We start from the raw sequence: 218255 nt of genomic DNA, 5'->3' as shown, positions 1-218255 counted from the left end.
CGCAACTTTTCCTTAAGCTTATTCTGACTGCCGGCTACCAGATGATTGAATGTGGTCCTAAGCTCTTGGCCGAGTTCGCCAATGCCCCTAGGCAAAGGTCAGATCATTGCTTCGCCTGATCTTTGTTGCAGCTCGTCTATGGTATCCAGACATCCGGTTGAGTAGCCTCAAACCAAGGGGCTACGGAAAGACTGGAAGTCCTTAGCGAGTACGTTGAGAATGTCATCAAGCCTTGCCAAGTTTTCCAAGCTTTACCAAGAGCTGTCAGCCAAGCCAAAAATCTATAAGATGGTCGATCATTCCATCCAAGAGTCGAACTTCTTTTCACTATCATCAAGCATCAATCATTCAACCAATATCATCTCTTTCTATTCTCTAGAGCCCGGTGCTCCTTATTAATCAGTCCTTACTTTACAATCCAGTTCACTATTCTAGTACTATTTACAACCCAATTTTCCAAACAAAACCCTTCTAATCAGTCAAGATGAAGTACGCTACCTCCATCCTCATTGCTGCTTTCGCTGCTACCAATGTTCTCGCACACGGTGTCATTACTGAAGTTCAGGGTGCCAACGGTGTCAACCTGCCCGGTCTTTCCCTGCAGGACGGCACTCCTCGTGACTGCGCCTCTCCCGCCTGTGGCTCGGAGGCCGACACTTCCATCATCCGTGACAAGGAGCTCGGAACTTCCAAGGCTTCCGCTCTCGGCCGCACCAACGGTGGCGGCCCTGTCGACGCTGCCAAGATGGTTTCTCTCTTCATGGACGGTGCTGGTGGCAACACCACCGCCGCCAAGACTGCCCGTGATCTGCACGCCGAGAACAAGGCTCGCTACGTCAGACTCGCCATCCGTGCTGGCAACGGTGGCACCAAGACCCCCAAGGGTACTTCTGAGACCGGTGTCAAGGCCGCTACTGGTGCTGCCTCTGGTGGCATGCCAACTACCGCTGATGATGGTACTCTGACCATGACATTCCACCAGGTCAACCAAGATGGTGCTGGCCCTCTCAAGGCTCAGGTTGATGCCACCTCCGGTGGTACTGACGCCTCTGCATTCAAGACTGCCGAGGTCACCCAAAACGTCCCTGGTATCGGCATTGGCGGTCTCTCCGCTGCCTCTACCATGGACTTCCCTGTCGCCATCCAGATGCCCGCAGGTATGACCTGCCAGGGCTCCGTTGGTGGTGCTGAGAATGTCTGCGTTGCCCGCCTCCAGAACTCCGCTTTGGCCGGTCCCTTCGGTGGTTCCGTTGCTTTCACGCAGAGCTCCGCTGCCAAGAAGCGTGCCATTGAGCACAACTTGGCCAAGAAGCGATTCGCTCGCAACCTTGAGAGCCAGCAGTAAATCATCGGCTCTGTGCGATAGTGGTGGATAATGGTAGACGGCGTGGAGTGATGGGTGATGGGATTTGTACAAATGGCAGAGGAGGAACATCCCACCCCTGGTATTGAGGACATTGTAAATAAATGGTTGTGCTGCTCTCTCCCGGTTGAGACAGTGACATAGAATGGTGGATATGGGTTTTAGTGGGTTGACCATCCTCTTCGCCCCCAACAGTTCTGCGTGCGGAACATTGTATATAGATACCAGCTTGATATGGGTCGGCGAATGATGAGTCTTACGTTCCTTAGTTACTATAATCATTGGTTTTATCTCAATCTACTTTCCTCAACTAAATGTGAATGCCAAGTGACAAACTCATAAAATAACAGATCATAAGAAATATGGCTAGTCATAGTCAGAGGGAAAAAGAACTCACTAAGAGGTCTTGGCGCTCCTGCGCAGATATATAACTGCTCGACGGACCTGCGCGTGATATGCATGGCAGAACTTAATTTGAGTGGCGCGAACTCCGAATTTGGGGAAGGGGGTTTCTTCAGCAGTCCTCAGTGCCTGGTCCAAATGAAAGAACAAATAGAACATTATTAGAGGAATGGAATTATGTTTATCATATGGTAAGCCGTAGTTCACGTTGCGTATTGGCATGCGTAAAACTACAGTGGTTGCAGCTTGCAACGTACCAGTGGTCCAATCCGGGCAGTAAAGCCGCCCATACGATGCTCAATCTCACCAACAGCGTTAAAGTTGTGCGAAGCCATGCCAGAGACGATCTGACTCATGTAAGCAGCGAAATAAAAGCGAGCTGCTCAATTAGGAAACAACTAGGAGATTGGAAACCTAGAAGGGGGCAGTATCTATGCATTCGCTTATTATTGTGTTATAATCCCGCCAAAACATATTAGGATATATTAAGTTTGACTATATAGCCGAATACTCGCCAGAACAGTGACGGGCGTCACTTTCCCTTAATAGTATTCATTAGGATAGCGTTAAACGTAGGGCGCACGCTAAGTGAGCGTCCTGTTTCTAACATACACAATCTCGCGAACGGCCTATGCCCGGCTCTTGAAAAGTAAAGTAGAGGACCGGCTCTTCAATGATTTATTAGCGCACATATTCGTGGAACTTGCTTACAGTACGTCGTCTGCATTCCATCGCAGCCTGACATACCTGTCAAGGCTAAGACTATTCGTTTGTGATGAGTTTCTTATTTTAGCACCAGCAGGATGGCTGGTGGGGTTATTTCGCACCACGGCCGCTAGGGCTGCAGGGACTATCCACTACGTATTCCCAGCTGCACTGTAGGTTAGAATCATGCCTCCAATAGTGGCCTCTTCGCTCTGTCTCGTTGGAATGCTGTTGGTATGTCTATGAAGCAACATGGCTCAAGCAAGACGCGCAACGACGTCCTGGTTTGCGCAATGAAAAAGACAAAGAAAGATGCAATTGCTCATGCAGCTATGCGGTGCCGTTGCTTCGGGTTGAGGTTTGTGCGACCAGATGAGCTCAGAAGTGGCTCTGTGCCGCAGACACTAACCCAACCATAGGTAAGATTATCATGCGAGAGCCCAGCCCTGCTGCGGGCCCCCTGCTTGCCTCCCCTCAGAAATTAGAATCACGTTTGACTTTCGTTCGCAGGAATTGACCAATCAAATGTCCCCCGATCTTTCTTCCAAGCACATTTCTACTTGCTTGAGTATTCCGTCACCAAGGATCTACCGTAAGCACCAGCTCACGCCTGATTAGTTTGGAGCCAACGTGAGCAGCAAATCGGATATGCACGATGGCTGAGCATCTGCAGGATGAGGCGCCAACAGGGGCTCCCAATATCCTGGGTCTGTCTTTTCCTAGTCGACATGCATATCAACGGATGAAATCGTGTGATGATGGAGGAGAACTTAGTTTGACTGATTTCAACTCTTCTCCTCATCCAACTGAAATCAACGGAGGAGCTACGCATCGTTCAACAGAAATGGATGCCGATCGAGCTGTCTCTCCAACCACGGTCGGCTCCCAGCAGGACGTAAGCGTCGACGACAGAGCGGTTTCGCCAGTGACCATTGCTGAACAGGGAGAAGAGCCCCCTCGGACTCCTGGAATCTTGGTGTCGCCAGCGCTTCCTCAAGAACAATCACCAGAAATTGTGTCAGCCCCAGTGCCTGCGATACGGAAAGCCTCCAGGAAGTCCAGGTTCACAGAGATACTTAGAAGGTCTTTCTCGTCATCTTGGGACAAGTCAACCGCGTTTGAAGCAACTAGAGATGTACCGGGATCCGGTGTCTCTTATCCGCTTGGTTCTCCGGGAACTCCACAAGACCTAACCCATCTGCACCCGATCACCGAGTACAGCAATGAGGAAACTAGAGACGATGCCGACCGGTCTTCTCTGAAATATAGTAAGACGCTGACTGCAATATGAACAATTTGAAGCTGACCTGGAATCAGACCAGCCTCCCATGGACTGCCACTCGAGAAGAGACGTTCGCGTACGCCGTTCGAGCTGGCTATACATCATGTTAATGATACTCTCGGTGTACTCGACACTTCTCAGTGGGTTATGGTTCATTGTATCAATCTACCAGCCACGCTATGGACTGGGCATCTCATCGAGCAGCAGCCATCACGCCATCGTACCGTCCACAGCATCACTGGTAACCGCGCTCTTCGCTAAGACTACAGAACTATCTTTCGTGACTGTTTTTGTCGCATTTGTGGGACAGGTGCTGACCAGGAGGGCGTTCGTAAAAGGATCTCAGGGTATGACTCTTGCAGAGATGACGATGCGGAACTGGGTTATCCAGCCAGGCTCTCTATTTACGCTTTGGGACAGCATTCCGTATGCTGGCGGAACATTTCTGGGTTTCTTGACCTTGCTAGCCACCATCAGTGGCATCTTTTATACAACGGCATCCGATGCCATGGTCACGCCAAAACTGATATTTGGCAACTGGGAACACCAGGAACTTCAGGGACTAGTAAGGGCATCCTACGGGAATCCATACTTCGTAAGAGATACCTGCACGACGCCTATCAACAAGACAATCGACGAATGGAATTCCGCGCCGTCATGCCTCGATGTATACTACTCGGGCCAGTCTTATCGGAATCTGCTGGCTTTCATGGGTTCCTGGCAAACACTCGATCAGAATGACACAGTCTTGCAATCAACGACAGATATCCAGGCAAGACCGGCTGGGACTGCACTATTATATGATAACACCACGCTTTACTCCACGTGGGTGGATGCCGAGTTTAGCGATCCAGCAAAGCAATTCGAAACTAGTAAAAGAATCATCAATAATGTCACGCTATCCATGCCGCATCCTGGAGTCTACGCTGCAGCAACCGACCCAGTCAATGGCATCCTGCAGCCAAATGATCTTTCAGGTGTTGGTGAATACCAGATTCGAGCCAGCGTTGCATCACCCACGGTAAACGTGATGTGCGTCAACATCGCCAAGTCTGACTTGGCGCCGCTGATCTACACGGAATGGCCTGATGCGAAGAACAACCGGACTGACGTGCCTGACCAAGTGATTGGCAATAAGAACTGGCAAAACGACGTACCAGTTTTCAGCGACAATGAATGGCTCAATAAGACATTAGTAGATGATGTCTTTCAGTGGGGCGAAAAATATGGCCGCCGTCCACCAGTCTTCCAGCTAGTAAGTACTTACGATATTGCTTTCGCCAGAAAACACATGCTGATGCTTTGGGACTAGTATCCGCTGGACTACAACATGATCACCAATACAAGCGTCTACATGTCTGACTCGCTATACTTGCTTGCCAAATCAGGACTAATCGAAGATTATACTCTATGCCAGCTCCGTTCCTGGCTGTCGCCGGAATGCTCGACACAATTCAATATATCTGGGATCTCGGGTGCACAGATGCACGCTCGCTGCCAGGATCCTACCGACGAGAATTCTTACTCACATTCCACACCAGGGCTTCCTGAAACCCCATCCGTAGATTGGAAGAACATGGCGGATCAGTGGCGTCTAAGCATGGATCTGAATGGCGGCATCACCAACAACAATGCTTCAAACGCCCGTATCATGACCAACCTCATTCTCGACTCGGCACAACTTCAGCCACTGCTACCGTCAATGGCCGAGGCCCTGGCCGTACTCGCCTCCTCAACTCTCATCATTGGCTCAATTGGGACTTCTTATAGGCAATACTGGGACGCCTCGTATCCTTCGCAGAATATGGACGTTGGAGTGTATGAGTCATTCAACTCCACCCTTAAGACGCAACAGTACGCGTCTTCGCATGTCGAAGATTGGCAAGCCATCTTCTACCCTGTACTTGGGTTGGTATTCCTCATCAATGTGGTGTGTCTTCTGTACCTCACTTTCGCACATGGCATGGTGACCGACTACACGGAGCCGCGGAACATGTTCGCCCTAGCCGTCAACTCGCCGCCGTCGAGACAGCTCGAAGGAAGCTGTGGCGGCGGACCAAGGGCGAGGGAGTTGGTCGTTCCCTGGCGTGTGCATTATCAAGAAAATGCAAACCACTATTTCTTCGAAGAGGGAAGCGACAAGCCGTTGAGAGGCAAGTGGAGGAATTCGACTGTGGGTAGTACAACAGGCACAAGACTCCTGTCAGATGATGGACCGGAAGGGGGACGATATCGGAAAAGCTATAACAGGTTAAGTTCTAGCCGAACTTGGCTATAATAAAGAAGAAGAAAAAGTATTAGAAAAAGAAGAAGAAGAAGACATAGATAAGACTATAGAAAGTATTATAGATTGCTTGCATTTACGAACATGTTGCATAGCGTTAGCGTTTAATTAGTCTACAACAGGATGATAGATATGATTCATGTCAGTCAAAACAGGATTCCCAAGCAAGCTGGTTCTGGTACTGTTATATCGCTTATCAAGCATGGTGGTACCACCACTCGTTCACAGACTTTTATAAAGTAAACTCCAGCTGGGACAACACTACCGGAACAATGTAGGAATCGGTTCTTCTCCCCCGCAATTCCGGGTGAGCTCTATTCCGCCCGGCTCCGAAACTCGGGATCTGGGGGCCCCACGATTGCCCGCCCTAAATGTCTGCGAAATATAGTCGCGGGGTAGGTAGGTTTGACGAAAAGCTCATGTACAGCAATCTACGCGATCAGTTCGTCTCTCCTTTCTGCTCTACATGTCCTGCCTCCCTTTTCTTATATCCAGGTCGACTACCATCGCACTAAGAATCCCTCGCCCGTCCCACAAACCGAGGATATTATATACCACTACCGCCCGGAGAACCGTGACAACCACCCCCCAGCCCAAGATGCGCATCCCCTACACCCCGGACCCGCCGACGACGACGGACCCCTCGGAGCTCGAGGTGATCGAGCGGGTGAGGGCGCGCCGGCACCCGAGGCCCCTGCAGCCGCTGGACCTGGCGCTGCTGCACGCGCCGCCGGTGGCGGACGGCTGGAACGCGTTCCTGGGGGCGGTGCGGACGCGGACGACGATCCCGGCGGCGGTGCGCGAGGTGGCCATCTCGCGCGTGGCCGTGTGCAACCGCGCCTGGTACGAGTGGGCGCACCACGCGCCGCTGGCGGTGGAGGCGGGCGTGCCGGAGGCGGCCATGGAGCTGGTGCGGGCGGAGCCGCTGGAGGGTGTGACGCCCGCCGCGCGCAGGGAGGCCGGGCTCGGCGACAGGGAGTGGGCGGCGCTCAGGCTCGCGGACGAGATGACGCGCCATGTCAGCGTGCGGGACGAGACGTTCGCGGAGGTCCGCGAGCACTTTGACGAGCGCGAGGTCGTCGAGCTGGTCGCGACGGTGAGCTGTTATAACTGTGTCAGCCGGTTTTTGGTCGCGCTTGACGGTGAGTATCTTTTCCCCCTTTCCTCTTTTCTGATTTCATCTTCCTCGACCCCTCTGGTCGTGCTTGGGCGAGACGGAGCGAGCAGCTGGAGTGGTAAAACAGAATGCTAACGTGGTCTTGTCTAGTTGGCGAGAGGAATGGCACTGGCCCTGATGCTGGACACCATTGATGGACGTGCTGAGATGATATAGTTACGGATGTCGGAACACAACGTCGGACAGGATAATCAGTCTCGGAGACTTGGTTTCAGCCAATATGTGATGCACTTATATCGGGGCAGACAGGTGGTTGGTGTTTGTGTATCATGATATTCTAAATCGTTAAGTACTTGTTAACATTACTCATCTTTTTCGCATCCCACATAAAAACCCCTGTACACATAGTCTCCGTCCGTACATACATAAAAATGACATCCATGCTTTCAATCGGAATCCGAACAAAATTGTTGGTGAGGGTAAGTTGGTGCAGTGAAAAGGGGAACTTTGGAATACAATCCAAGTATAGTCATCGAAGGTGAAGTGCTCAAAACCAAAACATTAACGGGGGTATCCAACGCGTAAAGCCAAAGCAACTCTCCATATGCGCCTTATCTCCAATGCACCACAAATGCTAGCGCTCAATGATGCGGTCATCAGCATGTCTCATGCTTCGTCTTCTATCGCAGACTCGGTCAGTCGTGCCTCATGTCGTAAATCTGCTTTCAAACTCCTAACGTTGTTCAGGCTGAAAGGCGAAGGGGTGTGTGAGGGGGTGCTCGGCGGGCTGCTCAGGGGTGAAAGTGGCGGGGAGCGCATGGCCTGCTCGATCGACGCGTGTCTGTTACGCAGGATAGGCGATCTCTGTAACTCGGCGACTACGCCCATCCACCCGGTGCGATGCGGCGGCTCAACCTTTTCACTATGACCTATGGTCGAAGTCGTCAAGCGGCGCAGAGAGGGTTTCTTCTTGAGGCTGTCTGACAGAGCGCGATGTAAGGCCAGCCTCGGCTCTTTGGGCTCATGTCTAGCTGAGAAGGGAGACTTCTCAAGATCTCTCTGGGCAGTTTGCTTGTCCTGCTTGTCGCGATGACTGAGCGATGTCGCGACGATGCCCATATACACCGTCAGGAAGCGCATGCGCAAGAGATCAAGCCTGCGTATCCTCTCCTCCAGCTCTTTCCTGTGGCCGGCCCATAGTATTCTAGCACTCGTGCGCAACATGGTGCCTCGCTCGCTGACGAGCAGCCCATTCAGAACCTCGCGCAGGTCATCCCCACCCTTCTGTATCTCCCGGAGGAGACGCCCGAGGCGCACCTTGTCTTCCAGGCGCTGGACACGCGCTACATCGCGGTCGTAGCTCTCGTTCTCATGTATCGAATCGTCGACGGCATCAAGGAATGTTGTGACCTCGTGCGGCGCTACTATGTACGCATTCGAGTAGCGGGCGAGGATCTGGGCAGCGACGACCAGCGCAAGGCAAAGCGCTGTGGCAAGGAGGATTAGGGTCCAGAGGAGGGGTGTTGGTGGATCTGCCATTCTTGTGCACTGTCCAGAGGATGTCCCGTATGTTGACCCAGTTTGCTGGCTAGCTATTCATGACTGGACGAGCGTGCTATATTTTCGCGCAGATTCGTGGATTTCGTATAATTAAGGTCATACGAGAATATGCAGCTCAGCGAATTTGAAGGCGGGACAAACGGGCAAACAAGGTTGATGACGTTCCCTCCAGCTCTCTTTGTGGTTTAAGTCGGACGCGGAGAGAGGGAGGCGGCTGGGGAAGTATATATTATGCAAGTGTGTGTGTGTGTGTGTGTGTGTGTGCGCGCCCGCCCGTGTGCTAAATCAACGTAGGTATCGCATGCCACCACTACCACCACTACCACTACTAGGTTACCTAGTTGCTGCTGCTTGCGCCCGTCAAACTCGTGGCAGAACATGGGGTTTGGCCAAAGAGCGGGTACGAGCCGCCGATGATCGCATCGAATAGGCCCATCATCAGCGCATTGCAGCCCTAGGCTCAGGACCCGGAACCCAGACAGAGCTGAATCTGTCGGTCACTGCGGCCAATCTGCTGTGATTGCTCTGTGCATGTTCGAATCGTGGACTCCGCCTGGCATGGGCATTGCATTAGGCGTCACATGTTGCTGCACGGTTGTTAGCCCAGAGCTATACTTCCCCTTCCCCGTCCGCTGCAGCTGGGCTGGTGGTGTTATTAGTGATGGGCGGTGAGTTTCGCAAGTTGCCGTGGTGCTAGGATTCCGCGACGTTCAAGACGTTGGCAGTCATTAGAGAAAGGAAGGAAGAGGAAACAGGGAAGTCTGGGTTGGAGAGGAAAGGAGAAGAGGGAGAGCTTGACACTTTCAACTCGTTCAGCCGCAATCTAGTATGTCTAACGTAGGACTTGTCCCTCTTCTCTGCCTGCACTGCATGTGTATGTGTCTCGCCTTGACGCGATTGAGGTTGACATCGAGCTGAACTGCGCTGTAAGGGCCGCCCTGCTAGCAATGGCGGGGCAATTCCACTGCCGGGTGGTGCTCTGATGAGGGGTCAATTTTTTGTGAAGGTTGCGACTTGCACATTGCGCCTTCGACTGCACAGCTCGGCAGCCCAGAGCCGCAAACCAGCCAACCGACTCCCAGCAAGCCGTTGCCTTCGCCGACAACGAGGTTCGTTCGTCCTGCTCCGGCCTTCGCAACATCACAAGACCATGGCCGAACCAATCCCAGCACCCGTCCCGGACCCCGCGCCGCCAGAACCCACCATCCACGACTTCCCCCTGCCGCTCGCGCTCACCTACCCGGCCGCGACGGAGCCCGCCCTCATAACGCAGGGCGCCGAGGGCAGGCTGTACAAGAGCTCCTATCTGCTGCCCTCGTTTCCCTGCGCGCTCAAGCACCGGCCCTCGAAACCCTACCGGCACCCGCTCCTCGACGCCAAGCTCACCCGCCACCGCATTCTGGCCGAGGCGCGCATCCTGCAGAAGTGCCGCCGCGAGGGCGTCGCCGTCCCCGCCCTCTACGCCGTCGACGAGGCGAACGGCGTCCTGGCCATGGAGTGGGTGCCCGGCGCCCCCGTGAGGGTCAGGGTCAACGAGTGGATACGGCGGCGGAAGGAGCAGCTCGTCGAGCTGGGCAGGGACGGCACGGCCGAGGTGGCGCGGGGCGAGGGCCGTGCGGAGGAGCTGCTGGGTCTCATGAGGAGGATGGGAGAGGCCGTGGGCAAGCTGCACAAGTGCGGCGTCGTGCACGGAGATCTCACGACGAGTAACATGATGCTGCGGCCCTGGGAGAAGGGCAAGGCACCCAGCAACGGCCAGGCCGAGGCCGCCGAGGGCGGCCAGGAGGAATCGTTGGAGGGCGAGATTGTCATCATCGATTTCGGCTTGGCGAGCCAGGGCACGCAAGACGAAGATCGTGCTGTGGACTTGTATGTCCTAGAACGCGCGTTTGGCAGTACACACCCGAAAGCAGAGGGCCTATTCTCGGCCGTCTTAGATGGATACAGAGGTACATTTAAAGGTTCGCCGGTAGTGCTCAAGAAGTTAGAGGATGTAAGGATGAGAGGACGCAAGAGAAGCATGTTAGGTTAAAGGGCACCAAGCAATTTGTCTGCACGAGTCCGACTTGCCACTATACTCAAGATCGTCTTCGCTCTGATTGGCTCGTGTTTTCGTCGAAACGGTCGATAGGAGTCGCGCCATGTCTGCTTTCCCGTAGGCTCTACATGCAATGTCACCCAAGTAGCTGAGCAGATGACGGGGAGCCCTTTATTCGTCCGTATCGAAGTTGCATCAGTATATGTACCTGACGTACCAGGTATGAGTCGAGGGGGCGAGGACGGACAGAGACAGACAAACAGTCTAAGCATCCATCCCACTCAGCTAGACCCCCCAGCACTTTCTCCGAAAGTTGCTATATGGGTCATCGCAACGCCCTTTCAAATTCTTTGCGGCTGCTGTGCTGGAAGAGCATGGATCAAAGCCAACACGCTAGGATAAGAGGTTTGAAATGTTCATGTAGGTGCCGGATATGTATGTACGTTATGAAAAGATGCTAGTCTATGACTGTTGAGCAATGAATCCTGCCAACATGTAGGAGCGCTATGCGAAAAGTACGCCAGTCCACCCAGAGGAAAAGAAAGCCCGAATCATGAAAGCCAAAACCCATTAAACCATCATTGCTCAAGGAGCTGTGCGCCTGCGAAATACCCCTTGTTCTCGATCACGCCGCGGTCTTTCACAAAGGCTGTATACTTCACAACCCATTGCGGCGTCAAGTCGCCCCTGAGCCCTTTGTCCGAGCTCTCATCGGCCAACAGGCCAGCACCTTGCAGTCCCTGGCCGAGCAATTCTCGTAGTGTACCGCTAGGTAAGATGTCTGTGCAATCGGTATGTGTTAACAGCTCGATGCTCTCCTTGTTTGCCAGGTCAATCAGTGGAGGTGGCACGCTGCAGCAATTCCTCGTGTTGATTTGGTCAACTGCGGGGCGGACTTGAACTTTCTTGATAAAGTTGGACAGTTTTTCGGTGCCAAACTCGGCCACGCCCAGCCTTTCTACTTCGCCTCTCTCATGTAAAGTCTCCAGGGCGGTCCAAGTGTCGACTTCGTCCTGGGCATTACCCATGGTCGAGTTCATCTTGTCTGCTTCCCATTCGCAATCGCCTTCAAATGAGATGCCTGGATATGAAACAATGAGCAGATCAACATCTTTCACCCCAAGCTCTTTCTTGACCAGCTGTAAAGCTGCATCGATGTATTTCGATCTCTCTGACACGGGCGCAGTAGGCAGGAAGAAAAGCTTCAGCGTAATTTCGTAGGAATCCCTGTCCTCCTGCAGGCCGACTGCAGACCAATCAATGCGCGGCACATATAGCGAGTCGCCAATCTTCTCTGTCCATACATCAGTGACCGGCTTGTCACCGTTCACCTGTGCTTCAATGGCGCCATTGCCATTAGCAGCGCCATCGACGTTGTTGAAGGCGGTTGCGTAGTCCTGTTGTGCGGCTAGGAAGCTGCTTCGGAGCGAGTTTGTGAATTCGAGATTTGATCTGTACGCTCCCGGCTTTCGGATGATGGAGGGCCCGCCTGCGACGATGTTCCTGATCACGCAATTAGTAATGAGAATTTCGTACGTTACCCCGAAAGGTAAAAAAAGACAAAAGCAATGCGCCGCGGGCTTACCCGGTTGACAGGATTATGCTAGTCATTGTTCGCGATTTTCTGGGGCTGTATAGACCAAGTCTCTCCAAGTAGGAGAGGATGATTCCCATCGCAAAGTCCAACGCAATAATACTGGAAATGATATAATTAAGTCTACTCCACGATCGCACTCTTCGGATGGAGGGGTAAGATGGAATTGGGAAAAAAAGATCAAGACGTCAAGTGGGGTCCTGAACGGCGCCGCCGAGAAGGGAAGGGCGAATTTTAGGTAGAGGCTGAAGAGGCGGCTAGTCAGGGTCTGAAAGTTACAAGTACAGGATCAATGTCTTGACTAGGATACATAGACTGGAGGAATAGAATGATCTCAGTATGTTTGGCCCAGTAAGACGATTTCGGTCGACTTTGGGATTCAAAGCTAACGTGAAATCGGCGGGTAAGAAGCGGAGTTTGTAAGCAGACATCCACAACCTTGGGTCGGCGTGGAGTTGTGCTGGGTACTACTTAGTCAAGGTATCATAGTCATTAAATTGATAGATGAGTGGGCACTTGCCGACTTGTTATACTACTCCCAGGTCAGCAGACGGGTACGGAGTAGCTGGTTGAATGCAGATATCGTGGATCCAGCCACTTTACCAGAGTTCGCTTTTGCCGCGGATAGTACGGCGGCTTTGCAATGACCGTCGATAGCCTTGCCTCGCGTCGGAAACTCCTCAACTAGCAGTCCAAAGCAGCAGGCGTGGTGCAGGTGGTGAGCGTAAGATGCCGTATTCAGGTCCTATAGTTTGTCAAATATTCCCCAAATGTCGTGGGATGAGGTGTGATCCGTCTGTGTATGCGGTTCGACTTGTGGAGGACTGCAGGCATTTGCTGCACGTCAAGCTGGAACTGGCTTTTCTATCCCACGCAAGGGCGAACGAATGAGCGGGATCAGACGTGGGGGCTTCGTGCAGCGGTCCAGTTGAGCAGTGCGCCGTAGAGCTCTTATAAGTTTGTGATGGGATGGGTGTTTCAAACCCGTGGCAAGAACTGCTCATAGCTACGCTGGAACATTTGGTCTTAAGGTCTTACATATGGCAGCTTCGAGGTTTAGCCGCTGGTACGAAATCGTGTACGTCCTAATCCAATCCTTGACTATCGTATGTGTTATGGAGTGATGCCTCTGGGTGCTTGAGAATGACTGTCTTAAGGACGATTGCAAACATGTTGTCATTTGGATGATATGTTATAGATCAAGATAAGAGTAGCCGAGCACTTTTTCCAGACTTTCAGCTATGTAGCTTAAGTAAGTACCAGGCATGTGATCAGGAGAGGTGTTTGGGTTGAGATTGAGATGCGGTGCAGCGTGTCTGGATGCCATGCCCAGGCCTCAAAAGGCCAACCAAGCTTAAGCTACGTCCCCAGCACACTGCCCAGTGCTTTCATTCTATCGGCGGATGGTTAGCGCCGCTCCGGGACCTCACGCCCGCTAAATCATGATCATGATCCCACTGCGGTTGTCGTCGCGCATTCACTCATTCATTCGCATTCGTGGCCGACCAGGTTGTGATTGTGACAAAGAGGCGGCACCTGTACTGTACTCTATCGAATACTAACCCGCCAACTACCTCATCTCGGATCCACCAACCCATTTCTTGACACCATCTCCGCACTCAAAAACAGCTTTCAGAACTTTTTCTCTTCTTCCCGTAGTGGTGGTGCGAGAGCATCGTCATGGCTATCAAGTATGACCAGCCCCCTCCATCACCCCCCGGAGGACTCTGATGCAGATTTACCTACAGCTTGATGCTAAGATCACGGCAGCTATCTCATCTTGCTCTCTAGACAGGGCAAGGTCCGTCTGGCAAAATGGTTCACTACCTTGTCTCCCAAGGACAAGGCGAAGATCGTCAAGGACGTCTCTCAACTAGTCCTCTCCCGGCGGACGAGGATGTGTAACTTCCTCGAGTACAAGGACACCAAGGTCGTCTACCGCCGATACGCCTCGCTCTTCTTCATTGCCGGCTGCGACTCTGACGACAACGAGCTCATCACCCTCGAGATCATCCACCGATACGTCGAGCAGATGGACAAGTATTACGGCAACGTGTGCGAGCTGGACATCATCTTCTCCTTCACCAAGGCATACTACATCCTTGACGAGCTGCTATTGGCTGGAGAAATGCAGGAGACTAGCAAGAAGGCAGTGCTACGATGCATAGGGCAGCAGGACTCCCTAGAGGACATGGAGGTAAGCTTGTGACTGCGCGTTCCATTGCTCGTCATTTTTTCTATCTTTCTTTCTTTCTCCTTTCCTTCTGGGGGACTCTGGCCCGAGTCTGTTTCCATTCACTAACACCATTTTTCTTCTTCAACCCAGGTCGAGGACGAAGTTACAAAGATCATGTAACATTCATGTATATGGAATCAAAACATACCGGAGGCGCCTGGCGTTGTCTTGCGACGAGCGCACAAGTCTCCAGGATGAGATATGCTTGGGACGGTGATCGCTAATAGATATTGTTTGCTCAATTAACAGGATTTCGAAGAGTTCAAAACTGCATTAAAAGCAAATGGACTACTCTGAAGAGGTAACCAGATGTGCATGGCTTTTCGTTCAACGACGTGTGTCACCATCCTTGTGGGAGAGAGACCAAAAGAGAAAAAGAGAGGATTGAATTCTTTTAACACAACACAATACAACACATTGCAACGCAACGCAACGCAACACAACGAGGCATACGGAAATAATTTTCCAGGGGTTTGGGTACGTGACTCTTGCATTTGAGAGCTCTAGACGATGAACTCGTCTTGGATAGGGGCATCATAGCGGGGTAGATACATAATGGCTTGGTCCAGATACCATGGAAGCCAAATTTTGACCATGCACCAAAGCATCGGCAAGCAATTGAAGACAAGAAACATGACGAAATGAAACGACCCATTAGAGCTTCTGAAGCTTCCACGCTCAACATCCGACATGCACGATATCAAAGGGACTGATGTGACGGTTGGCTGCGAATCCTACTCGTGGCACCTTGACGACGTCTCATTCGTCGTGCCTCCTTTGGCCGGCTCCTCCTTGGTGTGAGGACGAGGTGGAGGCTTCCACGCTGAAAGCAACAACCTAAGAAAGCGCCCCCGCCAAACCTTGGAACTGGGAGGCACGTCCCATGGCCGCTGACAACGCCAGAAATTCGGACACTTCTATGTTGGGCATGCTGACATAGCCCGACGACAAATGGTGTCGCGTTTGTGACCGCGGGGATATTGCTGGTCTCCCGTTGAAGGTATGAGAGACTGACTATCATTAACCAGGAAATTGTTCTTGTCCCCGTCACGAAACTGGGGACTCTACGAGATGCCATCTGCTGTAAACACGCACGCTTTAGCGCTGCCCCAAGCAGCTCATGTGCCATAGTGTCCGAATTCATGAAGCCAACTCCAGCTGGGTCAGATAACACCACCCACCAGCATCCCGCTGATCATCGACTGTTGCTCCCATCGTCCCGGTTCCCCTTTGTCCATTCGTTGTCCTCCTCCCGCAAAACAACCATCTTCCGCCCAACTGTTCAACCACCAAAGACCACCATCTCGTACATATGCCTTTCTCTGCCTGCTAGACGACCATCGTCTGGCTAGTTCTATTACTCGGGGCTGATAAGCAGGAACCGATTCCGGGGTTTGTGTTTGCTGCGCAACCAACTCCTCATCCCAGCGCTTTGTCAGAGAGACAGGACACGAATAACAACAATTATTTCATACCCTTCAGCATCTGGAGTCGTTGCCGGTTTTGCAGCTTCGGCAGCCGAATAATCAGCAGTTGTTGTCGCGTCTAGCACTGACTTCCACTTCACCTTTACTTCACCGTAGCACTACAACAGCGGTCGACGTCATTACGATAACAACACTACATTTGCGACAATATTCCACTTGATCAACGCAACACGTTTCAACATGAAGGTAAGTTGCACATTCCAGCGGTGTTTACCACTTCAAATGCGCCAACGGTTTCCAGTTCCTTCCGATTCGCGACTTTGATACGGTTACGTCCGCGCTCAACTTTACAACGCCGGACTTGTGCGTCAATGGAGGATGCGACTTGTACACAACGAAAGCCGCCGGTTCGGACAGGAAGCTATACAAGTCGATTGATCAATCGCTCGAGTCAAAACATGCTGCCCTACTCAAGTTCGGCGCATCGCTGTCACCGCCCCAGCGCGAACAGATGGCGGCTTCCTTGAACTTGTCGCGATCCAGCCCATTTGGTCCGCTTTCCGATATCCAAAGTCGTCGCACATTTGCGTATTTGATCGCAACCTTGAATGCGAGCCATCCCGACTACGACTTCTCGCATGTGCTGAGACCTTCCGATTTTCGGCGGGAGCGCAACATCCGCCGCGCGATAGCGGCTTTCGATAACACCATGAGCAATGTGCGACCATTGTCTCTTCTTTCGCCCAATCTTGGTTCATCTTATCGCGCATATGGCAGCTCCCCTTCGAGCTTGCCTGCCGCTGGTGGTGCAGCCATCAGCAGCCCAGCTTGGGGCCCGCAAATGTGGGCTATGGTTGATAAGGAGATGAGGCTCAAGGACTGTGTCTGCTTCTCCTACCAGCCAGCCACTGACCCTTTTGATGGAGAAGAAGCCGCCATATGGAGAATGCATTACTTCTTCTTTAACAAAAATCTTAAGCGTGTGGCTTACATGTACGTCAGGGGGGTGCCGTCCCTAATGCACTCGTCGCCCGCTTTGCGACCCAATGGCGGAAGACGCGGGAGCAATACCCTTGCAAGTACGTCGTTTTCATCGTCTGGCGCAAACAAGCGCGCCAAATACTGGCTCGGTGACAGTGTTGCAGACCGAGTCATTGAGAGTGATGCTGAGAACGAAGAGGACGATGAAGAGATGGAGATCTGGGACCCCGATGAGGATGTCGACTTCGACCCTTTGAATGCTACAAAAAGCAACGAGAACAGTGAGGATGAGTACCTCCAGAGCGAAAGTGAAGACGAAGAAGACGATGGTGATAGAGCTCAAAGCCCCGTACGCGGAGTTAGTGAGGACATCGCATCGCGGATGGAGATCGAGTAAACTCTTTTGGCATTGACCACCTTTGCATCAGCCACACACTCTGATGCAAGAATTTGTTGTTTGTACATCCCGAAACAACTGGGTTACACTGAGGCACACATGCTTCCACGTTTTTGCTTCATCAACTGAAGAACGATTCACTCGTGCCGCTTTTTGTGCATCTTCACCACGTTGGGTGGGAAGAAAATCGGCCTCTGCGCACAGCAAACTTTCAACCTCCAGATTCCAGTGAACCACACACTGGACATGTTTTTTCCTTGCTGTTCTTGTTTCTAGTTATGTCTTACATGTACATGATTGGTTGTTTTCGGTTTCCGGCGTTGGTGGGATGGTTTACTGCTCTGGTCAGGGAGAGCGTTAGTGAGAGGCGCTGATACCCCCAGATTTTCTGCATTTTTCTTGCTTCTACTGGTAATACACGGTATCGTATGACTGAATCATGAATTATTCTCGGCATATGCATGGGTGGGTGCTTATGGTTGGTATCGCTGGTGGTGAGAGAGCTGGCCTTGTATCGACAATTGGAATGAGCATACAGGAGAGCACACCCGGCGCAAGGACACAGTCGGTTGTTCACGTGCATGAGGTTCACGTTCGTGTGGACTCGAGATATGCGCAGATGAATCATGGCAGATTGCACGCAAGATAGCAACTGAATTGAACTTTTTTAATCGATCACTACCTCCACACTTGATAAGCCGCTGACTTGCTTTCATCCCTGGTGTGGAATTTTAATACGGAATAATTATCAGAACCAGGAAGTACGGTGGTGGCGCTCACGCTTGGCTCCATGTTTATAACATTGAGCTTGACAAATGGAAAAGTAAGCTTTCTGCCTCTAGTCTAGAGCTCTTACCTGGGCAGCTTCTTGCTTGCTAAAAGAAATTAAGAGTTGTTAGCACGTTGGAGAGCGGGTGCTTTCCTGGGTAGGAATGTTGTATGTTGATTTATTATGGCTCAGAAGATGGAACGAAAATTATTGGCGTTACTGGCCAAAACTTCCGCTAGCCTCCTTCAAATACGGCCGAGAGTCTACTTAACTCGCACGAGAACCAACTCCTTCTTATCAGAATACCTATATTGAAATGGTGGGTACAACTCGAAGTATTGTTCTTTGTCCATGGGAAGACCAAGTGTAACATTGAAGGTCTGTGACACCCATGGAGTAAGGGACCAGCTGGACACTATGGCGTAGGAGCTCTATAGCATCTACTTTCGTTCGACCATGTAATGAGCCGTAGTTACTGTTACAGCTTCTGGTCACCATTTTATTAGAATTTTCACTAAGCTGGCACTTGGTATCCGGTATTCAGCAGTGAGAGACTCATACGTGCTGCTTAGTCACAGAAATAGCTCAAAAAACCTCTCGAAGTTGAAACATAAATCATCTCAGCATGATAGGTTCCAAGCTACCTGGAATACTCATTAGCCAAGGATAATCATCACTCATTCAGCTCTATCAGTTCATATCAACGACCAACTGATACCCACTTGCGATGTCTGATTCATTGGAAAGGATAAAGAGTCAAGATTAGAAACTAAGAATCTATCTCTATTGGAATAAACATATCACGATCTCAAATGTACTCGGAATGTTAAAGGAGGCATATCATGCAGACTTGTAGCAACTGAATTTGAACAAAAGCGCGAACATGGCCATGCCTTTGTCCCTCGAGGTTTACAAATATGGAATTGTCAAATTGAGATATATTCTGGCAAGATTAGACATCTGTCTATCATTCGCTTCATAGCCTCTTTCAAAATCTTCAAACTCCAAAAAATTCGACTTTGTTGATGGCGATTTCTGACAAATCAAACACGATGACGACGTTGAGCGTTTCTCTATCAGGGTTTGATTATATCAAGGCCAGCGGAAGAGGCGAGAAGGTGGGTAGCCAGAAGAATACCGCTAACATCTGGGCCAGGGTCATTCTGTCCAAGGATCCAGATGAAAGCCATTCCGTCATGTCTCCAGATCTGTTCAATCGCTTTTCCAAATTGTGCAGGTTAATGAGATAAACTGGCGTTTTCTCTCGAGGAAGTTCGGAAGGGCCTCATCTGGTGTTTTCTTGGTTACCAAGCGTCTCGTGGATGGGAGCTGGCTCATCTTAAAGTCGCATATTTTTGCTGGCTCACTCGTTTATTGGTTTGGCCAAGAAGAGCCAATTTCGTATGTCTGTTGTTCACTGGGTTGGTTGTTAGAGTTTTGTGGTATGATTTCTCACCATTGCTCACGGTTCGTGTCAGAAGTCCAGTGACGTCGATAATCAAAATCCACTGAGCAGCCTATTATCGCATGTTAGACTCCAAGGGCGAGTAAGTGGGCCGCGTCATACCGAGTCTGGATGATGTCTCGAGTTGGCAAAGCAGAGGCAAGGGATTCCTCAGAGTTGCTCCTGGCGCCAATGGATCCATTCGGTAATCAAAGAATCGAAGGTAGGATGGGCATCCTAATCAAAGACGATCGAGACGACTGACATGAGTAGAAGTGCCTATATTGAATATCCTGCAGTGACACTTTGTGCCATCACGAGATTGTGGTCGACTCTAGGCAGAAAGGTATTAGAATCAAAATCGTCTGTAATATAAAATATTAGTTTTGCGATGCATAGGCATGAAACGCATCCCTGTTGATCTGGGTTATCAAGGTATAGATAGTATTCGGAATCAGTGAGTTTAGAACGATTCTGCACTTGATGAGAGATATTCAGTACTTATATGGTAGCTGTATTCTGTACATTCAGTGTTGGTCGTCCTTAGTGCTTACTTGGTCGCATTTGGGGGTGGAATTGATGTGATAGTGGTTTGAGCTTACCTCGGTTCGGTTACACGCTGTCAGCGATATCTGTCGTTGTGCTTGGCCCGCTCTTTGCCCATCGCAGACGTGTGTGAGCAGGTTGATGTATCTGTTATCAACATCAAAAGGTTAGCACTCATTATTACCCTGCCAGTTGCTGTGCTCTTAGGTGACAAGCCAATGACAGGAGACGACACCGAATCATCTGAGCCAATAATTGGCAGTTAGAGTTGTGTTTTAAACAATGAAGTGGAAAAGAGAAAAATTGGTGTGAGATAGCAGAAGCACATAGCGAGTCGAGGGCTGTTGACCATTAGCACAACTGGTCTAAAATTTTCTTGAGTGTGTGTTGAGGAGTGTAGTTGTATTACATCATAAGAAATTCCCTGTTCTATATATCACTAGTGCAACAAGGAAGTAAATCAGATCGCTTTGGAAGACTTATAGGCCCCTATTGTCGATAATTAGGTATGAAGAATGGCTAATAATGGGGACTGCCACAGCGAATAGCACAGAACCTGGAACCCAAACTGAGATCGGCAATACTTTCTACCATTGTCGTCGATTGAAACTTACTGTTCAGGTACAGCTAGAAGATTCCTGTGAGGATCCCGAACACAGGAGCATCTGTCATGTTATTTGATTGTGCACATTTCAATAGTCGTAGGATCTGGACGCTCAATATACGATGCAATGACGTCTCCCAGTATGACAAGCGGCACCTGTCCATAACCCCCAAGACCTACAATAACCATAACGGCTGTGGTTGTCTTGATTAGAACACAGAACGTAATGGCAAGAAGTAAGTTCGGAGATAAGCCGACTTAGCGAATCCGTTTCAGAGATTCAAGTGAGACAACAGCTCACTTTCAGATTGGCAACATCAGTACGAGGCGGATAGTGGAGGCAGATTGTTTCCATTCAAGACCATGAGCCTCACTAGTACTGTAGTGTTCACACATTCTGATTGATCGAACACTGCATTTGAACCAAGTTGCCCAATACCTCATTTCACCGTCTTTATGTCCACATGCTCCATCGTGTATATTGAGTGATTGAAGCAGCCCTCCTGGTTTCCTTCATTGCTGCAGATTGCGACGGCCTTGTAGACGCCAGCATAAATGGTGATGTCTCAAAAGCCGTGCCTTCCTCGCGTCTACCAACAATCAAGAGCAGCGTGCTAATTCATCTGCACCGCCTATTTCAGCAATCACTTAATCCATGTTAAAGCATCCTTCTTCACCCAATCATTCTTCTTTCCATTTATTCCCATCACTCACCTCTTTCATTCATCCCAGCTCACAGATTACAGATTACTATACAATCTTTTTTTTTTTCTCTACCTGTGCGGACTTGATCCCAACACAAACTCCTTATGAAGTAGTGCCATCTCTCATTCCGTCCGCCACTGCTGAATCGAGACTCGTCTTGAAGTCTGTTGCCCCAAGTTCGTTTAACGTCATCACACAGGATGGGTCGCCTGCCGTATGCGCAGGAACTTGCGCCCAAACCCATTGCACCTACCAGTTCTGACCAACGCGTCCCAAACCAAGACAGCCAGAACGAGAAGCTGACGCGACCTCGTACGAAGCATCAGCATATGGCAGCCTGGGAGAAAAAAGTCAAGCACTTGTTCGAAACCAAACACAACACAGAGCAGTTCGGCCCTTGGGATCCGTACTCTCGCCTGAAGGGAAAGGGAGCTGTCAGGAACGAAGATGTAAAAAGATTTTTCAATGGCTTCGACATCCCTATGGGCAATGACAAGCTGGTTTATCGCCAGAGGTTCGCAAGCTGGGCAATTGGTGAAGCTCTGAAAGACTACCTTCCTGGTCACTTCAACCTGTGTGGTGAAGTGATTCAGAATGAAAAGGTAACCTACCATGTTGGCCACAACAACAAGGAATTGCCCAAGAATGTTGTAGATGTCATTCGTGCAGATGGTCAATATGACATTGACGCCGAGGTAAGTTGTCACGGATTTATCAATGTGAGGAAGCTGAATAATGCGGTTGCAGGACCCCATTCCTCCAAGCAAGAAGAACGATGACTTGGAGATTTCTCAAAGCGTTAGTGGCGCAGCTCAAGCCTTGATCTCCGGGTCACGTAATAGCTTGGGTCCTCCCATTCAACCCTGTGCCACTTATCTCCAGATGGACAAGGTTGGAACCTATGGTGAGGAGTCATTTCATTCTCTACAACTGATTATTAGGAAAATTCATCTAATGGGTATTATTAGGTCGAAAAAAGCTAGGCCTGTGGAACTCTCCATTGTTTCCTGAGGTCAAGGTCAAAAATGACGATGACGACGAAGAGGAACAACTTTCACACCGCAGAGGCCAAGGGCGTTATAGAAAGGGCATGGCCAAGGCCAAATCTGCAAAAAAGCCATCCAAAGGATTCCTCGACAGTCAAATTACAGGTATCGTTTGGATCCTATCCCGACTTCTTGGAGAGCTTCCTAAACTGCGCGACAAAGAGACCCTGGAGCAGGCTGAAATTCGTCGAAAACTTCGAGGGCCAAAGTATGGAGGAGCTCTGCTTGCAGATTCCATGGGCCTTGGGAAAACCTTGACTGCTATTGCCACAATTGAGCTTATGGCTAGGCGTGGGCTAAACGTGGAGATTAACCCGATCACCGGTAGAAAGATGCATTGTCCAATCCTGATTCTGTGCCCGACTGTCACAGTTGCAGCACAATGGGTTGAGGAAATTTTACAGAGTACATGCCCCGAGTCCGTAAGCGATATTCTTGTCGGCGGAGCAAGTAGCAACGAATTTCCGCATGGTTATAGAGTTCACCATTTGTCAGACACAGCATTTAATGTGTGTCCGGAGGAGGGTACATTCAACTCATGGCCCATTTCACACAGCTATGTGTGGGATATGGACGTTGCCAGAGCTTCAAAAACAGTCATTATTCTGCCGATACACACATGGGCGTTACGTACATGCTACCGCGACGAGGACTCCGAAGAACCCAGCTGGCGCTCACTCTTTACCGACAATGAGTGCTACTTCTCTATTGTCTGTGTTGACGAAGCACACAAGGTCAAAAATGCATCTACAAAGCTCTTTCGGAGCGTCAGTCTACTTCTAAGACAATACACACTGCTTATCACCGCCACACCATGCTTGAATACCTTGACGGACTTGCTGGGTCCAGCAATGCTGCTCTGGGATACTGCAGAAGATAATATTGAAAGAACGGCTGGACTTTGGGATCGCATTGAAGGTATCACTGACATAACGGAACTAGATGATCTAGAAGGCCTCGAGCCTCACGACGCTCTTCGGTTGGCGGCAGGCCGGCCTAGCCTCCTATCAAGGCTTATTTGCAAAGACAGAAGGGGCAATGGTCAAGATATCGCAAGTACGAGGAAATATCTTCGGTATTTTGAGTCACTGGCAATGCTCAAGCGTGGGCCTTCTTCCATCATCTTCGAAGACTTTAATAAGTCTAAACCTCTTTCACTGGAAGGACTTTTCCCTGTTGTCGATAATTGGACTGTCGATATCGACGTTGACCAGGAGTCAGCTTCGCAGTACCAATTTGTTCACCTCCACTTGCTCCTCGACTACTTCAAGCTCCTAAATAACTGGACAGACGCGATGAAAAACAACAAGGGTAGTGGTATAGACCCAAACTATGAATCTCTGACTGCCTTGCATCGCCAATGGCAGATTGCTTCATCGTCTATGGATGTGTGGAGAATCGACACACTATTCAGTGAATTTAGCGACGATCATGGCGAACCGTATGGCACAATGGCGTCGCACATATGGGAGATGCGCCGGGCTGGCGTGACTTTCCGGGAGCTTGCCAAATTCCTACTTGGACCCGGAGAATCTACACCAAAGACAGCATTAGACTATCTGAAGATAGCAGTCCGGGGCTCACCCATTCTACGCTACATTTTACATGACCTAAAAGAGAACGTTTTACCAATAAAAGGCAATAGTATAAAGAAGTTGCTGATCACAGAAGCTATTCCAATTACTGCATACTATATCGAGCTAGTTCTGCAGTTCATTGGTATCAATGCTCGCGTCCTCCATGCCAAACTTAAAGAAGCGGAGCGGAAGGAGCTTGTTGCATCGTTCAACGATAGTTCATGGGGCTCGGTCCAGGTTCTCATCCAGATGTACACAGTTGGGGTTGCAGGAACAAACCTGCACAAGAGTTGCTCACGCGTCATTGTGGCTTCACAAGCTCGTAGCTTGCCTGTTCAGTCACAAGCTGTTCATAGAGTCATCCGCGTGGGCCAAACTCAAGATGTACAAGTTTTTCGCTTGAAGGTCACCAACTCGTATCATGCTTTCCTCGAGAGTAAGTCATTTTTATGATTGTATCAAATTGAGAACTTAAAGTATACTAAGTGATTTAATGCAGGCCGACAGATCGAAAAAATCCTTCCAGAACTGTCAGCTCGGGCCCAGGGCGAAATGAATACCATTTTGGTACAGCTTCTGAATATTTTTCAGCGCGAAGTTGACGAGGCCTGGAACAGCGATGAGGGACAGAAGCTGATAGCAGAAAAGAACCTGATAATATCGCAACCGATCCTTGAGCCTATATTCTCGGCAGACACTGCATTGACCGGGCAGCCAGCTTCTGCTGTTGTTGACTCTAAACGGGAGGCAGCAATCACTGCTGTTAATAAATCCAAGGACTTCATGTCTTTATATCAAAAAGAGGAGGATCCTCTCTTTGTTGCACAAGGAGACGTTATTGAGATGGTGAATTCAACGAGAAATGCGGATAAGCCAAAACCTAATATGCATGTGGACAAGAAGCGCAAACTCGACATGGCTAATGGACTACTATCAACCATGCCACGTTATCCCAATTTATCTTATGATATTCCAATGGTTTCTACATCCAAGGTTGAACGAGACGAGGGTGCACACGAAAACTTGGAGGAGATACAGGAAGAATATGGGGAAGACGAAGACGAAGACGAAGAGGACGCGAATACATCCGATACTTCAAGTGTCACGTCAATAAGCATCACGTCGGCGACCGGCTCCCAAAAGAGGCCTCGCGAGATACCAGGTTTTGAGGGCTGGTTCAGAGATGATATTGAAGACGTTACTGAATTAGAGGCCTTTTTGGCTCTCAAACCTCGCCGAGAGTACTACGAAGAGTTCAAGAGGCTGCCCAAGACTAAAAAGCACTTTGATCACCGCAAGAATCAGCTTCGGCGACTGCTGTCTTTCCGCCATACTGAAGCAGATGGGCACACATCAAAGCCTTGGAATGAAGAGGATCTTAACAATGTGGCTGTACTTGAGCGAGGATTAGAACTCATGCTAAGAGTTCGTCATGGAGCCAACCATATCGACATGCTGCCATTCCCGCATATCAACTTCTCCGACATTGACCCTGCTAAACTTATACCTCTTCAGCATGAGCTCGCCAAGCTTACAAGCACAGATCACGAAGTTGAGGCATTGTGTGTTCAAAATGGATCTAGAAGAGTTAAAGGGGATTTCAAGGAATTGGTCAAGGGCATCGATACTAGTAAGTCTCTGAGTGAGATCGACAAGCAATTTGCAGATGGGGTGAACCATGGCAGCAATCCTCAAAAGAAGCCCCATCAGAGGCTTGGAAATAATGTTGAACAGCCCTCTGCTACTGGAGCCACAGTAGAGGAGCAAGACGACGGTGGCGATCATGTCGAGGTAGAAGACCCCTGTTTTTATGATATTGCACAGGATGATATGTCCATCTCACACTTGAAGGACGCAGGTACATTGGGTCGTACTGAGAACAAAGTTGAGGCTTTCGTACACCAAGATGTCGATATGACGGACGCAACTCTCTCAAAGATGGACGACAGTAAGGACGAGGTTAAGAAGTTGTGGAGCTGCGCGACAAACGATGCATCAAACAGTTCTGGCGATAACAACGACCCTAGCACGGAAAGCCATAATGAAAAGAAAACCGGCATCCAAAGTATGACGATGAAGCTTAATGCCTGGATGAAGTTAAAGAACAAGCATAACGACAATGAACTAGACGAGATGCCATTGGCTGATCCACCCATTCCGCCGAAGCACGAAGTGGACAACAAGCACTTTGATGGCCAGGAAGTCAAAGTGGAGGAACGTTCACAACATGCGATCTCAGACGAAGCTTTCAAGGTAAAGCTTGAGGATGAGCCGGCAAAGATTGCCAATTCTACCGAAACTCAGTCCTTGAGAGACATGAAGAGCATTCCTAGTAAGCAGGAGAAACTTCAGCTTGAGGTAAAGCCTTCGGTGTATTTGAATGATGACACCCCCACAGAATATCGCACCTTGATTAAGCAGGAGCCAGGCCTTCTTAAGGAGACTGACTGGGCCACCTTTGCGGACATGAAACCTATCAAGAATTGGAACTATTCAGGCACTAAAATTGCTACGCTTGATACAGAGAATGTGGCCATCAAGCGAAAATTGAATACTGAGAATACAAGCTTCAGAGGTGGCAGTGGTGGCAAGGTATCCGACAAACATCATAAACCTATCAAGCAAGAAGAAGAAGAAGAAGAAGAAGAAGAAGAAGAAGAAGAAGAAGAAGACGACACTAGTATGCTGGCATGCATAAAGCGCAGTAATACTGAGGATTTGAAGGCTTCTGATACTGAAATTCGAAACGTCAAAGTGAGACGTGGTAATCATCAGACAGTCAGTCATCCTAATGTCGTTAGAATCAGTGGTACAGGTATTCAATCTGACCCTTGGGTGCTCTAACGATTGGGATGAGAGGATAAGGCTTCCATACATCCGTTCTGCTCTTAAGCAAGCCGGAAGTTGCCACACTAATTAAGGATAAAAAAAACTTTATAGTGGTTTTTGGGTTGAGATATCTGCAACGGACCCCAAGTTCGTTCACGGCTCTCGGGGTGAATCTTCGAGACGGCACTGCGACGGGGATTATCACAACTAACTTTGAGCACGTAATAAACTTAAAAACGATCATGAAGAGCAGGCCCTTCGGATTGGGCGTGTGTATCTTAAGGTTTTCCGTATCGCGCTGACTCGGACCTCTGTATCTTGGTAGCAATTACGTTCAGCATATGATGATGTTTTCTAGACCGATCAAGCTGGTGGATGTTTCGTACTGGATGAACTTGAAACATACGAAATTCCATAGATGCAACATGATGTCCGTTTCTGTGCTGACGGCACCTTTGTCTGCTCAGTTCCAGGAGTTTTAGGCTTAGCGTGTGTCTTTAAAAGTAGGTAATTCTATATGTTACCATCTACACTTTCTAGCATGTCCATAAAGTGCATACTGCCTACCAGAAGCGCCTGGGCTTTTTGTTACTGTTTCAATGTAGCCCCGAGGACCCTAAAACCATATGGGAGTAGAAACTACTGGATCTGAACACGTTAGTGAAGAAACTGGCGGCAAATATCAATTGGGACATGCTGGTTGAAGCATTCTTTGCGGTTATGTTGAGTTTGCAGGGATAGAGAAAGAAAGATGCTTAGCTTTGATACATGAAACCGAGAGAACGAGACTGAATTCACTATAACTTCCCAGCTTACATATACCAAGCTCCAGTGTTGAAGGTCATCCTTGCGTCACTTGCAGACTCGCTTTGCTTGGGAACAGATTCTTGAGAAGCCGCCCGCTCCTTGATTATACAGATTACAACTTTCATCACAGATATAACAGTACCCGTTCAGGTGCTGCTAGTAGGCACGAACAGGTTGAGAAAAGGAGGTACAGCACCTCTATTCTACATCCGGTCGTTCGAGACCGCACAGAATTGTAGCACGGCCAATCGTTCGAAATCTCATGGCAACATGAGATCCGAGCCAGATGCTACGTCAAGCCCCCGGCGTAGTGTGGTGAATGAATCAAGTAATTTGTCCAGCGGCCCGAAGATAGTCTCCACTGCAAACCCAGACGCCCGGTTCCTTGCGCGCTGCGTCCAGAGTTTCGGGCCTCCTCGCTTAGAAACATCAGCTCACTTTTCTTCAACAATTCCCAATACCTCATTTTAACACTACTTAACGTGAGCCCTGAATGGAACTAACTCTCTAATCATTATTAAATCTCCGTCTCCAGACTTGGCGTGACAGCGCTAATCGTGGATCCGGCACAAGACACCGAAATGCTAGGCGCAATGGGAATTAGGGGGCTCAACTAGCACACCCCCCACTAAGCCCCGGCTACAAAAGTACGACTAGATATTGCCCAGAACTGCCATCCTCTGGGCAAAGTAGCTTGGTCGATGAATCCAATCACTCAATAGTGGCTGCACAATTCAGAAATCCACTAAATTTCACCTCACACAACTCACATATTGGTAGGCTAGGATGCATGTTGGTAAACTTGGATATTCTAATGATTCCTAGATGCCTGTAGATGTGGTACTTGGACATCGTGTCTCCGTGGCTCTTGTCCGAAGCTATTGAACAGGCATTGCCGTCTCGACCACATACAGCCGACGAGAACTTGCAAAACAAACTCAAGTGACCTGGACCGATATGCCAGCCAGGAGTTCATGGCAAGTGTATGGTGCAATAATGACAAGTTTATCGTACTGATCTCAAAGCGACACACCAACAACTGGCTTCTACAGTTGGTAGTTGCCGTTTCGTTTTCTCCCAAGACAGAGTTCTGTTCGTCTTTCTCTTCCTTGTGTAGCTCCGGCATTTAAGAAAGCAACGACCACAATTAATCTACGTTCGTTACCTGGCAGATCCAAGGACCAAAGTCCCGGGGCAGTCTTGCAAAATCAGGCCACACTGGCAGTTGGTGGCGTCAGGGCCGGGGGACTAACGTTGAGAATCGACCCGAACCCGAACGCCCCGAACTATGGTACTGATACTGTTGGTCAGACGAACTACCTAAATGGATACTTGTGGCCCCCATGAACACTGCTACCTGCTATTAACAGGCCGCTACAGTATGCAAGCAGGGACCTATGACCTCAATTTCTCCAAGAGCCTGAAGGCCCAATTTATCAGGCGCGAATGTGTAATTGTATCTCCATGCTAACAAGAATAATCTGATCTCTACCGGATGTATCTCAAAGTCAAGTCGATTCGGCACAGGGGTAGGGAGTAGTTGCTTATTCTGCCCAGGAGCAAGTCCAGACGGCCTGGAGCACTTTATTGGCTCTCATCCTGGCCCGTTTCTTGTTGCAACCCCAGACTTCCAAAAGAGGACCCCCATACCGGCCCGAGGAGTAGATCCTCCGTTCGAGAGGAGTCAAACAACAAACCTTAACCAACTGACAGGGACCACGCGGGCCCTCAGACCTGAGCAAAGACATTCCGACATCATTGCGCTGTGTCACTGGCGGCACTGTACACAGTAGAAGCTAACCTAAGCAGGGAAGGAAAGCGTTATCGCCTACACAGCTTCCCCCCTTTTTATTTTTTACCCTTTATTTTTATTTTTATTTTATTTTTATTTATCTAAAACTTTTTCTTTTCCTGCTATGCATTACCACGTGCGACTGGGGTCTTCGGAGCAGCACGTTTCAAAGGCGGTTTTTATTTCTCAGCTCGCTCAAGCCTCACAAATCCGGAGCGCACGATGGCTGCAGGTGATTGCGACGAGCGCCTTCGCCACAACAAAGATATGAAGGTTGACAGCAAGCCAGATGCCATCACTGTTTCGGATTGGTGTGCATGCTTTCTCTGACCACGAGATGGATGAGTTAGTAAACCCATATGACTTACATCTGTCGACACACCTTTTAGCTTATCTACAAGCGAAGGCTGCGGGCATTTTTGTCTTTGAGTGCTTATTAATGTGCACATATTTTGCCCTCTCGCCGTGCTCCTCACTATTGCCGAAGCGCCCACGTGTATCAGCGCGCGCCAGGCTTTGATCTTCAGCGCTTGTGCGCAAGGGCGATTGCTATCATTAGAAGTGTGCTATGCCCATCCGGGCTGTATGGCAAATAGCTAATCTTGATGTTGCAATAAGGGCTGCTTTTTGCGACGCAATGCAGCCAGGCAACGAACGTTTCTCGAATTGTCCAGCTGATCCTCCTCACAAAAGAAGGCACGCTCTGCATGTTGTGGCAACTCCGAGCACCGATAGGCATACGTCCGTTAAACCAATCAAGATGTGCTTACTATGCATCTCTACAGATCTGCATCGAGATGCCCTTGATGCACAACGAGCACTGTGCGCAGACGGACAGGGCACCGCGTGAGATGGGCGGGTGCCTTTCCATGTCTGCTGCATGACGAATCCGGCTGTTTCATTGGCAAAGCTGGCCCTGCTGAATTTCCCGAACAAGGGGGAAGGGTCTCTCTGGACCTTCGTCCGGGTGATTCTTGCATTGGTCATGCTCCCCACGTTCGACGATAGCATACTAGTAGTACCGTACCATAGTACTGTAGTAAAGAAATTCAAGCCCCGCTTGAGACTGCGACCGGGACCAGGGCCACTCTCGTTGCTGGGAGCTGGGAGTTGCAACGGTTCCAGCCTTTTCGTCGGGTCCACGTTCCCCGGGCTGGATGTTCAGTCAAGTTTTAACGAGTATGTAGAAGACACAGTCCCCGACTGGCTCCCCATATTCTGTCTTGTCTTTCTCCTCATCATTGAACATCAAGCCGAACCACAGGATTAGACAACAGTGTTGGTGCATCAGTACTTGTACTAACCATGTGGAACCTGGACTAAGAGTGCATGGGTAGCAAAGACAAGCTGACACAAGAAACGGCGCGTCCTTGGCTTCACTGAACCATAATACCGGATTTATCTATTGCCACATATTAGGAAATAGCTCGAGTTTGAGGCTGGCGAAAAATGCTGCACCACTACGACATGATTAGGATCTTGATCGACCCTGGGAGAAATACGAGTCAAACGGCTTTGTGATCGTAGGCCAACCAGGCTAGCGTCCCCACGGAACTCTTTCGCACGGTGTTTAGTTGTTGCCCTACGTGAGGAATCTGTGGGCGGAAGCAATGGTCGTTCCCCCGAGCCCGACAGTGCAAGGAATGGATGAGCAGCCCGGGTCTCTACTGTAACATGCTGCCATGGTGTCCCTCGCCACTGCACTGCCTATGTATGTATCATGGCTGTTGCAACGGCAGTTGCTCGATGTGTCGAATCGAACCGAACGAACGAACAAACGGGATCTTCAGGACAATATCCGGGGACCACGCTCTGCAGGTCAACGTTGTGCTGCGAAGAAGCCATATTGTATGTAGTTCCGGCTGGGTTCCTCTGGCTGCCTGGGTCTTGTCTCGCTGTCTCGCGTCGGCCGGTACGTCCCTCACTGGCCAGTGCTCGGCCAATCCAATGGTCAGTCAGTCCCGGAAGACTGTTTGTGGCCGTGTCTCGCGAGTGCTCTGAGCAGACGTATCGATCCATCCCATCCATCCATCCATCCACCCATCTACTGGGGGTCACTGTGCCAGCCCGTGTACCATGTACCATGTACTATGTAATAAGCCTGTGCAAGCGACAAGCCACGGTGCAGCTAAGTCGTCCTTGGCTCTGCATCTGCATTAGCGGCACCACTCTCACTCTCCCAAACCGACGGTTGATGTGCCTTTGGTGCCACCTCTTAATTCCCGGGTCCTGCCCATCCTCGAGCAATTACGTCGGGTTTGTCTGTTTTCATTCTTGGACAAATCGTCAACCCAAACCACTTCACGTTGATACGCAATGCATCTGTGACCCGGTTTCAATGCTGATACGAACAAAATGTTTGGGAATTTCACCTTCTGCCAGAAGAAGGTGAACTCGGGCGACACTCCTGAGTTGGAGTCCGACCTATCACCTAAAGACGTCCCGACAGACTGGTCCTCGCCACAGGCCGTCCACCTTCCCGCGACACCTGTTGCTAGGCCCACCTTCAGTACCAGCAATCAAAATCACAACCATGAAAGCGACCATGGCTCAGAACAGATGGAGACGCTCGTACAGAAAATGAGCCGCCAAACCCTTTTGTCGTATCACCGAAGCGATGGGTCGTTGAGAGGAGTGCCGCAGGTTGAAGATTCAGAGACTGGATGGTCGCTACCCATGGGCGGTTCGACCTTCTCTGTGCCTATACCGGCAAGTTTGCCTTCATTGGCTGCAACGAACGAGAAAGAGTATCGCGACATATTGCCATACAAGCTCGTCGTAGACTCAACGCCCTTGCCGAGTCTTGCATCAAGAGCGGTGCCCTACAAACGGGATGGCTCCACGTCGCGGCTTCAGTATGAATTACCACCACCAAGCGATGCTCCTAGCCCTCGGGCTGTTCGCGAGGCACTCATGGAAAAAATGATCAAACACGGAGTGCAATGCAGGGTTCAGCCTTCAATGCCGGATCAAACACACGCACCTAAGGCGAATATGGACCAACCGATGCTGGATGCGAATATACCCACAGAAGAACTTGTACCGATCGAAGCAGGTGGGCTGGGAGGCGATGACAAGAACGTCAGCATCAGCCTGCGTGAAGCAGGGATGCCCAGCAGGATCCGTTACCGAAGGGCTGGTGGGAATTTCACCTGCCTCTCTGCCGCTGAAATAGCTTCAAAGAATAAGAACCTAAAGCGGAGTGCCGTCAGGATGAGGAGACGACCCTCAGACAAACCGAAACCAATAGGGCCAGTGCAGCTCCCCACGCCGCCTCCCGAGCAAGACGCCATAAACCTCTCGGCGGTGTAACTCTTATTTGGCACAATTTGTTATTGTACGATTGATTTTCAGAGCGAAATGCATATACCCTGGGATAAGGCGTTTGGGTAGCTTGAGCTGGGCAAAGCACGGCTTGTTGGACTGGGTAGTTGATGGCCGTTTCGACCACGGAGGAGAGAGCATTTGCAGCATTTTGGACGGAGTTTTAACTTCCATAGCCGTTGCTAAAGCACACAGGCCAGAGGGACAATTGGAACGCGATTCCGCTATTTGCGATCTTGGAATTAAAGGATACCACTGGGGATTACATAAGAGGCAAGCCCGAAAGCTCCCTCTTATCGAGTATGGGGTCTATTAGAAATGGACTGATGCACGTGGCAGGCATGTACTAGATACAGTTCAGCCTACTTATGGCTCTTCTACAGGCATATTTATGGCGGTGTATTGAACCCTCAGAGGAATTACAGTAACATAAATAGTTGAACTTCACACCGCAGCTGTTGGTGTCGCGATCCTTACCTCTTGCGGCTTCGGCCCAACTACCCCCTTTGTTTCCCTCCTTGTTGGCTAATTCCAGCCGTAGGCTCTCCCAAATTTCAACGAGGAGCTAATTATGGATTGTTTGAAGATGCGAGAGACCCCTTTGGCTCACCGCGGCATGTGTTTGCCTCTAGATTCAGGGTGTTTCGGCCTACTCAGCCTAGAAAGTGCTTCCTCGATATATATCCAAGACGCGGCGCGTCCATGATCCAGGGAGCTTATCGCGTCTTTGACCCGAATTCCCTACCTGGCCATTTTCGTTGGAAGTTGTCTTGACGCCGGTGTTCCGTGATCGAGCTCCAGATCGGTCCGTGCAGAGATACCGTTCGTTCTGATGATTAGCCAACATTCCATTCCAGCCCTTCTTTGTTCCGACATTAATGCTCGATTCCCCACGCTAAAATGGCCCTGTGTCGCAATGGATGTTATCTCTTCGCACGCTGTTGGGAATGATCTTATAAAAGGACTCCTTTGTTGTCCTCAGGGGCGGTGTCTCGAGACGGTATTCTACACGCACTCCCGCCATGGCTATACTCGGCAGACTGTGCGCCGCCGAGGTCAACGCAGCTATGGGGATCCGGGGGCCCTGTTCTTCTTAAAGAACTGCCAGGAATGGCGTCTCTCTTGATTCTTTCCCGAGTCGTCTGGTCTCAACATAACATTCCTATGTGCAACATTTCTTTCCCAGTGCCTTATATGACGCTTCGTTGCAACAGAACAGAGACATAACAAAAGGTTAATCTGTCGATCAGCCTCAAATTGGCTTACGATACTTCCATACCTGCTGTTGCTGCGGCAGTATCCACATGTTTCTCGTCAGACGTTGCTACCCTCTGGATACAAGGCCAACGTCGGACCTCGTGTTGGACAATATCTACACACAATCTACACCTACCTACGTAGGCTTGGACAACCATTCTTCATTATATGATATTCAGATTAGGTAACATCTATACCTCAGCCAAGTCATGATGGCGTCTACGACGGTGCTCTATCAGATGGACAAAGAGCAGCAACAAATGTCATGTTGGCCGGAGAATGAGGAGCTCGGCGGTGTTGTGACAACAAGCGAGAACTTCTTTGACGATGAGTTTGTCACCTTTGATGCCAACGATCTTCTCAAGGACCCTCAGAGTCCCTCAGCCATTCTCGACTCGCTCGATGACAGCTTGACCAACTCATCCAATGATCAGGACAGTTTCCCAGTCCCGTCCTCGACGGAAGATATTACGGGTTTCTCTATTCAGAACTCCTTTCCAAGACCGAACGAATCACTACCGGCATTTTTGGGTGCGACAGATCCAGTGTTGGGATCCATATCCGACTCTGAGCTGTTAAGGTTGGAGGGAATTTCACTCAAGTCACCAAATGGCGACACCACAGCACCATCGAGTCCTTTTTTGCTACAACAACATCCTAGTCCGACCAAGAAAAGCCGGCTTGTAGATTCTGTATATGCCACTTTTCGAAGAGCAACAAATATTTCGAGACCACCAAGAGCTATGCAGCTTTTCAAGGGGGAACCTGACACTATACATAACCAACCACAGAACTATGACTGTACGACAAACCGATTGGATCTGAAGCATGAGCCTATAGACAACAACGGACTGCCATTATCGCCGCCCCTCACGAGTAGGATTCCACAGACAGGATCGTATTCGAATCATGTGCCGTTCATGACTGGCGACATCGAAGATCCTTTCAGTGATAAGCTTCTGAGCCTGCCCACAGCTAATGGTCCCAGCACGCCAATGAACACGCCGGCAATGACTGATGAATTCTTCTTCAAGGTTACGCCCAGCCTCAATCTCAACACTACACAGATCCAACAACCCAAACAACGGAACACCAGCTCAGCCGAATGGCCCGTGGATGGGATCATCAACGATGACACTTCGCGCCACTGGACTTCAGTGGGTAGATCTTATATCCCCGACAACAACACGCAGCACAGTCCCGGCTGGTGGGATGCACCATCAACACCCAGCACAACACTCGTACATCCTCCATTGTCAAACACTGTACGCAACACCTCCTTCAGCCACAATCATGCAGTGCATCACCAACAACCCGAGCTGCCCTACGAATACTCGTCTGACCTGTCAGGCCTCATGATCCACATGCCGCAGCCACGACAACCACAAGCCGCCGTGCTAGCGGCCAACGTTCCGGAGCAGCTCATGACGCCGACCCACCACTCTTGTCACCCTCCGCACCATCGGGGACACTATACGGAGCACCACCACCGGCGTCCGCAGCCGCGCGCCCCATCATCTGGCGCCCGCCACCACCACGACTCCATGACCTCGCCGCGCAAGTCGAGCCTACACCACTCCTCGCCCCGAAAGATGCTAGTCCACCAGGAGGGATCCGTGTCGCCGTCCCCCCAGTCTCACCACCGCCCCAGGCGCACGACGAGCTCCTCCAGCATCTCGGTGCGGAACCAGAGATCCTGGTCCCGCGCACCGCGGACGCCGAATCCTTCCTCGCACTCCGTCTCTTTCGGCGGCGGGAGTCCCGAAGGAGGAGGCGGTGGCGGTGGCGGTGGTGCGGCTACCGGAGATGTCGGCTTCGTGAATTACACGCCCAACGATAAGAATGTCCTGATGATGGGCGTGGCGCCGAGCGGAAGCAGCAAGACCAAGGCGCGGAGGGAAAAGGAGGCGGCGGACCGGAGGAGGCGGTTGAGTGAGGCGGCCGTCAAGGCGGTACAGGCCGCCGGGGGTGATGTGGATAAGTTAGTCAGGGAAGGGTTTTCGTTTTGAATGCGCGAGTCAAGTCTAAGGCATATGGAAGAGGCCGCGGCAAATCCGTGTATCATTGTCTTTCTGTGTGTTGCTCTGAAGAGGGGACTATGGCGGCAAGGATTCATCTTGAACTGGGGTGAAATACGGATTCCGGGTCTAACACGGTGATATTTGGTGTCTTGGCGTTGCCAGACATCCAGCCATGTAAAACAATTTCGTTCGTCGTTGCAGCATAGTCTCAGGAAGCGGCCGGCGTTGTAGCGAGATCGGCAGGATATTTATATGGTGGAATCTACATCAGCGACTACTTATGAGGGTACGGCGGCGCTCAGTTGCAACCAGTTCAATTTTTCAACCTATCACATTTACTGCTACTCGGAATTTTTGTTAGGGAGCGAAAGGGTTATGATGCCGTTGTGCACGGGCTACTATAGTTGAAGTTTAAAGCGTTCGATAATGTCCAACGGTCTTTGAAAGAGTCATTCAGAGCTTAATCCGTATATCTGACTATAATTTGGTATTTTATGATGATCACAATAAACTACGGGGTGGGTGGATTCTGTACAGGGATAAAGCGCTGCCTCCGGTTGCAATTCCCGGAATGCAGAAAGAAGATAATGCAGCCACCGTGTAGGTTGGGCGGAGTTAACGACATTGGCCAGAAATAGACATTCTCTCTTACCGCCGTGCTGGTCGTGAGTGATGGATTATTGTGCAGCACTGCGTTTGATGTTCCCCTCGGTTGGCAAGGGTACGGATCCTGGTCATCCGTTCCTCGAATGAGAAGGTGTTCTTCACGCATGCACTCCAAGCCAGTATCGCAGGTAGCGACATAAAAGACGGGCCGCACAATAATTAGTTGTCCTTGAGGAGAGCTGCAATATTGTGATGATTGTTTGGTGTCTGAGCTAATCTGCCATGGTCGTCCTGTAGAAAGACGGCCACATGCATGCGCGATCAGTCAGTGGAACAGGATGAGAATTTGAAGACTGCGTGCTAATGTTGTAAAACTTTTAAGATACTATCGAAGTCGTTTTCGGAGCTAGATGCGTGTAGTGTGGTTTGTGGCGTTTTGCAATTCGCATCATGATGTTTTAGTTCTAGCTTCGCCGCAACCTCCTTTTCCGTGCCGCAATGTGGCATGATCATATAATGTCGCAGCTATAGGAACTTTTTGAAAGTCCAACTGTTTTGTACCGCAAGGAAAACAGCCACGTTTGAGTGATATTTTTTCCCCCCAGATGATTTCCAGTGTTAGAAATTGCACCTGCACTTTGATGGTGATCAGTCGCAACCCAACCGTGTTAACAGTTTCCAAAGGTGGGATTATAAATCGAGTGTATCCTCCTAAGGAGTCCGTAAGAGCTGAATTGTCCATGAATGGTTTAGGTCGTGGAGCTGAGTACATACGAATGTGCAGATTGGCTGACTAGATGGCCTGGTCTAGGTGGTGCTAGTCAGACTAAAAGTCCCGAAACTCTGGCTTTGCCCGAACCAAGAGGTAACACCCCCTTGATGAGGGGCGTCTGACACTCGGTCGTATAATATGGTGGTCTCGCTTGTCCCTCAAGCGCAGGTGCTGTCAACGTCGTTTTGTTCTGATGGTTTTCTTCGTGTACATATCTTGTCGTGTATAATCGAGTCGATTCATATTAAACTTGAGACTCATTTCCACTATTTTATACTATACCATTCTAATGAGCGTATTAAGGCAGAAGGTCTTGGTTCATAGGAACTAGACACTGGTTGAATGCGCAATTTTTGTCAGATCTCAGAACTCTTGGCAACCATTTCGTCAAAACGCATCGGCCTTTTCCATTTGTCTAGTCGAGGCAGCCTGGCAATGAGTCAGTAGGAAGAAACACCAGCCAAGATGTCCAGCAAGACTCTTTCAAAGCGTTCGAACTTGTCAATATATGTGTTCGCGACTCTCGTGATATTCAGCATCATCCTGTTTTTCAAACGGGAACACCTTTCGCAGCAACTCGCAATACCAGAAGGAAGAATTGTCTACCAACAGGATGACCGGCCATCTGGAAGCCTGTCCGAACCAATAGAGACTGATACCGTGAACGAGGATGGAGTACTTATAATAAGCCTCACAGGGCCAGTGGAGCGCAACCTAACTAAAACTATCATCACGGGACACACAAAAGATGAAAATGTTGATTGGATACGCGAAGGGTTCCAAGAACCGGAATACCGTCTTCGCGTGTACTCGGTGGATGACCCAGAGTCCAATGATCTCCATACACCTATCAACAAGGGTCACGAAGTCATGCCATACTTGACATACATCTTGTCGCACTACCATGACCTATCGGACATCAACATTTTTCTTCACCCGCATCAATTCGCCTGGCACACGTGGGATGCGATCATCCCGGACACGGCAGAGTTGCTCCACCGCTTCAACATGGAGCGCGTGGAGCGCCTAGGATATGTAAATATGCGTTGCAGATGGAATCCAGGATGCCCAGCACACATCGATACGCAGAGCCTCGATGCGGCTGCCGATATGCCTGAAATGGCCATCTTCGCAAACTCCTTTATCGAGCTATTTGGGCAAGACGTTGAACTCCCAGCGATGATGGGCGGCGCATGCTGTTCGCAGTTCGCTGTGACGCGGGAACGCATCCAGAGCGTGCCCATTGAGCGCTATGCTGCCATGAGGGACTGGGTAATAACAACTCATCTCGATGATGGGCTGGCAGGAAGAGTATTTGAGAGCTTGTGGCAGTTCCTGTTTCTCGACGAGGCCGTTCTTTGTCCGAGAGAACATCTGTGCTATTGCGACGCGTATGGATTATGTTTTGGTGGAGAAGACGAGTTCGCAGCGTTTGGGTGGTTACAAGATCGCAGGTCCGAGATAGAAAGGAAAGCAGAACACCTAGGAGAATCCATGAAAGAGGAGGAGAAGACACAGTTGAGTGCCGTATCGCCTGAAGATATCCAAAGAAGTAGAGACAAGTTAGAAGAGCTTCAAACCGAACGACACAAAGCTATGATGGAAGGGCAGAGATTGAGAGCAAAGTATGAAGATGCGATCAATAAGGCCTTTGATAACGGCAAAGATCCGAGCAAGAAGGCTGCAGAACTTCGCACAGGTTGAACAGGATAGATGTTTTAGTAAAGAAAGATATCCAGACATCCGAGTTCTCAGAAATATTGCCAATCTCCTTGTTTTGCTGTGTTTGTAAATACAAAATCGCTTCATCTTGTAAGTTTCTTAGTTGAAGGAGGAGCCGCTGAACTCGGACTTATAACTTTAGCAGCACCGATATACTCTACTACTATTCATGGACCAGTCAGGGGTTGGCGTTTACTAACACACCATTGTATTACTTGCTGTAGGTCTCTAAGAAGACGATTCTTTTCAACGTTGAGGCAATACTCCTTTCGGGATTGCTAACGATTCACATTATACATTAAATCGCAACTATCATTTTCATCACACGCTGTAGGAACTGCCAAGCTACCCACTTCAGTACCCGGAAATGCAAGCTGTCTAGACATCCACCAGATGCGTCATTTCGGAATTAATTGCGTACCGATGGTGAATGACACGCAAAACATTACTATCAAGTGGCTTAAGGTGTCCAATTACCATGTGGGCTTCTGGCCCGCGTTCTCATACCGGATACCTAATCTCGAAAAAGAGTATGTACTTAGACTTCTCATTCATATCTGCGCTATTATACCGAGTAACGAATGTGTTATATTACTAAGATTCATACGATTGAGGACGAATATATTGACCAATCCGAGAGTTTGTGAAAATTGCGTGTTGGGCATATTAGAACCGAACAACTTCAAAAGAACATAGCATTTCCGCAACGTTTTCGTGAGAGAAATGCCGCTATGACAATATGATTTTCAATGGATGTAATTGCTTTAGAGAATAGAACCGGCAAGAGAAGTGATATAATATAAAGAAAGGGCCACCTCACAACCAATGAACAAGGAAACTTGCAAATATTTGGATTCCGTTTGGGTCAGATATTATGGGATTACCTAATGGTTAAGATAGATGTAAGAGATCTGCGCCACTCTTTTACCGCTCCTGTGTTAAGTATTCTGATACCACAAGTAAGTCTGGTATGTCTGTTGTTGAGAATGGAAGGCGATGGCTAGTGGCAGCACAAAATAAGCAGGCTCGGAGGACAAGAATACTGGCAGGTAAGCATAGCATGGGACGGCAGCCACAAGTTCATTGGCTGTCTTTAATTTCTGCGAATGATGTTACATAAGCTCTTGTATAACTCGTTATACCGTTCAAGATAATACTGATTCGAATATTATATCATTATTCAATCCTCTTTTGAATAACCCATCTGCCACTAGTGCGAACAACTTGGCCATCATGACCAGTGAATTGTTCGTGCTCACCAAGACAAGCCTACCATCCACTACTCTGGCATACAATCGACAATCAATTCACCACAAACCATCGTTCCATTACCATTAACAAGCAGCAATGTCTACTCTCATGGGACAACTCGATGGCTTGACCGTCGGAGAACTGCGTCAACTCGTCATCTATATGTGTATCGAGAAGAATGGAAACAAAGAACTTATCACACCTGTTATCTGTGAGTGGAAGGGGCAAAGCGGAGAATATGCCATCGTGGATAAGGGCAAATAAGTTCCAACGCCAGCGGGTGGGAGACTAGCACAACCTAGAACATAACAAAGAGAGCACGTTGGAGACATGCCAGAGGTGCCACATGCAATTTCACGAGCCCGACTACGCTCGATCTTGTCGATATCATTTAGGTATATTTGGAATGTAAAGTGTAAGATAAAGTGTTAATGAAAATTTAAGGTGAACTTGAGAAAAGAGCTCTCGTACCCAATGCGCGGAATCTTATAGTGTACACATGCTGTCAAAGAGGGCCCAAGAGAGCAGGCTGCAAAGTCGGAATGCATGTTGCGGTTGAGGAATAGAAGGGATCTAGAGTTGGGAGGTCAATAACGAGAGAGCAAATTCACGCTGTATAGAAAACTGTTTACAGCATCGATGCTACATCGAGTATTAAACAAGAGATATTAATCTAAAAATGTAGCTAAGAATGGCTCTACTGTGAAAGACGAAAACTTCTTTCTTTTTTTGTGACAGCCTAGAAAGCGGTTGTCCTGTTATATTTGATCTTAGATCAACGCAAAGAAACAAATCCATTTCGACCTGCCTGTAAACCAATCATCAGCTTTCAGCAACCAGGAAACTGTTTGTGTTAGCTCCTGAGAAAAAGTTTCCTCACGAAATCACGTCACACTCGACCAAAACAACCAATTTCATGATCGACCCAAGTCACCTAATGCCCCATTCCACGCAATAATTAACAGAGTCGGTTAACAGAGTCGTGCACAACACCCGTTGTTCATCCTGCCCATCAGACTACCATGCCGGCACTGATGGATGACCTTGACGGCCTGACGGCTGAGCAGCTTCGAAGACTCATCGTGCAGGTTTGCGTCGAGAAGTAAGGTGCCAAGGACGTTATATCGCCCATTATCATCGACTGGAACAAGAGGGACAGCATTCGTCGAGTCGACCAAGTAAAACCGCTTACGCTTACAAAGAAACGCTAGATGGCGGCCAAGATCGACGGCGCCGCTCCGCCGGGAGAAAAAGAGAAAAGGAGAAGACGCGCGACAACGCAAACGAGACCAGCAACAAGAGAACGAAAGAGGTGATGCCAAGCGAGCTACTCCTTCAACTAGATCAATGTTAGCAAGAACTGCTACAAGCTATTCCACGGCAGTCAGGGAGACCAAGCCTGCCGCCACCACCCAGGTATGTATACACGAGTCGATTTATCCCTAATTTAATGCTAGTGGCGACCTACCCTAATTTTGTTCTATACCTAGCTGTAATAAACGACATGATACCTGGCAACCGACTCTGTCCTTGCTGTCACAAGACTGTTCTCGAGCGCTGCTGCAAGACTGGCAATCATGTTGTATCAACGTGATTTAGGATTTGAGATATTGGGGAGACACTATTACATGCGAACTTGTCGTTGAAGGAAAGTCGATCAAGATCAGCATGAAACGTGGGATTCGGATGCTCTTTGTAAGCAGTCTCTGTATGGCCTGCCGGTAGAGCAAAATCTGGTCAGACAGGTAGGTAAATCAGAGCCTGTTTCATAGTGGCATGTAACATTCCGTTTCCTCTCTGCCATAGCGTTTAAGGATGGCTCATCTCAATACAAAAGAGCAACTGTCTACTGGTTCATCTGTTGCAGACCAAACTCTTACGCCAACTAACACGAAGAATATCGTGGAAATCGAGCAGTAGCGGATGGACTGGCAGGTAGGAGTTGTCCAGAGAAATGCAGGTATCCTGTCACAGCTAAGTGCAATTGTGCAAGCGCCCTGACATGTCTGCTTGTTGAAATCTTTGACTGTATTCACGCTCGCTGGTCCCAAAAAGCAATACAATCCTCTTCAAACGAAATTGGGCCACAGGTTGCATGGTTGCATGCTTCCTCTCAGCCTTGTGAATAATAATAACATTGGCATTATAGATATTAGCGTGGACTTCGTCTCGAAGCTCTTCCCGGACCTGGGCAATGAATATAGAGTATTACCCCATTTCTTGGTGTAGATTCTGTTTTGGCCCTGGTGCTTTTCGAAGGCGCCAAATATAATCAAATGCTTCCGGCAACGACTCTGGTGGTCGTAGTATCTCCATTTTCGGGGGTTTCGATCACGGTATCTCCCTTTTTTTCTTCTTCTCTTTTTCCTCCTCTTCCCCCCTTCTCCTTTTTTTCTGGAAGAATATCCGTGGCGGTCAAACCAAGCTTTCGTGGGTTTGATATTCGTGCCAAAAGTGGGGATCCCCAACATCTTGTCGTTTTTCTCTTCCATGTTTTGGCTGGCTTTGTTTGGTAAGTCACTTCTACAAACGGAGGCAACTACCAGGAATTGCACGTGACGGTCTAGCCAGACATCACCGCTGGTACTGACAACTTTGTCGGTCCCCAAAATGTTGAAGAGACAGTCGCAGGAGTAACGGCATTGGTAATTCCATCGGGTTGTTCTACCCAATCTGGGGCCATTTGGAGTTGTCGCCACAAGAAATAAGAGTATATCTCCAGTATACGTTTGATTTGGGCTCCTCATGCTGCCGCTGCCTCTTGGGTGAGGCCAAGGGGGCTTCTCTTCTCTTCAGAAATGGCGTGACTTTCTTGGTAATCTGGGGTGGATATCGACGGTGTGTCGACCTGTGGATTGGTTTGTGGATGACGCTGTGTAAATATTGGTCAGTTGACCACATTGAAATTCACCATGAGTAGATTGGCCTTATCCGGCCGGCTCTGGGAACTGTGGCACGGCTGACTGTCGTAGAAGTGAGTGTAGTGGATTTGAGGCGAGTTCTCCCTGAAACAAATGTTGTGCTGCTGCGTGAGTATCCCCTGAAGTTATTCTGGGGTTACCGATGTATTGCCTGGCCTCCAGCTTGGATCTCGACGTAACTTGGCCCCGGCTAACGAGCGTTGGGTTTGCTTGTGTCAAACCTTGGAGCCTTGGACTTGCTGTAATTGCTGATGTATTTGTAAGTTGAGGCTATCGACCTCGATCCGGGCCGCGCCATTTTTTGTTGAAGAATGCCCATGAGCTCATTACCATCTACTGCTCGAGGTTGGGGTAGCTCTATTGTTCACCTATAGTGCGGTTTCTGGGAATATTTCGGTATTTGTTTGTGGCATTAATCATCCGTTGTCACGGAATGAACAGATCCTCGAGGCCGAGTTGTTACCTGTTGCCTAATGAACCGAGGTCCTCGGGCATGACCACAACGATTGACGAAATACCAACAGAGAAGTGACAGGTCAATTTTTTCGTTCTGTTTGGTTATGAGCCCGGTTGCCGTTTGTGCTTCGTTTATGTGCTTGAACCCATCTCACCAGCAAACCTCACATTCAATCCCTGTCAACGGCAGTAAGAAAGAGCCAGAGCCAAATCTGCCAGAGCCAAAGTATCATGGGAGCCTGCTGGAGCCCCAGTGAATCTCGCCCCACACAACGATATCTGGAGTATAGGCTCTGGCTGCACAAGTTAACATATCAGATACATTGCACGCGTACAATGGCGGTTTTCGTGGCCTTGGATGTGAAATTTACTCAGGTGATTGAGATCACAGTAACATTGCGGGTAGTTTACTGATCTACCTCAACTGGTTTGTCTAACCGCCTAGGGAATCGTAAGGCCCTTCCCTCCCAGATTTGCTTTGTCCGTTCACATCATGTCCGAGTGTTCGTGTTCCTGTCCATCACTCGAGTCTTCTTAAGCCATTGTTTGTTTTCCAGTTGTGAATTTCTGGATTTACTCGCGGAGTCGTCGCAGGGTGGATCGCAGGGCAGTGGCAGCGGGAGTGCTAGACGACTGTTAGGACATGTCAACAAGGTGAGAGCAGGACAACTCACGAGAGAACGTATGCTCCACCAGCCAGGCTCTTGGAGCAGCCCTTGCACTTCCAGATACCGGTGCAAGCGCGGCGAACGGACGTGCGACCACAGAAGGGACTGGATTGTTAGTTATTGCGATTCATGGGAGCGAGCAGCCGGAGCGACGTACCAGCTGTATCGAGAATGTTGGGTGATCTCGATACGCTTGACCTGCTTACGAAGTGACGCACCGTACCTAAATGGGGTTAATATTCCGAGTTGACAAAAATACAGCGGGCGAGTGTGTGTTTACCTTGTGCCGTACTTGCCCGTGATACCAACCTCTGGGAGCCTGAATTAGTGATGGACACGTAGAAACGAGATTACGACGTACTGGTTGTGCGCTTCGACATTTTGGATGGTACGGAACCTGATCTCGAGGTGTAGAAATTGGTGATGATATCTGGTTGGAGTGGGATGAATCTGCAATGAAATTTTGAGCTGATACCCGGTGATTAGATAGAGTGGGAGATGCCTGTGGGGCTGCTGGCAGCTGAATAGGGTAAACGGGGGATTCAAGATGGTCCTTGCATTCTGAATGCAGTGTGGATTATGTAAGTGGGCTCCGAGATAAGAAGATTAGCCGGCCAATCTTCGGCTAAGCTGATGCGCGTTCGGGTTTGGCGGAGGGGTCAGCCACCAACACAACACGTGCAGCCTAGTCTAGACTGATAGTTAATAGCCCTTCCAAATCGCCAGGGCAGCCACTGTACGGACCCCGTTCATCCTTCGGCAGCAATGTCCAGCCAGATGTGGATGGTACATACTGAAACTCAAGAACTGTCTGCAGCTGCGCCCAAATTTACAGCGTTTTCAGATCTATGTGCTTTGTTGCACCGCCTCTGTTGTGTGCTGTATTATGTTGTGTTTTGTCATCGCCAGTTATTAAATTAGCCCATCGCATCATGTACGGCGCAGCGCGGGATGATTCCGTCGCGGACAGGGACCCGGACCGGGACCACTGAATTTTGGGAGAGCTCCAAGTCTCCAGTGTGAAGCCTGCGGGTTCAGCACTCTCCTTGCACGTTCAGCTTAGACCAATTAATTGATCTCGGACAATTTGGGTCCTATGTAAGGACGGATCACAAGCGATGGCTTCGGCATTTGCGAGGACGCTTCCATCGTCTCTCAGTTCCCGCACCATCTTCGTCAAATGCTCGCCAGCGCCCTCAAATTTTACAGAGCGTCGCGCCATCCTCAAAGCTCTCTCTACGGCTGGTGGGAAGAAGGCACTCGAGGTCTTTAAGCGGCTTGAGGTACAGGAGACAGAGTTCTAGACCCTACAACACAATAGACAGAAACTGATCAGATGACCAACAGGACAGCTCATCCTTCATTGCAGTGACGGCCGATCCGGGATGCGCCAAGACACTCGTTGACGAGTCCCCGTACAAGCGCATTCTCCACGTACAAGACTCGGCCACAGCCGCGACGTTCGCAACCACAGCATGGGGTGCTGCGTTTCGGACGACCATCGCAGATCCTGTCAACGTACAGCCTCTCGAAGAATGGCAAGGCGAGTCCAAGACCGACAAGCCAGTTGGTGGAGCCGGTCTCGGCCTGAACAGCAAGATCTTCACCATACATGTCTTCCCTGGCAATGCTGCGTACAGTCACAAGCAAGCTATCAGCCAGAACCCATTGTATGGCCCGTGGCCCGCAAGAAGCGGCTACGAAACCTTCGTGTCTGCAGCCCTGAGAAGGACGGTTCCAGGGAGCCACATGGCCGCTGGTCTGCGCGACTGGGACACGGGAAACCAGCTGTCTGAAGATCTAAGCAATTCAGCCGAAGAGGGCGCAGAAACTCTGCTTGGGATGTCAACAAGACACAAGAAAACATTTTACGAAGAAAGGCGACGGAAGGCTGAGACCAGGATACCCGATGTCATGACAAGTCTCGCCGCTGTTGCCGAGTCAGCCAAGATCTCGGCATCTCGCGCTATTACAACAAAGCCCAAGGAAACGTCTGATAAGCCGGCTCAAGACCTTCACGCTATAGTAGGAGTACCTGCTAGGGAAGATGGCCATATTACGCTGCAGGACAAAGATGAGCACGGCATGTTGGAATCTTCTACGTCGCAGAATCTCAACACACATGACGAAGCAAGTTCCTCACGACGGCCTAGTGGGACTGACGCTTGCATCTGGGATGTTGGTAACGCCCCAAAAAGGGGCAAGGCAAATGCGTCAAAGAAGTCGAGTATCAGTGACGAACGCCTCTCGCCCTCAAAATTCCATGAACTTTTCAAAGACACTTGAAAGTTCGAACGTGGGGGACGGCTGTTTGTACTGCAGGGTGCTTGGCCGTGATAAGCTCAAGACTACAGTCGAGATAAATGCCTGGCGAAAACCCCACAGTAAGCTTTGCCATTTGGTATCTATATGCAGCACGATGGCGCCTGGCGAACATCACGGCACTCCGCGTAGCATTACCTCTACTCTATTCTCTTAGCCGCCGAGAGAAGCACTCTGGCTGATTCAGATTGATTACTTATGTCAATACGGCCGGCAGAAAGAGAAGGTCCAGGCTTCGCTGCGAGACGCAGTATTCGACACAAGTAGCATGAGAGGCTCGTTGCTGCTGAAAGCGTCAACAGCTGGTCTATGTTTTTGGGTTGCCGAGAGCAGGGTTGGGACGTTCTTGGTTTCGAATCATTGGTCACAAACTGATGCGAAACACAACTTGTGCACGCTTTGCAGTCTGCACTTCTCGAAACGCATGCAATCGGGGAACAACATGGGAGTATCTTGAGCAAGGCACGGCAAACAATTGTCAAAGCATCCACAATAACATTCATGGGTGTACTCGATTATCAACTTTTCCAAATAACCAGTTCCATGAACATGTGACCCCAGACTCATGGTCTTCAGGGTCTCGGCACATAGTCAACTGGAATTGCAGTCATGTTCGACTCGCCAAGATTGGGGGAGGAGACGTCACTTTGGCTCTAAATCAAGGCACTGCCGACCCCTACCCCCTTACGCGCTCCACCGATTTTAGCGGGAGGCCAACGATGCAGGGGCCGATTCGAGCCAAACCCAACGGCTCCCGGCAGCTATACGTCATTTCTTCATAGCCAACGAGTCTAGCTAATTCCTCTGCTGCACGACGACGCGATTCCTCGTTCCATCTGCTGTAGCTAAAATGATTCCTTGGAGTTCTGGACCTGTCATCAGCCTTGCCGACTTATCCTTCATTTGACCTTGCGAGTGTCTCGCGCCCGAAGTCAAATCGGGGATGACGTCGTGTCCTGATCTCTGGGATGCGCGTCTGGGCTGCGCAATCTTAGACACAGCCGTTGCATTGTTCCGAGACAAGCTGAATAGCTTTTTTTTCGTCCCGTATCCTGTTTGTGTCCGCCATGTGAATTACCCCAAAGCGACAGGGTCCTGGCCAAGTATCACAGCAATCAGATCATTGGCAGTGATCGTCATTCTCAGACCCCCGTGTACATATATGTCGTTCCCGCTGCCACCCATTCCGCAATTTCCAGTCTCACTATCGTCTACACATTTATAAACTCGACTGTGCAACCGCTACAAGAGTCTCTATAGAGACTTCATTGAATACTACACAACACCAGTAGCCAGTATTCACCTGACAAACCAACACCGCCAAAATGCGTCAAACAGGTTTCTTCCACCACATCGGCACGTTCCTTCTACTCGTCGCCACCGTGCTCCTGATCGTTACCTGTATCAGTGCACCTGTAGTCAACAGGCTATCAGTCCTGAAAGTTCAGCTGGCCCAAAACAACAACGAATACAACCCCGATATCACCTTTGGCACATTCGGTTACTGCGTTCAGCAGTCCAGTGACAATGATCAGTGCTCAAAGTCCCACGTCGGCTACAACGCCGCAGACGTCCTGAGCTCTGCCTCTGGCGGCCAGTTTGACACCTCCGAATACGCTGCCGACACTGCCAATGCCCTGACCCGTGTCATGGTCCTCCACCCTGTCGCAGCTGGCTTGTCATTCATCTCTTTCCTGCTCGCTCTCGGTGCTGGCGTAGTCGGCTCCTTCCTCGCCGCCGCCGTCTCTCTCCTCACGTTCCTCGTCACCCTCGTGGTACTCATCACGGACTTTGTCGGCTTCGCCATCCTCAAGAACGCCGTCAACTCGTCCAACACTGGCGCCAGCTCGGAGTTCGGTGCCTGCATGTGGACGCTGCTTGTCGCCGCCATCTGCAACCTGCTCGCGACTATCGTCGTCTTCTTCACCTGCTGCAGCGCCCGTCTTCACAACAAGCGCAGCAACCGCACCTCCAAGGTTGAGCGCTACGACAGCCCTGGCAGACCCGCCCGCAGACGGTGGTTCTAAGCTCGTTGCCTTCCCACAAGACAGCGCCGGCGACACATAAAACATATTTATATAAAAAAACGAATAATGATATATATGAATAATAGGAGGGGAGTTAATAAGCGGAAGAATCATTGCATCTGAGCAACTCGCAAGGCGCACAGGGAGTTGGATCATGATGAACTTGTCATTTAGCAAAGCATTATACCTTTTGATACCAAAATTGTAAAACATCTTCAAACAATTTTAAATTCTTATTGATACTAGTTGACGGCGTTGAAGTAAGCGAGCGCACAGATCTGTAGTCTACAACACTGCGGTGTGGCATTGATATGATCAACCCGAAACTGTTGGTTTCTTCTAACCTACGTCGTCTCATGTTCCCCAACGCGACATGCGCGTCCTGACGATTTGTCGAAGTTTGATGCTCTACTGCGACTTCCGTCACCCAAGAAATACTGAATATTAATTAATCCCCTGACTTCAAACTCATATAACTGTATTTGTTGCATGTTGGCATATACAAAGAATGACCATTTCTCACGCATAGACTTGAACTATTTCGCACACAACATTTAGGCCATCTATTCCTCTTATTCGTCCAACACATGACAAGTCGCATATACATATTCCTTTCTGGCCTTCCTCCACCACGGCGATCACTTTCCGTCCCAAACAGCTCAACCTTGCCGCTGATGAAGTTCCTTCACAACACACCTTTAGCCGTTGGAACAAAACCACGACCCCGGGGGTCATATAGCAGGCTCGACTTTTCACTACTGAGAAGGGTACTGTGTCGGAGACTGGACATGAACCTCACTGACAGGTATGGATGAGGACTCTCGACTTTGATCCAGCGCCGTTTTTGCCTTTGTCCGTTGCTTTCTAGAGCCACCGCACAAAAAACACCACAAAAACATCAAAAGAGTAACCAGATCGTGAACTGCACTAGCCGCGAATCGAACGCGGGGCCCATCGATGGCAACGATGGATTTTACCACTAAACCACTAGTGCTATCTTGCGGTTGTTGTGTTTGGGCAGCGTAATGCGTGATTTGTAGTAAGATGATGGCGTGGTTTTGCTTTTCATTTTACCTAACAATGAGGCGAGGCTATCGTGGGCTCGTTCGTCCAAGGCAAGCAGCTGGGTGGGTGACCTCTTTGTAGTGGATACAGGGAGGAACCTTGGGATCTTGTGGGGAAACATGAACACTTAGGTGAGCACTTTCAAGACACTCGAGGGCAACGCCGCTGCGGCCATGTAGAGAATATTCAAGTATATCCATCCAGAACGCCCTCGCATTTGTCAAATGCCGTAGCAACATACAAATAAGCAGATCATGCCAGCAACCGTCATATTACTGAACCCCACCCCCCGAAAAGCATGCATTTCGCATGCGAGTGTAATCTACATGTCATAACGTCCAGCTCGAAATCCTGCGCAGCATTAAAAGCACACATACTTTCCCAAACACGCCTCAAAGTCGATTAAGAGAGGGACTACTTTCGTCTCTTCTTGGGGTTGGGGTTGCGGTCACGGTCCTCGTCCTCCAGCCCGCTCTCACGGTCCTTTCGCTTGGCCTTCTTCTCCAGCTCATCCCAGTCATCGCCTTCTTCATCGTCGGAAGCTTCTTCCTCGGATGCATCAGCAGAAGCATCATCGTCGAATTCGGAGTCATCTTCAGAGGACTCGCTGATTTCCTCGAGCTCGGATCCACTGATTTCGAAGGCCGACTCCTCTTCTTCTTCATCGCCATCCTCATCGTCGCTCTCTGCAGCCAGGAATGACCACCCACCATCGATGAAAAACTGGTGAGTGTCTGCCGTAACAGTCTTTATAATGGTCGGCCAGTTGAGGTTCAGAGGACCTTCAGTAAACGCAATCTCGGAACTGTCGAGCCACTCTTTCACGTCGTCCAGGGATTCAACTGGAATGGTGTTGATATGTGCAGGTGCTCTAGTGAAGTCCTTGAACACGAAAACGAGATCAAAATTCTTGAGCCCAAATTGTACACGTTCCAGGTGGGCGACCTCGATATCCTCGAGCGTAACAACAAGGAATGGGGGTTCAGTAACCTGGATAAGGCAGTCGGTCGTGGGCTGGATGTAGACGTTGCTGCGGAACGGGACACCATTGAAACCAAGCTCCCTGATGGGCATGTCGACCTCGAGGGATTCACCCTTACCGGCCTCTGCAATCTTCTGCGCAAAGTTTTGGAAGAGGCGGTCGAGTTCAGCGCGACGACGTCGCTCCTCCTGTTCGGCCTCAAACTCGTCCTCGTCACCATAACGATACTTGCGCTTGCGATTACCGGTCTCGTCGAATTGGATATCCGTGGCTTCCCTGTAGAATTGGACATCCTTGGTCTTTTTGTTCTTGCCGCCCAAGATGATGGGATCTTTCAGATGTATATGAATGATGACAATGAGCTCGTGCGCGCAAGGTTGGAAGAACAAGTGACGGATATTGGAAAAAAGAACATCCACTCTTTGCTGACTGCTGAGAGGAGATTGGTAACGAATACCGTTCTGATGAATCTCGACTTTGCCAGGAACGCGCTTCCCTTCCATGGCAGGGCGAATGAAGACGTTATCCAACACCTGCGGACGGCGGTCTATTCAAGTTAGCGATACCCAGTAAAATCGAAAAATTGCCATCAACTTACTTCGAATTTCTACGAGCTTGTCTTGTTCAACGACATCCTCTAATTCCTTCTTTGCCTGCTCCTTCTTGGTGGCCTCCTTCTTCATGTTCGAGATGCGGTTTGCGATCTCTTCATAACGGTCACCATCCAGTGAACGGAATGTCAAGCTGCGGACGAACTGTGCAGAAGGATCTTCGAATGGTTGATCATCTTTCCGGCCTACACCCTGACCTGGTGATAGGAAGTTGATTCTAAGGAAGGACCACTCCCCTTCGTCGTTCTTGCTGGCGTTTTTGATGGTATGAATATGGAAAGGGACCGGACGACCCATAACAGGAAGAATGACGGTAGCAGTCTTCTCGTCGATGAAGATCTCCAAGTTCTTGACCTTGGATGGCAACTGGTTCTCCCGCTTGTACGATTCGAATTTCTTGAACTTCTTGACTTCAGCGCCATTTGGTCCACCGGTAGCCTCGGAGAATCTCGCAAGACCCTCCTTTTGCTTCTTAGCAGCGAGCTGTTTCTGATGATCTCGACGTTTCTTGTCATGTTCTTCGTCGAGAGCATGGGTGGTGCGCTCGGATCTCAATCTCGTGTTGGTGATGTTCTTGGTTGCAACAGCACCAACCTTGGGGTCTTTCTTCTCCTTCTTGGGGGTAGGCTTCTCTTCCTCCTCGTCCTTGAAGAAAAAGGATGTCGCGTCGAGTTCCGTAGGTGCATCACCAGTGAACACTACGGGCTCGCTTGAGGTGACACGAACTGTATCAGTGATGACGAGGGAGTAGTTCTTGCTCAGCTTATCTTGGGGATCGGGGTTCTCGATATCCTGGAAACCGGTCGTGATGCAGAGGGTCATTCCATCCTTCAAGCTCCTGGTGTTCTTGGCGTTCAGGAGCAAGGTGGGATCCTTGCTCTCGATGCCAATGCCGGCGCCGACGTTCTTCAGAAAATGTTTTTCGAGCTCGGGCTTCTTTGACTTGATGAGATGCAAAGCCTTCTTGTAGACATCACTCACAAGGACACCATCTCGAATCTCCTTGAGGACAAGATTGTGCACGGCGAAGAGGAGTTTGTAGTTGCTCTCCTGCGTCTTGTTGGGGTCGACTAGGAAGGTACGGGCGATGGCGGAACTGTACGACTTGTACCGCAGCCCCATGCCCGCAATGATGATGCCTGCGTGCAGGTTATCGTTGGTGGACTCTTGCTGAAACTTGAGGTCGTATTTGCCACCGCTCTGGATTGCGGGGCCGAGGAACCAGTCGAGGTTGGCAGGGTCGAAGTCGGATGGCAACTTCTGCTTGTTAGGCAGCTCCACGGTCTTCCACCACTTGGTGTCATCAAGCTTCTGGTCGACCTTGTTGGCAAGGGCGCTGTGCTTGACCTTCTTCTCCTGGTCGAGGACGTCGGACATTTGGTCGAGGAAATAGGGGTTCATCAAAGCGACGCATGCCTTGGAAGCGGTTCGCATGGCTCGCAGCTCAGTTTCGTCCTTGACGGAGAATGCGGCATTGGAGAGGGCAGCGCTGATGTCGGTCTGCTCGGCATCTTTGCACTTTTCGCCGAACACCTTTTTCCATTCATCCACGAAGGGGCCTTTGGACGTGTCTTTCGAGATGACTCCGACCTTGTTCTGCGGCGGAAAAGTCAGTCAGTGTTTGTTTGCTTGCTTGCTTGCTTGCTTGCTCGCATGCATGGATGAGGGGTCACAGCCTGTCACTTACGCCTGCAGCATTGATGGCGTCGGCGATCTTGATGAAGAGCTTCTCGTTCTCTCCAGCATCCTTGCCGCGGACAAGGACCTCGATGGGAAATCTGCCGCCTTTGAGTTGCTCAAGATGCTTGGCTTGGGGGAGGTCAGCTTATGGGTGGAAATGTGCGGGGACATGGGATGCCTGTTTTCCTTACCCTTCTTGGCGGTTGTGAGGACGTAGAGCGTGTCGAGTGTAAAGAGCATGAGGGTGGTCGGGAATTCATAGCCTAATAACCAGAACTTTTTGAAAGTGTTAGCGAGTGAGTGAGGAAAGGCAAAGGCACAGGCAAGGGGGGTGCGACGTACGTGCATGGCATTGTTCTTGTGAAACTCGGGGTTCTCCTCGACCTTGCCCATCATGACGAGGATGGAGGAGACGCCATTGAAGACCAGGTCGCCGGCGCGTTTGTCGTTCTTCCAGGAGGTGATGAAATGGTTGATGCGCTCCTGAAAGAGCTTTCCGTCGATCTTGATATCTGCCATCGTGATGGTTGACGCGACCGCAGGCGCGTTGATGGTAGATGTGGGACGGAAAGGATGCGTTGTTGATGCGTTGCGTTGCGTCGCTCGAGGGAGAGAGGAGGCTGCCGCTCTCTCGCAGAAGCTTTGCGATTGAGAAGGTTGCGTGTGAGAAAAGTGCTGAACTGAGCTTTGTCTCGGATGCAAGGCAGTGACGCGAAAAAGAGTGGGGCTGTCGATAGGGTAGGTTGCTACTGTAGGCTAGGTGGGCAAGCTTGCAATCTTGGCGCGTCAAGTTTAATGGATTATCAACCGCTCAAGTCGCGTCTCCTATTCTTCTTCTTCTTCTTATTCTTGTCTTCTCCTCTCCTATCGAAGGGAAGACCGTAACACATGTAAGAAAGGAAGGAACCTTCTTGACAAGTCCCGTATCTGTTATGCCAGGTCGTGGAACTTGGGTCTTGGCTTGTGTGCAATTGATCGATTCGACGACTTAGCTTTGTTGCTGCCCATGTGGTAGTTATGTGGTGCATTTGCATATTTTCCTTGAAAAACTCCTCTACTCAGACCAAGTCCCCAGTATTTGCTAGGGAGGTGCGCGTGAATTCCTTACATACACGGCAACGACTTATTGAAGCCCATCATCTTTATGGGAAAGAAGAATGAGCAATGTCAACCATACTGTTTGTGGGCTCTAGATGTATCTGGCCATAATGAAAGAATTGGCACATCCCACCATGGTCAGATGCCTAGCAACTTTACTCGCAGTTCACGACTCCGAACCGTTTGGGCCGAAATACTTGCTAGCTCTCTGGTCAGAAGCTTTAGAACAATGTTTTTCATGGCCTCGGTTAGTCAACGACCGAACAGCATCTCTTTGATATATGGTAAACATTCAGCAGAAAGCCAGTGGCTAGTATTGTTGGCTGTTCATTTCCAGGATCGAGGTTGTCGACAGATAGCCGAGACATGTATATAACATCTCCTTGTGCAACGATCAGAAGTACATCTCATGGAATAACAGCCTTCCTCAGAGCCGTTGCTTATACGAAAGTTAGAAATAAGCGGCAGGAACGCTTTGAAGAAACCACCACTTCACAGTGAAGCTGTTGTTTTGCTTCTAGAACAAACAGAAATGCGACCGGCTTTGCGCTTCGCTTCAACGGTATGATGCTTTATCACGAACCTTGTCAAACTGGTCCACGCATAAGTAACCTATGTAACCGTTGAGCACACAGAAAACCCTCTACCTGCAGAAAGGGCTGAGACGACTGGACGTTGAAATGGTATCCTGTTGAAACCCGTCATATTGTGCACTGATTTGGTTGACCAATATCTAGAGAATCATGGCTGTCGCAATCACTAGACCGGGACCGCAAGTGAATTATGAAGTAGATTGGCAATGACGGTGATAAAAGATATGATGATAAGAAACTGTTTAAATATATGTATAAAAGAGATGGCATGAATGTAGAACAGTTATTACCCTATTTTCGCTATAGCTATCCGCACTGTTGATGAAAAGGCCAATCATTGCCGGATCCCTTCTGAGCAAAGTAGCCGGCCGCGTCATAATCCGTACTCACAAGATGAACCAGGCGGCCTGCACTAACGTTAGCTGCAGATGCGAAGGGCATAATCACACGCACTGCAGTAAAGAGAATCATGCCATAAAGGAGACTCCCATAGAGATTGAAACCGGCCAGTACCGCCTCCAATTGCTTTTAAGCTGAGCAATCTGAAAAGTTGAAACTTAATGGCTGCACGTCTGACAATGCGGCCTTCGTATCGCGATGAATTCACCAAAGGAATTTTTGATGCCGATTAGAAACAGGCATGATGGATGACACATTCTCAACGGCCGAGCAAGCCGATCCATTATTGCCATGGCCCTTGATCAAGTGCCGTGCAGTAGGTTCAAACGTAGCAGCAGTATTGCCATCTCAGCAGCCAGCAAGTCACCACTCAACCAGTTGCAAATTACATACTCCATTACTCCGTACTTACAGAAACCATCGAGATCTATCGTGGGTCAGGGCAGGGATAGGACATTGGGTGGCTCATCCTTGTACAACTACATAAAGTCTAGGCTACACTAGCTCAGCGACCCCCCCCATGCACTCGTTTCTCACATTTTAATCGCCCAATCCCCTCGCTGAGCCCGTGAAGCCTTGACCCGTATCCATAATTGGTTGATGGGAATCTCTCAGACGAGGTGGGCAATTTGAGGCACAACCCATGTGAAGTACAGTATGTACTCCATGTTCTGCTCCACATGCCCGAATCGCTTAATCCTTTCGCGTCTTTGCCAAATATCTCAAGTCGGCAGAATCTTCCACTGAAGAGCCTACGCAGTTGATATCGGCCAAGATATTTTGCCCAAAAGACAGACTTGCGGGAGCGGGTGGTAACTTAACTAAGTCTTTGATGTATGTGTTTAACTTTCATTTTCTTGGTGTCGGAGCACGGAGCAGAAGTCAGTTAAAACTCGGCGACAGCAGCAATGGCAACTGTGCGTGCTGACAGATCGATTAAATCCAATTTCCCAGTCGACAGCAGCAGCACAAAGTTGAGAGGGGGCCTAGGGTAGGTCCATTTGCTCCTCAGTTCCCACAATCCAAGCATTCTCGGCTTGTTCCATTTATGATCTGCAATTCCTGTCGCCTCAGAGCAGCCAAACTGGCAGTCGACCCCCAGAGCCGCACGTCAAAACCAAAAAAAAAAAAAAACCGTTTAAGCAAACCATAAACGGCTGCAACCTAAAAAAAAATTTGTAGATATAAATAAAAAATTAGAATTTTGATAAAAACAACGATAAAAAAGACACCATGACTATTTCCCTCTAGACTAGCAATTAGTTTTACGAAGCGAACCATTTTGGCATGTTCCAGAAGCTTGTCTAGCTTCCGAGGCCACGCTGATAGCTGTATTCGGTCCCAAGGCAAATCCCGGGGCGGGCAAATTGGCAGTCCTGCGCCTGTAGTCTGAGTGAGCCAGTATACGGGTGGAAAGGAACGGTGGGAGTACTTGCGAACAACAGCAAGCGAAATCAATCTTTCGCGTCCTCAGCACGGCGCTAACCTCTGATGATCAGCACCAGCCAGAGCCAGCATTTCTAGCTCTGTCTGTTCCGCAGCAGCGTTTCCTTCAGGTCCACGGTCCAAGGTCCAAGGTCTGGCCTTCTGTGCGGCTAAACGTATCCATTCTTTCCTTCTACTGTCAGTCGACAATCATTCCGTCTTCTCTCCTTCAGACCCCTCCTTGGTGGTCTTTGAACGTCGCGAAGCTGCCACTCTGCAACGGTCGCCGAAGTTCCGATTTCGAACTTCGAACTTGGATACTATCTCTTCCCCCTTGGCCGGTATCCCTAGACCCTGTTTGCGACAGCGCGCCGCGCGTTTTCATCGCCCCTCCGATTCCGTCTCGACAACCACACTCTGCTCGTCCGGCAGTCCACCGCACCACGCCACTGTCAAGCACGGCACGAACAGCTCGACGTCACCAGGACATAGGGCTGGCTGTATTGCTCCGTCGGTTTTGCTGTACCGTAGCTGGTCCGAAAGTTGAGGTATTTCCAGGCAAAGTCGGCCCATCAATAGCTTGGAATATGCATACGGAACCGCGGCTTCTCAATCTTCTGTTCTAGTCGGGTTCGGCTGCAAAACTCGTCATGAGGGTTGCGATTCGGGAGCAGCTAGCAGCATTGGTACTGCTAGCTGTTCTAGTTTCGCTCGCTATCCTGTCGATCCCGACCTGGGTTTATGTCAATAAATTCGTCGTTGGCGTCGAGATCAATGCTCTGACCCTTGCGGCCTCATTGAAGGCGAGCTCCGTTGCCGCTGAAATCGAGCTACTACAGACGACTACCAAGACGATAGCGACGCGACTTCTTATCCAGGCCGCCCTGAGAACATTTTACGCTGGAAACACGTCAAGCGCGAACTGGAACAACGCTATGATTGATGTCCAAAGCGCTCTGAATGCTGCTAGCGATGGCTCAGCCAATCTACTACAAGCCAAATTGTTCTCTAGAAACACCACTGGAGAGCCGCATGGCCTGCTCAACGTCACAGTCACAGATTACGGCGAAATACTGTTGCCATACCTGGATCCCAATGGCTCGCCAGTGTATCTGGGCGACACTGAGTACGGTTATCCGTCCGGCCTCTTCCCAAATATAACCTACTACAACTCCACTACTCCAGATCCTCTTGTCAACGGTTCAACGTTGCAAGTTGCCCGTCCATGGCCCGATATCAGGATCGACACGGCCTCTAATGGACTAATCCTCGGCCCTTTGGTAGTCAATTCGAGCTACGCTTTGGTATCCCTAACGGTTCCCCTCAGGGACAATGAGAATGTCGGTGCTATCCTAGGCTACCTGACCATGGTATCCGAGTGCGCTGCTCTGGTTAATATCGTTCAATCGCGTGAAGGTCTCGGCAATAGCGGCTCTCTCCTAGTCATCGGACCTGATACCGGTTGGAACAGGTTCAGTAAGTACAATCAGCCAGCGAATAGTACCAACAATGCGGCTGCCAATTTCTCCGACGTGTCCGTCAAGTTCATACTCCCACCTGAGCCTGTTTCGGGTTACGCTTCCAGGCACACTGAACACAGCGTACGAGACGGTTCTTGGTCCACGTCGTTTGCAGTCAAGAGCTATCCTGCTGTTTTGTCGGCCTTTACGAACCGTAACGTCGCTACTAACAATGCCAGTAGTTTGTTGTCAACCACAAATGAGCAGGGCGTTAAGGTGGCTGTCGGGTGGGCTCGCCCGCAAACAGCTCTCGTGAACTGGACTTTGGTTGTGGAGCAGGAAGAAAGCGAGGCATACACTCCCATCCACACCTTACGAAACATAATCTTGGGCTGTGTTTTTGGCACCGTTGGGGTGGTCGCACTTCTGATTGTACCTTGTGCGCATTTCAGCGTGCAGCCAATTCGCAAGCTCAAGGCCGCTACAGAAAAATCGGTGGCGCCTCCTGGTTACGATTACATGGACGATTTAGACGGCGACGACGATCTAGATCCGGATCATCCTGCTTCTACTGGTATTTCTACCAGGTCAGAGAAAGGTTGGCTTCTCAGTCTAAAGAGGACAATCCGGGGCAAAAGGAGGCCCCCGCCTTCAGAACATGACAGCGATCCAAGACGACGGGTCTTCAAAATTCCAGGCCGTGTTAGGGACAGAAAGCATTACGTAACGGATGAGTTGACGGAGCTTACTGACGTCTTCAACGAAATGGGGGACGAATTGCTCAAGCAGTACGGCTCTCTAGAACAGAAGGTCGCCGAGAGAACCAGCGAACTCGAAATCAGTAAAAAGGCTGCCGAAGCAGCTAACGAGAGCAAAACGTTGTTCATAGCCAACATCTCCCATGAGCTGAAGACCCCGCTCAATGGAATTCTTGGTATGTGTGCTGTTTGTATGGAAGAGGACGACATCTTCAGAATCAAACAGTCATTGAAAACTCTGTACAAGTCAGGTGACTTGCTATTGCATCTTCTGGAGGATCTGCTTAGCTTCTCCAAGAATCAGATCGGACAGCAATTAAGTTTGGAAGAAAGGGAATTCCGTTTGGGCGATATCCGATCACAAGTGTTGAGTATTTTCGACAAGCAAGTTCGTGAAGGAAAGATTGATTTCAGCGTCACGTTCCTCAGCACTGATTTGGACCCAGGCAGAAGTCCTGAACGGGAGAGTATGGAGATTACGGATCCTAGGTTACCCGCCATGGGCCCGCAAGGTGTCGGTAGATTGAAGGATATGTGTCTTTGGGGCGATCAACACAGAATCCTGCAGGTTATGATAAATCTTGTCAGCAACAGTCTTAAATTCACGCCTCCAGGTGGCAAGGTGTCCGTCCGAATACGATGTCTTGGTGAGGTCGAACAACGCACCGACGAAAGCCGAAGCTCTTCGTTCTCTCGTAACTCCAACCGTCCAGGGCGCACTCGCCACCGGATGGGGTCTGGTTCCAACCGCTCGAATCACTCAAATAGCTCCAAGGGGACAAATACGCCTCAACCATATAACAAGGGTGGTACAGCCTTGTCGATCAACCCAATGGATCCGAAAGCCACACCTCATGTTCATATACGTGAGAGATCACCAACACCACCACCACCTGGTGCAAAATCTTACATGTTTGAGATCGAGGTGGAGGATACGGGCCCTGGTATCCCTGAGCACATGCAACAACGTGTCTTTGAGCCCTTTGTCCAGGGTGATCTAGGTCTAAGCAAGAAGTTTGGCGGTACCGGACTTGGTCTCAGTATCTGCCATCAACTGGCAAGCTTGATGGGCGGCTCAATTTCACTCAAGAGTACAGTTAATTTGGGCACGACGTTCACAGTGCACGTCCCTCTAAAGTATACAAGAGAGAGGTAAGGCGATCCAAAATCGGCACAGCATGGTACGTGTACTAACATGAGACAGAGCGTCTAGTACTGCCTCGAGCAGTGTCAAATCAAGAACACCCAGCGTGGTATCCGCTGGGGAGGGCGAACACCGGAACTCCATCCCGGGCAGCGCGACGGCCGAGGCCAAGGCTGCGGTCTTAGACCAGCAACCTCGACTTATTGGGCTTAGTGCACCATTCTTTGCCGCAAGTCCTGGTGCTGCACCAAGGCCGACAACTAAAGAAGATCAGTTGAAGGCGATCAACCGAGCGATGGCGGCCAAAGCTGGCGGTAAACTCCGTGTCCTTGTCGCCGACGACAATTCAGTCAATGTCGAAGTCGTGAGCAAATTGCTCAAACTCGAATCCATCTATGATGTTACCATTGCCAAGGACGGCCAGGAAGCTTATGATCTAGTCAAAGCGAATATGGAGAAGGATCTCAGGTTTGACGTCATATTCATGGACATCCAAATGCCCAATCTAGATGGACTCCAGAGTACTCGACTGATCCGAGAAATGGGATACGAAGCGCCAATCGTTGCCCTCACCGCGTTCTCAGAAGAAAGCAATGTCAAAGAATGTATGGAATCAGGCATGGACGAGTTTCTCGCGAAGCCTATTCGCCGACCAGCGTTGAAGCGGGTCTTGAAGAGATTCGCGACCATCCCGGAAGAGCCCGAGGTCGCTTCGATCCATACAAAGACTACATCGGAGAAGACATCGCCTACCGCGGCGACACACGCCTCTAGCAATGAAGCAGCATCCAAGCAGCCTGCGGTGACCCACAGCGAAGTCACAGCAATCAACGGCCATACCACACCACCCTCAAACAATGTCAATAGCTAATGATACCCCTTTTCCAGGTCCACGACCTGGACTTGCTTTAATGATAGCTTAAACAACCATCATTTGTTCCTTGAGTCTCAGGAGTATTTCGGGCTGTTTCGCCCTGCAGAATTGGAACGAAGGCACAATCTATAACAACAAAGCGATTGCAAGTCGACATACACACAGGCCAATAAGAAATCAAAACGGGTCCTGGCGAGGCGTCATGGCGTTTTTATCCGTACGGATATCACAAAAGGGGGCACCGGATATAATGTTTTTTGTCTTCCTTTTTTTTGTAGCATGCATGTAATTTGTCCCGAATTCGTCGGGGGGGAGGGGGTTACTTTCTTCTTTTCATGAACCTTGAATAGGTTGGCCAGCTCTGAGCAGCTCGATGCTAGGCTGTCCACATCACATACAAATTTGTAAACCTAAAGACCAAGTGGAGAGACTGGAACCTCTGCGTCTTCCCACCATTTTTCCTGTATCGGCGTGTGTCACTTGACTTCCGTGCTTGGCGAGCTTACAGGCTGGCTTCAGTGCAACTCTATGACCTCAAACCATTCATACTTTCGAATAATGTGACTGCTGTGACTGTGACCATCTATGAGATGAGCTGAACCTGCCAAAGCAATCAGCTCTAGATCCAGCTTTATGTTTGGGACACGTACAGACTTCAACAATATCACCCTTGACTCTCCCGCAGAACTTTGCAGCCCACGCTTAACATGTTCACACAAAAGAAATCCGTCCCATGGTTGTATAGTCTTGGATATGTCTTCACTTTACGGTCGACATGATGCGATCCCATCTCAGCATGTTTCGCTACAGCGCAAGTGCGTTGTATGTTTGATTACATGAAATGAAAACCTGTCTAGTTCTCGCATTCCTAAGGCCCTGTTATATTAATGCTTCGGATTCGTTGAGTGATGTAGAAGATAGTAAAAGATCACTTAACAACTTGTTCATACTTTTGGAGAGCTTGTAGAGAAATGACTTCACAGGTCGCAACTAAATATTCTCTAATCACTGTCTTTGCAGCTCGCCCACAGCTCGTAATTTTGCTTGTCAATACAGCGCTATTTTCTTTTTCCTTTTTTAAAATATTTTTTTTCAGATCTCTAACCACCGCAACAATGAGGCTTGTGACATTATTATCCGTCAAGAAACTTTCTTCTCTGCCAACAGAACGATCTCTGATTCCGGGCTATCAAGCAAATCGGCTGCCCTGGTGTTGGTACTGGTACTACCGGAACTAGGAGGCTGCCCTCCGAAGATATATTCTGATGAACCCCGAGCTCTGAGTTGACACATGATGGGACTCACACGATAGGCTACATTAGGTAGTATGTGCGGCGGCAATGGGAAATTATCGGGGTCGGCGGTTTGATTTCTAATGCGTCGCCGCGCTTGGTGTAAGGAGCTATACCGCTTGACGTGTGTGCGCGGTCGAAGACCGCACCGGGCTCCCTCTTTATGTCCTCCGAAATATTGGGAAAAGATTTTAGGGACGGAATACTCATCCCTCACATTGACATCTGTGAGGTGTCTTGTATTGAGGGCACTCAAGCCTCATCAGTTCCTATCTTTGTTGAAGTGAAGCCGGAATTTCCCCCGCACCGCGTTGGCATAATTGTCTGCAAAGTTTTCTCCTCTGTGGTCTGCTCTGGCACTGATACTGAGCTCACCAGGCTTCTCCATTCTTTGAGCGGCCGGGTGCGTACTCATGGCCTCTGTCGAGATGCCACCAAGCGATGACCTTGCTCGTCGTCCAGCGGGGGTGAATGAAACCAAAGACTTATTCAATTCCTTTCCGTTGTAGAAGAGAATGGAGCCTCGGCATCTTGATGCAAAGTTGCGATTTCAGGGTCGACTTACGCACTGGGAACTTCTTCATACTCGGCAAATTACCGACACAAAACTTTCACGAAGTTGTAGTAAACTGAACACTTTTTAGACCAACCATAATAACCAGTCTTGGCCAAGGTTATAATACCGGCTCCCTATTTAAAGCATTTGATAGAATTCCTAATTTCTGAGGTTTTTTCGGGAGTCAAATGTAGGCTAACTATAGTTTCGTATGCACTCCTTGCTCAATGAGACACCGTTTGGATTGGTATAAACCTCTTGTCCAGGACACCATTTGACGAAGATAGAACCTCCCGACATACCTGGCAACCATAGTACGACTCTAACCTTACAGAGGAAGACCCCGGAGGAGACTGGCAAATTCGAGGCATATTCTGATACACCTCTTCACGTCTGAAGCTATTCGATTTGAAAGAAAGGCGTCTGGTATGGGAGGCAATCCGCACCCAATGATGTGATTCGAATAGTGCAGCGGCTTACCGACCAATCATCTTTCACTGATTGAATCCACAACTTATAGCTAAAAAAGAAATCCAAAAGTTCCAGGCCCGGAGCTCGCTTTCTCACTCCTTTTTATTCAATTCCTTGGAAAGAATCGTCCAGATTACAGCCACAGGGTTTGACAACCCCAGTCTCACTACCACGATGTCGCCGGCTGCAGACCTAGATCTCGATGCCCCTTTTGTGCAGGATATTATTCTTGAAGTCCGGAGCAGTAAAATGAAGACAATGCCTGGCTTGAACATCCAATCCGGCATTGACAAGACGATTCGCGACGGAATAGTCTCGGTCGACCGACTTGGAATCGAGGGAGATGAGCACGATCCGACGTTCCATGGCGGCGTCGATAAAGCAGTTCATGGTTGTAGGCTCTCTCAAGTTCCCATCCCCCCTATTTTCAAGCGCGAGAGGTGACTGAGAAAGACCACAGACTGCTCGTCGCATTATCCCAAATGGCAAGCAGAGTACCCGGAAGCTGCATCGCGTTTCAAGCCTGGAGGTTTTGGGGAGAATCTGGTGACGGCGCACATGAACGAACGTAATGTGTGCATTGGCGACATCGTGAGCAGGACCCCCTTTTTCTCTTCTTTTTAATTTCAGATCGTCAAAGCACCTCCAGATATCCTCTTGCCAGCCCATCAATCACCATGGAATGAACATTTTGCTCCCAGATGCTGTGCGCATGTGATGACACAGAAGGGGGCTTTCATCCAGACTGAAGTGCCCGTCGCATCTTCACCAGTCTCAACAGAACCCCCCAGTCATCACCACTCTTTTCCTGTCATTCTGGAGCTGAAAATTGCCAAGTGGTCCTCTTGAATTTTTCTGCCCTCGATTTCCGTGCCCACTTCCAGCCATATGACTGCGACAGGTGATTGACAGCCCCGGGTCTCCACGATGTGACTCATCCGGCTGCCCGCTCCCAATTAGTCTTCGTCATCTTGGTTTGCTCCATTTGAAAGACCTTAGCAAGCCAGAAATGATTCATCCTTTCGTTTGCGTACTTCACGCCCCCACCCCCGCAGCAAGGTCTTCCATACTATGTGTCAAGTTCCCGTGCCCAGCGTCCAAAAGAAAATAGTCCAGCTAATCCGATCTCGCCCCGCCAGATCTCGGTAGGAGACCGCGAAACCGGCCTCCAGCTCCAGGTCTCCCTCCCACGCTCGCCGTGCTTCAAGCTGAACCACCGCTTCCGCCTCAAGAACTTCGCCCCGAGGACGTCCGCGCTGTCCCGGACCGGGTGGTACTACCGCGTGCTGCGCCCCGGCCCCCTGGAGGCGGGCATGACGATATCGCTCGTGGAGCGGAGGCATCCCAGGTGGACCGTCGAGCGTGTGCAGGAATACCTTCACAGAAACCAGGAGGATCCGGACATGAACCGGGAGCTCAGCAAGATCGAGGAGATGGGAGACGAAGCCCGCGGTGCCTTTGGTGAGTTAGTTTTTACGGGGTTTCTCGAAATCGTTGCTCTCCCTTCCGCTCCAGCCCAGACGGCTGACTGACTAACTCGCCCACGTCAGTAAAACGAGTGGCCAAGGCCGAGGCCGCTGCAAAGCGCAGGGAGAAGGCCGAGAACGAGCCCAAGGAAGAATGGACTCCCTACCGACTCGCGGAGAAGAGGCGCCAGACAGAACGCATCGCGAGCATCGTGCTCGAGGCCCTGGCGCCGGACCCCGAAGCGCCCAGCTACCTGCTGGGCGCGCACGCGCGGGTCCGGCTACCGAGCGGCCTCGAGCGGTGCTACTCGATCGTGTCGGGGACGCCCAACCGGTTCGAGCTGGGGGTCGCGCTGGACGCGCAGAGCCGCGGCGGGTCGGCATACCTGCACGGGGCGGCGCGGGAGGGCGACATGCTCCTGGTGTCGTCTCGCACGGGCGGCGCGATCGCGCCCGCGGGCCTCGCGTCGAGCCACGTCTTCGTCGCGGGCGGGGTGGGCGTCACGGCCTTCCTGGCGCTGCTGTCCATGTACAAGAAGATCCACTGGAACGCGGTGCTGCACTACGCGGTGCGGTCCGAGGCCGACGTGCCGTTCTCGTCCTCGCTCGCGGACCTCGCGCGGCCCGCGCCCAACAAGGACGGCCAGGTGGGGCCGAGCTCCGTCGAGGTCGTTCTGTACCGCGGGGACCAGAACGAGCGGATGGATGTGCGACAGATCTTCGCCGGCGCGGGCTGGAACAGCCATTTCTACGTGTGCGGGCCCCGGCGGCTGATGGATGCTGCGCTGGCGGCGTCGAAGGAGGCTGGTCTGGGTGACGACGAGGTTCATTTCGAGGCGTTTGGGGCTGATACGACAGGTGATCCGTTCGAGGCTGAGGTCGCAAACCGCGGGAATCAGATACTGAAGGTAGGGGCGGAGGAAACGCTGTTGGAGGTGTTACGACGGGAGTTTGGCAGCACGCAGATAGCGAGTAGTTGCGAGGTTGGAAACTGTGGAACATGTAAGGTGGCGCTGAAGTGTGGTAGGGTAGAACATCGAGGAACAGGACTACCAGAAGATGAGAAGGAGCAGGGACTGTTGAGCTGCGTTAGTCGCGGGATAGGGAGGATAGGCATCGAGATTTGACGCGTGTCAAAGGTGAACGAATGATATACACTGTAGTCAGGTGGACCGAGGGAAATATCTATTAAAAACGAAAACAAACTCCTATACCGAACGCCAAACTTCCATGATGCGATGACATCGCTCGTTCCTGGGTCCTCTTTTTCTTATGGGTGATGGGACCAAACCACCGCGGGGAATACCATTGTCCAGCGTCATCCTAGAAAGAGAGACCTTTGATAGGACGAGAAACATACCAGGGAAAGGAAATACACGAGAATAGTCATACAATCATCTCAAGAATCACTAGGAAGACAAGAAGCCGATGCCCTCTCTTCGAAGCTTCTGCACGTCAGGGGGCGCCTGGCGCGCGCTTTGCTTCCACCTCAACCATACTGCCTCCAAAGACGGATGTGCTGGCCAAACTAGGGCGCGAGATACTACCAATCAGACTGGTAGTACTATCCACCTGGCCTCTGCGAAGGCTGTCTGAACGTGTACTCTTGGTCGGCGATGAAGCGCTGGCCGGATTGGGTAGGTCCAGATAGACGTGGGTAGATCTTGACGGCTTCTGAACTAAAGAGCGGGCCTCGTCTCGTGATGGCGGCGCAGGTCTGGATTTCTATGCCAAATCGCGCCCCGTGGACATACCGACGGCGGGACCGCCCGCGCCAGATTTTGCAGCGTTGTTCGAGACCTTGTTCCAAGACAGGTAGGTGTGGTCACCGAGTTTCCTTGGCTTGATCAAATGGGTGACAGTGAAGATGGCACCGAGAAGGATACAGATACCACCGACAACAACGTAAGCAATACCCAAGAAGGGGTTCCTGCCGCCAATGACACTCTTGGTGGTAAATACGATGGACTTGGTGCCCTGGTATTCAACAGTAGGGAATTCTGCGAGAGCTGTTAGCACTTGTGGTTCTACTCGACTCGGAAAGGCGACATCAGACGTACCCGAGAGGATCTCCATGGTATAAGTTCCGTTCAGCATGGCAGTGGTGTCGTTTCGCATGTACAGCTTGCTGAATGTTGGCAGACCAGCAGTCCTCATCCACACCTGGAAAGCCTGGTTGTCCTTCAGATTGGGGGGAGGGACATCTTCCGAGTACTTTCCGTCGGGGTATTGTCTTTGCCAGTTGGGAGGCGGGCGAACCGAGTTCAGATCCATCCCGGAAGGATAGTGGCCATACAGCTCGTTGTCCGAAGCCCAGGCGATGTTGGTGTTGTTCTGCATGATGTATGTCTGGTTGGTGTCGCTGCTGTTGACGGCATTCAGCAGGACTGGGTTGAAAAAGGTATCGTTGAACAAGGAGTTGGCAATCAGTCCACAGGGGTAGTAGACAACCTGGTTCGCGTCCTGCGTCAATGGAGTACAAGTTGAATCCCTGACGTTTGCGGCGGTGACAGTCTCTCCCTTGAGCTGCTTGTCGTAGTAAGAGGCGACATATCGTCTGTGGTTCTGGTAGAAGTTGGTCAAGTGGTAGTAGAACAGCACGGGTGCGGCCATGTCCTCGGGAATGTTAAACTGGAGGGTGCACTTGGAGACGTTTTGAACAACGTGGTTACCGCGGTATGTGTGGTTGACAAGCTCGTGTCGCCAAAGGGCTTGAATGGGGGTGGTGGTATCTTTGAAGCTTGCCGTTATCAGACTGTCGTCCATCTGGCCAAAGACGGTTGTTGAGTTGGGGGCGTCGGTGTTGCATGTCGAGTAATCGATCTTGAGCTCTTGTACCTTCACGCCACCTGTCAGCATAGCATCCTACATGGTTGTTGATTTGACTTGATGCAATGCGCATACTGTTGAACTGGCCCAGATCAGCAGCCCGCCGATGGGCGCGAAGATGATGCCGATGGCGAAGAAGAGCGGCAGCACCGTCTTGGGTGTAAGGATTGGTCTGTTTTAAGAGAGCGGTCAGCTCTTTGAAGCCCGACGGGTGTCTTGCGAGGTCCCGGCCCCAGTCGCATTTCTGCGTTGTTCGTGGAGTACTCACTGCCACGCCTTCAATCGTTGTTGTCTGAAGGCGGTATCTAATCAGATGCAAAGTCATGGTCAGCATTCGTCTTGCATCTCTTCTCTTGTTCGTAGCATGCAGCAACTCGCCAGTCCGCCTCTCGCTCATTTCGCACTGGGGCTCACTCACTCGCTGGTCTTCTGCTCTTCTTCTTCTTGCCATCGACCGGCTTGTCCGGATCGTCGTGGGAATTCATCGAGTCGGTATGCCCGACACCGGGCGCGGGCTCGGCCATTATTATCGCTTTGCTGTCGATAATGGGTTTGCTGGTGATATCGTCGGAAGCAAGAAAACCAAAGATTTTCGTCCGTGGGGGAGGATGCGCGGTCGTCGTGTCGCGGATTAATTTACATGTAGGGAAAAGTAGTGTAAGTTAACGGGTTCAGCTCCCCCAAAATGCCATTGGCAATTAAGTTAACCTTTAGTCGGCTTGTCAGAGGGCGGGCGACTGACTGACCGGGGGGCCCTATAGGGGGAGGGAGAGGGGGGGGCCGCGGATTTGGGCTTTTGGTTGCTGCTGCTGCTGCTGCTGCTGCTGCTGCTGTGCTTGGGGTGCTGTCCAATTGGGGGCAGACTGGAGGAAGCACAGCCACACTCTCTCTCTTACTGTTGCTACGGATCCGTACATGCCTTTGCCAAGCTCAGTCTTAAGACTGACTACTGTAGCTTGCGTTTATTTTTGGAAAAGCCATGTTGCAAACATTGGTCACTCGAGATGCTAGCTGAACGACAGTTGACCACCGACAATTGCCCGATTTCAATCTGCCCGTCATGTTGTGTTCGTTTACTTGTGTCTTAGCTACCTACATCATGCTACATCTGTATATACAGCTGCTCCCCGGCGATTCTTCATTTAGAATTTTGCCCAAATTACTTAACATAACCCTCAATAACCCGTCTGTTGAACGATTGTTGGCAAAGCCAGCCGACCAATACCAGATGTCGCCAGCGACACCATACCAGTTGGCAACGACCTCTCGCCATTGGGACAGGAAACGGGACAGGAAGGAGAGCAGGCATGCTGATGCAAAATTCATTCCTTGTAGTAGCACGTACGAGACCGATAGGTCATGCAGTCTTAGCTTTCCCTAGAAATCATGCGCTAATCTAACTATCCGATCATTTCATTGCCCTGACACCTGTACTCCCCGCCAAATGAATCACAAACTTCCCATAATGCCCGTCGCCATGACCAACGTACTAGTTGCATACTTTGCATACTTTGCGTATTGTTGCATACACACATACACACACACACACATATATATATATATATGTACCTCCTGGTGGGTTTTCAGTTCCGTACCGGCAAATGAGACGTTTGGCTGCGAGGCCATTTACGCTTGTGCCAGCATTGCTATGGCCGCCACCATCAAGCCTGCGCTGTAGTAGGCGCGGTTGTCACGATCTTCTTTTGTTCAGGTTGTTGGTTGGTGTCGTTGCCTGGCCCATGCAGACTTTCCAACGATCGTTTTTGACCTTGACCCATAATCTGCTCCATCACACCAGCACTTGGTTTGGTAGTTGGAGGCGGCGCGGGACTTGCCGTCTTGGCAAAAGGAGGCTGTGTGACAACCTGAGGTAACGGGCTTACGGTTTTTGCAATCAGTCTGTCCTGCGGTATACCAGAGCTGGTGCTCGGCATAGCTGGGCTTGCACCCGGCGCGGGGGCCGGAAGTGAAGCTGATGCTGGCCGCGCAGGTGGAGCCAATTGTGCCGCCGGCGATGGAGCTGTGGCTTGGGGCGTTGCCGGTATCTGCACAAGAGCAGTTGCGGCATTCGGAGCCAGGTTTGTCTGACCGGCACCACCAGAGTTTGGGTGACCTACCGACGGCCGTGCCACTGAAACGGCCCCAGGACGAGCAATCGACGGACGTACAGCAGATATAGGGGGCTTCGGAACCGTAAATCCATTCGACGTGGCTGGAGTGGGCGTGAAGGTGTTCGGCGCCGCCAAGGTCTGGCCTGGTGCTGGCGAGGCAGACGAACCATGTCGAAATGCCGGCCCTGGTGACGCCTGCGAGGCTTGGGCTGGCGATGCCGTCGATTCTATCTGAGAATTGTATTTCTTTCTCACGTTGTTGATAATCTTCGTGACTTCCGTAACGAGGAGGTCATTCACTTGCTCCCACCCCTTTACTTTGCCCGTGTTCGGCAATCCTTTGGCTTGGTTGACAGCCGACTCCATAATCAAGTCAGCTTGCGGACATTTGCTTCTAAAAGTCTTCATGAAGTTGTCCCTGAAAGATGTGAGCGTTGACTCTATCTCGGCGTCGACAGGGGGCAGCGCTGCTGGGCTGGGTCTAGGCGCTGGTGTCTGCTGCTTCGGCGGAGGCGGTGCAGATACGGCTGCAGGTGCAGGTGCAGGTATAGGTGCAGATAGTGGAACGGTGGCCGGAGACGGGGCTGGAGCCGAGACGGGAGCAGGTGTGGGTGTGGGTGCGGGTGCGGGTGCGGGTGTAGGCGTAGGTGGCTCTGGAGGCTGTTGAAGAGGTTCCTTGTCGAGGATTTTAAGCACCTCGTTAGTAAGTCTTGATTCAACTTTTTCAAAGCCTGCAAGGGTTGGCAGTGCCGGAATGCCAAAAGCCTTGTTGATCGCAGTTTCGACGAGCTGCTGGATCTTGGCCTGGCTAATGTTCAACGACGATAACATCTTCAACATCTGCTCCTTGAAGGCTACAACTTTCTGGTTCTCATCGGGGTTACCAAGGGGCCCCCTAGAGCCAACAGACGTGACTGAAACCGCGCTTTGCGGTATTTGAGAGCTCTGAGCCGTTGGCTGTGGTATGGAGGTATGCTGGCCATGTATATTTGCTGTTGCATTGCCAGCGTTGAAATGAGAATTCGTCGTTGCCGTGGGCCTCTGATATGGAGAGTTGTAAGCACCTTGTGATATAGGTTGTCTCGGTAGTGCGGACGCGCCCGCTGCAGACACTTGGGCCGGAGATTGACTTGAAAGTTGCGATGCGTGTGATAGCTGGCCATTCATCTGAGCCTGAGAACCTGTGTAACTTTGGTGGTGCTGATTTGTAGCAGGTTGCCCATATGTCTGATGTTGCTGATGGTTTTGCATGACGTTGCTGGGCAACCCGTCGGCAAACTGAAGAGTCCCTTGCTGCAGATAATTCGGGTGGTGATAGTAAGGCTGCTGGCCCATTTGATGCAGCGGTCCCATCTGGCGTTCTGGTGTGGGGGCCTTTCGCTTCTTTCCTGCATCGAGATCGATCCCGTGAACCCTCTGCCAAAGACCCGTCTCTTCATTCTTTTTAAAGCCGTCGTTGCCGATAAGATTATGACGGACACTACTCTCCCATCCCTTGGTCTCCGCAGAGAAGTAGTACCAGGGGTACGCAGCTGTGATCCGTTTGTATATCTGCTTCAGCGATAGACCCTCAGGAGGTCCCGCTTGCAGGGCTTCGTCAATGAGATGAACATAGTTCTTGGCTGGCTTTTTCAGCTGTTCGGCGGAATAATCCTCAATCTTAAGGTCCAGAGGCGGAGATTTTGGCCGCACTTTCTTGTCCTTCTTCTCCCTTGCACGCCTCTCTGCATCCGAACCTTCTTCACCATCCGTCTTCCTCTTGGTGTATTTTCGTTTTTCCGGTCTATCTCCATCATCCGGTAGAGGGTTCTTTCTAGGTCGGCCTACAGGTCGCTTGATCTTCTCACCAGGAGGCTCCTGAGGAAGTGTCTTCCTCGACATCTGCTGAGCCTCAAGCTGTTTCTTAAGCAGGCGGCGTTCCCTTTTGGACATGATGCCGTCCTTTGGCGGGCGTCCCGGCCCACGCCTCCGCGGTATCACGAAATCTGGAGGAAGTTCTTCGCCCCTCTCGACAGATTGCAGAAGGGCAGCTGCGGTCTCAGCGTCCATGTAAGGCAGAATGAAATCATCGCCGGCCATCTCAGACTGATCTTCGATCGCCATGGTTTCATCGTCCGCTCCCAGTTCCGATTCTAGTAATCCTACCAATTCTGCCTCTGCTTCAGCTTCAGCGTCGGCGTCTATGTCCATAGGTCCCGCTTGAATTTCGGGTGCGATTTCGACGGCCATGTCAAGATCGACCCTGTGGTCTGGCGGTGGAGGCGGAGGTGGCGTTTGCACAATTTGAACGGGAGATGGACTGTCGGTATTGCGTAGGAACTTCTTCTTCTGTTCATGATCCGAATGTTCGAATTCCAAGCTCATCTCCTTGCCGCCGACGGAACAGCGCTTGCTAGAGGCCTCTTCCCCCTCGTGCACGTCTTCGGCTCCGGTCTTGCCAGTCTGGACGCCGTTGATTACGAAGAAAAACTCAACGTCCTTGATCTGAAGGCGACTACCACTGCGAATGGTGACAGGGTCGTCGGAGCCATAATGCACGTCATCGCAGAAGAAGCCGTTCTTGTGGAGCGCCAAACCTTCGAAAACCCCTCTCCTCTCGTTGAACTGGATCTTGAGATGTTGCCGGGAGATGCCTTTAGTTTTGGCTGCAATGTTCGGACCTGGAGAGTGTATACCAACGAAAGGAACGTGGGTAGTAGAGGGCTGGATGTTGCTGAGGTCAACCGCAGCGGCTCCCTCACTATGAGAGACATACTGCAGGTTCGATTTTGCGTTGTCATCCTGCTCGTCTTTGACTTCGGCCTCGTCGTGCAGAGAAGGAGCTTTTCTCCTTGGAGCATTGCTGTCGCCACCATCGGATTCTGGACCAAGCATGCCTCCCTCCTCACTAACATAAGATTTGCTGAATTTGCCTCGATCTAAACCCATGGGAGTAGGCGGGGGCAAGCCCTGTTCCTCGGCCTTTTCGCAAGCTTCTCTGTATCGAGTGGCGCGCCGTTCGTCTTTCCGGGCTTGTGCCATTGCCCTGTGGTCACGACCAATAATGACGGCGTATGTAGTCATCTGGAACACACTGTCGGCGAATTCGATTCTGGCGAAAGACTCGAGCTTTTGACTGGCACTTGCAGAAGCAGATTCGAAAGTGCCGGTGCCGGTACCGGTGCCGTCATCTTGACCAGCTTGGGAGATGGCGAGAGATATTTCCGAAGGCGCGATAGCTGTTGGATAGTCGGAGCCCATGGGGACATTTGCATTTGAGGCCATGGCGATCATGAAAGCGGCAGGGTCAATGTCGGTCATGGTGTTAGACCGTGACATCCTGCCGGCAGCAATTTGCTGTGCTGGGTATTCAATGTCGTCGTCGGTGGTTGCGACAGCAGCATATCCTTGGGACTGGGTCGGTTGCGCAGGGAAGGAATGGTCAAAACTTGGGAAAGGCTCCAACGCAAGTATATTGTGCTCGGTCATCGCGGTGCCCTGATGGGTAGAAACTTGCTCATCGTTAAGTCTCGGCAGGTCTTCGTCAAGCGCGTGGTCGCCATTGGTGCTGTGGATGGCAGTGACTGCCGGCGTTGAGAGCGGCGACACGGTCGGCGGAGATGGCATATAAATGTGCTCTGGTATGGCGGGCGCGATGGAGGCAGGCAGGTCTTGGTGACCGGCTGCTGTGCTTGTTGTGCTTGTGGTTGGGGAAGTTTGAGGTTGCGACTGCTGCGGGGCATGTTGCTGCAAAGTTTGGCCATCGACGTTGCTAGGTTTTATTAGTTCTGGCGCATGTGGAATCGTGTCGTTGGTGACGGTAGGAGCGACTTCTGGCGGGTTTGTGTCGGCATGGGAATCTGCCGTGTCAGTCTTTGGCAGCGTGGACGTGGACTTCGGTATGGGTGTCGCGATGGGTATGGATATGGGTATGGGTATGGGTATTGGCTCGGACTCGGGCTCGGGCGCAGGCGAAAACGAAAGCGCAGGTGCATGCGCAGGCGCAAACGGCGGAAGCGATTCTGAACTGTGGCCATTGGTGTCGGCCACAGCATCAATGGACGAAGTCATCGCTAGTCACCGCCTGACAGCTCGTTCGTCGGCCGTACCTTTGGTTTGGTGGTTGTCGCGACAGGACAAAGACGGGGGACTTTTTCCGTCGAGGTATTGGAGAAGATCGCTTCTCAGCCGACCGCCGCATCTAAAAAGTTCAATTGCCCGACAGGACAGCACAGGACGTTCGTTCGTTCACCTTTGGCCTTTCTCTCCGCGCCAGAGATCCCTGCACTGCTCCTTCCTTCCGTCGTGGAGATGGTGATCTTGCAAGTTGATTGGCTGCGTTTGGGGAACGGAAGGCTGCTTCTATTGTGCTGTTTTGCGAGCTTGCCTCTGTTAGCCATCGGCGTTTTGCCTTCCCAAGCTACCGATGTGGGGTGCTGCCCACGCTCGGGGCACTTCGAGGTGCCTGCCCAAACCGCTCTTGCAATTGGAAGGTGCCCACCCAGCCAGCCCAGTCATCATCCCTCAGAAGGGCAGAGCTTGAGAGAGAGACATCGAGGCATGAGCCTCTCTTCATCAACAGAAGACTGCCCAGCTGGCAAGCAAACAAATTAACCTAGGTTAGTTAGGTAGCACAGGTATCCCGCCGTGTTCTCGGCTCCTATCAGTCACGTCCTGGAGTAGCCAACTGAGGTGCCTGCTTCACACAGTTCTGCATAAACTAATTAGTGAGAGACATTCCCCAAGCATCGAAGCTTTGAACCTGCAGCAATGTCCCTACACCGTCTCTTCGTATCGAAGCCTAACTACTGCAAAGACACCAAACATGTCTCTGGTTTTCGTGCCAGTACAGTGGCCTATCCTGGTGCTGCCTCAGCCAGGTATTACAACTCTTGAGTATCCGCCGAGTCAAGATATACGTTAGCATCCTGCAAATCAGTTGGATCGCAAACGCTCGTGCTAGAAAGCGAGAATGGTTCGTAACTCTAGTGTCCGCGTCGTGTTGTCGGCTGTGGTTTCTTTGTGACTTCAGGCACCTCCTTCAGGCACATCCTGTTGTGGTTGAGCATCGACTGCAGTGTACGTCATGCCGACAGGGGGCTCTGGCCACGACTCCAAAACAAGTTCTTGGTTGCTTCTCATCCCACACATACGGCATAACAATAGACATGTATTTCCCGATAGGCCGGGAAGCTATCTCAAACCCTTACCATGCTCCCGAAAGGGTGCATTAGTCGAGGAACAAGGGGAGAAACTGGTTTAATGATGAAGGTCTTGTCATGGAGGGCCTCTCACGCCCTCGATATATGCACGTTAATTTCTTATGAATGTCTGTGACCTTTATGTCTTATGACAGGTGCAATTCACGGAGAATTCTTGTCAACTTATATGCTACCCGTGGGCTTTTAGTTCATCATATACAGTCTGGGTGATTGATCTTTTGATTCTGGATAAAATGGGTCGGCACACGAAGCATGATGAAAGCTCCGTTGACCCTTCGCCTTCCAAAAGCCAACAGCAATCTAACACGAACACACTTCCGGGAAGGCATGCTTCGAATCATATAGCATCCACACGCCATATCTCTAGTTCGGTCCAGAGGAATGGGTCACACGCGAAAGACCAATATGGCAAAGCTGGTTCAGCGAACACAAGCAAGACTGATACGAGGCGCAATGCTTCCGTCAGATCTGCAGCAGCACCGCGTCCGGGGGTACAGAGAGCCAACACCAGTTTCCAGACTCGATATATGGACATGCTTCTTAGCCTAGACACTATTCCACGGTTGCATAATATTTATGCTTCGCTCTTCACCTGGATACTTCTAGCTGGTACGTTATGGCTCAGGATTGTGATTAACCCTTAGCCCTTTCTTTCTTCCCTTCTTTCATGAATTGTTCTTTTTGTGGTCTCCAGATGTGTTGTCGAACCCACTCTTCGTTGTCGGTGCAGAGTTAACACTAATGACTGGTTCTACGCTACGTTAGGTTACGTTGTCCTGCCTGGGACCTTCACGAGCATTAGAGATCTGTCTGATGACACGGAAGTGCGAGCGAATAGTGCTGCTAGCACGATTCTGGATCACGTCAAGAACGTCCCGCTCCTTGTAATAGCGGCCATCTGCTGTGGTATTGGTATGTCGGGCATGATATGGTTGATGATCCGTTGGCGGAACAATTATGTCTGGTTACTCAACCGGTTGTTACTGCCGGGTACGATGAACGGACTTGCGGGCTTGATTGGGACTCTGGTTACTGTCTACACACAACAGAATGGATCATGGAGCATCAGTGCTAAGGTGGGTGCTATCGTCGAGGGATGCTCTCTGGTCATCTGCGGTATGATGTTCGTCTTTTTCAATAACTTGCTACTGGCAAGGATAAAGAGAAAGCACGGCCGTGAAATCGAGAAGGCTCAAGCTGGTGAGGGGTTTCTTGAGAAAGCCGAGCGGAAGCTGCACGAGCCTGCTTTGGAGCCGGGAAGCGTTGTATGATGCGATGCGCAGAATCGAGAGGATACCCTGGAATCTTATGTTTTCCTTGCGTAGCTACTCGCAGGTCGAGCCAGCACGATGTTCTTTACGCGAGTTTGCCAATTTGATACACAAGTAGTTATTTCTGACTTCTATATATATACGAATTACGAATTATGATTAACTTGGATTACGCAGCGACGATCCTGCCACTGGCGTCGTGGACTCAAGACATATTATTGGCTTGTTCGGTGTAACAGACCATGTTTGCAGCATCACACTATTACATCTCACTACCGGGGTGCAATATCCATGACCCCATATGCCACTATTTACTCTTAATTTTGTGCTGGACTGCGCTACAGCATTGGCGCTTACAGCTATAGGCGTTGAGTTGCGCGGTTCATAGAGTCAACATAATTGAACGGCATATCCAAGGTTCGATGTGATTATAATAATACCACTTTTTTTTTCTAACCTGAATAAAGAAAACGAGGTATCAATCAACATCAAACCTCTATCGCCAACTCAAATTCTTTCGTCCTTCGCTCAGCAGTTGTCCAAGACTCTTGGACGATGCTAGCAGGTCCTTTCCCGATTTTTGTCAGAACACATGCATTATCTAGTTTAGTTCTCGCTGAGTAGTTAGCTAGTACAAGAGCCGTTGAACTGATCCCTTCGGAAAAGGTTACAGAGACTTGGTATCCGACGTGCATTATTTACAAGTGTTTTGAGTTTGGCTCTGGTTGGCATTAAGCAGCACGACAAAGTTGTGTATGATCTACTACTTGCCAATATGACTAGAACACGATATACTCGTGGTAAATACCCATTACACACGCGCTGTAGGCTACAATCAAGGAGGATTTATCCTTTGCTAGGGGGATAAGTCAGCCAGAGGGGACGTGGTGGCAGGTTTTTCTTCAATACCAGTTCAAATCGAGGTGCTTGTGGATAGTGGATTATAGAGAAAGTATTGAATCTGTACATAATGCCCTTCAAATGTGTCAAACTAGTTATCAAGGTTCTATGAACATCAAACAACTCGTGACATTAGTAACAGTACATCAATACAAGCGTTATCCCAAGGTAAGCATGCTTTCGGGAAGCGTCTCAGGGTCCCCGATCTGCTGCACAATGTTGTTGAACTCCTCGGACGAAATGCCAATGTCACTCAGAAAATCCATAGTAATGGATGTGCCGTTTTGTTCACCGCTCAGTGGGTAACCCGATTCTAACGCCATTCCAAAACTGCTTCTGTCAGCACTAGCATTGGGGGCAATGGACGCGAGGTTATTCTCTTCAGCACGGCCTCTGTGCAAGGCTACACCCCCTGATGTGCTTCGTTCCGCTACTATTGTTGTCAAAATATTCATGTCTTGGCTTTGCAGATGAAGCGTCTGGTGCCCCTGTCGTTGTATTTGAGCCGTTAGCGCTTGGCACAGCTGCTCCAGATGCGCTAATTCGGCACGTCTCGCAGATGCAATTCGATTGCCTCTCATCATCAAGTCATCCAGAATCAGGTGAGATGATTGCTGATACTCGGCATAATTTATCACTTGTGGAAACAAAGTGCTGGCCATTGTCAGATGGAGGGCGGCGGCGAAGGTGAACTCGATATCGAATGGTAAAAATGCTTCTAGATAAGTAAATCAGCACAGAATCGTCTGGCACGGAAAGAACTTTGCATTCCTCATCAACCTACCTAAGAGACTATACTCGCTCGTGAATACTTCCAGAATCTTAACAGCGGATTTGATTCCAGTAGAAATGACTGACCCTGTCTGAGAAAGGAAGTGCCCCCAGTGGTCATCCTCCGGACGACCTAGCGTAATCAGTCTTTCTTTCAAGACAGACAAAAGTAAGGGTCTGGTGGCAACTACAACACACTGAAACACGAAACAATTAGTCTATTGGGACGCGCTCTCGACCAATGAACAAGACCCGGTAGACGGGATGAGGGAACAAACCTGATGATAAAGCAGGATCACATGACGTATTCTTCGGTGCATTGTTCCAACAGACATCTGAAATTTAAATCCAACAATCCGTTCAATATCACTCGCGTGATATGCCAGAGTATGCAATATCGACCTCGTCTGGTCGAGGAATGTACCTAATGGTATAACCTCAGGCCTATACAGAGCTACACCGCAGTTTGATTAGCTAAAGCCATTGGATACATACTACGAGCGTGCACTTACTTTTGAGAATTACAGACAGTAAATGGGACAAATTTACCTGTAAACTGCGGGCGCTGTCTATCTGAGAGCCGAGGTTTGGAGGGTTTACTGGCGTTGTGATGTCGCTATCTTGTACCGACATGGGTAACCCGACAGATTGAGAGAAATGCCTATCCATTATGTATAAAGTCCACCAAAGATCGCGGCAAGAGGAGGCAGTCTCAGCACCAACATCTAGCTCCGGCAACTGCGTGTGCATACCATCAAGTTGGGCGATGCGTAGTGCTTGACCAAGCTTCATGAAGACACAGTATCAGCATATATTTGGCTACTTTCATGAAAATCAACGATTAGTAACTGTCATCTTCAACTCACTTGAATATATGCTGCTTCTCTCTCGTCCGCCGAGTAGAGGTACATAGCAGCCAAGGCTAGCACTTCGATAGCTATTATACTGTCCTTGTACAGAGAGCTCGTGTCGGGGATTAAGGTCATTGCGCGCTTGAAAAGATTGGCACCCGGAGGTTCGGAACTGCCATTCAAGGGTGGCGCATGAAACGCCGTACCAAAAGCCAGGATCAAGAGGAATTTGACGAACCAAAGGCGGTTCTCTCCGGCAGTTTGAAGAGGGTTGGCATAGAACTGGTGTATCTGATCCTCAAACTCGTCATCAAAAAGGCGATACGTCTGATCAAGATGAAATTTCACAGCATTAAATAGGTAAATCGCATGAGCTTCCGAGGGCAGACCGCCAATATCAGGAAGATCGCTGTTGGCCGACGTCTTCCAGTTCCAGCTATAGACATTGGGGCTTACCAAGTCGGCGGGTACTGAAGGGTCGTCTGGGTGAAGCTTTTCCCGCAGCATAGCCATTAGCCGGAGTGTGAACGACCAGGTTGACCAAGGAGCTAGCCATACTGTATCGCGATTAGCCTGTGTAGGAAGACACGTCAGTGTGAGAGAAGTGACCTACTCCACCCGCGTTTATGAGAAGGCTTTGGAACCTGGATGACCATAGAAGGTACCGAGAACGCGCATGATAAGATGTCATGCTGATGTTGTGTGCCATCACAAGGCTGGATAGGCGATGTTACCAGGCCTGATACACTCTGCTGTCGGGCAGGGAGGCCAATGTTAGACTCAGGGGAAACGAGCCCAGTGGCCGCGCTAGACCTAACCTTAGCACTATTGGCCTGGCTAATAGATGTTCTCATGCTACTCTGACTGAAGATGCTGCCGAACGAAGTCTCAAATTGTGGAAAGTTGGCGGGCGGTTGCCTATCGCGGTTCAACGCCGGCGATGTTGGCGATGCGTTATAAAGCTGTGAAACACTCTGGACTGCCGAAGGGTGAGAGGCGCCTGGCGAGTTAGAGTGTTGGGAGCCGACAGTTGCAGGCCGTTGTTGCTGTTCTTCTACCTGCTTCTGTAAATCTTGCAGATACCTATAAGATTTGTGGTAACGTTGTTAGATTACTATGATTGCTGAAACAGGAAGACAAACCGAACATAATAATTAAACACACGTGAGGCATACCTCTCTGATACAGTGACCCTAGTCCCCCCATCACTGAAATGGCATCGGATAGAGCGTCTCTGACAATTCTGACATGGACAATCTCCAGAACATTTGATCTTACTTGAACGGCATGCGGCACAACTAAATGCGTACGATACTTATTAACGCAAGCATCACGATGTTGCGTTTAAAACCAATGCAGACACGGGTACTCACGCATTTGCAGTACGCCTAGTCTTCCGTTGTTGTTGTTGTTGTTGTTGTTGTTGTTGTTGTTGTTGTTGTTGTTCCGCTTGTGTTGTCCTCTTCTCCATGGAATAGTGTCGAGCAATTCTCCCTCAACTAGATGATGATGATGATGATTGAGTGCTTGTAGCCCATCTCAATTGACAACTTCTGCTGGTGGGTATTAGTGCTTATATTGGCATGATAAGAAAACGCATAGCATTTCTCGTTTAGGCGGGGTTGAATATCCGTGGATCATGTTTATCTACATACTGTACGCATGAACGAACAGCTGTATCAGTATTGAGCCTAACCCCCTCCCAAACTAATATTAACAGCTTGCTTGATTCAGGCCAAGTGCCAACATGCAAGCAGAACGCGGGGATAAGAAAGCAGCCATCACGGGGGAGGCACTTGACTAGCCACAAGCCTGATATGTAAGAGGGTCAAACTGCAATCCCAACTGGTTCACTGGTGCATTTTCCTCGTATGAGAAAACTGTATGCAGATGTTGATAGCCTGGGAGAGACGCTTAGGAGCAATCAAGCGAACGTCGGGCTCCAATGGCGCAAACGCCAAAGATATCGCTGCTAGCCCGTCTCGGTCTAGCGCAGGGCCGGCAACTCGAACATGATACAGCAGACAGTAGCTTGAACCATGGGACTTTATCCTGCTGCCGGGATCGGACACAAGGATCGGCTTTCGAAGACATTTTATTTTGCGAATGGCCATTGGTCAAAGTATTATCACTAGTTGTACATCTAGCTACTTTCTGGCTCTGTAGGCAATACAGTGCCTTATACATAACTGCAATTGAGTTTGGCATTTGCGAAGTGTGGCCTAGCGATTTACATCCCCTACGGAAGATCAATTCATCATGTGTGGCACGAGCTTGCTTACACACGTCCTAGATATATGAGAGTATAACATGTTCATTGCCGGGCACACTAAATTCTGGTTAACTAGCAAATGATCCGAAAGAGCCGATGTAGCACCCATTCTAGGGCCGGCGAAGAAGCCAATATGGCCTACCTCTCGGTGTCTACCCACCTTGTTGCAGGACATGGGATGCAACGCTTCATCGTGAGCTACAAGAACCTAGCATGTGTCGTCCGCGAAATCAGCGTAAATGACCAAGGCATATCGCCCCATCGAATTTTTCGACCAGATCTGGCAGCACGAGCAGTTCAGCCGCGAAGCCCTCTATCCTGCCCACCAGATCTGTCGCTGCACGCGATTTGCTGATGTTTATGGTAGACCTGTGGGGAAATCACTTCGTGGTACTGAGTATTCGAAGGTCTGGAAAGATTGTATGGAATGTGCTCCTGCATCTAGTCAAACTGGTGCAGCAGAGGCTATCAAAGGTCTGCAGAGCCGACCGTTGACCTCGAAATTATGGAAGTACGCAGATGTCGATACGAAGACAGCCAACTTATCGAGGCCCACAAATTTTACGATGGAACCTATAGTGGTGGAAAAATGTCCATCTATTATTAAACACAAAGCTTCAGTCTATATTTGAGCCCACTAGTCTCTCATCCGGGTCATATTCCATGTACCAATATTCGGTTGCGAATCCTCAGTGCCTACGCTTCGAAATGTATCCCATCCGTTTCAATGGTATGGTCGCTATATTCGCAAATCCGCGCAACTATCTTCATTATGATAGCAAGCACTCAACTAGGGAGGCTACCTCATTGTCAATCTGTTCGGCGAAAGCTTTCAGATCCGCGGCAGTCATGAGCACCTCGTTGGCACTGAGTCGGATCTCCAGCACCCCTCCACCATTCTCTTCCCGGTCACTGCCAACATCCACAAACACATTTTGTTTCCTCATAACAGTGCTTGTGTCAAGTACATCAACAGTCGTCTGGCCTGGAATAGCAGATACAGCGCTATAATCGGTTCGCATACCCAGGTCCATGCGCTCCCAAGCTTCTTCGTCGTCAGTGGCAGAGGATGCGTCTTCAGCTGCACCCTGCAACTTGGTATTCCAAAGAATGTTCAAGTACGTGTTGAATGGCACGGCCTCCCCCGCCTCAGCCCAGCGTAGCACATCACGAAGACGAGACTGCTCATAGGGCACTTGAGCATCGAGGTGCTCATGAACTGACTTGAGAGATTGAATCAGTTCAGACTTGCTGTTATTAAGCTCATGAGAAACATCCACGTCTTCTGGAATGGTGGTCGGCAGCATTGTGGAACAAGGTCCAACCAATTCGTCAATCCTATCGACGCCATCAATCGAATCACGACCACTATGGAAGCACCCAAAGACAGGACGACTGGAGCCCGTTTTCTCGGCCAGAATGTGACTGAAAGCCAGGTAGATGATGGTAGGCGGTGTCACACCTGCTACTTCGGCTGCCTTTTCGAGAGCATCGGTGCTGGTTTTGGTGCCCTTGACAAGAATTTCATTCTTCTTCAAAGAGTTTCCGTCGTTATCCGTTTCCGGCAGCACTATAGTCTCTTCGCAATCCCGCAGAGTGTCTTTCCAAAATTCCTCCTCCGCATCGCGGTCATGTGTGAACAATGTCTCTTTGACGAAGTTCCTGAAAGACGGCGCTTTAGACACTACCGGTTTCCCATGATACAGGTCCGAGAGCTCTTGCACAATAAGCCCCATGCTGCGTGTGTCACAGGCTGCATGATGTATTGTGATCAAGATGGCGTCTCCCTCTTGCACATCACCTTGCACAAGCGTCAATCTAGTAGGCGGTGTCTTCAAAGAAGACGGTCGTTTTGCAAGCTTCTTCAGCTCATGTTTGACGCGCTCCACTAATGTTCCCTCGTGATACGAGGCCTTGGAGAAAGTGGCATAGTTACTTGCACCACTGGATTGTCGTAATACCACAGTGAAGGCCTCGTCTGGTCGTACAGCCACCAGCGTAGACCGCATTATAGGGTGGCGACGTCGAAGTACCGCCCAGGCGCCGCGGAGCCGATGCTCGTCGACAGGAACCTTGGTGCGAAATGCCCAAGTAGGCTCGGCCAGCGTCCGGCCACTTGTGAGCCAACTTGCCAAGTGGAACTCCTGGCCCGGCAATACCGGCATTACCGCTTCGACCGAGGTATCATGAATCCCCAACTTGGCAACAGCTTGCTGTCGGTCAGAGACGCTCACGAGATTCTCGACGGATGTAGTTGGCTGACGCTCCAGGCCACCTGGTCTCGCACTTGACTCGTTTGCATTCACGACTTCATACTGAGGCGTGGTGGGTTGACTGTCAAGTGGGTTTGCTTCACCGCCGCCCTGTATTGGTGTAAATGGGTGCGAAGTCGTTGCACCGACATTTGACTTGATTAGAGACCTTGACGGCAACCGCACGAGGAAACTCTCTCTGTGCTGCCGCTCACCATTCGAGGCGCCCTCTGGGGGCTTCACGTCACTGCTTTGCTGAGCCATTTTGATGCTCCGGGCAATATGTTAGGCGCCGATTCGACAAATGGTAACCAGGATGTTGCCCACTTCGAAGGCATTCAAATGCTTCTCTTGGTGTCTGAAATGTGTCTGTTAACCCCTCGCTTGTGCTGGTGATGGAGATTTTGTCGTGGTTGAATTGAGTTGGCGACTTTCAAGACCTCGGGGTTATCTGGAGAATTGACGAGACGCCTGCGTTGTCCTGATGAGCGGCATGCCACGAGCCCAAAATGAGGCCTAAATAGCGTACTGCCATGACGTATTGGTGGGCTGTAAAGTGGACTTGGTGGGCTGGTTTCCATAAATTGATGCAACTGAATCATGCATTACCTCCTACCTAACTCGTGTCTTCTATTCCTTACTCGCAAGATCACCGTTTCAAGTCTGAGAAATCTCATGGAGCTTTACAAAATTTTCATGCTGTATAAGCTGAACCTTGACAATGCAAGAGACGGCACGTACTGAGTGAATTTAGTCTATATAGAAAGTGTCTCGAGGGTTAGACTAAGGTGCAAGACATCGAACTTGGGCGGGCTGATCATCTCGCAGGTAAATCCCCCGCTGATTGCCGAGCGGAGCCGATTTGCATCGGGGGAACTATAGCGCAACTGCTGTAGGTGGGGGGTGGGGAGAAAAGTTGGTACGAAACAAAACGTAACAGGCACTGCAGATTATAATTTTGCGGGTTCAAGAGAATTGTGATGTACGTTTGGTTGGCGGTATGGATATATACGGTCGGGGTTTGTGAGTACGTTGGTAAAACGCGTTGATACCCTTACGGTTTTTGATGCAGAACGCCGTGACTAACTGACTTGGAAACTCGCCAACGTTAACCCGCTTCTTGTCGAGTGGGCTCCGATGCTTGTTTATGCTACTGTTATGTATGATTTTATGTCGGAGGTTTCCGTAACGATCCAGCCGAAATATGAGATCTGAGTAGCTCGAGCTAAGTCCTACCCAGGAATATATCGTAAATACACTGACGTGAATTAATAGCCAAGAACAGAGATGTGGACAATGCCATTTCCCCAGATTACATCAGGCTCCTGTATCGACCGCTGCCAAGGGTATCCGTTGTTGCCCTGAGCACTAGCGAAACATCGATTTAGACGTTGGATAGGCTATACCCAGGCTTTGCCGTAATGTCTACGTCTAATTAGTTCGAATGACAATATCGTTGCCATAGAAACATTTGACTATCATGAAATGAATCAGTATGGTAAACTTGTGTATGAACCAAGATCTGCAACTAAGATACGAATTGTTTCGAGGGAACTTACCAACTGCCGTGTGGCAATTGATTCCCACAAAACCGTATGATCACGGAATTTAGACACGCCAATTCTTCGTGTCTTTATCAATTATTCTATTTGAGCCTACCGGTTGCCAAAGTGTATTCACCCCCCACGCTCGCGATGGACTGTACATATGCTGACATGAATTATAATTAAACATCGAGCACAATTTTGCCAATTTGTTTTCCCTCCCATATGTATTGTATAGCCGCCTCAGCCTCCTCGAATGGCTGTACTCTATCGATGATATCGTCAAGAGGGGTTCGATTGGCCGAGAGCGCGTTACACAAATCTTCCATGTCGACTTTAGAGCCGCAATTGATACCTCTTACAGCTTTTATCAATATTTGCCAGATCTTGTGCATGTTTGAAGAAAAAGGCCATAAATCTTACCTCAGCAGTATTCTTCTGTCGATCAGAAGCGGTACTAGCTCCGCAAGTTCATCTCCCTTGCCCTTTCCGCCGAGGTATCCGACTTGGCTGACGATACCGCCGCGTCGAGTACATCTTAGGCTCTGGATCAGGGATGAAGAGCCACCATTCTCAATCACAATATCAACGCCTACACTATCAGTATGTTGCAGAACTTCTTCGTGCCAATCCCTGTTAGTGGCATAGTTGACAGTGAGCAGGTCAGGATAACCTTTCTGCATTTGGCGGAGCTTTTTGTCGCTTGAGGAGGACAAGATAACGCGCAGTCCAGCTGTACGAGCGAGCTTGAGGGCGAAGACGCTCACACCACCTGTCCCTATTCATAGTGTGGTACCTGTTAGCCGAGTTCTTCCATGGCGCTGCGTGGGAAATGGAGACCGGAGGGCATCTACCTTGTATCAACACTGTTTGTCCAATAATCATGCCCTTGAGAGCTGCCCAAGCTGTGACACCTGCACATGGTATAGTTGCCGCGGCTGCCCAGGGAAGATATGACGGCAGCTTGCATACAGTCATCTCGTCAAACACGATGTAGTCGGCTAACACGCCGTCCTCATCGGCGGCAAGCCATGAACGTCCGACGGAGCGAGCTGTCAGGTATTTTGTATCGGTGATTGGAGCGACTCGGTCTCCAACCCTGAAGGAGGTAACTTTGTCACCCACTGCGGCGACTTCACCCGCCGCATCGTTGCCGGGTATACCGTTAGGTATCACTGGCCATGGGTTGCCACCATTGGCAATGTTAGCATCTCTATAGTTCAAAGAGATAGCGTGTACTTTGATAAGTACGGCTGTCGGGTTCAGGGGCAGAGGAAGAGGCTCATGAACAAGTTTGACCTTGGGCGAACCAGGTGTGTAGTCGTCGGTCCGGCGGAAGGCTCGACGATGGATCTCTTTGTCAGCCATTATTAGTAAACTTCCAAGTAAAATACTGCGCACAGAATCAATAACGTGTAGAGCAGAACTAAATATCAATGTTCGATTCGTGAGCTATACGGATACACAGATTTCAAGAACACAGTGAAGCTATTGATTTGTTGGAAGAGCTTGTGCTGACTCGCCCCTCGACAGTACAATTGTTACAATAAAATTATTCAACGCATAAGCGACTCTCGGCTTCGACGCTTGAGACACCTAGAAGCGGCTTTTGGAGGACTGTTGCAGCAGCGGGGGTGAGACACGTATAGGATACCGAAACTAGTAGGGTATGTATTGCTAAGCAACAACTGATAGCAGAATATAGCGCGGGGCAGGTGCTGACAAAAGAGCTTTCCTCCGCTAGAACGTCTTCATGCTTTCTCAAGAGCTGACACGATATGTGCACGAAAATGCGATAGGAAAATATGGAGTTGTCAATGTGGAACTCATTGAGTGTAAAACAGGTGGGCTAGAGCCTCTCATCTTTTCAAATGTAAATAGTTGAATTGCTGCTGATGATCACGAGCTTTGTTATTTCACGCTTCCGGGGTCTCCCGGGCTCAACATACGGATGTCTGAGCCTAAAGCCAACGCTTGCACTATTATCTACTGTTAATAGTTTATCAAAAGAGCGGTTCGTCATTTGGAAAGAGCATCAACAGATGGCCGAAATACGTTATATTACATCTGTTACGTCCGACAGCAGATTTCCTCTTTATTTTATTTCTCCATTCTCCCTTCCCTATTCTTAGAAGAGATTTGTTGCATGTTCAATAGTCTTAACTGCACCTAGTCCGCACCTTGGACACTAGCGATGACAAATGCCAGAGCGAGAGATAGGAGACGCGTGTCTTCTTTGACTCTTATACCTTTACGCTCTGTGGTGTGCTTTGTGGTGTCTCCGTCCCACTGTCGGTAATCTGCAGTTTTTCGGAATATCTTAGTCCTCGATACACTGCCCTTAGTTGTTTCCATCCGTCTATCAGAGGGAAGAAACCGGCAACAAGCATTGTTCCCCATACCCAAATGATAGCGACAATAATCCATGCTTCGAAAAACCCTTTGCCAAAAATGTAGCCTGAACCGTACATTGGCAGGGGCCTAGGGCGGTCAGCAAGCCATGGCTGTCACATGAAGGAAGAACTTACCACAAGACCCAATGCCCGAGAAATGTCGCCGCTGCCCAAATGCTTGCGATCCTACCCCAGCGCTTGAGCTTGGCTTTGTCCTCTGCATATGTCGAGCGCGTAACCAACTCGGTATGAGGAGGAAACCTTGTGTCTTTGGCGGTAGTGGTTGGCTGATCAAAAGCCAGCCGCTCATTCCGGAAATCCTCCCATCTATAGTTTGCTGGCTTGATTAGCGTTATAATCAACGAGTATAAACCCGGGCTCAGCGCAGAAGCAGTCGTTCCGTAAACGCACGGCAACGTTTGCCCGGTCGATGCCACGGAAATCTCGCCAGAGAACGCATGGGCTGAGCCGAGCCACACTGCTATACCCGTGGCCATCCCCAGCAGCGGTGAAATCACGGCTGCTGCTTTGGATTGCTTTTTCCACAGGATCGTGAAAACGGTTGGGAAAATACCTGGGCATGTGAGTACACCGAGCATGTACAGAGTCCATCCCAAATCGACATTGCCGTAATATAGTGCTGTCGAAAACGCGGCAGAGAAGAGTCCAAAAATGATAACTCCTATGTGACTCCAGCGTATGACATCTCTATCAGTGGCTACTTTGTTAAAATATTGACGATATATGTCGAAGGTTATGATAGAAGATACAGCAATCACCTGGGCGCTAATGGTGGACGTTACAGCCATGAAGATGATAAGAAGAACTGCTGCTGCACCTCCACTACCAGCTATCGCCACTGCGGCGTATGGCAAAACGAGTCCATTCGAAACTTCAGTGCTCGTTAAACGATTGGGAAATGTTGGGAAACGATTCGTGTTTTCAAGACTCAAAGCAGCAAAGCTCATCAACGTTCCAAGGCACCAAGGGATCGCAAAATATGCAATACCACCAACGATGTAGCCTGGCACAACAGCTTGGGGGGCAGCACTGAACGCTTTGGCAAAGAAACCAGTATCCATGATGACAAGGCCAAAGTTGGCAAGGATATGGATGATACCAAACAGAATGGCCTGTCCAGTTAGTGAATGCTATGAATGTAAAGATGTGTTGTTGGCTCACATTTTTGCTAGTCATTGTCAGGTAGGAGCCATCTTTATTGCCTGCCACTGGAGAGGATTTCCCAGCTTCGACGATCATGTCATACAACCCGGCAGGAGAGCCAATTTCAGGTACGAGGAAGATTTTGATCGTGAAGAAACAGATAATAATAGTAATCACAAACGTGTGAAAATAGTCGGTCAAGAATGTCGCCTTGATGCCTCCTACGAAGGTGTACAGAATCACGCCAACGGGAAGTAAGAAAGTCGCGGCTATAACGTGCATTCCAGTCACTATAGCGACGTTAGCTTTGCCTCAAAGGATATTTTTATACAGAATATTAATCACGTACGTGCTGTGATAGCGGCGCTAGCTCCAAGGAGCATGTTTGCGACAGCGATGATGTTGTTGATTAGGCACAACACAATCCACACGATATGTCCGACTTTACCATATCGTATTCGAACAATCTCGAGGAGCGTATGCGCTTCCGGTATGCGGTGTTTACAGGCAATTCCGAGGACAGCGAAGAAGACTATCATGGGTGAACAGCTAGAGACTTCCGTCAATGATGGTCTCAGTATACGTCTAGGATCACCTACCCAGCAGCAAACCAGAATGGCCCGGCTACTCCAAAATTGTATCCCACAAGAGTACTCCCCAGCATTGCAGTACTCCAAAGCCAGGAGGATATGACTGCTGATGCAGTCAATCCAGTTCCGACACTCCGGTTTGCTGTCATGAACATCTCAGTGGTCTTGTTGTCCTCGCCTATAGTTCTTTTCAAGATCTGCGTCACAAGCACCATGACGAACGCAATGAGAAACCCAATGCCCACAACGACCGCATAGCCCACCCCTTGAGGTAGAGGTGGCTCAATTGCGCGTTTCTCAAGCGAATACATATTTGAATTTGGTAGTCACACGGCGAAATGGAGAGTTAGTTCTGAGCCTCAACATGTAACGGCGTCCAATTCACCCAAAGATATATCATCGAGTGTCAAGCAACCAAACCATAACTGTTCAGATCCCCGCTATCGTAATGCTGGTAAGCATCCCCAACTACCGGCAAAAATATTCTTAGCTCTTATGATGCAAGAAAGACTATGATCGGTGATCGCCAAGTCTAGACTCATTTCATGCATCGTCCACGCGCGATCTTATCTTGGAGGCTAGCAGTCAACCAACTGTAGTTGGGACACTCGGTTCTCATTGCGCATACAGATATCTTCCAAGCCGGTGGCTACAGAGAAGAAAGCACACTGCAAAACGTAGCCATCCAAATCTCTGGGATCTGCAATACTAGTCTGACCCCCAAGCACGCGATCTCAAGCAATTGCAACGTGCTCGAAAAGTGGGTCACAAACACTCATGGGCGGGTTGCCAACGATATAATTCACGGCCATAGGACTGATTATCCCACCCGGATCGAGTGCCGTAACTCTAATATGACGTTTTACGCTTATGCGGCCAATCTGCGGTTGTTGAGTCCGCAGCTTGAAAATCTAAGCGACAAGCTGTTTTGGCAATGCGTTCCGGAGTATTTCATCCCCGCATCAGGTCAAACGCCATATGAAGCCTCGGTCTCATTGTTCTGCAGACGAGTGAAATTCATAATTAGAACTCTCTAATTTTCTTGACAACTTCAACCGGATTTCCACTTAAAATGGCTTCGAGTACAGAGAACACCAGCGGGACTCGATCAAAGAAGCTCATTCTCAACGCTTTCGTTGAGTCCTGCAGTGGCCATCAATCGCCGGGTCTATGGCGGCACCCCGATGACCGTTCATGGAACTTCAATAGCATTCATCACTGGGTAGAGCTGGCCAAACTTCTTGAGAGAGGCAAGTTCCATGGCATATTCATTGCCGATGTACTTGTAAGTTGCTTCAGCCGCCGGTGGTGGTGGTTCAGTCTGACGAACTGGTCCAGGGGGCATATGATGTCTACAAGGGTCCCCAAAATCCAGACCCAGCAGTGATATCTGGTGCTCAATGGCCTGTGAATGAGCCTCTATCTGTGGTTCCTGCCATGGCAGCAGCCACGAAGAACATTGGGTTCGGCGTGACTGTAGCTACTGTAAGTGTTCAAATCGTACTGAATGTTCACCGATGACTCGATGTGTTTTGGGACTACATATGTACGATTGTGCCTTGTCATTGAAACATTGGGGAACATGCTAGGCGCCAGGCTAACCCTTCTTTCTGCAACCAGACATACGAGCAGCCATACCACCTTGCTAGGAGACTAAGCACCGTGGACCATCTAACAGGTGGCAGGCTGGGGTGGAACATAGTGACGGGATATTTGGACTCTGCAGCCAGAAACCTGGGCCACACTGAACAGCCGGCACATGATAAGCGATATGAGATTGCCGAAGAATACGTTGAAGTAACGTACAAACTATGGTATGTCGCACCTGACAGTTCTACAACTCCTTGTGCATTGACTCAGGAGTCAGGCAATCTTCGTGGAGAGATGACGCGGTGAAGCTTGACCGCAAGAGCGTCGTCTACACCGACCCAACGTTGGTGCGCAAGATCAACCACGTCGGTCCGTATTATACAGTGCCGGGGCCACACATCTGCCAGCCATCGCCACAGCGCACGCCCGTGATCATGCAAGCTGGCACCTCGAAAGCTGGAAAGACTTTCGCAGCAAGAAACGCTGAAGCCATTTTCATAGCTGGACATCAGCCTGCGGTTGTCGCAAAGAATGTTGCAGAGATTCGGCAGCTTGCAAAGGATGAATTTCATCGCGATCCAAGCACGATCAAGTTTCTGGCAATGTTCTGCCCCATTATCGGAAAAACCCAGGAGGAGGCTCAAGCCAAATACGATGACTTGATCCAGTACGGATCTGAAGATGGTGCTCTAGCCCGTAAGCAAATTTTCGGGATAATATCCTCTCCTTTCCAGCATATCTGTGGTCCATATACCGCGCATCAAAGGCATTAAGCTCTTTGTGATCATTTTTTACAATACCCCATCGGATCCTGGACCTGTTATGAGAAGTAGTTACTGACTAAATGCTGTAGTTTTTGGTGGATGGACTGGCATTGACCTGGCGCAGTATGGCGATGACGAGGAACTCCGCCATGTGGAATCAAATGCAATCCGCTCTGCAGTGGAAGGTTGGTCCAAATCTAGCCCCGGTGTCCCGAAATGGACGAAGCATACTGTCGCCAACCACATAAAGATCGGCGGATTGGGAGCGACAGTTGTCGGAACTCCCGAGCATGTCGCTGATGAGATGGAGAGGTGGGTTACTGAAGCGGATGTTGACGGCTTCAACCTGGCCTATGCGCTCATGCCCGCGTCGTTTGAGGATGTGATTGAGCACTTGCTACCGGTGTTGAGACAACGCGGGCTGTTCTGGGATGACTATGCCGTTGATGGTGGCACATATCGTGAAAACCTTTACGGCAAACAGGGACTAAGTCGGCCGCCCGCTGATCATCCGGCTGCACAGTATCATTGGAGAGCAGAGGAGAGTTGAAATACGGAATGTTTGGTTCTACCCTTCACCAGCTGGCAACAAGGCCATTTTATGGTATTTCCAGCGTGAGAATAGTTCAATGAAATTCCAGTTAGCTACAACCCCCCACACAGTGAACATGAGCAATGTAGCCGGTATACTAAATATCCAGAACCACTTAAAGCCTGAGTGTATGATGACATCACCGGTCTCCGACTCAAGCGTCGGCAGGGCGAACAGAGTAGCAAAGAACGTCGCAGGAAGGAACGCCATGGTAAGAATGGCAATAGCTTTCATAGTCGAGCTATCCTCCTTGGAGGCTCTAGCGAGTTCTGTGCTGAGGTTTGCGATATTGATGTTGATGAGAGAATCCTCATGGGTCAAGAGACCAAAGAGCTTCGAGGCGGGGTAAGTTACTGTATCATAGGCATGTGGGAATGACTTACAACTTCCGACAATCGTTCAGCTTGCTCCTTTTGGTACCTGACATACTCGCCGTATGCATCACGCTGACTCCGCAGAACTGGTACGGCTCGTCTGAGATACTCGGTGTTCACGAGCATGCCTTCCATCATTGTACCTGAGATAGGCGTGCTGAAAGTGGGATCTTCCATGACAAAGGTAAACAAGGAGTCAACGAGGCCAAGATGTCGAAGCTTATTGGCGATGTTCTCAAGAGTTCCCCCAATCAACTGATGGTAGTTGGTGAGCTTATTGATATCATGCTTCATGCCTGATTTGACGTGCCGCCTAGAGTCGTATCCAATTTCTCTGGCGACGAAATGTATATGGGCTAGCTCATGCGAAGTAGTTGTGTCGTCGAATCTTGTAACGTGAACGGCAGTGACAAATGCAAGGAGAGCAGGACTAGATGTATACTGCAGAAAACGTTTCAAGAGCTCAACAAACGGAGCGTAGCAGTCACGAGACCGGTCTATAAATATGGCTCTTGTTGAGAGATCGCTAGGATCAAAGGACCATGCCAATGCGTACAGCCACGTGCCAATGAAGAACGTCATCGTGGGCCCGTTTGGTATAATATGGAACCCGTCATACTCGTTTTGAATAAGATAAAGCGCATGCCGATTTACCGACATTGCATCCAAGAGACCAAAGAAGTTTGGCTGAGAGATTTTGAGACCTGTGCCATTGCTCGTGGATGCGCAGGCAACAGACACCAACCGTAGATTTGAATGCACCCCATCTTGTCCGGGGATTGAGGCGCGACCCGTAAAAGGTAGCAAACTGTTTTCGTGAAGAGAGGCTTGCTCTATAATGAGCAAGCCATTTGCACCGCGCGAGGCAGACAGAGTGTCCAAAGTACTGTCTGAATATAAAGCCCAGAAAACTCCGTTTCTGCTGGCTTCCTCTTGTGTAAGAGCATTCAGTTCGTCCATATCCTCGGTTCATAAGGTCAACGTCCGACTTGAGCATCTTATGGCGACGCGTTTATTGACAAAAATGATCGCGGCTTACTATGTAGGATGGTCGGTGGGATGTATCACGTGGGATCGACGGCAGGGGTTCTCCTTTATTGAAGGATTCGTCGGAATTGTAGTGCGATAGCGTTACCATGTTCATCACCATGGTCAAGCCGCTGTGCCAGTCCGTTGTGAGATATCTGGCGTGGTCATCATTCTGTGTAACCCGTTTCATCGCATTAATTTCATGCTGTCAGCTTAATTGCTGAGTTATGTTACATTGTACAGTGGCCGACTACCACCCTTCGGCTCTGGATATGAACTTTTGGCTAGAAACAGAACCATTTATGGCAAGTCCAGAAAAGAGCACAAGAGCCAGGTTATCAAACTAATTGTACAATAAATGAGTTGATTTAGAAGACGCTCTTATGGCAAGTTTCCATATAATCGTCTGCCAACAGTAGGCGATGGAATGGATAGAATCAGCTGCGCTGTCGCCAGGGTAGCTAAAATGGCGTGCGAGCACTCGTGGCACAGAAACCTTATGACAGCGGGTGAAATGCTAACGCAATTTGTAATCGACGCGACGCGTTATGCCAAAAGTGTTTGTTCCAGCCAGTATATATTACAGCTACAATATTAAATTTCATATTGAAATGTGAAAACGGCGGCGCTACCTGCTTATCATTCACTGGCTTATGTTGCCAAATTAACGCCAGCAACCGGCACACTTTAGTACATCTAACGACAAAATTTCGAGCAAGTCTGCGCCTAGGTTCGTAATGTCTGATGTAGATCCGGAACGCCAGTCCTTGCTGGCCGGAGCCTCCGGCACTGGATCCTCATCCAGGACTGCAGATGGTAACACAACGTTGACGCAGCGGAACCCACCCGGGAGGGCAGCCTATCAGCCAGACCATGGCAGGTTAGAAGATGATGTTATACCTGAAGATTCTGTGCTTGGCCGAAACATCGGATGGTCAAGCGCTTATATCATAGCCATATCCAGAGTCATAGGCAGCGGTATCTTTGCCGTGCCGGGCGTGGTTCTAAAATCAGTCGGCAGCGTTGGAATGTCACTAACACTATGGGTCTTGGGAGCCATCGTAACAGCATGCGGTCTTGCAGTTTCGCTTGAATATGGTTGCATGCTGCCAAGGTCCGGCGGCGACAAGGTTTATCTTGAGTTCACGTATCCGCGGCCAAGATTCCTGGCCTCCACAGTAATTGCGACTCATGCGGTGCTGCTCGGCTTCACGGCAAGTAATTGCATCATCTTCAGCCAATATGTGCATTTCGCCCTCGGAATGGAACCAGATGACTTTTCCAAAAAGCTTCTAGCGGTGGCCCTGATGACCGTCATCACCATCATCCATGGCGTCTGGTACAAGGCTGGCATACGCATTCAAAACTTCCTAGGATGGTTTAAAGTCGGACTTGTGTTCTTCATGGTCCTTGCTGCACTCTACGTCGTTGCCTTCGGACAGCGGCACCCTGAAGTGGGAGAAACTCGAGACTCGGGGATATGGGATGACCTATGGGCAGATACTGATTGGAATTTCGGTACGCTCGCAACGTCACTCTTCAAGGTGTTCTACTCTTATACTGGACTTCAAAACCTCAATTACGTCTTGAACGAAGTCAAAGATCCTGTCCGCACCCTGAAGTCAGTGTCTATCACAGCCTTGTTGACGGCATGTTTCTTGTACATACTTGCCAACCTCGCTTACCTCGCTGTTGTTCCCGTGGAGCAAATCAAAGAAAGTGGACAGCTCGTGGCAGCATTGTTTTTTGAACGAGTATTTGGCGCGAGTGTCGGCCGAAAATTTCTGCCGCTCACAGTCGCGCTCTCCGGTGCTGGCAATGTCATGGTAGTAACATTTGCTATGGTAAGATATTCTTAGCCAGCGGCACAAACTTTCGTAGACCTAACAAGAGACCAGGCCAGACTTAATCAGGAGATTGCACGCCAAGGTTTCCTGCCGTTCTCTAATTGGTTGTCATCGACGAAACCCTTTGGCGCACCAATGGGCGGACTTATCGTGCATTATATTCCGACAGTGCTTGTGATAGTCCTACCTCCATCCGAGGAAGTGTACTCTTTCATCCTTGAGGTGGAGGGATATCCAGGCCAAATATTTGCACTACTAACTTCGTTCGGCATCTTGTGGCTGAGATATAAGAGGCCGGAACTAAAGCGGCCTTTCAGAGCATGGATCGCAGCTGTAGTGTTCAGGATGTTGTTAAGCGTCGTGCTCCTTGCCGCCCCTTTCTTCCCTCCCGACGAGCCTAAGGAGGGTGGTATTTGGTATGCAACTTACGCGGTTGTCGGTGTCAGCGTGTAAGTTTCGAAGATCCATTAACTCCATATATCGCTAACAATTGTCCAGACTTGCATTTGGCGCAGTCTACTGGCTGATTTGGACAGTTGTGATGCCTCGCTTAGGGGGCTACCGTTTAGAGGAACAGCGGGATGTGCTCGATGACGGAACCACCATCACATTTCTTGGCCGAGTGCCAAAGTAATTGCAGCTGTGCGATTCCGAAGCAGCGTAGAGCTCAGTCGTCGCTTGCAGTAAGTTACCCGAGGTGTATGGTAATAAGTTATTATACAGACTGCAAACTCACCCGAGATCCTGCTTTCCTTAAGTGGTATCGTGGTTTTAGAAGTTCCATATCGTTTATTTTGTGTAGAGAGCCTCCATGGATGTTTCTCGAAAAAGTAGTGTCCCGTTGCATAGAGCAACCCAAAAAAATCACAGTAGACCATTTCAGTGTCTCAGTCCTAACAAAACATAGCGCGTAAACCTCCATAGATTTCAGATGATTGTAGGTATGGAAGCCGAAGGCGATGGTGCTGCGACGTAGTGATGTGAAATACGACATGCTCCTGGAGGTTTAGCGACTGTGTTCGCCGTGCCAGCAGCGGGCTTCAGTGGGATGGCTAACATACTCTTGGAGGCTGCCTGGGTTGTGTACTTGTGATAAAGCCATCCGCACATGAGCTATACCGAGAGAAGCTGTCACGCCGAACTTGGCGAACTATTCAAGGTAGCGCCGAACTTGGTGGAATTGATGCGAAAGCGAGTGCATAATCATAGAGGACATATTAATATTATAATAGTGCATCTTCTTGCGTGTGTTTTCATCGTACGGGATGAAGCCAGGAAGCCAAGCGCTTCTGACATCGTGTAAGAGTTAGTGCAACCAACGGATTTGTTTCATTCGTCGCAAAGCGTTGATGATTCCAGCTCGGCCTGGATCCATGCGGTCCACTTTAAATAGGTGCATTGGGGGCATTTAGAGTATAATTGACGTACTGCAACCCCTCGTCCCTTACAGTATACCGCAAAGCGATCTACGGGTGCCAAGGCTTAGTCTTCCCGATCAATTTGAGTGGTATCCAGAAGTCGATTTCAAACTACTGCATGACCAATCAAATGTAATGGACAGCATGGCAATCATCTGAGTAATAGCCAAGAATCACCAGAAAAACAAAACCCTCTGCGCATGAGGGTTAACCTCTTTGCTTTCGAGCAACAGGAATTCAATCTCAAGAGAAAGAACTGCAGATGGAATGCATTCCATCACCTTCGGGAGATATTTGCTCAGTACTAGACTAGATGTAAATTATCTCGTCCTTTAAGATAAATAAACTGATTGAGCACGCTTACAAAGTCTCAACGTGTAGTTCATCGTAGTGTACAGCGGCTCTCCCGCCATCTGATGTCAGCTGGCGACAGCGTGCATCCACACACAAGAGAGCTAGCTGGCAGCTGCCCCACCGTGCTCATTTTCTAGGGCAACTCTGGCGAAATTCTTCCACACCATCTTTTTTGAGAAAGGCAACCGGGTTTGGTAAGGATATTTGCGACGACAACGAACGAGACGACAATTCCCCGGCATAACAACAATACGGTACGGCAGCACAATTCTATCCGTCTACGCATCGATTTCCCACTAATTCGACTTAGACAACATGAGCGCGATTGTTGAGGGACCCAAGTGGCGCGACGTCAGGGTTGGACGCCTCGTCCTCCTGCAAGGCGATCACGTCCAGGCAGGAAAGGTGGCTGTCATCGTTGGTGAGCATACATACCTGTGCCGTTATGGTCCCAGGGTACACGACAGCTAACTTCAGATAGACATCGTTGACCACAAGAGAGTATGTTCCAGCCGACGACAATAGCCACAGATTTCGAGGCCGGCAATTAACCCAAATGATCTAGTTCCTCGTCGACGGCCCCGCTGGCTCCGAAGAGCTTTCAGTTCCCCGACAGGTCGTCCCCGCCACCGCTTGCCTGTTGACAGATATCGTCGTTCCCGTTCCCCGCGCCGCCCGAACTGGCGCCGTACGAAAGGTCTGGGAGAAGCAAGAGGTCGACGCCAAGTGGAAGAGCACATCGTGGGCCAAGAGACAGGTCATCAACGGCAGAAGAAAGGCTCTCACCGACTTCGAGCGCTTCACAGTGTTGCGCCTGAAGAAGCAGCGCCGCTTCGAGCAGCGCAAGGCTCTTGTTCAGGTTAGGGCTTCCGCTTAAAAAGGTGGAAATCAAAATCAGAGCATGGATGTCATTTGGCAATGTATTTCGACTTGAGCAACCCAGGGGCTTCGACTCTGACCGACGAGGCTATGACACAACGTTAAACGCAGACTTGGCTGTGTCCGACAGAAGAGGCAATCTTTGAGCGACACACGAGAAGTATATGCGAATGGATGGTGGCTGCTGCTTTCTAAACAATTGGGAGCTGTCAATAAAGAGCATTGCGAAGTGGTACACCTACTTCACCAACAATACTTGGTTATCTTGGTCTGTGTGATATTTACATTTGGAACGGAACCAGTGATGTACAACGGGGGCTCACGCACCCTCCCCGTACAGCCCGTGAAGACGAACTGTGGTGTCAGATTCTCGGTCCGGCTTGACTGACCTAGGTGGTATGATCCTCGGCCGCAAGCCCGTAATCGAACTCCGCCGATTTGGCCTTCCTACGTTCATGCAGGAACTCGATGCGCCACGGACTCGAAACTGGCAAAAAGAGTACGACTGCCTGGGAAAACGGATGTCTCCAAAGTTCCCATACGCGAATTCTAGGTTTAAGAGCTGCGCCAGACTGGGTTACCCACTGGCTGTACCAGAACTATTGTGCATGCCTCGATATCCGAAACCGTAACAATGTGCTCAAAATGATCGCGTGAATTATTCGATCTGGTTATTGTGGGTACAGTTGTTCTGAGGAGCTGTGTTCTTAGAATCAGTACATCGTCGTAACTGCCGTGAACACGAGAAACCTGCTCCTTTTGTTAATTGACCAAACAAATTCATCTTGTTCCGATCTGAAATTGATGGCAGACTAGCATCTTCCAAAGCTGCGGGGAGGTTCGGAGAGTGATACCATGACAGTTAAGAGCCATGATGCCTACGAAACGTATTGACTTTGGTTGAGCGATATAGCGATCAAAGAGCATAGGAACGAATTACAATTGGCTTCACACATGCGCAAGAAAGGATTGTCTACACATGGAAGAATCCGGATATCTTAAATGAACAGGCCGATAAGTCAGGTTGTGCCTAACGAGTGAATTGTAGCTGTCTGAAACAGGATTGTTCAGAAAGTCGAGACATTCATTATGCGCAGTTTCCGTACATGCGTTTATTTTTATTTTTAAAGTCGAGGCCTCGTAGGATTTGGGCATGGATGTGCCCATTGCATGACTGATTACGCCAACACATGAACATCACGCCGCACTGAAACAAACAGTCGTCCCAAACCTCACGCTTAGATATTCAACAATGGCGCCCGCTCACCAGTCTCTCTCCTCTTCTCACTCCACTCCGCAAGTCTGTACGCCCAATGACAAGCCATGCCCGCCAAGAACCCGACAGCATCGTTCTTGAATGCGAGGATGCCCGCGGTCGTCACCAACATGACGGTCCACCTCTCGAGGCGCTCTTCATCCGAGACCCTGCGGTGCACTCGGCTGCTGGGCTCGACACTACTCTCCCAGAGATCGGTCGCGCCGTGGTTGAGGCTCTGCCCAACCTTGGCCAGCTCCAGGCCCGCGGCGACGACCATGATCCCCAGCAGCGAGTTCGGGAAGGCGATCAGCAGACCCAGTAGCGACTCGCCGAGCACGAGGCCGAGGACGATCTTGAACACGCCGAGCAGAATGATGCTGGCCCCGCTGCGCGCGCCGAAGCGGTACTGCGCTGCCAGGCCGCCGGCCCCGTGGCACACGGGCATGGCGCCAAACCAGCAGCCTAGGAGGTTCATGAGCGCGACGCTGGTCCCGAGCTCCGTCACGGTCGGTGCCGGCAGGTCGGGCAGAAGGTCAGATGCTAGTGCGCTGGCGGCGATAACGGAGTTCAGGGTCGTGAGAGGCAGTTGAGCAATGCCCATGCCGATCGCGTCCGCACTCCAGTCTGGAATCAGCGTGGATGGGTGCCAGAGGCGGAACCATGGCAGCTGATAATGATGACCGTATCCCAGGTGGTCTGTTGCCAAAATCACGAAAGCCAGAATCAAGCCCACGATAAAGATGATCAGAGCATAAGGAAAGCGCTGCAGCTTCTGGGTCGCAATCAGGACCAAGAATGCGAGTAGGGTCCAAACTCTGTTATCGAGAGGCCATGGCAGAAACCAGGGCAGCGGCTTCAGGAGCGAAGTACCCGCCGAGATAACGAGAGAGAGGCCGGCTCCGAACTGAATACCTTTTATTACCGGCACAGGAATGACGCGGGTCACCCAGTGCAAGAGCCCCGTGGCGCTGAGGAGCAAGACGATGACAGATGTCACGCTGCCCGCGGCCACAGTTTCCCGCAACGAGGTATGTGACGCTATTGCAGCTGCAGCGATAGCCTATATCAATTTAGTTTCCGTTAGCGGGGTGTTCCTTGATCTCCATCGGTTAAAGCCAAGAAGCTCTTCACCTTCATAGGCTGCACCGGCAGGGGTATTCCAAAAACTATCCCAGTAACGAGATTATAGACCCCCGAGAACACCAAAGTCGTCGAGAGTGAGATGGACCCGTTCACTGCCAGTGTGATCATGAGAGGGAGCAGAGTGCCGAGATCGCCGAGGGCGCCCGAGATCTCAGAAAGCGGAGATCGGCGCAGCGTCGTGACATTGTTGCGGTGGAAGCGCCGTATATTGGCGAAAAAAGCCATCTCTCGTCGCTTGGGTCGGGTCAATCTCAAGGCATCGAAGCCGCGAATTCGATTTCAAACATCAAAAGGTGTGCGTTCGGTGGCGGTCGCACATGTGAAATCAAAGATCCAGCCCTGAAGGTCATGAGAGCCGCGTGGACCACCAACTCCGAGGCCCCACCAAGATTGGCAGCTCACGATCCGACCGGTTACACACGCTGAATAGGTAAAGTAAAAACGATAAAGAGGTTCCTGGGGTACTATACGTTGAGGGAAGCCAGTTCTGGCAAGAATACCTCGGGCATCTGCTAGCCTTTCACTCTCGATTTAAAGTGCGCTGAGACACCCCGACCGAGTTTAATGAGCATGTTCGCCTTGCCACACTCCAACCACTGTTTACTTCGAAGGCGCTTGGCAGGTGGAATGAGTAAGCATTCTTTGTACCGCCTACACCTAGTCCTGATTTTACACGATTCCGATGACCAATTATGTTTTACTCGATAATTATCGGCACAGGATGTCAAAGGAAATGCAAGCAGCTGAGAATTGGAATTTATTATAGGTATGCTTACAAGCATATTTTGTATAACTGGACTTAATGACGTGGGAAGCTGCGATTGATTTCCGGATATGCAAGATTTAGAACCCACGTGCGATCACGCGGCTAGCCGCATACCCATCGCATTCGCTGCAACAATAAGCAGTAAAATATAGGGCTGAATAATTATCGTGGCCGGCTCAGTCTGTTTTATCATCGTTCCAAAGAATTCAGGGACTGAAACTGTTTTGATCGCTCTCATTTCACAGTTGTCTGTATCTTGGCAACGATTCATTACCATTCAAACATCAGTACACCGGCATGCAGCTCGCAAAACTCGCACACTTGTCTGAAAACAGTTTAATGACCTGGCAGTTGCTAGTGGTGTCGCTTGCAAATGGTTCTGTCCCATCCTCGGGTTATGCAGAATGCGGCTTAATGCGAATGTAGGCGACCTGTAATTACACAACTACCATTCAGTGGCAATATTGCTGGAGATGTTGTGACAGCGGCCTGCCCACAGCAGGATTTACGCCTGCGATGGTCTTCCTAGAACAGTCAATTCTGCATCATATATGCCGAGCTGACACAGCATGACATCTGACATCTGGCATTTGTTGAAGAAAGACCCGTTACAAGGGTCGACATGATTTGGCTTCACGTTGATTGGGTAGTTCATTCCGGATAGCCAATGACGCGGTTAAGCGCACTGCCGAATGCATGTCTTACCACCAAAACCACATCTTTAGTTCACCTTTGGCGCACGGGAGGCCATGTCTCCGTCCCTCGATTTGCCCACTTTTTTTTCCTGACGAACATCTCGACGGCTGCGATCCAGAAGCCCGCGGTTTGAGATGTCATCTCAGGAGGCGGGGCTGCTGGATAGCTTTTGTCGTCCGTACTGACTCGATGTTCAAATGAATTCTTTGTTTCTCCTGCCGCTGACTTTCAATTTGGGGCATTGAGACTGCAAACGAGTTATCCAGTCTCGTGTCCGCCTGTGCTCGATTGAGTAGTGAAACACGGAGTCTCTTGATAGCTTGGGTATATGAGTGATCACCCGTAGCTGACGGGTTGACCTTTTTCTTGATTGCAATAACTGTATTGAAAAAAAGAAAAGAAACCCCCTATTTTCAAGATGCCGTCGGCCATATTGTATCTCGTCGCCTCCTTGGTCGCGTACCAGCTGTACAGCACGGTATCCGGACTACGGCGGAATATCGCGAAAGCGACGGCGACAGGCCTGCCATATTACATTGTCCGTAAGTACTGGCAAGACCGCGAGAGTGCAGCTGTGTTGATGTTGATAACTGACCCACGTCTCTAGCGATGAGCCCTATGAATCGAATCGGTCAACTCTTCGCACCTTTGATCATGGTTTTGTGGAAGGCCCTGCCACGAAAATACTGGGAAGATATCATGCCGTACGTGTGTACAGACATCCAGAACATGCCCCTGCGCATGACAAACCCCGTTAACAAGTCTTGCGCAGTGTCCTGCAAGCCGACTGGCAATACACCCAGCGTTTTGAGACGTTCGAAAAATTGGGAGAGTCTTTCGTCGTCGTCTCTCCAGGTGCGCTCGCGCTGTATACCGCCGATGCCGAAGCGATTCACCAAGTTACATCGAAGCGAGAAGCGTTCCCGAAACCGACCGAGCTTTATAAACTTCTGTCGTTATACGGAGAGAACGTAGTGACCACGGAAGGCGCAGAATGGCGCGCACATAGAAAGGTGACTTCAACATCTTTCAACGAAAAGAACGCGGCGCTTGTCTTCCACGAGACCATCACGCAAACATACGGATTGATCAAGCAGTGGCTGGGCCCAGACGGAAAGGGCGGCAAGACGATTAAGACAGTGGAAGATGACACAATGACTCTTATGCTTCATATCATCGGCTATGCTGGTTTCGGGCTTCGTCTGCTCTGGTCGGATGAGTCGCTTCCAGCCGACACGGACCCTAAGGTGGCCAGGTTTTCGTCCCTCGAGCCCTCGTCCGGATACAGTCTAAATTTTAAAGACGCGCTTGCGGGTGTTCTGCATGGTATTATACCTTTGCTGCTACTGCCAAGGTGGTTGATGCGTGTTCTCCCATTCAAGGGTATCAGATCGGCCTTTGCTTCAGAGAACAACCTCGTCAAGTACTTCGATCAATTCGTGCAAGATAAGATCGCGGACACAAAAGAGGGAAAGCCGGAAAAGGGCATGAACATTATGGGAATGCTTGTGCGCACGAGTTATGGTGATGAAGCGTCATCTGATAAAAAGCAATCTAAACTCACACGTCTCCAAGATTCCGAGATCATTGGCAATGCTTTTGTCATGATGGTAGCAGGTCACGAAACGACAGCCAACGCAACACACTTCACGTTGCTGAACCTTGCGACAAATCCCGATGTGCAGCGACTGGTCCAAAGGGATGTGGACGGTATTTTTGATGGTGCAGACCCAGCAACGTGGGATTACGACCAGTGTATCAACTCGCTCATGGCTTCGTATGTTGGGGCCTGCATGAATGAGACGCTGCGCACAATGCCGCCGGGTGTTGAAATCCCCAAAAGGGTGTCACCGTCTCAAGATCAAGTGCTTGTTCTCAACGGTGAGAAGCACGTTTTGCCTGCGGGAATGCGTGTCGGTCTGATCGCTGTTGCGGCTCAACATAATCCACGCTATTGGCCAAGTAAACGCAGCAAAGTCACTGGTAAGGACAACGATGTGCTTGATTGGGTCCCTGAGAGATGGTACCGCAAGCAAGCCACTGGTGACAACATCGAGATTGAAGGTGCCGACAATGAGGATTTCGGCGGGTTTGCCGGTCCTGATACCAGCGCCCAGCTTTTCAGGCCGGTCCGAGGTAGCTATATTCCGTTCTCGGATGGAGCGCGCTCGTGTCTTGGTAGACGTATCGCGCAGGTGGAAATGGTGGCGGCCTTGAGCGCGATATTCCAGAAATATAGTATCGAATTGGCTGTGGAGGAGTGGGCGAGTGATGCGGAAGTGGCGAGAATGGGCCAGGAAGAAAAGAGGGAGTTATATGCGAAGGCTCAGGCCAAGTCACGAGAGACTATGAGAGGTGCGACGAGTTTGATAACGCTCAAATTGCATGGTGATAAGTTCGTACCTGTCCGGCTGGTGCCGAGAGGTCAAGAACGGTTTGTCAACTGGGTTGAGTAGAGTTTTTAGCAGTTGCTATATGAATATTCAATACACCCAAATTCAAAAGCACAAACATCATGCACTGCTAGTGTGGATTGAAAACAAGACGAGTTTGTCGAGTTGAAACTGATCAAATGCTTGAGCATGGCGGCAAGAGCATTGTGCTGGAACAATATCCGATCGGGCATTCCTTAAGTATCGGGAAGCATCACTTGGAAAGGCACACAGACAGAAAGCCGAGGTGTTGCAACTCTAACGTGTGAGTGGGAAAAGGCACTCTCCGATTACTAAGGGTAAACACTTTATTTATCATTACTACATGTACCCTGAAAAATGAAGAGAGTAATAGAAGGCTTAAAAATGAAGTTGGAAAAACAAATAATAATAATAAAGGTATACACATTTATCCAGTGGCGTTGCGTTGTTATGTGTATGTAATTCGCATCAATCACGGCACTAGAGGGCCCTTGGTGCACGAATACTTACAGTAGGTTATATACTGCACATTCTTGGTCGTGTGCCACGTCAAGCGCGTGTCACTTGTGTATGCTCTCGAGGATGTTCGAGTTTGGATATTCCCCAGCCACGTGCTTTATGTCCTGAGTCAGTTTGAAGCCATCAAGCAGCATGATGGATGCCATCACACCTACGAATGCTCACCCTCTGAACCTACCTGAAGTAACTAGTCTAGAGCCAAAGCATTCGTTCAACACAAGCAATGCTTACAGTAGTCTCGAGAGGGACGCACCAAGTAGTGGATGCCGTTGGAGCGTCTTTCCCCAGCCACCCATTATTCTCGCAAAGCTTCTGTTGACGCGAGGTTTTGCTACGGGGGCCCACCCGCTGTCAAAGATCCCAGCTCCCGGGCAAAAAAAGCGTCGGACCCCAGGCCCCCCCCCAAAGGTCGAGTCTGCTCTGCTTGCTCTGCTCTGCTCTGCCGGCTCCCTCCACCAGAGCAAAACAACACGCGCTACGACAAGATATGTAAACAACGCAACCGCATCACCTGCCCGGTCCTAACCTAGCCCTCTAACCTTAGCACCAACACCCCTCTATCCTCAATAAAAGCATCACAACACTATCGCTGATAACCCCGTTCGCCTAGTCCGTCACTGGCCACCCAGCTGTATACTCGAGGAGCATTGCAACTTGGTCGCATTGAAGACGCGATTTCGCTGACACCTATTTCTCACGCATTCAACAACTGTTGCACGTCGCGCCCAGCTGCCATCATGTCGGTCAACACTTGGCTGCAAAGGCAGAGGAAGATGGACCTGACCGAGTTGGCTGAACACACTGGCTTGAAGAAGTAAGTAGCATTGGTTTTGGAATTCCGTGCCCGTTTGCCGCGCCGTATCTGTTGTCTCTGCGACGCAGCTGTTCCGCAAAAAGTGCAGCACATGGTGATGGTGACACTTACATCATGGCCAAGTCTCTCCTGCTTAGCTGAGCTGGGCTGAGCCGCGCTATCACCACCCCGCGCATCATAACCGACAACGCGCCGAATTGCGAGCGTCTGGGCCGCTCTGTGCATGCATGTCGCGCGCCAGAAACGATCCGGGGTTGATTGCTAATGTCATTCCACAACAGCTATGAAGCGTTCAAGAAGCCCGAGCTCGAACTCGCTCTCGACGAGTACCTGGCCGAGAACTCGACCCAGTTCGCGTCCGATCCCAGAGTCGCGCCATACTACTCGGCGCGCGACAGGGCCATCTCTTCCCCCGTCAAGAGGGGAGCTTCGCCCATCAAGAGGGGCTCAACTGCATCTGCAACGCCGGTTGAGACGTTGAGGGTTACGAAACGTCGTGTCACCAAGGCCATTGAAGATGCTGTCGCCCCGGATTCCGACGAAGAGCCAGCCGCAGCTCCCAGCATGACGACTGCCCTCGTGCAAACTCCCGGCCGCGCCCTGTCTCTTGCCCAGCGCATCCCATTACCTGCCACGCCTGCCGATGTTGCCGAGGCCGTCGACCGTGGAAGTGTCATTCTGAGAAACCGTGCCACCTCTTTGTACAAGGAGTCGGGCATCACCGAAGCAACTCAGGGCATCAAGGAGGATCTCTCGACCGTCAACTCCATCCTCTTCGTCATCTCACTTTTTGAGTCCTGGTTCTTGCGACCCGAGGTCCTGCCTGATCGCTATGCCTTCACCATCCCTGCCATCGACTTTCTCGGAACCAACGACCACCCGATCCAGGTCCCCGACCTGTTCCTGCTGCTGACCTCTTCCTTCTGGTCTCCCTTCCTCCTGTGGCTGTTTACTAGCTTCCTTCTGCCAACCGCCGCTGGCTACTTCTTCAATCTGTCTGCTGCCCACCAGCCTAATCGCCGTGCACGCACCTACTCAAGCCCTGAGTACGTCGTCGATCCTCTGACCTTCAGCATCGTCAAGGCCTTGATCTCCTTTGTTGTTTACGGCCAGAACGTCACCTTCGGTGGCTGGGTCAATGAGCAGTCTATTGCGCGCGTGGACGGTGCCCTCTACGGCGGCTACAAGGGTATCTTGACTGGTGCCGCTATCACTGGCCTCGTTAGCATCTACGATGCCATTTTGAAGAAATAGGACTCGCCAGATGCCAATGTGACAGTCCCAGTCAGGCCACAGACTCATCTGACCGGAAAGTGGATATAAATCCATCTTCGCCTCCTATCCTGCGTAATACCTATCATCGAGTAGGGCATGAAACTACCAACTCATACACAAATCACCTCATGGGCGGCACACGGCGTTCGTTGGTGTTATCGGCGTTGGCGGCTTTATCCGCCGGGACACTCGGCTCTTCTGCCAGGACTTGCGCCGTTGTTTCAGGCCCGACGCATGTCTAGAACCTATTTTGTATATAGCGACGCGGTACTATAAGCGCTGGAAGCACCTTTGGTTTACGGGATCTGTTTTTTTTTTTTTTTTTTTTGGATTGATGACATGTTTGGGGGTGGTTGAATCTTTATTGCTGTTTTAGTTTTCGCTCTTGGTCTTACTCGAGCGCCATTCGTGTATAGCAGCGTTTTTGGAACCGAATGGTATGGCGGGCTTGCTCAAAATTTTGGGGCGTTGAATTTGGACATCTCAAGGATTTCCATGGGCGGGGGAGTGCTATAATAGCACACTCTCGTGCACTTCGCGAAGCCATGAGGCAATGATGGATGATATATGGTTTCCTTGGTAGGATTGAATATATATATATCTACTCTTCGAAGTATACATTTCCTCGCTTCTCTCGGAGGCTTGATAATTTATTCTTAGCGAAGCGGATGTGATCCACGTCACTGGCCCCAATTCTCACGTGGTAACATGCTCTAACCTTGCGTGTTTGTGAGAAACTTGTACCTTAACATGGTCCTGTAGGATATTAGCGTTCCCCCCCAGCCCTCGGATCCCACGTTGGGGTTAAGACTAGACTAGTGTTGACTCAGTACAGCCACCAATGGCCGGAGTCGAAGCAGTGAAGGAACAAAAAAGGCTGGTACATTTTGTAGGCGAACTCGTGGCTTGCCCATCCATTCACGAATGTGCCCCAACCTTACGGCAACGCCGCCGTTTGGTCGATCCCAGACATGCATGTTTTGGTCGGCCGGGAAGCTTCGTGTTGTCCTCCGCCAACCTCCGTCACTATACCAGTATTCCAATCTAGACCAGGCCACTCTTACCTGCTGCTCCTCCCGGGCGATGGCAAACTACGGAGCCGGTACAGAACGCTCCCCTTCACGTTCAGAGGCCCCGAGAAGGGGCGAGAAGGAAGTTTATTGGTATCGGACGCGCACTAGGTTGGCCACTCCTGGCGGCCGATCTCAACCCGTGTCGGGCGCGTACGCGCTACTGGGAATACAGAGCCATAGAATGTCCAAGTGATTTCTCGCCCACACGGCCCGGCCCGGTATGGTCATGGGATACCAGAGCTCGCGTCGATAAAAGAAAAAGGTAATGGCCGTGCTGCCGAGAGAAACTGTCAGAGAAAATGCCATGTGTTCTTCGCAAGTGTTGGAATGTAGTGGGCAAAAGAAAATAAATGCAAGAGAGTATCTTCAATGGGGTAATTACTGTGGATGTATGTTGTCTGAGCCTCACAATAGCGCATTTTGCATTGACATTTGGCGCATGTCGTATTTGTCAATATCTACTACGATCATGGGTATGTTTAGTTGTAAACTGTTATTTTCGGAATGGTGCTCAGAGTACAGACGCCCATAATTGTCTTATCGGTTGTTGTCGTTGTTGTAACTAGATAATCATGTAATTATATAGCTATTACACTTGGGGCTCTTCATTTGGTCAATAGTGTTGGTTCTTATAACTTCTCTTACGTGGTCACCAAACCAGGCAGTTCTACCAAAAGAAGGAAATTCAGCGGATCTAGGATGGAAAAGGCCTTCATATGTTCTCATGAATGTATTTGTCATTCTAGTCATCCCTGGGTGCTCTCTAACATAGCAAAAAGAAAGCTTGTCTAGCCTATATTCGATCTGTCGAATGTGATGTTTCCCATATATACATACACGTACATAAATCCGACAATAGGATACAATAAACGCCTTTGCGCCATTTAGCCTTTCTCGCACTGCGACCATTTACCGTGAATAGTCGGGTCATCAAACCTGGGAAGCCCAGCAGAAACGGCGCCATCGATGCCTCTAATTCAATCCCAGCCCAGCCAGTGTAACAAACTCCTAACCCTATGCGGGCTTCCTGTTTCTAGAGGAAGTTCATCAAAAGAATACAACAAGTACGCCGCCAGCACTGCGTACTGGATAAATGATGGTGGTGAATATGTACTTTCGGAGGCAGGCCTCGTAATGGGCTGCTGGTGATGAAACAGAGTCCCCGTCATCTCCCGAAAGGAGGAGAGATTGGGCGTCTGTCTACCTGTATGATCCGAACAACAAAGGAAATATCTTCTCGCGGAAGAATGAGCTTTGAGACACCCCCTAGCTATCCCACTCGGCCGGGTTTTCCCATTTGATAGGATGTACCAGCATGGGACGCAGGCATAGACGGCCAGAACCGTTTTCGTTGGCCTCTTCAGCACGGCCGCCTCTTATGGAGCCTTCATTTGCTCGGCCACCATCGTCGCCACGTCCGTCGTACTGTGCGTATCCAAGCCACCGGCGCCATAGCAGACCTGCGAACTCGCTGTTGTAGTACCAGGATGAGCCCTTATGGTTGTGCTCGTTGGTAATATCGAAGGGGCTACCGTGTCCACCAGTCGTGCGGTCTCGTCCACCGTTGAAGTTCTTGTCAATGGCTTCGACAGGCCAAGCGCGATCAAGGTACACAGGGTGAGGGGCATACACAGCCTTCAGTCCATGATGAAGGGCCATCGAAGGGGGAAACATCTCGCTAAACATGCTATGGTGAAGACGCCAAGTCTCCTCATGCATGACAGAAAGGAGGCGGCGGGACAGACGGGAAGCAGTCACAATGGCACATCGTCGAGGAGGTTGTTGATATCGTAGATCGTATCCAGTGGCATCGCTTGCAAACACCCAACCCGAATCATTGGTGTCAAACATGGGGTTTAGTGTGATGAGGTCGGCATCCTCGCCCACGCCGCACTGGCTCATGTCGGACCCAGTCGAGCAGGTTGCAGGCATGAAACCCTCTTCGCCGTTTTGCAGGTTGGTCTTCCCAGCGAAGATAATAGGGCCCAATATACCACGACGGCCAGCGGCTTTGGTTTCATGATCAACCAATTCGGTAAAGTTATCCCACGAGCCATGGAACTCGGGGATGTAATACTTGCTGGCGCGTTCCCACATACCGATGCGGTTTTGCTTAGCACCCCATTTGCCAAGTCTGTCAAAGAGCTCATAGTACGATCCAACCCAGCGCATGTCCATCTCCCAGTTCCAGAAGTGCGCATACTCTGGATGCATGTTGGCAAAGTGCTGTAGTGGCATGTGCGCACTGCGATACACACCATGGATGTCGCCGTTACTGGGGTTCTCGAATGTGTCGCCGAAATTGCCAGGATAGTACAGTTTCATCTGAGGTTCAGACCAAAGTGTGCAAATGCCGTGGAACTCCTTGGGTACGTTGGCATCAAGCACTCGTTGGGCTGTGGCGGGGTCCGACCAGATCGGTGTGTTGGGGTCCCGAACATGCAGTAAAAAGTGTACGTCGTATTCACCTCCGGATCGCACATTGAGCTCGGTGATCATGGCGCGGAAGTTGAGAAGAGCATGGGCCGTCCACTTGAAACCGACATAAGTACGAATCACGACAGCTGTTCGGTCGATCTTCTTGGGCGTCTTCTTTGCCGCCTCCTCAGCATCGAGCGTTTCATTGCCAGTGTTGAAGCGGTGCTTGTTGGACTGGAAGCAGCGCTCTTGAGCATCGGCCCAGTCCATCCCTTCCCAATCGATCTGGCCAGACTTCTCCCAAACAGTACGGCTACCTTCGTTCTCCGTGTCTGTGCCTTCTCCAGTGCCTCCTTGCTGAACAGAGTATCCAAGACCATAGGCGCCATAACGACTAAATCGGTCAAAGCAAACATCCTCACGAATGCCAAGTAGATCGTAAGACCCGATAGCTGGCTTCGCTTGGCCTTGAGGAACACCTGCATAAGCATGGACATCCGGAGCAGGAATAGTATTGGCTGCATCGAGGTAGCATTTGTTGACTTTTTGATATTGGCTCTTGTACTCGCTGGAGTCGTAGTCAGGGTGTGGGCTGTACGGCGTGGGCGTAGGCAGTCTGGTATTATGTACAGATGACACCACTGCGGTGGGCTGTGTGGCGTCTGATGGTACGGGATATTCGGCCTTGTACTCAGAGAATGAAACCAATGATCGCAGACCATTGAAATATGCGTCCAGACTAGAGGCTTATTAGCAACTAAGATCAAGGAAGGTTTAGCACCAATTTGGAAGCTTACTGATCGTAGTCGAGCCAGTGGGGCCCTTTTGGTCTCTGCTTTTGCTTCTGCTTCTTCTTGGATTCCTTAGATTTCTCCGTCTCAATCTTCTCTTTCGGCGATTCTTCTGCAAGTTCTTTTGTAGTGGCCTCCTTTGAAGATGACTCTCCCTTGTCGTCTTTGCTCTGCTTGGGGCTTTCTGCTTCTTCGCCTTGACCAGACTGTTTGACAAGCGAGGCAACAGTCTCGTCAAGCTTGGTGGGATAGTTAGGCTTGGAGATATCGCTCTTTCCTAATTGTACAAGATCCAAGACGTTGTGGGTATTGTGTGTCAACCCAGGATGGAACAAAGTAATTGCAAGCAAGGCAATGGCCACGAGCGTCCATATAACCACCCGGCGGTACAAGCAGTGTCCAAGTAAAGCCCGGACACGCAGTTTTGGTTGAGGTTTTGTCGAAATGGGTAGGTATATATCCTGTTTTCCGGACATCATGCTTGGAAAAGAGTCGGACCTCCGTGATATGAAGCTTGATACTTTCTCCATAGCGGGCAAGAGGAGAATGCGAGGTAGAGAAAGACGAATGAAGCCCAAGGGACTTGGAGGAGGGGGAGGGGGAAAAAAAAAAAGAGCGAGCGTTGGTATCTCTAGATGTTTCTGCCGACGAAGAACATCTGGATTTAAGGTCGTGGTTGAGTTGGTTCGGCGGCACAAAGGTGCTGTGGATGAGGTCGCTGTTTAATCAGATACACCACTCGACCTCACAAAGAAGGGGACGACTGAAATGACCACCGACGCGCTTGGCTGGCTGTCAATGCTATAAAAGAAAAGGAACAATGTCTCAAAGAAGCGGCCTCGGTGCTTTGTTGCGTCCAGCGTTAAGACGTTTATCAAGAGAAGAAAACTCGAGCCGGCGAAGATGGGTGATTACAGAGCGGTAATGGCGGTGGTGGCAGTTGTAGTAGGTGGTGCCCAGATATACTGTACCACACGGGTGACTACGAGGAAAAGGACAAAGAAAGAAAGGTGGTGTCCCAAAATGGTGTACAGAAAAACGAATCGAACAATACCATAGGTACTTCTGGTGGTCGTGTAGGTCAATGGCGGGTCGGTGGAAGGAAAGCTCAAGAGCTTCTAATGTGAGTTGGGGAAGGAGGAAGGTCAACTTCGGGCATGTTTTGTCAAACAAGGAGAAGAGGCCGATCACCAAGTGTAATTCGGGGGTAGCCAGACCAGACCAAACCGGAAACCGAGCGAGTGTGGATTTGCATCTGAAGTTCCCAAACGGAGCGGCGCTCTGCCCTTTTACTATTATTACAATAAATTGATGGGTTGGAGAATTATGGGGAGACTGCGCAGATAGACTGGACCCTTTTTTCCTGGAACTCTGGTTGTTTGCCAAATGCAGCAGCTCCCCGGTCCCTATCCATGCGCTAGTACCCTGTCCACATCCAAGTCACCTTATTGAATACCGACAGAAAGGCCAAGGCTTCACATAGAAAAGAACTAAATGGTCCGAAATCCACATGGGCGACTGGCCTATGAAAGTTTGTATCCGCCGGTAAGCTCGTCTATCTGATGTGCTGGTGGGGGTTGTACACCTTGGGAGACATGCCTTGTTCTTGGCGCCCTACTGCGAGCGTCGTCACCTACTTCGTTAGGGGCCCAGATCCGCTAAGAGGACCACTCATACGCCCCCAACTCAATTTATGGCGACGCGTCAAATGCCGACGACTGCAAGAACCAAGCATATCGCTGATAACACCAACTCTATTCAGATTGCCATAGGGATTTCTTTTTCTGTGCTATCTGTCCTGTTAGATCGTCATTGAAGGCAAGAAGAGACCAGTCGAGATGCTCGGTAGGGGGGCTAACATCGCAAACACCGCAAACATCTGCGACCCGCCACCGTTGCAGACTCATGTCCCAAGTCTAGCCAAGTCTCATCCAGCAACGGCTCGTGCAGTTGAGCCTCCACCGCGCCAAGACATGATCCGCAGGCACGGCAAGTGACTGACCATAGTCCCTGTCGAGTTGTGAGGAGATTCTACAGCATCCTACAGGCCCATTGCTTCTAGCGCATGTCGTGAGGGGACAGAGATCTACACCAATGATTGAGCGCTCTTCCCTATGAACCCAGTAGCGTCTGGGGTCATTCGAGAATCTTTGACAACAAACCACTAGAAGAAAGGTGGAGACTCTAAATCTGAAACACCGACGCTAGCAGGCCATTTTCGAGGAAACAGTAAAAGGTCCTCAGGTCCTGTCGCTCTTCCATAATAAGTGATGAAACATTGTGACATACCTATCCACATTTACTAGGAAAGCAAATTCATCTCGACGTCGAATCTTCGATACCAAAGGCTGGCCAAAGCCGTCGCGAGGGATCGGCGTATCTGCTATCAAGCCTCCAGCCTTCTGTCGGAGATGCGAACAATTATGGAATGTGATCCAATCTTTGGCATAACCTTAAATCTTTTTTATTTCCCGAGGGGCTTCGTGCCCAAGACCGGACGAGGGCCAAGATTCAAGTGAAGGAGGAGTATCGTCGTCATCGTGTCACCTCGTTCATTATCCGATCAGTCCTGGGCCCTTGTAAGCTTTGAAAGTATCCTGGAAAGTCGCGACACGCTTCGTCAGCCAGGCTTGCCACCCTGATCGCACCATTCTCATATCCAAGCAACACCATTCTCATTGCATCCACATCCAGCTAGCAAGCTTTTTTGACAGACGCTGTGCTCCATTTCATCCTTTGTACATCGTCCGCCTCGAATCAACAGACCGTCAGACTATCCATAGTGCAGGCGTGCAGTATGGAGCTAGTTCTAGTTTTAGTTCAACATTCTGTGTATGACTATTCAAACTTATGTTGTAGCCCGAGGCATGATGGGTACTACCATCTTCGTAATGGGCACTGAAGCCCTCGGCATGATTTACGGGCATCTGCCACAAAGAAACAGTCGCACAACAGTGCAAAAGCAGCCGGGTTTAATGTCCCGAGACACCAGTCTGGCCGAGACAACAACAAGAATGAACATTCAAAAGGAGCATCGTCGTAGGCTACAAGCTTTATTGTCACTTATTGTCGCGTCACCCATTCACGACAGGCTTATATTGCGGGCCACTATCCGCAGGGCAGCCCAGTCGGCTCAAGCTGATATTCTGGGAACAGTAGTAGCAAGAATTATTGCCTGCTTGCTGAAACCCTATCATCACTAATGCAAAACAATATACGCTATAGCTCGCACATCACAAGATCTGAACATGCGGCTACTCAAATAGGCTTCTATCACTGCATCTCGTGTCAGCTAGGTCTAGCCGCCCCTAGCCTGCTACTCCCTATTATATACGAGCCCTTATTTGTGCTGAGCTAAAGTTCTGACAATACCAGACCTGTCAAGAACCCTTAACTGTATTTGTCTTGACATCCCGCGCATACATTTAACTTTTGGCCTAATGGCTCTACAATCTATCAGGACTGCTTTACTACATCGTCATGATTGCCATTCCGTTTGGAATACACCGCGATATGCCAGGCCACGACTCACCGCTGAAAGACTGCATCAGCTGGCACAATGGCCCAGGTGGCATCGGCCATATCGCGTTCACGCCGAATGCAGATGAAAGCGTTCGGCTAGGTCAACCTAACTGAGCTTATCCGTAGTGTCGCAAGCACTATAGCACAATGGACTGAAATGATAGTATAGACCGGGCTACCACGAACAAATTTCCACCGCAAGCAGTTCTAAGCGGCTCCATTTCGAGTGAATCCATAACCTTGCCCTCACTTACTTTCGCTTAGTGATCCTCAACTCAATCTTATTCATTCATCAATGCCGGGGCCAAGACAGCCGATCATGACGTATGACCCAGTCCGTCAACCACAATGCATGCTGGCCATCAGGGCCGTGTAGTTTTGCAATCAATTCATCCCAAAAGCATGCTTGCCCTTAAATGTGTAGATCAATGGTTGTTTTGAGGCTATGTGTACATTCAGTACGTCGATCTCGTCTGATCATGGGTCACAGCAATGCGGCTCGCCATGGTGAGACAATGCACGTAGCGGCTGGCCAAGCGCCACCCGCATGTATAACCGAACGGCTCTCGTTTCAAAAGAATAGCTTGATCGTTTCGCAAAGCCGATTTGTCAAATCTGCCAGCGGTACACCAAGCCGCGACCAAACGCTACTTCTACAACGTCAATCGTTGCACATTGCCTTGTTGTCTGACTAGGCATTGCTTGTTTGCAATGTTCTAGATTTACAATTCGTCGTTGTCAAGCAGGTCTAACTACGTATGTCTACATGATATGAATACCTACGTCGCTAAAACTCGTCGCACGACACCAGAGGCAATTAATTCGGCATACGAGAAAATATTACAATCGTCTTCAATTTGAAGTTATGCCTCTTTAGTGAATTTGGCATTTGTTCTGTGCTTCGTCAGCCTTTGGAACGGGCAGCACTTAACTATTATGAATCTCGCAAAGATTGCCCTCCAATGGGAGTTTTGAAACATTGAACCACTATGTTCCCTGCACAGCCAAACGCTACTACCGGATATACTCAGGCTTTCAGCTGAACCGTACGAGTGAAGTGCTCTGGAACGCATCTATGTTACTGCTTCTCATGGCACGTGTTTAAACCTTGGATAGTAGGCTTACAGTAGTACTGTTGTTAACTTAGTTATTGCAAGATACATGCTTAATGAAGAACCCTCGATCAAAAATACTATTCCTGACTCGTTGCAAAATTGAAGATGCATCCTTCAACCTCTTCGAACGTCATCCTTATTACCTTAAATTCTAGCCTTTACTCCTACAACCCCTATTAGCCGACGGAGCCTTTCTATTACTGTTTTCATAGGAATTAGTGTAGGATACTGTCCTTACACGATAAGGGCTAATAAGCTGCAGCATTCTTCATTGAAGCCTCAAAAGCATTCTCATTGTTAGTGTTCAAGATAATCTACTAAGGCTTCTGCACCGTCGAGCAACAGACTCAGGACGTCAGTGATTTAGTTTCTATCCACAAGTTTTTAAGTTATCTTCAAGGTATCGACGTGGTTGCTCACTGCACTCTGTCTGGATTTAGCTTTCCATTGCACGGCTTGCCTCTGTGACAGAAGTCTAAGCGCTTCCATGATCCCTTCAAACTTCAATCTTTCTAGCCCGTGACTCGGGCGCAACCAACTGCCATGCTGCCTTCGTCTCTGCTTGCGCCTCCTGCACGCTCCCAGCTCCAACCCTAGCAATCTCCGTCTCCAGCTGCTGCCTCGCTGCCTCCTTCTCCCTCAGCCTTGTGGCCTTCTTCTTACCATCAATACTCTCCCTCCACTTGCGGCCCCACAATATGGTCGCCACGATGCATATGCACCCAACAGCCATGAATAGACTCGAGATCGTGCTAAACCATCCTACACCCATGGTATTGATAGCCGGCAACACAGCGCCTGTTGATGCGCAGGCGAATAGGTATCGCATGACATAGTTTCCCGCGATGACCTCGCCCGAGCGGCCCGGCATGACGTCCAGGCAGTACGTGTTCAGACTCGGGAAGCAGAACAACTGTGCGAAACCTTGCAAGAACAAGATCACGACGGCGAGCGGGATCCCGCCCTTGTCGTACTCGATCGTCCAGCCGTAGATCAACATGCAAACAGCGATAAACCCCATGAAAGGAAGCGATGACCACAGTCGGTCTTCGGGAATGCGGACGCCGCGCTTCTTGATGTATTTCTTGACAACCATGTCGGCGTAGCGGCCGCCAAAGAAGGTGCCGAGTAGATAGCCCACACCTGGGGCAAGATAGAACAGGCCACCTTGGAGTGGTGTAGTGAGGTCGAAGCGCGGGTTAAGCACGTAGCGAATAGCAGCGAGAATGCTGTACATGTTCCAGAGGAGGGCGGAGCTGGCGAGACCTGCAAGCAGGAGGTTAGGATACTCATAGAGTCGGATCACGCGCCATGGGTTGATCATTGAACAGAGGGTCTTCGCCTTCTCGCTGCCAGAGAAGCCGACCAGATCGTCGATGCGCTTGTGGTAGATAGTCTCAGGCAGAAGGAAGAAGGTGCCCACAGCGGCTATGGCTGCCAAGCCTGTCTGCAGCCAAAATATCACTCGCCTGTGACGGATATTAGTGCTCCTGCAAATAGTCTGGCCACTCGGTAATGCGTTATAAAATGCTCACCAAGTGGTATATGTGACGATAATGCCACCGATGAAAGGCCCAAAAGCAGGACCAATAAGGGTACCGGACAGGAACCAGCCAAGGGCCGTAGCACGCTCAGTCGGGCGATACATGTCACTGCATATAACGTTAACATAACTCCAAAGTCAGAGAATAACTTCGGGAAGTTGAGTACACACGCTATCACGGCTGAGCCGACAAGAATGAATGATGTTCCTTCAAAGGCACTGAGAATACGAAACACAAAGAAGGCTGCCAGATTAGGCGCGAGAGCTGTGCCGATCGAGCAGGCAAGAAACGCTACGGCCGTCACGATGGTAACCTGCACGGCGTGTTAGCATGTAAGCTGCCCCCGATTTCCCCTGAGCTGATACTTACCCATCGTCTGCCATAAACCTGACTCAACGCTCCCCATATCATCGGTGATAGACCCATCACCAACATGTACATCGCATTGGACACATTGATGATAGACCCCGTCGTTCCATATTCCTTGGCGACTTCAGGACTAGCGGCGAGAACCGAGGTACTGGAAATAGGAGCCAAAAAGGAGCAAAACGACATAAGAGCGACAACGATTCTTTTCCGGTGGGCTGGCAACCTGTCGTACACCTCATCTGGAATTTCTACCACGGAGCTCTGTGTCTCTATCGGTGCATCTGGTCCCATGGACTGATGTGTTGAATACCTTTCCAAGTCATTAACATCGATGCGTTCGTGACTGGAAGAATCTTCCGTGCCGTCATGTGAGGACACTACACTGCCTTCCCGGATGGTCTGAGAGCGGTCGCTCCCAGCACGTTGACTGCCCTCATCCTTGGTTGCTGACATCAGGTTTTGAGATAATAGTTATTTTCAATTGAGTAGATAGATTTCATAACAATAACATCACATTTAATGTGGCAATGGGTCTGCGGATAACCTTTCCAACAACAAGATTAGGAGAACAAGAATGATCTTCCAGAATATGGATAGAATTTTCAGTCTGCTCAATTGTCCGATCTCGAAGAGCACCGAAACACTTTGCGACGTCAATGCAATGGCAACAGAAGTGATGAGTCAAGAAAATCAAAGAGAAAAGTCACAACAACAGAAAACCGGAATGGACGACATTGATTTCCTGCGAGCCTGAACGGCTTCGGTTGGTTCCCCGGAACTCCACAGGAAAGAAATGCTTGGCCGAGCATCGGTCGTTAGTGTGTAGCCGACCTTGCCTTGATAAGGCAAAGATCTTAGGACAACTCGATCATGCTAGGCCATAGCATTGGCAAATGTCCGAGGCCTTGAGAGCAGAATTCTGGGTGAAGCGACATTTGACCTACTCTGGCCGTAGCAGAACACCTTCCCTTGAACATGATATTATGCATTCAACAGATACAGACCCTCGCTGCGAGTAGCTGCTATTGCGTCGTAAACACCCTCAAAACAATGCCAAAGCCAGACGTGTCTCCCAAGCCAAGACTTATCAGTCACATTTTATTCCCGAGCGATTCCCGCGAGCTCCCTTAACGGGCAAGACGCCGATTTTACAAATTAACACAAGTCCGAGCCCGGAAGCGATGCGGCAGGCGCCCGAGAAGTATCCAGTCATGGCGGAGTAGTCATCACGGAAAAGCTGCAACTCAGCTCAATAACTCAGGTGCACCTCGTGCCTTTTCCGGATTGCGGAGTTGTGGGGTCGCGCACTTCCTCTTTTGCTGCATTGGATATGCAAGCATCCATCCCTATAGACAATCTGAGTGTGACAGTGGTAAGTCAAGCATGGCAGATACGCAGCCGGTCTGCGGCGAATGAATCGGCATCGAGATGTTTCAGTGGTATGGGCGGATATGCTCAGAAAAAGTTTTATCATCGCAGGGAGGCTGCTCCGCGTTACGGCAATCCATGAACCAAGTGGACTTCAAAAGTGGCAATCAAAGCAAAGCCAGCCTTACTACATGGATGGCGTTGGCAGCGCGGAGGGGAGATGTCACATCTGCAGCATTTTGAATATCGCAATCATAGCTCAGTTGCACCTGTTCGCCCATCCAGTGTGGAAAATCCACTTCGTGTGTGGGATGAACAGCGGCTTGAAACGGGCTGTCATGGATCCTATTGAACCTCAAGAGTGAATGGCCTCGACTCTCGAAGTCGATGTGCAAGGTTGCAACAGTCGATTGAGTTGCTCAAAAGGCAAGCAGCAAGCTACAACCACAGCTGATTGAGATTCATTAACCTCACCTTAGGTTAGATGTCTTGCTCTAGACTAGGTTAACGCATTTGGTTATGATAGACGCCATGGCACCGTAATAAATGACTAGGTTGTGTATGGAAGCTTACTTAGTAGTTCCAGGCGGGGGTGTGCTGTACCGTGCAGCTGTGGCGCTGTGGCTGATACAAGTGGTCTGTGCTGTTTAGCAGCAATTTTTGGAAGGCGCACCTTACTTTGCTCCGAAGCCCTAGCTGCCACACAGCCAAACCCGAAATCCCAAATTTGAGCGGGACTTTGAACAGACCTTCGAAAATCCTCATCAACACCCAACGACCCGACCACCAACAAACACCCAGCAGCAACCCGGTACAAGCTGTCAAAATGGTACGTTGATATTGATTCTGCAGATGGGGAAAGAGGCGGGACATGATTTGGGCATGTTGGTGCTCTGAGAAAAGGAGCGCGGAGAGAGACATGACGATTGCGAAAAGCACGACCTTTATCGGACCGCGAATACTCAGTCAGCTATCACCACGCCAAACTTCTCTGTACATGCGACGCCGCGTCGACTGTTTGCGCCTCGAAACCCAGCTACTCGACTACAGACAACCTCGTGGTTCAGGGATGGATGGGATTGGGCGGACCATAGAAGCTCCAACAAATAGCAGAGGGCTAACTCCAGTCTTCAAATATAGGTCAACATTCCCAAGACCCGTAAGACCTACTGCAAGGGCAAGGAGTGCCGCAAGCACACCCAGCACAAGGTCACTCAGTACAAGGCTGGCAAGGTCAGTACAAAGCGAAGAGCTCTCTCGAGCTGCCACCCCGCCATTCCGCTGCGGCAACCCGATCTTCACGCGGTTCGATTCTAACTCAACAGCAATAGGCCTCGCTTTTCGCCCAGGGAAAGCGCAGATACGACCGCAAGCAGTCCGGTTACGGTGGTCAGACCAAGCCTGTCTTCCACAAGAAGGCCAAGACCACAAAGAAGGTTGTGCTGAGATTGGAGTGCGTTTCTTGCAAGACCAAGATGCAGCTGGCCCTGAAGCGTTGCAAGCACTTCGAGCTTGGGTATGTTTTTGACTGCAATTCAATCGGGAAAATCATTGGCTAACCCTCAAATAGTGGTGACAAGAAGACAAAGGGTGCTGCTCTTGTTTTCTAAATGTTGTCTATGGTACTTGGTCTCTCACGCTTCTTCACATTTACGGTACATGGCATCAGGGTGGTTTCTCATGAACGGGCACACTGGCGACAGGAGTCTTGATCTTCGGCTACGGAGCCGGGTGTAGCAAGACATAGGTTAAAAATAAAACCATATGAGTCTTTGCTGATGAGACATCAAACGCCCCTTCCCAGCGATGCGAATGAAAATGATAGGCCTTCTTGGTGATCTTTCAGGTGCACATCATCGGTTCCTGGATGCGCAGAGGATTCGCCCGCGAGGAGCGATGATGAGAGTTACACTTTTCCTACATGTTGGCAAATGTATTGTACTCTTTTAAGAACTGAGGTATCAATGCCTATCATCCACACGACATCAAGTTTCTTGAAGAATGACAACGCAAATCTGACTGAGTAGATGACTGAACAGAAGAAGTTGAATTGTGGATAGGCCCACCATTGCTCCAAATTCGAGGCAACATGCGCGTATTCATGCAATATGACTGTTTTTACTTATAAATAACATCATGCCAAGAAAGCAGCACTTTCTATGCAGCCTGGCATTTCGAACTTACTATTCATTTAGATTTCGAAATTAAATCTCTTAGATGGTCTGGGACTTTTGCATTCGTACGGAGATCTAGTCTAATGTCTGTCTTTTAAGTCAACGCCAACAGCAATATGCAACATAGAGGACAGAGACGCGGCTACTTCCAATGGTTCATCAAAAGCCTTCGCCAGTAAGCACGGATCGCCCACCTCCATACCACAAGGTTCCAACTCTGACATCGAGGCCCTTCTCTTGGCCCACGAGCCACTCACCAATCAAGTCAGCGCCATCTTGGTTCCAAACTTCCTTCTCCAGCCACTGATTGATCTCGTCGATTGTGTCAACCCATTTCTTCCTTTGCTCAGGAGTGGCGTGCTCCTCATCTGTAAGGTACCGCCCAAGGGTTATATGAGCACTAGGTACAATATATCGAGAATCGACCGTGATTCCAGCCTTCTTAGCTAGGTCCCACACATCTCGCCTGAGATGATGATAGGAGTATTGATCCCCTTCCTCAACTTCGCCGGTCTCAAGTGCTGTCGGTGGCGGTGAGATATTAGGCTCATTGCTGGCTGGAAGGAACGACATAGCGAATGCAGACAAGTCATAAGAAATGAGCGGCTTCACCAAGCGAGCACGGTGGCGGAGTGTGTAGTTCGCTACCGTTGGAACAGCGGGCTCTAAAACCTTCTTGATAGAATGAACCTCCTCTGGTGTCTTGGAAAACGTTATTTCGAGTGTCGTGATGTGCATGCGGTGTAATGGCATCAACCAGATACCTAAATTGTTGTTAGCCCTTTCTCGTTTAAACTTTCCCCAGCCAAGAAACGAAACTCCCATGGGAACAGCCCCCGGCACTTGTCCCTTTCCCTTCTCGCTGATAGAAAAGCGCGTAGGAAGAGCATGAACTCCTTGACTTGAGGACACAACACTGACCCCCCATACTCTTCATCTCAGGTGTTCTTGTCGAACAAATCCAGGGCATAGTCAGCATACTTAGATACGCAAGCCAAGAACCCAGCAGCCATGATTTGATTCAGATTGAAACCGCTCTTGTTACTTTAAAACACAAGCAGCGCTCTTCCTACGTGGACACGGGTTCGTCGATCCATAAGAGCTTTTTTCCAAACCATTCATCCCGGTTCCCGTAAAGACGAGGGTCGGGGAGAGCTTCCACGGTCTCATGGGTCATCCTGCTCTATTCCAGAATAGCAGCAGCAACACACCGCTCGTGATATCAATACCGCTTCTCTCATGTGAGGGGGGCCAGACAACTTGCCAGCCAACACCGCACTTGCGCGTAACATTCGCCGCTCCCATACATCATGTTCAGAAAAAGGAGCATCGACACTTACTAGGAGCGCAAGCCTTGAGTTTTTGTTGAAGCTTGTCAGCAAGTTCCAGTACGTGGATCGGAGGCCGACCCCAAAAGGTCATGCAATTTCTCTGGTCCTTGAAACCTGGCTCGATCTCCGGATTCTCGAGTCTTAGAAGGTACGGGTCTATGATGAGCTCTCTGAAGTCCGGCGAGACGAACTTCTCCCTCTGCTGAGCATTTCGCTTTACACGATGCGCCGCGTAGAGCGCTTGTATTTGAGCCTGTCGCAGCGTTAGCACTCCTGCCGCTTCTGCCCATTTCCTCGCGTGATGACTCAGGCTGCGATACTTTGCAGTCATGCCAACCCTGTTGCCTCAACAGCATTGCTCGAATCCTCGGCAATGATGCTCTTTTGAACACAAATTCAAGGAGCTTAACTGACAATACCGCAGCCAGTTGGAAGGACTGACTTACAGGATCATTACCACAAGCCTCTATCAGAGCGTTGTAGGGATTTTCACCAGGTTTAATGACAACCCCTGAAAGATCCTCGAGCTTGTTCTTGAGATCCGTGGATTCCAAAACTGAGCTCATTGCAGCGTTTCTTGGGCAGTCCGTCCACAAAACCTCGAGGAATATAGTGCAAGAAGGTGCCTGTCAACTGGTGTATTGGGAAAGTCGAGATTTCCAGTTGTGGACAACAAGTGTCACAACCGAAGAACTCGTATCAAGGAGTGGTCGAGAACATGTTGTCCACCTAAGCAAAGCCACTCTGGTTGCAATTGGCTCACCGGCATTCTTAGCCCCATCAGCTCCTCCCAATAGTGTATGCAAGTCGAACGACCTCCAAAGGTTCCCATCGGAAACCGCATCGGCATATACCTCGATATCAATTTCGACCGGAGGACCAATATGGCATACGTTGGAAATACATTTGGGAAAGGGCATCAACCAGTATAAGCTCTGATACTTACACAGTACAGTGTGCGTTGGGGGAAGGAACACAGATCAAGCTTATAATCAGCCGAGGAATAGGCGAAGACGGTTAGATCCAGAGGCTCATACACGCTAGTCAAGATCATACGCTAGCATCTGGCGTCTGGCCTAGCGGCATGAAGCAGCGCGTCCTTCAAACGCGCAGCACAACGAAAACCATCTTTTGACACCGAATACTCCCAGAGCAGCTCTACGTCCTCGTCTTCAGCGGCTGCGTCAAGCATGTTCACAACATCCTAGGACATCTTGCTCACTACCGAATATCTTCGTCCATCGGTCATTAACCATGGCACGATTGATTCGGTGGCTCCGTTGTGGGCAACAAAGCCATGCCAGACGTCCACGTCTTCCCATACGCATGGCTTCACAACCTTTGACAAAACGTATGCTGAATATTAACCAGTAGCGACAGAATGCAAGATACGCTCTCATCTCAAGGATACATACACCTGCACGACCATGCCCAACGCGGTTGAGTTCATGTGCCCTGCAACAGGAAGCCAATCTTGAGCCAGCTCAGGAAGCAGGAGTGAATGCAACATGCTACCTGTATACAACATCTGCGAGAGGCACTTGCGTCAGTGGAGCAGTGCGCCGTATCTGCATAATCAGGATGTGTCTATCAATCACTTGATGGAGGCCATGGCACATTGGCATATGGCATATGGCATAAGTCGCAAACCCCACCACTACCAATTACCACATGGGGCTTGGCGCCAGACACAGCGCGATTCCATGAAGAAGCTCTTCAATGGAATCAAATGTAGGAGGAGCAGCAAGATAGTTCTTGTCCGCTTTCGTCAATGACGGGGTGAGAGGACGTCTGCGAATCTCGACCCTTTCTTTGGAAAGCTTGTAATTTCTGGCATGAGAAGGCGGCTGCATCTTCTCATGCTACTGTCAGACGTCCTATAGTTTCCCGGCCCACCCTGCAACAGCATCTCTCATGGAGACTCAAGTGAGGAATCACGAGCTTGAGGCTTGCATTCTGATAGGACCATCTGACTCGAAGACAATCGTGATCACGTATACGCACTTTGTGTCATGCAATAGCGAGCAACTGCTGCGGCCAGCAAAGCCACAACTGAGGCGAGGTTGTGTCTCGTGTGTGCACAGAGTGTAACGAATAGGAGACAGCCTTATATCACGCCATGGCATTGTCCAAAAGCGCGGCTTGATATACTAGGACAAACAGCGTCAAAGAGAATCCGAATATGCACGTGCTTGCATGCCAGCAGCACTGTCGTATTGCACATTGCCGGCTGATGCTCCCCGGTTCGTTGTCTTGGATGATCGCAGTGGAGTTAATACCTTGTGTCTTTACAGGTACAACTGATTGCAGTGCTTGGGATATGCTATCAGGGTTGTCTTGTTTTGAGGCCACCTGCGCATGGAAGGCCCACAACTGGGATGGCCACCCCGTTTATGCTTGATAATTACGCACATAGGACCATCCCGTTTATGCTTGGTATTTACGCAGATACCCAAGTTACGCAGGTTGCGTAAAAGGCTGCTCTGGAGACAACACTTCACTGGATTACTGGCCAACCCTAGCCCTCACGGTCCATGCTTTCCAACTCTTTCCTCACAAAACACAAGGTTGGCCACCCAACTATCTCACTGCTCCTCGCACTCATCACAACAGAAAGCAGCTTCGATTTTGCAATACTGCATTTGGGATCTGCCTCTCACGCACCTTGGGTTCAAGGCGGGAAAGGCGTACTGCATTTGTTTTGGGTTTTGCTTTATCAGCTTTTGGATAGGCAACTTTGCCCCAAGCTCCACGTTTGACTTGGAGATCGCGTCTCGAATCAAGTTTCCGCACGTCATGCGTGCACCACTCAACTGATTCGTTATGTCTTTCTCTAACGACAAAACAAGAGCAGGGTTCTGTATGTCCCCGATAATGGAGGAGTCGAGCTCAATCTCCATCGCTGACGAAGATGTCCCAATGCCCGACGCGACTTCAAATAACACAGGTACATCAGCGACTCGCAGCCGGAAACGAAAAGCTGAGGACATGAGTACGGCATCCGAAGGTATGATTATTACAATATTATTCATGTTTTGTAGCACTAAAAATGTTCCAGGCCACTCTGACCCAGCTGATGCCACGGTGCCCAAGGCGCGTTCCAATGGGCTCGACAGTAGTCTTCCGCCCATTGACAACGTGCACGATGCATTTCGTGATATTCTCTTGCGCATCACCACAAACGAGGAACGAAATTTCCCGGATCTCTTGCAGATTGCTAAGGATGGCGGGTTCACAATCAACGTTGCTACCATGTGCTCCGGCACTGAAGCACCAATCTTCGCACTTAATTTGCTGCAAAGCGAGTTCTTTGCCTTAACTGGGCTTGAGTTATTTCGCATGCGCCATGCTTTTAGTGTGGAGATAGAAGCATACAAACAAGCCTACATTCGTAGGAACACTGATGCTACAGTGTTTCGAGATGTTCTTGATTTCGCTGATCCCAAGCTATCTACAGCAAAAATGTGAGTTGGAATAGAGCATCGGGTTGTAGTTTGTAGAGACTGACGATATGTCTTAGACTCACTGCCCTCGGTTCTCTGGAGCCAGCCCCCACAACACCTGACATCTTGGTGGTAGGCACTTCTTGCATTGCGTTCTCTTCGTTGAGCAACAAGAAGCAGAAGGGCTTCAATGCAGCCACAGCAGAGCTCCAGACATACATCAAGGAAACGATAGAGCTTGAGGATGGTCCAGATCGGGAGGCAGTTTCCAAGCGACTTGTGGAGGTCGTGAATACGGCAAATATGAGCGAATCCGACTCGACTTTCTTCCCTGTACTAGCATATATACTTCACCAACGTCCCGCCATTGTCATTTTTGAGAACGTATTTGACGCACCCTGGGAAGATATGCGGGATTGGTACTTCCCAGCCGTTCAATACAGCGCAGACTTCTTGGCATGCGACACCAAGGATTACTACCTCCCCCAGACCCGCGCGCGAAGGTACCTCGTTGCATTCGACAACGACCGATTTGGTGGGGCTGCAACTTCCCGAATCATGACGCAGGATACCACACGTTTCCTGAAGAGTCTCGAAAGACGTGCATCCGTCGACATAGAGAAATTTCTGTACAACAACATGGACAAAGCTATACAAATTGACATGCAGCAGCTGGAGTTCGAGAAAGCTATAAAGCCTACGAGGGATGTTCCATGGGAGTATAGTCGCGTACGCCACGAGAATACTCGCAAGCGAGAAGATCTCGGCCGCGGCCATCCCTTCTCCGGCATGAAGTCAACGGGAGAAACGCAATTTTATGACCGAGTCAACCAGATTGTCATGGACCGGCAAACTGACCGTGTCAAAGAGGTTGCCGACATTAACCAGCTAAGAGGTCTATGCGCGATCCCCTCGTACGACTTCAATCACAAGGTGAAGGTCATCGACTTTAGTCAGAATGTCGACAGAAATACGGGCGCGACACCATTCGGCATGTCACCTTGCCTTACCCCCAATGGCTTGCCTTTCCTCACCATACAATGTCGTTTTGTGATGGGCAGGGAATGCTTCTTACTACAGGGTTTGCCTGGTGGTGCTGTCAATCTGTCGCGGGAAAGTTATGACCAATTGAAAAACTTAGCTGGCAATGCTATGACTACTACTATAGTGGCATCTTCATTTCTCTCGGCGATCATGGCAATCTGCAAGAAAACTGGAAACGTCAACTTTCCCCGCATCAATCGCGATGATGGAAAATATGTCGGCCCCCGTTCATCTGTTACAATTCCTAGCATCGTTTTCGATTCTTTGCAGACTGTTTCTGGTTTCGGAACTTACACATTCATGAACGTCAACACTGGCGCCATTCTGGATTTAGCCGCTCGGCTCCGCGTATACTGTTTCTGCACTGGTACCGCAATGTATAGCTCTGCAGTGCTTTGGATATGTATCATATGTGGCACGATCCGCTGCGGAAGTTGCAAGGGCAACCCCAAGCACGAGTATACAAAGTTGGAACTTGTACCAGAAGCTTTCGGGCAAGAAGACGCAATGTTGCGATTGATGAAGCATGTGCCTCGCGTTTTCGGAAATTTGTTCAGCCATACTATGTCAAGCTTGTTTCTGAGGGAGTTTGATAACGTCTTGGCAATCAGTTGCCCTGGGTTGAGGAAGGCTTCTTCACAACTGACCAATGCGGATTTTTTCTTCGATGGTATTCACCTGTCTGAGGTGATTTCCATCTGCTACACCTCCAGCTGCGGTTACAACTTGAAGATCATGATTGACACTGACAGCGTATCGTGGTATCTCTTCCTCGATGGCCACTCGGACATTGGCAAAGCTTTAACTGTCGCGAACAACGGAGACCACTCCAGCCCTACTGGCAAAAGACTGCGGGACTTCTGCTTGCGTGGTCGACCATTTGCACGTGCAAGACTTACGGACAGAACGCTTTCTAGCATTCCTACTGCCGATCAATGGACTCCTTGGAACTTCCAACAGCCTCACCGACAGGTCAAGCACGGTCAGAAGGTCTACAACCTACTGGTCACAATCACTGTTCCGGAAGATAATTCTGGACAAATCAAGATTGACTTGGTCAACGACAATAGCTCAGTAATTAGCCACGAAGCTGGAAATATCGTTCAGTCTATGCTTGGAACATGGACTCGCAAGCCAGACTGCGATGTGGCAGAAAATAGCCTTTTCGTTCTTGATAAAAGCAGTGGGAAGAAACTCTTCTTGTTCAAAGATCCCACAAGAATCGGTCCTGCCGAGATGGATACTTTTGTCATTTCAGAGACTCCACGACTGTTACAATGGCACGAACATCGGGACGTTCTATTGACTTTCGTGCCCCTTGCTGACTTCTCGAAGCAAATTCACAAGCTGTCGTCAGGCTCTTATTTGCAGAAAATCACGATGGATGGTTATTGGGACACCAAGGGTGTTTAGAAGACATCCGAGAAGACACATGTTCCCCAGCCTTCCTTCCAGCGTGAGAGCCTACAACTTTCTATGCTTGACGGAGCATTTTCCGACTGCAGTAATGATGACCGCCTGCTTGCCACCATGACGATTGATCGTGGCGATAAGCCGCCAAACCGAGTTTTACTCAAAGCCTCTTGGATCTGTTCCGCTGGCGTTAACTGGGCAATCATTGACAAAGCCGATCAGGCAGACTTCTTCAAGTCTATCATCTTTGCCGTTCCCAGTTTGATCCAATCGATGCAGCACCTGAGCATTGACAACATCTGTTTGGAGGGAAAGGACATTTGCGAGGCGTGTTCACCCCGTTTTCCTCCAGTATACTGGGTGGTCAACAGCGAAAGCAGCAATCTACAACCAATTCACAAGCCAGATGAGGTCGGCGCATATGAACGCGGTTTAAGAAGCCAGCTACCCGCATTTCAGGTCATGGCCAAAGTTCCTCCTTATGAGAAGAGCCAGAAGGACAACATGGTTTCTGTCCGGTTTACCATGAACCCCAGCCGACTTGCTCACCGAGCATTGGCATATTTACCGAATGCGCGCGATACTCTAGCTCATAATGCTTCTAGCATTACTATGAGGGCCTTTGTGGAGCCTGGACATTCCGATTCCCTCGTCTTCAACTTGAGACCTTTCGTAGAATCCATTCAGACCGTCCGCATGATATTTGACGGGGACTGTGGCCAACCTCCGAATTTCCCGCGAGGCCTGAGGCTTGATAAAAGCCAACTATTCACAGTCGGTCACATGATAAACAGGGAAAAGTCACCGAGGTTCTTCATAGAACGGGAGGATGAAGAGGAGGTGGTCCCAGGCGTTCCACTGCGCCTTGTCGGTCGTGTTGAACGCAAGGTGAAGTGTAGTGGTGGAGTCATTGCAGATTCTGTCGGTGCTGGCAAGACTGTGATGACTCTAGCGCTTATTGACCACCAGGCGAAGCATGATAACGACGGCTATTCTCGACGCAGTGAGATATGTTCAGAAATTGGTGCGATGGCTTCTAAAGCTACACTGCTAATAGTTCCCGAGCATATCAGCACTCAGTGGCTTGAAGAAAGCTTGCGTTTTCTTAAGAACCTTCAGAGAAACGATGTTATTGTTCTCCAAACCATGAGAGATCTGACTTCACCCAGCAACTTGAAAAAGATCACCGAAGCCAGATTGGTTATTGCCTGTGACAAGCTGTTCAAGGAAAACCAATACCGTGCGGAATTGTCCAAGTATGCTGGAAGAATCGAACCGGGCAAGATGGCATCGGAACGTGTCTACAGAGCATGGTACCGCGAATGCGTGCTGCAGGTACGACAGTTCCTCGCTCGGTATCTTCGGGCGCAACATAACCATACAGCCAAACAAATGGTCGCCAATGACATTCAGACCGCCTTTCAAGAGGCACAGGCACTAAATCAGGAGCTAGTGGAAGGCATCGTCAAGAAAAGTACGAGGAAAGGTGCCAAGGGCCAGAAACAGAGTACCACTACATCACTACTCCAGACAAAGACTCGACCGCTCTCAGGGGCCAGAATGTTCATGGACGCTTGCATTCTTTTAGAGTTTTTCAGCTGGCCTAGGATTGTGTGGGATGAAGTGAGCTACCGCAACACCGAAGTTGCGCAGTTCCTCTCAGCTGCTGTCACAGATCACAAGTGGCTCTTGTCTGGTACACCTCCGCGCCAAAATCTGAGTGACATCGATTATTTGGCACGTGCATTGGGCATCTCGTTGGTACGACCTGTTAACTTGCGCCTAGGCCTTCCGTCGATTACGAAGGGGCCAATGGAAACCGTTCAAACTGACACTGAGCTATGCTGTTCTTATGGCAAATTAAAATCAGACAAGTTTGTCAAAGATCGCCACGAGCAAGCAGAGATTTTCCTCAAGACTCTCTCATCCTCTAACAAGGCGCCAGCTCTGAATGTCAGTATCACCGAGCGCGTTTTTGTATGCTCACCTACACTTATCGAAAAGGCCATCTACATGGAGAAGGAACAGGTCTGGCGTCGAGCACAGATGCTCACAGACAATCTGGCAGCCGAAGACCTCCGAGGTATGCTGCGTGATATTGGCCATCCCACGGGGACGCCATTTCCAGACGACTTGATATCACGTATATTGAGTTTTGCTGCTTCCCTCCCGACTTTCGGAAAAGACAATGGTCTCACACTTTCAAAGATGAAATATCATCGGGACGAGCTTCTCCGGAATATAGGGACGAGCATTCGACACCTCTTTCAGCAAGCCATCTGGCTCGCTCGTCGCCTAGAACAGTGTAATAACCAACGCGCTGAATCTCGACGAACCAGGAAAATAGGCAAACAAAGTGCAAAAAGCCAGAAGAAGGACGAAAGCATCAAGGATGCCGAAGAAATTGCACATGTCACCGCTTCCTTGCGAGGTCTCGTTTCTTCGCTACAGCATGGCGATTTTGAAACTTTCGGGGGGATACACAACTATCTCGCTCTGCTCAAAGTTCTTATTCCTGGTTGGGATCTTGATTCGCATGCTAGGAGGTACTTGCTTAACCTGGCCAAGTCTCGGTCAGGCGTGGATCTGGTGGCCTTACACTCCATGGAGATCAAGCCGAGTGAGCGAGCTGGTGATGATTTGAGCATTTTGCATGACTTGTACGAACAAGGCGATTTCTCGTGGGCAAACTTTTACAGGATCAATTCTGAAGATGTGGGTGCCATGGACCAGGCAAATGTTCTAAGTTTGACGAGGGAAAGTCTAAGCAAGATTCATGATCGCCATACACCTGAGAACGAGGAGAAACTCCGAGAGCTGGGACGAATGACACTTGCCCAGTTGCGCCAGACACTGAAAGATGACCTACCCATGATCAAATCAGCGCAAGAAGACTACCGCCAGAAGCTTGCTGACACCACATATGATGAAAAAGCGATGGCAACGAAGCATCGGGCCGGTCTAATGGCTGAAGCGCGCATTCGTGGATTGAAGATTTCTTCAATTGCAAACGTAACAACACTCCTAAAACTCATCAAAGCCCATGAGAATGGTGGTGCAGGACAGAAGAATTATGACACCCCTAATGTCCATGCTAATACACCAACGGACATTCCACCGCAACTCGGGCATACGGTCAAGGTGCGCGGTTCTGAATTTCCTGAAACTACGAATGCGTTCAAGGAAACCTTGCACCTCTTGACCAGCGCAATACGAATATTCAAGAGCCGTGAGAACGAGTTGCGACGAGCAAGGCTATTCCAACAGTTGCAGGACAACAAAGATGGGATAACTTGTCAAATATGTCATACAAGGACTGATTTGAAGGTTAACCTTGACTGCGGTCATGTCCTGTGCAGCGAGCATCTGGCTGGCAAAGAGCTTTGTGGGGATGGCACCACTCACTGCCAGGCTGTTATCGGAGATAATGCAGTTCCGATAGATGATCTGCGGCCCTCGAGTCGCGAACTTGAGCTATTGCCCAAAGCATCTGGGCATGCTTCGAGCAGTCGTCCACGCAATTACTCAAGCAAGGTGGACTGCGTCACGAATATTGCCAAAGGTGTCGTCCTAGGAGATGACAGTGTAGTGATATTTTCGCAGTACGACGACATGATCCAGCATATCATTCAAGCGCTGAAGCACAACGGTATTGTTGCCAAAACTACCAGCAGACTCCAGAATTTCAATGGTACGCCTGGCAATATGTCCAACATAATTGAGGCATTCAAGAAGAAGACATTTCGTGTCCTCGTACTCAAGGTCGATGCCCCCGAAGCATCAGGAGCTAACTTGGTTGTGGCAAACCACATCATTTTTGCTACGCCACTCTCAACACCCACACAAGATCTTTACGAGACTTACATGGAGCAGGCGAAGGGTCGCTGCGCTCGGAGGGGCCAGACAAAGGACATCTTCTTGTATCACTGTGTCGTCGAGGGTACAATTGAGGTTGATATCCTTGAGACGAGAACCAAGAGGCACGTCCGTGCACAACCTGGCCGAGCACTAGGCTGGCTCCTGCCTCGTGACGCTCCTGACGCCCGCCTCTATCAGCAAGACTGGAGCAGCAAACATGGCGCTACAACTCGGGTGAAATCTAGCTTACGACAGACTGAGGTTTGGAAGGCTATTGGGGAGGTTGATTACGTCACCACTCTCAACTTTGACAAGCCTGAAGATCCGCTGAAGGATACCGTCGGTGTCAAAGCCGACCAATTGGCCCACAAAGCATGGAGTGAGGACTTGGACTTCTGGCGAGATATATACAAAACCCTGGGACGGTCAAAGGTTTCAAAGACTTCATTTACCGACGATCAGGTGGCCGAAATTACGAGACGCAACTTTGAATCGATGGAACAGTCTCAAAACGGGACATGATCACTTTTCTGAAGGCATTGCTGTATGGAACGAACGGAACGATTTGACGCGCCGGACTATCGCAGAACGATATTCATTGTGATTCAAATGGTAGAGGTTTCATCATGTCTGAAGGTGATGAGGGGTGGGAAAGGAAAATAGAAAATGAAGAAAAAAAAATTGTGAAAAACAGGCGTGCTGTTCAACACAGCTGTAGAAAATAATGTTAGAAGTCAGCAAAAACTGAAAAGGTTTAACGCCACCAGTATAGTTTTGAGCGTTTGTGAATGACTGATGCCTGTGAAAATGAAATGTGACATCATAACCTGGCTAACTTGAGCTGAGTAGGGACTTTCACCATAATATTCCTGTTCTCGATCCCTGAACTCTCCAGCATAACCTCCTGGCAGTCCTCCACTGCAGTATCGTTCGCGAATTGTATCACCACGAAATCCACAGCCGTGCCCTGATCTCCCAGCGCAACCATCGGCGCATGCCACGTGCCAGCACCATATGTCACAGCCTGCTCACCCGTTGCTACGAACGCTCTCAGCTGGCCCAGATCAGGGAGTCCACTCCCCGGCAGTCCCCCCTTGCCGTCGCGCTCTTTCCTAGGCACGGGCAGGCCCTCGTCTCCCGTGCTCGCCTCCAAGGTTGGCGCCACGACGACCAGGTACCGAGTCCTTCCCCCGTCCTTCGTTAGGGGCGTGAACGTCTGCGTCGTGAAGGGGTGCCTCTCCAGGACTTTGACCTCAAACTGGTCCTTCTTGGGCCCGCTCAGCTCCCGTGCTCCACACACGAACATGGTGACCCGTGGCGTGGCATTGCTCTTGCTGGGCGCCTGGTCGTACAGGTTGCGGAGCGTGCCGAACTGTTTATATTGAATGGCAGTTCCCTGGTTGGCGGAGATGGCGCCACATGGCAGTGCTCCGGAAGCGATCGAGGCGGGAGATGTGTTGTGCGGGAGATCTGATGGAGAGGGATTTGTGAGGACGTCGCCGAAGGGGGCGAATGAAGACCGTGTGAGGGGTACGGCCTCTAGGTTACGGTCTCGGGGAACGGTGATGTTTTGCACGATCATTGTGTGGTGTTGGAACGCCTCGCAGCTTGAATCCGCCCGTGTATGAGCTTGGGGCAGTGGTGTATAATTATACCGCCGAGTAGGATGCCGAAATGTTTGACGGTGCGGAAGCGGAAGTGGGAAGCGATCGGCGCCCGCCGGTCTTTGGGGTGCTTGCGGTTCCACATTGATAGTGATTGTTAGGCAATCGGTGGAGGTCTACATTGATCGCTATCATGCACTAATTCAAGTACCCACGTAACAGTTGGTTGGCGCCATTGTGCAAGTGCAGGGTCGTCTTTGCGGTGAACCTCTCAAGACTTCCCGTGGGCAGCATTGGTGCGGCACAGCGAAATCCTTCGCGCATAGTTAGTCCCAGTTTTCGGCGCTGTGTCCGTAGGCAGCCTTCAACTGATATCAAGTCACGACAGTCAATACATCAGGATGTGCTTTTCGCCGTTCTTCGTGAACTATCCATAGCGTATGTGCGCTTGCCATTCGTTTGGTCACGCATGTTTGTAGAGTCGTTGTCATAGTAGTGGCAAACACGAGGACCAATATCAAAGTGTTTTAAAGTAAAGACATTCCAGCTCACATGAGATTTTGTGGTTTATGGCTGACAATAGTAGGGTTCTTCACCTCATATATACATCAAGAGTGATTGTGTCGCGATCAATCCATGAAACAGGCTTCCATCATGAGTCTCTGCTGCGGCCTCTTTCAGAGGCGGTCCACATCTGCGCGACAACCTGCGCGAGTCAGTGGTGGCAATCTCGAGGGCGTCGAGTTCAGCACCAGAACGTCCTACGCGAGCTCGCACAACGAGGAGATTCAAACTACACGTCCAGACGCCAGTGCAGCTCCTCCAGCCCCTCCAGCTTCTCAGACAGCCATACCGAATCCAGAGCTCACAGGATACTACTCACCTGCGGCACTTCCTCCACCCCAATCACAGAGACCTTACAGACCGCCACTGGACTTGCAAGGCTTCTATGGGTCTTCCCTGGCTGGATCACAACAGCCACTGCCAGCGAGGTCAGAAACCCAGATCATGCCGGGCTACATGTAGATAGTAATATCTCGGCGGATGCCAGCAAAAGCGTTGGACGTATGACACACATAACTGCTGGAGTTGTTAACATCCGAGCGCCTTTTGAACGACGATCTGGTTTAGCGGGAAGTACCAGCGATAGGTCGACGCAATATGATGAGATGATAGATAATTGATAACGGGACTACCGACATAGAAATGTTCAACGAGGTACATTACAAGGGAGATATGGTGCTTCGTCAATCTGGTGTAGACAGTATAGCATCATTCAGGGCGTGGCGATGCTATGTTTCTCAACTGTCACAATAAACCTTCCTGACATTCAGCAGGGGCATCTAGTTCCGTTGAAGTGGCATGGACGATAGTCCTACTCGGTCAAGGCTATTGGGAAATTATATTTTATTGCAAAAACAGAAATATTGGGGGCCAAAGGTGATTATTAAAGGTAATTAAAGGATCTAAATATGCTCTAACAAGTTCAAGAGCTAGTGCTTCTACTTCCTTTACTTTTTGTATGGTTATAGTCCGAACAATACCGGTTAGCCTAGTTTCCCATATCAACAATCGAGTGATTCACCTCTTCTGCGCATTGATGAAGTAGATATGTCGCCCGGTCATTCACGTACACCGCAGCACAATGATCTACTTGATGCCCCGTCAACGCAAATACTGAACCACTCATAGTCCAATCTCAATTTCCACTTGCATCAGGATGAACACCACTGCAGCGTCAGGATCTGGCGAGACTGCCACTTCGACCATCGTGTCACCGACAGCAAAAGTCGCAGAGGTTAGAGTATCCTCGCAAAGGTTATCTGAGCTCATCGAAAATAGTTCTTACACCTCAGAGAAAGCAAAGGAAGCTGTACCAAAAGCGACTGCTGATGAACCGGCCATCAAGGCACCTATGGAAGGCAGCAACACCTCTCCTCCTGCACCTTCTGAGCCATCGTCGACACCAACTAGCAGCGGTCCACAGACCGCGAAGGACGAGGCTTCTGCAAGCTCTCTCGTAACTGACACTACAACCCCCGCAGACGTTTTTAGCTCGCTAGCAGGTATTCGCGTTTTGTTACTTGATCCTCTTGATGGAATTCGCATCACCCCTATGGATCCTGACACCAACTCCACAGTTTCTGCGATATCGTCTCCGTCAACCACTCCCTTATCGCTTGCTGACTCTTCTGTTCAGCCAATGCCCACCCGTAGCATCCATGTTACCGTGCCTGTGGGCACCACGGCAGCTTCAGGCTCAGGGACTGCTGCCGCTACTTCTGCCACTGGTCTAGCAAACCCACAACTTCCCGCAATCAGCATTCGAACAAGAAGATCTGACGATAGAGACGTCGACTTACATGTCCGTTGGGCCGATGAGGTAGAGCCTGCCGCAGTTCCGCCCGATTCGTCGCCACGTCCTCCCACACCGCCCGCCGCCGCTGCTGCACCAGAACCGGAGGAACCGGATCGCCACTCGCTTCCAGAGCTTCATCATCACCAAGCCCCAGCTCAGCCACCCATTCACATCACTACGAGTTGGAATCCTGCCATAGTTTACCTGCAGTGAGTACTTTCCGTGATGGTTGGATTCCAAGCTGTTCTACTAACCTGATATGTAGCCAACAGTCGCCGTCCGCCATCAATTGCCATCAGCCACAGATGGTCATGGGCCACCAACACCCGACGCTCATCCATCAACAGCCTGCTACAGTTGCTAGTAACCAGCCCTACTTGCTCATAAACCCGCCTATGGTCGGCCCTGTCATCCAGGCGCCTCCCATTGGAACTGGAAGTTGGTGTAAGTATCCAGTATATTGTAGCCGCCCATCCACACATCACGAAATTGCTTGCTGTACAATTAGACGTACTCAATAGATCGGGATGTCCGTTGGGGTGTTCATTAGTCGAGCCCAACTAACAGCTGGACAGGCTACCCGAGTTCGCTCCAGTCACCTTTTCATACCGGTACAGCTCATTGGCGCACTAACCCGCCCATCATTATTGGTCGGCCAGGTCCCCAACCGGTATTCCTTGGAGGCCAGGCTGCCAATGTCATCATCTACCGTTGAGTGTTCTTGTAACTAGGCCTGCAAGATCATAGGATGTGAGTGGAGGTTGTTTAACAATTGTATGGACGTGAAATGGCTGGTGGAGAGAGCGATTTGGTATGTCATAGGGGACAGCTTCTGCATTTGCTTTTTAAGACTGCGTTCGCAGGATAACTGTCCCGGATAGTACGACACCACGTTGCTTTGTTAAGACGACGCGGACAGCTCGGAATGGTACCACCTTATTTGTGCCTACTACTAATAAATGAGATGAATCCGGTCTTCGCATTCCCAACCTCGCCGTTGAACTAATTGTTATCAAGGTGTAAAACGTGAAAGGATTCATCAATAAGTTATTTATGTCTCTTCGGTACTGTCTATACTTCACAAATAACTAGTAGCAAAATAACACCGCAGAACGTCAGCTCGTTAATCGTAATACAATAGGATATATAAGCCCATGTAAATTTAGTAGCCACAACTACCCTCATACCCTATCGTTTAGGCAAATATGTCCTCATTGCAAATGCTCCTGGTTATCGGCCCTCCGGTCTCCATGTTTCGTCGAGATATGAGTTAGTTCGCCCAATTGTAAATGCTCCTGCAGGCCAAAAATCACGCCTTTAAATCCGACCGAAACGACCCAATCGGCTTTTTATAGACCTCGAGGAATCCAGCAGAAGGTCTGGCAGACCTGCTCCCCCGCATTGCCCGCATTTGGAAGATATATACCGTTGCCGCTGTTGGCACTGGGCAAATGACGATGGATGAGGAAATAATGCGGGGATAACAACCATGTCCCAAACCTTTATTGGGTGTTCGCGATGCTTGGGTGGACTGCTCGTGAGTTATCATTGACTTTCGGCGGAGTCATTGCCGACGATAACTTTGTTAAAAAGAAAATAGACAGTAGCATGCTGGCAGCAGAATAATCCACATCCCACATCCTCGCTGCGAACCTGACGGCGAAGTTTTATTGCCAGCGAGAAGACTCAACATGGAGAAGCTAGATGTGAAGCACATTGAAGGAGACGAGGAGGTTTGTTTCTGCGTGGTAGTTTGGTCAATATCAGGTTCTAACATGGTCAAAGTCGCCTGTGCCGACAGACACGGCGCCACAGGATACCATCACGGCGGACGTCTATGACGAGAAGCTCAACGAGAAGTTAAACCGGCGCTTGGACATTCGGATCATTCCATTGTGCTGCTGGTATGTGACTGTTAAAGCCCCCCATTACCTTTCCTAGCTATCTCTCTTCTGTCTTGGGGGACGGCCTGAAATAACCTTTGTCGCTGTCCAAATGCAGTAACCCTGACCTATGATTGTCGTGTAGGCTGTATTTACTCAACTTCCTCGACAGGGGAAACATTGGGAATGCACGCGTGCTAAATGCAGAGACGGGCGACGACCTTCTCCAGCAAACCGGGATGACGGCTACAGGATACGCCGTCACGGTCTCGCTGTTCTCCGTCGCCTATGCCGTCTTCGAAGTCCCTTCGAACTGGATCATGAAGCACTATGTGCGCCCATCGCTTTGGTTGGCTTTTCTTTTGGGGGCCTGGGGTGCTCTCACCATAGGATTTGGTGCGTGTTATTAGGCTACTATTCCTAAACGAACCATCACCATGTGCTGATGCTGACAACGAGAAAAGCTGGTGTTCGTAACTATGGCGCAGTACTTGCGTTGAGATCACTGATCGGAGTGGTAAGCAATGCCTATACACAACAAACTGAGCCAGCTAAAGAGAGAGATATATAGTTTGAAGCAGGGTTCTTCCCTGGAATTGTGTACTTCATCACGATCTGGTATCGCCATAACGAGCGAGCAGTTCGCATCGCCTTGGTCATTGCCTTCTGCAACCTAGCAGGTGCCTTTGGCGGCGCCATTGCGTATGGCATTGGGCATATAAATGGTGAGGGAGGACTTCAAGGTTTCCGCTGGCTCTTTATCATCGAAGGGATTATCACAATATTGAGTGTGCTACCCACAGCATTGATCCTCCCAGACTATCCTTCGCGGGCCAAGTTCCTAGATGAAGATTTAAAACGTCTTGCCATCGACAGACTCAAGGAGCGAGGCGGTGGCTACAACAGGGATCATGCGTCGCGCAAGGAGGTCCTTCAGACGTTCTTCAGCCCGAGGATGTTGGCCCATTATGTTGCCTACGTGAGTCATATTCCTCCGATTCTGTATCACATTGGCTTTGTGTGCCGCTGACCTGACACCTCTTTGCGATCTCAGATTGCAAACGTAGTCCTGCAAGGATCCTTCACATTCTACTCGCCAACGATTGTGACTGGTCTGGGCTACGCGTCGATCCAAGCACAGCTCATGACAGTTCCGCCGTGGGTCGTTGGGTTTGTGGTTGCCATTGTGCTGTCGTACTCGGCCGATCGCTTCGATGCTCGGGGATGGCATATCGCTGGGGCATCCATTGCCGGTGGCGTCGGCTGGGTGACCGCTGGCTCCTTGCCACCAGATGCCTATGCTTCGAGATATGGCTGCTTATGTCTAGCTGCTGCTGGAGCGTTTCCGTACGCACCAGCAATGACCAACTGGGTTACCTGCAACACGCCATCGCTTCTGACGTGAGTTTGCGGCACTCCTACCGTGCTTGGCTTTGTATATAATATGGATATTGGCTTACTGATGTCGATCGATAGTATCCCCTTTGCCATCGCCTTGCACAACTCATGCGCAGGCATCGGTCAGATCATTGCACAATGGATATGGAAGTCCAATGAGACCTCGTTAGGGTATCCGACCGGCAACTATGTGTGCGCTGCTTGCAGCTTTTTCGTAGCAGTCATGACCATTGGCCTGCGACTCTGGTATGCTCGAATGAACAGAGTTGGGTCATTGGACGCTCGTGGTGAGACGCGGGTTTGGTCATACTAGGCCGTGTGACACTACACAGGGTCTGGGCAACAATATACTAGCCATGACAATCGAGGGACAATGCAATAAGTAAGGAAGGAAGCGCTAGACCAGCCATAAACAACTTCCAGTCTTCATCTTCCAAAAAGTCTCGCCATCTCTTCTCATCCTCTCTCGCTCGACTGGACATGAGATGGCAATTTCTGGTAACCGGGGTGGTCCATCTTTCAGTATTTTCAGACTCCCCATCTTCGGCTTCAACTCCAGTGACTTATTTTATTATGATTATTAAAATTTTTTTTTTTTTTGGCACAGACTGTGAAGACGCCCCAAGTTGATATCTGGCATTCACCCTGTGAGTTCATACAGCCTTCTGCGCCGCCTGTTGGAACATCATATTGTGGTGGGCTTGCGTTGACATACTACTGAGGCTCCGAGAGTTTACTGAACCACACCGGCATGATGATCCTGAAATCGATCCATTTGCCGAAACATTGCATAGCGTTCTGTGAGATCATGTTTATTTTCTCCGAGTAGGATCGTGTAAATTGAATACGTCGTAGAAGCTTGGTCCAATCTTCTAGAACCATAGCTTTGTTATCAACTCCAGAATCGATGGCCTTACCCTGTGCTCGGGTTCACGTCATTTGCCTTGACCCCTGTCCCTTGACGTTAGCGCAACAATCAACCCCTCCCCCCTCCTACCCCCGGTCTGCAGCAGTTGGTCTGGGGTTTTAGGCCTCCAATCCAAGGGAATATGGAGACTTCCAGGGCTCGGAACCACTGAAGTCAATTACAGGGAGTCTGATGCTATCTGCATGAAATTGATTACCTCAACCACTTGGAGCAGTGTGGGAATCCAGCTGATCACGACGAACTTCTGGGGTCGCATCCTTCCTACGTATGGAGTGGCTCAAAATTGCACATCTATCAGGAAGTTCCTCTGTCGAAGGAGCAGCCAGATTCAATGATGCTTCGTGAGCACGTATCCCACACCCACTGATTCATGCGACTCCGCTCGACTGGAGAGATGAAAGTAGTATTGCTAGACAAATGGTTGATTGCATATGAGCCTTCAATATCCAATTCCTTGGCTAGTGGATTGAGACGCCGATTCAAAGAAGAATTGCCCGACTAAAACCGTTCGGGGCTCTCCTCAGGAATGCTTCCAGGTTGTTCCAAGATACCACTGCCACTGTTCTACGGACTCCAAGCCGCAATTCTGCTTTTGCAGCCACAATTTTGTTGGAGGAGCCCGGTCTGCATGAGACTTGAGGAGTCGTGACGGTATGTTTTCCTCAAATCACATCTTTCTCCCGGCACGACGTCCGCGAAGTACGATTTCACACGAAGTCCGATCCTACAGTCACTGGAATACCGACTCGTGCTGACGGAGTTGAAGCTAGCTGTACGGTGCGGCTGGATCGCGAGGTCTCTGGACCTGACGGTGCTGATGCCATGATCTGGTCCATCGTGAGATGATGCGCACAGCTAGAAGCCTAGGTATTGGCGCATTGAACGATCAGCTGCAACGGCGGCTGAAAATTGTGGCAATCCCAGAGGCGCGTGATAGTGTGTCATGAATCGTTGCCCAGCTCAACAGATGCGGTGCATGAATAACCTTCAAAGGTTTGACGGAAAACTCGTGACCATGAAAAGGCCGAGGCTTGCAAAACAGGAGACATCTAGATCACAAGTTGGTGGCGCGGTGAGTGCCGAGCGTAGTCGCTAGCTCCCCGAAGGAGCGGAGCCGTTTTCAGTGAGCCTCTAACCTTAGATCTCAGATTTGGTGAAACTCATCCCCCGTGCGCCGCGTGACACGAAATATTCCAAAGCCATGGCTGGATGTTTCCATACCAAAAGCTAGCGTGTACCGTAGAGATGGGATGTGTCACGACGTTTGTGTCGCTTTGATGGTGGTGCTTTTCTTAGCCTGTGCCACTCCAAGCCTTCACCGCAGAGCCGCAAGCTAGTTGCATTTGCCAAGTCTCGACCAGACTGGTCTTCATTGGACTTTACACTAACTTACATACTTGTCATGTACTACGAAAAGAATTAAAAGGATTGAATTTATTTATTTATTTAAATTAAGTAAAAAGATTCCTCTTCGTTGATCGACAGACAGGCCCCACCCGCACGTGGTTGGTCTCCAACAATCCAGACAGCACCAGTCAGTGGGATCGCCTTCCTCCAAAACGGTTCCCAGTGCACTGGTCCCGAGGTTCCATCAAATAAGCAAAGGCGTATGGGCATATGTACTCCGTAGAAGGCATTGGGGTAGAGTCTGGCAATGTTGACCCGCTTTGAACCAAGAATCTTCGCGAGTCACTCAAATTTCAGGAACACGGGGACGAGACAAGCGAGGGATTCTCAACGTTAGCAAAAACGAGGTTTTGCTGTTTGGGCTATCGGACCTTTCTGTCATAAGCGGCTATGTCATATGTCGGTCGTTTTCGCATCCTTGGCGCCCGAAAAGATTCAGATTTGTCTCCGGGTAATCCGACGCGCCAGCGAAATGAGATTCGTGTATTGTCCCCAGCTGAAGCTCCTTTTATGTAAGAATTTTAGCCATGACGAGTCGGCGGTTTCGTATTGGCGCGTATCGTAACTGTGTGTGCTGTAGTTTACTCGAATTGTTCATTGTCACCAGAAACTACAGGGTACTTGATTGAATTTACTATCCAATTTGACGTGCCAGTCGCTCATTTCGGACTGGTCATGCACGGGCGAGTTGCATCGAAATCCCGCTACCACAGTCAAGCGAACAGAAAGGGACCGAATCGAATCTTGACCGAGCGAGACCGTTGAGGATTCTGGCCTTTTTCTACACAAGTCTGAACCTACCTGAGTCGGCTGGCTTCACCATGGTATTGAGCCCCTCCCCTTGTCTAGACTCAAGATGCCGCCGAGTACAACTGTATCGGCCCTTTCCCTTCAGATGAAGCTGGGGATGAACTTGGGGATGTTTGGGGACACTCGGTGAAATCAACGGCCATTCCCCCATCTGGGGGAATGATTCTCGCGTGGCTTCAGAGATTTAAGCTTTTGGGTAGGCACAGATGGTCAACCTGCACTTTGAGTGTGTATTGCGCCGACCACGTCCGAAGACCCCTGTCGGGTCTGACGGTGTTTAACGGGCAATGATACTTGGTTAGAGTGACGGGGACCATCCTATCGGACAAGCCAATGACAGTCACAACCGTATCATTGGAACGTCAACATTCATTGCAGATTGTAAACACTATGTAGACCTCTCAAAGACATCAGAGGTAATGCGCATGCCTTGGAGAAGCGTGTCGTATGAGCACTGATCACGAGGACTCATCTGATCTTGCCTGCACGCGGAACAATGTGCTGTGACAATGCGTTGAATCAGCAACAGTCGACGCATTTTCGGCTCGGTGATAATGGGGCCTTAGAGCCCGACGGGCCAGGATCAAACCATCGAAGATTCAGCAGCAGAACGTGATCAAGACAACTCCACAAACATGCCCCAGAATCACGGATTCAGCTCCAGTCATCGGATCAGTCAGCAATGATGGTGGTGCAATACCCGCGTGTAGCTGTCCTTACCATCGGACTGGTCGTGCCATCCCGACACGATATCTCAAAAATTTTCGAGGTGCCAAAGTGCTAAAACTTCTAGAATCCGGTCTGGCGGTTCAGATAGCGTGTCCGCTTGAACACCGGCAGAATCATAAAAGCACGGAGGTGAAAAGTTGACCCAGCACAGCGCTCCACAGTAAATTACCTTTCTAGGAGGAGTGCTTCGAGACTCACCAATCAGCACACAAATCCGGCTTTACCGCAGCCCGGACAGCAGCGACGGCGCCATTGCTCACTGAGCAGAAAATCGACCGACAATCTGGCCGAGTTTCCACTCCAGCCCACAATGAAGCCGAAAGCGACCGAGTCCATTACGACAACTTAGCCCACCGTAGTCTGCCCACTGCAGGGTCTCTCGGTTCTCCAGGCTCGTCTGGAGTGTCGCGTTAGTGGAGTCTGCACAATGTCACCCCGTTTCTCTCGTCTCGGGGTATACTTTCGTGGGGATTTTGCCTTTGTGGGAGAGTGGTTCCACTGTCCTTGGGGACTTGGAGAATTGTCTGGAGCGCTCAAGGCATGTGCTCCGGGGCGTGGAGGTGGGTCCCAAGTTTAAGTAGTCGGAACTGGGCGTTGCAGCACCCAAATTGCAACCAGCAATTGTATAAAGGAGATCATGATGCCCTCGTGAGTTCAAGTTGTTCTCCTGCATTCTAAATCTCACTTCTCTATTAAACTCCTGAGCTCTACTATTAGTTCTTTGGGCCACTCACAAGTCCCTTTCTTAACTTGAACTACCCACCTTTATAATCCGAAGACTATATACCCCATTACTACTTAACAATCCGACAAGATGCCCGGTGGTGTCGTTCCCCACGGTACGGCGGACGTGAACCGCGTCGAGGCGCCCGTTACCTTGAAGACCTATGCCATGTGTGCTTTCGCCGCATTCGGTGGTATCTACTTCGGTTATGATTCCGGATACATCTCCGGTGTCAACGGTATGGACTACTTCATCAAGCTGATTGACGGTCCCAATGCCACCGAACTGGAAACCTGGAAGAAATCTCTTATTGTTTCTATCATGTCTGCTGGTACCTTCTTCGGTGCCATCATCGCTGGTGATATCGCAGACTGGATTGGTCGAAAGTGGACTATTGTTACTGGCTGTTTCATCTTCCTCGTCGGTGTCATTCTCCAAGTTGCCTCTGCTGGCCTTGGTCTCATGGTTGCTGGCCGTCTCATTGCTGGTTTCGGTGTCGGTTTCGTCTCTGCCGTTCTGATCTTGTTAGTACCACCAACCCGTCACTTTTTCAAGGCAATCTTCTAACATCATATTCAACAGGTACATGTCCGAAATTGCTCCTCGCAAGGTTCGTGGTGCCCTCGTCTCTGGTTACCAGTTCTGCGTCACCATCGGTCTCCTCCTCGCCTCCTGCGTCTGCTATGCTACTCAGAACCGTGAGGATTCTGGATCCTACCGTATCCCCGTTGCCATTCAGTTGCTCTGGGCGCTGATCCTCGGTACTGGTATTGCCTGCCTGCCCGACTCCCCACGATACTTCGTCAAGAAGGGCAAGCTCGACGTCGCCGCTGTCGCTTTGGCCAAGCTCCGTAACCAGCCTATCGAGTCCGACTACATTCAGGATGAGCTTGCCGAGATCATTGCCAACCATGAATACGAGATGTCCGTCATTCCCCAGGGTGGCTACTTCGACTCCTGGATGAACTGCTTCCGCGGCTCGCTCTGGAAGCAGGAGTCCAACCTCCGCCGAACTATCCTCGGTACCTCTCTTCAGATGATGCAGCAGTGGACCGGTGTCAACTTCGTTTTCTACTTCGGTACCACCTTCTTCAAGACCCTGGGCACGATTCAGAATGCCTTCCTTGTTTCCATCATCACCTCCATCGTCAACGTGTGCTCCACTCCTGTGTCTTTCTGGACCGTCGAGAGATTTGGTCGTCGTTCCATCCTGATCTGGGGTGCTCTTGGTATGGTTATCTGCCAGTACATCGTCGCCATCATCGGCACCATCACCTCCAAGCCCGAAGCCATCTCCGCCATGATTGCCTTCATCTGCATCTACATCTTCTTCTTTGCCTCTACCTGGGGCCCCGCCGCCTGGGTCGTCATTGGTGAGATCTTCCCTCTCCAGATCCGTTCCCGTGGTGTCGGTCTGTCGACCGCCTCCAACTGGTTGTGGAACTGCATCATCGCCATCATCACCCCATACATGGTCGATACCGACAAGGGCAACATGGGTGCCAAGGTCTTCTGGGTCTGGGGCACTCTCTGCGTCTGCTGCCTGGTCTACGCCTACTTCCTCGTCCCGGAAACCAAGGGTCTCACTCTTGAACAGTAAGTTTTTCTGCCCCTCAACTATTTATTAAATCAGCAACTAACATTATTTCAGGGTCGACAAGATGCTTGAGGAGACTACTCCCCGCAAGTCCGCCATGTGGGTGCCGCACTCTACCTACGCTGCCCAGATGGGTCTCGCCAACAAGGACCAAGTCGAGCACATCGAGAAGGAGAGCGTTTAAACGAGAAAGACGATGATAGTAAAGAGTCGGGTGTGAATAATTAAAGAAACGGATACTACGAAGCGCATATATATATTAATGGGCTACGACTTCAGCGGTAGAACCGCGCACGATTAGAAGATACCACAAAACAATTGGATAGGGGACGGGTTTAGAAACCACAGCGGATGATTATCATATCTCAGGATACCAAACTTTAATAAACATTTCAAAGTTCAAACATAAATGGCCTTCAAATCTTGAGTGTACTCGATCCTGCAAAGAAGCTAGTGTGTCTAGCAGAGCACTCTTTCGTGTCTGTCAATGGAGTGATTGCTCTTTTCCCTTCCTAGTTTTTTTTTTTGTTTTTTGTTTTTGTTTTTTTGGACTTGCTTCTTTCACCAACAGAGCAAGAGTAATTTCTGCCGTAGTACCAACACTTTCAACCTAAGAAAACTTCGTTCCTGGCCCCGTAATCTTCCGTCTAGAATTTGCTATCTCCTGGAATTAATAACGGCCCACATAAAGACGGGAACTTTCGGTGTCAATAGTCAATTAAACAGGGATGGAAAAGCACTCTTCCCTTCCCAGGACCTGGCCACCCATTGCACGCCTGTTCAGAACTGCCTCCGCTTGAATGCAATAACTCAGGTTTGGCGAGTCCTCAGCACCCTTGAACATGTTCGCTGATATCTTAATGGGAGAAGGAAAAAGAGAACATCAGTAAAATGGCCACGGCTATGAGGCTGTTAATCTTGAAGAATTAAAACAGTTTGATTATTCTACAGGTCAAAATTTTCGCGCATGATAGTCCATAGAAGCGCACAGCACAAAATCAACCAATCAAATCAAGACGCTCACAGCCGTATTTGCAGGGTCCATGACCATGTACGGAATGGCGCCGTCGTCCATCTCCCTACTGTTGTAGTAGAAGACTTTGGCCAGCCTGCACAGCTCCAGATAAAACATTTCCGAGATGTCCCTCACCTGAACCTCCTTGTCCCCTCTCTTCTTCTTGTACACGTTCCACTGACTGAGCGCAAAGTTCAGCAGGCTCCGGTCGCTGGCGACGCGGAAGCTCAACAGCCAGGGCAGCTGGGTCGCGAGCAGCCACTCCCTCTGCCGCCTGATGGGGAGTGCCCTGATCATGTGGTCCTCTGTGAAGCTCCGCAGGTCGTCCAAGGACGTCGGGAGCGCAGTGCACAGACAGGGGGGCTTGTTGGGGACGAAGGCCTGGTAGAAGTTCTGCAGGTAGTTGACCGTGGAGTGGAACGGTGCGGCGACGTGTATGCACATGGTGACAGCATCCACGAGCTGATCAAATGTTTCGATGGTCGGGAAGGTCTTCAGCCATCCGGCGGTCTGAATCTCCTTGCACCAGTCTGCGATGTATGGATCTTCTGCGACCATCTCGTCGGCGCGCGCCTTGTCGTAGTACGTCTGTAGGATCGAGGAGACGTACTGTCGGATGGCGGTCCACATCAGCGTCATGTTCTTGGCGTATGGGTAGTTCTTATACTTCGGGTCCCTGAGAGCAGCTTCTGTGTCTGGAAAGCCTCTCGAGGTTAGCTGGTTCGGCACGTAGTTCCCGACAAAGTCGTAATTCTCGTATCCATGTCTGATGAAGGAGGAGGCTTGCTCGGGGCTGAAGCCCACAATGTCACGGATCGTGTGGGGCACAAGTGCGTCCCTTGCCGCAGCGTTTAGGGACAATGTCTTGTACCAATGTGGGTGCAGAGTCTTGTAGATGATGTGTTCCATCGGGATCGTTCTGTTCGTCGCCACAATGACGGTCTCCTCGATGAAATGCGAATTCGTCAAATGGACCGTGAGTTCGTGGCGGACCCAATCTGCCACTTGGGCGCAGGTTTTGGCATATCGCCAAGGCCAATCCGTGGCTTCCGTCTTGCTTGAGTCCGAAGGAGAAACACGCTTGTTGAAGATTGTGACAGACTTTTCCATGGTCTTCTTGTAGTCGATGCAGATCGCAACTGGATGAAGCTTTCCGTTGTCATGTAGCTGGAACAAGGTGACAGGGGCACAGGCCCAGTTGTCCTCACTCAGAGGCTCTTTGTGGTGGACGGTCTCGTCTGAAGCCACCCCCATGGCTTCCCGGTAGTAGCTGCAATCCTGCACAAACAACGATGCTGGGTCGATTTTAGGTAGTATTTCGGCCCATTTGATGTAGCCCCCAGACCTCGCAGCCTTGATGAACTCCTCGACAAAACTTTTTGATGCTCGGGTGATTGTTGTAGGATTGGTACCAGTGAAAGACTGCTCAGCGAACCTTCTATCAGAAAACCAATCAGGTAAGAGACCGACATTTTCCCCTCGAGCAATATCTGTGCCAGACTTGCGGTGGAATTTATTGTATTCTTCGCAGTCCTTGATCGTTGGTCCCACTGAAGGGTCGCCGGCAATAACATCTATTGCTGTATTCTGTAGCCACTCTGCTGTTTTCCCCAGGAATGAGTCCGGAATGACCTTCCGAACAATGACGATGGATTGAGCCAGTCCAAGTGCGTTGAAGATCTTCCATTTCGATACATCATCTGCCTTAGGAATCACTTGCAGATGAGGTGGGTATGCAGCAGGTTTGCCATCATCGCCTATTGGGTAGGCAGAATACTGATAAATGTCACGTTTCTCTTTCAGATCGATATAGCGTGGTAGCGTGGGTTCTATTGCTAGAACATCAAAGTACGATGCATAACTACCAAAGGTAAGCCTCGATCCTTTGGGGGTACAGTACAAACACCTTGCTTACCTCTGCTCGATTCGGGAGTAGACTTGTGTCAACGCTGCTTGTGTTCCCGCGTAGGTGCCTTCTTCGATATTCCCTCCCTCATACTCGAACCCATCTCGGGTATGAGCCTTCTCGGCATCGACTCTGCCGGAAATCCCCAAGTTCAGGAGTTCCTCGGAGAGGACGCCGGGGTCGAAGTCTGCGAGTGGAGCGTCCTTCACTCCGACTAAGGTTTTCAGAAACTGGTCCTCATTCGGGTGTGACAGAATTGAGTGTGGTAGTGCGAGGCGCAAGTGAGCTGGGGGTATGGGAAGATTGGAGTTCAGCCTTGATACGAGGTCATTCTGACCGTAGCCGAATTTTGACCGCAATGAGGATATTGTGTTTCCCATTATTTTCGTCAAACACAGCACAAGTAGTAGTATTATCAAGCAAAAACAGCAACAGGAGCCAAAAAGTAGAGGCAAGAGGCAACGGTGGGCAGGTAGCCATTCCAAATATATAACATGAAGTCGATCCCCAGAGTAATTCCAGAATTCCGGACCCTGGACCTTGCTGATCTCTAAGCCTCAGCGCCTCGATGCAATATTGCGGTACAACGACATGCAATTGGCTTAGTGGTCAGCCTGACGTAAAAAATGAGCGGGCCGAGACAGAGGTGCTCACATGCATCTTGGCCTCGACGCCGCGGTGATGCTTCGTGGGCTGACAATTGAACAAACATAGCTTCGGTGAGTCCTTAAGTACCCGGTGCGCAAGCATTACAGAAGCGCCCGCCCATGTCATGGCTTATATTATGAGGCGGCGCTACCTGTAGGCTTACTGGCGCTCTGCCAATCATTTCCAAAGAATATACTGTGCAGGGTAAAGGTCCGCCAGGCTGGCCATTCGGTTCGGGTAATTCGTCCCAATGGGCCGGCTGGTTATAGTGGAGGCCCTGTGGCAGCCTGGCGACGATTTTGTTGTGTCTTACCCGGACGTAAGCAAAGGATAGCCAATACAGACATCCAGGGTTTGCATCCTTCAGGAATCACCGCTGCAAGTACACCTAAAGTAGTCTAGCCTCGGGCCAAGGTCGAATGTTGTAAGCTCAGCCCTATGCAGCTCGGAGGAGCGAGCTCTAAATGACCTAGATTATCATTCACAAGCTTGAAAATGAGTTCAGGTATACGCATCGCCCTTGTAAGAAGTTCACCGCAAAGCTAATAATAATGATCACTAGATCATAAAACCATACCTCGGAAACTATTCGTGTCAGCGCATGCGCACTATCCAATTAGGAATCACCGCCAGTAGTCATTGGCGCAATCTGACATAATTCCGCTGGCTGGTGTGCCGGACGTTCCCTTTCTAAGACTATAATGACAGTTGCATCTTAATAGTTCCCCTGAACTCGACTTACATTCCCTAATATTGCCTCCTGGAATGTCCATATAGCATTTTCTTTTGAGGATCAAGATTCTTTGTATATGTTCTTCAGCGGAATGGTCTCCACTCATAAATACTAGTAATGAACGTTAGTGCTGTAATAAAATATGACAATTTAAAAACAGGCTTGACCTCTATGTCACTTCCGTTTGTTTGCAGTAGAATCCACGCTTTGATGTTTATTCAAATGCTCAATAGCGTCTTCTGTGTAAGCCCAATCAGATTCTTGGTCTTCAGCGTACTGTATGGGTCTCATCCATTTCATTCTGCTGTTCCACATCAGCTCCTGAGGAGAGAAGATACATTAATGCTTGCTCCGCATGCCACCAATGCCAACCTCTCGCAAGTTCGTGAAGAGCCATGTTTCGTTCAGCTATATACTTTGGGCCCTTAGTACTCGAAGCCAAGTATTCACACATGGTGATCTCCTCGTCCCAGAATTGGTGCCCCATTCTGCCTGTGGCGTTGACATTTGTGGGAGTCTTTCCTACCAAGAAACGGACAACGTCCATATTCAGCAATTTTCGTTTACAAGCTTGAATTGTAAGCCCGTTACCTGATTTCAAAATCTCGCCATTATGAGATTTTCTTTTTGTACGAATCAAGAACCTCACTATCACGTCTTCGTAATCTGTCGTATTCGTCGCTGGTTTCCATGGCCACCATGTCATATGCAGAAGCCAATCCGTATCCTGAATATTGGAACCGGCGCAGGCTGTGGTCCTTGCTATGTGTCGCGCAAATTCGAATGCAGTTGTTGAATCGACGCAGCAGACATGCCTCTTTCAAGTTGGTGGTTAACAAGCCTAGGCGGGATCTCCTCCAAACGAGCAGTACCATGTGGCCACTCGATTCCTCGCGATGGACAAAAGCTACCCCCATAACATTCCTGAAACGCCTCACTGATGATTCTGCCGGCAATCATCACGGACGAACAGGGCCGTGGAATGTGATGCTGTCGGTGATATCTTGATTCTACCCGTCTGGAAGTGAGAGCGTTCACCCGATGCTTCCACAATCGCTCAAGGTAGGTTTTCTTGAATCAAACCATAAAGCTCGTTCCTCTTCAAACTTGGTGCACACCTCAGGCGGTATAAGACCATTGTTGTCACAGATCGTTGAAGTCCGCCCCTGCTTGCAAGAGTAATGTCACGGTCTCATGTTGTCCGGAGCGGGCAGCATGGTGTAGAGGTGCGTCCCTCTGCATCTTTTGCGTTGACTTGTTGGCTGATCTTAACCATGACCTTGCGAAGAGCTTCAACTAACATGCGCACGATGTTGCTTTGTCAAGCACGAGCGGCGAGATGTGACGCGGTCAAATCTTCATTGGTCACACGTGCAGGATCAGCACCGGTCGTCAGGAGATGTTTCACGAAAACCTCGGAGATTGTGGAAGCCAGAAGAATTAATGCAATTCCATCGGCATTGGGTGGATTCACCTCACTTCTGAAGATTTGGTGAAGTTGTGTATTGCTGTCATGGTCAACGACTTGACTCTGCGGCGATGCGGCGTGTGCCATGGCGCGACGACTCATCACATTCCTTTGCATCCCCCTGAAACTGATGGCAGGACCATGACCAGTAATGGTAGATTTCCAGGTTGCCCGGAGATGTGGTACACCAAAGCCAGCCACCACCAGCTAGCAAGGAGCGTGTGCATAGCTGAAGGCATTTTCGGTTCGTCATGTGAGCAAATGTTCTGTTGTTGATTGTATGTCGTGGATGGCGGAGTTGGTCCATGAAGTAGATGATGGCTCTGCGCCAGACAGTGACTACTTACTTCAAGGCACGATTTTCTAAGGTTAGAGCGCTATGTATTATTGTGACTCTATAGTATTAATTCATTATGGAACACCCTGTAGTGCAAAAATTTGTTTTTCGTCAACAGAGATCTATCCTAACCTAGAAGGATGTGTCTCACATATGAAAGATACAAGGCTGTGAATAGCAAATGAAGTCATTATCCAGTTAATCCTACAACTAGACTAGGTATCATAAAAGCATCAAACCCGCCCTCTCAAGATGGAGGGGAAAAAAATCATATGCGTGAATGGTATCCTTTAAAACAAGAGCAACCCCAAAACGCCCTGTACCCTGGAGCACAGTTGTGTATGCCGTATGATGGTATTAGAAACTGGCGTCGCAAGCCATTTCTGTCCTCTATGTACCTGTACTCATCTGCCACGGTGAGCGGGCTTCTTAGCCATATTCACTGGTGGAGGAGGGTGGTCATCATCCAAAGGGTATGGAAGAGTCGAGCCTCCCCTCCCTTGACGAAGTGCTGGATGCTTCATGTCCTCCTGAAGTGGCGTTTTAGGCGGCCTTGGGGGAGCAAGGGGTTCGATGCGGAAACCTTGTGGCACAGAAGACTGTACTATTGGAATGCTTTGCTGTCTGCGAGGAGCCTCATCAAGACTTGTGATCATGATTTTGTCAGCCCCCGATTCATTATGGTACTGCGCAGGCGTAGGCGCCGTCACCATCAACCGATCAGGATCGTCGATAACTGGCTTGGTTGCAGTAACCACTGGACTTTGTGAGGATGGCGTGTATTCTTGAACTGGCTGTAGCGGCGGTGATGCGTGACTAGTCGGTGGGCGAATCCTCTCGTTGGAACTTCTCGGAGATGGTGTGTAGGCTGCGTTTGAACCTGGAAGGGACAAACGATCAATCCCAGAGTCGTAAGACTGCCTACTTGGAGGAGTTGTGTGCAATGGCATTGGTGGTGGGAAATCGCCGGGAAGCTCGACAGCCAGAGGGAAATTGATGGAATCATAGTTGGTGTAGGTGGCTGAGGGAGAAACGACACCAGGCACATTACTACCCATTCTCTCCCATCGTTGTTTTGCCCTATGAATCTTGGCAAGCTTGGACGACGAGCCCTGAATCATCTTCTGTTCGTCGGGTCTTGACATATACCGCCTTGTGCCAGTGCTAATTTCGGATAAGCGATGCCATTCATTCATACCAAACTCGCCAACTCCAACCTCGACGTTGAGACGGTAGTAATTCTCGGCGTTGACGCCCCGCTTCATAAGGTGTTCTTTTTTCATGTACTCGTGGATGACCTCGCAGTTCTCGATCTTGGCGATAAGCTTTTTCCTTGCTTCAGCGAAATCGCCCAGGAAGCCTTCGTACCATTGGTGGGAGTTTGTGTCAGTGCCTTTGGGTCTACGACCTGTACCAACACTGACAAAGACTCCGACTTCCCTTCCAGGCCATTCATTGACTGTCGCCTCATCAAGAGCGGTGGGAGAGGGGTTAAACTGGCCGCTGCCATCGTCGTGGAACAGCGACTGACCGACCCTGATTGGTTTGAAGGCCAGTCCAATAGCTGAAGTCGCGCGCCCCGCCTCCCAAATCTTGCAATCGTATTCTGGGGCGGGCTCTTTTCTCGAGTCGTACGAGCGAAGCAATGCGGGCTCTCCGCCCTTTGGTGTGCCCTTATAATACGCCGTAACAGCACTGTTACCCCGTTAGTTTCGCAGCGTCACGGGCTGTGGTACGAGGGGGCTAAGTCTTACGTTTTGGTCCTGTCCTCTCTCTCATCGTAAAGTTTTGCGTTGGGGTCACCATATCCACCCCGGAATGCCGGGCGTGCCATCTGGGCCTGCGGACTGCGCGCACTGAAGCTCACGACGCTGGCATTGCTCGTGTGCCTACTGACCCTCGAGGCCGCGCTCGCTCTTGAAGCGGGGGACAATGGGTAACCTGAGGAACCTGTGCCATCATTGCCCTCTTCATCGGACGCGGTGTGTTCCCTCACGGCTTCTTTGATGGCCTGCTCGAGCATGGAGGCCTTGAACAAGGTGGATCGGTATGGTATTCCAGCAATGGTTTTGTCCGTCTGAAAGACCATCCTCGTCATGCGCACGTATAGTTCCTTGCACGTCTCAAGGTCGAGCCTCAGGCGACCCAGCATGATGGCGATAAGGCCGCCTGTACCGGTGCCGACGATGAGGTCGAAATGGTCGCATGGTTTCGGTATCTGGTCGCGTCGCGGTGCCTTGCCTTCGATCTCGACGTAGACTCTGTGCATCAACTCTTGCAGGATGATTATCATTGAATAACCACGAACCCCTCCGCCATCTGTCATGCCCCGCATACTACGTCAGTGGATTGTGACCATGGGTGTGTTTCGAATATCGCGGATGAGTACTCACCTAACGAAAGTATCCGCAAAGGCGGACCTTTAGTTGTGTCCTTCCTCTTGAGAGCGCCCTCATGTTCCATCATGTGCGAGAGTGTGTAGAGGCTATGAGCTCTACTATGTCAAATAAAGGAAGAGAGTGATGTGAGCTCTCAAGAGTCCGGCGCAATTATTAGAGTTCGTAAACTTAGTCTAAAGAATCGAATACCAAGTATGTAACTAATGACTCCGCCACGGGCGTCAGTAATGTTGGGTAAGGTAAGGTTGGCACAGGCAGTAATTACGCAATAAACGGGCTGGGCGGATCAAATGCGCCACGGCCCACGACAGATGAGCGCTGCTGAACCTTTCTTTATCAGCAAGGCCTCCCTCGAGATGCGCTGACCGCAGATGCCGAGACAAAACAAAACAAAAACCAACTCGCGCGGAACGTTTCACAGAATGGGTGGGCTTGGTCGCGCTATTCTTCCGCTCGATAGTGCCTTGTATTTCGTGATGAGATTTTCCTTTTGGTGAGATAGCGTTTCTGGTATTTCTTTAAAGCAGTTCTGGTATCGTCCCGTTAAGCTTAAGAGGCTAATAAGTACAGCATGTACTCTACGCATGTATGTATGAAATAAATAGCGGGGCGTGCCTGCAGCTGCTCAAGTGTGGCTGTGAATAGCAATCGCATGCGCCAAAGACTGCAGCTCTTCTTTTTTCGCCGAATCATTAGTCGTCAATCAGAAGCCAGAAGCATGGCTTCGTGGAATAAATGAAGGCCTGCCTTTTCCATTGACAAGCGCCCACTTTTGCGCCGTTGTCCTTGCCTGACTGCCGTTGAGTGATGGCGAAAGATCCTATTAGAGAGAGGGGCGATTGAATCATGGTGGGGCAATAAGAGCATTCGTTCCGGCTCAGTCAGGATACCACCCATGAAAAATACTGTCTTGGAGAGGCCGCCAGACAGCACTCCTTGCAGTTTCCTTCAATTGTTTCTACGGAGAAGTTTTGAAAAACAGGTCTTTATCAAGATCCAAGTCGTCGTTGGGCTAGCATTCTCCAATAGCAATTCTGTTCCTGAACTTCATTGGTTATGGGCAGCTTTTTTACGGGCGCCAAATGCTGAAGGTCGCATCGGCTCCGTGTGGCTGTGTGTGCTAGTGGTGTCCTGGTGTCTTTGATTTTATCACAGGGCTTGCCACAGCGTTGGACAGTACCGCCCAATCATAAGGCACCAAATGATGACTTCTCAGCATTTCGCGTCTGATCCATCCATTCTTCTACGCGAACTCCACGTGATGTGATGGAGATTTCGATTGCTGCCGCGCGAATCAGGTTTTTGAAAAGGCGCAACTAAATCACTAAACTAGTGGAGTCGGCACAGCACAGCCGAGGCCTCTGTTCTCGACGTTTTCCAGAAGCCCGGGAACATTGTCCCAAAGCCGTTATATCCGAGCAATCAGAAGGCTCCTGCGTCGTTCATGTGCGGTACAGTACGTAGGGTAAGCGATCATTACAGGGTCGGGGCTTTTGAAGACTCTCACGACGATATCCATGATAGGCTTGTCACACTGCTTGAAAGCATACGCATAGTATTGATAGGGTTCAGGATACTAATAAAGCACTTCACGGCCTCGGTGTATTCTTAATGCAGTGACTGGCACAGCCAAAGCATTGCGACTACTGATATCAGGTTACACTGGTGTAAATTAAGCGTGCCTCACAGGAAGCAGAAGTTGCACTGATAGTCAAGTTGGTCGAAGTGACAACCTTGACGAGGTTGTCTCGTTCGGCCCATGGCCTTCATGACTCACAGAGCGACTTTCACAGCTTGTATGCGGCGTCAAAGCTATTGTGGTTCACGGATGGTATTAAGATGGAGATGCTTTTACCTTAATGATATGTCTAGCGTTTCCAGGAACAGAGAGCGACCTTGGTGTTACCGGGTACTTGCAACGGGCCGACAGTCCTTTGAATTCACTTTACTCTCTCGAAAATCTCTTGAACATACCTCTTCTTGGCTTTGTGGCGTGCATTGATATTGGCAGGTCGCTTTGAGACAGAAAGGGACCGTCCATGTCTGCCCCAGCCACCGGCAGCTTCTTCAACAGTCCGAAACCAAGAAGTTGAGAAACGAAAAATTTGAGGTAGAACAATATTATCAACCTTTGTAGTCACGGAGCCAACTTTTTGATTCAAAAGCCATCTGTTTTTCGAATTTTGTTCTGATATATTGCAAAGCTGGACTCGAAGGACTGGATTGGTTGGTAAATATTAGAAAGATATCACCTTAGACAAGTTGTACATTCGACAATAGATTTTTCGATGCTACACGGGGAATCCTTAGATCTTATATTCTTCTGATTTCTCTTTAATATAAGGAGGTTTCGAGATTTCCTTTGAAGACTATTTCCGCTTCATCGAAAATTTGCCGTGAAACCGAACCATAGAGCACTTAAATTATAAGCCACAGCCTGTATGACATAAGCCTATGCAGACTACGGGTAACTATAACACATACTATGTAGTACGATCCGCACTATGGCAGGAATCAAATGGCTGCTATATAACAACGTGGTTTAATGTGTGCCACTAAGAACGTCACCAGGCACACCAGATAGGCTGTTAAGCTTTTGAGGAAATAACATTAAGTAGTAGTAATTAGAACACATGTTTCCTACAGTTTCCTAGTGACAAATTAACGGTATGCGTAGAAGTTTGTATCGGTAGCTTTTACCACCGAATTCAATATAGCGGACCTGGAAGTTGTGTCAGTAATATGCGAGCATCGAACATTAATACACTTTAAGACGCGAGAACCATCGCGAATGTAGCTAGTATGTACGGTCGCATGAAGCACATGGACTAAGTCATGTACTAATGTTGAAATAACTGAACACTACTGGTATGAACACATACTGTAGAAGTGAGGCATGCCATATATTTCGAACGTGGAACACCAACAACCAAAAGCAAATACGTGTATTACGGGCACTAACACTCATCGAACGGTTTAGGAGAATTCTTAACTTAGATAGTACATAATATGATATATCCATAAAGCCTTTCGGTCACCGCCGGTTCAGCTGACCCTCGAAAATACATTGCCCTTGGAAATTTTGCTGGTGGGTATCTAGGAACGGTGGTGACCACGAGTCTCCACAAGACTTTGCTCAGATTTTTCACCCTTACACCGAAACGCTCTTGGGACATACGATGCTCAAACACGTGCCCGTTAAGTCAATCGGATAATCAGCCTCCAATGTTCATCTCTCTCTCTCTCTCTCTCTCTCTCTCTCTCTCTCTCCTCTTGGCAACTTCTTGAATGCATTACGGATCCGTAGAACGAAACTCGTCATTGTCTTCGACTGACTCAGGTCGAGTCAGCAATCGATCGTCAAGCTGCAACGTTGTAAATTGGAAACACTTTTTTGCACTTGGTGGGGTAAAGTTGGAGAATTGGGGGAAAAGTCTCGTCATGACGACTCCGGAGATTCCCTCCCCATTTTCCTCGGTCCACTAATACGGTTTTGGCACTATTTCCCCTCATCCCCCATGCCCCATGCTCCTCATGGTTGCGAAATGAGGTGGCCCCCATGTCTCCTGGACGGAAAGACACGCCGCTGACGTACACTCCCATGAAACTTCACAGGACTCGAATGACATCAGAGCTCCGTTGCCGCAGGTAGAGATAGCTCTGCCTGAATTCTTCCATCAAAAAGCAAACATTTATAGAATGGGTTGAGATAGCTATAAGCCAATCTAAAAGCACTGTACGCGCCAGATAGTGCCATTTTTTAAGCTTCCCCAGAACGTGGGCAGCTAAGATAGCTTTTCAATGGGGCACAGGATGACAGCGGAATAACCACGATAATAAAACTGGGCCGTCAAGAGAGCAACCTAACCGAACAACGCACCGTTGCAGGGTGTTTGGATTATGCAGTACATAGTAGTGCTAGACGCTAACAGCACACGATGTGGCTTCATTACTGCAACATTTCTCAAACAAGAGCACATTGGTCACGGTCTAAAGTCAATCGACAGACTTCGAACCGACCGTCTGGTGATCAACATTCCAACGAGAACGCTCGTTGGTCACGGCCCTACCATGGAGTAATCCTTTGAGTTTATTCTCCATGGGGTTTGGAATCAGCGGGGAGAAGTCCCCATTACACGCACTGAAACCCCCAGTCCTCGCGTGCTTCTGCATCTTCCGATCGCAAGGTTTTGCACACAACCCAATTCATCTCGGTGCGTGTGACCACGAGCTGTGGATCGCGGCCATGGGCATCTTACTAATAACACGAGCTTTGTCCAAAGGGCTATGTAATTCATTCAGAGTATGTTCGACTTCTCCCGGGTCTGTCTAGGAGTTGCCATTGCTGCCAACTGGACTTTAAGCGGTGGGCATGTGCCTCTGATACAGTTGCCCTCATGTACATGCCTAAATTTCGGAAGCCGTATCGCGTAAGTTGCGATCTGCCAACCGGTCGAGCTAGAAGTGCAATGTCAGGGATCTTGTTCCCCATGCATAGTATGTATGCAAGCCACACTTTTCGGGTGGCCTTGCCTTCCCTTGGCGACCATGCTTGTTTTACTTCCTTTCAAGGGCAAGCGCGTTGATAAAAGGCTTGATCGTATGAGATTACTTGGGTCTTGGATCCGACAGCTTGACCTTGTTTTTCCCTTGTCAACCCACCTGTACCCGACATGCCTAGGTAGATACACCTGCACCTGAATTTGCGTATAAGACCGACGATCCCCTCATGCCTACAACCTTTGGCTTTGTTCTTCTTCAGTATTCTTCCCTAGTACCCAACTATCCCTTGACCAACGGGGGTCTTAGACACCATGGGCTATAAGATTGGAAACATTTACTTTATTTCGGCCATCGCCGTTATCGGTAAGTTGACAATAAAACACAACATCTACATTTAACCATTCATCATTAACTTTCGACTATAGGTGGTGGTCTCTTCGGCTTCGATATCTCTTCGATGAGTGCTATTATCTCCACACAACCATATCTCTGCCAGTTCAACGAATTAGGAATAGATCCAGCAACCGGCCTCTGCAGAGGACCGAGCGCAGATACCCAAGGTGGCATCACAGCTGCCATGCCTGGTGGCTCGTGGCTTGGTGCCTTGGTATCTGGTTTTGTGTCTGATCAATTTGGTCGAAAGACTTCGATTCAGATTGGCTCTATCATTTGGTATGCGGTTTCATTTTCCGAAATCCGAACAAGCTAACTGTATACTTTGCAGGATTGTTGGATCTATCATCTCCTGTGCTTCCGTGAATATTCCTATGCTCATCGTCGGACGCATCATCAACGGCTTCAGCGTAGGAATCTGCTCCGCTCAATGCCCTGTTTACATCACCGAGCTTGCACCCCCTTCAAAGCGTGGACGATTGGTTGGAATGCAGCAATGGGCCATCACGTGGGGTATCATGATCATGTTCTTCATTTGCTATGGTTGCAGTAAGATAGGGGGTGCTGCTTCTTTCCGTGTGCCCTGGGGCCTCCAAATGGTTCCCGCGGTCCTACTCTTCCTGGGACTTCTCTTCATGCCTGAATCACCTCGTTGGTTGGCAAAGAAGGATCGCTGGGAGGAGACCAAGGCAGTCCTTGATTTGGTTCATGGCAAAGGCGACCCCAACTCACCATTTGTTCGCAAGGAGATCAGCGAGATTCGGGAGGTCGTCGAGTTTGAGCGACGCAATGCTGACGTCACCTATTTTGAATTACTCAAGCCGAGCATGATCAACCGAACACATATTGGTAAGTTGGCACTGCTGAAGGCCTGAAGGTCACTTGGGGACAGACATACTGATGATGCAATCCAGGTATTTTCACTCAGATTTGGTCACAATTGACAGGAATGAATGTAATGATGTACTATATTACGTACGTCTTTACAATGGCAGGCCTGGGAGGAGACGTGCTGCTGCCCAGCAGTATTCAGTTCATCATCAACGTCGTACTGACAGTCCCGGCACTCATCTGGATGGACAAATGGGGTCGTCGTATGCCACTGCTCGTCGGCGCCTTCTTCATGTGCCTTTGGATGTGCATCAACGCAGGTCTGTTTGCGGTTTACTCACGACCACCGGTCCCTGAGGACCACTTCACTTCGGAATCCGAGTCAATGGCCATTACTGGCGCGCCAGCTAAAGCGGTTATTGCCTCGACTTACCTTTTCGTCGCGTCATATGCTCCCACTTGGGGACCTGTCAGCTGGACCTACCCCCCGGAGTTGTACCCGCTGCGCGTCCGTGGAAAGGCCGTCGCCTTGGCGACATCTGCCAACTGGGCCTTCAACTTTGCCTTGGCGTACTTTGTGCCTCCCGCTTTTGTCAGCATTACCTGGAAGGTATATGTGCTGTTCGCCGTATTCCTTGTCTCCATGTTCCTGCACGTCTTCTTCCTCTTCCCGGAGACGGCGAACAAGCCTCTTGAGGAGGTTGAGGCCATATTTGATTACAGCACGCCTGGATCAATCAAGTACATTGGTACTCCAGCATGGAAGACGCACAATGACCGCCACCACACCATCCGTGCGGAGCGCAACGAGATCGATGTCGAGGAGAAGATCAGCGCTGAGGTTGAGCACAAGGACAGCAACGGGGCTCACGTCTAGTAGATTGAACATACCCCTGGTTTGACCTCAGCTCAAGATCTTGCTCTCAAACCTGGAAAATTTCCGGGTGCAACACAATCAAGTGCACCTAGGGCTGGGGGTGCTGGACAATAGACCTCGGGACATGAAGATTACAGGTGCTTTGGATAAGAAATTTTGAGTGCAGAGGATGAGAGTTATAATGTACCAAGTAGTGTTTGATGACCTACGACTATACCCAACTACTTGAATAATATATATATGTATAAATAAAAGATATGGTTCAGTGATGCAAGTCGCACAAGTCAGTGGCAGTTCTGATGAAAAGCAAATTCAGCCCCAGCTTGGTGGAGGGGAGGTGAAGCCGGCCAATCAGGTCATTTGCGGCATATTATTTATTATTGTTGCACGTAATTACATAGAATAGTTAGTTACCCATCCGCCTGTAAAACAGATTTGCATGCCCGAGTAATGTCGAGGATGACACAAGAAACAAGTTTCGGCCTCGACCAGCTGTAACTATCTTCCTTTCGACATTTTCAGCGGAAGCAACTTGCTCACGAGTCCAGCGTCGTGTTTGGGCGACAACAAAGAGATTTATGCACCGAGAAATGCTTGCAAAGCGAGCGGGGTGATGTCGGGGGTGATCTAGACTGATTCGAGATGAGCATTTACCCCACACCTGTTAAGGAGTACATGGCCCTGCGCTGGCCTGAGCCTGCGGATCCGTACCAAGCACTCAAGAATGCCCGTTGGGATAGTCCTGTCTTATCAACATCCAGAACGCGCTTAGTGAGACAAACCCCCCGGTTCATGAACCAGACACGGTTTATTGTCGAAAATCGTCAACAAATTGACACCGCCTCGATCCTGGACCAAGTGGACAGCCCATAGCCCAGAGCCCAGAGCCCGCAGCCCACAGCCTCGTCGGCGGCCCAAGTCGTAAGGCTGCTGAATTTATTCCCAATTACTTCTTCATTTCTGACGCCTTTCCCCTCGAATGCATCCGAATTTGCGATTGTAGGGCTCTCGAGCCATCGCGGAGCATATTGACGTATCCAATCATAGTTGTTGTCACCAGATTCACTGCGAATCGTCCGATTGAAGCTCAATCTGGCGATGGACCCTCCAGCGGCTAAGAAAAGGCGCCTCGCACCCAAGGAGCCTCCCCAGCCTCAGCCTGCCTTCCCTCCTCATGAATCAGTGCGTGAACGTCCAATGGCCCTCAGAACAGAATCATAAACAGTAGTTGACCCCTCTAGGCACCCCAACCACAACATTACCAGGTGCAGGAGGCGGTACCGACCGCCCCACCGCCTCCAGAGAGACATGAGTTCGAGTCGTTCGCGAGGCATCTGCAAGATGCCGCCATGCTAATATATCGACAATCCCAAATATCGCCATACTCGAACGCTTCCGTCCTGATACTCCGCTGGGAGGAAGAAAACGACGACAAAGAAGATGCCGCTGCTGACCAGGACCTGGTGGCATTCGAACAAGTCCTCCGAGAGAGGTATAATTACCCTACTGAGAGATGGGACATACCGACCGTGCCGAATGCGAGCGTAAAACTGGGCGTCAAGCTACAATCCTTCTTAGAGAGGCAGGCGCCAAACCATCTCCTCATCGTATACTATACTGGCTATGCTTACGCTGGCGTGGATAGCCAGCTCGTCTGGGCAAGGTGAGGCTCCTGAAGCTGGCCGGGAGGAAACAATTTTCTGATCAGAATGTAGCAATTCGACAGAACATGCTGCCAAATTAAAATGGAGCGGCCTGCGCTGTCTGTTTGACGAGTCGCCGTCAGATATGCTTTTGCTGCTGGATAGTTGCGCAATGAGAGATGTACCAGCCCCAGGCAACGGCGCGAGCTTGAAGCAAATCATTGCCGCAACTGGACCTGAGAAGTCTGCTCAAGAGTTTCAGGGCCAATCCTTCACATCTTCACTCGCAGATGCATTTTTAAGGTTAAGCACAGGGCGGCCTTTTACAGCCGAACACTTATGGCATGAGGTTGCATATCAGCGCCAGCAGGAGCTGCTACAGAACTCTGGACTCACGAACGGTGCATCGAAGGGAGTATCGCTAGCTGAAAAGCTACCGATAATACATACTCTAAGTCGTGGGAAAACTCAGAATCTAAGTCTTGCCCCGTTGGTGTCTCGATCAGATTCTCCTGTACACGCCGATGGTGATGCACACCTGGCTGGGGCCTCCCAACAAGAACACGCCATACATCCAAATACTGTTGCCGGTCTTACTTTCGACGAACCAAGAGTGCTGGTGTGCACCACATTTGTTGGTGAAGCGAGCCCGGACATGTCTTCCTTCAACCAATGGCTTCACAATAGCCCTGGTGTGCCTAATAAAATCGTCGTTGAGGGCATGTTTCTCGGACCACCTACGATGCTACTGATTTCCATGCCCGTGGCCGTCTGGAACGTCGTGCAGCACGACAAGGTCTGTTGCTTCCTGGGTTACATAACCTCAAAGAACCTGACGCATCTTTACAAGCATCTCGTCGGATCTGCTTCACCAGTAAAGGTGTCCCCAGAGGATGGCCGCATACTTCTGGAAGCACGCGAGGCTGCGTCAACGACTCCCATCATTCATCGACAGGAGTACCACCATACAGATCAGAGTTACGTCCCAAGGCTTCCCGAGACTCCAATACGGCTCGATCTAGCGAGCCGAGGGGATCCCATGAGTCTCAGTCAGCCTTCGATATCCGGTGTCAATCGTTTCCCGAATTCTACGCCTACTATTAACGTGGCAAAACTTGACGATGGGGAAGACACTGCAGAAATGCAGGAGGCAGCTGAGCAACTCAAAGCGCTAAGTCACGTTCGACACCGGAGCATTTCTGATGCTGCGCGCGCCCATGCGTCGCTCATGGAGCTGACACCGGAAGTCAAGCACGACGAAGGCGCCTCGCATGAGGCTGAGGGATCTGGTTTGGACGAGCAGCAAAATACGCCATCTGCCAAACCAAAACCACGTCGATCCCTGGCCAAGGTCACGCCAAAACAAGAAACGCGATGCGATCTCTGCAGTCATGCACCATTCAAGGACTCGTCATCACTACGGAAACACATTGCAGCCGCTCACACACGCCCTTTTCCGTGTGCATTTGCGTTTGCAGGCTGCACAAGTACGTTCGGCTCCAAGAACGAATGGAAAAGACATATTGCATCACAGCACCTGTGTCTGACCTATTACCGATGTTCAAGTTGCCCGCAAAGTACTGTCGAAGGCAAAGGAAATGAATTCAATCGCAAGGACCTGTTTACACAGCATTTACGACGCATGCATGCCCCCTTCGCCATCAAGAAGTCAATCACGAAAGGCGACAGCAAATTACAGGTAGAATGGGAAACGCATGTCAAGGAGATGCAAACGTCATGCCTCATCATACGAAGGCAGCCACCACAACGCTCAGCGTGTCCGAAGTCAGACTGCGCAAGTGTCTTTGAAGGCCCTACTTCTTGGGACGAGTGGACAGAGCATGTTGGCAGGCATATGGAAAAAGGCGAGGCTGCTAGACTCGGCGTCGACCGCCTCCTAGCGAAGTGGGCATTAGACGCGGGTGTCATCGAAAGGAAAGATGATGGAGAGTATCGCTTGTGCAACGGGCCAGGACCCGGTGGAGAGAAGGAATCAAGCAGCAAGCATAACGGCGCCACTAATCATTCGGATACAAATTCGCGCGAATCGGAAGAAAAGATGGAAGAGAAAATAACGGTCGCGACAAGTACGACGCCAGAGAAAATGGAGGTGGACGAGTGACACACAACACCAGCGGATACGTTGAATCAATATAGTAGGGCAGTGTTTCTTACGAAAAAGTTAGTTCTACCCGCCAGTAGCGGGCGACCGGGCGATGTCTCGGGCGAGGCCCTGGCATTGCCGGGTCGCGGTAAAAGTCACGGGCTGGAGCTGATGGAAGGAGATGCACCGTGGCACGCCTAGATGAGTCTGCTTGCTGCGAAGAGTAACACTTTTAGATTTGGATGCAAGGCAACAAACGGTAGAGCGATTTATGACCACTCCACGACGGATATGATACGACCTCTGTTTCTTTTGTCGCCGACTACTACATGCTACGATGTACGAGTATATACTATCGCCAGTCTATACCAATGGTTCGAGCTGCAGGAACTGGGAAGAACAATATACAAGGAGTTTGAACCTGCACGGGTTCCTCATATGCAATCAGCTCCGGCTTACACTTGTGACTTGTGATCAAAGCGGACCGCTGCGGAATTCGTTCCAACAAGTCCCAGGGAATGTCCTACATAACCGCCCCAGCAGCGCAATACGAGGTGGAAGATCTGCCAGGGATTTCACGGCACATCATGAACGCAAGCGAGCATGATCCCTGCCGATAGCTGTACCCCACAAATGCCACACGCGGGACGAGCTTTTCCTTGCTTTTAGGCGCACCGCCTAATGCAACGCTATCCCAGCAACCGTCGGTTTTTGCTGCAACACCACATGATGACTCCGGTGGAGCACTACGGTATACGGAAGGAGCGATGCACTTTTGCGGATATGTTTGTCCACGAATGATTGAGATTGGCCGGATGGGTCGATCGAGAAACCTTAATAGTCCCCGGCCCGTGTCGGAACGAGGAGCTGGCATTGTCAGAATTGATGAATGGTCGCCTAACGAGGGCTTCATGTTAATGAGAATGGAGCCTCATAGAAAGCGGTGATATAGGATGAAGATTCCCCCGTGCTCTCTGGGGATCAGAAGTCCACGATTATGCTGCATCGATCTTCAAAGGGCGCATAGTCACGATGAAGTTTCTTCAGACCGGTTTCCTGCTGCTTACAGCCAGTGTAGTTCGCGCCAGCCTGCAGATCGTACCTGGCGCCACGTGGACAGCGGTATGTACTATCCCACTCCAATCTTGAGTTTATCTCAACTGCTAAAGGGCAGGGATTTTCCCGCGACAGACCAACACAGGCAAACACATCCAAGCCCATGGCGCCGGAGTCATCCAAGTCGGCTCAACTTACTATCTGATCGGCGAGGACAAAACCAACGGCAGCGCTTTCCAGAACATCAACTGCTACTCGTCGACTAACCTCGTCGAGTGGACATACGTCGGCGCCCTGCTGTCGCAGACTTCATCCGGGGATCTCGGACCCAGCCGTGTGGTCGAGAGGCCAAAGGTCATCTACAACTCCAGCACCAAGAAATATGTTTTGTACATGCACATTGACAGCAGCGACTACTCGGAGGCCAAAGTCGGCGTGGCAACTGGCGACAGTGTTTGTGGCACATATTCCTACAAGGGCAGCTGGAGACCCCTTGGGTTTCAGAGCCGCGACTTGGGACTGTTCCAGGATGATGACGGGAAGGGATATCTACTTACCGAGGATGTGAGTCTATAAATCATTCGACACGTGTCCAAGGGGTGAGTCGCGTCGTGGGTGCTAACCGGTCCCTTGTCCAGCGTGCCAACGGTTTGCGTATTGACGCCCTTACTTCCGACTACCTCAACGTCTCGAGCGCTACCTACTTGTGGGGGGACTCGATTGAGGCGCCGGCGATCCTGAAGAAGAACGGATATTATTTCATGTTTGGCAGCCATCTTACAGGCTGGTCGCCCAACGATAACGTAAGTTTCTTGCCTACATACCTCCTGTAACTTTTTCGAAAAGGCATCCATACTAATACAAAGCCTGCCAAAAGGTCTACTCATACGCGACCTCCCTCTCCGGGCCCTGGTCATCGTGGGCCACCTTCGCCACCACCGGCTCCAACACCTACACCTCGCAGACCAACTACATCCTGCCCTTCGGGTCCTCGGGCATCTACATGGGTGACCGCTGGGTGTCGTCGAACCTCATGCGCTCCACGTACGTCTGGCTGCCGCTCACCATCTCCGGTACCACGGTCTCCATGCCTAATTACGTGAACTGGGTGCCGAACGTCTCGGCGGGCACGTTCGGCGCCGGGCCGTCGGAGGCGCAGCCCGAGGCCGAGAGCGCCACGCTCGCCGGCGGGGCCAGCAAGATCGCGTGCTCGGGATGCAGCGGCAGTAGTGCTGTGGGCAACATCGGCGGGAGCTCGGGCGGCACGGTGACGTTCAGCGGCGTCAGCAGCTCGGCGGGCACCAAGAGCACGATACGGATCAAGTACGAGAACGGGAACACGGGCCAGCGGTTCGGCCGGGTCACGGTCAACGGCGTGGGCCAGACGGTCGCGTTCCTACCCAGCGAGGACGGGAACACGCCCGCCAGCAGCGTCGTGCACGCGCAGCTCAACAGCGGGGCCAGCAACACCATCGTGGTCGCTGGGCTGGGCGACGGGACGTACGGCCCCGATGTCGATCGCGTCATGGTGCCTAGTAGCTAGCTGGCTGGTTGGAAAAACGGGAGGGAAATCACTCGTAATTTCGTTTGCACGAGGTAATATACACTTAATCAAGCTGTGGTTATCTGTTCAGACTAGGGTTCTTTGACAACTCTGACAACTCTGAAAACGAGTCGGAACAAGCCTCCGAAGTAAATTGGCAAGGAACTTTTACCTAAGAGCGGACAGTTAGAATATCTGGGAGGTAAATGTTTTCGAACACTAGGAACAGACGTTTCTTTGCGTTCAGTTTGGCCATCCATTGATGGGAGTTCGACAAGAAGCTCAGTAATGTCAAACCAAAATTTTATTATTAAATCGAATTTGTATGCACATAGTGGGTGGCTATGAATTATGTAATTACCTCGAGTCACCATTCATTGCGAGGTCGCCTCTTCGTCGTCGCATGTCGATCGCTAGACAACCTGGATCTTGAAGGCCTCGGTCAAGGGCTGGTCAACATCCACAGTCACGCTTCTCTTGCACTTCGAAGTACCTGCGCCCAAAACAGTGACCTTGGAGACCTTGAGAGCTGTCTCATAGCTGAAAGCGCCCTCAGCAGCTAGGTATGTGCCGTCGAACTTGAAGGTGATGGATGTCACACCCGTCTGCTCAATACTTTCGCCGTCGTCGAGGTACAGTTCGCCCTGGGCAGTACCATCAGCACCGATGGGGATGACAATCTCAAAGTCCTGCTTGCGGAGCTCGGTCGTGGTCATGGATGAGTTGGCGCGCAATGGCACAATGACACCCCCGCGGTAGTAGATAGGAAGGTCAGATATTTCCTGATCTTCAACAGTAATGTAAGCACCTTCACCGACGACCTTCTCGTGTGTATAGAAGTCATAGAAGGTGTCCTTGGGTAGGTAAATGTCAACGCTAGTAGCATTCTCTTCGGTCACCGGGGCGACCAGGAGACCGGGCCCGAGGAAGTACTGCAGCTCAAGATCCCAGGTGTTCTTATCTTCAGGGTAAACGTAAAACAGGGGCAGGGCATTGGGAGTACCGTCGATCGTTTGGTGGTGGAGGGCGGTGTAGAGGTAATCGAGCAACTGATACCGGATATTGATGAACTTCTTTGCGACCTCCGCCACAGTATCCCAGCGGTAGAACTCCTGCGAGATGCTGGAGATATCGTTGTGATTACGGAAGAAAGGGGCCAGAGCACCGAGAGCAGCCCATCTTGCACAGAGCTGTTCTGTGGTGTTCTGGGCGAAGCCACACACGTCCGCGCCAACCATGGGCACTTGATAAATGGCGGTGAATGCTAACATCGATCGAATGTTGAGCCGGTAGTGCCACCAAGTGGATAAGTTGTCGCCGAGCCAATGGCCGACCTTCGATCCAGCACCAGCGAAGGTGGATCGAGTGATAATCAATGGACGAAGCGTGGGATTTCGTGCCAGCATTGCTTCGCGAGAAGCTACACTCATCATGGATCCGTAGAGATTATGAGCCTGAAGTGGCAAAAATTATTCAGCACACAGTCGATATGGTTTCACAGATTTCGTTAAGAAATAAGAACTTACATCGTACATGGCGATTCCATTTTGGTGGATGAGGTCAGTATTTACTGTCTTGTTTGAGATTCCACCTTTGTCGGCATTCCCTATAGCAAATTTGTCAATAACCATTGCACAAACTGGCTTTAGTTTCGCACTTACAATCATCCTGGTAAGCCGCTTTGTTGTGAATGGCATACTTGGGGTATAGCAGGTCACGGTCTGGAAGACCTAGTTGCTGGCCTGCCTGTCTTTCTGAGAGCCAGGCAGCTGTTTCCGAGCCCGAAAAGCCATCTCGGACGGAGTTGATGGATCTGATAGTGTCAATGTCGCGAGTGGTCAACTCGGATCGTGTACATGCCGTGCCTTCTGGCTGGAAGTCGCAAGGCCAGCCAGGTAAAGGTCGTGGGGGCGATCGTACAGCCGGGGGCTCTGGAGGATATCCAATAGCAGACACTTCTGGGTTGTCACATGGAAAGTAGCAGGGGAAATTTGAGGGCTCGTTCATGTCAATCCAAAGACCAGAAATGTCTAGACCGTCCTCGGGCGAGAAGAAGTCCGCAAATTCCCCATTCCAGTAGGAAGTAATGTTGGCAGCAAACCAGTCAGGGAATGCAGTCACACCAGGCCAGACAACGCCCTTCCATACTGAACCATTCTCTCGGAGCATGAAGATATTGTCATCGATACCCCGTTGTAGAGAGCCAGGGAAATCCTGGTAAGCTACCGCTGGGTCTACCATGACAATGTAGTGTTGGTTGTTGGCATGCAAGTGGTCAACCAGCTCCCTCATCTTCGACAAGGGGAACCGATCGGGGTCCAAGGAGAAGACTCTGCGACGGTACATATAATCGATATCAGTCCACATTGTCTCTAATGGGATACCGGCTTGACTATAGTTGTAAACAACCTCGGCCACGTCAAAAGCATCCTGATAGCCGTATCGACATTGGTGGAATCCAAGCGACCAGTATGGCTGCATAGCAGGGAGGCCGACGACGCCAGCGTACTGCTGAGCGACCTCAACGGGTGATGGCCCGGCAACGAAGTAGAAGTCGAGGACTCCTCCCAGCGAGTTGTATTCCAGATATTGGCCGGACTCCTCGGTCTTGTTAATGAAGACATCTAGGCCGTCAGAATTCAAGAATAAAACTCCATGAGTGCCTCCCTCACGGTGCTCAAAGTAAACAGGGTGATTGCCGTAAAGATTAGAGCCACTGGGGACTGCGTAAGAGTCTTGCGACCAAATCGTTCGAATGTAGTCCGTCGTGTTTAATCTAAAAGGATCCGAGTGCTCGCCCAAACCATACAGGTATGGGTCTTCAGGAAGCGCGGTCCTTAGGCGTAGGTACTGGGACTCGAAGACCAGACTAGCAGCAGAAGTATCGAAAAGCACTTCTCCAGTCTCAGCTCTTGAAACGGTGAATGAGAAAGGCTCCTCGGTGTAGTTGAAGGCCAAAGCAGACTGCTCTGCTGTGCTACCGCCAATTGCAGGGCGCGGGAAGACTGACTCGGGAATCTGGTAGACGTCATTGCCAGCATCCTGGATCTTGACATGTAGTCGAGTATCTAGAGGACTATCAGTGTCTGAAGCTCGTGTTCGTATCATGACCCAAATCATATCGCCTTTCAACTTACCGGTATCGTATGAAACCTCGAGAGTCAAGTCGGTCAAGTCGGTACCATACACGTTGCAAGCTTCACCAGCCAAGGTTAGATCGGCAGTTAGACCAGATGAGCTGGTCTGCACATTTGAAGCCTTGTAACCAGGGCAAGCTGTGAGTGGCTCGTCGCTATAGTAGTCCTTTTTGGATACTACAGCAGCAGCAACGACAGATGCTGCGAAGATCAACAAGCCCGCCATGTCGACTTTTCTCTTTGCAAGAGAACGAGGTAGTCCGAGGATGAGACAAGAACCAATAACTGCGCGACAGGTTGGCCGTGACTTTACTTATTATACATCCACCGTGCGGTCACCCGGAGCAAAAAGTATCAAAAAGTATGGCAACCCCGGACAACCCACGATTGGTTTTCTTCTTTGGCTTTGTGACCCCGCATGCAACTGCGACTACCCCAAATTCTCGTAGAAATTCTCGTCGCCCGAACAGGCACCTTTGTGAGCATCATGCAGCATTTACTCCATGTTTTGCTCCACCGGGTGATGGCGCCAAGACTGCACTTCCCATGGGGAATTCGGCCCTGTTTCGGGGTGACCAGGCACGCTTCACTAACGCTCTCAGGGTCGGCACGCCGCAATGACATCTTTTTCAAGGAATGCACGCCGTAATTACAGTCGTCCATGACATATAAGCGAATGTTAGACCCAGAGACACGACGGCGCTCTTCGGTCTTACTCCCAGTTCCCAGCAGCTTGGCACGCTGAAAACACACGATCGTATGCAGTCGTCGCATACTTGGCTTCTATAGAATGTTATGGCTCCAAAGTGGGCTGTCGGACTTGGGCGGAGTAAAATGAGCTCCCTGTTCCCCGGTCCCCGCAGGCACCCTGGGAAATTTGGAGTTCGTGCCTTTAGGTAAGGTAAGCTTATAGTAGTGCCCCCGCAGAAATGCCAAAATGGTGAGGGTAAGGTATGTACGTATCGAAACTCCCGAGGTCATGCCAATTGTAGATCCATTCCATTCTGCCATGACTTAACAGTTCTTCCACGTGTTGCGCGTTATGAGAATCGTCAGCCTGTTTGTCAGATGTCTATTTACTAACATCAATGGACGTTATCGATCCACAAAGTCGACCACTGTTGATTTCGCCCGCCTCGCACAACGGAGCTCGAGGATAACTCAATTGCATGCAACCTTCAAGCCAAGGCCTTTCCCAAAGAGAAAATACCCATCATTTTGGAAAGAAAAAAAAACCCCCCCCAAGTCGATGATAGCCTGTGGAAATAAATGCGGACAGTGGATTGAGCTATCCTCATCGACGTAGCCCCCACTTCGTTACCGACTACTAATTCGCAAGGTTTCCGATGCTATCCGAATACCAACCATTGGCTTTGTTGACAGGGATCACATGAGACGATCATGGCTATAGCTGGGTCTGACTAGCCGGCATCCGGTTATCGTTCATTGTCTTATTAGTCATCAGTAGGTGGCATTGCATTTTATTGATAGCTCAACTTCTGGGGGTATAGTAAATGTAGACAAGTTCTATGTTCCGGAATCGTACTTTCGATCTACCACCTGCCGAACGCCTCAACGCCGATGATGCAGATCCTCAAAATTGCCCTCTCTAGTTTAATACACCTCTATCGCTTCTGACGCTTAGGCTTTGAGCTTCCCTCCGAGCTCTCTTGCGTAGCTTTTCCTCGGCCTCGGCCGCCACCGCCGCCACCGCGTGCCTCGCGAGGAGGGTCCGGTACGACAACCAGACCCTTAATGCCCTTAAGTCCCATCTTACCGACTGTTGTTCGGTAAAGAGCTGGCACCTCGGGCGCGCCAAGGCCTTCGAGCGCAAGCTTATTTGCCTCTCTTACGAGCTGCTCCGGAGTCCACTGGAGCTGCTTAAGAGGAGCCTTATAGTAGCCAAGCCATGATTGATAGGCCTTGGTCTGTATCTCAGTGTCCAGGCTTGCGGCTATCCGCAGAAGATCACCCTTTGAGCTGAGGTCGGGTTGAATCCTCTCCCATGCAATGTCCTTGAGCTTGTGCTCAGGGAAGTACTTCTCATGCTCGGTGACGATGAAAGTGCCACGACCTGCAGCACCGGCACGGGCAGTTCTACCAAGACGATGAATGTAGGACTCTCGATCGGAAGGAATTCCGACTTGGAAAACGTTAGTGACGGAAGGGAAATCCATGCCTCTGGCGATGACATCAGTAGCGAAGAGGATGCCGTTGGCAGCATTTCGATAATCATCTGTTGTTCTAGTTCGTTTGCTTTGCGTCATACGTGAATGGAGTGCGATGACTGGGGGGAGATCCGCGGTCTTCTCCAGGACTCCTGCGTAGAAGTCCACAAGAGCAGCGGTTTGTGCAAATACTATGGCTTTGAAAGAACCAATGCCGACTTGGTTAAGCTCTTGGCGAATTGCTCCAAGAAGTGCAGCGGTCGTGTCTGCAAATGCCGGAACAAGGACTAATTGTTGAGGAACACGCTCATGAGTGCCAGCTTCACCTTTCTGGATGGTAGAGATGAACTTGTAATCTTTGGATAGTGCGAGGTGAGCAACTTTCTGTACGTGATCCGCAATGGTAGCAGAGAACAGCATGCCTTGTCTATGGCTAGACTCCTTATTCGGAAGGAACGAGATGATTTTCTTCAAATCTGGAAGGAAGCCAATATCAAGCATTCTATCTGCCTCGTCAAGGACAAGAGTATCAAGGTTCTGGAGTCTTTCGTGGACTAGACTGTAGCCGCCCTCGTCAGGTTGAATGTGATCTAGAAGTCGGCCAGGCGTGCCGATGAGGATGTCACATCCTTTCGAGATACGTGAGGCCTCAGAGTTCTTGTTCGTTCCGCCAATGGCAATGCAAACTTTGTATTCAGGACGACGCTGTAACAGGGTGGTCGCTTCTTTGGCGATCTGCATGGCAAGCTCTCGTGTTGGGGAGATGATCATGGCTGATATTGTCATGCCTGCCTTTCTATTCCTGTTGATAAGGGTTTGGATGGCAGGCAGCAAGAAAGCCATAGTCTTGCCAGTTCCGGTCTTGGCCTGTGCCAACATATCACTGCGCTCCTTGAGGAGGTCATGGATAGTTGCGGCTTGAACAGGAGTCATGTGATCAAACTTCATGTCTTCCGTAATGGTTTGCAGAAGAACGGGGTCAACGAGATTCTCTTTGGCCAGGTCTGCAAACTTTGGTGTGTCGGTGGGTACTGTAATTGTGAGTGAGGGCTGTGCGACGGCCTCGAAAGGTCGTTGAAATGCGTTGGCAGGAATGTTCTCCTGTTTGGCAGGCCGCGCTTGAGGACCATCACCAGGCGGCTTCTTGCCATGAAAATGACGCCGATTGGGTCTGCCTCCCATCTTCTTTGACTCTTGCATCATGTTCGTAAGTATCTGTGCAGCTCGGATTCTTTTTAAAGGCTGGAACATGGGGGACGATATGGACGGGTCAAACAGATTGTTTGATGGTTGTCTTCGGTTGCAAACCAAGTCAATATTTTCAAAGAGTTGAGATAAGATAGCGTTGACTAGGGGCGCAGCATTGCGCTAAGGACTCACAACGCCTAGCGCAGTTCGGGCATCAACGTCCAGTGACGTCGCAGTCCTTAGCGCCTCTTTTTGCGTGTCACCCATCGCACCTGGAGCGCGCTTTCCTACTGTGCTGTAATCGAACGGGTTTCAGGAGCAGTTGATTTCTCGATGTCCCATCATGGTTCGGAAATATTGACGATTTGTGTTTTTTTTCCTATTCTCGCGTTGACGGTGAGTATTCGACCACTGTGAGACAGATTCATGCGAACATTTAGTTCCGTCGACGGGCACTGGCGCCGGTCAATGCCTATACCTCGCCTCTAATCGGGTCTTTTGTGGTAGGCGTGCGGTCTAGAGACTACCTCACCACTCAAAGATTGTTAGAGGCTCCCTGCCTATACTGCATGCTACACATCCTACCACAAATACCACAGAAACCTTCATCTTCTTTGTTGTTGAAAGACGAAGACCTTGCATCACTTCATCTGGAAGTGGGAGATTCGCTATATCTGATAGCACGTTGAATGAAGACAAAGTTTTGATCAGGAAGCCGGCTTTTGACGCCTCACCCGATGAATTCATCTTCGATTTTGTTGTTAAACGTCAAGTTAGATCAGGAAGGGTCAAGTGGAGCCGCATCAACAGGGTCTCTCCCGCCTTGACATTATATTGTAGTTCTGAGTAAGACGAAACTCTCATTGTGCCATAATAAATGTTTGCCTCTTCTAGAGCTGAATGGTTTGAATAATACCATCCATAGCACCGGCTCTCGGCTTGGCTACCAAGGCTGAATAAGTCTGCAGCTACATCTCTTTCCACCTAGGAATATTTCCTACTATGAATGTAGCTCTGGCCTAACTGTGTAAGCAGGCGGCAAGCTCCCACTCAGAGCCAGCTTGATATATCGGCTGAGAGGTCGCGACCACATCGCTGGTGTTGTATAGCACCACAAATCATTCAAAATATGCTTGAGGAATATAAATTTTTCGAAGCTATAACCAACGTATCGTTTCGCAGGGAAGACGGCGGCAGTGCAGCTCGAGGCAACAAATGCATACGTAGTAACATCAGGAAGCTCGTTTCCTCTCTCTCCCTCTTTCTCTCCCTCTCTCTCTCCCTTTCTCTCTCCCTCTCTCTCTCCCTCTCTCCCTCCCTCTTTCTCTCCCTCTCTCTCATATGTAGTTCCATCTTCTTCCCCTCTGCATTGGAGCATTTCTCGAAGCAATCGAGTACTCAAGCCGTTCCGTACACGCCCGAGATCTTACAAGCAATCCTACTTGTCCAAAGATAGACCGAACTGCCACAGGTTATAGCAACCTCCATGCCCTGGTCCATCTGACCGTTCCAGATCTGGCAGGTGCCAGCTACCGTGGTACCATCTTTCTTGTAGTGCAGAACGTCACCATAGTATGAACCCTGAGGCTGGTTGTAATTGTTGGCGCAATTGTGAATGATGGTCTGGCCTCCGCCGTCCATGGTCATCCATTTGTCACAGGGTTGGTCGTACTCGTCACCAAGTGTTGACTGTACCGCGTAGTCCTCACAGTAGTCCCCGTTGTAGGCTGGAAGAGTGACCCAGTGAAATGTGCACTACAGTTTTCGGAGTCAGTATTTGGTCTCTTTATATGGGTTGGGGAGTCTACGGAGAGTATCAAAACAATGACAAAGAGCTCGATTGTCACTGATAAACGACATATGCCCAGTACATGTTCTAGAAATTAGAGATGACAATTTTAGGAACCATTTACCAGTTCGTTGCCGCTCCCTGGACCGTCAATGGAACAGGTTTGCCGCAGCCACATATCAAAGTCTGCTGAGACAAAGCTCGATAGTAGTATACTTGTTATGATGGTTTTAAAGAAATGCATGATGGCGGTGAGTGAGACAGGGCGGAATTGCCTGGTAAAGTTGCATGCGTGATTTCTGGGTACAGAGTTGCTTGGTGGAGGCGTAGGCGTGCTTGATGTAGACATCAAGCTCTGGCTCATGTGAGTCTATGGGATCAATATGATTTCACACACGGCCTTTTGCCCATTAGTCAATTCATCTAAATCATGTCGTCTCAGTTTGTGGCAACCTCAAATGGAGAACATAGCCGTTTTTCCTTTCGGAAACCCGGGGTTATACCCTTGAAGGGACCTCTGGAGTAATGCAACGTGCAATATGACTTGCATGATACGAGAAGTGGAGCAAATCATTGTCGAGTTCCCCTCGGTTACCGCTCAATGTCGGCCCGGCTGCTCTGATCGATCAAAGAATCCGATGATACCGTCGGTTCGGGGGCTGAAGTTATGTTACAATGAACGCTGTCGGAACCAACCAGACGTGCAGAAAGGATAACGGATATGCATAATATTGTAATTAACCGCTGTCGCCTGCAGAGAGTCGGAAGCTAAACAAGCTCGGAAATATCATGATTATTAAGATTGAACAGTGCATATCATAATATGTCACAAACCAATGAACTTGCCAGTATACAGTCTCTTGTGGTATTCGCCCCCCAGCTTGGCACTATGTACGGGAAATCTAGACCTGATTACACTCAGAAAAGGGCAGGAGTCCGAGTCAATAAATTAAAAATTATCTTTCGTCCCAGACATCGTATCATCTCCATTACGACTACGTGACAGGTCTCCAATTTCCGCCCCGATTGATTCATCCACTTACAGGTGTTCACTCTGCAGGTTGGCGGTCCACCGGATCACAATGTCTCCTGCAGACGAATGTGAAGCCGGAAATTACACCAGTGGTCATGGAATATTGAGATGTTGCAGACATATCTACCGCTATGCTGTCCATTGATGTTCTGGTCTATTAAGTTAATGCTAGCGACTTTCTTTTTGGAACGTTAAATCACACCCCTTAGATGACAAAGAAGTATATGTAGTGTGCAATATTCTATCAATCACTTTAAATTTCACTTTGTATCTGTCCGACCGCCAGTCAACATGCATCTACCTGCTCAAACAGTATTGTTCTGGGCAACCTTGACGACCGCCTTGCTTGACAAGCCAGCACTATGGAAAGATTTGTCCAAGTTCACGCAGCCATTGGCTGATGGTCTACCTCGACAGGGACAGGTCATCAGTGCGTGGCCATCAGGCACATTGTCGAAACTCTGTTGGGATAACATCGTTCGAGACAAACTTGACCCGGGCACATTCCAGACATACTCGGTTTCGTTTAATGATGTAAGACTCGATTGCATACTCTAGAATAAATAAGAGTGACTGATCCATATATAGTGCTCCCAAGCTTGGACTTTCTGTTGTGAGTACACCGACCGATCATACCACCCTTTTCTGGAATTTTAGAGTTATTACAACTAATTTGGGCTGGGTTGCCTTGGAGAAACTCAAGTGCCAACACTTAGGCTTATGCTGAGGCGAAAAGTCCCCTTAAAACTAACATCTTTCGCAAATAGATCAAATTGGCTCGTATCAGAGTATCGATGAATTCGCATCCATATTCAGTCAAGCTCCGGTACGCATGCGTATGTGGGTGTCCGACGTGTCGCTGTACAAGGACGGTGGAGGTGGTTATCAGTTTGGCACAACTATAACGCTCAAAGGCACTCCGATGGCAGATACAATGATCCACGAGTCCGAACACGCGTGTGAATATGCTTGGGCGTTTAAATCGATGGGATCAGGTAATGTCACATGATCTCAGAGTCACGAGACAATTACTGACAAGGATGGACGTCAAGCGACTACTGAGTGGCTCTCGGCCTATGCCGCCGACTCTGCAGTGCAGAGCGAGTACGGAAGAAACAACCAGATTGAGGTCAGCAATTAAATCATGTATGAGCAAAGGGTTACCAACTGAATAACTACAGAACCTAGCTCAAACACCCGGTATGATCATCTACGACCGTCTGACCAACGGCAAACTTGGACAAGAGCCTGACCTGTGGAAAATTGGCAACGCTCTCAATACATTCGTCGACCAAGCAGATAACAGCAAGTATGGTGGAAGGATGCTAGATATCGATGGTGTCTACTGCACCAGGCGATATGTCCCAAGTGCCAAAGTAAAGACTGATGGCACATCTGTCAGTACTGCTCAGAGTTTATTTATTGAGAGCTTGCAGACGAGCAGGGGTATTGGAATCGCTGCGGAGGACATCATTATGGAGGCGATCCCCCCTTTGACGCAAAGTGCACCAACAAATTGCACATTCTGAGGGGCGGCTTGGACGGGTGCTCTGGCTTGAGGTCTTCTGTCACTCAGTGTGTTGTTTCATTGGTCAGTCTTTCGAGTGCGTCGCGGTAGTTATTATTATAGTATACACCTGGGGAGATCTCAGATCGCAACAGACACTACGCTATGAATACGATGTGACAGACTGAGTGCCGTCAAACATGGAAGACCTAGCATTTATTGTGGTACAGATGGGGAAAGTCCAACAACTAGAGCAAACCCAAGCTACAGTCACTCTGAGCCAGCAGGCCTGGTCTTTCAGCCTAGTCTAGTGGGCTCTAGGATGATCCACACTTCGGGTTGCATATAGCTTACGTTCTTTTATTTTCTTTGCCTTTTCCCTCTTTTCTTCCCCCCTCATCATGTTGCTACTTGCAATTGTTACCATGCGTCAGTTCTGGGCTATTTTGTGGTACACCAGCCAATTTCTAGTGTCCACTAGGACATAATCAGACTATGAGATTAAATACACTCTTATCATCTCTTTTTTGTTCTTGGTCAATCATGGCTTGTTGGAAGCATTGTAAAGTCGTTTGAAACGTTCGAATCTTCCGCATATTGGAAGCATGTATCGGCCCAAAGGGACATGCCCTTTGACGATATCGGAGTAATTTCTTTTGTGCAATAGCCAAATTTGTTGGAATCTGATAGGAGGAATGTCGTACGCAAAAAAAAATCTCCAGTTCCCGCAAAATGATATATGAGATACCGCATAAGCTGCAGCATCCGTTGCTATGAACTGTTCTTCACATAGAGTGTTCATAAGTCTAGGGCTTGGATACGTATCTAGTTAATCCAGCTCTTTCCTGCAAGAATCAGAGGTTCTGTTGAATGGATCAATACGACGTACGTATGACGCCCAGCAATGGTTCCATGCCATAGGCGGAAGTTAGGCTTTAGCCCAACTTTGGGAGACCCATACGGCTGTCACAAGACCACCGCAAGATGCACTCGTTTGGTTTGACTTGTGCACGCCCCATTTCCCATGTCCCTGACTAAGGATGCGGAAAAGAAATAAGCGCACCTATAAGACTTGGCGATAGCCTGTCAGAAAACATTTCACAACACCACGGAATTCCGGCAGGCAAGACAGATCCACTGAATATAACTTTGTAGCCAATAGAAGCTGTGTCCGGAAAGAGCTATACCTGTCATGCTCCGAAGCCAACCCTGGTCTGGTTACCGTGGGTCCAAATACACACCCGGTAGTTGGTATTTGGGAGTTGGATATGGGGTATGGGGTAACAGTCCCCACAACCCCTGTCGGAAAGCATCCAGAAACAAAAACCACCAATCAGTTGCCTGAGCCGTAACTAATTCGTCGTCAACCTTGTGTCTTGGCATAATAGCAAGATGTTAGCACGGAAGATTTTGAGAATGTCTGATCCAGGGGATAAAGTAGCAAACATGATTATTGAAAATTATAAAGGTGTTGTGGCTTGCCGATACTGATCGCGAAGTAGAGTCCATCAACTCCAGTCCCTTATCCTTCGAGCCCATCATAGACACTGGATCTTATCGAATATGATCTCAAGACAGTTCTTCGCGCTTGCTCTCGCGGCCTTGGCCCGGCAGGTCAGCGCTGCTGGTGTGACTGGCGCCGCCGAAGGCTTTGCTAAGGGTGTCACTGGAGGTGGTTCCGCCACGGCCGTATATCCTACGACTAACGCCGAGCTTGTCTCATACCTAGGTGATAGCTCAGCCCGGGTTATCATCTTGACGAAGACTTTCGACTTCACTGGTACAGCAGGTACGACTTCTGCGACCGGCTGCGCCCCGTGGGGAACGGGATCGTCCTGCCAGACAGCCATCAATCTGAACTCCTGGTGTGACAACTACGAGGCTTCTGCGCCTGATGTTTCCGTCTCGTACGACAATGCCGGCATACTTGGTATCACAGTCGGATCTAACAAGTCCCTCGTCGGGCAAGGTTCTGCAGGAGTCATCAAGGTATTGGCCCATCTATTTCTACATATGAACCTATGTACTAATGATCCAATCAGGGCAAAGGTTTGAGAATCATTAATGCAAGCAATGTTATCATTCAGAACATTAAGATCACTGATCTGAACCCCGAGTATGTCTGGGGAGGTGATGCAGTCACAATTGTCAGTACTGACCTGGGTAAGTAACTTATGGCTTCAACTTTCCCCCTCTGTGCATGCATGAACAGTGAGGAACATTTATTGTACCTTCCTACAAATATTATCCGAAGCTAAATTATATACTAATTTCATCTAGTTTGGATTGACCATGTCTCCACCTCCTTGATCGGTCGCCAACACATCGTACTGGGAACGTCAGCCAGTGGCCGTGTGACTATCTCGAACTGCAATATCGATGGTACTACTTCCTGGTCGCCAAGCTGTGACACTTACCACTACTGGAACGTTCTCTTCCTCGGCTCATCGGACCTGGTTACTTTCAAGAACAACTATGTCCACCATTTCTCTGGCCGGGCTCCCAAGGTCGGAGGCAACACGCTCCTCCACGCTGTCAACAATTATTTCTACCAGACCAACAGCAATGGACACGCCTTCGAGATCGACAGTGGTGGTATGGTCCTAGCAGAAGGCAACGTGTTCCAAAATGTCGTCAATGTCGTCACCGACGACGTCTCGGGCGTGGCATTCACCAGTCCGAGCACGACGGCTAACACTGCCTGCTCTACGTACCTGGGACGCAGCTGTGTGTTGAACGCTTTCGGCAGCTCTGGCACATTCAATATTGTCGACACTAGCTTCCTGGTCAACTTCTCTGGCAAGAACATCGCGTCCGCTTCTAGCGCCAGTGATGCCAAGTCTGTTGCCTCTTCAGCTGGCAATACTCTTTGAGCGGCAGGGGGCTTGGCGGTTGATGAGTTGACAAGAACCCATGGGTCACCATGAACGATACCTTATCACTGCTTCTGTATATACTCATTAGTTCAATAAACTGTACATACCAAGTTTCACTTCAGCCCATATTGTCCACAAGTGAGGTACACGAAATGCGAGTAACGAGCACCAAAGTCTCGACCCAAAACAGTAGTCATAACAATATTAAATTTCAACTCTATTGTCACTCTGAATGAATGGGTATATATCGAGAATAATCGACCACCAAAGAAGACTGTAATTCCACACAATTCTTGACGACATCTAGGAGACAGTCTCCACATTAACAAACCCCTTTTCGCCGAACACCCTCACATGATTCTACAAACCAAAACAGCGAAACTTAATTCAACGCCTCGTCTTGGTCGCCACATTCGCAATGGCAGCTTCCAAAGCAGAGGTGATGGTGGCATGGAAGAACGGTCGGTTGACACCGTGAACAGAAGCGACCGTATCGGGGATCCTGCTATGGGACCGCGCTTGGGCGGAATGCGAGGAGATGCGGTCAACATCATCCGAGTCGACGTCCTTGGGATGGATAATCGTCGATTGCTTCTCGTAATCGTCTGTTGTGCCTACGGCTGCGACGGTGTATATTGGCTTCCATCCGGGGTTGGCCTCGAGGAGTGCATGGCTGGGGTAGCCAAAGCCGGCTGCAGCAAATGCCCGGCGAGACCAGCGATTGGTCACATGTGCGAGATGCCACTCAACGGGCTCAGGGGAAGCATATCGGTCGAGTTGGTTTCTGGTGTCGATGAGAGCTTGGATGGAGGTCGTGTCGACATGATTAATCGAGGAGCAGTCCAGGATGACTGCACGGAGGATTGGTCGGTCGTCATCGAGGTTGACTTGTTGTCCTCGGCGTGGACCGGGGTTGTTCCAAGGACGGTCCTTCATATGGGAGTCAGTATTGTCTGTTATAGGATTTACTGAGGTTCTTGAACTTACACCAAGTTTTTCATGCACTTCAAGCTCTGTAGGCCTGGTGGCGTGATGTGCAAAAGCAACAAGCTCGTCCATCAGGCGACCAGAGTGGGTGTAGTTGAAGCCATCGTTGAAGCGGTAGACAATGACACCAGGGTAAGGCGACCTGACATTGATATTCGGGTTGGTGTTGTCCGAATGGTTAAAAGGCAGGAAAACTTCGGTGCTCTTCCCGTTACCGGCACCATTCCCTCGTGGAGTATCTTTGCTGACACTGTAGGTGTTGACTTCACCAAGAAAACTGCCTCGAGACAGTGCGAGGCGAAACAGCAAAAGAGCAGCAGACGCACACATGGTAAAGTAGATTCCCGTCTCAATGTCGGTAAACACAGTGATAAGGACACCTCCAAAAAAGATGATAACATCAATGGGAGCCACCTGCCAGAAGTTGTACACGACATTCGGTGGCGTTATCAAATCTCCAACAGCATGGATAATGATACCAGCCAAAGACGCTGACGGAATGTAGAAGAACACGGATGTCAGCGCATAGAGAGCCAACAGAACAATAACAGCGGTAAAGATACCGGCCAAGGGTGTTCGCACGCCGGCTTTAGACTTGATAGCAGTTCTCGAAAAGGATCCAGTAGCTGGATAAGCACCGAGGAACGGTCCAAGGATGTTCGTGAAACCAATAGCAACCAGTTCTTGAGACGGGTTGATGACATAATTATTGATTCGGCCAAATGACTTCGAGATGGAGATATGTTCGATTAGCAGCACAATGATCGTACTAGGAATGTCGGGGCCGATCGCTGAAAGCAATTCAGGGGTAATCACCGGAGCGCCGTGAACTTGAAATCCAGATGGCACAGTCCCCAGAATCTTGAACTTGGCCTTCTTAGAGTCTGTGACATAGCGGTTGGCTCCCCAACTAATCAGAATGTAGAGGATAATGACGAAAGCCATGCGCAGCGTCCCGAGGAAGAACCAAAGCTTCTGTTTCTTGGGCTGCCTCTTCGACATGAAGCTGCAGATGAATCGGAGCAAATACAGCATTGCCAGCGCTGAAACACCCATTGCAGCATCAAGCTTTGCGTTCGGAAGATTCTTCAACGTGTTAATTATGACTTTGTACGTCGATTCTCGTGTGTTGACGCCGCTGATGCCGAGCAACGTTGGTACTTGTCCAGCCAAGATACTGATAGCGGCGCCGGTCATAAATGAGTGAATGGCAACCAGCGGAATAAATTCGACAATCCATCCAAGGCGTACCAGACCAACGAATAGTAAGAAGGCGCCAGAGATCACCGCAAGACCTCTTGCAATTTGCTCCGGGGCAAATTCTGGGTGTACATCGCGAACTCGGAGGATGATGTTGCCAACAAGAGTTGACATCACAGCCACTGTACCAATAGTGATATCTTTTGATGTTGCGAAAGCCCAGTACAGTAGAAACCCGACAAAGGAGGTGTAAAGGCCATACTCAGGAGGCAGCTGGGCCAGGATGGCATATGCCATTCCTTGAGGAATGACAACAAATCCTACGGTAACACCTGAAATCTTTTAGTAAAGCTTAAGACCGCCAAATATGTAGACCTTACCAGCAATGATGTCGCCAGTAAGCCATGTTAGATTATAGTGAAAGATCCAAGACCAAAAAGGGAACAAGCTTTTGAAATAGCGAGCAGCACTGCCCTTGGAAGGGACGAGCGTGTCGGTTAGCCATTCCTTGACTGTAACCTCTTCTTCAACGTAGGGCGTTATTGAACCAACAGATGTTGCAGCTTGCCCTACTGCTTCTGTGGGTTCAAGCCTTGCGCGATACCCAGTGTCAATCCCCACTCCCTTGGCAAAAACGTGGCCGACCTTGGCTGCTGTCATGGTTGAGGCTCAATTGAAAGTTCAATGATACCAGGTACAAGGCAATGGCTGACGACAAGAGCTCGGAACTCTACTAAGCTTTGGCGAAAGTCTTTGCATCTTATATTCCTCATACGTCGCTTCGTCAACTTGGCGCGGCATATGCCCGTATGTTGCGTTGATTACCCCCATCTTGGCGGTCATGTCTTCATACTAGCCCCGAGAACTACCACGGCCTTCACTGGCTGAAAGAGTTAATCCAAGATACCAAGAATGATCTGGACTTGGCCTCTCTTGCCAACAGGCCATATGGGAAAGGCCAAGACGGTGGCCCAGGATTGGGCGCAGTTACTATTTCAATAAGAGTACCGGGCGGGCCTTGGTTCTCACGCTAAGCGGTCACGACATCTTAGCTCCAAATGGCGAATATACTCACCAAGACATATATTACCTTATGGAACTTGAGAAAGCTGAGCTGTGGCGACCCCCAAAACTGCTTTTTGACTTTCCATAGACTCATATTTTCTTAAGCGGACGCGACGACCGCACGCGACTTTTGCAAAACAGCAGCCAATCTCTGAGTGTGCCCGACTTTTCCAGGCCCATACCCACCTGGCACGGTTGTGCGATTGGTTGTTACCGACCCTTGGCAATGCAGACATTGTGCTTTCGTGTTTTCATCGTTGCTTTCTGCGGTCAATGCCGCGTTGAGACACTGGACCCGAGGAGATGGTACTGCATGGCGATCCATGAGCTGAACGCAGTAGACTTCTAGACCCTTGCCCCAATCTGCAGCACTGGTCTCAAATTGAGATTACGTTTCTCTTTGAAGAACTACCCTGTTGTGTGCCATGTGATTTCCGCAGCATCAAGACCCCTTTGCTGGGGCGGGCATACATAGTGCTCGCGTTAGACCCTGCAACTTTGGACCAGACTCAACTCAGGCCGCTCTGAAATAACACAATGAATCCGATCAGCTGCCATAATTCGCTAGACTGGATACATGCCTGAATTATGTTCAAAAGCCGAGCCCCAATGATGTACTTCGCATTTGGACACTCTGCTGTCTTCTCAGTGGTGTTCTTGACGACCATCGTATCACATAAAGGTTGCAACCTTTTGATCAGGGGGCCTTTGAAGTCCAAGAATTGCCTCATCATGATCCTGTCAAGACGATGGCACATTGCCATAATCATTAGACTGATGTCCGACAATGTTGAACGTTAGTAGACTTTGCTATTAGATTATGCTTTTGTTGGTAGATGAGAAGTTCTGGTCTCCGCGGAGATTTACCATGGACGGAATATTTTACTTTTTGGCATCAAGCCGCTTGTGAGGATTCTTGCTGTATAGCTGCTAGCCTTGATTATGCAATCTTGCCAGGAAACTCGCGAGCAAGCACATCGTCACCAACACTTCGTAGTCCATCGTGGGGTCCAATCACGTAAGATAGCCAAGACAACTCCAACATCGCCATGACTAGGGCACTGAAAAGCCTTTCAACATGGCCGATCCAACATTGACGTCCAGAGAAGATCGCGACGGTGGTGCCAAGACGCCTGGACATGAGTGGGAAAACCCCCGAAGGTCATCAACTACTTTTGTTACTCGGTGAAGACGATGAGCTGAAACTAGTGACCCAATAGTGTCAGTTTGACTCTGCATGTATGTGTGATGCTTAAGGCACATATACACATTCTTGAGGGAATACAAGTCTCCGGATCTGAGCATAGAACAACTTTGAATCAAGTATTGAGAGTCAATTCACAGATCCATTGGCAGGTGTGTCTTCTGTATTTGAGGTCGAATATTATTCTAAGTGAAGTCTTGAAAAGATTTGAATAAAGAAATTTGAAAAAAGAAAAAAAAAGAAAAAAAGAGGCCTGTCCCAGTGGGGGTGTTGGCAAAATGGCTGCTGTTCATGTGGTGAGGCTTCGTTATCCATGACAGCATCCATATGAGGAATTATTGAATCGATAGCCAAACTAGACAAAGCAAATCAAACGACCCGTAATAGATAGAAGCAGGCTGCGAGTCTGGCGCTTATGGTGTAAAATGTTGATGTCCCCAAGGGACTTCAAAGCATCCCACCGGTGCAGAGTAACAAGGAGTGAGGCATCGATCGCTTAAAAATTCTGTGTATATCGATATTGTTGACATTGCCTACTGGTCCTTTCATCCCACACTGAAAGGATTGTATCAGATTTACATGAGCCTGAGCGCCTATGCATTTGCTTTATTGTTCAGATTCCACCAGTCTGGTGCGGTCATGAACGGTAGAATAGACATTGCTGCCATGTGAGACACTACCGATGGCTTGTGAATCCCGTAGTAGACCGGATGGTTCTTCCATTATTGGCGAGAGGGCACAAGAGCGTTGAAACTGTAAGTGATTGAGTGGCCGTTCATAGCTCAAACTTCAGACCAGGAGCCGCAGGTCCTTGTCCATTGCATCACTCGAAGCTCAACTTGTCCCAAATTACCCACAAACTGCTCTTGACGATTTTGCACCCTTCGGAGTGCCAACTTACGCATAATGGGTTCACAAATAGTGCCAAATCTCTTTGACGGCATTGCGATGACGTGCACAAGATTTGATAGAAGTTCGGCATTACAGTAATCTAAAGCATTTTCAAGACGAAGCCATGAGCTAAACTGCTATTGCGTGTAAAAGGTCCACGCAACTTATTATACGTCCAGTTGAATCAGCTGGCCGCAGCTGGCGGCGCTGCTGCCCACCCGAAGCTCCCGCAATGACAATGACAATGACAATGGCAATGACGCGCTAAAGTTAGCTTGTGCTTTATGCTAAACAGAGAGCTCTAACCTTAGTCTGGGTTAATCTTTTTTGAGGACAAGCCTGAGTTCAAGAATTGTTATAGCCGATATAGAGCTCTCGCGACGCTGCACACTGCACTGCAACAGACGAGTCCAGCCATGCTCAGGCAAGTCAATGGCCACGAGGACTGCAGCTGGGGCCAATCATGCTAACAGAGAGACTGTAGCAGCATCTGCACATAGTTTCACACCCACTATGCGGTCGCAACTGACCCGCCATGTCTTGCGACGCCTGCGTGCCCACCAGGGCATTCCCTTGTGTCCGACCACACGGCCAGCAATACGAAGGACCCAGGTCGCTCTCAGAGTAACGAGACCAGTACAGCGGCGGACCTTTTTGAGTTTCTTTCAGAAGGCCCCCAGAATATTGAAGGAACCCGAGGTCGAACCAGGATTCGAATCATTGCTCAGATATGGCGCTCACAAAAACGAGGGCCTCCGTCCGCCGCCCAGGGAAGAGCTGGTCAAGGCCTTCCGGGACTTCTTCAAGCACAAAAAGTTCAACAGCCGCCCCGTCAACGCTATGCAGGCACGGGTTGCCCACCACGTGCTAAATTATCTAATGGAACCGGGGGAGCGCAACGTCGAAGGTATCTTGGCCTTGGGCGATATGAGGACAGCACAACAAGCTCTGCAACTGCGCCCGCGAGACGATCCGACCGAGCTTGTCAATCTTTCAAAGGCCCTCTTCATACATATCCGAGACCTGTCGAAACAAAAGGCGCGAACCGAAGGGAGAAGTCCTGTTGTGGAACGGGCCCCTGATGTTGCCGCGCTCTTGAGGATATTGACACAGCACGGGAGGTCACAAGAAGCAAAGCATCATCTGCTTACTTCCTGGTCAACATTGCAAAGCGAGCCAAAGCTTGGCTATGGCCGGACCAAAGGACTGTGGATCCCAGTGCTTCGTGGTCTTGCCCTGGAGGGCAGGGAAGAAGAGTTGTTGGAGTTTCTCTCGACAATGCAAGCCCGCTCCGGCCTCGAATTTGGTCGTTCGGTCCATGAGATTATGACGACCTTTTATGCCCGGCAAGACAGTGTCGACAAAATGAAGGAATGGTTCTATAAACCCATCGAAGCTAGCCAGGACAGCGACGTATCTCAGACCGGCGCAATACCACCAACGCCCACGCAGCAAACATACCAGGAAGTTTTTCGTTCTGCAATGCGGAACAATGATCTGGAATGGGCTATTACTGAGTACCAAAACATCGCTGACGACCTCCAAAAACTAGCCCAGACGCACTACTCTGAAGAGGCTGTTCTTCTCATATACCGCTTCGCAGTGCTCCTGCTTGGAAAGGGGCCCGAACATATCGAGCAAATGATGCTCAACAGCGCTGATCCGAAACTCCGACCCAACATTGACATCGTCAATGCGGTTATTGAAGCAGCAACGGAAAAGGGGGACTTATACATGGCGGAGCGACTATCGGCATTGGTGCCAAAGCTCGAAATTTTTCCAGATAGGAGACACTACAGTCTCCAGGTAAACTACAGGATACAGGCCGGCGACTTGGATGGTGCATTCACGGCTTATCGCTTGCTCCAAAACTTTGACAGCGATGACGTGGATTGGCCTGTCCTCAACAAACTCATTCGTGGGCTGTGCAACCAACCGACCCCTAACCACGACAAGGTGCTGGAAATTACAAGCTACCTGGAGCAGCTTACAGCCACTCTCGAACCCGAGACGGTCGTTGCAGTTTGCATGACTTTCATGAAGAACGACGAGCAGTACGAGGTGATAGACACCCTGTCGCTTCATACAGTGCATTACAGCTGGGACGAGAGAGCATTGGTATCGAAAGCATTCGTCCGGTTTTGCTTAGATCCAGCGAACAGCACGGCGAGAGTGTGGGACGCATACGCGCTGCTGCGACAATTCTTTCCAGATAGCGCTTTGGAAGACAGGACCCGGATTATGGACTCGTTCTTTGATCGGAAACGTGCCGACATGGCTTGCCACGTGTTCGGTCATATGCGACAGCACAGCAACCCAGTTTACCGTCCTACGGTAGACACATATATTCGCTGTTTCGAGGGCATCGGCCGTGCTCCAGACTTGGAGAGTCTCAGGATGGTCCACAACATGCTCAAGATGGACACTACAATACAGCCAAACACCCAGCTGTACAATGCGCTCATGATAGGCTATACAGCATGCGACGAACCAGAAAGCGCTCTCGACTTCTGGAAGGACATCGACAACTCGGTCGAGGGTCCTTCATACCAATCATTAGAGATCATCTTCAGAGCATACGAAGTAGCACCATACGGCGACGAGCCCGCAAAGCAGCTGTGGGAGAAACTCCAACGGATGGAGATAGAGCTGCCTGCCAATGTAGTGACGGCGTATGCCGCGGCACTGGCTTACCATGGCCATGTCGAGGAATACAAGAAGATCCTCGAGGAGATGGAGGCCGACATCGGGCAACGGCCTGATATCTCGACGTAAGTTTGCCAAGTTGCTTGCTGTCTTTGGTGAATTATTGATACTAATGACTGGTGATGTAGCCTCGCCGCCGTCTACAATGCATTACCAAACGACGAGTTCAAGGATGACTTCGAAGCATGGTCGAAAGAGTGGTTCCCCCACGTATGGAGTCAGCTGGAAAAGAAGCGCAGGAGGCGGGATGCGGAAGGATTCCGGACATTCGTGATGACGCGCCCGTGGAAGGCGTAGTGTGTTTTATATCATTTGTATATGTACAAATACCTAAGAGCAACCTATACACGGGATGTGGTGTATATCTATCTGTACAAAACCAAACCAAAGCGAAGCTGTTGTACAAATTGCCTGTGTCCATCAAAGCTCTCTACCCTCGATATGCCTAGATTGGTGTTTTTTTTTTTTAAATAGCGTAGTGGTTACCAATCCTGCCCGTGGGCGCATTCTGTTGTCCGACCTGGCGCCTCTCCCTCTTCAACAGCTCCGGGTGTCTGTGTACGCTCGGGTGCAGGCCCAGACCGATGGACCTCCGGATGGCCTTTGCCACCTTGCGCTGGTTGACGGGGCGCAGGCCGGTCTGGTCGGCCCTCTTGATGCGGCCATGGGGGGTGGTGTACTCGGAGATGAAGGAGAAGTTGCGGTACATGTCCAGCGGGCTCAGGCCCAGCAGGTCCACCAGGTCCCGCTCGACCGTGGTGATCTTGCGCCACTTCTTCATCTCCACGGCGCTCAGGTCGTGCGGCGCGTACACGTCGCCTAGGTTCCAGCGCCGCGGCGCCTGCCGCATGTAGTCGTCCGCCAGGTTCTTGCCGCGCAGCTCCGTCTCCACCTTCAGCTCCTCGCCCTCGGGCGTGCGCCGTTGCGGTGACCGCAGGCGGTTGAATATGGCCTGGGCCATGGCTGTCTTGTTCCGGGGGGCCCTGGCCGGCGAGGCGTCGAGGTCTAGCAGGGTGGAAGCCGAGGAGGCCGGGGGCCTCGAGGTGCCGACATCTCGGACTACAAATGGGATCGTCGGAAGTTAGCGAGTGATATACACCTTTCGGGGGGATGGCCTCAAAGGGGAATGCGTGTATTGGACATACGGGCTTGTGATGTAGCCGTCTTGGAGAATTGGCAGATCTGCGACTTGACGAATGTCCGCGCCGGCCCTACGGCGCTCAGCATGGGTATCCTGGGGGGCATCGTGGGCGATATGTGCTGGTTCGGCTGAGTAACAGGAGCTGAAGCTATCCCCAGTCCTAATGCAATTGAGATGCGCTTGCCTTCGATAATTTTGGCGTCGTTAATCCGATCCGCTTGGGCTGGGGGGGTTCAACTTATGCTACCTGCATAAATACATACATAGTACAAACATGCATAGTTAGTGCGTCAGTACGGATTACGCCCCATATGAAAGATGCATAAGTGGCCCACCATGCATGTTACCCGACTAGCTTGTATGGGGCAAAGCGTCGCGGGGCAGGTCCTGGGTATCCACTAAAAACTTTCTCAGGACATTCCATTCTACTGCCAGCCGCGGGCAGATTGACATCTCGAGAATCAGTTTTGAAGTTGTCGCTTTACATCATAAAACGATCATTGGTATATCTGTCGCCGGAAACCATCTACAACGATCGTTCCGAGGTCGTCACTTGACATCGCATAACAACTAGTGGTATATCTGTCGATTGAGACCGCCTACCACAAATCATGGTTCGCAAATTGAAGCACCACGAGTGAGTTCACCGAGACAAACACCCGAAATTGCGAATATGGACGGATCGCTGACCCCTCTGCTTCCAGGGCCAAACTCCTCAGAAAGGTTGACTTCATTGAATACAAACAAGACAACGGCCATCGCGACCATGCCGTTATCCGCCGTTATATGATCCAGAAGCCCGAAGATTACCACAAATACAACCGCCTGTGTGGAAGCGCGAGGCAACTAGCACACCGTTTGACTCTTTTGCCGCCGGATTCTGCTGTGCGGAGAAAGCACGAGGACCTGCTTCTCTCTAAACTTTACGACATGGGCGTCATCTCGTCGACCTCGAAGCTCAGCGCTGTCGAGCACGACGTGACCGTCTCCGCCTTCGCGAGACGCCGTCTGCCCGTCGTCATGACCCGCCTCAAGATGGCCGAGACTGTTCAGGCCGCCACGAAGATGATAGAATCCGGCCACGTCAGGGTTGGCACGGACAGTATCACCGATCCCGCCTATCTCGTCACGCGCAGCATGGAGGACTTCGTGACGTGGGCCGTGGGCAGCAAGATCAAGAGAAACATCATGAAATACCGGGACAAGTTGGACGATTTCGAGCTGCTATAGGCCATGGGTGGGCCAGGCTATGGTCGAGGGACAACGATGTAACCACGGTTCATCTAACTCCATACCAGATGCCCAATTCGACTGAGGATTATATTGCATTGCATGGCGTTCAGGCGTTGGCTTATTGTCATGAAAGACGAGGAGTAATTCATTACAGCTCAAATGCACAAACATGTTTTCAACCTAGTGTCTTATCACTGTGACATTGCGATTTCCACTCGACCCTCGAACCGCCCAGCTGATGTATGTACTCACGAACAGGGGATTGAACAACAAATCCAAAGAACCTCGGCCATGATGGTACGGCATGGAATTTTGGCAAGTACTCATCTCAAACCGACTCTTTCGAACCACCATCCATTTTGAGAACGAGCTCTACTTAGCTACTCAAGCTACAGCCGTCCAGCAGGTGTAGCGTGTCTGGTACGTGTGTCAAATGATGTAGAAGCCAGCAGCCCAAAACTTAATAGTCATATGTTCGTCTATGTCAGGCAAGTCTGGAAGTGATGATCTAGACAGGTTGCAGAAGCCTCGGAAAAGGAGCTACGTGGCTAGGTTCCGCCAGTCGTCACAAAGTCACACTATCCCCATACGAACTCGTCCTGGTCATGTGGATTCTAGATGCCACTTTGTTCAAAAGGCCGCCGTGATCTTCGTCAGTGTCGAGCAGACTCTGTCTACCGGGCGTCTGTGCTTGCCGCATCCGCCAGGATATATGCCTTTCGAGTGGCTCGGCTGTGCCCACTCCCCAAGAGCTCTACCACGTGGACAATTCCGCAATACAGCGGGGATTACGGCGTGCGGGCGGGTGGTTGACGCCGGAGACAGGTGCGTACGTCTCTGTCTCGTGACCAAGACGAGTTCACCAAGATTGAGACTGGACGTTGGTAAGAAGCATAATATGGGATGATCATCCCTTTCTACCCTGCGCGAGAGGTCGGATCTCGTAGCTGACCGTGCCACCAATCACTTTGCGGGCATGCGCAGGCCGAAATTTGCACAATGTCGTTCGTGTCTCCGAATCGCCGCCAAGCGGCAATATTGAGTTCGCCACCATTTGATCGCACATCTCAGAAACATATACAGGAAATCTGGTATATAACCCTCGGGCATGCAAACTTAAAATCGAGAAGACGTCGATCAGGTTCGAGTTGTGGCGAAAGCTTTGGTAGCTGGCAACATTCTGTGAATATATTATCGTGATTTCTATTAGAAATCTTTGCTTCGAGAAATTACCGAGTGCCGAATCTTTACATTTTAAAACATAGAAGGAAGCGTGGGCTGCTTGTGCTGGTAGGTAAGGCTGAAAAGATCTTGGTGCATGTGTATACGTAAAACATCAGGGGCCCGGTCCTGCGTGGCGCTCATGTATACGTACGTATGTGCTCTATATACTGACCGCCTGTGATATGTTGAGGCTGTTGAATTCTGAAGTTGCTCATTAAATGGAGATGCGCCCAGCTGGAATTTATTCGAAGCTGACTCAATCGCTGTAACAGCATATTGGTCCATTTCGATTCCCAGGCGAAATTGCCAAGTTTTCCGTATGCAGGTATCCCTGCTCACCTTGGTACCGCTCCTGCTTTTCTGGGGTTAGGTCGTTGAAGGATTGTCAGCTAATTGAATGCTTGCCACTTTTTTTTCGTCTCAGTGAAGCCTTCAAAGCTGATATGATCATAGCTAAGACGATGGTTTTCAGAATAACGGTGTTTCAATAGAATGAAATCTTTCTTCAACTAATTTTGTTTGTTATTCATGCGATTCGAAATAAGAGCATATGCGTTTCGGGGACTTTTATATAAATGGATTTCCAGTCAAGGTATACTCGATTGACAGAGGAACACGAGCCCAAAACGAGACTGCGAACTCCGCCACCAGCTCACAGCTATGAGATGACCGGAGGTCTATCGAACCCGTCTTCTAGCGATTTAGAAGTGGTTGGTGCAGATCGCTCAGAAACACCTATCAACGCACGGGACAAGTTCGTTGTTCGTCCGTACTCGCCAAATGGTATTCAGTCCGCATACGTACCAGACGCATCTGTCCCAGCACCAGAACGGTACGCTGGAGTTGACAGACCCAGAAGGCGGTGGCTCGAAGGACTGAAGAAGCGGCGCGTGTATATTGAGTCGGCTTTCGCGAGCTTAGTTGTGATAGGCATCGTGGTCGGCGTTGTGTACGGAACAGAGAGGCAGCGACACGCCTCTGATTCACGGATGACTGACGATTCTCAGCCAAGCAACAGTACTGTTCCGATCGGAAAGTCGTTCAACGCAAGTTTCGGTGTGCCTGCCGGCAATTGCACCTATACCTGTGGGTCTTCTGTCTCAGTACGTCCGGTAGTCTTTCCCTTGATTCCAGAGCAATCTACGATTCCTCTCCCCTTCAACTTCGGATCCCAGCTGAGACTTGATTTTGCGTAGGGCTACACAGCAGGCGTTTCTCAGAACCTATGGGGCAGCCGTACAGATACCGAACCAGGTTGGGCGTGCGGAACTTGCTGGCACATCCACGCAGAAACAAATGGTCAACAGCAGCTCATAAATTCAACAGATATTGTTGTCCACGTGCATGATTGGTGTCCGGCCGCAAAACATAACGATCTCTGCCAGCAAACGGATCTTAGCTCAACCAACAAGTATGATGCTGTGGTCCATTTCAATCTGTGTCCAGAGACTGGTTCATCAGCTGCATTTTTCGCGTCTGGTGATGGCTTAGGCATCGGGACGGCCACTCGAGTAAACTGTTTATAGTACTTGTGTTACTCGAAATTGCCCAGGACCAAGGGCATTGACTCGTGAGAAGTATAAAAAAGATTTGGCCACAAAGGTAACCTACGCAGCCAGATGCCCTTAGGATGCATCATGATTGAAATTGCGCCTAGCTGAGAGAATGAGCCACGGCTGATGCAGATCACAGGACGCAAGCTCTAAATAATCTTGGGCCAATGCCAAATCAGATCGAGTAAAAGTCTATTAAAGGTCTTTAGTTCAGCGAAGAACTCTTCGATCGGGTTCAAGTCGGGTGAGTAGGGCGGTAGAAACAGCACTTTTGACGGCGGCTTCTCCACAAAGCTGGTCTATTTTATGTGGTTGATGGAACTGTGCATTGTCCATGATTAGAACCGAATTTGGCTTGGGCCATTACCACACAAGGGCAATAAATCACATTTTAAGTTCTCAAACACGGAACTATTAGTTGACCCTCGAAAAACCTTTACATGGACTATGCCATCCATTGTGTACGCCGGCAAGATCTGATGCGTTCAGTCAAGATGAAACGGAGTCGTTTGAACGGGCGATATTCCCTTTGGTGCCCAACCATGTCGGCGAATATTAGCACGATTGTCACACCCCGAAGCATCGACGAATACAAAGTGATACGATCGAAACTCGGGAAACATATAGCTATAAAAATTGCGTAGCTTATTGTCCCCCCCCCCCCCTGTAACTCGCCTTACCATCCTTTTGTTCTATCTGATCAATGCAAGAGCTCGGCTTACTCTCATCTTTGTTACTTGAGCCTCGAATTCTTCGGCGATAAGGGTCGACCATTTCGTCTTAGTACAGATCATACCCCGGGAAGCACGTGCTGAGATTCTGCGAGGTTGGTGCCATGCTGACTTGGTAGCAACGCAACAAATTGATAAGGCAACGATTGCGTTGATTATATAAAGGAGGTAACGCTCGAAGGACATTTAGTTCCGGTCTATTCAGTAGCGTTCTCGCTAGACGGCCAGCGGGTGGCATGGGCGTTAGACGATGAGACCGTGATCTTTTGGTTAGCTATAGGCGAGAAGCAGGTGTCGCTTAATACCGGGGTTGTTCGAGATCTGCACTTTTACTCAATGGGCACACAGCTCTTAACGGATCGAGGGCCGTTCGCTATACGTGTTATAGATAACATAAGTTCTCAAATACCCTGTGATACTTCCTTTGATAACAGGGTTCGCTATGGAATTGGCGATGACAAGTGCTGGATCACTTCAAACGGGCAGAATCTCTTATGGTTGCCCGTACAGTATCGTCCGGCAAACTCTGCCGTCTTTGGCAATATCATTGCGATTGGTTGCTTATCCGGCAATTTCTTGGTTTTGCGGATTATGCATCAAGGTTGGAATATTTGTCACTTCAAATTGCAAAGGAGGGCATAAGGATAACTTTTATGTTTGTCTTTAGTGTCTGCCTAGAGTTCCCAAATTGGCCGTCCTAAAATAGAATTTTGCTCCACAAATGTGGAAGGGAATAATGTTACTTATTGTATTGTTGAACGGGCGGCTATGCTGTTAATAGATAATGCTGTTGCATGGTGTTTGAGTGTTTGAGCTGTTCAGCGACAGCTCTACGTTAATGTCCCCACAACGAAACATTGTCCTTCTCTACAAAGAATGTCACGTGATTGCGCGACCATGCTGCCAGAGAAAGGCGCGTTGGGGTGCGGCTTCTTATAAGTCTTACATCACACTCACTCTGGGAACACCACCTTGCAATCATGATTATCAGGGAAATGTGACCATGATACCTCGAGAATCAAAGGGTTTTAACATCACTCATGATGAGGGTGCAGCATCCTCAGATGACGTCCATGCACCACCTTCTCCGTCAAGGCTTGGCGGCCACTCCAAGAAGCGCAAAACAGCGTCAGCTGTGAAGGTTGAGTGGACTGACGATGAAGTCGATTTGACGTACGAAACAAACAAGAAGAGGAAAGCCAGTGACAAATCAGTCGCAGGTGATGGTAAAGAAAAAGCTACCGCGAGACCACCACCGAAAGCGCTCAAAGGCAAAAGTGCAAAATCTCTAGCCCGGAAGAAAGCCGAGCCTTCATCTTCTGCGGAGGATGATGGGACGCCAGAGGACGCTCTACCTGACTACCTCAAGTTGAGACGTAAGGAGTTCAACCAAGACCGGGAGCGGCTCCAATTAGCGGGTTTGAAGCTACCTCCTACGTACGACGAAATTGAGTTTTCTGAAGATGAGAGCAATTTCAAGCTTGAAGAAAAGCCCAAGTTCGATGAGCGAAGTGGTATCAAGCCTAGTCGCGAGTATCAAGATATTTTTCTTGAGCAGTCAGCCGGAATCATACCTGCTTCAATCGCGCAGTACCTGCGTGACTATCAAGTCGAAGGTGTGAAGTTCCTCCATCGTTTGTTCATCTATCAAGAGGGTGGAATACTCGGTGATGACATGGGTTTGGGAAAGACTGTGCAAGTGGCAGCGTTTTTGACCGCGATGTTCGGCAAGACCGGAGACCAGCGAGACGCCAAAAGGATGAGGAAATTTCGGAATTCCAGCGATAGATGGTATCCCAAGGTACTAGTCGTCTGTCCGGGCTCTTTGATCCAGAACTGGAAGCAGGAACTGGATCGCTGGGGGTGGTGGGTTACTGATCTCTATCATGGAGCTAACAAGGACGATGCCTTGGCCGCGGCAAGAGCAGGCCGTCTGGAAGTCATGATTACCACCTATACAACCTACAAGAACAATCTCAACGCTGTAAATAGAGTGACTTGGGATGTAGTCGTCGCCGACGAATGCCATTGTCTCAAGGACCCTGCGGCTGAGGTCACCCGAGCCATGAACGACGTCAATGCACTATGCCGTATCGGCCTCACCGGGACAGCAATACAGAACAAGTACGAAGAACTGTGGTGTATACTTAACTGGACGAATCCTGGATTATTCGGGACGATTACTGAGTGGAAGCAGACTATCAGTGTTCCACTCACTATCGGACAGTCTCATGACGCCACGATTCAGCAGTTGAGCAAAGCCAGAAAGACGGCACGAAAGTTGGTAGAGAACCTCCTGCCGCGGTTCTTCCTTCGGCGAATGAAAAGCCTCATCGCACATCAGTTACCCAAGAAGCGCGACCGTGTGGTGTTCTGTCCGTTGTCGGATTTGCAGCGCGAGGCATACCAAAACTTTGTCAGGGCTCCTCTGGTGGAATTTGTTAAGAAAGCGTTCGATGAATGTGATTGCGAATCCGGAAACAAGCGGGGGTGGTGCCATTACAAGGAGACTCCAGAAGGCGAAACCTGGAAGGCTCTTGTTTTCCCGTGTGTCATGTCACTGCAAAAGCTTTCAAGCCACCTTACGTTGCTGATCCCGGCCCATTCCGAAACCATTGATAAACACAATCGAGACATACGGTATCTCAAGGCTGCTATGCCGGACAGATGGAAAGAGCTCTATAGCCAGCGAGATTCTCTTCTGAATCTTGCTAATCCAGACTTTTGTGGGAAATGGGGTGTCCTGAAGAAGTTGTTGAAATACTGGCATGCAAACGGGGACAAAGTGCTAGTGTTCTCTCATAGTGTCCGGCTACTGAGGATTCTACAACACTTATTCAACAATACCAGCTTCAATGTCAGCTACTTGGACGGATCTTTATCATATGAAGAGCGGCAGAACACGGTTGACGATTTCAACTCGGACCCAAACCAATTTGTATTTCTCATCTCGACAAAAGCCGGAGGTGTCGGTCTCAACATCACTTCGGCCAACAAGGTTGTGATCATGGATCCGCATTGGAATCCTTCATATGATCTTCAAGCCCAAGATCGTGCATACCGTATCGGTCAGGTCAGAGATGTAGAAGTCTATCGACTCATTTCCGTCGGTACAATCGAAGAGATTACATATGCCAGACAGATCTACAAGCAACAACAAGCGAACATCGGTTACACAGCTTCAAATGAGCGTCGCTATTTCAAAGGCGTGCAGCACCAACCTGACCGGAAAGGAGAGATCTTCGGCATTGACAACCTTTTGTCCTACCATCCGGAACAGGTCAGGCTCAGGGATATTGTCAACAAGACGAACATCGCTGAGGCTAGAGCTGGCGTAAGCCTTATGGATGTAGACATGGACCAAGCTATTGAGGATGCTTCCCAAAGTGGTTTAGTAAAGAATGAAGAAGACCCTGATGCCGGTGATGGTGGACTTGGCCAGCTGGCGTCCATCTTAACAAAAGATGAGCAGGACCGTGCGGAAGCAAAGCAATCCAAGAAGCGCAAGAGTGACGCTGTCCAAGCCATTCTTGTGTCTGCAGGTGTAGAATATACACACGAAAACTCCGAAGTCGTCGGTTCCTCGAAGGTGGAAGACAAGATCTCTCGTAGAGCAGAGCTCGAAGCTAGCCAAGACATGAACCCAACCGCCAGAGCTATTTTCTTCAATAGCCAAGATCCCGATGTCTTCGACGACGTCGCTGACCTTGGAAACCTCAGCTTTCAATACAATCCGCCCGAAGAAGTCATGCAGCGTCAGTTCTGTACCATGGCAACAACGTTCGGGTTCCCTAATGCTACTGAGTTAGCATTGGCCGTGGAGAGCATGACGCAGGAGCAGCGCAGGAATACACTTGAACTATTCTACAACAAGAGACTTGAGCATCTCAGGCAGTCGGGTCTTCTCAAGTCTGAGATTAACGAAGAACCAAAAGCAGAAGTCAAGGACGAGATGGAGAAGGAAGCAAAGGCAGCGGTCAAAGAAGAGCCCAAAGCAATTGGCGAGGGAGATCCCGTCTTCCCAGTGGTAAAGGCCGAGGCGAAGGTGGAAAGCACGAGAGCATCTTTCCATGACGATGTAAAGCCGAAGCAGGAAGAGGTACCTGCTATGACTGGAGGAAAATTGACAACTTCGATCTGGATCTCAGATGATGATGAAGATGACGAGTTATGAGTCCTTTTATGTACGTATGTTTTGGAATACGGATTGATACCCTTGATCATGCATGGTATAGGAATACCAGAACTTTACATACGCAAGCTTTGTAATTACATTCAATAAAAATCGAATTGATGATCGTCATCTCAACTACTGTACCAATCGGAATCGCAATCTTCAGGCCAATAGTTCGAAAAGCCTACCAGTGAGTATAGTAAGATTCATCGTGTCGAGCTTTGGAGGTTTAGACAATTCTGCGTCCGCATCTCAACAGTGTGATTTCTTCGTTGTCTCGCATAATTAAAGCGGCTTGTAATACCTTGCCTAACCACGTGCATTATGTCAACCAGTGCTTATCTATTGACAGTCAGACATGAATCAGGGTTGTCCAGTCGGCGTCAATGGCTGAAATTATGTTTCACAACGAGATCTAATTCGTCCCTGCCCAGAAAATATAGGCCAAGCTGCGTGTGAAGTGAAATAATGTCAAAACAGCCCAAACAAGGTCGGCCTCCCTCTCAAGATCCTTGCTTACCCGTCCTGTGCCGCTATGTTTGATCGACCTGGCCTTCGAGAGATAATTCAGATTTGGTACAAGGCCCCGATTTCTTGGAATCTCGTCAGTCACAGTTGTAGCAGTAGGGAAAAGCCAAATTGTAAGTACCAAGTGGTCGATCACAGCCACATTTGGGGTTCGTGTCAGAGGTTCATTTGTTGTCGTCATTTTCATTACGGAAATTGCAGGTTTTGTATAGCCACGTACAGGCGCTTGACTCTCCTGCTTGATCCGTCCTTGTTTTTCACGAATTACCTTATTAGCCCACCTGGAACTTGTTTCCAACATTGCCGTGCCCCGGGGATAAATAAGTATTCGTGCATCACATTCCCGTGCCGCCACAAGCGAAGTTGTGTCAGCCTAGTGCCCCAGATCTTTTCTAGCCATAAACCTTGTTTGATTCGTTAGTATGTCAAGGCCTAGTACAGCGTTAATACTACGGTATTAGGTTAGCATTCTTAATGTCCCAAATCTCCCTATCGAGAGCCTTGCGCCGAGCTAACTTTATTCCTTGTTACAAGTGTTCTTTGCCGGTGTGCCGTTACATTTGTTGCAAGCGCTGCATGATTTGGTGCCGGTAGTTGGACCTCACAGGGCTCAGGGCCAAGCTTTGGGCCTAGTTAGCGGGCCCGAACCTTACCTATTCAGTGCACAGAGGCTCGCTGAATGGCCAGATCAAGCCCCTGTCGGCTCTGTGAGCTCCTTGATTTGAACCCTGTTTTCGTGGTATGACCTCACGCGACGAACGGGCCTCTGCAGCAGGAACGAGCTTCTTCGCGAATCGGCATCTAACAAGTTGTCTTGCATAGCAAATCGTTTCACCCCTAGTTCCTTGTAACAATACTTTCTCTCTCAGTCTGCGTATGTGGTAGGCTGAGCCAGGCTACGGCCGTGCTTGAGATCGTTCCAAGTGATTCCAAGGTATCGGTACCAAAGCTGATGTGTCTGGCATGCCGGTCTCTCTCGGGTTTCGAATCACTGACACGTACGCGCAAACGCGCAGAGGAGTTAGTAACCGCAAACAGAAAGTAGGCCTCGTGCCTTGGTTGACTGTTGGTCCAGACTTCGCAATCAACGTCATTCTCATTGAGTCAGTGTCGCACATAGCTTTGACTGTGAATCATTGACGATAAATACTCGTGATGCTTTCCCTCCACCCGCGATGTTTTGAACTGCTACAACAATTATCATAATACGCAAACATACACATCAAGCAGCCACGGGTCTCTCTCTTGGGCTATCAAACTAACGTTAATACTTGACCGAAAAGTCACACGGGCTTACATAATACCGTCAAAATGATCTTGACGGACCTCATCGCCATGATCCTCCGCCTGGCGGAGCTGGTCTTCGCCGCCATTGTCGCTGGCCTCAACGGCGCCTATCTCCACTCAGTCCGCAACTCGGACAGCTGGAGCCAAGGCCGTTTCATCTACGCAGAAGTCGTTGCCGCTCTTGCCATGTTCCTTGCTTTGATCTGGCTGTTCCCGTTCTCCGGCAGCTTCGTCCACTGGCCTGTTGACATTGTCATCTCCATCTGCTGGTTCATTGCTTTCGGCCTGATTGTCAACGTAAGTCTCATCTATACATGGTTAAGCCAATGCTTCCAGGCAGCTACGGTTAGGAACGATGTATATTGACACCATCTCTAGTTGCTCGGTGGCTCTTGTGGTGGCGCTTTCAACTGGGACAACATCGCCTTCCGGGGTGATGACCAGTGCGGCAAGTGGAAGGCTGTCATCGCTTTCTCTTTCCTGTCCGCCATCTGCTGGCTCGTCTCGGCCGTCATCGGCATCATCTGGGTTCGCGACCACGAAAGACGTCAGTACCGACGTCGCAACTGGGGCTCTAGAACCAGTCGTGTTTAGATGACCCTACTTCCACATGACTCCGTCACAAACCGGTTGCCCTACGCACCCCACGATTACTGTGCGAAGCCCGATAGTATCGGAATTGCTTTCTACATATCCTTGAAGGATGTATTTTATTTCGGGCGATGACAATTCATAAATATGGGAGTTAGGATATTCCCTGGTTTTGCTCAACTTCTAATTGTCGGGGACGTTGACGCACGCACTGCATTGAGAATGATACCCTGAACTACTAAGTTTCTTTTATTAAAATACAAACACGATGCTTTTAAATCAATTAGTACGGCTTAGACCACCTGTCTTTCATAAAATATGACAAATCGTATCGTGCAAATATATTTAAGTAACATGGTCCCGCCCGTTGGTGGTAGAGCACAATTATGCACCACTCCTATCAGCTTTTGAAGCAAGACCTCCCGTACAATTACGCGTGACGAAAAAGTATTTATACCACTTGTTAAGTGCGTAACGACTTGGAAGCAGTGACACAATCGATGTTATATGTGTTGCCGCTTTTCAATTGCTGAATCAAGCTTCTACAGCAAGTTCATATCTAGTCTAGTACAGATATCGGCCGTGGTGCACTGCCAAACCAAATGGCCTGGTCGCATCCCAGCCGGAGTTTGGTAGTATGATTGTGAAGCGAAAGTTATAATCGTCATGCACAACAAGGAGACGACTTGTAAGTCATGAGCAAGCATGCGAGATTTCAGAAACCTGGCAATGACTATGGCGCTAACGAGATACTTACATTGCCAACTTCGGGAGGGGAGCAGAACCTCGGAAGTCTCTTTGCATTGAAGATGTTGACCCGCGAATATTTTGTGTATTCATGTATTCTCGTGTATTATATCTACTTCAAGACCGCAGTACGGCCTACCGGTACCGAACGCTGTCATCTTTATCCAAAGAGAAAATCTAGGATTCTATCGTAAAAGTTTCTAGATATAGTAAGCACAAGGTTCTACACCATTTTGATATCCATTTTGACTTACGTTGATTTCTCTGGCACATAGTTTCTTGTGTACTCCTCAATGCCGGCCAGATCTTGTTGAAGATCAACTTTGGCAGGCTTATGAAACCTGGTTCTGTGAATGACCTTCCACACAAGAAACAAAACGGGGAAAAGAAAGATCATCATGTAACTATTAAAAGTCAGTCTTATTCACGGACTAGGCCTCCAATCACATGCTGTGCTTACCTGAAGAGAAAGCTGCTGATATCCCAGTTGCCCGGGAGGAAGATGGTATAGCCGTTCATGAACGCCATAACGAACGTCATCACGCAAGCGTACCAAGCCGCATAGGGTTGCAGTTTTCCCATGTATGGAAGTGTCTTTCGGTCGATACCTTGGGCTTTCAAAGCCCGATAGAAGCAAATATAGGTCACACATACCACACAGTAGTTAATCAGCTGTGACGCAGTGATCAGTGATACGAACCAGCTCAAGACCGTGGCAGTGTTCGAGCTGACTTGTAAAAATGATAGCAGCGAGATTAGCAGCACAATGATGACACTGTATATAGGCACACCGTTCTTGAGACAAATCGTGAGAAACTTGGGGGCCTTTCCCTCAAGCGCGAGACCAAACAGAGATCGGGAAGCACAATAGACGCTATTGTGGTAGGTCAGTATTTCATCTCGGATATGCTCAAAATCTTGAATTGGCGAGACTCACTAGCTGTTTCCGGCCGAAAAGGCTGCAGTCAGCACCATCGCGTTGATAATATGAGGCAGGACTGGTATACCCAGACGATTCATCGCCACCACGTAGGGCGAAGCGGCAGCGCCAGGTTCGCCATTGGTGAACGCATCCTTCAACGTCTGGTCATTGTATGGCACCAAGATGCCAACGCACAACGACCCTAGCATGAAGAAGGATGTAAGACGATAGAAAACGGCATTGAAAGCCCGGGGCATTACTTTTCTTGGGTTCTCAGCCTCACCAGCTGCCATGGAAACATAATCAGGTCCGGCAATTGTGAACGAAGCGGCAATCAGGCACTGCATGAATCCCATAAACCGGCCAAGATCTCCTGTATGATAATACGTTGCGAATGCACCTGGCTCGTACCAGTATCGAAAACCAAAGTGATCGTGTGCCGGATTACCTCCAACCATTACGATGAACGTGAAGACGATGAGTCCGACGATGAGCAACATCTTGCCCAGTGCTGCCCAGAATTCAGTCTCGCCGTACCACTTCACGGCCAAGATGTTTATCAGGCCATAGAGAAACACAATAATAGCAATAACACCTCCAACAGGTACTGCATCACTCCAGAAGTGAATAATGAGATTACAAGCCGTCACTTCGAACGGCACCAAGGCTGCTTCGAAGATGAAGAAGTTCCATCCTGTTGCAAATCCGATGGACTCATCGATCCATCGACCAGCGAATCGAATGAACGGTGATGAGATGGGAAGGTAAGTCACCATCTCAGCCATGCTGATAGTGACAGCCAAGATGACAGTGCACCATAGCGTGAAAGCGAGAAACAGATTGGCGGGTCCTCCTGCGATCAAGCTCTTGCCAATTTGAACGTATAAAGCCGTTCCGATGGTGCCTCCAATGCCAATTAGCTGAATATGGCGCGACTTGAGCTTTCGGTGAGTTTGATCAATCTGACCGGTATGCAGAGATTCGTGACTGCTAGGCGATCGAGCCGCGGTATATTTCTCTGGATCGTCGCCATCTTTATCGTGAGAAAAACCATGCGTGGGCGAGTTGACATAATCAACACCACTAGAAGCCATCTCGTGACCGTATGCTGCCAGTCTTGGCGGCAGTCTAGATATTAGATCGACTTGCGTACTGAAAAATGTGGATTGATCAATGTAGGGACTTCAAAAGCAAAGAGAAGAATTCGACCACAAATTCCATGAGCGACAAGCTGCAAGCGAAAGATCCAAGGAAACAAGCGTGTGAGGACAAGAGAGTGGTAGAGCAGACGAAGAACTGAGATTTCAAGGCTTCCCAAGAACAATTACATGTGCCAATGCTTGACTGCGTCGCCAAGTTGAAGTCGATCAAGGGTTTCTATCTGAGTGGGGGGCTGGCCACGCAGGCTTCGCGCTGAGTCTAGCGCCAAGCGGTGTTTACCATGGTCAAAGAATTGGCTTTTCAGTCAAATTTACCTGTCCCGATATGTAAAGACGTGCATTGGACGTGCATTACCTCGCAGATTGCCATGTGCGAGTGCTGAGTGCTTTTGTGGCAAACAGTTGTCCACGGCCATGCATATATCTGCGTCATATCAGATCGTAGGGCAACTCGCGTCTGCATTGCTTCGTGAACCTCCACCCCGCGAAGTCGCTACCATGAGGGCGGGGAACAAAAGTTGCCAAAACGTTTTGGCCATGCCGTTCTGCCATTAACCTTGTCGCTTATATCCACATCATCTGGTTCCAAAAGCTCGGCAAGTCATCGATACAAAAATTTACACGAGTCTCATATGGGTATGCTTTGAACTGAAAAGGTTTGACTGTCTCACCCTATCTTATCCCGTGTTGTGCTCCTAACTTTTCATTCAAGCATATGCCGCCTTGGTGATCTCGGAGGCTATTCTGCATTATATCATTGGAAGTTCACCAAGGTTAAAAAGGAATTACTCGTACTAACTATCTGTGAACTGAATGCGCCACTTCCTCGGCAATGGGTCGATGAACCAATTATGCACGTTCAGTCCAATCCGTAGCTGCGGCTTTCATCACCCGCATTGGGAAGTCTTGGGTGCGTCTATTCATCCATCGTTTTAGCGAAGTTCCACTGGATGGCACAGTGGTGCCAAAGAACAGGGCCGGTTGTCGGTCGAGTGACCGGCCCAATCGTATGCTGCTGCGAGACGCCATTGTCTTGATCACCTGACTGCTAGTCTGATGATCTGTGCGCTAGAGGAATATACGTAGCCAGTAGTTTACATGGTTAGACGAGGACTTTTCCTTTGCAGCGCAACAACTCGTGATGCTACTACCCTCACAGCCACGGCCACTGGGTATTTGCACACACAATGTGAGTAGTAAAAATGAAGATGACTGTTTTTCTTTGGGGGAGGGGAGTTCTTCTTCTCTTGCCCTAACGAATTGAATAAAAGAAGTTCATCTTATCAGCCATCATTATACCATTCTATGCGAATCAAAGACAACATCTGCCCTGCCTTTTAACCCATCTCTGACAGTCTCGCTCACCACCGTGGCGAACTCAGATGAGTGGAATAATATGCCAAGTTCCTGACTGGTGAACCAGCTTGCACGATCCATATTCCCAGACCCCAATACTGTGTACTGTTTGTCAATTATACTGAGCTTCAGATGAGATTGAACTGGCTCCTCCGCTGCACCTTGTCTCTGGTTTTGATCATCAGCATGAAAGTATGAGATTCTGAGGCGTCCAATCTTTCGAATTCCAGCCTCAAGATCAATCATGGGCTCAGAGCTCGCCGCGCTGCCCGCTGGTCGAGAATTTGATGTGCTCTTGACGAGCTGGTTATAGCGCCCGATTAGCGATCGAATGCAGATTGACGTCGTCGTTCCAGCTGTGACAATCTGCTCTAGCAACATCATTCCCTTGCTTGTCACTATGGTTACTTCCACCCCACGTTGCACTGCACCGAGAATTCCATCTATAACAACAGCGCTTGTTAGATTTGGTGTCTGCATATAAATGTACTGTTCAGCCATGTCCAGAAGCATAACAATCGCACTATTCAGTGGTGTCGATGGAGGCGCTGGATGCTCGGACCAGGGCAAAGGCCGATAACATGGGTTTCGATGATGTGAGGATGGCAGTAACACGGTTGGCGTTGCTTTGCCCTCAATCGCAGCAATCCGTCTGGCCGGGCTTTGGATAGAAGTTAGACCAATAGATACTGCCCGGGGCCTGTTGATTGGTACAATACTTGGTTGGCTGAAGGCCTGCTCTGCGGCGCGGCTGGTTATATCAAGACTTCGGTCCCAGGTGTCTCGATAAAATGCCAAAAGCCCATTAACAGCATCGCCAGTGATCTCCACACAACCTTCAAGCCACGCTTCCCAGCTCACATTGCAGCTTGGCAACCAGGCTCTCTGACGATCGACAATGACAAACTTCGGGTGCATCACACTGAAGGGCAAGAAGAACAGACTCTTGACCTGAAGCTCAATCGCGCCCGCCCTCAACACATCCGGATGTGGCAGTCCAAGTTGAGTCGGCCATTTCCCCGGTGGATAGACATACCCTTCTTTGGAGGTCGTGTGAAACAGCTTCTGAAATAGAGATCTCGAGGAGAAGCATATGCGCACGCGCAGCGGCTGGGCGACATCAGCATCCGGCCCGCTTTCCTTCATGAGCTGAGCGCGTCGCCTCGCAAGCTGCTCTAGCGCGTCTTTCAACGCCGTAAGCGTGGATGATGGTGCCCAGAAGCAGGTGACTAAGATAACCTCAAACCGTGCCTTGAGGATTGCAGGAAGAATCGTGTTGGTATAGATCGAGGCCCCGGTTCCAAGTTCGAAGGAATGCGGATGTGATGTTGTGATCAAGGAGTCTACTTGAGATTGCGTGCGGTATTCTGGAAGTTCATCAACATATGTGTGGGGTGCGCAGAGCTTTTGCCTCCACGGGCTACTGAAAGCATTCAGAGAACCCATTAGAGGTGTCTGGAAGTGTATGAGTAAAGTTATTGAGTATGGTTGTAAAGGTGACGATATATATGACATTAGGTACATGCAGCACGACTTAATGACCGGAAGAATCCCCAACGCTGATTAGCTCGAATATCGAACAATTGCCAAGATTGCGCTAAAAGCCGTCTCCGTCCGCCCCCCCCCCCCCCAAGCCGGTTGACGTCTACTAAATAATTAATCCATGTAAGAATTCATCCATTGGCACTATCTGAAGATCGGCGTCTCTACAATTCCTTGTCATAGAGCAAATGCAACTTGAAACAGGACACGTCTTGTCTATTCTGAGTGTCGTGTGAGACATCAGTGTAAATTGTAATGATAATGTACGACATAGTCGCATCAGAGAAATCCCATTGGTGGTCCCTGCCGTTCCCAATCCACACTATCAAGCCATTGCATCGTCATGGCATTATCATCAGCTACCATCAAATATTCCGGCGGTTCGAAAGTAAACTCCGGTTGGATCATATTGCCCATATACGGCACATACTGCACACCCGAGTTGCCAACCATATCGACTTCCATCTGCCCATACCCTATTTGTTGCTGCTGAGACTGCTCATGACTTTCGGGGTTCGGACATTGTTGAGATGCAGAAACAGGGTGGTCGCCTTTATGATCAAGGATCTTGTCCAGCACAAAACTGAGCATGTTTCGTCCGGACTGGCTCATTTCGTACAGACCATCACTTGGGTCCACATTAGCCAGCCTGTCCTCGAAAACAGAGAGGTCTCGGATCGTCTGGCTACGGGGTAAGAGCGGCTCTATAGGATAGACTGGCAGCTGCTCTTGCTTGAACAGCTCTGATGCGATGATCGCGGCGGCCCTGAGACCATGCACAACAATTAAGGCTGTGAGATCTAGCTGGTAGTTTGAAGCCATTTCTGCATTCGTCTGGGCTTCGAGAACGTCCTTCAGCGCGGCCTGGGCAATTCGAATCATTCTCTCAGGTGTAGCAAGTTTCCGTCTGATGAGCACTCTTTGAAGAAGGAGCTCGTTGCTTCGGGTGCCTTGGCGTAGGATGGTCAAGTATAGTTGCTTTAAAGAGCTGTGGGCGGGGTTAATTCTCTGATGTCTTGCATCCCGAATGATGGTGGGAAGGTTTTGCCAGTGCTCTTCTGTTTTTCGCTCGATTTCTTCGGCTAGCCGCAGTAATTCTTCGTCCGTGTACGCACGTAGTGAAAGGTCGAGGATATCTGCCCTCCTCATACAAAAACTCACCCAGGTCCGGTACCAGGTACCACGACTAATGATTTCAGCTGTGCCAAACCCATTCTTGTCCAATTGCCTCAGGACAGGCTCAAGTTCAGCTCTGTCTAGCATGAGTTCCTTGTCCGACAAATCAAGTGGCGGTTCCATATTCCAGTAGTGGTATTGAAGACGTGGTGGACGGCCGTGGAAAGAAGCGCCGCCAATTTCGGCGCAGAATGCGCATGCTCGTGCTCTCTTGCGTAGCTCCGCAAGGAAGAACGGGATTTTGGCATTGGCCTCGATTTCCAAATGCCATTTCAAATAAACGATGGTCGAAATGACCTCTCCTCCTTGCTTGTAGCTCTCGTATTTATTGAGCCCCTGAACAAGTACTGAACAGGTCCAGTTTTCGTTCAGGAGCCAGACGTAGAGGTCGTCGAATACTCCGCATTTCTGAGTATACTTTACACAGGCATTGGAGACAATATTGACTTGCTTGGCTAATGCGTTACGATCGATCTTGTGAATTTTGAAAAGCTCGATTGTCGGATCGACGTATTTCACGCATATACCGATGGTTGCCGCGATAGTCCCAATCACTTCCCATCGAATATTGGGTCCCGTTGCACGATCTGCCCATTCTAGGATAGACGTGTTGCCATCATACTCGAGAGGTTTCTTCGTATTAGTCCAAAGAAGTTCTGAGAGCCGAAGTAACTGGTCCGGGTCTTGTCGCTCTAATGTTTCTCCATGACAGAGCCATAAGCCTCTTAGCCAAGCTTTGAGGACACCCTCGATTGATATGTCATCGGCACCTTCGCAGCCGGTGAACCATCTGTCAATGAAATCATTCACGACATATCGGTCCTTCAGGAACGCCAAGGAACGAGCGCCCTGCGCGATCAAGTCGGCGCCAATACTAGTGCTGGGCTCATCGATGGGCTCCTCCTCGGTGGCAAGGATGCCCAAGTTCTCAAAATTCTCCTTGAAGATTGACCTGGCAGTATTATCGCCACGATATGTCCGCTCCCTCTTGATGGCTGGCTCACCATCTACGCGATATGGCGGATATGGTGGTAGATCTGGAGGAGCAGAACCTGCACGTTGACTGTGTGTAGATGAGTCAAGAGGATACTGGATATTATTGAAAGAAAAGGCATCGTTACGATGCGTTCTAGTGTTTTCAGCATGTGGGATAATACTCTGTGAACTAATCCCACTGGTTGACCCCGAGGGTGTAGGTAAGGGTCTCTTTGACGACTGGCGTGGTGCACGGTTCTGTCGGCGAATTATCAGCCAAGATTCCGGACGGAGCTGGCTGGGACGAATAGTAATAAATCCATGAGCTGCCGGTTTATCGTTTCTAGTTCTGATCTTAAAAGACGGGGTCGTGAGACACAGCATGGCTGATCTGCGATTGTAGATGACGGGAAAAGACTTTCATATCAGATACAAGAGCAGCCTTGACTCATCATCACAGAGAAAATGAGATACATGTTGGTGAATGAAGTGAATAATAAGACTAGAAAGTGACAAACCATGAATGTACTGACCGGTTGTGTTAGTGGATTAGGATGGTATATACATTGATCAGCACATCGTCGCTTGATGCACCGGCCACAAGTAGGAACAGTATCTGAGTCGGAGTAAGTATTACTAGGCGGGCCCGGTGCGTTGCATTATGGTTACCTAGAAGGGAAACATGGAGCACTTACGGTCGCACTTGAGCTTCGACTTCCGACATGGTTCACAAGATTGCAACTTTCCATTGCGCCTATATTTTCCTACATGATTGATTGGCATAGTTGATGGGGCTGGTACGGCCATCATGTCTTGTTGGTTGTACGCCATCTTGAACAGCAATCCACACAAGGGGTGCTGTATATGAATCGTGGCGGAATGCTTTTTCGGAATTGGAGGCTTCGGAGCTGAGCTGGGAGCAGCGGATGGAGGGGGGTTTCAGTAATGCAATTGTGTAGCATTCATGATGAATTATTCATACTGTCAAACTCAGCTGTAACGGGTGTCACTGACGAAAGACTGTTGGAACAGAGGTAAGGGAAATGTTTGTCAACTCCGATCAAGAATTGCGTGGGAATCAATCACTCCGAATTGCATACAAGGGTCGACGCTGCGCCGTATCGCGACATTGGTACCCTTGCAAGTTTAGTGTGTATACGCTAGAGATTAGTGCTCACATCTCGGATGCAAGCGAACTCCGAATCGGTCAAACTCCGATTTGCTTTTAAAGCTGTCCTGGCTGAATATCGCCCGGTCGTTCTAAATTGCGAACGAAAACATGCTGCGACAGTGATGCTGACTGAGTAGTAGTAGCCCTTGACTGTTCGTGTCCCGATGGGCATTCTCAACATAAGCCGAGCAAGATTCCGTGAACAGCTTGAATCCGCAAAGACAGTGCAGTCATCTTGACAGATGCCGCGATTCTCTGTTTGCTGCATTGAGCCGTGCGATTGCGAGAAAGTCGGATATTGCAACTCATTTACAGCATTTAATTCTCTCCTACCGTACTCGAGGGACGTACATCATGGCGTTAAATAAATCTTCCACGGGCGGTTGGAAAGAGCTGAGATGTTTTTGTAAGCAGTCATTGATTCAAACAATGCCACACAAATAGTGGATAGAGATGCAGCTGGAACTCAACGGGCCGTTGCACTCCTGTCCACTTGGCGCTGCAATCCAAACGTTTCTCAGCCACAGTGGCTGGGCCCCTGACTATTCAAACAGTTCAAGCAATAAACACTCTCCAAACCGGTTTGCATGTACTTTTTCTGCTTTATTGCGGATTGTAGTCAAAACAAGTATTGTCCTCAATCTGGGGACAATGGAACGATTCTGTTTGCCTCCGAGCTTATCAAAGAATGACACGACAACTTGCATTTTATTGTTGCTGCCTTAATGCTTTTAATCAGTGCAACTTCCTCTGAAGTATAAAAGTTGTTCCGCTGTGCCGCCGCCACTGGAGGGCAGTGGTATGAACATTTTATCCGTCTTGGCTATCGACTTCGATTTGCATCAAACCTTTGGGTTTCGTTGCCTTGCCTGTCTAGCAGTAGCTGGAAGTTGTTCTTTATGGTCGCGTACGAGAGAAATTTTACAGAAGCTCAGTAACTCGCCTACCACAAGTCAACAAAATGCCGTCAACAGTTGCTCGTGAGCCCGTGGTCAGGCGAAGCACACCTATGCCAAAAGGTTATGTCTTTGTGCCCAAAGGCAATGTTTATGTCACTGGCAACTGTAGGAAACAAACACAAGCAGCCGGCCAGACCATCTTCGCCGTCGTTGATAAGAACAAGCGCGCTGTCGGCATCCGCGTACCGCGCGATGTCTACGCGGTTGTGCTCGCTTCAGAGGCCTTAACTCGACAGGATCGTGCCAGCGCCGTACAGAAAAGAGACCATGGCCTGGAGCGCACATTTCGTGAGGCAGTCAAGAAACTGACTCCGAAAGCGCCAGACGGCGAAATCCCAACGATTGTGGCACGGGCAATGCAGAAAGGCAGTGGGCGAGTGGGAAGAACCTCGAAGATAGATATCGAGGACAAGGCGAGACTGGCAGTCAGAGCTCATATCAGGCATTGCCACACGGACTATGACAACCTACTCAAAAAGGGCACAAACCGTGACATTGCACGCAGTCAAACAGTGACTAATGTCGATAACACATTGAAGGCTTGGGGTGGTGCTCAGCTCGACGTCAGGAAAGATAGGAAGAAGCAAAGAACATCCTATAACCATGAAACCCGGGCAGGAAAAGAGGCGAGGTTGTTGAGAAAGACAGAGAAATACACCCAAAGCTTGCGACAGGAACGTAATCGTGACGCTGGAGGAGCGACTGCTCAATCAGACAAAACCCAAGCAAAGAAATCGGCCGACCTGTTAAAGAGAACAACGAAGCACGCTCAGACAAAGCGGTCAGGACGGAATCCAGGCGGCGACTCAAGCACTAGCAGAACACCCCCATCACCTAAAGAGCGGCGGGAGTCCAAGTTGAGAACACGCCGCACTCGAGCTACATCTGTCACCACAAGCCCTTCAAGATCAGCCATCAATGGCCCTATAGGCCGTTCCCTACGAGATGATTTGTCGGATATTGGGGAAAGTGACGATTATGTTGAAACGACCGATACTAATGAGTGGCTTGGCACGGATGACGAGGACTCGGACTGACTTGCCCCAATTTGGTATTGCGTTCTGGAATGATAGAAGGTCTATGGATGTATATCACGTACAGGTACTCCCTTACCTGTGTCTTCTGTTAGATACACAGCATATGCTCATGGATTTTTTGTGCCCCACACAGTTTGTAGTTTCCATGACGTACATATGGCACGGATCTGGTAGTATGTTGAGCTGTCTGGGTAAACATTGACATCCTACACAGAAGTTCTGCAACAGTAATTTGGCTGGCTGCGCAAATCAACTCATCTACGCCAAAAGCCATATTGCGGGAAGACGATGATACTGTGTTGTAGCTTGGAAGCCTTCAGCTCGTATGGAATCCAAACTGGGAACATCCAAAACGGCTGCTGGTACGATGCACAAAAAAGCCATGCATTCCACCGGCCCAATGTAAATTATTAACGGTTATTACGAGATCTTCTAAGCACAGTAAGTCTTTCCATCGTGCCAAAACAGGCAACCGTTGTATTGTATGATGTGTTGTAGTGATTAATCAAGTAGAAGCCGACTTCTCCTATTCTCTTTTACGAAGAAAAGAAATGCCGGCACAGGTGCCATGCCATGAACAAGCGCAGATCTAACAGAAGGAACTGGACTACTAACTTCCGTTAAACATGAAAGACTTCGGTCAGAAACTTGTATTGAAATCGAATTGCTCGAGGGAACTAATATGGAAAATTGAAAAGAATTAAAATTTTGTTAGAAAGAATCGTAGGCATCTACCCAAAGCGAACCAGTAGGAAATATGTTTATTTTGAACAATCAGGTACTCACGATTTCAAATCACAACATCAATAAGTAGGTAAGATTATGCTTCTTTTCTTTCTCAAACCAAGAGCCAAGAGCCTAGTTAACGCTGTTTGCCTCAACGGCCTTTCAGTTGATGAATTGCGTATTCTATTCACTCCCACGCGCCGATGAATATTGTGGCCACATCTCCAAGGTCCGGTGTGAACCTCGGAAAGTTGGAAGAGCACATGTCCCTGAAGCCATATAGACGCCATGTTGATTACCGTTTGTGGCCATGGAGATATCCATGGAATTCAGGAGAGAGTTCAGTGAATCAAAAGCACCAGGGCACGCGTGTCCGCTACCTTGTCCGGTACCATGCCCACCGCCATGCCATGTCCACCGCCCTGTCCATAACTGTGCCCAGAGCCATGATTAGAGCCATTTTCAACACTATTTGCACCGGCGGCTTTACTGACTGGAGCGGCAGCAACCTTCAGAAGCGAGTAGAACCCGACTCTACGGCTTGCGCTGGGATGTCGTGGACTTTGTGTGCGTTGACGTGGTATTGGGAATGGTGGCTTAAGACGAGGATCAGGTCACCGTATCGCGACCAAACCCAATCATCTCATACTCTTACTTGAACAAGAAAATTTCGTAGCCCAAATTCATATCTCCGGGCTCATCTCTGACATCCAATCTAATCTGTGGTGGCGACATAATCATCGAAGAAAAACCTGGCGTTCAAGACAATATAACACGTGAAACGACAAAAGTCTCCTAGATGAAGTATAATTACTACTTATTAAGCAACTTAGAGAGCATCCGTACTAAATTTACGCAGACCTCGTTGCCTTGGTGGGTATCATATTTTGTTTCGTCCGAGCAATTCTCCACAAACTCGTAGTGGTCTCAAAATCGAGACAGCATTTATCGAAGCTCACCCTTAGCATCGGCCTGCTTCAAAATATCGTGCTCTGCGCCACGCTGGCTTGTCTTGCCGGTAGCGTGCTGGGCCTCATACTCTTTCTGGGCACCAGTGTTGCCAGTCAAACCGGAGACGGCAGCGCCGACAGTGCCAGTGACACGGTCACCAACGCCCTTGGTGTAATCATTGATCTGACCCTTGGCCTCTTGTTGTTGGCCTTCAAGGTTCTGTTCACGGCCGGATTGCTTGAGACTCTACCCAATTATTAGTATACCGATAAGTACCAATTGCAGTGGCTACGAGGATCATGCTTACTTGAGATCCAACAAGTCCACCCAGGGTCTCCTTGGCAGAGCCAGCAGTCTGGTTCCAGCTACCGGCAGCGCGGTCGGGGTCGTCCTTGCTAACACCAGCAGAGGATGCTGTGAAACCTGGTCCTTTCAAAGTGGCATGCGATGCGTCGTTCTCAGCTTGGGCCTTGTCTTGCTTGGCCTGGCCTTGAACCTGGTCGCCAGTGCTTCCTGTCAAGTTGCCGAGGACATTCTGGGCGGCGCCGACAGCAGAGTCGACATACGACTTGAGAGTGGAGGTATTGTCATTGGAAGACATTGTGATGATTGTTGTAGATAGCGTTAGGTAGGAGTGAAGTTATGTGTAGATGCTGGTTTGTGTTATCTTTTGTAAAGCTTTGTTGAGTGTGCAGATAGGAAGTGGGTGAAAGGTTGGAGGGGCGAGGATATGTTTATATGCAAGCATACAGCCGCAGAGACACAATAGATCCAGCCTTTGTTACCTAATCACCTTGGCATTCGATGATATCATTTTGGAGCGCTTGTCTCAGGGGAAACCAGGCAGTAGCGTTGGGTTATTACGCAATTGAACTCTTTGTCACAATTTGTGGGCATGATTCACATGAAGTTCGCAATTCTAGTGACTATTGCGTTTGGGAATACACTCCAAGCAAGCAGCTTATGATGTCATACTGGAGGGGCACGAGGGGCTTCAGCTGGACACAAGGCCCAGACCCTGAGATGCCCCGCAATTGCCCGCGCTCATCCCAGAGCCTTGGGGCGCTTTCAAGAGCTTTCCAGACCGTGATTTTGCATCAGCTGGGCATTGCACATCCGAAAAATCAGGATTCCCGCCATTGCCTCATGCAGCTTCATTGCTCTACAATAGGACATCAGTGATGTCGAAAAGGTTGAAACCGTCGGTGGGCTCCGCAAGATGATACTTGCAGTGATGCCATGAAACTTTGTGGCCTGTCTACTTGGCTGTCATGTCATTCCCACTCGGTGCATGCGTTATGGAGCGATAACGAGTATGAAGTTGTGCAATGTGAAATGTGACCAAATAAGCACTGCAAAGAAAGCCAGCGATTTATCGTCGCTTATACTTTGCCGTCACTGTGTCCAGTATATTGATGGCATAGATAGGTTTAGTCCTTGGCCCCTTCAGGCTATTAATTATGCCGCCAAACATGGGGAAGTTAGAGCTGTCGGCAAAATGCAGCTTGTGGGGTGGTTTGGCACAAATGGTCGATTCAACATATCTTATCTGCACTATGGCGCATTTAGAGCCCCCGCCTACTACATTCAAGCTATGTACAGTAGCTACATATGTAAAACATCATACAACGACATCAATCTCACAAACCTACATAGACGTGGTTAAGCCACCCCTTCATTTGCTTCTAGATCGTTGCACACGACTGGGTAATATTTCAACTGATTATTTACCCTTTTATACGGCGTTAGTGTGAGTCTCCAGTAAAGGCGGTTCTGATCGCCCAAAGTGTTTGCAGTTGTAGATTTGCTGCAATTTGTTCACAGCCGAACCCAAGCGACCGCACAGATTGAATCTGACGCTTATCGCGAAAGTAGATGTCCAACGGAAGCGACAATGACAAGGGCGATTCTGAAGACTGAAATGGCGATGATGAATATAACCGCGTTGAGACAGTGGTCCTCAGGAGTTCTTTGCTGGTGTGCTAGCATTGAGGTGATCATGGTCTGAGAGACAGTTCAACGCGCTCAAAAGTGGCCCAGTTTGGACCGATACTAAGATTCGATACTGCCACTGCGATATCATAATTTGACGTCGTGGCTCTGATATACCCGATTCAGGTCATGCCACTGGTCGGACTCGTAGCATAAATCTGCAAATATGTACTCAATGGTATATGCGAAGTCCTCTTATGCTTATGACTATTATTGACTGATGTGTGTTTTGCATAACAACTCTATACACATGAAAGCAAAGTAATGAGCGGAAGGCTGCAGAGAATTCCATTAGTTTCAAACGGAGGAACAGCTTAGACTATATCATGTTCTTCACCACGATACTCATTATGTTGTGCAACATCGGCTCACTCTCTCAACTAGCACTTTTCACAACCTGTATGGATAAATTGATGCTCCGGATTCCAACGACTCCATGTGATAAAGCCTTGTTACGCTTTGAGTCATTCAGATACGTCTAATTCACAGGCGAAATAGGGCTTGTCAAGACTGGCAACTAATATAGATCATGTATCTTGGAACGAAGCCGAGCTCAGAATTCTCATGCTCAGGCAAAACGGATATATCTCGATAGATATAGGAGTTCACGTGTACCGTGACTCACCAACGCAAATTCATATTACGTCATGTTCACGTCTCCAGAGGCTGATTTATTTCTTATATTCTTGGCTTTCAGCAAGTTTGATACGATGTAAGTGATAGCGACTATGGATGAACGTTCTCATAGAAAGCCTAATATTAAATGTTATGATCAGTTATGTCTTCTCTTTGTGAGCATTGAAGTCTAAGGAGACATCATATATGACAGTTCGAGCCGGTAGAAGGCCTAGAGCCATGACCTGAGTGAGCGCGATCAATGGAATGATCATAATGCATCCTAAGGCCAATACAGACAATAAAAATATCGTCATTGTTTTGTACTAGCATTGCGATGTAAGATTCATGTTGTCGCGGCGATCTGTTGTACAGTTAAGGAAATCGTATTTAGCTGTCGCGCTATTTTTCTGTTGCAGCATTTCTTCTCTAGGTTGACGAAGTTCTTCTGGTTTCTGTTAGCGTGGCTCAAGCTATTTGCTCTGCATACAGTTTAGATCCGCCATCAAGCACCCGAACAAAAGTCAGACCTAAAGAGCAGCAGCAGGTCTTTCCAGCCATTGCCGTAGCGATGTTGAGCTGGCACACCTGCCGCCATGCCAGCAGTAAAAACCGCCACGCAAGCATCGATTGAGGAAACCTAGGGTAAATAAACTAATTTCGGTGAATAATGAGAATTACGAGAACTCACAAAAGAATATTCGACATAGAGACGGCCTATTGGTAGATGTGTTCGAGGAACTGTACATAGCGAGGGATAAAACTTCGATGACGATTGGCCTTATCACACATTCACCATCGAGATCGAGTATGTTCAAGACCCATGTGACTAGTTACCGGTAGGCTAGAGATACATCTTCCCCATAATTCGGTGCATGTAGGATGAATTATTGCAACCCTGAAGACTTCAAATATGGTTCTGCCGTCTATTACACTCTCTTACGTATTCTCGAGATGAAACATGGAGCCTTGGTAGATGTAGGCAAAGAATGGATAATGGAAATTTTGAGCTGTGCTCTTAACATCATTACTACTTGTACATACTTCTCGTCACTTATAGCCTTCATCGCGGCCTTTATATTGGGTTCATCTAGGCTCCTAGTACTGCAGTTATTCCAGGGGCCCCAAGAACCGTGGTTATCAACGAATGTGGTTGATACGGTTTTCCTTTTGCTACCTGCTCGCCGACTACCGTGGTAACCCCATCTATCCTCCAAATCAGTATATGCCTATCATCAAGGCTGACAACTGTGCCATATTCATACACAGGATGATGCTCTACCTCATGTATGGCCGCATCTTCGATGCTTTTCACGGCGTCGGTAAGACCTACTCCGCTATTATTCACCTGCCTGAGGGCTCTATTTACGAAACTTCCGCCGTTTCCGTTACAGGATGGAACAAAGACACTACTAAAAAAAATGGTCGCCTTGGTTCATGTATGTCGGTTGAATCTCATCAGTTGTACCGCAGAAGTGAGGGTGGACTGAGCCCGTGTCTCAGCCTAGTCTACCCGATGGTGCTCCAGATCCCTTCACATCTCCGGCCGCACACATCATCTCCTCGCAAGCTGTGGAGGCATCTCTCAACTAGCATTGTTTCTATGATATTGACCGAATCAACACAAAACATGTATCTACCGACCATAGCCATGCAACCATCGAAGTACGCTTCGCTCGTACCAAAACCAAGCAAATACAGCCTTTCGAGTCTAACAAGAGCAACACCCTCAGCGACAGCAGATCCAA

General features: G+C 49.7%; 69 protein-coding genes and 1 non-coding gene across 70 annotated transcripts; 41 read left to right on the top strand and 29 right to left on the bottom strand.

The window, feature by feature from the left end:
- Nucleotides 1-484: 484 nt before the first annotated feature.
- On the top strand, nt 485-1345 carry BKA67DRAFT_515219 (MAS3 protein; the record flags this gene model as incomplete). Its single annotated transcript, XM_046097710.1, has 1 exon — nt 485-1345. The coding sequence occupies one exon, from the start codon at nt 485-487 to the stop codon at nt 1343-1345; it is 861 nt and encodes a 286-aa protein (XP_045959721.1).
- A 1644-nt stretch (nt 1346-2989) lies between these two features.
- On the top strand, nt 2990-6030 carry BKA67DRAFT_690250 (uncharacterized protein; the record flags this gene model as incomplete). Its single annotated transcript, XM_046109126.1, has 3 exons — nt 2990-3738; nt 3788-5007; nt 5065-6030. The coding sequence occupies exons 1-3, from the start codon at nt 3126-3128 to the stop codon at nt 6028-6030; spliced, it is 2799 nt and encodes a 932-aa protein (XP_045959720.1). The 5' UTR covers nt 2990-3125.
- A 604-nt stretch (nt 6031-6634) lies between these two features.
- Nucleotides 6635-7347, top strand: BKA67DRAFT_515325 (AhpD-like protein; the record flags this gene model as incomplete). Its single annotated transcript, XM_046097717.1, has 2 exons — nt 6635-7178; nt 7304-7347. 2 exons carry the CDS (start codon nt 6635-6637, stop codon nt 7345-7347), a joined length of 588 nt encoding a protein of 195 aa, XP_045959719.1.
- A 472-nt stretch (nt 7348-7819) lies between these two features.
- On the bottom strand, nt 7820-8692 carry BKA67DRAFT_534377 (uncharacterized protein; the record flags this gene model as incomplete). Its single annotated transcript, XM_046099859.1, has 1 exon — nt 7820-8692. The coding sequence occupies one exon, from the start codon at nt 8690-8692 to the stop codon at nt 7820-7822; it is 873 nt and encodes a 290-aa protein (XP_045959718.1).
- A 1171-nt stretch (nt 8693-9863) lies between these two features.
- On the top strand, nt 9864-11163 carry BKA67DRAFT_621614 (kinase-like domain-containing protein; the record flags this gene model as incomplete). Its single annotated transcript, XM_046105487.1, has 2 exons — nt 9864-10277; nt 10323-11163. The coding sequence occupies 2 exons, from the start codon at nt 9864-9866 to the stop codon at nt 10743-10745; spliced, it is 837 nt and encodes a 278-aa protein (XP_045959717.1). The 3' UTR covers nt 10746-11163.
- Nucleotides 11164-11329: 166 nt separating this feature from the next.
- Nucleotides 11330-12362, bottom strand: BKA67DRAFT_591805 (uncharacterized protein; the record flags this gene model as incomplete). Its single annotated transcript, XM_046104764.1, has 2 exons — nt 11330-12254; nt 12337-12362. The coding sequence occupies 2 exons, from the start codon at nt 12360-12362 to the stop codon at nt 11330-11332; spliced, it is 951 nt and encodes a 316-aa protein (XP_045959716.1).
- A 1663-nt stretch (nt 12363-14025) lies between these two features.
- On the top strand, nt 14026-14701 carry BKA67DRAFT_534374 (AP complex, mu/sigma subunit; the record flags this gene model as incomplete). The annotated part of the gene is made up of 3 exons (XM_046099858.1): nt 14026-14036; nt 14116-14542; nt 14672-14701. 3 exons carry the CDS (start codon nt 14026-14028, stop codon nt 14699-14701), a joined length of 468 nt encoding a protein of 155 aa, XP_045959715.1.
- Nucleotides 14702-15987: 1286 nt separating this feature from the next.
- On the top strand, nt 15988-17528 carry BKA67DRAFT_237316 (Maf1 regulator-domain-containing protein). The gene is made up of 2 exons (XM_046095666.1): nt 15988-16254; nt 16310-17528. Exons 1-2 carry the CDS (start codon nt 16249-16251, stop codon nt 17384-17386), a joined length of 1083 nt encoding a protein of 360 aa, XP_045959714.1. The 5' UTR covers nt 15988-16248; the 3' UTR covers nt 17387-17528.
- Nucleotides 17529-21654: 4126 nt separating this feature from the next.
- Nucleotides 21655-26921, top strand: BKA67DRAFT_657387 (uncharacterized protein; the record flags this gene model as incomplete). The annotated part of the gene is made up of 4 exons (XM_046107106.1): nt 21655-22149; nt 22202-22358; nt 22423-24513; nt 24577-26921. The coding sequence occupies 4 exons, from the start codon at nt 21655-21657 to the stop codon at nt 26919-26921; spliced, it is 5088 nt and encodes a 1695-aa protein (XP_045959713.1).
- A 415-nt stretch (nt 26922-27336) lies between these two features.
- Nucleotides 27337-28185, top strand: BKA67DRAFT_560693 (uncharacterized protein; the record flags this gene model as incomplete). The annotated part of the gene is made up of 1 exon (XM_046102478.1): nt 27337-28185. The coding sequence occupies exon 1, from the start codon at nt 27984-27986 to the stop codon at nt 28182-28184; it is 201 nt and encodes a 66-aa protein (XP_045959712.1). The 5' UTR covers nt 27337-27983.
- Nucleotides 28186-31860: 3675 nt separating this feature from the next.
- Nucleotides 31861-32817, top strand: BKA67DRAFT_534371 (uncharacterized protein; the record flags this gene model as incomplete). The annotated part of the gene is made up of 1 exon (XM_046099857.1): nt 31861-32817. One exon carries the CDS (start codon nt 31861-31863, stop codon nt 32815-32817), a length of 957 nt encoding a protein of 318 aa, XP_045959711.1.
- A 1259-nt stretch (nt 32818-34076) lies between these two features.
- On the top strand, nt 34077-36227 carry BKA67DRAFT_237192 (uncharacterized protein). Its single transcript, XM_046095665.1, has one exon. It carries the CDS (start codon nt 34296-34298, stop codon nt 36093-36095), a length of 1800 nt encoding a protein of 599 aa, XP_045959710.1. The 5' UTR covers nt 34077-34295; the 3' UTR covers nt 36096-36227.
- Nucleotides 36228-37569: 1342 nt separating this feature from the next.
- BKA67DRAFT_560685 (uncharacterized protein) lies at nt 37570-39232 on the top strand. Its single transcript, XM_046102477.1, has one exon. It carries the CDS (start codon nt 37951-37953, stop codon nt 39187-39189), a length of 1239 nt encoding a protein of 412 aa, XP_045959709.1. The 5' UTR covers nt 37570-37950; the 3' UTR covers nt 39190-39232.
- Nucleotides 39233-41480: 2248 nt separating this feature from the next.
- On the top strand, nt 41481-41948 carry BKA67DRAFT_534368 (uncharacterized protein; the record flags this gene model as incomplete). Its single annotated transcript, XM_046099856.1, has 3 exons — nt 41481-41560; nt 41670-41874; nt 41916-41948. 3 exons carry the CDS (start codon nt 41481-41483, stop codon nt 41946-41948), a joined length of 318 nt encoding a protein of 105 aa, XP_045959708.1.
- A 2460-nt stretch (nt 41949-44408) lies between these two features.
- On the bottom strand, nt 44409-44883 carry BKA67DRAFT_657383 (ribosomal protein L37ae; the record flags this gene model as incomplete). The annotated part of the gene is made up of 5 exons (XM_046107105.1): nt 44409-44460; nt 44510-44608; nt 44661-44726; nt 44784-44814; nt 44865-44883. 5 exons carry the CDS (start codon nt 44881-44883, stop codon nt 44409-44411), a joined length of 267 nt encoding a protein of 88 aa, XP_045959707.1.
- Nucleotides 44884-45621: 738 nt separating this feature from the next.
- BKA67DRAFT_534366 (uncharacterized protein) lies at nt 45622-46789 on the top strand (the record flags this gene model as incomplete). The annotated part of the gene is made up of 2 exons (XM_046099855.1): nt 45622-45786; nt 45851-46789. The coding sequence occupies 2 exons, from the start codon at nt 45622-45624 to the stop codon at nt 46787-46789; spliced, it is 1104 nt and encodes a 367-aa protein (XP_045959706.1).
- A 1089-nt stretch (nt 46790-47878) lies between these two features.
- BKA67DRAFT_237027 (SUR7/PalI family-domain-containing protein) lies at nt 47879-48942 on the top strand. The gene has a single exon (XM_046095664.1). The coding sequence runs from the start codon at nt 48151-48153 to the stop codon at nt 48850-48852; it is 702 nt and encodes a 233-aa protein (XP_045959705.1). The 5' UTR covers nt 47879-48150; the 3' UTR covers nt 48853-48942.
- An 833-nt stretch (nt 48943-49775) lies between these two features.
- BKA67DRAFT_t76 lies at nt 49776-49846 on the bottom strand. The gene has a single exon. It is a non-coding gene; the product is annotated as a tRNA-Gly (tRNA).
- Nucleotides 49847-50077: 231 nt separating this feature from the next.
- Nucleotides 50078-53848, bottom strand: BKA67DRAFT_560679 (FACT complex subunit-domain-containing protein). Its single transcript, XM_046102476.1, has 5 exons — nt 53533-53848; nt 53382-53466; nt 53198-53319; nt 51498-53106; nt 50078-51446 (listed from the first exon to the last, which is right to left on the bottom strand). The coding sequence occupies exons 1-5, from the start codon at nt 53707-53709 to the stop codon at nt 50332-50334; spliced, it is 3108 nt and encodes a 1035-aa protein (XP_045959704.1). The 5' UTR covers nt 53710-53848; the 3' UTR covers nt 50078-50331.
- A 3507-nt stretch (nt 53849-57355) lies between these two features.
- BKA67DRAFT_657379 (uncharacterized protein) lies at nt 57356-60938 on the top strand (the record flags this gene model as incomplete). Its single annotated transcript, XM_046107104.1, has 2 exons — nt 57356-60075; nt 60128-60938. The coding sequence occupies 2 exons, from the start codon at nt 57356-57358 to the stop codon at nt 60936-60938; spliced, it is 3531 nt and encodes a 1176-aa protein (XP_045959703.1).
- Nucleotides 60939-63434: 2496 nt separating this feature from the next.
- On the top strand, nt 63435-65853 carry BKA67DRAFT_515926 (pyruvate kinase-like protein; the record flags this gene model as incomplete). The annotated part of the gene is made up of 4 exons (XM_046097766.1): nt 63435-63654; nt 63721-63851; nt 64400-64721; nt 64811-65853. 4 exons carry the CDS (start codon nt 63435-63437, stop codon nt 65851-65853), a joined length of 1716 nt encoding a protein of 571 aa, XP_045959702.1.
- Nucleotides 65854-66451: 598 nt separating this feature from the next.
- BKA67DRAFT_591799 (ligand-effect modulator 3 family) lies at nt 66452-68079 on the bottom strand (the record flags this gene model as incomplete). Its single annotated transcript, XM_046104763.1, has 5 exons — nt 66452-66726; nt 66787-67591; nt 67631-67727; nt 67824-67860; nt 67974-68079. The coding sequence occupies 5 exons, from the start codon at nt 68077-68079 to the stop codon at nt 66452-66454; spliced, it is 1320 nt and encodes a 439-aa protein (XP_045959701.1).
- A 311-nt stretch (nt 68080-68390) lies between these two features.
- On the top strand, nt 68391-69121 carry BKA67DRAFT_560665 (uncharacterized protein). The gene has a single exon (XM_046102475.1). The coding sequence runs from the start codon at nt 68616-68618 to the stop codon at nt 68934-68936; it is 321 nt and encodes a 106-aa protein (XP_045959700.1). The 5' UTR covers nt 68391-68615; the 3' UTR covers nt 68937-69121.
- A 95-nt stretch (nt 69122-69216) lies between these two features.
- On the bottom strand, nt 69217-73716 carry BKA67DRAFT_657376 (uncharacterized protein; the record flags this gene model as incomplete). The annotated part of the gene is made up of 1 exon (XM_046107103.1): nt 69217-73716. The coding sequence occupies one exon, from the start codon at nt 73714-73716 to the stop codon at nt 69217-69219; it is 4500 nt and encodes a 1499-aa protein (XP_045959699.1).
- A 1384-nt stretch (nt 73717-75100) lies between these two features.
- Nucleotides 75101-76138, top strand: BKA67DRAFT_515420 (uncharacterized protein; the record flags this gene model as incomplete). The annotated part of the gene is made up of 2 exons (XM_046097726.1): nt 75101-75476; nt 75633-76138. 2 exons carry the CDS (start codon nt 75101-75103, stop codon nt 76136-76138), a joined length of 882 nt encoding a protein of 293 aa, XP_045959698.1.
- A 959-nt stretch (nt 76139-77097) lies between these two features.
- Nucleotides 77098-80541, bottom strand: BKA67DRAFT_560660 (uncharacterized protein). Its single transcript, XM_046102474.1, has 8 exons — nt 80034-80541; nt 79836-79958; nt 79274-79743; nt 78676-79217; nt 78322-78595; nt 78088-78263; nt 77823-78006; nt 77098-77756 (listed from the first exon to the last, which is right to left on the bottom strand). Exons 1-8 carry the CDS (start codon nt 80129-80131, stop codon nt 77197-77199), a joined length of 2427 nt encoding a protein of 808 aa, XP_045959697.1. The 5' UTR covers nt 80132-80541; the 3' UTR covers nt 77098-77196.
- Nucleotides 80542-81062: 521 nt separating this feature from the next.
- BKA67DRAFT_236572 (uncharacterized protein) lies at nt 81063-81633 on the top strand. Its single transcript, XM_046095661.1, has one exon. The coding sequence runs from the start codon at nt 81172-81174 to the stop codon at nt 81562-81564; it is 393 nt and encodes a 130-aa protein (XP_045959696.1). The 5' UTR covers nt 81063-81171; the 3' UTR covers nt 81565-81633.
- Nucleotides 81634-81702: 69 nt separating this feature from the next.
- On the bottom strand, nt 81703-83448 carry BKA67DRAFT_534357 (condensation domain-containing protein; the record flags this gene model as incomplete). The annotated part of the gene is made up of 1 exon (XM_046099854.1): nt 81703-83448. One exon carries the CDS (start codon nt 83446-83448, stop codon nt 81703-81705), a length of 1746 nt encoding a protein of 581 aa, XP_045959695.1.
- Nucleotides 83449-84765: 1317 nt separating this feature from the next.
- Nucleotides 84766-86482, bottom strand: BKA67DRAFT_560657 (alcohol dehydrogenase). The gene is made up of 3 exons (XM_046102473.1): nt 85583-86482; nt 85152-85506; nt 84766-85085 (listed from the first exon to the last, which is right to left on the bottom strand). Exons 1-3 carry the CDS (start codon nt 86094-86096, stop codon nt 84911-84913), a joined length of 1044 nt encoding a protein of 347 aa, XP_045959694.1. The 5' UTR covers nt 86097-86482; the 3' UTR covers nt 84766-84910.
- Nucleotides 86483-89186, bottom strand: BKA67DRAFT_621580 (Sodium:solute symporter family-domain-containing protein; the record flags this gene model as incomplete). The annotated part of the gene is made up of 5 exons (XM_046105486.1): nt 86483-87209; nt 87257-88254; nt 88304-88575; nt 88635-88834; nt 88885-89186. The coding sequence occupies 5 exons, from the start codon at nt 89184-89186 to the stop codon at nt 86972-86974; spliced, it is 2010 nt and encodes a 669-aa protein (XP_045959693.1). The 3' UTR covers nt 86483-86971.
- A 292-nt stretch (nt 89187-89478) lies between these two features.
- On the top strand, nt 89479-91788 carry BKA67DRAFT_236583 (luciferase-like domain-containing protein). The gene is made up of 5 exons (XM_046095662.1): nt 89479-90160; nt 90214-90360; nt 90496-90689; nt 90743-91161; nt 91319-91788. The coding sequence occupies exons 1-5, from the start codon at nt 89948-89950 to the stop codon at nt 91777-91779; spliced, it is 1434 nt and encodes a 477-aa protein (XP_045959692.1). The 5' UTR covers nt 89479-89947; the 3' UTR covers nt 91780-91788.
- Nucleotides 91789-91918: 130 nt separating this feature from the next.
- BKA67DRAFT_657369 (uncharacterized protein) lies at nt 91919-93155 on the bottom strand (the record flags this gene model as incomplete). Its single annotated transcript, XM_046107102.1, has 3 exons — nt 91919-91935; nt 91965-92154; nt 92205-93155. 3 exons carry the CDS (start codon nt 93153-93155, stop codon nt 91919-91921), a joined length of 1158 nt encoding a protein of 385 aa, XP_045959691.1.
- Nucleotides 93156-93961: 806 nt separating this feature from the next.
- On the top strand, nt 93962-95705 carry BKA67DRAFT_515227 (amino acid permease-domain-containing protein; the record flags this gene model as incomplete). The annotated part of the gene is made up of 3 exons (XM_046097711.1): nt 93962-95068; nt 95123-95520; nt 95570-95705. The coding sequence occupies 3 exons, from the start codon at nt 93962-93964 to the stop codon at nt 95703-95705; spliced, it is 1641 nt and encodes a 546-aa protein (XP_045959690.1).
- Nucleotides 95706-97158: 1453 nt separating this feature from the next.
- BKA67DRAFT_657367 (ribosomal protein L14-domain-containing protein) lies at nt 97159-97720 on the top strand (the record flags this gene model as incomplete). The annotated part of the gene is made up of 3 exons (XM_046107101.1): nt 97159-97264; nt 97325-97344; nt 97409-97720. 3 exons carry the CDS (start codon nt 97159-97161, stop codon nt 97718-97720), a joined length of 438 nt encoding a protein of 145 aa, XP_045959689.1.
- Nucleotides 97721-98960: 1240 nt separating this feature from the next.
- On the bottom strand, nt 98961-100348 carry BKA67DRAFT_591792 (putative sulfate transporter; the record flags this gene model as incomplete). Its single annotated transcript, XM_046104762.1, has 2 exons — nt 98961-100040; nt 100112-100348. The coding sequence occupies 2 exons, from the start codon at nt 100346-100348 to the stop codon at nt 98961-98963; spliced, it is 1317 nt and encodes a 438-aa protein (XP_045959688.1).
- A 1226-nt stretch (nt 100349-101574) lies between these two features.
- On the top strand, nt 101575-104334 carry BKA67DRAFT_690223 (cytochrome P450). The gene is made up of 3 exons (XM_046109125.1): nt 101575-102127; nt 102193-102289; nt 102358-104334. The coding sequence occupies exons 1-3, from the start codon at nt 102004-102006 to the stop codon at nt 104039-104041; spliced, it is 1905 nt and encodes a 634-aa protein (XP_045959687.1). The 5' UTR covers nt 101575-102003; the 3' UTR covers nt 104042-104334.
- A 921-nt stretch (nt 104335-105255) lies between these two features.
- BKA67DRAFT_515561 (uncharacterized protein) lies at nt 105256-106586 on the top strand (the record flags this gene model as incomplete). The annotated part of the gene is made up of 2 exons (XM_046097738.1): nt 105256-105332; nt 105614-106586. The coding sequence occupies 2 exons, from the start codon at nt 105256-105258 to the stop codon at nt 106584-106586; spliced, it is 1050 nt and encodes a 349-aa protein (XP_045959686.1).
- A 2181-nt stretch (nt 106587-108767) lies between these two features.
- BKA67DRAFT_236379 (uncharacterized protein) lies at nt 108768-111696 on the bottom strand. The gene is made up of 2 exons (XM_046095660.1): nt 110896-111696; nt 108768-110837 (listed from the first exon to the last, which is right to left on the bottom strand). The coding sequence occupies exons 1-2, from the start codon at nt 111417-111419 to the stop codon at nt 108947-108949; spliced, it is 2415 nt and encodes an 804-aa protein (XP_045959685.1). The 5' UTR covers nt 111420-111696; the 3' UTR covers nt 108768-108946.
- Nucleotides 111697-115816: 4120 nt separating this feature from the next.
- BKA67DRAFT_560629 (major facilitator superfamily domain-containing protein) lies at nt 115817-118391 on the bottom strand. Its single transcript, XM_046102472.1, has 4 exons — nt 117440-118391; nt 117241-117383; nt 117062-117178; nt 115817-116995 (listed from the first exon to the last, which is right to left on the bottom strand). The coding sequence occupies exons 1-4, from the start codon at nt 117890-117892 to the stop codon at nt 116023-116025; spliced, it is 1686 nt and encodes a 561-aa protein (XP_045959684.1). The 5' UTR covers nt 117893-118391; the 3' UTR covers nt 115817-116022.
- A 1242-nt stretch (nt 118392-119633) lies between these two features.
- On the top strand, nt 119634-120417 carry BKA67DRAFT_534345 (zinc-binding ribosomal protein; the record flags this gene model as incomplete). The annotated part of the gene is made up of 4 exons (XM_046099853.1): nt 119634-119636; nt 119948-120040; nt 120139-120323; nt 120378-120417. The coding sequence occupies 4 exons, from the start codon at nt 119634-119636 to the stop codon at nt 120415-120417; spliced, it is 321 nt and encodes a 106-aa protein (XP_045959683.1).
- A 723-nt stretch (nt 120418-121140) lies between these two features.
- On the bottom strand, nt 121141-122878 carry BKA67DRAFT_657360 (60S ribosomal protein L44; the record flags this gene model as incomplete). The annotated part of the gene is made up of 3 exons (XM_046107100.1): nt 121141-121745; nt 122322-122565; nt 122759-122878. 3 exons carry the CDS (start codon nt 122876-122878, stop codon nt 121141-121143), a joined length of 969 nt encoding a protein of 322 aa, XP_045959682.1.
- Nucleotides 122879-123307: 429 nt separating this feature from the next.
- Nucleotides 123308-124002, bottom strand: BKA67DRAFT_560618 (uncharacterized protein). The gene has a single exon (XM_046102471.1). The coding sequence runs from the start codon at nt 123710-123712 to the stop codon at nt 123497-123499; it is 216 nt and encodes a 71-aa protein (XP_045959681.1). The 5' UTR covers nt 123713-124002; the 3' UTR covers nt 123308-123496.
- A 1133-nt stretch (nt 124003-125135) lies between these two features.
- On the top strand, nt 125136-132592 carry BKA67DRAFT_534342 (uncharacterized protein; the record flags this gene model as incomplete). Its single annotated transcript, XM_046099852.1, has 4 exons — nt 125136-125319; nt 125371-125776; nt 125833-128204; nt 128289-132592. The coding sequence occupies 4 exons, from the start codon at nt 125136-125138 to the stop codon at nt 132590-132592; spliced, it is 7266 nt and encodes a 2421-aa protein (XP_045959680.1).
- Nucleotides 132593-132890: 298 nt separating this feature from the next.
- BKA67DRAFT_657357 (ureidoglycolate hydrolase) lies at nt 132891-133652 on the bottom strand (the record flags this gene model as incomplete). Its single annotated transcript, XM_046107099.1, has 1 exon — nt 132891-133652. One exon carries the CDS (start codon nt 133650-133652, stop codon nt 132891-132893), a length of 762 nt encoding a protein of 253 aa, XP_045959679.1.
- A 288-nt stretch (nt 133653-133940) lies between these two features.
- Nucleotides 133941-135126, top strand: BKA67DRAFT_236126 (uncharacterized protein). Its single transcript, XM_046095659.1, has one exon. The coding sequence runs from the start codon at nt 134244-134246 to the stop codon at nt 134856-134858; it is 615 nt and encodes a 204-aa protein (XP_045959678.1). The 5' UTR covers nt 133941-134243; the 3' UTR covers nt 134859-135126.
- Nucleotides 135048-136403, top strand: BKA67DRAFT_235992 (uncharacterized protein). The gene has a single exon (XM_046095658.1). The coding sequence runs from the start codon at nt 135395-135397 to the stop codon at nt 136244-136246; it is 852 nt and encodes a 283-aa protein (XP_045959677.1). The 5' UTR covers nt 135048-135394; the 3' UTR covers nt 136247-136403.
- A 1321-nt stretch (nt 136404-137724) lies between these two features.
- On the top strand, nt 137725-139627 carry BKA67DRAFT_534338 (MFS transporter; the record flags this gene model as incomplete). Its single annotated transcript, XM_046099851.1, has 7 exons — nt 137725-137766; nt 137819-137937; nt 138062-138312; nt 138381-138433; nt 138488-138895; nt 138971-139317; nt 139393-139627. The coding sequence occupies 7 exons, from the start codon at nt 137725-137727 to the stop codon at nt 139625-139627; spliced, it is 1455 nt and encodes a 484-aa protein (XP_045959676.1).
- Nucleotides 139628-144002: 4375 nt separating this feature from the next.
- Nucleotides 144003-145693, top strand: BKA67DRAFT_515714 (putative transporter; the record flags this gene model as incomplete). Its single annotated transcript, XM_046097747.1, has 3 exons — nt 144003-144436; nt 144495-145508; nt 145564-145693. The coding sequence occupies 3 exons, from the start codon at nt 144003-144005 to the stop codon at nt 145691-145693; spliced, it is 1578 nt and encodes a 525-aa protein (XP_045959675.1).
- An 822-nt stretch (nt 145694-146515) lies between these two features.
- On the bottom strand, nt 146516-148810 carry BKA67DRAFT_534336 (lipoxygenase; the record flags this gene model as incomplete). The annotated part of the gene is made up of 2 exons (XM_046099850.1): nt 146516-148385; nt 148440-148810. 2 exons carry the CDS (start codon nt 148808-148810, stop codon nt 146516-146518), a joined length of 2241 nt encoding a protein of 746 aa, XP_045959674.1.
- Nucleotides 148811-152020: 3210 nt separating this feature from the next.
- BKA67DRAFT_657351 (acyl transferase/acyl hydrolase/lysophospholipase) lies at nt 152021-154079 on the bottom strand (the record flags this gene model as incomplete). The annotated part of the gene is made up of 3 exons (XM_046107098.1): nt 152021-153311; nt 153371-153935; nt 154010-154079. 3 exons carry the CDS (start codon nt 154077-154079, stop codon nt 152021-152023), a joined length of 1926 nt encoding a protein of 641 aa, XP_045959673.1.
- A 4896-nt stretch (nt 154080-158975) lies between these two features.
- On the top strand, nt 158976-160619 carry BKA67DRAFT_515830 (general substrate transporter; the record flags this gene model as incomplete). Its single annotated transcript, XM_046097756.1, has 3 exons — nt 158976-159190; nt 159243-159760; nt 159826-160619. 3 exons carry the CDS (start codon nt 158976-158978, stop codon nt 160617-160619), a joined length of 1527 nt encoding a protein of 508 aa, XP_045959672.1.
- Nucleotides 160620-161717: 1098 nt separating this feature from the next.
- On the top strand, nt 161718-164384 carry BKA67DRAFT_516277 (uncharacterized protein; the record flags this gene model as incomplete). Its single annotated transcript, XM_046097796.1, has 3 exons — nt 161718-161801; nt 161885-162282; nt 162335-164384. The coding sequence occupies 3 exons, from the start codon at nt 161718-161720 to the stop codon at nt 164382-164384; spliced, it is 2532 nt and encodes an 843-aa protein (XP_045959671.1).
- A 1014-nt stretch (nt 164385-165398) lies between these two features.
- Nucleotides 165399-166965, top strand: BKA67DRAFT_534332 (glycosyl hydrolase; the record flags this gene model as incomplete). Its single annotated transcript, XM_046099849.1, has 4 exons — nt 165399-165488; nt 165558-165986; nt 166061-166225; nt 166300-166965. 4 exons carry the CDS (start codon nt 165399-165401, stop codon nt 166963-166965), a joined length of 1350 nt encoding a protein of 449 aa, XP_045959670.1.
- A 206-nt stretch (nt 166966-167171) lies between these two features.
- Nucleotides 167172-170736, bottom strand: BKA67DRAFT_235766 (family 31 glycosyl hydrolase). The gene is made up of 4 exons (XM_046095657.1): nt 170103-170736; nt 168627-170051; nt 168492-168571; nt 167172-168419 (listed from the first exon to the last, which is right to left on the bottom strand). Exons 1-4 carry the CDS (start codon nt 170326-170328, stop codon nt 167379-167381), a joined length of 2772 nt encoding a protein of 923 aa, XP_045959669.1. The 5' UTR covers nt 170329-170736; the 3' UTR covers nt 167172-167378.
- A 991-nt stretch (nt 170737-171727) lies between these two features.
- Nucleotides 171728-173452, bottom strand: BKA67DRAFT_515686 (DEAD/DEAH box helicase; the record flags this gene model as incomplete). Its single annotated transcript, XM_046097746.1, has 1 exon — nt 171728-173452. The coding sequence occupies one exon, from the start codon at nt 173450-173452 to the stop codon at nt 171728-171730; it is 1725 nt and encodes a 574-aa protein (XP_045959668.1).
- A 1006-nt stretch (nt 173453-174458) lies between these two features.
- On the bottom strand, nt 174459-175491 carry BKA67DRAFT_675417 (uncharacterized protein; the record flags this gene model as incomplete). The annotated part of the gene is made up of 3 exons (XM_046108781.1): nt 174459-174820; nt 174889-175213; nt 175372-175491. The coding sequence occupies 3 exons, from the start codon at nt 175489-175491 to the stop codon at nt 174459-174461; spliced, it is 807 nt and encodes a 268-aa protein (XP_045959667.1).
- Nucleotides 175492-176571: 1080 nt separating this feature from the next.
- BKA67DRAFT_690204 (uncharacterized protein) lies at nt 176572-177937 on the top strand (the record flags this gene model as incomplete). The annotated part of the gene is made up of 5 exons (XM_046109124.1): nt 176572-176814; nt 176869-176893; nt 177048-177275; nt 177333-177409; nt 177462-177937. 5 exons carry the CDS (start codon nt 176572-176574, stop codon nt 177807-177809), a joined length of 921 nt encoding a protein of 306 aa, XP_045959666.1. The 3' UTR covers nt 177810-177937.
- A 1413-nt stretch (nt 177938-179350) lies between these two features.
- BKA67DRAFT_534327 (pectin lyase 2) lies at nt 179351-180660 on the top strand (the record flags this gene model as incomplete). The annotated part of the gene is made up of 3 exons (XM_046099848.1): nt 179351-179776; nt 179830-179950; nt 180068-180660. 3 exons carry the CDS (start codon nt 179351-179353, stop codon nt 180658-180660), a joined length of 1140 nt encoding a protein of 379 aa, XP_045959665.1.
- A 125-nt stretch (nt 180661-180785) lies between these two features.
- BKA67DRAFT_560573 (sulfate permease) lies at nt 180786-183838 on the bottom strand. Its single transcript, XM_046102470.1, has 3 exons — nt 183231-183838; nt 181651-183182; nt 180786-181593 (listed from the first exon to the last, which is right to left on the bottom strand). The coding sequence occupies exons 1-3, from the start codon at nt 183508-183510 to the stop codon at nt 181051-181053; spliced, it is 2355 nt and encodes a 784-aa protein (XP_045959664.1). The 5' UTR covers nt 183511-183838; the 3' UTR covers nt 180786-181050.
- Nucleotides 183839-186523: 2685 nt separating this feature from the next.
- BKA67DRAFT_657341 (uncharacterized protein) lies at nt 186524-189013 on the top strand (the record flags this gene model as incomplete). The annotated part of the gene is made up of 2 exons (XM_046107097.1): nt 186524-188781; nt 188845-189013. The coding sequence occupies 2 exons, from the start codon at nt 186524-186526 to the stop codon at nt 189011-189013; spliced, it is 2427 nt and encodes an 808-aa protein (XP_045959663.1).
- Nucleotides 188759-190289, bottom strand: BKA67DRAFT_560563 (uncharacterized protein). Its single transcript, XM_046102469.1, has 2 exons — nt 189862-190289; nt 188759-189775 (listed from the first exon to the last, which is right to left on the bottom strand). Exons 1-2 carry the CDS (start codon nt 189959-189961, stop codon nt 189183-189185), a joined length of 693 nt encoding a protein of 230 aa, XP_045959662.1. The 5' UTR covers nt 189962-190289; the 3' UTR covers nt 188759-189182.
- On the top strand, nt 190271-191269 carry BKA67DRAFT_560562 (uncharacterized protein). The gene is made up of 2 exons (XM_046102468.1): nt 190271-190494; nt 190562-191269. The coding sequence occupies exons 1-2, from the start codon at nt 190469-190471 to the stop codon at nt 191085-191087; spliced, it is 552 nt and encodes a 183-aa protein (XP_045959661.1). The 5' UTR covers nt 190271-190468; the 3' UTR covers nt 191088-191269.
- Nucleotides 191270-192979: 1710 nt separating this feature from the next.
- Nucleotides 192980-193840, top strand: BKA67DRAFT_534322 (uncharacterized protein; the record flags this gene model as incomplete). Its single annotated transcript, XM_046099847.1, has 2 exons — nt 192980-193417; nt 193511-193840. 2 exons carry the CDS (start codon nt 192980-192982, stop codon nt 193838-193840), a joined length of 768 nt encoding a protein of 255 aa, XP_045959660.1.
- A 1608-nt stretch (nt 193841-195448) lies between these two features.
- Nucleotides 195449-198959, top strand: BKA67DRAFT_560558 (P-loop containing nucleoside triphosphate hydrolase protein). The gene has a single exon (XM_046102467.1). The coding sequence runs from the start codon at nt 195602-195604 to the stop codon at nt 198770-198772; it is 3171 nt and encodes a 1056-aa protein (XP_045959659.1). The 5' UTR covers nt 195449-195601; the 3' UTR covers nt 198773-198959.
- Nucleotides 198960-200611: 1652 nt separating this feature from the next.
- On the top strand, nt 200612-201181 carry BKA67DRAFT_657336 (marvel domain-containing protein; the record flags this gene model as incomplete). Its single annotated transcript, XM_046107096.1, has 2 exons — nt 200612-200884; nt 200966-201181. The coding sequence occupies 2 exons, from the start codon at nt 200612-200614 to the stop codon at nt 201179-201181; spliced, it is 489 nt and encodes a 162-aa protein (XP_045959658.1).
- A 994-nt stretch (nt 201182-202175) lies between these two features.
- BKA67DRAFT_515033 (putative general amino acid permease) lies at nt 202176-203941 on the bottom strand (the record flags this gene model as incomplete). Its single annotated transcript, XM_046097693.1, has 3 exons — nt 202176-202329; nt 202386-202799; nt 202863-203941. The coding sequence occupies 3 exons, from the start codon at nt 203939-203941 to the stop codon at nt 202176-202178; spliced, it is 1647 nt and encodes a 548-aa protein (XP_045959657.1).
- A 1279-nt stretch (nt 203942-205220) lies between these two features.
- BKA67DRAFT_560545 (uncharacterized protein) lies at nt 205221-206898 on the bottom strand. The gene has a single exon (XM_046102466.1). The coding sequence runs from the start codon at nt 206885-206887 to the stop codon at nt 205301-205303; it is 1587 nt and encodes a 528-aa protein (XP_045959656.1). The 5' UTR covers nt 206888-206898; the 3' UTR covers nt 205221-205300.
- A 286-nt stretch (nt 206899-207184) lies between these two features.
- Nucleotides 207185-209780, bottom strand: BKA67DRAFT_534317 (uncharacterized protein; the record flags this gene model as incomplete). The annotated part of the gene is made up of 2 exons (XM_046099846.1): nt 207185-209354; nt 209752-209780. 2 exons carry the CDS (start codon nt 209778-209780, stop codon nt 207185-207187), a joined length of 2199 nt encoding a protein of 732 aa, XP_045959655.1.
- Nucleotides 209781-210916: 1136 nt separating this feature from the next.
- On the top strand, nt 210917-212663 carry BKA67DRAFT_235344 (uncharacterized protein). Its single transcript, XM_046095655.1, has one exon. It carries the CDS (start codon nt 211189-211191, stop codon nt 212221-212223), a length of 1035 nt encoding a protein of 344 aa, XP_045959654.1. The 5' UTR covers nt 210917-211188; the 3' UTR covers nt 212224-212663.
- A 1077-nt stretch (nt 212664-213740) lies between these two features.
- BKA67DRAFT_560541 (uncharacterized protein) lies at nt 213741-214804 on the bottom strand. Its single transcript, XM_046102465.1, has 2 exons — nt 214208-214804; nt 213741-214146 (listed from the first exon to the last, which is right to left on the bottom strand). The coding sequence occupies exons 1-2, from the start codon at nt 214499-214501 to the stop codon at nt 213895-213897; spliced, it is 546 nt and encodes a 181-aa protein (XP_045959653.1). The 5' UTR covers nt 214502-214804; the 3' UTR covers nt 213741-213894.
- Between the last annotated feature and the right edge of the window lie 3451 nt (nt 214805-218255).

Source organism: Truncatella angustata (genome assembly GCF_020726525.1).
Source record: "Truncatella angustata strain MPI-SDFR-AT-0073 chromosome Unknown BKA67scaffold_3, whole genome shotgun sequence".
In the NCBI taxonomy this organism is placed as follows: Eukaryota; Fungi; Ascomycota; class Sordariomycetes; order Amphisphaeriales; family Sporocadaceae; genus Truncatella; species Truncatella angustata.
The sequence above is the reverse complement of the archived record's forward strand: the minus strand, read 5'-3'. Positions and strand labels throughout refer to the sequence as shown.

Bases quoted from the DNA above. Each gene is read 5' to 3' on its own strand.
- BKA67DRAFT_237192 (XM_046095665.1), top strand. From the start codon at position 34,296: ATGATGGCGTCTACGACGGTGCTCTATCAGATGGACAAAGAGCAGCAA.
- BKA67DRAFT_560685 (XM_046102477.1), top strand. From the start codon at position 37,951: ATGTCCAGCAAGACTCTTTCAAAGCGTTCGAACTTGTCAATATATGTG.
- BKA67DRAFT_237027 (XM_046095664.1), top strand. From the start codon at position 48,151: ATGCGTCAAACAGGTTTCTTCCACCACATCGGCACGTTCCTTCTACTC.
- BKA67DRAFT_560679 (XM_046102476.1), bottom strand. From the start codon at position 53,709: ATGGCAGATATCAAGATCGACGGAAAGCTCTTTCAGGAGCGCATCAAC. The intron at 53,107-53,197 runs GTAAGTGACAGG...TTTCCGCCGCAG, and splicing joins ACGCCATCAATGCTGCAGGC to AACAAGGTCGGAGTCATCTC. The intron at 51,447-51,497 runs GTAAGTTGATGG...TAACTTGAATAG, and splicing joins CAAGCTCGTAGAAATTCGAA to ACCGCCGTCCGCAGGTGTTG.
- BKA67DRAFT_560665 (XM_046102475.1), top strand. From the start codon at position 68,616: ATGTTGTGTTCGTTTACTTGTGTCTTAGCTACCTACATCATGCTACAT.
- BKA67DRAFT_560660 (XM_046102474.1), bottom strand. From the start codon at position 80,131: ATGGAGAAGAGGACAACACAAGCGGAACAACAACAACAACAACAACAA. The intron at 79,959-80,033 runs GTGAGTACCCGT...GTACGCATTTAG, and splicing joins ACTAGGCGTACTGCAAATGC to TTGTGCCGCATGCCGTTCAA. The intron at 77,757-77,822 runs GTAGGTTGATGA...TTACTTATCTAG, and splicing joins GAGCGAGTATAGTCTCTTAG to AAGCATTTTTACCATTCGAT.
- BKA67DRAFT_236572 (XM_046095661.1), top strand. From the start codon at position 81,172: ATGACCAAGGCATATCGCCCCATCGAATTTTTCGACCAGATCTGGCAG.
- BKA67DRAFT_560657 (XM_046102473.1), bottom strand. From the start codon at position 86,096: ATGGCTGACAAAGAGATCCATCGTCGAGCCTTCCGCCGGACCGACGAC. The intron at 85,507-85,582 runs GTAGATGCCCTC...CACTATGAATAG, and splicing joins ACAAACAGTGTTGATACAAG to GGACAGGTGGTGTGAGCGTC. The intron at 85,086-85,151 runs GTAAGATTTATG...AAAAGCTGTAAG, and splicing joins GACAGAAGAATACTGCTGAG to AGGTATCAATTGCGGCTCTA.
- BKA67DRAFT_236583 (XM_046095662.1), top strand. From the start codon at position 89,948: ATGGCTTCGAGTACAGAGAACACCAGCGGGACTCGATCAAAGAAGCTC. The intron at 90,161-90,213 runs GTAAGTTGCTTC...GAACTGGTCCAG, and splicing joins TATTCATTGCCGATGTACTT to GGGGCATATGATGTCTACAA. The intron at 91,162-91,318 runs GTAAGCAAATTT...TAAATGCTGTAG, and splicing joins TGAAGATGGTGCTCTAGCCC to TTTTTGGTGGATGGACTGGC.
- BKA67DRAFT_690223 (XM_046109125.1), top strand. From the start codon at position 102,004: ATGCCGTCGGCCATATTGTATCTCGTCGCCTCCTTGGTCGCGTACCAG. The intron at 102,128-102,192 runs GTAAGTACTGGC...CCACGTCTCTAG, and splicing joins CCTGCCATATTACATTGTCC to CGATGAGCCCTATGAATCGA. The intron at 102,290-102,357 runs GTACGTGTGTAC...AGTCTTGCGCAG, and splicing joins TACTGGGAAGATATCATGCC to TGTCCTGCAAGCCGACTGGC.
- BKA67DRAFT_236379 (XM_046095660.1), bottom strand. From the start codon at position 111,419: ATGGAGAAAGTATCAAGCTTCATATCACGGAGGTCCGACTCTTTTCCA. The intron at 110,838-110,895 runs GTAAGCTTCCAA...ATAAGCCTCTAG, and splicing joins CACTGGCTCGACTACGATCA to TCTGGACGCATATTTCAATG.
- BKA67DRAFT_560629 (XM_046102472.1), bottom strand. From the start codon at position 117,892: ATGTCAGCAACCAAGGATGAGGGCAGTCAACGTGCTGGGAGCGACCGC. The intron at 117,384-117,439 runs GTAAGTATCAGC...CACGCCGTGCAG, and splicing joins AGGTTTATGGCAGACGATGG to GTTACCATCGTGACGGCCGT. The intron at 116,996-117,061 runs GTGAGCATTTTA...TATCCGTCACAG, and splicing joins ATCGTCACATATACCACTTG to GCGAGTGATATTTTGGCTGC.
- BKA67DRAFT_560618 (XM_046102471.1), bottom strand. From the start codon at position 123,712: ATGAGAGCGTATCTTGCATTCTGTCGCTACTGGTTAATATTCAGCATA.
- BKA67DRAFT_236126 (XM_046095659.1), top strand. From the start codon at position 134,244: ATGGCTGACAATAGTAGGGTTCTTCACCTCATATATACATCAAGAGTG.
- BKA67DRAFT_235992 (XM_046095658.1), top strand. From the start codon at position 135,395: ATGAACACCACTGCAGCGTCAGGATCTGGCGAGACTGCCACTTCGACC.
- BKA67DRAFT_235766 (XM_046095657.1), bottom strand. From the start codon at position 170,328: ATGGCGGGCTTGTTGATCTTCGCAGCATCTGTCGTTGCTGCTGCTGTA. The intron at 170,052-170,102 runs GTAAGTTGAAAG...CACGAGCTTCAG, and splicing joins CGAGGTTTCATACGATACCG to ACACTGATAGTCCTCTAGAT. The intron at 168,572-168,626 runs GTAAGTGCGAAA...AATTTGCTATAG, and splicing joins AGCGGCTTACCAGGATGATT to GGAATGCCGACAAAGGTGGA.
- BKA67DRAFT_560573 (XM_046102470.1), bottom strand. From the start codon at position 183,510: ATGACAGCAGCCAAGGTCGGCCACGTTTTTGCCAAGGGAGTGGGGATT. The intron at 183,183-183,230 runs GTAAGGTCTACA...AAAAGATTTCAG, and splicing joins TACTGGCGACATCATTGCTG to GTGTTACCGTAGGATTTGTT. The intron at 181,594-181,650 runs GTAAGTTCAAGA...TCCCATATGAAG, and splicing joins AAGTGCATGAAAAACTTGGT to GACCGTCCTTGGAACAACCC.
- BKA67DRAFT_560563 (XM_046102469.1), bottom strand. From the start codon at position 189,961: ATGCCCCCCAGGATACCCATGCTGAGCGCCGTAGGGCCGGCGCGGACA. The intron at 189,776-189,861 runs GTATGTCCAATA...TCCCATTTGTAG, and splicing joins GACGGCTACATCACAAGCCC to TCCGAGATGTCGGCACCTCG.
- BKA67DRAFT_560562 (XM_046102468.1), top strand. From the start codon at position 190,469: ATGGTTCGCAAATTGAAGCACCACGA. The intron at 190,495-190,561 runs GTGAGTTCACCG...CTCTGCTTCCAG, and splicing joins CGCAAATTGAAGCACCACGA to GGCCAAACTCCTCAGAAAGG.
- BKA67DRAFT_560558 (XM_046102467.1), top strand. From the start codon at position 195,602: ATGATACCTCGAGAATCAAAGGGTTTTAACATCACTCATGATGAGGGT.
- BKA67DRAFT_560545 (XM_046102466.1), bottom strand. From the start codon at position 206,887: ATGTACCTAATGTCATATATATCGTCACCTTTACAACCATACTCAATA.
- BKA67DRAFT_235344 (XM_046095655.1), top strand. From the start codon at position 211,189: ATGCCGTCAACAGTTGCTCGTGAGCCCGTGGTCAGGCGAAGCACACCT.
- BKA67DRAFT_560541 (XM_046102465.1), bottom strand. From the start codon at position 214,501: ATGTCTTCCAATGACAATACCTCCACTCTCAAGTCGTATGTCGACTCT. The intron at 214,147-214,207 runs GTAAGCATGATC...ATAATTGGGTAG, and splicing joins GTGGACTTGTTGGATCTCAA to AGTCTCAAGCAATCCGGCCG.